Source organism: Daucus carota, chromosome 9 (genome assembly GCF_001625215.2).
Source record: "Daucus carota subsp. sativus chromosome 9, DH1 v3.0, whole genome shotgun sequence".
In the NCBI taxonomy this organism is placed as follows: Eukaryota; Viridiplantae; Streptophyta; class Magnoliopsida; order Apiales; family Apiaceae; genus Daucus; species Daucus carota.
Genome location: NC_030389.2, coordinates 40,349,263 through 40,565,480, shown reverse-complemented (window position 1 = coordinate 40,565,480; position 216,218 = coordinate 40,349,263). Strand labels below are relative to the sequence as shown.

The window sequence follows — 216,218 nt, the reverse complement described above, 5'->3', positions numbered from 1 at the left end:
CATAGATTACACGACGTGGGTGGACGGAGGTCGGTCGCGTCTCTCCATCAACACTCTCAAGTAAGGCGTCCCTCCTTGTGACTCGGAGGACGCGTCCTCTTCACGCAACACCAATGGTCGGTCGCATCCTCCTTTTATAAGCAGGAGGACGCCTCCTCTTCACGCAACACCAAGGGTCGATCGCATCCTCCCTTTATAAGCAGGAGGACGCGTCCTCTTCATGGGACACGTGTGACCTGGAGGACGCATCCCTCCTTCCGACGCGGAGGACGCGTCCTCTTCATTAAGATACGCAACATCGGCGGATCAGTCATATCACGGAGGGCTGCGCCCTTCCGTTCAGACTAGTCTCTTCAAGGGTCGGTCGCGTCCTCACTTTATAAGCAGGAGGACGCGTCCTTCCTTTATATAGGACTCTTAGCCCAATTCATGTCTTACTTAGTTAAACTAAGTACATACCTGGCCCAACAAGGACCTAGCCAAATTTGGCTATAACAAGTACTCCCCAAATTTTCTTGATATTGGAGATATCATGGAAATTTTTACTCCATACCACACATCCTCTTCCGAGAGCGCGTCCGCGCATAGAGGCGCGACGTAAGCCACTTCTATTCCTCGACATTCCAAGATGCAGACTGTGCATAAGCCTTGCATGTATATAATGTCGGTGTCTTTGATCATTTAGCAAAGTTGCTAAGCATGAGGCTGTCGCGTCTTCTTGATGTGTTCATAAGCAATCTTTATGTAGATAAAAGAAAACAGGGGGCGCGGCCTATCTGTCGTTGACAGTGGCGCAGCTTCGCTTATTCCTTCCAAGGACACATTCAACCATAACATTCGCGCCAATGAACTTCAACAAAAGAAGGGCGCGCCTTCGCTGTGCGAAGGTTTGTGGCTTTTTTTTCCAGCCTTAGTGTGTCCATGGTACCTGGGAATAGTATAAGACGCGACTTACAGAATGGCGCCGCCTTGTTATAACATGACCCCTTTTTTTATCTTTTTCTAAAGAATTGCCTAAGCAGAGGGCGCGGCCGATGGCGCTGCCTTACCTGCAATATTTCTTTTCTTCCAAGGACTGTATAAGCAGAGGGCGTAGCCTTACTTATAATGTGGACTCTTTTGATCTTTTCCAAGGATTAAGTAGAGGGCGCAGCCTTTGGCGCAACCTTACTTTTTCACGCGTGAATCACTTGCTTAAGAAATTCAAAAGGACCACTCCCCAGTCCATACATCATCCCATATGGGGCATCACGAATCTTATCGTGGTTTATATAACTCTGGTGCATCGCACAGGTCCCAGAGCTTATGGCTCAATGGGGAATCAATGGTATAAAGTGTTATCCAGAGCATGTCATGGATATGTAAGATCCAGAGCGTATCATGGATGCACAAGTATAACGTCCAGAGCGTATCATGGATGCGCAAGTATAATATCCAGAGCGTATCATGGATAGGTAAATAATCATAGCATCCAGAGTAGATCGTGGATGACATCCAGAGCGTATCATGGATGGTTAAAATTCATAGTACCCAGAGCTGGTCATGGATAATTTGGTAACCTTTGAAAGGCCTTAAGTGTACCTTGATCAAAGACCTTGCAGGTATCATGCTACGTTCCTGTAGAGCGGAGGGCGCGCCCTCATCAAGATGGACAGCTCCTTTAGCATGTTGGACTTGTCCTGCACTTTATCATGTATACGACTTAATACTGATGGTCAGTGTTACCTCACGACGCGCCCTGTTAGGGGAAGACGCGTCCTCCCAAATTATCAACCCTGGAAACATGACCTTGGAACTCGGGGTGCGTCCAACTAGGAGGAGGCGCGTATTTGAAGCATATTCCTCCTCAACCTTATTATCCTGGGGGCGCGCCTTCATGCGCTTCCTCAAGTGATGAGTACTTCCGAGAGGGCGCGCCCTAGGGAGGGACGTGACCTCTTCAAGACTAGTGAGCTCTTTCCTGAGTATGTTTGTCTCTTCGGGAGGGCGCGCCTTGTTGGAGGAAAGTGCGACTACTCCTCATGGAGAAGAGGTGTACTCCTCTTAAAGGTAACACCATATTACCTGTGAATTTACACATGTAGTAGTCTTAGGGAACCAAATACTGAGGGAGTTTAGTATTTACCTGAGGGCGCGCCCGGTCAGGGGAAGGCGCGCATCCTTACGACTTTTCGAGCTAGGTTCCATCTCAATAGCTCGCCCTTCGTAACTTTCCCGTTCATATCATCACATGTGGTCAGGCCTTCAACATGCGCCTCTCGCGAACCTCAAATTACTTGCTCTGGGGAGGGCGCGCCCCTTCAGAAAACCGTTGAGGCTTCCAGGGAGGCGATCTCCTTCTCGTAAAGACTCAAACCACAACAGACTTGTTAGCAATAACATGCGAAAGCATTGTGAGAATCTTACCCGGAGGTGCGCCTTCTTCGGAGGTGTTAGGGAATTCGTTCCTCACGGTGGTAGTCGAGCACCACATCACTTGGAGGCGTACCCTGTCAGGGGAGGTGTACTCTCTCCGGGGGAGGTGTACTCTGTCCGGGGGAGGCGTACTCTGTCCGGGGAAGGCGTACCCTCTTCGTAGGTGTCAAGGGATGCATTCCTCACGGTGGTCGTCGGACACCACATCACCTGGAGGCATACCCTGTCGGGGGGAGGTGTACCCTGTCCGGGGGAGGCGTCAGGTCTCCGAAAATCGCCTTCGCTGACTCCCCGGTCCAGAAAACCCTGATCGCAAATTAGGTTACCTCCTAGAATTTCGTTGATGATCGTCCTCCTTCAAACTCCCGATGGAGATATCATCCTTTTCTGGAGAAGTAGATGAAGGTCTCCTCTCCTTTTGTGCTCTAGCCATCGCCTTGCCGAAAGACGCTCCTCCTCTCCGTGCGAATCTCCGTCGTGTGACATCTCTTCCTCTTAAGATGAAGATCTTGAATACCCCTCCTTCTAGCGCCAATTTGTTGATAGAGGAATTTGGTAATCAACAAAGATGAGGTTCATGGCCGGAATCAAGATCTGTGACGGTGGTTTTGGTCGCCGGAGTGCGGTGATTGTGTGTTTTAGGGGGTGGCTGAGATTAGGGTTTTGAGTTGGTCTCACGTGCTCTCAACTCATGATCCCCCAATGTGCCTACGTACCCCTATTTATAGGGGATCAAGCCATACGTAGTTCTATTGGACCAAGAGTCCTAGTTTGATCAGGACTAGGCCTCTTGGCGATAAGGTCGGAGATAGGCCGAAGGCCCATCTTGGAGAATCCTACTCCTGTTAGAATTAGTCTTGAGTATGACTACCCCAGACTCCTAATCCAAATAGATCACGGATTCAACGATATCTCCACTACGAGAGATAGCATCTACCACGACTCTTATGGAGAAGTTATCTGGGAGAGCCATGGCTAACCCCTCGAGGTGCAGGGACATGTCCTCACCTCTCGGTGAGGTCTTCATCTTCAAACAAGGTAGACAAGGAGCCGAATTACACGATCGTCTCAATCCCCCGATGAGGGCTAACTCACCAGAATACAGGATCCAGACATATGATCGGCCTTCGTGTTACCCCGGAGGGCCTTCAAGAGCCATGATCACCTCAAGCCCCCACACGAGGGTTAACTCGGCAGATAGCAGGATTGAGGATTGTAGATCATGCCCGGATGAGCCCGGGAACTATCAGATGAGCCTGATAACTACCAAATGAGCTTGGTAACTAGTCTTCATATCCCTCGGAAGGGTCGTCACGGAGACTCACTCATCCTCTCTCTCTCATCATGTATTTCATAACTATGCCTCGTCTGAGTCAAAGGACGCGCCCTGATAGGGAGGACGTGTCCTTCCCAACTCCCGTCTTCATCCCTGTTTACTGGACAAGAGACCGCACTCCCCGGGTTATGTCCGGAGGAGGGCGCGTCCTCCCCTCTACATGGTGTACAAAAACGGCTACAACACCTCGGAAGAGTCGTCGTATCCCCCGGAGGGGTAAGTCTTCCTATCCCCGGAGGGGCGGTCTTCGTCTCCCTCGGAAGGGTTGTCTCAGCGAATGTACGCTCTCCTATAGGAAGAGCCTTCTTACAATATGTGTTTACATGTGGGAGCGACCCCTGAGGGCGCGCCCTTGCCTTCGCCGTCTCGTCCCATCGACCACTCCAACAACACATCAGACAGGTCCTTCTTTAACATGAGGTCGCGCCCCCGGGGAGGCGAGGACACCCCGTTAAAGGCACGCCCTTGGTCTTCATCTCATGGTCAACTTCTTACAAGGGACGCGCCCCTCGGTCACCTCCGAAGAGGGCGCGCCCTCCTCCATAGATTACACGACGTGGGTGGACGGAGGTCGGTCGCGTCTCTCCATCAACACTCTCAAGTAAGGCGTCCCTCCTTGTGACTCGGAGGACGCGTCCTCTTCACGCAACACCAATGGTCGGTCGCATCCTCCTTTTATAAGCAGGAGGACGCCTCCTCTTCACGCAACACCAAGGGTCGATCGCATCCTCCCTTTATAAGCAGGAGGACGCGTCCTCTTCATGGGACACGTGTGACCTGGAGGACGCATCCCTCCTTCCGACGCGGAGGACGCGTCCTCTTCATTAAGATACGCAACATCGGCGGATCAGTCATATCACGGAGGGCTGCGCCCTTCCGTTCAGACTAGTCTCTTCAAGGGTCGGTCGCGTCCTCACTTTATAAGCAGGAGGACGCGTCCTTCCTTTATATAGGACTCTTAGCCCAATTCATGTCTTACTTAGTTAAACTAAGTACATACCTGGCCCAACAAGGACCTAGCCAAATTTGGCTATAACAGAGAGTATTTCTTTTTACATATCATCTAAAAGTGCCACTTAGATGACACATGGAATGACACATAGATATTTTAACTAACAGATCTCAATTTTTGGAGATGCTCCTACTCCGTAATATTGATAAATTATGGGTGATTGTGTTATTCTTTGTAGCGGATATTCTACTCCATAACGCATATGTTATGGGTGATGGTGTCCGTACGAGTTAGAAATGGGGTCGAATCGCATAGCTTTAAGAAAAAGTTTATTTACTAGTTTAATGAAGGAAATGTTGGTCACCATGCCGCCATATCCACTAGAATGTTACTACACAGCTGGAAGTATATACTATGTTTATTGGAGACTGGAGAGTGGAGAAGGGCAATGCCCTGACATAGACAAAACATAGGGGAAGCTAGCCAGCGGAGAATCCTCCATTATTCATCTTAGTGCAAGTTCGCTGTAACAATTATTCAATCAAGCACCTACGATACTCCCTCCATTCTAAATTAGATGAGCTCGTTGACTTCGAGCACACATGTACTCCAGTCTTGAGTCTGTACTTTTGTATTTATTTTCTACTTTTTAAGTTTTAAGTATCCACCAAAATAAGAAAAAGTTAATGCTCAAGATCAATTTATATGAAATATGATATTAACCAATAAAATTTGAGATCTCAGAACTTCTGTATCACCTATACATAAATTTAAAGAATAACAGTTAAAATAATATATTTTGAAGTTAAACCCGAAACAATAACTCAAAAATATATTAGAATTGTAATTTTGATATACTAGTACAAAATGATTATTCTTGATTGTGTGTCTCGGCTAATTGTTTAATCGACTAGCAAAACTGTGAATACTTATCCATGTGCATACGTAACTACCATCCATGCATGTAAAAGGCACACGCGGTATTTTATTATATACAGTATGACAAGGGTTCACGATCTCTAAAAAGAGCGATCTAATTATTGGTTCTTTGTGAAAACGAACATGTATTCTTCCTAATTAAGCAATGAAAAAAGGTGTGACGTATATGTGCCCGGAGGTTCAACTCCTAAATTTCCTTGAAATAAATAAATTAAATATTTTTTATACATACTTTTGTTTTTCATGTGTGTATGAGAATCGAGAATGAGAATAAGAATGATATGAAAACTCAAAAGTTGAAAAGAGTATGATTTAACCACCTAAAAAGATTAAGGTTCTTATTCCATACCATCAAATTACTAATCCAAACACTTACACATAAGATTGAGGTTCTGATTCCCGCCAACCGACCTCGTTAACCATGAATCAAGCACCACCTTAATTTCATTGCGCTAAGTTTGAAGTTACTCAGCTAAAAGGCTATTGCACTGGCCTTGTAATGCGGTGTCGGAGAAAGAAAAAAAAAAGGGTCCATCTGCCTCATCCATTCCAATCACAAAAAATCCACTAGACCCTCTCTTCTTTTTTAAGCTTAACAACCAACACGATGAATCTTTGAGTGTATTAGTTAGGAAACACACGAATTCACTTGGATTCTGATGATCTTTTTAAAGTGGAATCTCCATCATTATGTACAATACACCCTGCAAAATCATAACACAAAACACTAGATCATCTGTTGATGTTCCTCAACTACTAATATCAATCATCACTCCTGCTAACTCCCTGTTTTCCATTTGTTTTTAAATTGTCAACGCTTCTCTGCATCTAACCGACATTCTTTTTTGACCAAGTTTGAGTAAAGTATCGTGCATTTCTGATAGAAGTCAAACCACAACTTCACAACATGTCCAACTTGACTTTTTCGGTTGCAAATGGTACCCCACTCTCTGAGAATTTGATTGCAGTTTGATAACCTTCCAGAAGTTCAATTTTGGTGCAGAAAATGCTAGGTACTTAAAGAATTACTTTCAGATTCAGTTGAAATCAATTATTTGTTTGTCATATTATTTGGTAGAAATATGAGGATAAAATTTTTGATGCATAATAATAATCTATTTCTGTAGGTATTATAACGATCACATTTTTCTAATTTATTCATCTAAAAAAAGTACCTCTCGGCGCATCAATTACTGCCACCAACAGTTTGAACATAAGAAGAGGCTTGCCCTTCCCTCGACTCCTGCATATTCCAAATTTAATCTTCATTTTCTTCGGATGACGTCTAATTTTATTTGAGTGGTTTATGTGTATACAAGAGGTTCTCATTATTATCAGTGTAAGTTAAATAATCAGATATTATCAATTAAGATTTGGGAAAAAAAATTGAGAACAATTTGTGAGTGCCTATCATTTTCATTTTTCCCAATAAAATTTACATAATTTTTTGTAGCAACCTTAATCTCTGCCACAACAACACTGATTTCGCCGTAATATTCAGAGGTTTCTTCATTCTTTCATGGCTTGGTATATAGCGAAGACTATGGAAATATTACTATTAGAGCAATTCCAATGGTAATGCTAAAATGTGTATAGTTATTGTTATAATTTGAAACTAAAAAGTGGTTTTTGGAGTTAAAATAGAACTCATACTCCAATGGATAGATTAAAAATAGAACCAATTAGATGTATATTAACCAGTGTTCTAAAAAGCGCATTAAGCGGCCGTCTAAGCGGGCGCTTAAGCGGAATCGGAGGGTGAAACGCTTCGATTTTACATTAAGCGGGTGATTAAGCGTTTTTTAACATTAAGCGGTCTGTTAAGCGGATTAAGCGGACATTAAACGGATTAAGCGGTCAGAATGATGTTGACTTGCTAATTTCTTATATTTAAATATAAATATTTTTCTATAAATATTAATAAAATTATAATAAAATATTAAAAATATCTTTTTTTATCAAAAACATTTTATGTTTAAATTCTTGTTACTTAATTATTTTATAATTTTAATTTTACATATAATATTATTATATATATAATTTTAAATATAAATTATTGTTCCGCTTAATCACCCGCTTAAAATTCCGCTTAAGCGTCCGCTTATCCGCTTAAGCGCTAGAAGGTCACCTCACCGTTTAGGACCGATTTGCGCTTTTTACAACACTGATATTAACTAACCTTCAACTACCCTCCTATAAATACATCTAACATCTAAATATAGCATCTCATCGGAGTTGCATTTTTTCCTTAGAGTAACTCCAATGCAATGCTATACTTGGTTTGATTGCTATATTATAGCATCAAAAGTAAAAAAACTCAACTCCAAAGGGATGCTATATTTGGATGCATCCATACTTAGATGCATCCTTGGTTCTATATTTGAAACCAAAGATGGATCCATCCATGTTACCACATCATCAATAACTAGAAATTGGAAACTAGTTAATGAGTTAAAGGTGCTATATTATAGAAATAGCAACATCTATACTTGGTTCTATATTTAGCATCTAAGTATAGAATTTTACTATTTTGCATCTAAATACAGCATCTCATTGGAGTTGCATTTTTTCTTTGAGTGCTATATTATGGCAATAGCACCCACTTTAGCTCCCCCATTGGACTTGCTCTTACAGTTATGAGGACTTGTTTTATACTAGTGCAAAGTTGAAGAGCTCACAGAAAGCAATGTCCAAGTTCAGCTGTTGAGGAGCTTACCACAAGTTGGCGATAGGGAATAAAAGTATCGGCCAAATTCTCATTACTCTGTGGGGTTGATAGCGTATATTCTCTGCATCATTAATGAACACCCGCCTACAACGTCCTCTCTCTTTCTTCTTCTCTTCTTGACAACCAATGTACTGCTCAGTCCCGGCCATTTATATACGTTTGGGTCACTTTTGTCCCGGCCATTTATATACGTCTCGGAGGACTCCACATATGTTTTAGGACTCGGTATAAATTATTTTAAAAGTTCTTTTTATTAAACAACCGGTCGGTACAACTGACACATATATAGAACATGGAACAACAAAATTTTGAACTCAGACAAACATGAGAGGAATAAGAGGAGAAACATTACAAGAACCACACACATATATGCTCAAAGAAAGTATGATCAGGTCTTACCTCAAAGCAGCAGATCATATTCAAGAAACAGAAACTAAAAAAGATTTAAAACAACTATGTATACAACTCAGCAAAATCCGGGTTGATTGCAACAGCATTACGAGGCAACATAAACAGAAACAGCTTTAAGTTCATGTCTTCGTGAGAGCAGGCTGTCCTAGTAACTGAATTATTCAACCTCTGAGAAAGTATCAGTTAGGAGACAATAAAATTCCAGCAACAGTTAGTATCCGGCCCTCCACTAGAATATGTGAAATTCACTTGCTTAATATGCTCCAACAAGGAAGAAAATTCCCATCATCACAAATAAAAGGGGTTGAAATGGACTCATCTTTGTTACAAAGTTGACATCTGGAACGGAGGAACCAGTGGCAAAATTCCCGGTTGGAGTATCTGTGGTCAAAATAACAACAATCCAGTTGTCATCCGAGCCGATCCCAATTCCAGTGTATTTTGTATCATTGAGAGAGCCAGAATACTGAGAATGTGTGTAATTGGATAGGACTATATCCTGAGCTAGATTAGGAACACAAGCAGGCAATATGGCACCATCCCTTGTAGTGGTGACATTCAATTTGCATTTGTTTAAAAGGTTTGGGAAGTCCGAAAATTGAGGCTCAGTTCCAGGTACTGTGTTTGCACCAGTGGTATTTGTACATGGTTGATTCTTAAACTGCTCGGCAATTTCCTCTGCGAGGCACTCGGCTTTGTCATTGTCTGTCAGACTTGGCAAATTTAAAGTGGCCCTATAGCTGTTGATGCCTCGAAGAAGACTGTCTTCCTCATCTGAAAAAAAAAGGGTCATTATCAAGTACTTCAATTGAATGGTGAAGAACAAAACTACAAAATTACAACCTGTAATACCCATCACCTTTCTAAACAATTGTTAGAACAAACATTTGTCACCAAATTGCTTTAAAGCTCTTAAGACACCCTATTTGGGCCTAAATTCTATTAGCCACAAAAGTGACATTAAGGATGTAAGGAATTATACTAAAAAGTGAGATTGAAACACTTAACTAGGATGTAAATAATTTACCTTAAATTGTTGAAATCGGAAGTTCAACTACTAAAATGTCAATCACCCACTGTGTACCCTAAACTCCAATAAAAAAGGAAGTGCAGATTATAGAGTATTTATGTGTAGAAGTGCATATAAAAGAGCACCTATGCAACTATTCTTGGCCTTTATTTCCAAAAGGGCAAAAAGTAGATAGTTCAAAACATACTAAACTAATTACTTTAGTATTTAAGTACAATTACACAAAACAGGGCTCAGAATGATGCAAGCAACACACAAGGTTAAATGATGAGTAACTTTGATTCTCTCAGATAAAAAATAGTGTTCTTCAATTCATGATCATTACCGTCTTTATTAAAACTACAGAAAGTATAATTATTTGTCCCTTATGCAAGTCTTATATGCCGATGTTGTTGAAAGAAATGCTAGACTGTTAAACTGTATTCCTAAACCCTGAGAACCTTGATCGAGCAGCTCAAATTCTGTGAAGTGTTTCAAGTAAAAGCATATAAAAGAAACACACTTCACAGCTCACTAATTACATTTATTGCACCCAACTTTACATCTATGGAAATGAATTTGGTAATTAAGTCAATGAAATTGAACAACATTGTAGGCAGAAGTAGCTGGCAGATCTAAGTTTACCAAAATATTCTCTTCCAATCGAACAACCCCCTCCCCTCCTTGCTGAAGAACTTTCATTCCATATGCAGATCACTCTATAACTACTTTGACAATTACTAACATATTCAAATGCAGAACCTAAATAAGTTTGGTATAAAATACAATGTAGTACAGATCTCAATCCCAAATGCAATATATCTCGAAGATCGAAATGAGCTCACCAGCTACATCTATACACTACACATACACTTATACCTGTACACACACTACACATATTCATTACCAAGAAGGTAAATAGATCTAAATCCCAGATATTACTAATCTTGCATCTTCAAATCACACACACACACAGCAAGACCAGGAAGAACAATCCCAATTTGAATATAAAAAACACAACCAGAGCAGATCCAAGTCCAAGTAACATCTTCTTTAGCCAATTCACACACACCCCATCTCAAGAAACACCAAATCAAGATCAACCCTTTTTCAAAAAAAATAATCTAAAACTATATACAACTCCCCCCTCCCAACTCCACAACATTATTAGTAGTCAGAAAAGTTGCTCAAACATATAAAAGGACTCAAAAACAAGAACACCCACAAAACAAATAAAAAAAATGCATACGAAGAACATAGTATTATGCACCAAAAACACAGAAAAATCAAGAAACACATACCATTATCATCGCAGTTGACAGTGTGATGTATGCAGACAAGGGAGAGGAGAATGAGAGAGAGATAAAAATAACTTTGAAAGCACGCCATTGTTGAAGTTGCTAACAAAGATTTGAAATTTGATACAGAAGATGCTTAACCTTAAAGTGAGGTGTTTTTTATAGAAAGGGAGAGCACCGCAACTGCTATATATTACTCCCTCCGTCCCCCTGAGTGTATACATTGGGGGACGGGGACGCGGTACAGACTTTAATGCTCCTGCAAATTGTAGTTGTGCAATTTATTTTTAAAATTTTTCTTTTCTGAATTAAAGTTTAGATGTTATATTTTTATACAGAAAAAGAAAATCTCAAAAATAAGTTACGTAACTATATTTTATAAGAACATTGAAATGCGTGTCGAACAGTTAAAAAGAAACGTATAGAATTAAATGGGACAGAGGGAGTATTGTAGTAGTATAAATATTCTTGATTATATTTTATGTGTACATACGGACAAGTGACACGCGGCAACTTGTCTGTGTTTACTTCGGGAGTAATACTGCCGACTTTAGTTGATGCCGGTTCTAATAGCTGAGTAAAAATAAAAATTAAATTGAAAGTGTTAGAAACAAAAGTTGGAACTCATGTTAAAAAGCGGAAATCAGATTTAAGGGCGAAGTCACGAAACAAAGATTAATCGAGATTAATTAAAATAATCGGATGTTAATTGGATTAATCGGAGATTTAATCAGTTCGACGAGATACAAGGATTAATTAGATATTAATTGGATTAATCGGTGATTAATCATTGATTTTTAGAATTGAAGACTTGATGGTTTTATAATAAAATTTGAAAGACATATCAAAAATCCAGAATTTTTGCATTTATGCTATACATTTTTTTGTTTGATTTTTCATTTAAGTTTAGATTTTAAATCCAAAATTTTAGTGTTCATGCTATAGTAATCGGCCTTTCTGGTAAAATTTAGTCGAAATTGACTCTGAAATCAAAGCTATAGATAGGGTTATAAATAATATTTTGATTTTCTGAATAAATTCGAGTTTATTCGAGTTTAGTCTTGAAAATTCAAATCGTTTGCACAGCTATTGTAAATGTAATTTTTGGAATCTTCTGATCAAAAAAATTCATGAAGTGTCAAGAGGTAAGGAAAAAGGTTGCAATTTCAAAATTTTATGAAGCCCATTTAACTAAAGAAAAATGTTTGATATATATATTTAACTAAAGCAGATAATCTTTGAAGGATATCTTCAAAGGACGGATCATATTTGAAAATGACTCATTTTGTGTGAACATACTCCATAAAATCAAGGTGTACTCTTTCTAATTCACAATCTTACTTGTTTATGTGATCTGTTGATAATTTAGATATGTGCATCTGATCTTAATATTGTTATTCATAATATAGATTTTGTGCATTTTGATATTGCTTGCATAAGATTAAATTCTATGCAACCATAACCAGTAATAGGTTTTGATTTAGTGTTAACATGTTGTATTTTCAAAATGATGGTGGTCTAACGGTGGTTTGCGATGGTGGTTTCGGCTGTAAAATTCTTGACTAAAATTATGGCATAATTTATGATTTCAGTTTTGTATAACTGTATTTAATTTTCAGTTTTAATTGTCTGCTTTTAATGTTTTAATGATTTTGGTTGTAACATAAGGAATTTGTATTATGCGATATTTCCTTAAATAGTGATTGACTCATTTTTATATATATTTTAAATTTAGATATCAATCTTTTTAGTAATTGTTATATTCTCATCATTGATTGATGTTTTACTTAAACTAGCTTTTTAACCCGTGCAAAGCACGGGTTGCTTTAAAATATTTTTTAATATATATTATATATCTTTGTTCGTCCTTTTTTAATTGAAATTTTATATTTATTTAAATTTTAAGTCATATTATTGATGTTTATATAAGGGTTAATTATCAAGTTAGTCACTGAAGTGGGCTTAATGTATCAAATTGGTCACTGAACTCAAAACGGTATCAAGATGGTCACTGAAGTGACCATAAATATCAAACAGGTACCTTGAAATATAAGTTCAAGCAGTAAAAATATTATTTATAAAGTTTTACACATTTTTTTTAAATGTGACCACAACCAACTATAAGGTTATGACTTCTAGTATTTAAAATAATATATTTATATTTTATCAAGTTTATTTATTATTTATATTTTATTATATAGTTAATTTCTTTGTTTTAATTAAAAATAAATAATAAATAAACTTGATAAAATCTTAATATATTATCATAAATATTAGAAGTCATAACCTTTTACTTGGTTTTGGTAACATTCAAAAATAATGTGTAAAACTTTATAAATAATATTTTTACTGCTTGAACTTATATTTCAAGTTACGTGTTTGATATTTATGTCCACTTCAGTGACCATCTTGATACTGTTTTGAGTTCAGTGACCAATTTGATACATTAAACCCACTTCAGTGACTAACTTGATAATTAACCCGTTTATATAACTCATATCCTCACTATTATGATATTTATTAAAATTTAAATATAAAAATATACATTATTTAAAATTTTATTATATAATTAAATTATTAAATTTAATAATCCTATTAATGATTATGATTAATCGCCGATTTTCTGATTCCCGTTTTGTCCATGTCATTGCCTTTTATAGCCTGAATAAAATTACTATTAAAAATAATATTAATTTTTTGAGTTGTATGTTATATAGTTATATATTATATTTTTAATCCGATTTGGTAAAATACGGTTAAATCGATTATTTGATCAAAAATGGATTAATCAGACGAAAATGGGGTAAAATATTAAAATTTACAAAATTTGTGGTGGAAATTCAAAATTTTAAAAATGATTAGATACATATTATATATATATATACACACACACACATAATAATAAATTAATTTCAAATAATGGTCATGTTAAACATCTCGATTAATCACCGATTTTCTGATTCCCGCTTTTTACTGGCTATTTATTTATTTGTTTGTTTATTTATTAAATCATAATTATAAATATCATATACATATATGTATTGGAGTTTTAATAATAAAATAATTAGTGTATATTAATGAATATATATTACTCCCTCCGTCTCTTAATACTTTTCATGTTTGCCTTTAACACGTTTGCCAACACACACTTTTGATCGTTAATATCTTTAATTTCGTATTAATATTAAATATAAAAACTACACTGTACTAAGGTACTCATAAATACGAAACCAACAAGATCACTAATGACTATATTTAGTCTAACAGATGAAACATAAATTAATAATTTGTCTCATGTTATGAATAATCCCGACATATCAAACGAGAAAAGCTTTTAGAGACGGAGGGAGTAATGTCTAATAAGAGCATCTCCAGCAGATTAGCTATATGAGGTCTTAAGCTAAAAATTTGAGGAATATGGGCAAAATTTCACTCAGCAGAGTCCCTACTCATTCCCTACACTTTAGGATCCACTTTTCATTCCTCATAAATAGGTAATCCATAACTCATTCCTCATTTGTTTTTAATGATTAAATACTCAACTTTCATTTTTTGGACACTCTTTCCCACTTTATTCTTATTATCTTTTTGTTAAAAGAATTTGAATTTAATACTATAATAATGATAGGGAACACAAATAGGGATTATTGTTGGAGTTGTTAATCAATATAGGATCCCTATTTTTTAGAATTTGAATTGTTTATTATATATTTAAGAAACCTACTTGGGACACTGCTGGAGATGCTCCAAATAGATTAGTATGAAACATCAATAATAACTTTAAGAAACCTACTTGAGACACTGCTGGAGATGCTCCAAATAGATTAGTATGAAACGTCAATAATAACCTCTATGTGTGTAAATATAAATATATTTATAATGAGTAAGGGCAGATTAGTCTCTTCGAATTAAATTACTCATTATATTTATTTATATATTATTAAACTTTAAATATAAATATATTATACATATTTTTATTGGAATTTTAATTATGAAGTAATTTAATGTATATTAATGATTAGACATTAATGTCCAATAAATACCTTAACATTAAAAGTCAATAATGACCTTTATAGATATAAATATATGTTTAATGAGTAAAGGACAAATTAGGCATTTCGAATTAAATTACTTAAGTTTGCTCTATTAGATATATCATATTGGGTCGTGTTTCAGAGAGAACCATTAGAGAGAGAACCATAGAACCCTTACCTTATAAGACAGGGTTCTGCAGCAGAACTTAAGTATGAGTTAGGGTTCTGCAGCAGAACTTCACATGCAAAAAATGTCAATATCTATGTATTAGATTTTAAAATTATTTTTGAACACACACAACGATGAAAAAATATGAAAAAAACATGTATTTAGATTTAGATCCTAAAAATCTATTTAAAATTTAGGGTTCCGCAGCAGAACCTTAGTGGTTCTATGGTTCTATTTTAAGGACTGGTTCTCTCTTGAGCGCGACCCATATTATAGATGTTATAAGGATTTTATATAAAAATTTTAATTTTCTTAATTAAAATTTCCTTTATCACTTTAAAGTTGATCCTTTTGTATATATGGAAATTATTGATTTTTTTTTTTGAAATTATCTTGATTGTCATTTAATGAGTTCGTACGTTAATTGTGCATCTATTGATGGCTAATTTTGTACCATTTATGGGTGACAACTGACCATGATTGATGGTTTATCTTTGGCTTGCAAGAGGCATTTATGTGCCACTTTGTTGGCTGCAATTATGTGTCACTTTGTTGGCTTGTTAATAATTGTTATATTATATTTTCGGTATATTATCTTTTTCGTTAGTGTCTCACCAAAGATCCATCTTTGGTTGAGACTTTACTTAATTTTCTTTTTCACTAGTTGAATGATAATCACATGATGTTAATTATTATTAGTTATTGGATATATTATTCTTTATTTTTTAATAATATATATATAATCAGTTATATATATAGACTTATATTCTCTTTGTTTCCTTTGTTTATATTTTCAGGATGTTTGGAAGAAGACGAGTTTTCTTTTCGGACATTAAAGTTTTATTATCTGAATTTTCCCGGTCATCTTGCATGTCCGATGGTTAGATGATAAGTTTTCTTGAATGAAAGAATTATCTCGGTGAATTGCTGGATCATTTTTGTTGAGATTCATTCTTATTATAAAAAAAAAAAAAAAATTGGGGTTCTGCAGCAGAATTTCACAAAAAAAATGTCAATATCTATGAATTATATTTTTAAATTATTTTTGAACACACACAACAATGAAAAAACATGAAAAAAACATGTATTTAGATTTAGATCCTAAAAATCTATTTAAAATTTAGGGTTCTGCAGCAGAACCCTAGTGGTTCTATGGTTCTATTTTAAGGAGTGGTTCTCTCTTGAGCGCGACCCTCCTAATTAAAACCCATTATATTAATTGTCATCTCATTACACAATTCTGTGCGCTACTCTTGACTAGCATAGAACTATAGAAAAATTAAACACAACAGGCAGCTAAAACTGTGGAAAATCAATCTTTTTTCCTACTGCAGTCTGCATCCATCCAGCAAGCTCAATTTATATCCTCCAAAGCAAGATCATTTGCGAAAAGCATGTGCCATCATTCGACCCGTGAATTCTGCATTTTCCTGCAACTTTGCCATGTTGACATGCATCTCGTCTTCCTCTCTGTCTCAGTTGGTAATTATTCAATCCGATTATTATGAAGAAATGATATATTTATCATAATTTTTACATATTTATATTGAAATACCATTTCTCAAATTGCAGGCTGAAAATACTAGTGTCTATTTTGAGAATGGAATTCTGATTTATTTATATTTGATATATGTTATTTTTTGGAGGGGTAATTAATAATGAGTTGACGGTGATAATGATGGGTGATGTTGAATATGCGGTATTATGTGTGTAGATAAAGGCGTGATATTACATTTGAGTATAACAAAAAAAATAGATAGCTAAAGTGGTGGATTTATTCTCTATTGTCTCCGGACATCCGGTTTCGCCTCTCGCTCACCCCGAAAAATATTAAGCCTGAACTCTGTTTTAAGAATGAGTAGTTTCGTCCTCGTAAGTTGATGGACCCATCATTAGGTTAAAGGTACCATAGAACCACTCAAAATGTAACTTTGTAACAAAATCAGGAGACTCTCTCAATCACCTCCCAGTTTGGTCTGTCCTCTTGATTAGGATGAATGTTACTGTAATGCAGCAGAATATCCATGATTCGCATCATTACCAAACAAAAATAGTAGTAAAAGTATGCATTAGGACTCGGACCACAAAAAGGTCTATAGTTCACATGAGCTTCACTAAAAAACACAAAACAAAATTGGTGGATGTAATTGACTTTGGATAACTTAACTCTGTCTTCCATGACCACCACCATGCAAATTTTCAAAACTAAGCACCCCTGCTACTCCTTCTCATCTCCATTTGTATTTGCATTTTGACTTGTTAGAGACATGGCATTTACGGCCAATGGTCGTATGGCTCTCCCGGCTGCAGGCCACTCTGCAGGGACACTACCGGTTAGGCACCGGGGGCTTGTTAAGTTCTGTAATGGGGAGTTGATGGGGAAGAAGTTGTGTGATTCTAAATTTCAGCAAAGAATTAGTTACAATAATGTTAAGAGGCCTTTTCTGTGCAAGGCAGTTGCTACTACTATTGCAGGTGAGGCTAAGGTGAGTTCTTTTGTGTTTTTTTTCTCATTAGTCAAGTGTGTAGTTTCATTACTCACTTTAGTTACATTTAGCAGAGTGTACTATTTCATATCTTACCCTCTTGGTGTCTAGAAATTTTGTAACAATGTCTCTATAAAGGATTCGTATATAATGTGGACATACTTTGCTAGTACCAATTTAAGGTTTTGGACCTTCTTTACCTTGTATTAGTGAAGGTTACATCATGTTGTAGTCTTGCAGCCTGTACAAAGTTCCTGCGCCATGCATCAGCAGAGTCTTGAAACAGCCTAAGTGGTGAACCCACACAGGAATTGAGCCAGATCACCAGAATGTTAAGAAGTACAATAACATTGGGAGAAATTATTACAAACTATATGTAACATCTCTGATCTCAGTTCAATCAAATTTAGAATGTTGAAGCCTTTACAAATACAACCCAACAAGTCATCTATACCAAAAGTTGTATTTTTTGGACTCATCTATGGCGAGTCATTAGGTCCGGAATACATTATAGCCTTTTACGAGTACAAGCCAAGAAGTGATTTATACCAAAAAGTTGATGTCTCTTTTGGATTGACCTATGTTAAGTCATTAGGTCGGATAATAAATTGTGTTGTGAGCTTCAAATATTATAGATGGTATTAGAGCATTTCCAATAGGAGGTGCCAATCAAAATTGCTAATATAATCGAATCATAAAAATTATTAAATATTTTAGATTTCCCTCTCTTTAATAGTACTTTTAACACTTTCCTTGTCAAAATTTGCTACTATGATTTGCACTAGAAATTGTCGATATATTTAAATATGTATAATTATAAATAGATATAAAAATACATGTCTTATATGTGAGTGCATCTCTTCTTTCTTTGTTGAGAGGATACCAAAAGTTGACAACTTTGATTGACACTCATCCCACTCTAATGAAAAGCCAACAAGAGTGTCATGCCACGTCATGCCGCATAGCATTTTGACACTCTTTTTTGACACCCGCATTGGCAAGCTCGAGCTACAAAGCATTGATTCAACCGAGCTATTGTTTAAAAACTAAAAACTGAGTGTGCAGACCAATTTCGCTGATGCTGTGGCCTCCATGTCCTTAAACGAAGTCGTTGGATGGAACCTTTTTTTTCCCGTATGGGCAGAAGAACCAACTTAACTATACCATTAGTTGCTATGTGCTTATCAAGCACCTACAATCTAACAGTAACCATGTTATCCTATATATACTCTGTCGCAGTCGCAAATTTGAGAAGGATCAGATCATATTCACATAATAATAACCTTGAATACCCTTGTTCTACTGTGTGCAGTTGAGGGATCTAGATATGGAGAAAAGGGACCCGAAGACAGTTGTAGCAATTATACTAGGTGGTGGAGCTGGAACTCGTCTTTTCCCTCTTACCAAGCGTCGTGCTAAGCCTGCTGTTAGTGTTCCTAATCTCAGCTTTCTTCGCGTTCACAATGTTAAGATTTCAGTGTAATGTTGTCAGAAGCATTTTTTTTTTCATTAGCACAAACCCTTCTTGTTGATTTTAGGTACCTATTGGAGGAGCGTATCGGCTAATTGATGTGCCCATGAGCAACTGTATCAACAGTGGGATCAATAAGGTTTACATTCTTACTCAGTACAACTCAGCATCACTAAATAGGCACCTCACTCGTGCTTACAACTTTGGCAGTGGGACAACTTTCGGTGATGGCTTTGTTGAGGTTAGTTCAAATTACTTTCTTGCTCAGGCAAACATGGAACTTGAATGGCTTCGGCTTAACCACATATAATCACACAATCATTTTACTCTAGGCTCTTGCAGCAACTCAAACGCCTGGGGAGGCAGGTAAGATGTGGTTCCAGGGTACTGCAGATGCAGTTCGTCAGTTTCATTGGCTTTTTGAGGTACTAATATTAGTTACATTTTTTAACTTTTATTTGAAATCGATGTCCTATACAAACTCTGCAACTTTGCCTCTTATGCAATATAATTCCTGTAGGATGCAAGAAGTAAGGATATTGAAGATGTGCTCATTCTATCTGGAGACCACTTATACCGTATGGACTACATGAATTTTGTTCAGGTAAAACACAGAATTAGGTTCTCTTTTAATACACCTTCACTTCTTCAGATTTCTTTACTGATCTATATGCTTTTGTAGAATCATAGAGAAAGTGGCGCAGACATTACTATCTCTTGCCTCCCGATGGATGACAGGTAGGCCAATCTGTTCAAAATCCCTATACTTAATTTTGTCACATTGTACTAAGAATTCTCCCTACCATGATTTGAAAAATTAGTACATTCTACAAGTCTGTCGCAGTTTTTTGACTTGAATTACATACTACGATTTTTACCTACAGACTATGATTCATCAACTGATAATTCAAATACCTGTACTGAAATTTTCCTCTGTTTCTGAAATAGTCGTGCTTCAGACTTTGGATTAATGAGTATCGACAGTAAAGGACGGGTCCTTTCTTTCAGCGAAAAGCCTAGAGGAGCTGAATTAAAGACTATGGTAAAAGTTTAAATAACATTTGCATATCCTATTAAATCTGAATGATTTTGAATTATTTTACATCAAGCTAGTTAAAACAAATATCAGGCAGTTGATACAACAATATTGGGGCTCCCGCGGGAAGAGGCTGAGAAAAAACCTTATATTGCTTCCATGGGAGTATACGTCTTTAAGAAGGAAATACTTCTAAATCTTTTGAGGTATTAATACTTTAAAGTTAAATTACATCCATGCATAGTTCACAAAACGATTACACCTGTTTCCCGAGTACATGAGACAGACACGTATATGTATCAATGTTGTGGAAACATGGTAATTAGTTTATGCATCCTTTCTAAGATATATGCAAGATGTGGAAAGGATGCAATAAAGAAGGAACAAAGTAATATAATGCAGTATGTGTTGTTCTGAGTCAGGTGGCGTTTCCCGACTTCAAATGATTTTGGATCAGAAATAATTCCAGCCTCAGTCAAAGAGTTCTACATTAAGGTGAGTGAAAGCCTTTAGTGTTTATGCAGACAAAGTTAAGAATTATGCTTGTTCAGCAATTCTTATTTTTCAGGTCAAATATTTAGCAAGTTGTTTCTTAAGAGCAAATCAATTAGCTAATCTTATTATTATTTGGATCTTTCTGTCATGATACAATGATTATGTTGCAGGCTTATTTATTTAATGATTATTGGGAAGACATTGGTACAATTAGATCCTTCTTTGAAGCAAATCTTGCCCTAACAGATCATGTAAGTATCAGGATAAGTGTTGGGTGTAAAACAGTCTGTAAAAGTTGTTTGTTAGAAATATTCATCGTTTCCGATCAACTTATCGGAAATTTTGCTGCTTTTGCATTTCAGCCATCCAAATTTAATTTCTACGAAGCAGGCAAACCAATGTTTACATCAAGGAGAAACTTACCACCATCGAAGATCGACAACAGCAAGGTTGAGGAATCTCAGTTGTCATTTCCAAAACGAACAACTCTGTTAGTCAGATGAAGATATTTTAAGATTAATTAATATATCAATGCAACTATACTGAGAGAATCAAACCACTGACAATGATCTGTCTCGAAAACAAAAGCTACGCCAACAATGCAATGAACTTAATTAGCTTCCACAAACTTTCTCGAGTTGATTTTATAAATGATACACAATTCATTACATCATCCCTAATGATTCAATATGCTTACGCAGATTGTAGATTCGATAGTCTCACACGGTAGTTTCCTAACTGACTGCTTTATTGAGCATAGCGTTGTTGGCATCCGATCCCGGATCAACTCCAATGTCCACTTGAAGGTTTGCTCTATACTCAGATCACACTCTAAACTTGCATGAACAACTAAATTACATAATAAAAGAAGATTTAGTGCAGGACAGTTCAAGGTTCATGATTTTTTTGGCCTCGTGCAGTATATGAGTAAACTGAACCACATATATTCTGTGACATGCTCATTTTATCTGTCTGCAACAAATTTCAAAAACTGCCCTTACCAGATTTATATATTTCTAAACAACTCGTGCCATGATGATTAACAAACTTGAGCAGGACACGGTGATGCTTGGTGCTGACTACTACGAAACTGAGTCTGAAGTAGCATCGCTTTTGGCAGAGGGAAGGGTCCCTATTGGAATCGGAGAAAATACAAAAATCAAGTACAATAAGTTTATCATTACTTAATTTTTTTCTCTCTTTGTATGCTTGTCAATTTTTTCTGACAACTGTGGCATTGTGAAACAGAGAGTGCATCATTGACAAGAATGCCAAAATTGGAAAGAACGTCGTTATTGCGAACTCTGAGGTAAACATCTCTGAATGATATATGACATTTGACAGACACATTTGTAACATTGTGATGCACATATTGAATTGCAGGGCATCCAAGAGGCAGACAGGGCTTCAGAGGGATTCTACATTCGATCAGGGATTACAGTGGTACTAAAAAATTCAACGATTGCTGATGGATTGGTAATATAAAAAGTACATCTAGAGCTATACTAGAACTCAGACATATTGCGAAGAAACAATGATATAATGATAAGGAGTCCTGATCATTATTTTCATTCTTTTTGGTGAATCAATACGTGAAAGAGGAACTAAATGGGGAATATGAGCAGGTTCTGTCAATAGCAAGAAACTATGAAATATATTTTCAAGATCTTTAGCCATACAGAAGTGTCCATCACTTTTCTTTGTAAAGGCACCTTTAAATCTTTTGTTTACATCGAAGTCACTGAGATAAATCAGTTTATGAGGACAGTCATCCAGCCTGTGATCATATTTAAGAAACCTGTTGCTTATGGATTAGTAAGAAAAGAAGGAAAAGGAAAAACATCTGTTGCTAATCAAGTAGAGGTGCGAAAACGAGTTATTTTTTATAGTTCTGGAAATCGCTGATTTGACGATTGAATCGCTACAATGTACTCTACCTATTCGATTTTTTAAATCCTATTAATCACAGCATATTATTTGAAAACTAATATAATAGGTTTAATAGATCAAATATTATTTTAATAAATCCAATTAGTCATTCCAATTAATCCTCGATTATTCAATTAATACAAATGAATGCATGATTTTTATGATGAGATTTGTGAAGAAGATAAGTATGATTAAACACTATATATTTTGTTTTTGTAAATTGAGGGTATAAGCTCTAGTTAGATCTTTTATGAACCGAATGTAGAAAAGAATTCACCTAAAATTTTGAACGAACTTCATTCTATTCCCTCCTTAATTACATTCCTCCCAACCAAACATAACATGTTTGATCTGATTTCATCCACAAATTCAAGAAACACATTGCCCCTATTTGGCATTTCATTAAAACTTCATGTTGTATACCAGTTCAGGAGACCCATTAGAAATAACCTACTGCAGCAGCAGTTAATAAGATTAAAGGGAAAGTTGCTAGAGTGAGCAACTCATTGAGAGTATAACAAAGAGAGGTCCATGTACAAAGCAGTTAAAACACTTCATCTTCATCACTTTGATCATATCTGTTCTTTGTACATAGTATAACTGTTCTTCCTACTGATTTACAATAACAATTTCATCTTGTTCAAGTTTATTCAGCAAGATTTGCATACTCTTTCTGCCCTCCAATAGTCCAATTATTATCAACAAGACGTTTATAACAAAACTGTACAGTAAAACATTTTGCTCCACTGATTCAACCAAGATATAAACTTTCTTGGTGCATGTGCAACTTGAACTCTTTTGTATGTTCTCTCTTTAAAAATGTAGATGATGGTGACTTTATTTTGCTCTAGTACCTGCCACAGATTTGAGTGTTTCTTCTCCTATATTATGGCGATGTATTTGGACCTTCTGGAGGGCTTCACCACTGATGCGCTCTGAGTTATACGAATTCTGAAGCTTCTGTAATACTTCTACCACCTCTTTTGCATCAGGTCTTGATTTAAGATCATACGAGAGGCATGCAAGTACGAGGCAAGAAGCTTGAAATGCTTCTTTGCGAGGATATTGACCTTCAATCTGCGGATCCATTACACGTGAAAACTTGCGTTTGCTGTGAAGGTGAGGCTTTGCCCAGGCAACAAGGTCCTGCTCTGCTTTTGGACGGTTTCGGTCATTCACTCTTCGTCCAGTCAAAATTTCTAGAAGCACAACTCCAAAGCTATAGACATCACTTTTCATTGTTATATGACCTTCACAAGAAGAGTTTGGCTTGTATTAGACATGCTAGGAAATTAGTATGCTAAAAAAAGAATGCATGCAGATTATACCAACAAAAGGAGCATGCACTATGTAATTTTATCAGTTCTCAAAAATCTCAAGGTGTAGGGAGTGCTTAACGAGATCATATTATATCTAACACGCTCCATAATGAAAAAATGTGCATGAGGATCCCCTCCTAGTCTCCTACTAGCCTTGCTTGGCTGGAGATACTGTAGTTAAATATGAAGTCTCATGTGATTTCTAATCCTATGGTATTGATAAAACCTAATGAGCTTTGTTAATGGTGCATGAGCAATATACTATCTTGAAGTGCTATAAACTTTCTCCAGGAAATTATCAAAATGTTATTATTATGTCGAACCGATTTTGACATTTGATTATGAGGAACACTAACCTGTAGCCAAATATTCCGGAGCTACATAACCATTCGTTCCCATAACTCTTGTAGACACATGGCTTCTTTCATTGTCTGGTCCATCTTTTGCCATCCCAAAATCAGAGAGTTTTGCCTCATAATTCTGTCAATCATTAATAAAGATTTTGTAAGGACAAAATAAGTATAAATGGGAAAACCTCTGACATTTAAACATAATTTTCTTTCTACGTACAGAATCAATCAATATATTGGATGTTTTGAAATCCCGATGAATCACATTTGCTTCAGGACTGTGAAGATATGCAAGCCCCTTGGCTGCACCAAGAGCAATACTCATACGAAGATTCCAAGTGAGCAATTGATTGTTCGCACTTCCTGTTTTATTTGAATCAAGTAGCTAGGTCAGAAATCAGTTAATCTATCTATACAAACACACAGTATGTTATAAAACTTCATAGTCAATTCCAAATCTGGAATCACATAAACAGATAAGGGCACTTGATTATAATAGGTACTGGTAAATTAGATATTAAAAATTGGTTATGCTGTAACCCTGGCATCATAATACTATCATCCCTCTGTTTAGTTTGAATCACTTTCATACCCTCATAAATATAACATACATAAAGTTTGCCAGAAGGGAATACTCGACTGAATTAGCACAATTAATATTGACAAACTCACTTCTGAATAGATGCAGGTCCAGGCTGCCATGAGCCATGAACTCATATACTAGAAACCGTCGCTCATCTTCTAAGCAGTACCCGATCAATTTCACAAGATTAGGATGACAAAGCGTACCCAGGCAACTGATTTCTGCCTGTTGTCAGAGAGGTTGCAGTGTTCTCAACTAGCTTAGTTAAACAATAAAAGGTTTGAAAATAGATACACTGTAAATATTAAAAAGCTAGTGCTTACCAACCACGCCTCGTAACCTTGATATCCTTCTATATTTAATTTCTTCACTGCAATAGCCAAGCCAGTACCCCATGTTTCAGCTGCAAATGTGTTCTCATCAATCCAACCCTTATAAACACAACCAAAACCTCCTTCCCCTAAAACACTGTCAGGACGGAAGTTCCTGGTAGCTATCCTTAGATCATTGTATGCGAAACTCTTCAAATTTGATGACTTTAAAACATCATCCTGGTTCCAAGGTGTTGGTACCATTGATGTTGGTATCACTGATGTTGGTACCATTGATGTCTTTGCATGTCTTTTAACTGAAATAGGGAAATATACTTTAAATCATGAATTATGAAGTACATGCTACAAATATTATGATGACAAGTAGGGGAACAATATAATTAATCTCACAATTTTTACATAGGAAAACAACACTAGCTACAACCTTTCTCACTGGGGAACTACTTCAGTCAGGGAATGAGATCTTCATTTTAAATCATTTACATAATTTCGAGTGTGTGACAAGATAATTCTAAAGATAGAGTAAATGATCTATCTATTACAATCAACACAAAATTGGTTATATAAAAATATACAAGAATGCAAGCACGACCAACAGACATACACACCATCTACTTCTATACCTATTATAAGCCAATTTATTTATTATCCATGGTACACTCAAATTCTCATGATTAAGATTATAGAGAGTTTCATATGGAAGATGGCCTTACTGGTTGATTGACAAAAACCAGTAATTTTTCCAGGTGCATACATATTGATGCTGAAGTTTAGGTTTACCTGAAAACACCCGAGCTGTAACTGAAAGAAGACCACCAATTCTTTTTGTCAGTGTTATCTTCTTTTTGCGATGTGAAACATTGGACAAATTTGCAATCCCTTCCCCTGCAAATTTATATGCAGTTGTACTTAAAGACTTGCCCTTCAAGTATTGAACAGTGTAAAACTTCTTTGGTACAATCTCAATTAATGAATGACGAGTAATCTTTACTTTTGCAGTGTCAATATATGTTATTAAGATAAGTTGTATGCACATATTGACATTTCAAGAGTTTAGTTTTACCTGACAACCCCTGAGCTGTACGTGAAAAAATACCACTGACCCTTTCTGAAAATGTCAATTTCTGCTTATTGCGATGCCCAGCACTTGGATCATTTACAGTCCCTATTCCTGTTAACGCATATCCTTTGTCATGGTCAGTATTTTTCACCTCGGGCACTGAACAATCTGCTTCTTCTTGAGGATAATCAATCGGCATTATCTCAAACAACGAATAATCTGCACTCTTTACTTGGCATCTCAATGCAGACTCAAGGCTCACAACAACCTCGGCGATAGTAGGACGGTGCTTGGGTTGATAATGTAAACACTTGACAGCAATGTCCACAAAAGTATTCAAGGAATCAGAGGATATCTCCCACTTGAGCCTGGGATCAATTATCTTGTCCAAGAATCCCTCTTGTAAGCAATGTTGTACCCATCCAGCTAAGTTCATTTGGTCTTCATTCCGACTCATATCCAATGCTGGTCTTCCACACAAAACCTCAAATAACACTACACCAAAGGCATAGACATCGGTTTTCCTGGTTAATCTATGAGTTGCGACATAATATGGGTCAAGATAACCAGGTGTGCCCTTGACGCGAGTACTTACATATGTACATGTCTGATTAGCTGGACCTATTTTGGACAATCCGAAGTCCGAAAGTTTAGCTGCAAAATTCTCATCCAGCAAAATGTTTGTACTCTTGACATCTCTGTGTATAACTCTGTTCTCAGTGCTTGTACCAGTGTGAAGGTAGTCTAGTCCATGTGCTGCTCCGATGCAAATCTTGAGGCGCTGAATCCATGTTAGAGACGGCAAACAACTGTCACCTTTTTTAACCTTTTTATGCAAGTGATCAGCAAGGGTTCCCCGAGACATATAATCATAAACTAGGATCATCTCCTCATAATCATCGCAATAACCAATAAGGGAGACTAAATGGCTGTGTTGAAACTTGGAAAGCATCTCAATTTCTGTTTGAAATTCCTTGCTTCCTTGCTTAGACAGTAACTTTAACCGCTTTATAGCAACAGTCCCCTGTTTATAGTCGATGATACCTTTATAAACCAGTCCAAACCCACCTCTCCCAATCACAAACTCTTCCTGGAAGTTATTTGTTGCCCATTGGATTTCTTTAAGGGTAAAACGCCGACATAATTGTCTTACAGACAAAGGTAAACGAATGGATTGCTTTGCTTCTTGGAACTTGGTTTCGTCCGCTTCTAGGAGTTTGGTTTGCGCTTCTTGGAGTTTGGTTTGCAGTTCCCGGAGTTTGGCTTCCTCGGCTTCTTGGAGTTTAGTTTCCACTTCTTGGAGTTTGGTTTGCAGTTCTTTGATTTTAGTTTCCTGCACTTCTTGGAGCTTGGTTTGCGCTTCATGGAGTTTGGTTTGCAGTTCTTGGAGTTTAGTTTGCTGTGCTTCTTCGAGCTTCCGGAGCTTATAAACCAAGATATTCAACAGAGTGATAAGGATTACCACCCCATTTGACCTGTCCGTCATCGAACTTATGTTAACAAAGAAAGATAATGCCAACTATGCTCTTATCAAATAAACCAGCAAGGTTACTTGATGTAGAGGATCTTACTAGTTTAATCTACAACAACCACCAAATTAAACAATAAGAAGATGAGAGGTACCAACTGATGAAGGTCATACTAAAGACATTTCTTGATAAATAATATAACTCTAGCTACTGGAAACGCGGTGTTGACCAGCACACTGCTTTTGGATATACAAGTAGGATTAAATTAACGCTTTTGCATGAACACAAGCTAAACACCAAGTTCTATACATTTATCTCATTTTGATTGACTCCTATTTCTTAATCATGGTGAACCGCCCTGCATATACAAAAACTACACCAATCAAAATGAGCTAAATATATAGAATTTAATGCTTAGCATGTGCGCATGGACACACACTAGACATCGAACCACATCGAACCCACCATTCCTATCCGCGTGGGCTATTAAAATTTTGTAGAGTTCTGTCTTCCTGCATTTTTTTTATGGAAGTCTTTTTCGCATAGCTGGATTTGTAGTAAACTACCCTACTAGGAACAATTGAAAGCGATTGGACATTTCAACTTATCGCATATACATGATTAGATTAGTATTCAGTTAACTAAATAAATTGCAAGTTCTTGAACTTGGTGCAAATGTTTGCAAATTAAGCCTTACATAACAAATGGGTTCACTGCCGTCATTGAATGGCTTGAATTTTAAAGGAGCCGAGTGAAAAAAACCCGGCTTGTCCCATGGGTTGTAGAAATTTATAACGGCTCCTGCGGGATATTTCGCAGAAACGATATTAATAATACTCATATGGGACTTCAGCTAGACACATAAACACTTTTACGAGAGAACAGAGAAGGGGGAAGAGACTAACATCCTGCTCCCGAGTTTTAAACAGGGAGGAAAGCAAGTGAGGAGGAAGTCTAACTTTCGCTCCAATCTGTGTTCTCGAGTTTTTCAGGATAAAAGCAAGTGAAAGTGAGTACAAATATAACATAATTTCACTAAAAGATTTGCACACTTGCTTTCGCTTGCATCCACTTGCTATCACTTACATCCACTTGCTTTCTCTCCTAAAAAACTCGGGTCGGGAGCAAGGCCTAGGCTCCATGGACAGTGACCATCTTTACATATATACATAGATACACGCCTAAACAGATACAATAAAGAACAAGAATGTACCTACGTTGTGAGACTTGGATTACTTCAAGATGATGATGAAGTTTAAAATCAATTAGGTTTGAAGATGATGCTGTAAAGAACTAAAGATGACTATTTCCCGGGCAGCTATTCTTCCCCCTTCTCTGTTACAGTAATATTTTTTCTCAAATTGACCGCCCGAGTAATTAAATAGGGCCGTTTGCGTAAATTTTAAAAAATTTTAAATTAAAGTGAATAGAAGTGAGAAATAATTAAAATATAAGTTATTAAATATCCGGAAAACAAGCAGAATTTCAAAAATAAAAGATAGCATTTTCATTTTTTAAAAGTGCTTCCGATTTTTTACGATAAAAAAATAAAAGTTGATTTTTTATTGAAAGAAGTCAGAAGCTGCCTTGTCACGATTTCTACAGCTCATCGGACTGCACTTTTTTGCCCGCGGCTCCTTTAAAAATCCAGTCCATCCATTTGTTTATCAGACGACTGTAAAATCATTTTATAAAACTTAAATCGCAAACATTTACACGGGTTCCAAACCATCAGTACATATGTCTTAACTAAAGCTGCAGATTCAATTAATTTTGTCGTAATCAATCACTCTTATCAATACAGATTTTCGGTCCTGAAAATCATAACCCTCACTTCCTCCTCAATTCCACACTGCATTGATTCGCCACAATACTGTTTACCCCTGTGACCGGACTAATATTGGACCTGACCCGATAACCCGACAAGAATTCGATCCGTAAAATACGAGTTCGAGTTTGAGTTTTTCGGATTCGGATTGACCTCAAATTAACCGAAAAAAAGATTATTTTCAAGTTAAATTCAGATTACTCGTAATTGACCCGAAAATAAAGACTTTTTAATGACAAAATCCAAAAATAAGGACTTTTTTTTGTCACACCCGAAAAAAAAGACTTATCTATGAAGAAAGAACATGAAATTTCACTTTTTTATTAAATTAAACTCAATTTTTTTGTCATATAACGAATATGAGATACTTTCTTAATTTGAAATATATGTATACTATTATAAAAATTAAATCCACTTAAAAATGTAATTTATTTTATCAATACCTGCTCCAAGCATACGTGTTCGTCGTTGTTAATCCCAATTTCTTAGATTTTTTTTGGCCGCTGGAGAATCATTCGGTTAAATGTTCAACTTCTTGGTTGGTGTAATGCTTCGACCCCCTGTACCGAAGGTTCGTAATTTGTTTTCCAAGTTTATTATTTGTGTTCTTTCCGGATTACCCTTATCGTGTTTGTCATAAATGCTCATAAAATGTTTGAATTTGGTCCTTTCCTTTCCGATATTAGTTGCAGTAGCAGTACTGGTAAATATGGTCTTGTTGTTGGTTGGTACTCTCTAAGTCTCTTATATAAACTTGCAGTAAATGGTCCAAATCTCGGCTTATCTCATCAAGAAATATCCGCGACAGGGTTGAAAATTGATTCGGACTATCGCTATCCAGTATCTTGGTTTGGATTTGGCTCGAAAATATTATACATGTCATTTTGTAAACTATCCAAATTGACGGAAAAAATAAGCTCAAATAATATATGATCCCAAATTTCAGAGATACCCTGACCAGATTCATATCTGGATTCGATCAAATACCTGGTGTCAGGATTATATAATAAAATATTAGCCCATTACATTTACTATATTCAGCCGGTCATATTAAACTCAGTGGCCAATGAGTATTTGTTTTCTGACTGACTTGCACAATATTTTCATTTACTTATTTCCCTAATTTTTGCAAAGCAAATAAGTATACAAAACTGTAAGTGTACTTTACAATATTACTAATTAACCAGATCCAGATGTGCCACCCTGGAACTTACTTTGAAATTGGAAATTCACATAAGGATTGCGATACATTTGTTATTTTGGATCTTAAGTGACACGTTATAAATAGGATGTGGTAGATATGTTGTAACAATGTATAGAATATTGCTTACTTTAGACTTAGGACACCAGTGACAGTTGACTGGTGTGGTCTTTTAAATTTCTGAGAAACTTCTGCGTTGTGATTTTCCATCAGCCCATCCTACATTATGCTCTGGGGTCACCGTTGAATCTTCTTTCATGTGCTTCACTAAATAAAATTTCATCTTTTAAAATATTTTAGTTTTAATTCCTCCTTTGCTCTTGTTGTTGACTTGGCTTTTGTAGTTGTCTTGTAGTCATCAAATGAGCTTGCTGATGTTCTTTTGAACATTCCTTCTTTTTATTGCTTCTATTAAGTAGATTATTGTTAGTTTCTCTTAGATTTCGTTTCTGTTTATATAAGTTACTCTAAGACATCTGGTCCAATGACAGACAACTCAAGTAGCGTGGTGATTCTCATAACTCTACTGAATATCTTGGTTTATAAGCTCCAGAAACTCAAAGAAGCACAGCAAACCGATCGCTTGCCTTTGTCTGTACGACAGTTATGTCGTCGTTTTTCACTTCAAGAGATCCAGTTGGCAACAGACAACTTTCAACAGGAACTGGTGATCGGAAAAGGCGGGTTTGGAATGGTTTACAAAGGGATCATAGACCTTGGACAGAGGATTGTTGCTATAAAGCGGTTGAAATCCACGTCTACGCAAGGAAGAAAGGAATTTCAGACAGAGATTGAAATGCTTTCACAGTTTCGACACAGCCATTTAGTCCCTCTCATTGGTTATTGTGACGAGAGTGAGGAAATGATCCTAGTTTATGAATATATGCCTTCTGGAAACCTTGCTGATCATCTGCATAAACGGGTAAACAAAGGCGATATGTCTTTACCTCCTTTATCATGGGTGCAGCGCCTCAAGATTTGTGTTGGTGCTGCACATGGACTTGATTACCTTCACACTGGCACAAGCATTAAGAGTAGAGTTATACACAGAGATGTCAAGACTACAAACATTCTGCTGGATGAGAATTTGGAAGCTAGAATTTCAGACTTTGGACTGTCCAAAACAGGTCCAGCAAATCAGACATGTACACATGTGAGCACCCGTGTCAAAGGCACTCCGGGTTATCTTGATCCATATTATATCTCAACTCACAGATTGACCAGGAAATCTGATGTCTATGCATTTGGTGTCGTCTTATTGGAGGTCTTGTGTGGAAGACGAGCAGTGGATAGAAGCCTGGATGATGAGCAAATTAATATAGTTGGATGGGCACAGCACTGCTTCAAAGAGGGACTCCTTGACCAGATAACTGATCCGAATATCAAGGGGGTCATTTCCTCTGACGCCTTACATGTGTATATGGACACTGCTATCAAGTGTTTGTATTATCAACCCAAGCACCGTCCTACAATGGCTGAGGTTGTGGTTGGTCTAGAATCTGCATTGACATTGCAAAGAAAGAGTACACAATATCCTTTAGTCGAGATGATGCCTATTCATTGTACTGAAATTGTAGATTGTTCAATACCTGAGGCTAAAGATAATAATCACAGCCAAGAATGTGAGATTATGCCTATTCATTGTACTGAAATTGTAGATTGTTCGATACCTGAGGCTAAAGATAATAATCACAGCCAAGAATGTGAACATACGGGGGAAGGAATTATAAACGTTTCTAATGGTTGGCATCACAAAAAGCAGTCTTCTGTTGGGATGACTTTCAGAAAAAGGATAAGTGGCCTTCTTTCAGTTAAAGCTTGGGCTTTCTCAGGTAAACCTAATCTGTTCATGTATGTACACAAAGTCACCTGGAAGAAGCAATAGTTGTAGTTTAAATCATTTACCTGTGAAGCTATCTTCCAATTAGAGTCTTTATTAATGTCTTAACTATGAAAAATCATAGAATTCTGATCATGAACTGAAACGAACTGGCTTTTTCTATTTGTCAAATATGATGGTGTATGCGCATATTTGTATTATGCCATTGACAGATTTCCTAAAATTAACACGTTGAGGGTAAAAAATATGATCTTTTTGCATTATAATTATATTACGGAATTTTAAATCAGAAACCACTTTCTTTTTGTTCTCATGCAAGAGATTCCAAGTTAAGACTGCAGTCTGCAAAAACAGTACTTTTAGCATTTACTAAAATTTTAATTAAGATTCAGTGATGTGTACTGTTTTTTTGCTAATTGTTATGCTGATCTGTCAGTTAAGAGTAAGAAATTGAAGGCCGACAATCGTGCAAGCTTCTTACCGGTAACTCCATTGGTCAGACAAGAACCTTTGGACCAGGAAAAGGTTCTGCACTCATCAAACTTGAAGAGCTTTACATTCAATGATCTTAGTGTGGCTACTAGAAATTTCCATCCTGACAGTGTGGTAAAGCAAGATGCTTATGGTGTTGTTTTTATGGGCTGGGTTGATGCGAATACATTTGCTGCTGCAAAGTGGGGCACTGGACAGTTTATTGCTGTAAAGAGATTGGTACATGAAGGTCGCGGCGATTGGTTGGTTAGTATCAAGAATTTCTGAAATCTTTACCGGTTACGTTTAGTTTTGTTTAACAAATTTTGGATTAGTTTTAAATTTGATTTCTTTTGTTCAAATTTCAAGTAAACTTGCCTAATTAACTGTCTGCCACCTCTTTTAAGTACAGGCAGAAATCAATTATCTGGGGAATCTTTGTCATCCTAATGTTGTGAGATTGATTGGGTACTGCCTGGAAGAGGAAAATCGATTTCTAGTATACGATTATCTGCAGCAAACCAGCTTAAAAGATCATCTAATCAAGAGTGAGTTCTCAATCTTGTTAGCTATAATCCCATTATTTTCTATACATTTTTGTTTTCCAAAACTCCAATTTGGATCTCCTGACAAAAAAAAAAAAAAAGAAACAAACTCCAATTTGGATCTATTTAGCAAACTCAAGTTATACTAACTCTGCTGCCATGATCGTCCATGTTTATTTTTTGTTAGAATTTAGGTTGTAATCTGTTCCAACTCTTCTGTATACTTTCCTCTTACGTTTTTTAAGATGTTTCATCCAATTTTTTATGTTTCAAATTTAAGTAAAAATTAATAATATAAAAATCAACTACCACCATTATTCTTCCAATATACTTTAATTTATACATTAAATATCTATAGTCCAACCACTATCCTCATTTTTCTTACTTTTCACTCTTACTTTACATATTTTCTTAACTTATGTGCCCAACCAAATATAAACATTTGTAGGGGACAAAGGGAATATATATTAATCCATATTTGCCTGGATCCAACTGAATTGAGATTTAGCTGCTTATTTTGTTGAAAAGGGATTCTAGGATGTTTGGCTTAACTTAAAAACAATATTTATTATTTATAAATGAGAAGTTAAGTACATGTAAGAAGTAAATTTTATATGTGTGGATAATTTTTTGGCGTTTACAACTTATTGGGTATAAAAATCATTAATATAATAATAAAATATTATAATTATAAATTATCTTTTAAAGTGATCCTGTACATATGTGTAAAGTCAAATTTCAAAAATAAAAATACTCCTTCCGTTATAAGCTAGAATTCCCTCCGTCCCATTTAATTCTATACATTCACTATTTGACATGCAATTTAATGCTTTTATAGAATATAGTTCTATAACTTATTTTAAAATTTTGTTTTTCTGAATAAAAATTTAATAGTTAAATTTTTATTCAGAAAAAATATATTTAGAAATAAGTTATAGTACTATACTTTAGAGAAGCACCGAGTCCTTGTTGCAGCCCATGCTACTAGGTCAGCTGCTTTATTTTTCGTGCCAACGATTCCGCTCCCTTGCGCATACAACTCAGGGGATGGAGGGAGTATTATTAATTGGGAGTTATTTGGCTTTTGACGCATATAGTACTGCCAATGCTGCAAAGGCTAAGCATCACCTTTTATGGGAATCCTTTGATGAGTAGTTAATCTTAAACTACAAAACTATGATGCCATTTGGATACATAAGTACATCTGTACATTCCGACAGTTCAAATTTGCTGCTTTTTGGTAGGATCATTCCGAGCTGTTGATGCCTAATTTCTTTTTTTAATATTTCGATGAACATGCTACCTTTCTCAAATATAATTTAGTAAAATTGTTATTGCTCAATACACCATGATAATTGACAGACTTGGCGTTTGGAACAGTGAAAGGAGGACGGCTATTAGATTGGCCAACACGCTACAACATCATAGATGGTATAGCTAGAGGAATTCTCTATCTTCACCGGGATTCAAAACCAACAGTCATGCATAGAAATCTTAATGCTAGTAACATACTACTTGACCATGAGATGAATCCAAGAATTTCATACTTTGGAGGGGCTAAGATTTTGGGGGAAAGTGAAAGTGAAATGAGCACGATGCGCGTAGTTGGCACATAGTAATTACGTAAACCGAATTTTCTAACTCACTCCTACCACTATTATGACTTGGCTAACAATTTCTATTGGGTTTCATGCAGCGGCTACATGTCTCCCGAGTATTTAATTCATGGGAAATTTTCGGTCAAATCTGATGTTTATAGTTTTGGGGTATTAGTTCTGGAGATAGTAAGTGGAAGAGAAAATACAAGTTTCAGACAATTAGATCCCGACTTCCTTGCTGGTCATGTAAGTGTCCAGATTTTGTCAAGAATATATTCAATTTGTATAAACTCATTGTTCCAAAATCTGTGATCATACTTGTAATATTGACATGTAGGCATGGGGACTCTATCTCAAAGAAAGATGTTTGGAACTGTTTGATGAGGCAACCATAGGATCATGTAATCAGTCTGAACTGTCTCGAGCAATTCAAGTTGGATTATTGTGTGTGCAAGAATATCCAAAAGACAGACCAAGCATGGCCATGGTAATTTCGATGCTGAGTGGTGGTATTGAACTGCCTCAGCCAAAACGGCCGGCCTATTTTAGGGAAGAACTCGATTCCCAAATATCTTCACCATCGATCCATAAATATTCTGAAATATCTTCACCAACAACCAGTTTATTAACTCCTAGATAGCATGCAACAGCCTTATGTCCTAATCATTCTGTTGGGAAGTGATACGTCCTCTGTTCGTTGTGGGTGTCACTGTTTCCAGGCAGTTTCCGGCTTACCTGAGGCCTTCAAAACAACATCGTACGGGATGTATCCTGTGAAGCGTCTCGTGCTTGGTAATTAGGTTTATACAAACGGGAGTTGATATCAGGATGTCGGTTGTATGGTCTGTTTTGTGCGTGTAGCGTTCTTTGTCTTGATTTTTCCCCATCCCCGCTAAATTGTGAGGATGCTAGTATTTATAGTGTGGCCGCACGCACTGTAGCTACAGTGACAAGCGACCCTTACTTATCAGGGACATGCTTTGTCAGTTGCCTCCTTTCATACCATGTTTTTGCACTTCACGATATTGAAGTTCTCTTTTGGGTGTTGGCCCTCTGGGGCACAGTTAGTAACATAAAGGCCCTGTTTGCCACGATCTATTAAAATGGCCCTGGGTGTCACCCCAAAACGCGTCTTCAGCAGGCGTTTCGGGTAAAACGTCACTTCGCTTCACGTTCTGCAGAGCTAGAGACACAAAACGGGACTTCGTCCCACGTTTTGCTATGTTTCTTTATTGGGCTTGCTTTTTAATGGGCTTTAGCAAAACTTACGTTTAACACATTCATATGTAATAATGTAATAAATGAAAAACGCTATTTTATGTAGCGTTTATTTCAACCCTAAAATTTTTTTAAGTATAAATTAATTATTTTAAAACCCAAATATGAACCATCTATTAATGACTGTTAATTTACTTTCTAATTATTATTTTATTAAACCGGTTCCTCGGCCCTAAAGCCTCGAATTAATACCCTCAATCCTAAACCCTAACCGTTAGCCAATTTAATATACAGTACGAATTAATCATTCTACAACCCAAAGCTAAACCCTAAATGTTAACGATTGTAAATAAATTTATTCCGCCGGTTTCTCGGCTTTAGGGCCTTCGGCCCTGCAGCCTCGCATTAATTAGGGTTTAGGCTCGAGCGAGTAGGGCCTAACGGCCCTACACCCTCAATCCTAAACCCTAACCGTCGGCCAATTTAATATACAGTACGAATTAATTATTCTACAACCCAAACCTAAACCCTAAATGTTAACGATTGTAAATTTATTTATTCCGCCGGTTTCTCGGCTTTGGGGCCTTCGGCCCTGCAGCCTCGCATTAATTAGGGTTTAGGCTCGAGGGAGTAGGGTCTAAAGGCCCTAAACCCTCGATCCTAAACCCTAATCGTCAGTCAATTTAATTTAAAGTATAAATTAATCATTCTAAAACCCAAAAATGAACCCTAAAATATTAAAAATTATTAATTTCAAGTTTTTATTATAAACAACAATTTTATTTCAAGTATAAATAAATTATTTTAAAATCCAAAAGTGAATCCTAAAATATTTAAAAACTATTAAAACTATTAATTCTAAAATATATGTAAAATATAAAAACATATATTATAAACGTGACTGTAGGTGACGTTTTGTCCGAATAACAAATAAAAAAGTAAAAAAAAAAAAAAAAAAAAAAAGTACAAAACGTGGGTGCGTCTGGCGTTTTAAGGGGAGTTAGGAAACGCAGGTTAAAGTTGGGTTTTCGAGTGACAGACCGGGGCCATATTTTTATACTGTGCCAGTTGGGTCATTATGTGTCACAAAGGTGACACTCAAGGCCTTTTCTCTTCTGTTTTTGTTCTTATATTGTGCTTTGTAAGTTGATGCACGGGCTGTTTGTTTTCAAGAAGCAAAAGCTGGTTCCGATTTTTGCTTTTTTAATCTGTTTATGTAAATAAGTGGATACACTTTTAAGAATTTGAGAAGGCTAACTTCTCTTTTAGAGCTTCTACTTCTTTTCCAGACAGTTTATTAACTTATTTACTTCTCACTTCTAATCCATTTCTTTATCTTAAAAAAGAAATCATTTTTTTAAATTTACTCAAACGACCTTACTGCACTTTGTTTTTGTTATCCAGGCACTTTTTGTTCCCACTTCCCAGGCTGGGCTGTAGACGTAGTAATGTTTTTGTGCAGCAGTTGTTCCCAGCTTGTGTGCAAAAAAATACTCCCTCCGTTCCAAAATATATGTCATTTTGATTTTTTTTCATGTAACTTGAGATGAAAAAATAATATATTTTTACATATTATTTATCAAAATTTATTTTTCTGAATAAAAATATAGATCTTAAATTTTTATTCAGAAAAAGAAATTGAAAAATAATATGTAGAAGTATATTATTTTTACATCTCAAATTATGTAAAAAAAATCAAAATCACATGTATTTTGATACGGATACGGAGAGAGTATTAAGCTGAAAAAAAATTTGCCCACACATTATTGGAAACCTGGCTCCGTCCATGCTTTGAGCGTCTCTTTTACTTTCTTGACCTGTCTATACACGTGGGAGAAGGGGGCAGCACCGCAGCATTATCTCATCACCAAAGACTTCACTTGGATAAAAATATAAAATACTAATTCACTGTTTGGTACACATTTTAATGCTTCGATAAACAACTCAGATGGGTTTTCGATTCTCACGACTCTATTGAATTTCTTGCCTAATAAGCTCCAGAAACAGCAAGTATTACAAGAAACCAAACTGCAAGTGTCACCAGTCGCTTACTTTGGAAGAGTTACAAAGGGATCCTAGACTTTGGGCAGAGAAAGGTTGCTATAAAGCGGTTGAAATCAGGGTCCAAAGGAATCAAGGAGTTCTACTTTCCCTGTTCCAACACAGAATTTTAGTTTATTTCAGTGGCTATTGCGATGAATGTGAGGAGATGATCCTAGTTTATGATCTTATGTTTCGTGGAAACCTTGCAGATCATCTACATAAAAGATCTAGATCCTTTTTCATGGGCGCAACGCATCAAGATCTGCATTGGGGCAGCACGAAGTGTTGGGAACAAAGTTATACATAGAGAGGTCAAGACAAGACTAACACCATTCTGCTGGATGACATAGAGAGTGTGAGAGCCGCCCGGTGGAAATGAGGCCTTGCCTTGATCAAAAGGGTCACGGGGTTCGAACTTCATGGGCCTTGTCTTGATCAAAAGGGTTACGAGGTGACCTGCTCCCGGACGCACACCTGAGTTGAAGAGACGGTGGGAAGATTTCATCAAAGGACATCGGCCCCCAAACCGTGCGTATCGCAGGAGTTCCCACCCACCAGATTTTGTCGCTCGGTTAGTCATGTAGTCATGTAATATGTCTAGCTTAATTACATATTAATTTGGAAGTGTAATCATAATTGCTTAATTTGGGAGAAAATTCAGTGTTATAATTGTAGGGTCACATATTGTTGAATTTTGACCCCGCGTTTTGCCTGTACCAAAAGGTTTTCATTTAGGATGTTATGTTCTCATTGACTTAATCATCACATCTCCTTTTCTCTTCTTCTTTCTGATTTTGGTTCTTGTATTGTGATTAATCAGACCAGCTTCGTGATTATCGTGCTTAATTTATTGTAATTCAAATGGAATGTAGGCGTTTTCGACTTAGAGTCATGCAGTCAGCAACAAACAACTTTGATGAGAAACTAGTGATTGGAAAAGGCGGCTTTGGGAAGGTTTACAAAGGACTCAGATACTTTGGCAACAGAAAAGTTGCTATAAAGCGGTTGAAATCAGGGTCCAATCAAGGAATCAAGGAGTTTCGCACAGAGATTGAGATACTTTCCCAGTTCCAAAACTGCAACATAGTGCCTTTCATTGGCTATTGCGATGAATGTGAGGAGATGATCCTAGTCTATGAACTTATGTCTCATGGAAGCCTTGCTGATCATCTGCATAAAAGATCTAGAAAAGGTGATACCTCGTTACGTCCTCTATCATGGATGCAGCGGATCAAGATTTGCATTGGGGCAGCACATGGACTAGACTACCTTCACAGTGGTACAAGCATTGGGAACAGAGTTATACATAGAGATGTCAAGAGTAACAACATTCTACTGGATGACACTTTGGGAGCTAAAATTTCAGACTTTGGACTGTCGAAAATAGGTCCAGCAAATCAGACGTCAACATATGTAAGCGCTCATGTCAAAGGCACACATGGTTATCTAGATCCATACTATGTTTCGACTCACACATTATCTACAAAATCTGATGTCTACGCATTTGGTGTTGTGTTATTTGAGGTCTTGTGTGGAAGACCAGTAGTGGATACGAGTCTAGATGAAGAGCAAATGAATCTAGCTAATTGGGCACAACACTGCTTCAAAGAGGGGATCCTGGACAAGCTAGCTGATCACAGAATCAAGGGGAACATATCCTTTAATTCCTTAAAAGCATACGTGGACGTTGCTATCATGTGTTTGAATTTCCAGCCGAAGCTCCGTCCTACTATGGCTGATGTTCTGGCGGGTCTTGAATTAGCTTTGACATTGCAAAAAAAAAGTGCATATTATCCTTTAGTCGATATATTGCCTATTGATCATACCAAAGACGTAGATTATTTGATACATGAGGGGAACGATGCTAACCACAGGGTAGAATATGAATATTCAGAAAGGACTATATTGTCTAATGGTTGCCATCGCAAAAAGCCGTCTTCTGTTGGGATGACATTCGGGAAAAGGATAATTGGCCTTCTTTCAGTCAGAGCTCGGGCGTTCTCAGGTAAAAATAAATTCCTCTTTTAGTTCTATGGAATTTATATATGTAATAGAAGATGGCTTGTGCATATATATTGGTATTATGTCGTAGATATACCTCCTTAAACCAGCACATCATTGGTGAAAACTATGATCTACCTGGAACAATGGAAGACTAGAAACATATTTCCCAAGTCAGATGTAACAGCCTTTAAAACAAGGCTTGAGTATATGAATTTCGATAAGCATTTACAATAAAATATTGATTTGATGTGACCTCTTTCAGACAATACAAATTCAAGAGTTTATTTGATTTCCCTCTTCCAGGCAATAGAAAGAGTCCCATCATTAAAGTTCTGCAACCATCAAAGTTAAAGAATTTCTCATTTGATGAGCTTCGTGTAGCTACTAGGAATTTTCATCCTGACAGTATGATTGGTAATGGTGATTATGGTGAAGTTTTTAAGGGCTGGGTTGATGAGAACACATTTGCTGCTGTAAAACAGGGTACTGGCCTTGTCATTGCAGTAAAGAAATTACATTCCACTAGTTTCCGGCGGTGGTTGGTAAGCAACTAAGCATTAATCTTTTCTAAAATTTAAATTGTTTTTCCGCTAAGATTTATTTTATTTTAATATCTGAGGATTACTCAGTTTAAAAAATAAGTTTTTGTTCAAAATTAGAGTAAGCTAGCTGACTAACTCTTTGCCACCTCTTTGACTGCAGGCAGAAATCAACTCTCTGGGGAATCTCTGTCATCCTAATGTTGTGAGATTGCTCGGGTACAGCTTTAAAGAGGATGATCAACTTCTAGTATATGAATTCATGCCTCAGGGCAACTTGCAAAAGCATTTGAACAGTGAGTTTCCCAATCTTTTTCTAGACCTATAGTCCTGTAAATTATTGCCTACCTGAGGACAATCACGTACATGTCAAAGTTTAAGGTATACTGTGAACCAGGGTTTTTACATATAAGCCATCATTGTATTATTTTATGTACACTTGTCACATAAACCCCCCAAACAAAATAATATACATTGTTATCTGAAAGGTTGGCATTTGTGCACTTCGAACCTATTTATAACATTCTCATGAAAAGTGCCCTTCTTCACTGACTATTTCTGAATTCGAGGAATGGTATTTTCAGAAGCAAAAATACATATAAAGTTCAAAATGTAGGAATCTCAAACTTCAGGGTTTAAATCCCACATTTTCTGTTCTCTTTTTGGATTCATGTAGCTAAAAGTGAATATTTTATGGCCAAAATGTTAATAAGCCATAAATATATGGTATGTCATAAGGTAGGGTAGCGCAATTATTCATATATGGTATGAAACCTAATGAAAGCAAACATACCCGGTGCTCGGTGCCTAGTAGGGTCTGAGGAGATTAAGATTGATGAAACCCTTACCTCGATTTGTTTCTGCAGAGACCCGATTTGATATAACAAAAGCAGTAGCGCTGAAAGTAGTCAAAGAAATACTGTAATAGTAACACTAAGAGTAAAAAAGTAACATAGGGAAAGGACGGACAACCATAGGCTCTAAAGGAGCATATGTTATGCATAAAGTTATTATTGTCTTAATCCCTAGAAGCTAGGCGATTCCAACAACATAAACGTTGTATTCGTTTATATAACAGATGTGTTTAAAACACTAAGCATATTGATTAAAACACGTGGCAAATTAAACAAACATTGCTAAAATGAATTGTTTTGATAATTAATTAGTAGCCTAGTAAAGCAATGTATACATGAAGAATCAGGATTGATGTTTAGTGAGCGTAATGATGAGAATACCCAAGCAACAGCATTGATAACAATCCTTCTCACGCATAAATCTGCCCAACTACAGTTTAGATTAATTATCTGCTTTTAGGTAGGTTCATTTTCGAGGTGTTAATAACGCCTCTCTTTTTTCTGTGGATATATATGATACTGATGTTAACTTTTTCGGATGTAATTTGAAACAACCATGACTTCTTATGTATATTTAATTGACATTGGATTTGGAACAGACGAAGAAAGAGGACGGGGATCAATGGATTGGCCAATGCGCTGCAACATCATAAATGGTATAGCTAGAGGAATCCTCTATTTTCATAAGAGCTCTAGACCGAGAGTCATCAATAGAAATCTGAACCCCGGAAATATTCTACTTGACTCTGAGATGAATCCAAAAATTTCAGACTTCGGATTAGCCAGGGTTTTTGGGGAAAGTGAATGTATATTAAGCACAAGTCGTGTCTATGGATATCCGTAATTATTTCAATTAAACTTCTTTAATATTTTCTCCCACCAATGGTTATAAATTTTTGTTAACAATTTTCATGGGTTTGCTGCAGGGCCTACATGTCTCCAGAGTATGTAAACGGGATAGTGTCAGAAAAATCTGATGTCTACAGCTTCGGTGTAATAGTGCTAGAGATAATATGTGGAATGAAAACGAAAGATTTTTATGGCCACAACCTTTTCATTCTCAGTTATGTAAGCACCCAGTTTTAGTTTGGAGTTCATGGAATGTGTAAATTTTTCTTTTTTATATAATACAAGTCACGGTTATATTATCTGATTATAGGTGTGGCGTGTCCATCGAGAAGGAAAACATTTTGAAGCATTGGCTGAGATAGGCATGGGATCATATGATCAATCTCAACTGATTCGAGCAATTAAGATTGGGCTATTGTGTGTGCAACCACGTCCAGAAGACAGGCCGACCATGTCCATGGTGGTTTTGATGCTCACTAGTGATATTGAACTGCCTCAGCCAAAGGATCCCAGTCTTGACCTATACGAGAACAATTTTAACATGAACTTAGACCTAGATAACATTTCTCAGAATTCTTTGTCAACAAGTAGTGTACTCGCTCCTAGGTAGCATGCAAATTTCACCATGTTTGTGCATCTCTGGTGCTCAGACCTGCCCAGATATCTAAAAATGATGGAAATTCGATCAATTCTTTATAATTTTTATTTTTGGATATCCTTATATTTATGTTTTAATTTTTTTATACATCGTGATGTAAAGACCACAAATATTTTACTGGATGATATAATCTGCAAGCTCAAATTTCGGATTTTGGATTATCTAAAACAAGTCCAGTAAATCAGGCAACTACATTTGTCAGCAATCATGTCAAAGGTACCTTTGGTTATTTTGATCTATATTATTTTTTAACTCATAGACTGACGTGGAGATCTGACGTGTATTCCTTTGGTGTGCTGCAGCTTGAGGTTTTTTGTGGAAGGCCAGCAGTGGACAGGCACTAGTACAAAATGGGATTAGCTGGATGGGCGCAACACTGCTACAAAGAAGGAATATCGGTCAGATAATTGATCCCAGAATAAAGGAGCAAATAGCAATATGTCTCTGTTAACTCTGAAAGTGCCCTAGGGTTTTGACAAGACAATTTTTGAATATCTGTTTGGCAAGATCAAATTATTCAATATAATCAATGTATAGCTAATATTCAAATTGATGTGGTATTACAGAATCTGTGATGGTCAGAAACTACAAAGTGACATATCTACTTGATTATTTAAACAGGGGATTCCTACTTTCAACCGCTATCTTGGAAACTTCGCATGAGGATTGCTCTTGATGCAGCAAAGGGACTTGCATATCTTCACAGTCCAGAAGCAAATGTGATTCATCGTGATTATAAAACGGCCAATATATTGATTGATTCAGTAGGTGGAACAATTCAGTCGTTCACATTTATTCTGAGTTAGTTTTCCCATTAAAATTTTATTTTTGATATTGATTGGCAGAATTGCAATGCGAAGCTCTCTGGGTTCGGATTGGCAAAAAAAGGACCAGAACATGATAGGACTCACGTTTCCACAGAGATGAATGGAACAGTGTGTTGCATAGCTCCAGAATATGTGGCTACAGGTTATTTTTCCATATAATCTTATGGGGTTCCACATAATGCATATAGGGTCAGGGTCCCGGTCATACGTATGTTAACAGCATATATTCAGTAAAAAAAAGCACTGAACGGCTTAATCCTAAATCTACAGTATCATTCAGCGTCAATATTGAAACCCCTTTATGGTTTAAGGCTAACAACTGTATCATGTTTTTACCAATCTCATTGTATGCCTTTATTAATCCCAAAAGATTTGTTGTGATGAAGGTCGTATAACAATGAAAAGTGATGTCTACGGCTTTGGAGTTGTTCTGAGAGAAATTTTAACAGGACAAAGTGTATTTGAGTTGCTCTGTGCAAGGGAAGAGGGTCTTGTTTCTTGGGCTAAGTCTTGTCCTACCAGAGAACCGACGATTTGGATGTCATGGATGCAGATATCCGAGGCCAGTATACGATCACAGCAGCACTACGAGCTTCTTCCCTCGCGCTGAAATGCCTCTCTGTGGATCCCAAATAAAGACCTGATGCAAACCAGGTGGTGAAGGAACTTGAGCAGCTTCAAGATTTGTAAAACTTATGAAATATACAGAGTGAAGACCTCTAGAGTCTAGACTCTGACGTCTCTGAAAGCATTCTGCTGCATGGGCTTTAAATAACTTTAATAGGGAAGAAAATAACAGAGGAGATACTCTGTTCTTGTTAATGTAGTGTCTACCATTTGGAAACTTTTTTTTGTTTTTTTTTTTGTTTGACAGTGCAGGCATATACCCGGATGTCCCGGAACAACAAAGGATAAATCCAGGCTATCCAATCGTGCTCATTTGGAACCTTTTTATGCTACTCCATATTTTAGCAACGCAAAGAATATTGCTGAATTTACACGTAGGACAGCCGTGTTAATTGACTGACGCGGCATTTCAAATTTCTGAGAAACTTCTGCGTTGTGATTTTGCACCAACCCATCCTACATGATGCCCTGGGGTCACCGCTGGATCTTCTCTAATGTGCTTCACTCAATAAAAATTCAGATTTCTGTGCCGACACAAACTAACAAATCATAAATTGACTTGAAATTAAAGTTTTTAAACCGAAAAACGTCTATTCATGTAATAAAATTTTAAGTTAGTCTAAAGTTAGAATTAAATCACAAACCGATTTAAAGTCAAATTTTAGTTTAAGATATTTTTTTCGCTGGATAAAATTTTTAAAAAAAATTGTACAAAAATTACTCCTAAATAATCAATTCTTAATAACTCGTTTTTCATTATTATATTTTTAATGAGACTTTCTAGTATGTCCCTGAGGGCACACAATAATTAATGAATAAACACTAAATTTTTATGAGTTTGGTAGATTAAATTTAATTGGTGGAATTGGTGTAAATGCAAGAGAGTTATCCATATTTATGATTAGATTACCAATAAAAATGCACCAAGCCCATTAAACTTTGTTTCATTGTGTGCCCATGTGTACACGGTAAAAATACCGATTTTTAATAACTCATAAATCAAGATTATGACACACATTTTAAGTTCAATGCTTCTTACTTAAAATAAAATAAGTAAAATAGAAGTTAGAAATTAGTTAAGATTTATAAGTAATTAAAATGTTTAAGAAAAAAAAGTAGAAGTCATGGAACAAAAGCAGGAATGCTGGTTTTTGATAAGTGCTTTTCGACTTTTTACGCTACAAATAAGTGCTTATAACTTAAAACTCCAGATTCTGGCTTTTAAGTCCGCCCCAAACACCCCCTACGTCAATTCACGATAAGTCACGATCTTGATTCTTGACCTCTGCCAAAAGGGCTCTGATTCACGAAGTTCCATAGATGACGGGAGTGGTAGGTAAGCTATAAACCTTTTGAGAACTTTCTAAATTTATAAATTTGAGGTAATCTTTAATGTTGTGAGAATTGCGATTGCTAGGGTTCAGCTGCAAAGAAAGTGAACAATTTCCCGTATATGAATTCTTGCCTCAGTACAGCTTGGACAAGTACTTGCATTGTGAGTTTCTCCATCTTATTAAAGTATACAGTGGATAATGCTTTTAACATGTATGGCCATCAACGTCCTACTCCCGAGTTATAAACAGAAAGTAAAGCAAGCGAAGAGAAAGTAAATTTATATAACTTTCACTCTTATTTATGCTCTCGAGTTTTTTAAAGAGACAAAAATAAGTGAAAATGGATGCAATTATGATATAATTTCACTCCAAACCTTTTTCTCCAAAATTGAGATAAAAATGAAAGTTCTCTTGTAAAAAACTTGGGAAAAAAACATATGGCTCATCTAGTTGGAACTTGGATCACTAGTGAACAAGTCTAGTAAAAGTTTACATGGCATAGAAGTATAGCTTAATTACATAGTGTGTATTGAACTTCATTCTGCTTAATTTCGGAGAAAATAAAGTGTTATAATTGTATATTGTTGAATGTTGACCCTGTGTTTTGCTTGTACCAACAGGTTTTCATCTAGGATGTTATGTTCCCATTGACTTAATCATCGCATCTCCTTTTCTCTTCTTCTTTTTCATTTTGGTTCTTGTATTGTGCTTAATTTATTGTAATTCAAATGGGGTTCCCAATCTCATGAATATAGTGCTTTATTATAAGCTCCAGAAGCGTCAATACCAGAAGAAACTAAACTCAAGGAAACGCAAAAGACCAAATTCCAGCACATAATAAAACCAATCACTTGCCGATGTCTGTACCAGAAAAATGTAGGCGTTTTCGACTTAGAGTCATGCAGTCGGCAACAAACAACTTTGATGAGAAACTAGTGATTGGAAAAGGCGGATTTGGGAAGGTTTACAAAGGACTCAGATACTTTGGCAACAGACAAGTTGCAATAAAGCGGTTGAAATCAGGGTCCAATCAAGGAATTAAGGAGTTCCGCACAGAGATTGAGGTGCTTTCCCAGTTCCAAAACAGCAACATAGTGTCTTTCATTGGCTATTGTGATGAATGTGAGGAGATGATCCTGGTCTATGATCTTATGTCTCATGGAAGCCTTGCTGATCATCTGCATAAAAGATCGAGAAAAGGTGATACCTCTTTACGTCCTCTATCATGGATGCAGCGGATCAAGATTTGCATTGGGGCAGCACATGGACTAGACTACCTTCACAGTGGTACAAGCATTGGGAACAGAATTATACATAGAGATGTCAAGACTAACAACATTCTACTGGATGATACTTTGGGAGCTAAAATTTCAGACTTTGGACTGTCGAAAATAGGTCCAGCAAATCAGACGTCAACACATGTAAGCGCTCATGTCAAAGGCACACGTGGTTATCTAGATCCATACTATGTATCGACTCACACATTATCCACAAAATCTGATGTCTACGCATTTGGTGTAGTGTTATTTGAGGTCTTGTGTGGAAGACCAGTAGTGGATACGAGTCTAGATGAAGAGCAAATGAATCTAGCTAATTGGGCACAACACTGCTTCAAAGAGGGGATCCTGGACAAGCTAGCTGATCACAGAATCAAGGGGAACATATCCTTCAATTCCTTAAAAGCATACGTGGACGTTGCTATCATGTGTTTGAATTTCCAGCCTAAGCTCCGTCCTACTATGGCTGATGTTCTGGCGGGTCTTGAATTAGCTTTGACATTGCAAAAAAAAAGTGCATATTATCCTTTAGTCGATATATTGCCTATTGATCATACCAAAGACGTAGATTATTTGATACATGAGGGGAACGATGCTAACCACAGTGTAGAATATGAATATTCAGAAAGGACTATATTGTCTAATAGTTGCCATCGCAAAAAGCAGTCTTCTGTTGGGATGACATTCAGAAAGAGGATAATTGGCCTTCTTTCAGTTAGAGCCCGGGCGTTCTCAGGTAAACATCAATTCCTCTTTTATTTCTATGTGCCAATAAATTACCTGGATGAAGCAATATCAGTGATTTGTTTCAACTAACCTGTGAAGCCATCTTAACTGTGGAATTTATATATGTAATAGAGGACGGCTTCTGCATATTTGTTGGTATTATGTCATAGATATACCTCCTTAAACCAGCACATCATTGGTGAAAACTGAAAACTATGATCTACTTGGAACAATGGAAGACTAGAAAGTAGAAACCTATTTCCCAAGTCAGATGTAACAGCCTTCAAAACAAGGCTTGAGTATATGAATTTCGATAAGCATTTTCTATAAAATATTGACAATACAAATTCAAGAGTTTATTTGATTTCCCTCTTTCAGGCAATACAATGAGACCCATCATTAAAGTTCTGAAGCCATCAAAGTTGAAGAGTTTCTCATTTGACGAGCTTCGTGTAGCTACTAGGAATTTTCATCCTGACAGTAAAATTGGTAATGGTGCTTATGTAGTTTTCAAAGGCTGGGTTGATGAGAACACATTTGCTGCTGGAGAATGGGGTACTGGCCTGGCCATTGCAGTAAAGAGATTACATCTCACCGATTCCCAAGATTGCCGGCAGTGGTTGGTAAGCATTAAGCTTTTCTGAAATTTAAAGTATTTTTCCGCAAAAATTACTTTAAATCTGTTATCTTAGGATTTGTCAGTTTATTAACTTAGTTTTTGTTCAAAATTAGAGTAAGCTAGCTGACTAACATTTTTGCCACATCTTTGACCACAGGCAGAAATTAACTCTCTGGGGAATCTCTGTCATCCTAATGTTGTGAGATTGCTCGGGTACAGCTATAAAGAAGATGATCAACTTCTAGTATATGACTTCATGCCTCAGAGCAACTTGAAAAATCATTTGAACAGTGAGTTTCCCAATCTTTTTCTAGACCTCTAGTCCTGTAAATATTTTCCTACCTGTTAAAAATCATGTACTTGTCGAAGTTTAAAGTATACTATGAACCAGGGATGTTAACATATAAGCCATCTTGTATTATTTTATGTACACTTGTCACATAAACTCCCCAGACGAAAAAATATACATTGTTATCTGAAAGGTTTGCATTTGTACACTTTGAAGCTTTTTATAACATTTTCATGAAAAGTGCCTTTCTTCGCTGACTACTTCGGAATCAAACAAACATTTTTAAATTGAATTGATATAAATAACTAATTAGTAACTTATTAAAACAATGTATACATCAAGAATCAGGATTGATGTGTAGTGAGAGTAATGATGAGAATGCCCAAGCAACAGCGTCGATAATAATCTTTCTCACGCATAATATCTGCCCAACTACAGTTTTGATTATCTTCTTTAAGGTAGTTATATTTTCGAGGTGTTAATAATGCCTCCCTTTTTTCCGTGGATATATATGATACTGATATTAGCCATTTCGGATGTAATTTGTTACAACCATGATCTCTTATGTATATTTGACTTGGAACAGACAAAGAATCAATGGATTGGCCAATGCGCTGCAACATCATAAATGGTATAGCTAGAGGAATCCTCTATTTTCATAAAAGCTCTAGACCGAGAATCATCCATAGAAATCTGAACTCCAGCAATATTCTGCTTGACTCTGAGATGACTCCAAAAATTTCAGACTTCAGATTAGCCAAGGTTTTTGGGGAAAGTGAATGTATATCAAGCGCAAGTGTCTATGGAAATTTGTAATAATTTCAGCCAAACTTTTTAAGTATCTGCTCCCAACTAATGGTTATAAATTTTAGTTAACAATCTTCATGGGTTTCTGCAGGGTCTACATGTCTCCAGAGTATTTACTTAACGGGATAGTCTCAGAAAAATATGATGTTTACAGCTTCGGTGTAATAGTGCTAGAGATAATATGTGGAATGAAAACGTTAGATTTTTTCGACAACAACCTTGGGTTTCTCGGTAATGTAAGTGCCCAGTTTTAGTTTGGAGTTCATAGAATGTGTAAATTTTTCTTTTTTATATAATATAACTCAGAGTTATAGTATCTAATTATAGGCATGGCGTGTCCATCAAACCATAAAATTTATGGTACTATTAATGTTTGAAGAAGCCATGGGATCATATGATCAATCTCAACTGATTCGAGCAATTCAAATTGGGCTATTGTGTGTGCAACCACGTCCAGAAGACAGGCCGACCATGTCCACGGTGGTTTTGATGCTCACTAGTGATATTGAACTGCCTCAGCCAAAGGATCCCAGTTTATACCAATATGAAAACAATTTTTACATGAATAACTTAGATCTAGATAACATTTCTCAGAATTCTTTTTCAACGAGTAGTGTACTCACTCCTAGGTAGCATGCAAATTTGACTTGGCTTGCTGGGAGAAAGTTCGCTTCTTGTGTGTTGTTGACCTCCATAAGCTGAAGGTGTCAGTCAACCACAGCTTGATATTTATGAAACGAATCGTGTATCTTGTTCATTTTTCTGAACAATAGAGAGGTTGGACTTGGAGTTTTGTTGTTATTGCAAGATTTGTTGTCTTCCTGCAGCTGCAGTTGTGGATCACATGAAATGTTTGATAAAATTCCTAAGAGAAACAAAGTTTTCATTTGATTGTTCATTTGCTCTAACCGATTTCACAGTTGTTTTCTGAAAAACATGGAAGATAAATGCGGGGCACTCTTTGTTGAGGGAACCAAGGGATATTGAACTGCCTCAGTAGTGAGATTGAAGTCTCTCAGATTTCTTTGTGAACGAGTTGTGAACTAACTCCCAGTTAGCATGCAAATTTGACTATGTTCTGCTGGGCATCTCTGGGGCTCAAACCTGCACAAGGTTTGTCTACTCTCTGATATGCAAAAATTACAAAAGTCCAATCAATTCTTAACATTTTCATTTATGGATGTGCCTCCATATTTTTTATACTTCTAAATTTTCTAAAATTTTTAAACCTTTATAATATAAACATAAATCACATCCATCATTTTAAAGCTATAAATTAGACATGGGTCAGTCTTGAGTCCCACCACTTTTTTCTTCCTAATTGTAAACAAATGGGTAAAGACACAGTTTGGGAGAAGAGGGTTTTAACTATTTGTAATTTGTTAGTGAAGGAAGTAGACAACATTCTGGAACACAAAGACTTGGAGCGTGTTTGCCCGGGCTTGAAGTCATCTCTGGCTTTGAGTTGAAAAATGTCTGTTTGTGTAATAAGTCAGAAATCAGCTTAATATGAAATAAGCCAGAAACTAACTTAAAGTCAGAAGTTAGTTTGAGGTACTTTTTGCGGTAACTAAATTTTTTTGATTTTAATTTTGATAAGAATTACTCCTAAGTCATAAGTTACACATAAATCATTTTTATTTTTATTATTATATTTTTAATAACTCATAAGTCATTAATAAGTCAAAATTACCCAAACAGACATTTTAATCTCTCAGCTTATATCACATAAATCACGTTAAGTCATAAATCACGTTAAGTCATAAGTCATAAGCTCACCCAAACAGGCTTGGACTTAATACTGATGAGTCAATAGCAATCCTGTGTACCTTGTTTGCCTCTAAATTAGGAGATCATGAGATCACTTCCCACGCATGTTTTCTGAACCACAGATTGGTCTAGCTGTCAGAAATTTGACTTGTCTCAGTTTCTAAATTTAGAGAAAGAAAATTAAGTTCAGGTTTGACTCAGTGTTTCCGGGACAAAGTTTGGTTCTTGTGTGTTGTTGACCTCCACTAGCTAAAGAAGTCAGTCAACCACAGCTTGATATTCATGAAATAAATCCTTTATCTTGTTCATTTTTCTAAAGAATTGAGAGGTTGGATCAAGTGTTGTTACAAAATTTATTGTCTTACAGTACTTATAGTCTTCCTGCAGTTGTGGTACAAATTTACAATGACACAAGATTTGGAATTTTTATTCGGATATACAAACATCATTGTAAATGGTGTGATTATTCTCATCACTATCTTGAGCTGTGTGGTTTATAAGTTTCGACAAGATCAAGAAGCTGAGTTTGTGGAGGAGAACCAAGGGCTCTTATCATTGTCTCTTCAAGGATTGTGTCATCGTTTCTCACTTGATCAGATGCAAAAGGCGACATCAAATTTCTGCGATGAACTGGTCATTGGAGAAGGTGGGTTCGGGAAGGTTTACAAGGGTACTTTTGAAAATGGACCTACTGTGGTTGCCATAAAGCGGTTACAATCCATGTCTAGACAGGGATCGACAGAGTTCCGGACTGAGATTGAGATGCTCTCCCAACTTCGTCACAGCCATCTAGTGTCACTAATTGGTTATTGCGATGAAGGTCATGAGATGATTCTTGTTTATGAATTTATGTCAGGTGGCACATTAGCTGATCATCTGTATAAATCTCGGCCATCACTGTCATGGGTTCAGCGCCTCAAGATTTGCATCGGAGCAGCACGTGGACTGCATTACCTTCACACGGGTACAGGCATTAAGCAAAGAATTATACACCGTGATGTAAAGACCACGAACATTCTGCTGGATGATAATCTGGAAGCTAAAATTTCGGATTTTGGATTATCTAAAACAAGTCTAGCAAATCAGGCAACTACATTTGTAAGTACTCATGTCAAAGGCACCTATGGTTATTTTGATCCGTATTATTTTTTAACTCATAGACTGACGTGGAGATCAGATGTGTATTCCTTTGGTGTGGTGCTGTTTGAGGTTTTTTGTGGAAGGCCAGCAGTGGACAGGACTCGCAGTGAAGAGCAAAGGGGTTTGGCTGGATGGGCGCAACACTGCTTCAAAGAAGGAATATTGGGTCAGATAATTGATCACAGAATAAAGGGGGATGTCTTTTCTGATTCTCTAGAGGCTTATGTAAAAGTCGCAATCCAATGTTTACATTTTGGACCTAAGCATCGTCCCACTATGGCTGAGATTGTGGTCGGTCTAGAATCTGCCTTGGCACTGCAGGAAAAGAGTACTGAATATTATTTACCCGAGGTTATGACTAGTGATGACGATCATGAAGACATAGATTTATCAGGACCTGAGGCTAAGTATGAAAATTCCGAAAAGGAAATGGTGAATGTTTCTAATAGCAGGCATCAGAAAAAACAGTCTTCTGCTCTAAAAAGATTTGTTGCATTTCTTACGGCTACAGCCGGGGCCATGTCAGGTAAAATTAACTTTGTTAACATTATTAAGACTTAAGATATTGAGATAGCAAGTTATCAATCCACAACCCAATTTTGTAAATTCTCCAAACAAGAATCTTCCTTTATGTAGTAGAAAACATTACAAAAATGAAGGTTATCTCATATCTGCTAGGCTTACCCTTGTAGATATCCCTCACTTGTAGGAAAATCTGGAGGATTTTTAGTCTCAGCAGATACAAATGTGTGAATGAGTATATAGATTTCTTGGAATTGACCTTACCCATAAATAACAATGGAGGTTATAGTACTAGTGCACATGAGCACATGTTGATAACAGTTGTGAGTCTGTGACCCCTTCTTCATAGCAGGGCCTTTACTTTTCCGGCCACCTTCATTCTCTTCCTCTGCAATCCCCTTCTGTGATGGGTTAAGTGAGATATTTGTAATGAGGGCTTACTTCATAAGATTGGGGCCTAATATATAAATTAAATTATTGAGCTTAACTATTGGTAATTAAAAGGTATGAGCTTAAAAGCGGAGTCGAACTAGGAATTGATATATTTTAGTCATTGCTGAAATTTCAGGTTCACTTTATGCAGCCGAGCAAGCCATAACAGTCATTTTAGCAGTCTAAATGTTTAAAAGTAGAAACCAGTTTTTTCTGATCATGCATTTACCAGAGTTTAAATGCACTACAGTTTTATTTCTCTCCGTCTATATGAGTATATGACAAGAACCTGTTGCAATAACGGTTTGTTCTCCTTAGTTAGCAATGATTATAGTATTCAGTTTTATGAGTTTATTAACCTTTTGCAGTCAATAAAGATTAAAAAAATGGTTCACTGCCAGTCATCCCACAGTCATCAAATTTAAAGCATTACACGCCCAATGATCTGAATATAGCTACCAGCAACTTCCATCCTAACAGTAAAGTCGGCCATGTTGTTTCTGGTCCTATTTACAACGGCTTGGTTGATGAGAACACTGCAGCAAAACTGGGTACTGAAGTTCGGGGTATTGCAGTAAAGGTGATGACAGATCGCAATGATGCCAACTGTAACGAGCAGTACTGGCTGGTTAGTATTAACTTTTAACTATATACCCTGCTTTTTCCCTGTTATTTTTTGTGTACCAACTTTTTCATTAAGCTGACTGAATTACTGGCTGGTTCGAATTTTAACTAACCTGGCTGAGTTACCTTTGTTACCTCTTTGACACAGAATGAAATCAATATTCTGGGGAGACTTTGTCATCCTAATCTTGTGAAATTGATAGGCTACTGCTTAAAGAAGAAGCATCGACTTCTTGTATATCATGGCTTCATGCCTCAGAGAAGCTTAAGAGACTATTTATCTAAGAGTGAGTTTCTCCATCTTATTAGCTCAAGCCAAATTAAATTTCTCTTACTGACAAACCAGAAACTATGCTATGGTGTTGCAAAGGAACCACTCTTATTTACTGCAACATTTCAGAAGTTATGAGCCATGGCAGTTTTAAAATTTAATCATGAGACCTATATTTTGTAATATATGCTTGTGATATCAACTGATTTGTGATGTAGCTACCGGATTCAATTGAAACAGGGGTTTCTTACTTTCAACCACTCTCCTGGAATCTTCGTCTAAGTATTGCTCTTGGTGCAGCAAAGGCTCTTGCATATCTTCACAGTCCAGAAGCATATGTTGTTCACGGTGATATCCACACAGGAAATATACTAATTGATTCCGTATGTGAAACCATTGGACTGTTAAAATTTAGTGTTATCTAGTGTTCCCATTTTAATTACAGCATTTACTTACCAACCTTTTTATTACTAATTGACAGAAATTTAACGCAAAGCTCTCAGGTTTTGAGTTTGCAAAAGACGGACCAGAACCTGAAAGAACCCATGTCTCTGCTACAACTATTCGGGGAACAAATAGTTACATGGCTCCAGAATATGTTGAAACAGGTTATTGTTTAACATAATAAATTGCCCAAACAGGTTCAACTTAATGCAGATATGTTGAAATTATCCTTAACAAAATTGATTCACATTTTTTATCCATGGCCTCAGTTATTATCATGATGGCTTGAAATCTGCTCTGCTCGCGTCAATATTATTAATTGAGAAACCATATTCATCATGCACATGCTTACTTATAACTTGTTTCACTCACATATTCTCATTCTCTTAATCTCGTTTATAGCTCTTCTAATTCCAAGCCAATCTCTTATTGTGAAGGTCATCAATCAATGAAAAGCGATATATTCAGCTTTGGAGGTGTTCTGGTGGAAATTTTGACAGGAAAATCTGTATTCGAGATTCTTAAACACGAACATGATCCTGTTACCAATGTGAGTGACGCTGATCATACGAGCAAGCAGGCCCTTCTAACAGGGCAACATGACCTGTACATTACCAGTGAGTTTCAAATTATGGATGTCATAGATGCAGACATCCAAGGTCAATATACAGTGGATGCAGCACTGAGAGTTTCTTCCCTCACTCTTAAATGCCTTTCTCTGAATCCAAAATCAAGACCTGATGCAAACCAAGTTGTAAATGTACTAGAGCAACTCTAAGATTCGGAAAACTGTGAAGAATATCACAAGGGAAGTCCTCTGATAGGCCTCAAGAGTTGAAATTTTATGAAGAGCTGTATAGAAGTTGCATTAAAATTTTGGGAGATTGCCACTTTTACAAAAAAGAAAATATAAATATTTGCAGTTATATGATCTTTCCGATTTTATTACAAATATATACTGTCATTTTTTTTGTTTTAAAAATATAACATTTTATCTCTAAAATAGATGTGAACATATGATATAATGAAAAAGAAAAAAAAAAAGAAAAGCGTATATTGCTCATTTAACTAAAAAGATACGTTATCCTATCACATAAATATCATATCGGATACATTTTAATACATCAGCTCTTTCTGTCAAAATGGTCTGAGGTTGACGTGATAATGTACCCTTTTTCGACCAACTTCTTCTATGATGCCGAATTATTTCTTCTTTCAAACCAGTTGAATTAAAAATGTTATCACATAACCTATTCCCAGATGAATCGAGTTTAGTAGTATGACTTGATATAAAGTTGAACCAGAAAATTTTAAGTTTTCAAGCAAATTTATTATTAAATAAAATGAAGTTAGGTACATTTGATAAAATTGCTCACTATCTGGTACAGAACTGGAACACGTGCTTTCTCTTCCTATACACGAATATGATCTATTATTTCACAGTAATAATATAAATTTCGTAAAAAAGCTGAGATGATCTTGCCAAGGAAGGTTCCATTCTTTTCCTGATTATTAATAGGAGGAAAAATAAAAGTCCATTTATTTTTCATTTTAAGAAATAATAATCTTAATACAGTAACATACTTTAAATTAAAAAATAATAAAATTATAACAATTAAAATTACATCTTTGTTAAAATGATTTTTTTTTTTTACAACATCTTTGTTAAAATGTTAAAAGCCAAGTAACAGAATATCGATCTTTTATCAGAAAAAAGGGAGGAAGTGAGGATTTTCTAGACTCTAGAGGCAACTACGAGTAAATACTAAATAGTAATGCAATAAACAATGCTCCGTGTTTAGCGGTGTTAATTAACTGGCCTCTTTTCACGATATTGTTCAACTTTGAACAAAGTTATGAACAAAAAAGTCTCTGTGACCATAGATGCAAAGATAAGGTAACGAATTCTCTATTTCAATTTAAAATCAGCTTCTCAGAAAAGGCCAAAATGGTTTGCAAGTCACTCCTAATAATCTGTTCTTTACTTGGAAAATATGATTTTTTTTTCAGGGTCTACCTATAAATAAATTGTATCGAATACAATAGCTGCATTAAGAGAATTTTTTCATTCAACAAAATTTATTCTCCAACAGGAGGTCATGCAAGATGTCCTCAAAAAATTTAGAAAATAAGATTTTAACGATAAAAATTTAGAAAATAAGATTTTAACGATTAAAAAGATAAAACCTATCTTCAAGAACCATCCTCAGATTCCTTTGTTCCGAAACCCGTATCCAATGCCTGCATCCAAATACACAAAAATCGAATAAATCCTAATTTAAATAAATAGAACAAAAATTATTTATCTATCTTAGTTGTAAACCAAAATTAAATATCTATAATATTTCATCACTCTATCTACTAAATCAATAAAATAATTAGTAAGGGAAAAGTTATAGATAATTCGGATTTACAATCATTTTATCTTTTCAATCATACCAGGAGAATAAACTTTTTTTGAATGAAAATATAAATTATCAAATAATATAAATTATCACTCTATCCTCTATTTTTTGATTGGATTGAAATAATCTAATTGTATCAAATAAGTTATAGATCTACCTGCTACATTTTTAGCAACCTTTAATACATATATTGTAAGATAGTTGGCAGAAAATCATCGAGACACACAATAATTGAAAAGAAGAAAAAGATGATTCATGCAATATTTTAAACGATTTTTCATCGAGAACATGAGTCAAATTTTTGATTCGATTTTTCTGCAGAACAACAATCTTTCAGAAGTCTGACTTTAGTGAACAAGACGGTGATTAGTTAGTATTTGACCAGCTAATCAATCATGCATGTAAGATAAAAGAACAATACTTTAACTTTTTCTCATGATTTACCAGAAGTTACTTTTGTGTTTTGACGTTGTAAAAAGAAAGAAATACGTGTGCCAACCTGTCTGAATATACAGTTAAAAACATAAAAGGAAATATATATACATAATTGTCTTTGTAGTAGTGCTGTCATGCAAGAGATTGAAGTTTATTTTTGTTTTTGTGAATATGCTTAAATGATAAAGTTGTTTTGCATTCTCAAGTGAATTGGACTTTAAATATTTATGTGAAAAAGAAGAACCCGAAATATTAAAATTTGGGTCTGATATTTCAAAATGTTTTTGGATTTCTGCCGAACTGCGGGGAAATAAGATTGCACGTGAAACTTAATTTCCAGACTTTATCAGCAAAGAAGAAAATGTCTTGTGTACAGATAATTGTCATGCCCGCGTATGTTTTATGAAGTGAGGTGTGAAGTGAATTAGCTGATTTCGGTGAGTCGGAGTCGAACCCAAACGTTCGGAAAAACAGAGAATAAATCTTAAACCTGTCATTTGAGTTATCAGATCGAGCTCAATTTTGATTTTAGTATTATTGAAATGATTGTGAAGTGATAAGTGTTATGTCATTGTAATATATATATACTTGGTTTTTAGTATTTAAATAATAAGAATTTATATTATGTTTCAAAAATAAGAATTTATATTAATTAAAATAAAAAAGTTGAATTTGTAGTGATGGTTTTCTACAAATGATAATAAAAATTATTGAGATCTGAGTAGTCAGCTAGCTTAACCGCGTGAATACAAGAATGTAGAGTAAGTAATAAAAATGTATGGTGGCTGCATGTATGGACATGACATTTATAAATGTTAGGTTAATTTCATTTTCCTACGTATTAAAGTTTTTTGAAAATATTAGCACAATGAGAGCAACAGGCCGTAGATAACTGGAGAAATTATCTGCATGAAAAGTCGATATATTGAAGTACCTACCCCCAAACCGGAAAAGGAAATACTCCAAGCTAATTAGGACTTAATTGTTGGGAGAATTCATTATTGACAGACTCAAAGTTAGATTAGAGTACTAGTTTGGCCTTGTTTATCTCTGATATAAAACCGGTTACTAAATGAACTAATTAAGTGATACGCTAAGCATGCCCTATGCCCTATGTATCCATTTTAATAATTGATTTTTTTTTTATTTGACGTAATAGAAATTTTAGGTTAGAACTAAAAAGGTCAATACGAATAAACAAAACTAGAAAAGGGAAAATAATTATTAATTTTTTCTAGAATCGTATGTTAAAAATCTCCACACACTTCATGTGTTATATATCGTGTGTGTGAATGCAGTAGCAAAACATTACTAGATAGTTCAATTTGCTTGCAGCCACTGAAAAAAAAAAACACAATTAGAAACACCGACTCTGAAAAGTAAAAATTATGCCATGAAAATACGACAACTCATTTGACATTTCAAACGAATGATGTTAATATCATGATCAAAATTCTCATTCTGATAATACATGTTTAGATATAGTTGTTGACTTGTTGGCCTCTGCAGACGGAAAAAAGAAAGAAAAAAGGAAAAAAGAAACAGAGTTGTTGGCTTCTTCAAATATTTATATATATTTTAGTAACATTTTTTACCCATTATTGAAATCATCTGTCACGGTGAAAAGATCACCAAGGCTATAAATAGAGGGCCAAGTTTTAGTTGAAAGCATAACACAACAAGCCTTTTGGTTGTAGTAAACATGGGAAGGATTGCTAGAGGCTCCAAAATGAGGTCTCTCATTGTGTCTTTGCTTGTAGTATTGGTGTCCCTCAATTTGGCTTCACAAACCACAGCTAAATACTCTTACTCCTCTCCACCACCTCCCGAGCATTCTCCTCCACCCCCGGAGCATTCTCCTCCTCCGCCTTACCACTACAAATCCCCGCCCCCGCCTAAACATTCTCCACCACCACCTACACCGGTTTACAAGTACAAGTCTCCACCACCTCCTATGCATTCTCCTCCAACGCCTTATCATTTTGAGTCTCCACCTCCGCCAAAACATTCTCCACCACCACCAACACCGGTTTACAAGTATAAATCTCCACCACCACCTAAGCATTCCCCCGCACCAGTGCATCATTATAAGTACAAGTCTCCACCACCACCAACACCGGTTTATAAGTACAAATCTCCACCACCACCTAAGCATTCTCCTGCACCAGAACATCACTATAAGTACAAGTCTCCACCACCACCTAAGCATTCTCCCGCACCAGAACATCACTATAAGTACAAGTCTCCACCACCACCAACACCGGTCTACAAGTATAAATCTCCACCACCTCCAACACCCGTCTACAAGTACAAGTCTCCACCACCACCTAAGCATTCTCCCGCACCAGTACACCATTACAAGTACAAGTCTCCACCACCACCAACTCCAGTTTATAAATCTCCACCACCACCCGAGCATTCCCCACCACCACCAACACCGGTCTACAAATACAAGTCTCCACCACCACCAATGCACTCTCCACCACCACCAACACCAGTTTACAAGTACAAGTCCCCGCCACCACCAATGCACTCTCCTCCACCACCAGTTTACTCTCCACCACCACCCAAACATCACTACTCCTATACTTCACCTCCTCCTCCTCACCACTACTAATAAAATCTCCCTTAAAGGTACGTGTTAATCTTAATGCATGGGTCATGAAAATGTATAATGAACTAAATTTGAAGTTAACATCTAATAATATCTATACCTATCTAACATAAAACATTTCATGTTTTATTATAGAATCCTTTGTCCAAAAATGTAATTATACAAACTGGATGCCATATTACTAAAGTTCATATACGTCTTGCAGGACACTGATGGAGGCCAACTTAAGAAGATGAAGTAAAATAATGGCGCGCACGATAATTTTGGCGTTTTTATAAATATGTTGATCGAATATGATATTTTTGTTGTATTCTAGTATGGGTCATTTGCTTTTTGTCTGCGAATGAATAACATTTACATATGCATGTAGTATCGGGGAACCTCTCGACCTCTAGAAATAGAGGTTTGTTATTGTGGCATTAAAGCAATTATATGAATAAAGTATTTCTGTTATGAATTAATGCCATTACTAGCTAGTATTATTTGTGAGGTCTGCGAGGATCGAAACAGAAAGAGTACTTGAGACACTTAATGACAATGAAAAAAAATAATTTAAACCGATCGATCAATTATGCTTGGTTAGTTATGTTAGAGACGATGTCATTTTGAGGACGTTACATGATAATAACGGACCGATAATTTCTGATCAGTTTTACTGTTGATTTGAAAATTATACGGCCGGTTTGGACCTTTCTTCACTCTCAATATTCATAGAAAGAAGTTCACCAGCCTCTGACGGATTTAAGTCTAACAACACATGCAAGACCCTTAATTAAAAGGACGTGAGCGGGGCGGAACCAGGATTTAGAATTCACCTGAGCTGGGCGGAGCAGAATTTTAATTGTGCGATCGGAACTGTGAAGTGTGAAAAATAGAAACAATACCATGTGTATACGTTTAGTTTGGTGGAGATTGTTTAAATTTTTGGGCTACTTGGGCTGAAAATATATAGAGCCAGCAGATGTATATAAAAATTTTATGAAATCTTTTTTTGGACCGGGCTACAGCCCACCCCAAAATGGGCTGGTTCCGCCTCATTCACCCTCAACATTCGATGATAAAAGTTCATGCAGCCTGTGAGGCAAGAAACTTGACTAGCAATAGACATAATTCAAATGCCTTTTCCTGTTGAATTTCTAATGACTCGATGAATCTTGTATTTAGAGTTTCAGCAGAAGTGCAAGCTATAGTTCATTCCTTCGAAAATGAGAGAGGTGACATGCACATTTTATAAATGAACAAATGCATGGTGTAACCACTAACCAATGCCGAGGTTTTCATTGGCGAAGCTGCTAGAAATCAGACCACTCATAATATGATAGAATAATAGCCGGACTCAGCGCCCGTTTGCTTCAGAAAAACAGAAGTCTTGACGCGTTTATGTAAATAAGTAGACTCATTTTTAAAAAATTGAGAATAATAACATTTCTCTAAGACCTTCTACTTCTTTTCCAAACATTTTATTAACTTATTTACTTCTCATTTCTAATCAACTTCTTTATTTTAAAATTCACTTTTTTTAAGTTTGTTCAAACCGTCCTCTCGATGTTTTGCACACTCTTGCTGGGCCAACTCAATTGTATCTCCTTGTGATCTTGACAAGGACCTTAACTTTTGATGTTTCCCAACTGATGAGGATCAAAACTGGTGCTGCTTGATAATACTCCATGTCTCTCAGGATTGAATTAAAAGGCGAACTCTTTCATGTAATTCCAAAGGAACACTACTATACACAATTAAAACAACCGTTCCTTTCATGTTTTTGTGGCTCTCTAAAATATTTTGGCTTGATATATCTCGATAACGCGTCTTTACCAACTCCGATTCCCGTGTTTCAGATTAATAGTAACATTTGTATTCTATTCCCATGCATGATAATAAATTAGAAAATTAGACAATAATATGTGACAAAAAAAAAAAATAAATTAGACAATAATATAAATAATTACGAGATAATATTTTGTAGATATGTTACAAACTAGCAATTGTATATCCATATAGAAAGGCTAAATCTTCTGTCATTGCAAGAAGAACAAGAAAACAGCAAGAATAAAAACAACAATGATATTATAGCAAGATAGTTTGGGCTAAACCGGAGGAGTTATGTACTACTAGTACCAGGAATAGGAGAGAGGTTGGTTGTTGAAGACTTGAAGTAAATCATTTAGTTAATTTTTCTAGGGAAATTCGACAACCACATGTATACGGGCGAAGCAGAGAAAAGTCAATACACGGTTGACTGACTAATACAATTTGACATTTCCATACCTAGATTTGTGGACATTAATTTTACCCGGTTTATTATTTATCAAAACAAAAAGAGTTTTTCCTGCAGGACTTTTGTCTTACAATTAGTAATATATACTATTTCAAAAAAAATAAAAAAATTAAGGATGCGGGCAATCAAATATGATTTGTATCAGTACCGGGAATAGCGCAAATCATTTCTAAGGACCTTCAATCTTAAACAATACTATAACAGATGTTTAAGTGAATTAATAAATCATAATTAAAATATTTGGTATAATATTAATAAATTTAAAAGTAATATTATGTTGTGATAAAAATTCAAATTTCTAATATTTTTAATAAAATATATATTTTAATTTTTGATATAATTATACTTATGTTATAAAAAAATTTAATATTTTAACATTAAAAAATTAGTAAGTAACTACTCCCTCTGTCCCATTTAATTCTATACGTTTCTTTTTAACTGCTCGACACGCATTTCAATGCTCTTATAAAATATAGTTCCGTAACTTATTTTTGAGATTTTCTTTTTCTGTATAAAAATATAACATCTAAACTTTAATTCAGAAAAGAAAAATTTTAAAAATAGATTGCACAACTACACTTTGCAAGAGCATTAAAGTCCGTGCCGCGTCCCCGTCCCCCAATGTATACTACTCAGGGGGATGGAGGGAGTATCATTTTGACCGCTTAATCCGCTTAATTTTCAAAAGTATTTAATCGTCAGCTTAGTACAAAATCCGATTCTTCTGAGGCGGCCGCTCAATGCGTTTTTATTACAACACTGACCAATACTTCTAAAATAGTATTCTCTCTCAATTAATATTTTTTGCTTGTGCTCATAGAAGGCCAAATACTCTTTATGTAATCAATGTGGGATGTTATAAACACTCGTCGGAGATAAAAGGTTAATACAAGAAAACATAAATAAACGTGCTTCTGCTTGAGCCTCAAAAGATAAAGGCAGATGAACAACCATTTGATCCCCTCTCTTGCTCAACGTCCTCGTCGAGCCACAATCGAACTTAAGAAACCCGGGCAATGCTTCTGTACTTCCGGCTGGGTAAAGCTCTTATACTTCAAAATGGATTAGTGCTAATAAGATTGAGAAACTCACTCTCGAATATATGCTTTTCCAAGCTGCCCTGAGAGATAAACTCATATACTAGAAGTAGATGCTCCTTTTCTAAGCAGTATCCGATCAATTTTAGAAGATTCGGATGAGAAAATCTCCCCAGAAAATTAATCTCTGCCTGTAGTCAAGACGTGCAAAGGGTTGTTCTTGTTCAGCCAGCTTGTAATATCAAACGCGAAATGTAAAACATAAAACTCAAATTAACAGCATAAAACACAGTAGGTTTTGTAAAGTAGTACTTTCATCCACTTCTCGTAACCTTGGACCCCTTGATTTAATCTCTTTACAGAGATTAACAGGTTCCGGGAATTAAATATGAAGCTTCCCCAAACGTGTCTCATCAACCCAACCCTTAAAAACACAGCCAAAACTACCTTGCCCTAACATATATTTTCTGTGGAACTTCTTGGTAGCTAAACTTAGATCTTTAAATGAAAAATCTTCAAATTTGGTGACTTCAGAATTTCTTCCTGGTTCCAGATTGTTGGCATCTCTGATGGATAATCAGTCAGTTGTTGGTATTCTGCCGAATTTTGATTACCATCACTTGACAGTACATCATCACTGTCACTTGACACCTTCGCATTATTATCAATTGCAAGAAGGATTCAAACTCTCAAAACCTGAATCATATTGTAAGGCTATAAACATAGCATAAGGAGGACAAACTATTATTCTAATGGAGTATGTTATTAAACACAGATGAAAAAAATACTTTGCCCATTTTCTTCTGATAATGAGAATAAATCTCAACAAAATGAATCGGCAATATATCATGATAATTCTTTCATTCAAGAAAATTTATTATCTAATCGTCGGACATGCAAGATGACCAGGGAAATTTAGACAATTTAACTTCAATGTCCGAAAGAAAAACCCATCTTTTACCAAGAATCCTGAAAATAAAACAAAGGACACAAGAAGAATAAAAGCCGATCTATATAACATATTATATATATTATAAAAAATGGAAAATAATATATTCAATAAATAATAATTATTAAAATCACGTGTATATTGCATGTGCCGATCAAAATATTCCACGCAACCATGATAACTAATAATTGAGACAATTAAACTCTCAATTAAGGCACAATTGATAAAATATTAACGCTTTTAATTAAGACACAATCAACATCCTCAATTAGAAAGCACAATTTAGAACCTCAATTAACGCCGAGTCACAATTAACGCCTCAATTAGAAGGCACAATTAACCACTCAATTAAGAGATACAATTAATGCCCTCAGTTAGGACACAATTAACGCTTTCCTTTCGGAACCACCATTGCCGCCACCCTCGCTACACTATCTCTCTCTCAGAATACCGTTTCGATCAAAATTGAGCAAGAAGTATAACTTGCCAACTGACTGAATTCAGACCCTGCCAATAAGTCAGCATCACCACTCTCCTAAACCACAATTGGCTTAGGCACAGCTACTCGGATCCATAAAACAGCCGAAAAGTAACTCCGTAATAGCATCACCAACAAAGCATGAAACAAGAACAAAACAACAAGTACAAGAAGGGAATCAAGACCACCATTGGTCAAAGCTGAGAAATAACTAGACACTTTGTAGAACTAAGTTGAAATACATATAAAACCGTAATATACAAAAATAATATTTCATCGGTTGATTCCTAGGAAGCATGAGTGCGGGTGCGCAGTACGTGGATACAGGAATTCGTCAAATTCCAAAATATGGGGATACGGGTACGGGGGATACGACAAATATTAAAATATTAAAAATATTATATATATATATATATATATATATATATATATATATATATATATATATATATATATATATATATATATATAGGCAAGTACTCAAATGAGAACCCCAACTAATATGAGATATGAGATCTAATCTCAGCCACACAATTTTATTTTCTAAATTAAATCACAACCACATAATTTATATTATAAAGTTTTCTTTTATCCACCCATCTTACTCACCACCTATCCACTGACTTCTCTCACCATTTCAAAACTCCACCCTCTCCTCCTGTTGCCGCGATCGCTGTCCATGACTAAACCGCTCACTCCATCGTTGATGTTGTGGGCATGGCCATACACACACATCAATCGATCCCATCGTTCTTTTCAGCAGCCGTTGATGTCGCGGTGGCGTTGTCAACGCCGGCGACATCGTAACCCTAGTGCACAACCTTGATATACAAAACTCATCCTCCTTTCGTCTCCTCCATATCTCCTCGTCACTCTTGACTTGCCCCCGCTCTTCCTCGTTCTCACCGATGAGAGTCCATCGACGGAGCTTTCTGACGGCTCTCCGACCTCCATCCAGTGATTACAATCATCCTTCATTAATTCTCGACACCTCAAGCATTATCGTGTAGCAGGTTATTCATTTTTGTTCATGGTGATTTTATTTTGTAATCAGTGATTTTTCAGATTGAGGGAGTTGTAGATGGTGGTGGTGGTCTGTAGATGGTGGTTGTGGTGATTAATGATGGTGTTTTTGGTGATTATTGTTATTATGTTGGTGACCGGAGTTCATTTCTAGTGATTTTATTTTGTAATAGGTGATTTTTCAGATTTAGGGGATTTGTAGATGATGATGGTGGTGATGTGGTGGTAATTAGTGATTCTTATTATGATTTACAATAAAATCTGGTGATTATTTTTATGATTTTGGTGACCGAAATTGATGAACGGAGCTGGTGGGGATAAATAATGGCCGGGTGTGGTGATTTTCGTATTCTGGTGGTGATTTTATTTTTTCCAAGAGCGATTTCTCATTTTCCGTTGGTGATTTTGGATTTGCCGGTGGTGATTTTATCTTTGCCGGTGGTGATTTTCCGGCGGTGACCGGAGGTGGTGGTGGCCGAAGATGGTGGTCGGTGGTGGTTGGAGGTGGCAGTGGTGGAACTGGAGTGAAGATGGTGATGAAATATTTAAAAATTAAAAATTAATGTATGGTAGGAAATTGAATTAAGATATAAAATGAGTGGTTAAAATTAGATCTCATATCTCACAATAATATTGGTTCTCCCTGGAGCATGACTCTATATATATATATATATATATATATAGGGGAGGGTTCTGGTACAAACTTACAAACTTTTTTTGTTCAACACATATATAACTTGAGTTCAACATTTTTTTAACATATTTTGTTGAACATCGATTAAAATAGTGATGGAGAAGTACGTAAACCAATTTTTAAATGTAAGAACTAAGGGAAACATGTTATATAACTAATATTTATGTTTCTAGACCCTACCCAAACCCCAGAGGTATAGTTTAAACATCTTTTTAGATATATTCAACACAATGATAATTAGTGTTCAACACCCGATGTTGAACCCCAGTTATAAATATGTTGAAAACGCGATTTATTTATGCGTTATTTTTTAAAATTGTGATTTTTTTTGAAAAATTTTCAACATGGATACTTTATATAACTAAGGATTAACACGATAGGAGAATAAAAAAAAGTTTGTAAGTTTGTAACTTAAAAAAGTTTTTATTTGATCCTATCCCTATATATATATATATATATATATATATATATATATATATATATATATATATATATAGGGGATGGTTCAGGTGGGAACTTTCTTATCGTGGTAACTAGTAACTTTTAATCACAGCCCTACAATAATCAAACAACTCTGTAACTGTTCTGCTCAAAAAACCTAGACACGTGAACATTAACTGCTTTGTTTAAATTTTTAAACACGTGGGCACGTACAAAATTAAAAATTTTATTTTCTATTGTTACATATAACACAGAACTTAATATGATGAAACCCGTATGACACAACAAAAAAGTACAGGACAATAATATATATATCAAACACAAAAAATACGACTACAGAACACATAAAAACAAATACAGAACAATAGCATGTTTATAAAATAATACAGCACACAACACATTAAAGATTAAAAAAATACATGCTAAAATATAAAACATCATCTCTCTTTTTTAATATTCTTTATTTTGATTTTATTTTGGATTATATAATATTTGTAATTTATATTTTTCACCATATGTTGTGTTTATATAATATAATTTTGAAGAACATGGTATAAATTAGTTTAAATAATGTATATTATGTATATGTAAAAACATAAATAATCATTAATATAAATTTGATATAAATATTAAACATAGAACACAATTTTTTAAACTACAGAACATATAAAAAATACAAACAAGAACAACTAGACAATTGGGATATACAATAATATATACAAGACATATTTTTTTAAAACTACTAGAAATCTAAAAGAAACATTATTCAGAATTTTATATAATACAAAATAAGAATACAGAACACTAATAATACAAAACAAGTATAATCTAAAAATACAGAACACATAAATTTTGAATTACTACACACTAAAATATAAATCAAAACTTTACATTAAAATATATATAATAAAGAGTGAAGTTAATTAACAGAAAATACCAAACAAAAAATGCACATAAAAAATATTAATAAGTTTTTCATAAAAAGATTTATGTTACATAAAAAATTAAAATTTAATACAAATATTTTTGAATAAATAAAAGGTGAAAATTGGAAAATAAATGATAAACAAAACCACTAACTGCATGGGTATAACTGCTTAATATCTCCTGTCTCTCCGTGTAATGGGCAATTCTGTGTAGTGGGTTCCTAGGTTACCATTTATGTTGGTTACTCACTGAGAAGCCCCCATATATATATATATATATATATATATATAAAACCAATCTTAAAATAAAAACTAGAAACCACTATTGAAACTCCTTAAATTACTAAAGGCACTCACCTACACTTAATTATAACCCAGCAGTAACCCCCCATCCAGATCTGCCCCTTTCTTTCTCCTCCTTCCACCTTCTCTCTTTCATCAACCCCACTTCATCTCCCTCTTCTTCTTCCACCTCTACTGCCACATCTATGCACACACGCTCCTACCAACACTGCCACCCATGTTATTGTTTCCGATTTCACCATCATCAGCACCACCTCTACCACCTGCTCCTGATATGTTTACAAAAATCGATGATATTCTGATATACCATTTAGTGATATCAGCTATACATTTTAGTGAAATTCGCTTTAGAAATTAGTGATATCCGCTGTAGAAATTAGTGATATTCATAAAAATCTCCAGAACTTGATGCAAACCTCCAGATCTGTTTTTGTTTGTTGATTCTGGTGGTGATGGCGGTGGTGGAGATGGAGGGGGCGAGGGCATGGAGGATGCGGGGGTGAGGGTTGAGATGGTGGAGGTCGAGATGGAGTTACGGCGGAGGTAGTGCCTGAGATAGAGCGCGGAGGTGAAGGTGTTGGTGGTAGAAGTGTTGAGGTGGAGGTGATGATGGCAAAGGTCGAGATGAAGGTGGTGGAAGAGGTGGAGGTGGGTGGACGTTGGTGGTAGAGATGGTGGAGGAGGAATGGAGGGATGGTGGACGTGAACGGGATGACAGTGGGCGACAAATGTGGAGGGAGCGGCGGAAATGGTGTTGCCAGAAGTGGAGGCTTAGCCGGAGAAGATGGAAGTGGAGGTGGGGTTGTTAAAAGATTTAGTGATATTGTGTTTAAAATTTAGTGAAATTACAGCTGGGTTTTTAGTTTGTAGAATAAGAGGGTTTGTATTGGAGTAGTACTATATATATATATATATATATATATATATATATATATATATATATATATATATATATATATAATAAATAATTCATAAGATGCATTTAAGTAGAACAAAATAGCGGAATAACTAAATCAATCCTACTAGAGATAGAAATATTTACACACACGAGCAATTATATATACATACAATCTATAGACACACATGAGCAGATATTACAGAAAACACACTTACCAATCGACATACTTGAGCTGGAGATGCTCTGCTCTCTCTGGTACAGGTACTCAATTAGTATAATTAGGTTTTGATCCCTCTTTTCTTTCTTTTGACCAACTAATTTTAAGTTTTAAAAAAAAAGTTGTTAAAAATTACGATTTGTGCCACTGCCGCACCCCCATCCCCGCACCCCGCGTATCCCCATCGCTGCCTCCACCGATACGCCACGTGGCGTATCCCGCCGCACCCCCGCACCCCAAGTATCTCCTACACAGTTCTTCACCCAGATGAAGTATCCTTGCTTTCTAGGTTGATTCTGAACAAACAAAACTAAAAAGAAACAAGGAAACAACACATTCAAGCGTGGACGAACAAATCACAGTGAATATGATTCACAATCTGTTGCATCCAAGCACTTTGATTCCAAATTTATCAAGATATCAGAACGATGACAATCACCTCAAGGAAATGATTTAAACGCAAACTTACCCGGATAACATCATTCAAGAAGAAATCTAGCACGCTCGTCCGCTGGAAAACCGCTAAGGCCATTTGATTTTTATTTGAATCGAATTTGATACACAAAGTCGATTTATCTGCACTGTATCCGAAGTTTGAAATCAAAACCTATGAAAACCACTTTTGATTCGAACCGTTACTTTTTTCGCACAGTGGATTAACCTTATACAGCATTATGCATTTCATCTGATGAATAATCCATAATCTCATGGCTATGATTGACAGTTGAGCCTTCCAGTAAAGTAGAAGCTGTGTTCTGTTCTTGCACTACCAATGTAGACTCGAGACAAACCACAACCTCACCCATTGTGGGACGGTCTTTGGGTCCAATATGTAAACATTGGAGCTATATCTAAAATTTCTCTGCAATTCACTAAGCATTATAGCACCATCCTGTACCATAACACACTCATAAATCACGCACAATATAACATTACGTAGAAAATTTAAATTGCACACTTTGACAGAGAAATATATTACATGGAGGAAGAGCAGTGGTTTATTGGTACAATACGTATTCTATAAAAATGACAAAATTCAAATATATCGATTACATTAAATCATTATTTATTGTCACCGTGCAGTTGGCTTGCTTAAGTCGTTCTCGTTGACCTCTAGGTTTATTAAAGAAAGAAGCTGCTCTAATTCTTCTGCTACTTGCTTTGCATCAGGTCTTGATTTGGTATCTACTGAGGTGCATCTAAGTGCGAGGGAAGAGGCTGTTGATGCTGCTCCTACAGTGTATTGGCCTTCCAAATGTGCATCCATTATATCCAAAATCCCATGCTCTTTGCTGAGCCGAGACTGAGCCCAATAAGCAAGGCTCGTATTCTCTGTTTCAAACTCGAAAACTGGTCTTCGTCCTGTCAAAAGTTCCAGGAGGACAACTCCAAAGCTGAAGACATCGCTTTTCATTGTTAAATGACCTTCATAGGAATAGAAAATATACGGGACCAAGTAAGCACATAGATAATACAGAAGCAAGGAGTACGTTCCTTGCTTGATTAGAGAGATATTTGCAATCTACTTGCCACACATAAACTGCAATCAACTTCCAGGAAAAATATAATAACATATATACAATATGTTAAAACCTTTAGACACAAGATTATGTGAAATATTAACCTGTATTAACATATGCGGGATCTAGATAACCATCTGTTCCCCGAACAAATGTAGTAACATGGGATCTTTCATCTTCTGGTCCGTTCGTAGAGCAACAGAAACCAGAGAGCTTTGAATTGTATTTCTGTCGGTAACAGATATTTTGTCAGGCAAAACTATATTTTTAGTGGGAAAAATGTCGGGAAGTAAATTTTAACCATCAGTGCTTCTACATACTGAATCAATCAATATGTTGGATGTTCTGACATCGCAATGTATAACATTTACTTCTGGACTGTGAAGATATGCAAGCCCCTTAGCAGCTCCATGAGCAATACTTATACGAAGTTTCCAAGAGAGCGATTCAGAGTCAGAATCCCCTGTTTCAACTGAATTAAGTAACTGCGTCAAAAATCAGTTTATTTCAAAGGCATAGATTACGAAACTTTGTCCCTTTTTAAGATGTGAACAATTTTGTACCTTCTTAGGCCAAGACCAGTTCGCCTGATATATCTTATTCTATATCTATAGCAGTTATCTATCAGGCCGTGATTCAAAAACCACTTTTTAAGGCAAATTTATGACAATAACTCATTCGACTTAACATCACATCATACTTAGATGATTTCTGGATGCATATAATTGACTGGATCAGAGCTAATAATATTGAGAAACTCACACAGATGCCAGTGCAAGCGTCCATGAGGTGGGTACTCATGTACCAGAAACGGTTCCTTGTTATCAAGGCAAAGTCCAATCACTTTAACAATATTAGGATGACAAAGTTTTTGTAAGGTAAGGAATTCTGTCTGTAGCATAAGAGGTGACAGAGTTTGTTAGTCAGCTTAAATAGAACTTATAAACAACAAAAAAATCTAAAACTAAAACTTAAAAGGTCACAGGAAAAAGTACTGGAAAAGCTGAAAAGTGAGACTAACCAAATACCCCTGAATGTCAGCTTCGCTATCTTTGAACATCTTTATTGCAGTAACCAGACCAGTACCCCATTTTGCAACAGCGTATGTTTTCTCATCAAAGTAACCCTTATAAATGGTACAATTACCGTCTTTCCACAACTCAGCATCGGCATGGAACTTCCTGGTAGCTATACAGAGATCATTATATGTGTACATCTTCATATTTGATGACTTTACTGACTTTGAATACCTTTGGACTGCCAACAACGAGAAAATCATATAAAAATTTTGTTGAAATATTATGAAGAGAAAAAGGAGAACAAAATCATTCTTCTAAACTCTTATGTTGTGTTTGGTTGGGGTGAATGGAATGGAATGAGTATAAATGAAAGAAAATAATAGAGTGTAAGAGGGAGGACTTTGAAAAAAATATGAGTGAATGCAAATTTTGTATGATAAGATTTGATAAGAAAATATGTATGATTAGGAATGGAGCATTAGCTCTAGTCAAGGGTGATAAGAATGGAATGGTGGAAGGAATGAAATTATTATAAATTCAACTAAATTATAGTTCATATCTCATTCCATTCCCTCCATTTTTATTCACCCCAACCAAACACAACATTAGACATTAAGGTTGGGTTCATTTGGATGTAATGGAATGAGTGAGAATGAAATGAAAAATTATGAAAAAGTTTTTTGGATAAGTAAGAAATTTTGAGATAATAGTGTCTATCTAAATTGTTTATAAAGAAGATTGTAGAAGAACATGATGAAGAAGTTGAATCAGCATTTCTTCAAAAATATATGATTTAGATTTCTTGTTCAAATAATTTGGAATGGATTGATTGGATTGAAGGAATAAAAATTTTAGACATCTTATCTGATTACCCCAAATTTATATTATAAATTTTACTTCATTCTCCGGTGTTCAATTTCGGATAATATTTTTTAGTATTACATTCTATAATTCTCATCATTTTGAGCTAAAAAAAATTTAATATTGCAAAAGTAAAGATGAGACTTAACCCAAAAAAATGCCTATATATAGTTACAATATAGCACTTAAGTTAAAAGATTAATGATTAAAATTGACAACAAAAAATAAGGAATAAATCAAAACACAAAATATTAATTCATATATGTATGTATGTATGTATGTATGTCTATGTGTGTGTATGTATAAATTATAATATAGATTAGCTTATATCTTGTTATATTCCATATTTGAAGTTTGGTGTTACAATTATACTTATTTAAATCACTATCTTTTAATGAGAATAAGTTTTCTAGATAAGTTAAGAAAAAGATTTTTATGACTAATTTTATTATAATAGATTTTGATTGTTTTACGAGCAGTGAGACCTTCATACATTTTATTGGTTTTTTAAATTACATAGATAACTAGATTAATATATCCATGTATTAGTAATTTTCTAATTATAAGATTAGTAGGAATTATAATATTAATGGAAGATTCCTTAAAAGAAAATCTTAATTTTAAGATTACCTAATCTGGCCAGAGCTGCAGGTGTGAGTAGAGCAAAAAATCTTTTAAAAGTAGAAGACCACTTTTGTTGATGCCTACTGCTGGATATACCCCTAGATATACCCCGCATCTCATTTTCAGAATTTTCATTATCCACCTCATGTTTATCATCACTAATTGTCTCTGGAGAACAATATTCTGTGCTCTTTTCTTGCAAGGCCAAGGCAGACTCAAGACCAACCACAACCTGAGCCATAGTGGGACGCTGTTTAGGTTCGGTATGTAAACACTGGACTGCAACTTTCACAAACATATCTAGAGAATCAGGATACACGTTCGCTTTTATTCCCGGATCAATAATCTCCCCCAAGCGTTTCTCTCTGAAGCAATGTTGTGCCCATCCAGCTAAAGCAATTTGCTGCTCATCCAGACTCTTGTCCACTGCTGGCCTTCCACACAAGACCTCAAATAACACAACACCGAAGGCATACACGTCGGATTTCCTTGTGAGCCTTTGAGTTCGGAAATAATCAGGATCAAAATATCCGAAGCTTCCTTTCACCTGAGTGCTTACGAATGTATCTGCCTGATTTGCTGGACTTGTTCTAGATAATCCGAAATCAGAAACCTTAGCTGCAAAATTATCGTCAAGTAGAATGTTAGTGCTCTTTACATCCCGGTGTATGATTCTCTGGTAGATGCCTGTTCCAGTGTGAAGGTAGTCCAGTCCTTGAGCTGCTCCGATGCATATCTTGAGACGTTGAACCCATGAAAGAGGTGGAGAAGAAGTGTCATCTTGTCGAAGCCTCTTATGAATATGATCGGCCAACGTGCCACCTGGCATAAATTCATAAACAAGAATCATCTCATAACCTTCATCACAGTAACCAATCAAAGACACTAGATGGCTGTGCCGAACTTTTGAGAGCATCTCAATCTCTGCACGGAATTCTGTGGATCCTTGATTTGACATGGATTTCAACCGTTTTATGGCAACTACAGTTGCTCCAGGTGCAAGACTCCCTTTGTAAACATTTCCAAACCCGCCTTTTCCGATCACTAATTCGTCGTGGAAGTTAGATGTTGCCCGCTTCATCTCATTGAAGGAGAAACGGTAACATGATTGTCGAGTAGACAATGATTGAAGCCAATTATTTTGCTCCACAACTTCTGCTTCTTGAAGTTTTTGGAGCATATAAACCACGATATTCAAGATGGTAATAAGAATAATTGCTAAATTTACAGTGATGTTTGTATATCCATATAGAAATGCCAAATCTTGTGTCATTGCAAGAAGAAAGAATACAGCCAGAATAAAAACAACAATATTATAGCAAGATATATTGGGCTAAACACAGAGGAGTTATGTATAGGAATAGGATGAAGAACATTAATTGGTTGACCACAACTCAAGAACCACCAAATATATCCTCAAACAAAATACACAATTCCTAAATAATTTAACACCTAACTTAATGCTGGTGAGATCATGCAGACGCAAACATAAAATTCTACTACAGCTAGATAGTATTATTTTCGCAACCACTAGGCAGATAGGTCGCTGGTTGCTGAATAAGTCATTACGTCTTATTTAACTAGTGCTCTGTTGATTCAGGGAATCAATATTTCAGACTAAACATCAAAGATAAGAAAAGAATACCACTTCAAACTTGTTCTCCTGTACCTCTAGTTAATTCTCATCAGAGGTGTGAAATTAATTTTTATGAATCAAGTAGAGAAAGATAAATATATAAATGGTGACAAGTGACATAAGAAATCTTCGGCGAATCCAATCTAGGGAGAAAGAGCGCACAAAGGTTGAGTCTCACCAACTCTACTCTGCACAAAATATATCAGATCTTTCATATTTAGAAGAAAACTCAATGCATGTTATACTTGTTACATAGGTTGGTTAAATTTTGGGGTCCTAGAAGTATAGTCGAGGATGGGCGCCTTTTTGCCCTTCTGCCAGGCCGAATCAAAGGGCACAAACACTGATCTCATTAAGTTGAGATCCATGTTAATGATCTGTAACCAGTTATTTACCTGCTCTGTAACCAGTTATGAACCACAACATTTAAAATAAGAGTTAATAGGCTACAAGTCACTCAAAACTCATGACCAACTTGTACTTGAGATATTGAACTCAAAAAACTTGAAAACGGATCATAAAATTAAACTAAACTTGCTATTTAGTTATTGAACATTAAAAAGTTTGCACAACCGTTAACTCCTGTTTGACTTCAATAAAAAACGCTAGCACATGTTCTTTTCAGTTATTTAAATGCAAATTTTTATTAGTTTAGTTCCAATTGCAAGTTAGGGGTCAATTTGTTTATATATTAGGCTATTGACCTGTTTCATGTTCATTATTTTGCAAAAATGTATTATACTTAATAAAAATACATATTTACATAATTTTTTCTAAAAGACCTGGATTTCTTTCAGAAAAATAAGGTAATTAAGCCAAACGGAATCATTTCCAACTAGATATCCTTTTAATAAAAGTGGTATGTTCAGTTCAAACCTAATATTTTGAAAAAAATTGATCACTGTCTTTGACAAATTTATAAAAGTGCGCCCCCATAGAATTTAAAAAGAGATTTTTCAAAAAATTGTCATTTCTTCACCATTATAAATTTTATGAAATTATAGAAGTTTCCCCATAAAATTTTAAAATATAAAGATATTTTTCAAAAAATGGACATTTCTGTCCGTTCCGTCCATTTCGTTTAGGACACTAGCGGTAGTTACCTAAAAACAAGTTTTTATTAGTTCAATTAATTGACAACAAACTTTTTGAATTCAGTAACCCAACTGCAAGTTGACAATGAGCTGGGTGACTTTTTAGCCTAATAATTGTTGAGTGACTTTTTAACCTATTACAGTAATTCTTTAAAATAATGACCAGAATGGTGGCTCCATTTACAAAAATGTTTGTATATCCGAACAAAAAACGAAACATCACAATTCACAATTCTAAACTCACTTCACAATTCTATAAAAAATGAAGAAGGTACATTAAAAAAATGAAGAAGGTACATGAGCCATTTCATTGAAGCTAATAACAGGTCTCAACTCTTTACAAAATCACCTGTGGTTGACTCACTTATCAAGTCTATACAAAACAAAAGAATTCGGACTCAGCAACACAATCAGGGTGTGCCTGATAGCTTCTTAACTTATTAATGCACTTGCTAAACCTCTAAAATATGATACTAGTCAAATGTGACGATATCAAACCAATGACAGGTTGCAGACTTAGTTGAAACATCTATCTTTCTGCAATAATTATTCAAAAAACAAACAACTATTGTAATATAACGGGTTAAATAGCTAATACATAACTAAGCTGGTTAAAAACTTGCAGTTTGGTCATGTTGTTGAAAAAACTTTCAAACACATAACTTTGCTTCATATAATTTTCAATTGAACGATCTTGCTTACAGAAACTTACACGAACGTTAAAGGTCATTGACTTTTAACGTTTTCCATTAAAATACCCGTTAACCCGACCCGATACAATCCTAATTACATCTATAATCAAAATAAAACATATGCTTGCTTGAGTTTGATTGAGATGTGAAGGAGTTGCGTTAAGGAGGTCAGCGATGTTGAAAATTCCGACTGGGATACAAAGTTGAGTTTCGCGGCAGAAAGGAAGTTGAGCAGCGGTGTGGCTGTTGCGGCTTGAACTACAGTTGGCGGCATAACCGCCGTGAGTCGAGAGAGGTTTGATTTTGTGTATATGTTGTTGCGTGGGGGGTTAAGTTTGACAACGAAAGGGATGGTCGTGGAGTTCGAATCAGTCGGGATGGTGCGACGGATTCCGCCGTTACAGATGATGACGGGATGGGGTTGGAAGGAGATAAAGAGGTGGAGGAGATGAGGGATAGTTGTGTGTGCATAATAGTGGCGGTGATAGCTATTGTTTGGGCTGCTCATAATCGAAATTTGGGTTTTCTGTTAATGTTTTTAACAGAGTTAACGAGAATTATTGATATGCAAGTTTTTAAACACTTCATTAGTTGACTGTGAGCTTTTTTAACAACATGATCAAACTGCAAGTTTTTTAAGTAGCTTAATTATGAATTAGCCATTTAACCCGTAATATAACTAACTATATCAATCATAGATTATTTATAACATGCAACAAGTTCAATGAAAATGCATATGAAACTTCCAAACGAATTATTTCATATATTAAAGGTAGTTTGATGTAACCAGTGACTTGATATGAAGATGATAACCAGCCAACATTTTTTGGTCAGGGAAATTAGATGTTGGCCGCTGCATCTGATCAAGTGAGATACGATAACACAATTCTCTTGCAGACAATGACAAGAGCTGGATTTTTGTTTTGTGAGTTCTGCTTCTTGGAGCTGTCGAAATTTATGAACCACGACATTTAAAATAATGACCAGAATGATCCCACCATTTACAGCAATGTTTGTATATCCAAACAGAAATTCCCAGTTTTGTGTCATTGTGGCACATGTGCAGACAGAAGAAGAACAGTAAGACACTAGCTGCACATAATTACTGTTTTGTAATTACAACACAGCTCTAAACTCACTTCACAATTCTATGAAAAAATGAAGAAGGTACATGAGCTAATAATAGGTCCCAACTATATATTTACAATATCACCTGTGGTTGACTCACTCATCAAGTCTATACAAAACACAGGAATTCGGACCCAGCAACACAAGTAGGGTGTGCACGATGGCTACTTAACTTAATAATACATTTGCTAAACCCATGACAGGTTGCAGACTTAGTTGAAACATCTATTTTTCTGCAATAATTATTTAATACTAAAAAACGAACAACTATTATAATATAACTAACTATATAATTCATAGGATATTTATAATATGCAACAAGTTCAGACAAAATGCATATGAAACTTCCAAGTAAATTATTTCTTATTTTAAAGGTAGTTTTGATGTAACCAGTGACTTGATATAAAGATGATAAGCAAACTTCTTTTTCTTTTTTTTTTGTCATAATTAAGATGATAAGCAAACTTAACTGGACAGAATTGAAATAAACTGAAGGAATAATGCTGGTAATGTATATAACTGGAATTAAACTGGAAAGGAAATACAAGACAGTAAAGGAGAAATACAGGTAGGGGTGATCAAAAAACCGCCCACACCGCATAAACCGCCCGCATCGTATCAAACCGCACCACAAAACGCGGTTTTTAATTTTCGTGGTGCGGTTGCGGTTTGAATTTTTCACAAACCGCGCGGTGCGGTGCGGATTGCGGTTTGACATATTAGTAGTGCGGTTCAAACCGCACCGCACCGCAATATCATTATATATACATGTATATTAGTGATTGTCAAATAAAATTATATTATACATCTATATTATTTATAATTATATTATATATGTTTGTTAAATCTCTTCAAATAATAGTTAATTATTATTTTATCAATCTCGCATTACTATTATACAAATTTGTATGAAATGATTATATTATTATAATATGTCTCTTAGTAGTTAGTACTCGTATTTATTATCATATTTACATTTTTGTTTGTGTTATTTTAGTAGTTGTTGTAGCTCTGTAATGATAAATATCATATAAATTCATTACATGCAAAGTTTTTAATTATTGTATATTTAAATTTTATTTCTAACTTCAACTAAAAATATTTATTCTTAAGCATACAAACCGCACAAACCGCACTGCACCACACCGCATTTTTGTGGTGCGGTTTACGCGGTTTTTATGCTAGCGTGGTGCGGTTGCGGTTTGAGTTTTTAGCCAAACCGCATGCGCGGTTTGGTTCGCGGTTTTAGCAAAAAACCGCACCGCCCGCACCGCGATCACCCCTAAATACAGGTAAAATTACACCACTCAAGTCTGTCCTCCACTTCTCTGAACAAGTGTCTCAGTAGTTGGCTGTTTGTTCAAACGGTTACGGGCTCATGATCTAAGGTTGCTACAGATAATACGATATCATTTTGTGACTCAACTACTGATAAGAGCGAGTCCAAAAGCTTCCCTAAACAAGCTCCTAAGCTCAAATACAGGGAATGTGATCTAAAATGCGGTTCCAACAGTGTCCTAGTGATTCTCTAAATCACCAAGACATTCTCAAATTTATTAGTCATGCCTTATTTTAGGTAACTACTAGTCATCCTCTATTTTTTTGTTTTGGAATCTACAATTCATTTTCCTCCCTTTCTACACTCTTGATTTTCACTACTTTATACTTTACACATTTTTTGTCTCCTTATTTCTTCTTTTCTAGTTTAGTTAATATATTATTATAATAAGAATCAGAAATGAGTACAGGGATTGTTATCGGAGCTGAGATACAAATTATTGATCCTAGATCACTAAGACCCTTTATTTTATAATTCACGTAGAGAATGTACTATGACACTATTGGATATCTCAAAGTAAAAAAAAACTATACACTTTATTCTAGTTAAATGGCACAGTAGCAATACTATGATTATGGATCTCTGTTATAATAGTCCCTCCTTGAAACAATCCTTGTCCTCAAGGATTGATACTGATTTTTAATGGAAGATTTGAAATTATTTCGGGATCTTGAGTTCGCCACCTTATTAAAAATTATATACTTGAAATTTTTATTAAAAAAATATATATGAAATATACTTTTAAATCATGTAAAATGAGTTAAACTGAGTGAGATATATTCGAATTTCATAACTGAACTTTGATCAATTATGTTACACTTAGAGGGGTGTATTGGATTGGGATTTTAAAGCATTTTTTTGCATTCATGAAATCCGGGGGTATTCGATTAGGATTGTTTGAAATCCATTAAAATCTTGAGGTATTCAATTGGGATTTCAAATTATGCTACAAAATCTGGAGGTATTCAATTGGGATTTTAAATTATGTTTTAAAATCCGATGGTATTCAATTGGGATTGTTTAAAATCCATTAAAATCTGATGGTATTCAAATGTTGATGGATTTTTTTGCATTTCATAAAATGATGGATTTTGTAGCATTCTTCAGTGTATTTTAAGTTTTTTGAAATCCCATCAAATTAATCAATGGGATTTTGAAGCATTGTGCTTAAAACTCTGCGACATTTTATCAAGAATCCGCACAAAATCAAAATCAAACACAATCCATTAAAATCCATAGACTAAAAACAATCCATTAAAATTCCAATCGAATACACCCCTCTTAGTTTGACTCCGGTTTATATGATTTAAAAGTCTATTTATGTATTTTTCTTACAAAGATTTAAAATATCATTTTATTTTACAATCTGAAATCAATTCTATCTAATTTTACATAACATGAGGGTATTATACATGAAAAATCATAAGTACAACATTTTTCTTGTGTTTAAATTCTAAAGACTTTACAGTATCATACGACATTCGAATCTGTATAAAATCAAAATTAAATACAATCTATTAAAATTTATACTCTCTCTCGTCCATTATATATGTTGTTTGAATTTTTACCCGTAATTTAGGTGTTTTGACCGTATAGCAAAAATTAATATTTTTATAAACTTTTTTGAATAAAAATATAACATATATATTTTTATTCAAAAAATGATTTTTTTTAAAAAATTTAGATACATGATCAAATTATCCACAAAAGCGTGTAAACGTCAAGCAACTTATATAATACTCCTTCCGTCCACAAGATTCTTTACGGTTTCTTTTTTGGGATGTACCATCAAATTCTTTACATTCCAAAACTTATAAAAAATAGTCAATGGGTCCCACCACTTCCAAATTTTTTCTCCCTTTTCACACTACTTTTACTCCCCTATCTCTCTTTTATTCATTAAAAATTGATGAGTCCCACCACTTCACTCACCTTTCTTCCTCTTTTCCACTACTTTATACATATTTGTTAACCTCAGTGCCCAAACCAAACGTAAAAAATTGGTCGAGACGGAGGGAGTAAATCACAAGAAATATAAATTAATTAAAATTCTAGTCGAATATAATCCTGAATATCCGTATCTGATCTGGAAAAATTCGGTTTTAGGATATGGATGTGTATATTTATCATGTACCTGTATATTTGGAATTTAAAGAGAAGAAATTATTAGTTAATTACTTGCAACCAATCAATCTGCATAGTTGCAAAAATTATCTGGCGTATGTTATAATTTTATGATTGCGGACCATGATCCCACTGTTTTAAACTGTTTTTTTTTTCGTCACAAGATACTTTCTCGTATAATGAATTGTATCAGAATATAATAACCGCTGCCAGGAGTTTTTTTACCGGGAACACTTAGACAATAAAATTTTAATGTTCGATAAGAAAACACCCATAAAGGATCCCGCTATCATTCTTTTTCCACTCGCGTATCCTGAAAAATACAATACAAATAAAAGAAACATAGTAAGTTCATACTGAAAATAGAATAATAAAACTATCCAAAACAAAAGAGAAAAAAAGTCAACAAACTCATAAAAAATATGAATATCATATAATTCTTTAAAGCATAAGAAAAGTAAAATAAAACTAATGTGAAACAAAACATTAAAAAATCTACACCAAAGAGACAGTGAGATCTCTTTAGTTAGATACCTAATAAAATAACAAATAATAAAATTTAAATCCCAGCGGAAAATAATTGACTATTAATATCAATAAATATTTAAATAAAATTAGGAAAATATAATTGAAAATTAAAATATGGCTAAGATATATCTACTCAAATATAAGACAAAATCTTGACAAATAAATGTATCACGATTATAGCTAATTATCATTATCAACACCATATAAATTTGGTATACACCAATCAACAAATCAACCCTTAATGGCGCAATAATACCTCATTAAGGCACAATAAAGCCATCATAAATGGCCCCCATGAATTATAGAATTCAGGTACAAAATCAGCAATAAACATTCTATCAATTAAAGCATGTAGAAACAAACAATATCCAAAATTACAGAACTAGAAACAAAATCATGCAATAAAATTAGTCGAGCAGAATAATCTACGCGCACTAATTAAGTCACCGATACACCACCTCCACCGCCACCGTTCAAGAACTGCAAACAATCATCATGCACACTAGCGAAAAACTAAAATCAAAATATGATACGGGACAAATAAGATGTAACATTGATTCAACATATCAATCTCCTCAAATCCGAAAGAAAAAAAATGTTAAAAAATGATGAAATAGGATACGAAACAACCCATAACATAATAGATCTAAGCACACAATTATATCTAATCATGAAAAAATGAAATATGAACCGCATCGCAAGAAAATATACTGTAAGAATAATCACATAATCATAGTCATATAATTTTATGTTTTGGAAAGATCACACCTGTTAGTACGGATATTGCCTCATCAGATGGACCCATATGAATGATCATCTCGCAACTCCAATCAACTTGATGTAGCGTCAACACGATGATAACCGAAACCTAATTGATCCGATTTTTCACCCGTCGGGCATATTTTTTGTCCACATGCTCTGATCATCGAGAAAATGGGGAATTTAACACTATAGCAATACTTGAAGACATAGATATAAGCGAAAAAACATACGGGTGGGGTTAAGACTAGAAACTGAAGTAGGAGAAGAAGATGAAATCTGGGAAACAGAGAGTGAAATATGGAATTGTATACAGAATTGTGTACATAATGACATGTGGGAGTTTTTAATTGGAATGAGCCCCCTGTATTCACATCAACCACCCTAATTAAAACCCTCCACCTCAATTGCCACATCATTATGTGCAAGTTCTATGTACACAATTATGTGCACCTAGCACTACTCGTGAAATATACATGGGAAAATGCTAGAAGCACAAAATTGGGTAAAAAACATACATTCACATAATGAGTATGTGTCAACTTTTGATTGAAATGGGCTCCCTGTATATGCATTAATAGTACCAATTATAACTTCCCACCTCAGTTGTCACATCATTTTGTGCAAAATTCTGTACCTAATTTTGTGCATGTAGCACTACTCATATACATGTGCAAGTTTACACGTAAATGTGAACAATAGTTGTGAGACAAATAACAAGTTTACGTAAAGCTTGTGATTGAAAATTCCACTGGTATAAACTGTTAAATTATTTGGAACCGTGTATTTTGTTTGAGGATATATTTGCAGTGTTGACCCTCACTATTTCTTGACTTGTGGTCAACCGATCAATGTTCTTCATCCTATTCCTACACATAACTCGTCTGGGTTTAGCCCAATCTATCTTGCTATAATATTATTGTCAAGTTTTTATTTTTGCTGTATTCTTGTTCTTGCAATGACACAAGATTTGGTATTTCTATATGGATATACAAACATCACTGTAAATTTAGCAATTATTCTTATTACCATCTTGAATATCGTAGTTTACATGCTCCAAAAACTTCAAGAAGCAGAAGTCGTGGAACAAAAAAACTGGCTTCAATCATCGTCTACTCGACAATCATGTTACCGTTTCTCCTTTAATGAGATGAAGCGTGCGACACGTAACTTCCACATCGAATTAGTGATCGGAAAAGGCGGGTTTGGAAATGTTTACAAAGGGACTCTGGGAGCAACTCTAGTTGCCATAAAACGGTTGAAATCAACTTCGAAACAAGGATCCACAGAATTCCGTGCAGAGATTGAGATGCTCTCAAAAATTCGGCACATCAATCTAGTGTCTTTAATTGGTTACTGTAATGAAGGTTATGAGATGATTCTTGTTTATGAATTTATGGCAGGTGGTACGTTAGCCGATCATATTCATAAGAGGCTTAGACAAGATGACACTTCTTCTTCGCCTCTTTCATGGGTTCAACGTCTCAAGATTTGTATCGGAGCAGCTCGAGGACTGGATTACCTTCACACTGGAACAGGGATTTACCAGAGAATCATACACCGTGATGTAAAGAGCACTAACATCCTACTTGACCAGAATTTTGCAGCTAAGGTTTCTGATTTCGGATTATCTAGAACAAGTCCAGCTAATCAGACGCATACATTCGTAAGCACTCAGGTGAAAGGAACCTTTGGATATTTTGATCCTGATTATTTCCAAACCCAAAGGCTCACGAGGAAATCCGACGTGTATGCCTTCGGTGTTGTGTTATTTGAGGTCTTGTGTGGAAGGCCAGCAGTGGACAAGAGTCTGGATGAAGAGCAAATTGGTTTAGCTAGATGGGCACAATATTGCTTCAGAGAGAAAAGACTGGGGGAAATTATTGATGAGGGAATAAAAGATAATGTGTATCCTGATTCTCTAGAGATGTTCGTGAAAGTTGCAATCCAGTGTTTACAGACCGAACCTAAACATCGTCCCACTATGGCTGAGGTTGTTGTTGGTCTTGAGTCTGCCTTGGCCTTGCAAGAAAAGAGGACTGAAAAGATAACTAGTGATGAGAACCAAGAGGAAATAGATATATCAGACTCTGAGGTGGAGGAAGGAGATGTATCAGACCATGAGGTGGAGAATGAAAATTCCGATGATGAGCTGGATGGTATTTCCAGCAGTAGGCATCAGGAAAAGCAGTCTTCTTCATTCTTCCCCGAGAAAGAGAAGCAGTCTTCTTCTTTTCAAAGATTTGCTACTTTGCTGACACTTGCAGCTCGGGTCATATCAGGTAATCTCACTGTAATACGTTTTGTAAATCCAAATTAAGTAACAAAAAAATTAAGATCTTCAATTTCATCTATATAGATTTATAAATCATAAATTGACCTATAGTTTCTTTAACAAAAGCTACACGAATACGCTAAAAATAGGTTTGGCCAAGTACGCCAGTCAACAGGGATTCAAAGCCAGGGCCGTTTTTATATGACTACTTCTGTCTATCTCTTAGTATACTCATGATAAATATAATATAATATTAACATCTCTTTAATTGTTAACATTATTTTATTTAAACACTAATCAATTCTCAAGATCGAGCTATGCATGTCTCTTCTTATTCCTCCCCCCACCCCCACAAACTAGTACACTGTGTAAGCTAAATCCCACATGGCCACACACATATTTAAGTCTAACTATCCAAAAAAACAAAACTTTTAACGAGCAAACATATTTTAGTGACTCATTTGTCCATTCCACTGTCATGCCATTTCTTCTCCAGACTCCATCAAAGATTTCAAGCTCCGGTGTTCATCAAATGGGTGTAGAAATTATCTGAATTTTATTTTTTAAAAGCCTCCAACCAATTGATTATGAAGACTTGGTGGATGAATTCACTTCAAAAAACGCTAGAAGAAGTGACAAGTTCAAGTAATAGTTGATGTTTTTTGTAGTAGTTGCAATCAAACAATTTTTCAGTTGTAGTAGTATAATTTTATGGATGATATCTTATTATTTTAAATATATTAAAATTTTGTGTTGTCATTTGGGAGGACCTCATTCTTATAGTTAGCACAGGGCCTCAAAAAAAAAGTCTCAAACAGCCCTGTTCAAAGCTCATCATGAAGCCATCAAATTTGAAGAGTTACACATTCCATCATCTCAGGACAGCTACCAGCAAGTTCGATCCCGGTGCTCTGTGGGGGAATGATGATTATTATACTTATTATAAGGGTACTGGTCCGATTACTACAATAAAGAGATTGAAAGATAACCCAAATTTCAAGGAGGTGTGGTTGGTTAGTCTCACTTTTCAACTTTTGCCTGCAATACATTTCCCTGTGATCTTTTTGTTTTAGTTTTACAATTTTTGTTGTGTTTTATTTAAGCTACTAAAGAACTCTGTCACCTCTTATACTACAGAAAGAAATCGATACCTTAAGAAAACTTTGTCATCCTAATATCGTAAAACTGATTGGATATTGCTTGGAAAAGGAGCGGCTTCTAGTACTTGAGCACCCACTTCATGGACGCTTGGACCAGCATCTGCGTGAGTTTCTTAATATTATTAGCTCTGATCTAGTCAATTATCCTCTTATAACACTGCATCTGTCGTAAATGGACACAATTACGACGGAAAATATCTGTCGCTTTTGAATGCGTCTTAAGTTCAATTTTTCATCGCTCGTATAATATTCGTCATAAGTTATTAGATGGTGGGCTCCGCGTAAAATTGTAAAAATCTTAAGAAGGGGAAAAACCTGGGTTTTGTAAGCTATGCCTGTGAAAAACTGTTGTTTGACGCAGCTACTTAATTCACTTGAAACAGGGGTTTCTACTTCTCAACGGCTCTCCTGGAAACTTCGTATAGGTCTTGCTCATGGAGCTGCTAAGGGGCTTGCATATCTTCATGGTCCAGGAGTAAATGTTATACATCGTGATGTCAAAACATCCAACATATTGATTGATTCAGTATGTAGAAACAATGATGGTTAAAATTTACTACCGACCATTGTTCCCCCTAAAAATATACTTTTGCCTGACAAAATTTCTGTTACTGACAGAAATACAATGCAAAGCTCTCTGGTTTTAGTCTGGCTAAGGACGGACCAGAAGAGGAAAGATCCCATGTTACTACACGTGTTCAGGGAACATTCGGTTATATAGATCCCGAATATTATCATACAGGTTAATATTTCACATAACCTTACGTCTAAAGGGTTTAGCTGTGTACATGTTATATTTTTTCTGGAAGTAGATTGCAAATATCTCTAATCAAGCAGGGCACATACTCCTTGCTTCTGTATTATCTACTAATCCCATGATAATCTATTCTTATGAAGGTGAATTAACATTGAAAAGCGATGTCTACAGCTTTGGAGTTGTCCTCCTGGAACTTTTGACAGGACGAAAAGCCGACAATGAGGTGAACCTGGCTTCTTCGGTTCAGTCTCGGCTCAGCAAAGAGCATGGGATTTTGGATATAATGGATGCACATTTGGAAGGCCAATACACTGTAGGAGCAGCATCAACAGCCTCTTCCCTCGCACTTAGATGCACCTCAGTAGATACCAAATCAAGACCTGATGCAAAGCAAGTAGCAGAAGAATTAGAGCAGCTTCTTTCTTTAATAAACTTGGAGCCCCATTAGAACAATATATTTGAGTTTAATTGTAACTGCAAGAAGTTCCAACAAAAAATGATTAAATGTAATCCTTATATTTTCGGTTTTGTCATTTTTATAGAATATTTATGGTACCAATAAACCCCTACTCTACCTCCATATAATATAAGTATTTCTCTTTGTCATGATAGGTGTGTAATTTAAGTTATCTAGATAATTTACATTGTATGTGACTTATAAGTTATTAAAATTATAATAATAAAAGTAATTTATTATGTTATTCATTTGAATGATGAAATTGATTTATATTAGAAAAATCATTAAATAAAATAAGTTGTTCAAAAAAATACAACCTACCAACTTATGAAATTAAATCAGGTTCTCACATATTTTACATATTGTCAGTCTCTGACTTATTATATAAACATGTAAAATTTTAAGATTAAATTTGAAAAGGGCTAGCAAAAGTCAGTGAATGGGTAAATCGCCAATAAAATCCGGTATCATAAAACAGACTCCAAGGGGTCGTTTGGTTTGCGCAGTGTAGTCCTATGAGGTTGAGGAAACGAGTTAAATTAATATGCTTTTAAGGTATCATATCTCATATCATGTTATTGGTCGATTACTGGAATCAATATTTCAATTTAAAAAAATTAAATAAATGAGCTTGAAAAGAGGGGCAGAAGTGTGGTCTGAGATCAGTAGAACACAGCAAAGCACCGATCATTCTGGTTCCAGGCAAAGCGAACCTGCATATGGAAAAATGACACTGGAGGAATTTTTTGTCAGGGCAGGTGTAGTCCGAGAAGAAAGTGCCAGACAAGCACAACCACCTCCTCCTCCTTCTCTTCCCCCTCAGCTGCCTCAGCTTCAGCCACAGCCTCACTCTCAACTGGCCTATGGTATGCATGTAAACTACGAAAATACAGCAGCATCTAGCTTTATGGTTCTGGGATATGGTGGTGCTGGTAGCTTAATATTCTTACTCTATTCAAATCACTGCCACAAATTGGTAGAGCAAGTGTAGCGGCTTGCTTGCCAGGTGGAATAAGTAGCGACAGCACATACCAACTTGCCTATAGTGTTCATGGAGGGGGAGTAATACCAACATGAGTCATGTTTCCTCTGATGGGATAGGGAAGGAAGCGGAATGGCCCTGTGGAAAGGGTCATTGAGAACCGTCGAAAGAAGATACTGAAAAACAGGGAGTCTGCAGTAAGATCCAGAGCAAGAAAACATGTACCGCTCTTATCTTGTTTCTAAACTGAAGTGTGTATTTTTTACTGTTGTGATACCTCAAATGTTTTATTTGTATGGACAGGCGTACACGGTTGAACTAGAAGCAGAGCTGAATCATTGGAAAGTTAAGAATGCTTACCAGTTACCTCAGACATAGATTGGTATATACCCTATTCCTGGTCATCTAGCTTCAATTTATTAGAATTTATTTGTTTACAATAGCTTCTTGTGTTAACAAAACTCTCTTTGTTGAGTGACATGAACAGGCAGCGTTAAAGACCAGCACTATTCACTCAAACTAATCTTGTGAGCCCATAAACACAATTTTACAGAAATGGTGCAATGTGATGATGTCATTCCTTGTGGAGGTTTGTGCCATTTGAATTGTGCATTTTTTATGTAAAGTTTCAATGTTTTGTACTAACCGATGATGAAAATTTGGTGGAAATGTTGTCCTGCATTCTTGAATATGTTAAATTTTGAGATGTTTTTTGTGAACATCATGCAGAACATTGAAGCAGAAGAAGCCAAAGATGAGGCCCGGGCAAAAGATAAACTCGGATTGTTGAGGAGGTGTCCCAGCTCCCCATTCTAAAGCATGGTGGCAAGTTTACTCCGTGAGGTGGACCTCCTTGTTGTGATAAATATGAAAATTGGAACCCCAAACTCGTGTTCTGTTGTTATTTATGTTTCTGGATGTTCCACATTACAATCTGTGTATGCATGTGGATTTTATAGTTTTTTGCATGAATTTTAAAAAAATGTCGGCATAAATATTCACAACTGAATGTAAACTGTAAATATGGAAGAAATGAGCTACGAAATTCTACACCATCTGTACAATGTCAGAGGCTTGTTGCGGACTATATAACAGGATCTTCTTAGCCAGAGTCTAGCAAATTTCTGGACTCTTTGAGTTTGTCGCAGATGTTGGCTTTGATATTGAAATGCCCTATGGTTATGCCTTAAACCAGACAACTTTGCGATTTACCAGATTCCTTACAGGATGTTGTTATGAATGACTTGGCTTCTGACCACTCCGCAACTATCTCACAAGCCCACCATTTTTCCAGCTAATGTGTCCTGGTGTAAGAAGTTATCTACTTCTGGGTCATGAACACACCAGATCCTGAAAACAGTGTGTGTGTGGAAGCAGAGAGCATGTGTCTCCGGTTGGTAATATCAGTACCGAAATTCTTATAGGATAATAAAAATGGAGACAAGATACTCTATTTGTCTTTCTAGGTTCTTTATCTTGCGAAAACTAGCACATATTCTAATACGTTTATATTAAATGTAGTTTTATAAATTATTTTTAATTTTTTTTAATAAAAATTTAATATCAAATATTTTAGAAAATAAATTTAAAAATAAGTTATGAAATTATATTTTACCTGTTATTTTAAAATACATGTCAAAAATAAAAAATCTTAAAAAAAAAAAGAAACGAAGAGAATAACATTTAACATGTAGACGCTTGATCATCATCAGATCATCTCCTTATTATTATTTTTTGACATACAATTAGTTTTATTAACAGAAACCACTCGTCAAAACCCAGCCGAGACAGACCCAAACTGTCGAAAAAACGAGTTAAATAAATAATTATTTTGTTTTCTTTGTCTAACACATAAAATATTCAAATTCTTTAATAAAAAAATATTAAGACAGTCATGAAAACAATAAACGAAAGTAGCACGTCTGCACGTGTAGACTGTAGTCATACTCCCTCTGTTTTTTTATATGTCACTTTTGACTTGTGCACGTACCTTTAGGTGGGTTGACTGGATAGTAAAAATCATTATTTTTAATTGATTTTTTTGGTGAATTAAAATTTTGATTATATATTTTTATTCAGAAAAAGAAAATTTCAAAAATAATATTTTAACTACTCGGTCAAAACACTTAAAAATGTGTGCCAAAAAGTCAATCGTCATATATTAAAAAACAGACGGAGTATTTAAAAACAGAAAAATAGTGGAGTGGAAGTAGTAAAACACTTTCCGGTACTTTCGGAAGCAAACCTTTGCACAGCCACACAAAAACACCACCTCACCAACCAAACAAGCCATCCCTCTCCGATTAAAACATATTTTCAGACATTCTCACACAACCCCACATGCAACACAACATAATAAATCCAATTTATATCACCAACTACATAAAACACCCCTGTCGCCGATGAATTTTAACGGCCGCCGGAAAAGTTAAATGACGATGAGATATGAGGAAAAAGAAAACCCACAACGGTGATCTCATATACATCAAGTCTGGAAAAAGGGGCCCACAAAAAGACATTGAGAAGAAGAGCTTGTTTGAGCTTTCTTTGCCTTTAATGATCTCCTTTTGGTTTCTTGTTTTCTTGTTTTATTCTAAGCTTGGCCTTACATACGGTAATGGAGGTAAATTTTTTATCTTTTTACTTTTTTATTTTAGTGGTTTTCATTTTTTTATTGTGAGTTAAGACCCATTTTTATGCATTTAATTTTAGTGGTTTTGGAATCTTTGGGTTAAATTTTAGGCACTCTTTGGTTTTTGATTATTTTTTTTTGAATTTAATTTAGTGTTTTTGATTTTTTTATTGCGGGTTAATCTGTTTCTGGAAGAATTTGTGGGATATATGGTTCATGATTTTCTGTCGAAATTATGCGAGTTCCTTGTAGTAATGTCAAATTATGTAGACTTATTATGAATGAAATGATCATTGTTTGTTTGGTATTTAGATTTTTTGGATGTAATAGTTTGTAGTGATTGAGATTTGTATTGAACAGGGAATGTACAGTCCAGTAATCGGAGCATGACTAACTCAAGTATATCTTATGACAAGCATTCTGACATCGCATATGATTTTGTAGAAAATAGGGATGATGATTATAAGCAAGAATTAGTTTTCGAAGTTAAAGTGCCTCTGAATATTAGTAAACCTAGTGGTCAGGATCATAACAATACAAATTCGAGGAAATCACCTCAGGGAACATGTCGTCGGAAAGATTTAGTCCAGAGTATATTAGGGTATAGGGAGTTGATGTGTGAGCTTAACCTGCAAGATGAAGATAGATATACAAAAACGGGAAAATTTGATACTGCTAGAACATATGAAGCATCTTTTGATGCATCACTAAACATGACAATGAAAGAAAAAGGCTCTACACCAAATGCACGCGTTAATATTACCCATAGACTTGAACCTGATGGGACGGAATACAACTACGCCTCTGATTCAAAGGGTGCAAAGGTGGTTGCGCACAACAAGGAAGCAAAAGGAGCTAGCAACATATTGGGGAAAGACCATGATAAATATTTGAGAAATCCTTGTTCAATTGGGGGGAAATATGTTGTCATTGAACTCGCTGAGGAGACGCTGGTAGATGCTGTCAAAATTGCAAATTTTGAACATTATTCTTCTAATTTTAAGGAGTTTAATTTGTCTGGTAGTTTGACTTATCCAACTGAGATATGGTACTCATTGGGAAGCTTTGTCGCAGCAAATGTGAAGCATACTCAAAGTTTTAAGCTACCTGAACCAAAGTGGGTGAGATACTTAAAGCTGAATTTGCTTAGTCATTATGGATCAGAATTTTACTGCACGTTGAGTCTTGTGGGAGTGTATGGAGATGATGCAATTGAGCAGATGCTTGAAGATCTCATTGTAAAATCTGAGGAAAGTGCTTCCACTAAATTATCAAAACCTAATTCAACTATTACTCTGTCTGCAAAACCAGAATCAGGCGTTAATGATAAAAAGGTTGATGGTGAAGCTAAACAGGCGGTTGATGTCTCTAGTAAAAGTAAAGGGGTAGAAGGGGCTGATGATGGGAATAAGCCAACAGTTGATGCACCAAAAGTTCAAGTCACAGTAAGCAACATCCCTGATCCTATAGTCAATCCGACAGTCAAAGTTAGACAACAATCAAGTGGTAGAATACACGGGGATGTCGTTCTTAAAATATTAATGCAGAAGGTGAGGTCACTTGAAACAAATTTATCCGCATTGGAGGAGTACATCAAACGATTAAACAATGGACAAACAGAGGTTATACCTGACCTGGAGAAAAAAATTGCAGACTATAAAAAGCTGTTGGAAAAGAGCAAAATCGAGGTCAAGGATATTTTAGAATGGAAAGAGATTATGGTGCGTGCACATCTGCATTACTCTTTAAGTTTCACTTGGCATGTAAACCATTTATGTTAACTTTGTCATTTTTAATGTGATTCATATGATTTTGCAGGAGAAAGAAGTTGCTGACATTGATTCATGGAAAAGTGGCGTCATGTCGAAGCTGGAATCAGTGATAAGAGAAAATGTTAATTTGAGGTTTGTGATACGCACATGTACTAGTCGTATAAGCTCATACACGTTTATCTTTTCCTGCTCAAATGGTCAGTTCTGCAAGATTCTAAAATTCCATGAATTTGCTCAGGACAAATTTAACCTGTATTTTGACTTAAAAGTAACATATCTCACATTATAACTGATATTTTGACTTGAAACTAATATACTTGGCATAATAACTGATGTTTTGAAGCATGTGTTGATCCTGTTATGTTTAACTTGATTTGCAGATTAGATATCGAAAAAGTTGCAGGCGAGCAAGCATATCTGGAAAAGAAGGAGATCACCATAATAACAGTTTGTTTAATTGTTGCGTGTGTTCTCGTTCTCAAACTAGTTTCAGAACGAGTACTGTTGTTTTCTGGAGCCATTTTGTGCGATATGGTTTGCTGGGCACAGAAAGGTTGCGAATTGATAATATATAGCTGTGGTCTTGCTGTATGCATTGGTTTAGTGATTTCATAGTCACTTAATGTTGTAGCTGATTAACAATATGCAGTTGTATTGTCCCTCTTTAATTGATTTAGTCACTTGTTAGGAGCTCTATATTAATGATTTAGATAACTTTGTAGGTAGAGTTTCTGTAGTAAAAGGATGTAATTGCTTCCTTAGTGTAGTATATGACTTTGTGGTTTTTGTAATATCCACAGTAGTTCAATTGGGTGCATGTACTTGTGTTGCTACATTCAAGCATGTCACATCGTTTCAGTAGTCTGATCTTGTGCAAGAAGGATAAAAAACGCTGTAGAAAGACCCGAACCGAAACTGTTGGATTCGGTTCCTTGTGTTAGAGCATTTCCAATAAGCTCCTGGTTATTCTTAAATATAATATAAAATGTTAAGTTATTAGTAAATTAATACATTATGAAGAGTGTGAATCTTTATATACCTTCCTAACATTATATTTTATTTTTATTTGAACTCCACTGTGACAAACATTCAAATTCAAATGAGAGGGAATGGATACTTTATTATAAAAATAAATTAAGAGTCGTGTAATGATAAACTCCGCTAATGCTCTTTATACTCACTTCTAACATTATATTTTATTCATATTTGAACTCCATTATCACAAAAATTCAAATTCAAATGGGAGAGAATGAATTTTATTATAAAAGAGTAATATAAGAGTCATGTAATGGCTCTTAAACGAGAGGACTTGGAGTTTTACTTTTTCTCATGCTTCTTATTTTTGGTTGAATCGAAATTTTTTCAAATAACATATGAATAATTTTAATTGGGTGATTTATGTAGATCATTTATTATTATTGAAGGTCGTTAACTATATTTGGGATAATGATTTGGCAACACCTTTTTAGGATATCTAGCATTAGGGACGGGCTTTGGGTCACTTCCGAGTCGCGGAATGTTATCCCCGTCTCCGATCTCCGAACCCGCCTCAATTTCTGAACGGAATTCGTTTGCTCCCCGATCCCCGCCCTGAATGTGGGATTTGGAGAATTCATTAATTTTTTTAAAAATATTATAATATAAATTCTAATTTAAAATTGTATTAATATGTCATTGTACATAATAGGTTTCTACTTTTATGTAGCATTTTGAGTATTAATTTAAACTAACACAAAAAATTAGAAGATATAACTATATTTATTATAATTAATTTATGTTATAATATGAATACATTTAAATAATAAAATGATGAAGATTATTTAAACTATATATATAATATATATTTATAATTAATAAGTAGTATTATAATAATATATAAATATAATATTTATATTATATATGAAAATTGAGGAGTTTTTGGGCTCATCGGGATGGGGAGACAATATGCGAACCCTTTCCGATCCCCGAATATTTAATAAACTTCCCCCGATCCCCCATCCTTTACCCAAAAAAGTCCCCGCTCCCCCGATACGAACGTGACTGGAATCGGATTGAGGTCGAGCGGGGCGGTAAAATGCCCATCCCCATCTAGCATTTTCCTTCCATTAGTGATCATAATTTTAAATATAATATTTATGGATTTTATATTAAATTTATTCTAGTTTAGAGTCCGGGACGGACACCGAGTTATTTCTTTTGCAATTATTTTGTATTTTATATTGTTTGAAAATTTTAAAATGATATATAATACGATTATTCAGATTATATAATTTTAAAATCTCAATCTATACTATACTATAAAAAGCCAAGATGGGTATAATTTGTAGTCCTACTTTTCCTTCACAATTTTTGGTTTGGTCGTTGTTTTTTCGTACAAAATTTTTGGTTTAGTCTTTTAGTTTCGTTTCGTCGCTTACCCTATATTACCCCTGCTGAGAATAACGAACAATTCAAGTCTTGCTTTTTAAAACAAAAACAAATAGAACAGGATAGAAGTATCAAAAACAAATAGAACAGGATACAAGTATCAGTATCCCTCTCCATCACATTCACCAATACACTCACCTTCGCTCTCTGTCCCTGTCTTCATCGCCCTCTGTCTCCGTCTCCATATCGGGGAGAGCTTCGTATCTTCACATACAGTCCAAGGAGGTAATCACTTATTTATTTGGTTTTTTGTTTATCCAGTTTTAATTGTTGCTTTAGATACAATTACCTATGATAATTTGATAATTACCTATGAATATGATAATTTGATTATGCCTTTTCAAGTTTGATATGAGAGTTAGTTATTCTTAGCACGTAATTAGGGCCCTCTTAAGGTCAGTTCAACTAGGCTGTGTAGAAGTCTCCTTGAAGTCGGTACTTTTCAAGTTTGATATTAGAGGTTATTGATGAGAGTTAGTTCTTATACTGTTGTACAGGTGTTTTAGGGTGTTACATTGGGTGCTTTGCTTGACGGGGGTTGGTTTTATATTGTTAATTATATTTTCCTATGATTGAAGAGAGTCCAATTGGGAGCGTGTTATATTTCAAGGATCATGGTTGTTAAGTCGGTAAGTCGAGTCGAGTCGACTAGACTCTCCGGCAAGTCGAGTCGTGACTAGTCGAGACTAGTCGTAGACTAGTCGACACTAGTCGACAAGGTATAAAATTAATATTATATATTATATATACTTATATTTATATGTGTAATAAATTATATATGTCTGTTCTAACTTCTACATTCTCACTTTTTAATTATGCATAAACAGCCTTGTTCGATGCATCAGCCATTCTGCAGATTAAACAAAGCAACTGTGATTCTGTGTGTGTGTACTGGCATTAAACAATGCCTATTGCAACTAGTGACTACTGATTATAGAGTGTGCAAGTGTGTGTAATAACAGAGTGTGTGTAAATGTAAGTAATAACAGAGTAAACAAAGCTACTGGAATCGATTCAATCGATGTTAGAAGTGACTGAGACTGCTTGGAATCGACTGGAGGCTGCTGGGCTTTTGTTTTTAGGTTTTGATACAACTGGGTTTTTGATTTTTTTTAGAATTTGAACACTAGTCGACCGACTGGGTCTTCCAGTCGACCCGACTAGTCGACCCAGTCGACCAGTCAGTCATAAGTCGGGCGAAATACTTACATCTGTCTAGTCGACCATCCCAGTCGAGCCCTGCACACCGACTACTCGACTAGTCGACGACTAGTCGCGACTAGTCGAGCGACTCAACAACAATGTCAAGGATACTTCACATGTACCACATGTGTTGAAATTTGAGTATGAGAATGCAAGGGGTGCTAGGAAGCATTCATCGTACAAGCGTAGTGAGTGATGATGGAAGGAAGTCGGATTAGGTAATTGGTTCTATTTGTCTTGATTGAAAAACTTTATTGTTATGGTCTGTAGAAACTAAAATCTTATGTTAGTATTTACTACAGTACATCTTCCCAGCACTATCAATCACTTTTTCATCAGAAGTACATACAGTTACACCACCATTAATACCATTCTCCGTTTTCTTTGTCCTCAACTTCGACCTCTCTCTCCTTGCCCTCCTTCTCTCCACACCCTCATCCCCGTCATAATCTTTCTTACCATTAGTACTATTCTTCTTCATGCTGTCCAATTTCTCCATTATACTACACTCACAGACCTCCCTCTGATCTTCAGTCCTCTACTTTGTCAGGAATTTCAATGTTTTAAGGCAGTAAGCATACAAGAACGACTGTAAAACCAATTAATACCACAGCTACTGGCGCCATAAAATCCGACTCATACCCATAATGATCATTTATGTACCATTTGATGGTTGGTTTAGTCGACATTCCTGGAACTGTGATGGTGTCTGTTACGTCGCCATAGGGTGATACTATTATTCCATAGACAGTCCATGCCACGGGGTAGAGGTAGTAGTACCATATCCACTACTTAGGAATTTTCTGGTAATTTTTATAAAACAAGAAAATGCAGACTTAGATTTTTTTTTCTTTTGATATTCTGAATTTTTAGAGGATAAATGTGGAAGTGACTTACTGGTTTGGGGATGAAGAAACTGGAGAACAGATTGAAGAGCGCGTAAAATGCAGCTGCAAAAATGGCGGCTACTTGCTGGTTTGGTGTGATTGACACAATCATCATTCCGTAGTATGTGAAGTAGAGGAAGGAGAAAAATGTTATGAAGAAGAACCAGAAGAATTTTGCAGCTGTCCATTCGAAGCACACCATTGCATACACTATAAGAGTGTAGTATATGGTTTGGACAAGCACATATGCTATCTCGACAAATACCTGCATCGACGAAAGCCCTTGATTAGCAGGTCTGAACAGATTTTATTGATGAGTGAAAATTGATATCGAGAGATTTCGATAAACTACCTGTGATAAGGCATAAGGGATTGCAGAGTACATCCCAGCTGCTCTTGCGCGATAAAATACTGTTCTTTCAACTGCTACAATTGGTTGTACTGTTGAGCAATTGTTGATTCCCACAAATAATACGGCTGCATACATGGCCCCTATGATCACGGAGAGATCAGTGCTGCTGTCCCTGTAACATATAATTAAAGGAATGAATAAACAAAGCGATATCACCTTTGATGCAAAGAGATTGGTCTTAATTATATATATAGTAAAATAATATATAAATGATAATTATAAAATTAAACATTATAAACTATTATTTATGAATTAGTCTATAATCTAAAGCAATATAAAAATCATATAAAATTTAAATATATAGTTCAGTATAATATTCTGATTTAGTTCTGTATACAATAATTAATAATTGATCATGCCACCTATAATTTTAAATTATAAATATAATTTTTTGAAACTCCATAATTAATTATTAACTTGAAATTTTAAGGTGATTTGTTTGGTATTTGTGGTTTTTCTTTTATAACAGTAAACTACTAAACTGATTGAATAAATTGCTAGCATCCTGATTAAAATCTTACTACGTAAAATTTCTTGTGAAATGCAATTATTTTGTGCTAGACTTCATTAATATTATACAAATTTTGTTTCTTCCATAGCCCTGTTAAGGACAGTTCAACTAGTCGGAAGTTCTAAAAAAATTATCACATGCTTTTACACAAAACAGCAGTTAAATAAATACCAAGATAATTCTTCTTCAAGTACTTGTTAGAATGGAAGCCGGGGATTCAGCTATTTTAGGTGTATGTCTTACTGTTGCAGACCAGGTTTGATCCGAGAGTTGTTTGAAACATCAACTCACTCAGCTATGAGACGGTCAGAACCACATTGAAAAGAACTGTCACCTTCTTTGCGGCCTTGCAAGCTGATGATTGTTATTGGCCTGCAGAAAATTAACCTACAAGGTAATAATGCAGCAACAAACAGGAAAATTAAATATAAGTAAGATTTGGATAAACCATACAAATCAAGAAGAAATATCACAAATTCAGTGCACAAACTAAATAAGTCATATAAAGCCATTTTCAGGCTTAATTAGAACCAGGAACATCCAAGGGGGGTGGTGTAGTCTATCTTGTTCCATATCAGAACTGTTTCGTATCCCAGTTAAAAGAGTGGAGAATCTGGATATCTACAAATAGTGTTGATTTTGAGTTTATGGTGAGACTATATTATAAAGCTGATTGAGCAAATTTTATCTGTTTAAAAAAACTTGATTTTGAATTAGATACCAGTTAAGCGTCATCTATTTTGAAAACAGAGGGAGGAGTGTTTTACGACACGAATATAAAGTAATTGAGATGTACTTGAGTGAAGAATCTGGATATCCACAAATAGTGTTGATTTTGAGTTTATGGTGAGACTATATTATAAAGCTGATTGAGCAAGTTTTATCTGTTGATCATGATATACTTGTCTATGATTTCTACTATACATACAATCTTTGTTTCTCTTTTTTTTCTTTCTTTGTTGTTTTGAAGCACTAATAGAGTACTGCAGCTGCTTGGGGTCGGTTTGTATTGTTATTTCATCTGGTCTAGCTATTATTAGGTCCTTTTTAAGTGTGAGCACAAGTATGAAATAGTAAAGAAGTTACAGGAGAAGAAGCATATTTGTGGTATGACTAGAGATTGTGTCAATGATCCCCCTTTCTGAAGAAAGCTGGTATAGGAATAGCAGTTACTGATGCACCAGATGCAGCACAATAGTAATTTCAGCAAAAACAAGTGCATGACTATCATTATAGTCTATATTTATTCTATATTATTATGGTGTGACCTATGTTCTCTTACTGGAGAACCATCTGATCTATATTTTAACCATTTTTTGTCCCTTGTATTCCTTCTTGTCGATGCTGAAGTGTCGTATTTATCATATGATTGATAGGAGAGTTGTTGTGGGACACAATTTGATTGAAATTAGGAATTTGTGTTAAGAATAAAGGAGCATTCTACATATATGCATATATGATTGTTTAATATTGTGATGATTGTGGTGATTCCCAATTTTGCCTGTCCCTAGGTCGTGCTGAACTGTGTGTTGTAATAGTAATACAAGAAAAGATGTGGTTAAGGAGTCCAAGAACCTTTAAATGAACGCATAATATCAAACAAGCAGAAGGAAAATATGCAATATAACCGGTAGCATTGTATTTATATTCATACCATGGTTCAGGATCGTATGTTTGTTTTATTCAGCTAATTTGTTCCTATATTAGTTGATATTTTTGTTTGCTTTAAGTACTCAGGCAGCTTCCATTATTTTCCTCTGCTTCATATTACATGACATTGACTTCCTTTCTTTTCTGCTATAATTTTAGGCATCTTTGCTTTCAATGGATTTGAATGCTCTTGCAGAACTCGCAAAAGTTGATTTATCAGAAAGGCCATTCATGGAAGCAGATGGGATGCCTTTCGGCTTATCTTACATTATCCATTGACTTCTATCTAGATCTATTTTAAATTTACCGTCAATTCAATTCAATTCTATACAACACTTGTGTAACAATTTCACCAGTTTTAGCAGTTATCTTTCCGGGGAACACAATTTTTTTGAAAGTGTCCTACTACTTCTATAATAATTACTTGTAGTTATTAACTTTAACTTAGTTCTGCTGCAGTAAGAAAATTTAAGGAGACTGCAGCTCAATATAATTTGTAAGACTTGTTCTAATCCCTACACATCCTCACCACAATCTGAATGCCCTACTATTTAATACAATTTCCCTGCAGAGAATATTAACAATTGCAGCTATATGAACCTTGTAGCAAGATGCAATACTCTTCTAACTACATCAATAACCCAACCACATATGTGCAGTAGTAGATCTTCATGTGCATCAGATGTGGGATGACCAGAACTTGTGTTGTGCGTGCATCTACATCATCTTAGCCACTCAACAACTTGCATGCTTAATATATGTACATTACCAAGCCTTGTCTTCACTGTCTCTGAACAACTGTTCATTGAGATATAGATGAGAAAAAATCAGCACTTGCAGTTTGGGATGAGTATGGTGCGGTTCGGTGCGGTTTTCGGTTTGTAAAATTAAAACACAAAACCAAACGCATATATATAAATGGTGCGGTTCGGTTTTTTGAATTCGGTTTTAAATGGTGCGGTTTCGGTTTCAAAACCAAATATATAATTTTTTAATATATTTATTAAAATACGATATGAATATATAAATAACGTTATAATTTAAAATAATTTAAATATATAAAATAATATATACATGAGCTATGGCAAACACCCTCACAAGTATCTCATATAAATTACTAATGTTTATTGAAGTAACCTGTGCACTGTGCAACACTTACCAGTTTAGTTGTCGCCTTCTGTTTTAGCATATAAAAAAATTTAAATGTCGGCGAAGTAAAGCAGAAAAAGAATTAAACATCCCATAATATATGGGACGATTATATGATGGTCTATAAAATTAAATTAAAATATTAATATACATAATTCGAAAAATATATATAATTAATTTTTTTTGGTTCGGTTTGGTTTGTATTCAGTTTTAAAAATTTCAAAATCAAACCGCATATAGAACTATATTAGTGGTCCGGTTTTTATTCGGTTCAGTTATTAATTGGTTCGGTTTTTTGTGGTGCGGTTTTGTCCCCATTTTCATAGTTTCGGTTTCGATTTTCGGTTCGATTTTGATCATCCCTACTGCAGTACCTACCAACTTAAGCTATCTAAAAAAGGCCTCAGAATGTCAGGACACATTACACTAATTAACACGTCTCAAACAAAAACATTTTAATACCTAAAATATATAAATGAATAAATTCTTTCCAATAACTTAAAATGTTATCTCAATATTTTAATATAACTAAATTTTTTAGAATACTATAGTCACCTAGGCTATGCAATGAAATATGCAAAATATGAAATAATATTAATGAAAAACACATTATCATATATTAATATTAAGAAAAAAAATCACATATGGTAATAAAAATATTAATTTTTTATACTAATGTGTTATAATATAGAAAAATATTGTACAAGACAAACTTTCTAAAATGAATATAACCAGTAGGTATATATAATTTAATAAAATTTTATTTAATTAATAATAAAATATTAATAAAATACATTAAACTTATAAATAATAAAATTGAAATTATATAGTCGCCCGTGCTTTGCACGGGTTAAAGGCTAGTATTATTAATACTATAAAAATTAATTTTAAGATGGTATTCGTCCGAGTTCAGTCGAGAGTTACTCCATGGAATGATCATAATATATATAAAATATAATATTTATAGGCATGAATAACTCAAGCACTAACTTAATGAAGATTGATGATTCAATTCTTAGCAGAAGGATTATGAAGGCGTTTGCATGTATCACTATCGCCCCGTCATGTAAAATTTTACAGCCTTGTACGCAGAACACATCTTGTGCATGGTTCCAATTGTATGTGCCAATGTAACATAAATTTACTAGTATACACTCGTCTTTGTTCTATTGGGATTATAATCCATCCTAACAAAATAACTTCAAATTCTGGGCATAACAAAGTGTACGAGGAATCTGTACGTTAAGGGACAAACTCTGAATTTCACAGTCTCTAGTCTGCAAACAGGACAAAATCTGTTATTAGCGTCCTAGTACGGATCATTGTAACCATTTGTAAGACAAGCGGCGGCTAAATATTTGATACTCCCTCTGTCCCTCTCATTTCTTTACAGTTACTATATTGGGATTTCCCTCTCATTTCTTTACGTTACTATAAAGAGTTAATTGCAATTGGCACCCCTTTGGTTTCGGCTTATTGCACATTGCACCTAATAGTTTTGGAAAATACACTTTGCAGCCCCAGACTTTTAACCCGTAGACACTTTGCACCCTTTCCGTTAATTTCTGCCGTTACCGTTAACTTTTTTAGGGGCATTTTGGGACATTTAATTATATTTAATTAAAATCAGACTTTTATTTAAATTTTCTGACCATCTAAACGATATTTTTCGGAAAAACTTAAAGAACGAAAGTTGTAGAGAATAAAAAGATCTTTTTAGAACAATAAGGTTCAAAATTTAAATAATTATTTAAAAACGATTGTTCATTTTTACAAGATTGCTAATTTTTGAATTTTTTTAAAAATAATTATAAAAAGAATTACGAAAGTTTTGAACCTTATAGTTCTAAGAAGATCTTTTTATTCTCTACAACTTTCGTTCTTTAAATTTTTCCGAAAAATATCGTTTAGATGATCAAAAAATTTAAATAAAGGTTTGATTTTAATTAAATATAATTAAATTTCCCAAAATGCCCCTGCAAAAGTTAACGGTAACGGTAGAATTTAACGGAAAGGGTGCAAAGTGTCTACGGGTTAAAAGTCTGGGGATGCAAAGTGTATTTTCCAAAACTATTAGGTGCAATGTGCAATAAGCCGAAACCAAAGGGGTGCCAATTGCAATTAACTCTACTATAAATAATAAGTTTTTCCCATCATTACACCCACTATCCTCCCCCACTATCTCATATTTAACAATAAAAACTACTATTACACCCACTACTTTCCTCCACTATCTCAAATCTATTATTAAATATTGATGGGTCCCACCATTTTACCCACTTTTCATCTAACTTTACTCATTTTTCATACATTGTATTGGTCTCCGTGTCCCCCTCCAATGTAAACAATTGAGGGGGACGGAGGGAGTAGTACATTATTCTACGAGCTGTATCTATATAAATAGATAGTTAGGGTCATAGCTAGCTTGGTAGAGCATCTCCAAGAGCCTCCTTGTTGGCTCCTAAATATAATATAAAAAATGTGGCTCTTAGTAATTTAGGACAAAGTTAAGAGTGTAAACTCCAACAATACTCTCTACATTTCTTCTCTATTTCATATTTTATTCATATATTGGGCTCCACTATAACAAAAGAGAGGGAAAGATGGAGGTTGATTGGAGGGAAGGATTTTTTTATTGTGAAAAAATAAGTTAGGAGCCATGTGGTGGCTCTTAACTTTGAGGAGAGAGGAGAGAGAAACAAGAGGCTCTTAAGATTTAAGAGCCACTTAAGAGTCTCTTGGAGCAACATTTTGCTTCTCCCTCCTCAAATATCAAGTTAGGAGCCTAAATGAAGAGCCTCTTGTAGATGCTCTAAGTCCATATTTCATTTTCTCTCTTTTCACAAACAAGTATGTATCTTCTTCATCACTGTAAATATTGCTGAGCTGTAAGTTTAGTTTTTCAATTAAAATCCTCCCTCAAGTTGCGTTGCTGTGTAGACTTCTGTTTTTCCGACTTGCATCCATTGCTGAGTTTTATAGTTCAGGCCCATTACAGTATGTCTGCATCGAAACAAAACGCTATAAGAAAAAAATAAAACCTTAACTAATACAAAATCAAGATGCAGAGTCTGATGATTTTGTCCTGTATTCCTCTCTCTCAGCTTCGACTTACAAAAATTTAAGCTTCTATTTCAATGAACATGATTATATCTTTCCATTCAATTAACGTGTTCCAGTTTAGTGGCTAATTGAATTGTGCATCTGTTTTTCAATAATAAGGGCCCGATATACACATTTAGCAGAGGCCTCATTGAATATTCTGTTTTTTGATAATAAGGGTCCAATATCCACATTTAGCACAGGGCCTCTTTATTCAACGAGCCGGGCCTTCTCCAAGTTTACTACTATCTAGTAATTGCTGTAGTTTTCATAATCGTGTGTGTTTCTGTTAGATTAGTTTATGTTTATTATCCATCACCCTTGTCGACCTGTTATGTTTAGTTGGGGTGAATGGAATGAGTAAAAATAAAAGAAAATAATAGAGTGTAGGATGAAGGACTTTGAAAAAAATGAATGAGAGCAAATTTGGTATGATAAGATTTGGGTAGAAAATAGGTATGATAAGGAATGGATCATTCCTTCACAAAATGGAGAGTTGGAGCTTTAGTTAAGAGTGATAAGAATGGAATGGTAGAAGGAATGAAATTACTATACATTCAACTAAATTATAGTTCAAATCTTATTCCATTCCTTCCATTTTCATTCACCTCAACCAAACACAACAGTAATCTTCTTCTTCGTTTAAGTACTAGTTCCCTTATTAGTATAATACTAGCCTATAACCCGTGCTTCGCACGGGCGACCATATTTTTTTAATTTTATTATTTATAAACTTAATATCCTTTTATTAGCGTTTTATTATTAATTAAATAAAATTGTATAAAATTTTATTAACCGATTGGTTATATTCATCTAGATTATAAATTAGTGAATAAACAAACCAAACTTTAATCAAGTGTGTATATCATGTGTATACAGAGAGAGAATATACATAAGGTGAAGAAAAACATTTCTATTTAAGGTCTTCAAATGTAAGGCATAGTTAGGACTTAGTAAGCCTCTTGATGTCCTTTTTCTCAAGTTTTTCCCTTTATAAGAATTAGTTTAGCAGGTTCGAAGAAATGAAAAGTTGCACTCTGTCAAATTAAGCAGTAGTATTATGTAAGCCAACTTAAAGGAATTTAGAATAGCACTATTACTATTTTACTTATATCACTTGCCTAAAGTACCGCAGATTATATTTCATATTCCAAGGATATATATGTCTCTGGCATCACAAATTGAAAAAAAAAAACAGTCCAGTGCTCCATGCAACTGATAGTCTTATAGTCATGATTCTCTATTAAAAATATACAAACAATTTTTTTTCCTAAGGGACAAGAATGATCCTCACAATATAGTGCTGTAAATAATTCACTTATGTCAACCTATATATATATGCTCAAATATTAGTATAAGCAAAAAACTTGATATGGAAAATAACATAGACGTTAAATTTTAAATCTAAAAAGAACTCACACTTCGTCAAAAAGTTCCTCCGGAGATGTGCTGTCATGATGGCAACACATATTTTAACATCTTTAGTGGACTTTTGGATATAGTTGTAAAACTGAAGTTTAAAGAAAACTGCTTGTACATTACACAAGTGCTGTATAGAATTGAATTGATATTTAATTCAAAATAGATGTACATAGTAGTATCATCTATTTGATGTGTAACATAATAGAGGTTCTGAGAAATAATAATTCGAAAGTTATTAGGTAATCATTTCTATTTTCATGTTTTTTTATAAAAAATACAAATAGATATTAAAAATATTATAAAAATTAGATATTTCTAAGTTTTTTTTATAAAAACATATAGATAATAGATTATTCTATGTTTTTTAAAAAAGCATATACATATCAATATTATAAAAGTATATACAGATAGATAATAAAAATATTTATCATTTATACTATAAATTTATAAAATATATAATATCATAACAGCTAAAATTTTAAGAAAAAATATATGAGTAGGTTAATATAATTTAATCAAATTTCAATTTATTAGAATTTAAATTATAAATAATAAATTTTGAGCTATATTTATAATTTGAAAGTTATTAGGTAATCCTTTCTATTTTCAAGTTTTTTTATAAAAAAAACATACAAATAGATATTGAAAATATTATAAAAATATATAAAAAATAGATATTTTTATGTTTTTTTATTAAAGCATATAGAATAATAGATTATTCTATATTTTTTTATAAAAGCATATACATATTAATATTATAAAAGGATATACAAATAGATAATAAAAATATTTATCATTTATACTATCAATTTATAAAATATATAATATCATAACAACTAAAATTTTAAGAAAGAATATATACTTTACATGAAACATAATATATATATATATATATATATATATATATATATATATATATATATATATATATATATATATATATATATATATATATAGAGTCCTACTCCAATAGAAACCAAATTAGCTTAAAAACTAAAAACCAGTTTCTGGACAATTTTTTATCACTATTTTTAACTACAGAAATCACTAATTTGTACATAACATATCACTAATTTATATATAGCATATCTCGCGAATATAAATATATATATACACATATATGCAACGTATATGACCATCATCTTCACCCAAATCGTAATAATGGACCTCTTACCACCATTACCAAACGTTTCCATGACTTGCCACCATTGTCTATCATCACCAATAGTCACATACACTTTCCATCATAACTTACAAAACTAACGACTAGTTACCATCATCATACAACTTCTCTTGCGGCTTCCTACCACCAAGAACCTTCCTACGGATGAAATTAATCATCTATAATCGATTATCAATAATTTAGATAAGTAAATTTTCTCAATTTTGATGATAAAAATCGCTGTTTACATACTCTATAAAAACAGTGATTAGTGCAGTATAAATTAGTGATACCCGTAGTTATAAATAGTGGTAGGGAAACTGGTTTCTAGTTTTTATTTTAAGAGTGGTTTCTATTTGATCATGAGCCTATATATATATGAGTGAGGTTCCAGAGAAAACCAAATTATCAAGAAAACTGAAAAACCCTCTTAGATGCCGTTGATTATTTTTGTCATATATAATCATTTCCCAAATTAAATCCAATCAAAAAATATCAAAATCTAACACACACAAGGGCAAAATCGTAAGGAATCTATTTTTGATTAATTAGAAATTTTATAATTTTGGCATCTGCCAAAATCCAATCAAAGCACATAAATTAATCACAAATCTTTACATATCAGATCATTACATGTATACATTGTGATGAAGAACCACTAGAATTGTAAGCAGGAGAAAACTACGAGGTCGTGTAAACACTATGATTCATCAATCGAAGGTTTGTACGACATATCATTCTCATCGATCTTAAATCTTTTTCATATCATTTAATTGTTGTGACTCTTGTATTCCTTTTCAAACTATCGCAAAATAGCCTCGCTTCATTTTCAGAGATATAATGGTGGAGAAGAATCTCCATGAGAACACCGACCGTTTGTTGGTTTGAGCCAAACCTATCTTCTTAAAAAGAATCGTGAACAATCTTTCAGATGCACAAAGGCAATGGGTTGTGGAGATTGGATTCGAAAAGGTTCTACTTTTTAACATCAAGGAGTACCCTCAACCTTTGAGTTTTTTTAATTTCAAGTCGTACAAACCAATCGAGTCAACAATTTCAAGTTGGGCAGAAGAAGAACGAGGCGGAAGATTGATTTATGAGAAAATTGGTTCATCTGTGAGTTCCCAAGTCTGGAGGATAAAATGCTCAGGATGTTCTTGAGGATAGAATGCTCAAGAATCTCCATGATCCAAACATTTCGGAGAATGCTAACCTATGTTCTTAATAGCTTTTGTTTTCCTCGGAGGTCCTACTTTTTGATTCTTCGATTTCCTGTTTCTACGTCGCGAGTAAAGACTTGATGGATGTTGATCAGAATCTCTTGGAGAGGGAAAGTTTCGAGGATTCCACATGATCTTCTTAGAATACTAGATGATCTTCTTAGAATACTAGGTTCTTTACTAAGGTGGAAGTTAATCTTGAGTTAATTTTTGGGTGTTCTAGTTTGTGTTCTAGTTATGTTTGCTTAGAATACTAGGTTCTTGTGGAAGTTGTTCTTCAGTTAGTTTCTGGGTGTTCTAGTTTGTGTTCTAGTTGTTTATGGATGTTCTAGTTTGTGTTCTAGTTATGCTTATTCAGAGAAAACTTCTAGTAGAATCTTTTATTCAGAGAAAACTTGATAATAAAACTTTTAGAATCTTAATTTTAATATTAAATTAAGACCATACTATATTCTTTTAGAATATATATTCGAGATTCTCTAAAAAAAATTAATAACAAAATTTGTGCAATGCAAGATTCTTTTAAAATTTGAGATTTTTCACGTATAAATTATTTACCTTATGATATTCTTGTGACTCTTTTAATAATTTTAATAATTACTTTGAAGAATCTCAAACCAATTAATATAAAAGAATCCCAATACAAAAATTATAATAATATCTAAAGGAACACTTTAAGAAACCTCCTCCATCCAAAAATCATAAATAAAAACAAATGCTAAAATAATATCATTAAATCTTTTCTATTTATCAAGTTGAATCTTTTGAAATTTGAAATTTGAAATTCAAACTGAATACACACTGATTAATTAAGATATGAATAATATAGAAAAGGAAATCAATTAATTGTATATCTTATTATTTATGTTAATTAAAGAACGTGTATATTTTATAAGATGTTAATAAGAATGTTTAATGATAATATTTTAATACTATTATTTGTTAAAAAATTAATAGATTTTACGAACATTTGGTAGGATATTAAATAATTTTTGTTTAATGCTTTAATTATTTTTTTTAACTATTTTACAAAAAAACATGATGTATTATAATTTTTTTTATTTTTGTGATAAGTGAAAGATTAATATTAAGATTTTATTAACCATTTTACTAATGATGTTAAGATGTTTAACACCATTTTACTAATGATGTTAAAATATTAAGATTCTATTAACCATTTTACTAATGAAGTTAAAATATTAAGGTTCCATTACCATTTTACTAATGAAGTTAACATGTCAAAATCTTACTTTTTATCCAATAGTAAATAATTAATTAAAACATTAAATAGAAAGCATTTAGTATCATAAATGCTTAATATTTAATTTAGTAATTTGATATTAAAACACTTAATCGAATCTTAAATATCTAATCATTAACATGACCATACAAAATCTTTTTGGAATATATGTACGAGATTCTCTAAGATATTTTATTATTTTTAATAGTAAATATTTGTGTCATGCAAGATTCTTTTTATTTCCTTCGTTTTAATTTTCAGGATTCTTGGAAGAAGACGGGTTTTTCTTTTCGGACATTAAAGTTTTATTGTCTAAATTTCCCCGGTCATCTTGCATATCCGACGGTTAGATGATAAGCTTTGTTGAATGAAAGAATTATCACAGTGAATTGCCGATTCATATTTGTGAGATTTATTCTCATCTTCAAAAAAAAAAAATACCTACCATATAGTTAATGAGAAAATATTTGATCAGATTCCGTTGAGTAATTTCCTACACATGACAGTAACTATGAAAATATCTTATCTAAATTCTCTTTAGAATAAGATCTTAAATAATAAAATTTTAAAGATTCTCTAAGATATTTTATTATTTTTAATAATAAATATTTGTGTCATGCAAGATTCTTTTAAAATATGCATCAAAACACTTAATGGAATCTGGTTATATTTTATTACTTTGAATATAAACACTTGCAGAAATCCAATTACATTTAAATGACATTTATCATATGTGTTATATTAATAAAATTGAAATACCTATCCTATAGTTAATGAGAAAATATTTGATCGGATTCCGTTGAGTAATATCCTACACATGACAGTACCTATGAAAATATCTCATCTAAATGCTCTTTAGAATAATATCTTAAATAATAAAATTTTAAAGATTCTCTAAGATATTTTATTATTTTTAATAATAAATATTTGTGCCATGCAATATTCTTTTAAAATATGCATCAAAACACTTAACGAAATCTTGTTATATTTTATTACTTTGAATATAAACACTTGAAGGAATCCAATTACATTCAAATGACATTTATCATATATGTTATATTAATAAAACTGAAATACCTCTCCTATAGTTAATGAGAAAATATTTGATCTGATTTTGTTGAGTAATTTCGTACACATGATAATACCTATGAAAATATCTTATCTAAATGTATTTTAGAATATGATCTTAAATAATAAAATTTTAAAGATTCTCTAAGATATTTTATTATTTTTAATAATAAATATTTGTGTCATGCAAGATTCTTTTAAAATTTGAGATTTTTCTTGTATAAATTATTCACTGTATGATATTCTTTTGACTCTTTTAATATTTTTATTAATTATTATTTCGAAAAATCTTAAACCAATTAATATAAAAGAATACGAATACAAAAGTTATAATAATATCTAAAGGAATACTTTAAGAAACCTCTTACGTCAAAAAATTATAAATAAAAATAAATGCTAAAAAAATGTTATTATATCTTTTCTATTTCTCACGGTGAAACTTAGAAATTTTGAAATTTGAAATTCAAATTTAATATACACTAAATGCTCTGACTATTAATGAGATATAAATAATATAAAAAAAAGAAATCAATTAATTGCATATCTTATTATTTATGTTAGTTAAATAATATTTATATTTTACTAATTTAATCCTTATATGTGAGCTTGATTGATGCAGTATGGATAATGCGTGAATATTGAAGCAAATCTTAGACAAATCTTTTTGAAGAAAGAAATGTACTGATTGAATGCATTAAATGCATGTATTTATTGAATGCATTAAATGTATGTAGAAGATTACTATACTATCCTTTATAAATTAGATTTGATTGATATTTTGATAAATATTATGATTATGAGATGAACGGTGATTAAGTGGGTTTCTCAGTTTTCTTGATAAGCTGGGTTTTCTTAGGATCTTCCTCCTATATATATATATATATATATATATAAAAATATTTTGTATCGGGTTTTTATCGGGTTTCGGGTTCGGATCAGGTTTAAATCGGGTTTCGGGTCGGTTCTCGGTTCGGAATATATGAGATCCAGATCCAAACTCTTTCGGGTCTGAAAATAAGATCCAGATCCGGATCCAGATCCAACTATATCGGGTTCGGGTAGACCCAATCGGGTCGGAACGGGTCGAGTATCCATCGGGTCGGATAAAACTGTCACCCCTATTTGAATCCCACACTTTCATTTTACGACCAAACCAGATGCCCCATAGCACTTTTGTTATGATAATCAACTTTTCGCTCATTTCAGTACTTAACCTCTCAAGGAGCCAATGAAAAGCATCCTCCACTGTCCTCATATCATAGCTCAAACCAGCTTCCTCCCAACATTTCTTAGCGTAGCCACAGTCAAAAAATAAGTGAAGTAAATGCTCATCATCCGCATTGCACGTTGGACATAAAATTGGGATACACACCTTTTACATCTCAGCAAATTTCTAACAGGAAGGTTATTTCTACAAAACCTCCATATAAATATCTTGATCTTGTGTGGTAGATCAAGATTCCATAACCTATTCCACTCAATAACAGAGGCCATATTCCCACTTTTGTCATACTAGTAATGATACCCAGACTTAACAGTGTACTTACCATCAACAGTTGCCATCCAAGCCACCCTATCTTTCTTTCCAATTTGAGGAACTCTAGTCTGAAGAATGCATTTAACATCATCATCGAGAAAAGTTTGGCATACCTTATGCTCGTCCCACTCTTTAGTATTAGAACGGAAATGTGCGCACACTTTGTCAGGTCTGACATTGTTATCATGGTAGTCTTCCACACATAATTCTCTTTTTCCCTGTAACCATGGGTCTCTAAATATTTCAATATCCATTCCATCACCCAAAACCCATTTATAGCCTTTATACAACTCTTCTTTAGTCTCCCATAAGCCCGTCCATAAGAAACTCGAACCAGCACCTCACTTTGCTTTCAATAAATGACAATCACTGAAATATCGGGCTTTAAAGATACGTGTAACCAGTGCGTCAGGATTACTCATGAAATTCCATAGCTGCTTCCCCAATAAGGCCAAGTTGAAGCCGTGCAAAACTCTGAAACCCATTTCCCCCCTTACTTTTTGCCATACACATCCTCTCCCAAGATTGCTACTATTAATTAAGAATACTAGTATTCTTGTTCTACCTAAAGATACTAGAAAACTATAAACAGTACCAGTAAGAAAAGAGTGCAAGGTGAATCAATGATATTCACAAGGTTATATCGCGATACTCTGCAGAAGGAGTCTAGTGCTCTGAAGTTAATATAGTTATGAAAAATGCGTGACTTTTAGCTGTGAAATAGAAATCAATTTTCTTATGTGTGACCTATCCTGATCGAAAGATTTAGGAATCTTTAAATCATAAATTGGTTATACAAATGTGCATCCCACCTTCTTCCGCAACTACTCCAAGTCCGTCTGCCAGACTTTGATTATAAGACATAAGAGATCGCAGATGCTGCGGAGCTTGATAATGCACACCAAGCAGAAAACTATAGTCCATGATGTTCTGTGCTTCTAGAAATTTACTATCAATCTCATTCTGCCTGCAGGAATAGATCTTAATAAGATGCAACTTTGCAATGGAAAGAAGATTGTAGAGTTACTATAAGTTCTAGTCTGTCTTTATAAATACGGATGGACAAGCAAGAAAATCAAGATACACCAAAGATAAAGTACATAAGGTGTAAAGTTCATATATATAAAATCACCCTAAGGTTCCTATTTTCTTTAACTCTCTTAATCTGTGACTCTCTATAGACTCGACTACTTTGTCTCTCGCCCTCTTCTTTCTCCCATTCTATTTCAATCAATACAGTATATTCTAAAAAACAAAACCAAAGTTACACCATAAGGATTCGATTTACCTTGATTAAAACATGTAAATTAAAACATCACATATAGAATACAAAACCCATATTTATGGCATCACATATAGAATACAAAACCCAAATTTATACCATAATTAAATATGGATTTACCTTAATTGAAAGTCCTAACTCAAATCTCAAAGTAAAAGCCCCGACTTCAAGCCTCGAGAGAGAGCCCTAATCTCCTGGAAAATGAAGATTGTAGTCCTGATTAGTACAAAATCCATGAAAAAGTCGATGTAATTGTATCAATTATAAGAAATTCATGAAGACCCGTAAAATCCATTAAGATCCATGAATTCCCTGCTTCGATTAGCTACTTTAATTAGCCAGAGCAAAAGAGAGCGAGGATTGAACCCAATTGAGGCGATTAACCCTACTTACGGTTCAAATGCACTTTTAATGAGAGAGAGAGTGGAGAAAGTGAGATGAGAGTTGAGAGTTGAGCGAGAATCAGGTGAGGTGAGTAAGAGAGTGAAGATACTGAGGTAAGATTCAAGAGAGGTTAGGGGATGCACAAATGAGTATTAGTAACATAAAATGCTATATAAATTCTCAGTTCTAAATTGACAATCTAAGCAATAAAATATATAATTGAATGATGATAAATGGATTTTAATCTGAGTTCCTTGTACAGAACACAGGCTGATAGCGAGGATTCAGGTGGCCAGTTCAAGGGATCGCCCTAATATTCATTACTTACTTAGGCACGGCTAAGGTTCAGGTGCAGTCAATTTCTTTAACACATAAGCAGTTTGAATTGATTAAATGAAATTCCTCATTTAATAAATTCAGATGATTAAGAGCTTTCCAATTTACGGTGATCTGGAGGACATTTGGCAGAGCATAGACGGCAAGCACGCAGAGTTCATTGCTAGAGAGTACCTGAAACACTCTAGCTGGAGTAAATACGAAAGAATTGACCTTCTTGAGTATTGTTATCTGTCCCTCGATATAGCTCATACATTTGTGGCAGGTGAACTCAACATCCAAGAGCTTCCTAACTTCATCTGTCAAGGGTTCCTTAGTTGATCATCCAGAGGACTACACCTCTGGACTTTTTCTATTAACTTCTAATATGCCAACTATTGCTGCAATAGTTTTCTGACTAGAGTAGAGTACCAGATTTAAGGAAAAACGTAACCCTACTAATATTTTAGTTAATGTTGCAAAACGGTAAAAAAATATTGTGCAACGGTAAAAAATTGCATAGTTTGAATATTAAAATTTTGTTTTCTATGTTATCATTTGGTATTGAACATTCTAATAAAGTTGGACATGACTTGTTTATTACTGAATGATTTATACGGTAAACAAAGATATAGTGGACATAATATTTAACGGAATCAGTCAAACTACTGTATACAAAAAAATCGAATAAATGAAAATCAAATTTTGAAATTGAACTAATTTAAGTAAAAAAAATTAATATATAAAATATGATTGTATAATTGATTCTAACATAAACAATTCAACGAGCTAACTTATATTATTTATTCAAATTGGCGGACTAATCATATATATATATAAAGGAGGATGCGGGTGTCTCTAGAATCGTTCGATTCAGTCTTCTAATTTTTCTTAAATTTCGGATGAAAAATATAATTATAATTCAAAAAAATTCAAGTTTAGTACAATTCTAAAGATAATATGATTCTTTTTCTTATTGGATTCTAAAGATAATACAATTCTTTTCTTATTTAGAAATCCTAAGAGAAATACAATTTATATTTGAGATTTATAAAGTAATACAATTCTTATTTTCAATTTAGTCTTATAATTTTCTTAAATTTATCCGGAAACTCATCGGAAGAGATTTATCCAGAAACTTATTGGAAGAGTGCGGGACATGCTCTATGGATTACCTAACAGAAATTTCAAGATGTTTTAAGTCCATGTGATTTTTCTTTTAGTTTTATCTTTGATTGTTTTGGCGCACCGTCTTTTCCAAAATTTCTACAAATTCCTGATTTTGACACCGCATGAATCCTACTAAACTGAATCTGATGTCAACAGCTTAGTGTGTTTGCGTTTATGTGGGTGTTTGTGTAACACTTATAAGTCCAGCTTCTTGGATTATAAGTTAGGAGCACTTATTCGTACCGTTTGTATAATAAGTCAAGAAGCACTTATAATAAGCTAGGAATGCTAACTTTTGTTTCAGGACTTCTACTTCTTTCTCAAACACTTTAATCACTTATAAGTCTTAATTTGCTTCTAACTTCTGCTCCACTTTTTTATTTTAAGCAAGAAGCACTTATTTTAAACTCATCCAAACGGCCATTATATGTTCTGTTATGTTTATTTATGTAGCCGTTCGAGGCTATAGTAATTAGTACCCATGATTTTTCATAACCCCTCGCCGGCTGGCCAAAAGGTTATCAAGGTGCTGCTTTTAAAGAAAAAGAAATTACACCTTAGATTTGCCTGTTGATCAAACGGCTTGCGGCCACTATTGCCAATAATTAATCTCAAATCATGGGGTGGTTGTGATTTCATTCATCATCAAAGTTCAAACCATGTCTTGAGTTCTTTAACATGTTTTCTTTTTGCAATTAAAAGAATACGTTCATGTCAGGTTCGGTCTTTTTTATATTATTATTTTGGTGAATTTATTGTAAAGAATATAAAGAAAGATGAGAAAAGCGCCTCCTAAATTTGTGAAATTCTGTAAAATTCTAGGTAGTTAACAAATAGGAATCTTATAAGTAAAGATTATAAGTAAAGAGAGATAATTCAAAAAAATTAAAAAATAAAATCTATTAAAAATGGATATATTTATCCAATTATAATTACAATTTTATCATAATTTAAATGATTCTTGAGAAGATACGCGGGAATTCTGTTTAATTTTTCTAATTTTTTGTGAGAAAATAGGTAAGGTAGCTAAAAAATAGTAATCGTAAGAGCGATATAATTCTAAGTAGATAAGAAATAGGAATTTTAACAAAAATATAATAGCTAAAATCTATGAAAATTCTAAGTAATTAAGAAATAGGAATCCTAAAAGAAAAGAGAGATAATTTTAAACAATTAAAAAATCTGAATCTTAAAGAAAAATATAATAGCTAAAATCTATAAAATTGGATATGTTTATCCATTTATAATTATAATTTTATCATAATGTAAATGATTCTTAATTAGTATTGTGCTTGAGGGGAGGGCGGCCCAAATTAATTTTTATCTAAATAATAATAAATTTTCTATTAGTATTAATGTTTGACGGTAAAACGGCTAAAACAATATTTATCTATTATAATGTATTTTTTATTAAAATGGTACCACGGCTTAAAATAATTTTTATCCGAATATAATCTTTAACTTTATCATAATTATAATATTTTTTATTAGTATTGTGTTCGACAGTAGGGCCACTCAAACTAATGTCTATATTATAATATTTTGTTATTAGTATTGTGCTTGACAAAAGAGTAGCTCAAACTAATTTTTATCTATATTATTATATTTAATTTTATCATAATTATTGATTAATATTGTCTTTGATGGGAGGGCGGGTCAAACCATTTTTTTTATTAGTATTGTGTTTGACATGAGGGCCACTTAAACAAATTTTTATATTAATTATAATATTTTTTCTTATTGATATGTTTAATAGGAACATGACTTAAAATAAATTTTATGTAAGTTTAATATTATTTCGTATCAAAATTTCTAAAAAAAATTCTTGATTAGTATTGTGTTTGAGGGGAGGGCGGCCCAAATTAATTTTTATCTAAATAATAATAAATTTTCTATTAGTATTATGTTTGACGGGAAAGCGGTTAAAACAAATTTTTATCTATGATATAATGTATTTTTTTATTAAAACGTGACCACAGCTTAAAATAATTTTTATCCAAATATAATCTTTAACTTCATCATGTCTTTGATGGGAGGGCGGGTCAAACAATTTTTTTTATTAGTATTGTGTTTGACATGAGGACCACTTAAACAAATTTTTATATTAATTATAATATTTTTTATTAATGATATGTTTAACAGGAACATGACTCAAAATAACTTTTATGCAATTATAATATTAATTCCTATCAAAATTTATAAAAAATTCATAACGCCGCCGCGAAGCGCGGCTTTATTCACTAGTTAGATATAATGTTAAAAAAATATTCAAAAAAATATTGATGTTTATATGTTTTAAATCAATGCAGATGGTGCAGGTTTTATCTCTACGGATTGATTTCACGCCAATGTGGTATTTAACTTAGAATTTTTTTATTAAATCAGAAAATCTTATATACTAATAGAAAATATCACAGTTACACCTGCTTACGGATTGATTTCACGCCCATGTTGTAAGAAAAACAAGAATCCTCATGCTCTTCGAGTGCGTCCGGATTATGTCGGCAATATCAATATATCACATATAGCCGAGATCATGCCACCACCAGAACAAGGTACAAATCCGTTAAAACTAAGTAGGCGATTATGTAGTATGAATTATCAGAGATGTCAATCGGGTCGGGTATGACATAATTCATATTTAAACCTGAATTTTTTATCCATTGCAGAATCCGATCCAAACCTGAAAAATATTCGAAAATTAATACCCGAATCTGATCCAACGGATTTCGAATCGAATTCGGGTACATTCGAAACCCAAATTTTTTGGATTGGATATCTGAAATACTCGAAAACCTCTATCTGAAACTCAAAATCCGAAACCCGATATCAGAAAATTAATTTAATATACTAATAGCACTATAATGATAAATAATACTGTAAAATAAACGTCTAATTTACTTAACTATTACTGGTACATCATCTAACTTAAACATATATAAATCACTAATCATTTAAGATCTCGTAAAGTTTATGATTTAAAAGAGGCTCTAACTAATTACAAGATTTTTTATTTGAAGAAAAATATGAATATATATAAATGAATTTTATTTGAATGAGATAAAATTAAACTTGAAACATACTCTCTTCGTCAACTTTTACAGGTCCTTTTGAAAAAATTACCCATCTTGAGAAAAAAATAGTTGAATAATTAGTTTCCCTTGTACTTCTAACAAATGCATTGAATTAATAAATTGATTTACATGTATATTGTGTTTGAAAATAGAAATAAGACAAGTATTTATGACTTGGTACGTCAGCTATGAAAAATAGGAACGTATCTATGGATGGAGACCAAGCCTTATTCTGTAGTTACCAACATAATCTCAGACCAATTGGAAACATATATAGATGTGTATCCGCCCTCCGCCCACCTGGTTATAATTTATATTCTTCAGAAAAGCCTATGCGCGTAGAATATCACTAATAAAGACTGACTAGGGCATTTTCCAAACTGATGACCTGTTATCTAGAAAATTGGATCTTAGTTCAAAATAACACAGACAATATAAAACAATGGTTAAATCGATTCCAGATGTTTATAATTTAAATAAAAAGCATCCAGCCTCATGATCATGAGACGTGAGAGGACTCGATTAACAAAATGCAACAGTAGAACTGGTACTTTAAAATGAGTGTTAGGTGCAGCAAGAGGTTGATGTTTATTGATTTATTATTGAACTAACAGTAAATAAAAAGATATAAGAAATTTAGCAAAATAAAAAAATTAGAAGATATAAGCAAAAAAATATATTTTTCAAAATTAAGTATATATTTGTACATTTTTGTTATTGTGTACAAAATTTTTGTACATGATGACAATTGATGTAAAATATTTTAATTGGGGTTGTTGATGTGAATAAAATGACACATTACAATTAAAACCTGCCACATATTATTATATACAAAATTTTGAACACAATTACGTGCACGAAACATTTTCCGTAAAAAAAAGTGGCCGCATCTCAGTTATCCAGAGACAAATATGATGCGAACATTTTACATTTTTTCTTTGGAGGAGCGAGCAACACCTTGACTTTAACCTGTTGAATATGCATGTACTAACTACGTACTCTCTCCGTCCTATAATAAATGAGCTGGTTTGACTTTCACGAAGATTAAGAAAAAGATACTCTCTCTGTCCCCTCATTTGTTTACAGTTTTTTCACACTGCTCGACACGCATTTTAAGGCTTATTTTTAATTTTTTTCTTTTTTGTATAAAAATATAAACATCAAATTTTTATTCAGAACAAAAAAAAGTTCGAAATAATTTATCGAACTACGTTTTACGAGAGCATTATAATGCGTGACGAGCCCCCGTCCCCCAATGTAAACAAATGAGGGGACAGAGGGAGTAGTAAGTTTAGTTGAAAAATGGGAGAACCTATCAATATTTAATAATAGATTTGAGATAGTGGAGGAAAGTAGTGGGTGTAATAGTGTTTATATTATTATATAATGGAGATAGTGGAAGAAAGTAGTTAGTGTAATAGTAGAAAGTAGTGTTCAAAAATAGTAAGTATGTGGACGTCCCAAAAAAGAGTAAAAGTCATATAAAATGGGAGTACTGAGTAACAATATATACGAGAGAGGGTGCTCTACTAAAAAGTCTAAAATGGTACATACAGTAATTAAACCATGAATTTTATATCACACTCCTCGTGAGATCAAACATGAAATATTAATTAGTATCTGATCACGCTGAACACATAACAAAATTTTATTGATTGTGAACAAATTATTGATACATAAAATGAAAATTAGATGCCTTACATCATCATATATTGATCCCATAGATATATCGAAAACATCATGCACGTACGCCATTAATATTACCTCATCTTGTTCGGCAATGAGGACACTTCATCTTAGTAGTGGTGAGGGGGAGGTGAATTAAAGTAATAATGATGCGTGGCTGGTGGTGGTGGTGGCGGAGACTTGTACTTGTAGTGATATTTTGGTGCGGGATAATGTGCAGGTGGTGGCGGAGACTTGTACTTGTAGTGATGAGAATGGTGCTTAGGTGGTGGTGGGGCATGAACCGGATGGCGCGGTGAGTGATAATGAAATGGTGGTGGCAATGAGTGCATGGGAGGAGGAGGAGGAGGAGGAGGAGGTGGAGGAGGTGGAGGTGGGGGAGAATAAATAGGAGGTGGTGGCGGAGGATATTCCACAGCTCTTGGTGGAGGAGGGGAGTGATAAAGCGTTGGAGATTGTTTAGGTGGTGGGGGAGATTTTCGTTTCTTTGCTGCTGTTTCTGATGCTAAGATGAGACACACTAGTACTACAACTAGAGAGATTGCTATTGATCTTCCCATCTTTAATTTGTTTTGTATTAGTTAACTAAAGCCTTGTATTTATAGGCTTAATGATCTTAATGATCTTCACATAAGTGATATATATGTAGATTAATATATGTGAATCATCGGGGAAAATTTGAGTTGAATAAGTGTTGAGATTAGAGGAAGCCAACAACTATCTCTTAATCTGTATTAGAATATTAAAATATATATTAAGGGCCAGTAATCCAGGTTATCTGATCCAAATGTCAAATGCGTTTGTCTTGTTTTCATTGTATGACTTAGACTTTTAGAGTCGGTGAATATATGTATGTTTTTTCGTTGCTGTTGTTTATAGAGTAAAAACTCCACTAGCTGGTATCCTTACCTACTTCCTTACGGTCAGAGTAACTCCAGCACAATGCTGTGACGAGGTCTATACCAGGAGAATATGTGATTATCTAGTGTATTTGGGTGAATACCAAAGTAATACTCCCTCTGCCCCAGTGGCGGACCCAGAAATTTTTCTCACTGGGTTCCTTATTTTACTTTAGTAATATAAATAATAAATATTTATTTAGATATCAATATTTAAATTTTTGATATTAATATTAAATGTTAATTTAAAGAACACCGGAAACTAAAAAGTATATATTTAGACAAATATCTTAATAAATACAACATTTTAAATTATTCCGAACACCAATCGCCCAATAGTTAATAAGATCTCTAAATTATTGAGGTAAATAATGAGTTTGGTAAATATTTTAGTGGGTTCCTGCTAAATTTTAAATTAATTTTTAACCGAAATTTACCTTATAATTACACTTCGGTGGGAAGTTGAGTGGGTGCCCGGGAACCCATAGCCAAGGCTATGGGTCCGCCCCTGCTCTGCCCCTAGGTAGTTTAGGTGGGGGGACGAGAGTTCGGCACGTATTTTAATAATAATAGAAAACATAGTTCCCCGTAACATATTTCTTAATTCGTTTTTTCTAATAAAAATTTGAATTTTTATACACAAAAAGAAAATTTGAAAAATAAGTTACGGGACTATATTTTATAAGAGCCTTAAAATGCGTGTCGAGCGGTGAAAAAAACTGTAAAGAAATGACAGGGACGGAGGAAGTATATATTTTTATATATTTTTTAAAGTAAATAATTTAAATTTGAAAAATAAGATAAGACAAACAAAAAAGATAAGACAAACAAAATCATACAAAGAAGTAAACTCTATATTTATATTGTCGCAAAAAAAAAAAAAAACTATATTTATATGTTTGAATTTAACGGAGAAAACTTGTGAGTTTATCTCAGGGTTCTTGTCTGCTCTCGCTAAGTCATTGGGCATGATATCTCAGACAGCTCTACGATGAAGAATTCAAGGAATATATCAGCTCTGCATTTGAAAGTCAAGGAATGGGTTCATACTGCATCTACGACTTCAACCTTTATTTCTCTCCCAAATTTCACTCAGTTCAACATGCCAACATTTAACGGATTATTAAACTTTTTCCCCCTAAAATGAACAAATATTGTTACAAGTTACATAACGTATTCATGTTTGCTGGATCTTAACTTGGCAAGTGTCAACGCGATCTGCATGCTAATACAAACATCATTGTAAATTTAGCAATTATTCTTATTACCATCTTGAATATCGTGGTTTATATGCTCCAAAAACTTCAAGAAGCAGAAGTCGTGGAGCAAAATAACTGGCTTCAATCATTGTCTACTCGACAATCATGTTACCGTTTCTCCTTTAATGAGATGAAGCGGGCGACATCTAACTTCCACGACGATTTAGTGATCGGAAAAGGCGGGTTTGGAAATGTTTACAAAGGAACTCTGGGAGCAACTTTAGTTGCCATAAAACGGTTGAAATCCATGTCGAGTCAAGGATCCACAGAATTCCGGGCAGAGATTGAGATGCTCTCAAAAGTTCGGCACAGCCATCTAGTGTCCTTGATTGGTTACTGTGATGAAGGTTATGAGATGATTCTTGTTTATGAATTTATGGCAGGTGGCACGTTAGCCGATCATATTCATAAGAGGCTTAGACAAGATGACACTTCTTCTCCACCTCTTTCATGGGTTCGACGTCTCAGGATTTGCATCGGGGCAGCTCAAGGACTGGACTACCTTCACACTGGAACTGGCATTTACCAGAGAATCATACACCGAGATGTAAAGAGCACTAACATCTTACTTGACCAGAATTTTGAAGCTAAGGTTTCTGATTTCGGATTATCTAGAACAAGTCCAGCAAATCAGGCAGATACATTCGTAAGCACTCAGGTGAAAGGAAGCTTCGGATATTTTGATCCTGATTATTTCCGAACTCAAAGGCTCACGAGGAAATCCGATGTGTATGCCTTGGGTGTTGTGTTATTTGAGGTCTTGTGTGGAAGGCCAGCAGTGTACAAGAATCCGGATAACGAGCGAATTAATTTAGCTGGATGGGCACAACAATGCTTTAAAGAGAAATGCTTGGGAGAGATTATTGATCCGGGAATAAAGGCCAATGTGAATCCTGATTCTCTAGAGATGTTTGTGAAAGTTGCAATCCAGTGTTTACATATCGAACCTAAACAGCGTCCCACTATGGCTCAGGTTGTGGTTGGTCTTGATTCTGCCTTGGCCTTGCAAGAAAATTTTGGTCCAGAGATGATAACTAGTGATGATAACCAAGAGGAAACAGATATATCATACCATGAGGTGATTAATGAAAATTCTGAAAATGAGATGCAGGGTATATCCAGCGGTAGGCATCAGAAAAAGCGGTCTTCTGTTATTAAAAGATTTTTTGCTTCACTCTCACCTGCAGGTCTTGCCAGATCAGGTAATCTTAGTTTTGATTCTTTAAGGAATCTTCTATTAATTTTATAAGGGATTTTCTATGGTGTGCCCAAGAGCACACAATAGTCCTTAACTCCAATAAAAATAGCTCATTTGATTGGTGGATGAACAATAAATGATGATGGCCCCCTGCATTCACATCTACTCCACCAATCAAAATAAGCCATTTTTATAGAATTTAGTGTTTATTGTGTGCCCTTGGACACACACTAGAAAGACCGATTTTATAATTCCTATTAATCTTATGTATTAGACCAATACATCGCTAACTGATCTAATTATCAATCTAGCTAATTAATATTATTGTTTTCTAGGAGATCTCCAACGGTAGAAAACCATGCTAAAAATTGAATTGGCATACCAAAAATAAAAATATTGCCAATTTTCAAAAAATTACACTTCAACCGTGCCAATCTATTCTCTATCATTTTAGCCAACTTCATATGGATGACTATATTTGTCGAACTTCTACAAAATGTAAGAAATGTGTTGAAAGATTACACATCATTTATTATAGCCAATATCATTGAAGCACAATGTCTCAGAGATTCATCAAATTTTACATAATATGTTACATGTTCAATTTAGCCAACGATTATAGGCAACCTCACTGTAGATGCTCTAATTGTATTCAAAAAATTTCTTTATTAATTGACTTTCAAAAATATTTATATAAGTCAAACATTGCTCGCTTAGCTCGAGTTTGACTAAAAAGTTTGGGCTCGAGCTCGGGTTCGAACCGACCTTTAATTTCAAGTTCGAAATTCGGCTCGTAAAGGCTCGAGTTCGGTTCGAAGGCTCGAATCAAGTCACCAAATATTGACAAATCTCGAAATATGACCGGTCTGGTTCGATTAAATATAAAAAAATATAAATAAAAAATAAATATTTTTATAAAAATATATTTATAATAAAAATTTTAAAAATAATAGAGTCTCAATAAGGCTCGTGAACTTTATGAGCCGGGTAATTTGAATCGAGCTCGACTTGGTAAAACATTCCATGATCACGTCATAATGTTTCCTTCAACAAAATATCTATAAGATTCAAGCTACCAGCAAGTTCCCCTTCGAGGCTATGCAGGGGGATGATGCTTATTATACTCTTTATAAGGGTTACGTTAAAGAGAAAACATTTGCTGTTGCAAAATGGGGTACTGGTCTGGTTACTACAATAAAGAGATTGAAAGATAACCCAAATTTCGAGGAGCCGTGGTTGGTTAGTCTCATTTTTCAACTTTTGCCCGCAGTACTTTTTCCTGTCACCTTTTAGTTTTAGAATTTTTGTTGTTTATGTTTTATTTTAAGCTGCTAACGAACTCTGTCACCTCTTATATTACAGACAGAAATCAATACTTTAGGAAAACTTCGTCATCCTAATATCGTACAACTAATTGGATATTGCTGTGAAAAGAAGCATCGGCTTCTAGTACTTGAGCACGCACCTCATGGACAGGGCCGGCTCAACCAAATTTGGGGCCCTAAGCAAAACTTAAAAATGAGACCCTTCTATATTTATATATAATTTTTGTATATAATATAAATTTATTAATATAAAATCTTTATCTCAATATATTGGATGTTGAACGATGAAGCTGAGAAAAATTTATAATAGTTCAGTATTGAGTCGTTGAGAAAGAGTTATAAGTAGATGTACACACAACACTGAAAAAGACAAGCTCAAACACTAATTTCATCATAATTATTTATGATATATATATTTTAATTTTTTTGAACAAATATTCATATAAATATGATAAATATTATTTATAGAAACATAATAAAAATAATTTATATTTCAAAAATCTTTCAAAAAAATGATACTTTACTTAATTATTCTCATTTTTAAATAATAAATCAAAATTTTTTATATTAATTAAATATATTAAAAAATTAAAATTATTTGCTAAAGTTTGTTTTCAACAAATTTTTAATAACACAAATATTAATATTTATATATGAAGATATATATAAAAGGTTTTAAAAATTTGGGGCCCTTTTTTGTTTGGGGGCCCTAAGCCCCTGCTTAGTTTGCCTTACACTAGAGCCGGCCCTGCTCATGGACCCTTGGACCAGCTTCTGCGTGAGTTTCTCAACATTATTAGCTCTGATATTATCCTCTTATAAAAGGATATTATGTTTTAAAATATCCGCTGCTTGGAGTGGCATGCTATGATGTTGCAGAGGAAAAATTACAAGAGCAAGTTGCAGCAGTGCTTGTGCTATAAAAGACAGAGATATTCCTATAATTTAGCATTAAACAATGGTTTTTGGTGTTTTAACCTTATCACATCTCTGATCATTGGTACAAGTCTTGTTCCGAAATTTCACCAGCTCTCCAAAAACTCCACCTATATGGAGTACACTATTTTTTTCCAACCTAACTTTTCAACTTTTGATGAGATGGTTTTTTAAGCGTTGTATGCTCAAAACAAAATCTAGCTCTCCAGCGTTGTATGAGAAAATTTTTAAATTTTGGCCGTTCATAAACTGATCCAACGGTGGGAAAATCGTGTGTTAAATAACAGCTCCTCAGCAATCATATGCTGGGGACCTGGACCCGGTATTAGATCAATCATATTTACATCTATCTTTTGTTTTATACTTAGCACAAAGTACACTATTCTCTGTCTTAGCATGAAATATGAAACACCATTGTATGATAAACTTTAGTTTTCATTTTATAATATAGACATGAAATAAGATATAACACGCCAATTAGACTTGGCCTAAGAAGGTACCTACAAAATTGTTCAACTTTTAAAAAGGGACAAAACATGTATTTGTAATCTATGCCTGTGAGATAAACTGATTCTTGATGCAGTTATTTAATTCAGTTGAAACAGGGGATTCTGACTCTCAACCGCTCTCTTGGAAACTGCGTATAAGTATTGCTCATGGAGCTGCCAAGGGGCTTGCATATCTTCACAGTCCAGGAGTAAATGTTATACATCGTGATGTCAAAAGATCCAGCATATTGATTGACTCAGTATGTAGAAGCAATGATGGTTAAAATTTACTTCCAACCATTGTTCCCACTAAAAATATAGTTTTGCCTGACAAAATTTCTATTACTGACAGGAATACAATGCAAAGCTCTCTGGTTTCTGTTGCGCTAGGAATGGACCAGAAGATGAAAGATCCCATGTTACTACACTTGTTCGCGGAACATTGGGTTATCTAGATCCCGAATATTTTCATTCAGGTTAATATTTCACATAATCTCAAGTCTAAAGGGTTTAGCATATTCTGTATCATCTTACGTCCAAAAGATTCAGAAAAAATATTATTACTCCCTCCGTCCCACCCAGTTGTTTACATTGGGTTTGGGCACGGTTAAGAAATATGTATAAAGTAGTGGAAAAGAGGAAGAAAAGTGAGTGAAGTGGTGGGACCCATTTATTTTTAATATATAAAAGAGAGATAGTGGAGTAAAAGTGTGTGAAAGGGGAGAAAAAGTGATAAAGTGGTGAGATCCATTAACTATTTTGGGAAAGTTTTGTAATGTAAAAAATTGAGTGAGACGTCAAAAAAAAGGAAACTGTAAAGAACCTGGTGGGACGGAGGGAGTATGTTTTTTCTGGAAGTTGATCACACTTTATGTGTGGCAAGTAGATTGCAAATATCAGTAATCAAGTAGGGCACATACTCCTTGCTTCTGTTTTATCTATGTGCTTTACTTTGTCCCCATCTTCAATCTTCATTTTGTAGCTTTTCTGATCCCATGATAATCTATTCTTATGAAGGTGAATTAACAAAGAAAAGCGATATCTACAGCTTTGGAGTTGTCCTCCTGGAACTTTTGACAGGACGAAGAACAATTGAACTTTCAAAAGCAGTCGAGGAGAGGAATCTTGCCTCCTGGGCTGTGTCTCGGCTAAGCGAAGAGCATGTGATAATATCGGATATAATGGATGCACGTATAGAAGGCCAATACACTGTAGAAGATGCATCAACAGCTTCTTCCCTCGCACTTAGATGCATCTCACAAGATTCCAAATCAAGACCTGATGCAAAGCAAGTAGCAGAAGAATTAGAGCAGCTTCTTTCTTTGATAAACTTGAAGGATACACACCCAACAAGAACGACTTGAGCAAGTCAACTGCAAGAAGTTACAATAAAAACAATGATTAAATGTAATCGATATAGTTGAGTTCTGTCATTTTTATAGAATATTTATGGTGCCAATAAACTACAACTCCGCTGTATAATATATTTCTCCATGTTAATTTTGTTTAAAAACCCGTTTATCTTATGAGTTATTAATAAAAATAAATTTAATATTTTATTTATTTAATAGATATAGAAACAGAATAAATTGCTCAAAAAATTCATAGCATCAAATCATTTTCTCACTTGCTTGAACACTTATTTTCACTTAATAAAAACTTTTTAAATTATCACTTCTTTCGGATTCTAGTACTCATTTAATTATGTTTATGATATCTTATAAGCACTAGTGTTTTTAGATTTAATTTTTTTTAGTAGGGCCTCGGTCCCCGGTAGACAAAGCATTGTGATTTAGGTAAATAAATGCACAATTCAAACGCCGCGAACCTCCACAAAGATGTGTCAGGTTTCGGATTGAATTTTGGATCTGTATATTTAATATCCCCCCGTTCATTTGAATTGGTTCAATATTTCTAAAATTTCAGATTTGGATCGATTATCAGATTATTTTGCCAATCCAGATTCCAGACGAGAAACTGGAATATTCAGTATAAATTTTCAAATTTTTATGTGCTTTTGTTTATGGGTCAGGCCCCTGTTTCTGTTTATGGGCCCAAATTGTTTTGTGTTGTATGGACTTGAGTGAGTCAACTACCGGTGTAATTGTAGAGAGTTGGGCCTATTGTAGAGACTTTCTTTATTTATATTGAACTGGGAAGTGAGCTCAGAGCTTTCTTATCTCACTGTTCTTCTTCTGGTTGTACTTGTACCACAATGACACAAAACTGGGAATTTCTGTTTGGATGTACAAATAATGTTGTAAATGGTGTGATCATTCTGGTCATTATCTTAAATGTCGCGGTTCATAAGTTTCGACAGCTCCAAGAAGCAGAACTCACCAAGCAAAAAAAAAGAACAACTCTTGTCATTGTTTACAAGAGAATTGTGTTATCGTTTTTCACTTGACTTGATCAGATGCAGCGGGGGACAACTAACCACTTTTGGAAAGATTTCGAAGAGCAAAGAAAATAGGCAGGTTTTCATTCTTTTCTTTATTTATTAAACTCGGAACACATTTAACTAGAATAGAGTGTATAATTGTCTTTTACCTCGTCAGGATGGATTGAAGATTCAAATCCTGAAGGGTCGTTAAGCAAATTTTTGGAAAACTCTTAAAAAAATTTAAATTTTATGGTGACATTTTTATAATTTTTTAAATTTAGAATGATTAAACAATGTCAAAAAATTTAGGGCTACACGTGTTCACTTGCCTCTTAGTAGAGTAGCGATGACAGAGTGTAGATAGGGAAGGAAATGAACTTTATATTCCAAAAAAGAAAAAGAAATAAGGGATGACTAGTGGGTTTTAGGGCATCACTAGTAAATTTGAGAATGTCGCGGTAATTTAGGGGACACTATTGGAACCGCATTTTAGATCACATTCCCTATGTTTGAGCTTAGGAGCTTGTTTAGGGAAGCTTTTGGACTCGCTCTTATCAGTAGTTGAGTCACAAAACGATGTCGTATTATCCTGTAGCAACCTTAAATCATGAGCCTGTAACAGTTTGAGCAAACAACCAATGACAGAGACACTTGCTCAGAGTAGGGGAGGACAGGCTTGAGTGGTGTAATTTTACCTGCATTTCTCCTTTACTGTCTTGTATGTCCTTTCCAGTTTAATTTCAGTTATTTACAGTACCAGCATTATTCCTTCAGTTTATTTTAATTTCTGTCCAGTTAAGTTTGCTTATCATCTTATGACAAAATAAAAAAAGTTTGCTTATCATCTTTATATCAAGTCACTGGTTACATCAAACTACCTTTAAAATAAGAAAAAAAAGTAATTTACTTGAAAGCTTCATATGCATTTTCTCTGAACTTGTTGCATATTATAAAAATCCTATGAATTATGGGTCTGGTCCTGGCAGTCGTATGTTAGGGACCATTTAACCGGCCTATCATTTTCTGGCCATTGGATGAATATCCGGCAGCCAGCGCTTTTTTAAGCACTGGAAAAGGCCTCGTCCAACGCTTTTTAACCGTTGGATATTCATCCAACGGCATGAAAATGATAGGCCAGCTGCCAGGGACCTGGACCCATGAGTTAAACGTCCCTGGCATATGAGTTGTTTGTTTTTTATTATTGAATAATTATTGCAGAAAAATAGATGTTCTGCGATGGGTCATGGGTTTGATATCGTCACATTTGACTAGTATCATATTTTAGAGGTTAGCAATTGTATTATTAAGTTAAGTAGCCATCATGCTCACCCTACTTGTGCTGCTGGGTCCGAATCTTTTTCTTCTGTATTGACTTGATGAGTGAGTCAACCATAGGTGATGTTGTAAATAGTTGGGACCTATTATTAGCTTCAATGAAATGGTTCATGTACCTTCTTCATTTTTTCATTGTGAAGTGAGTTTAGAGCTGTGTTGTTATTACAAAACACTAATTATGTCCAGCTAGTGTCTCCCTGTTCTTCTTGCTGCACATGTGCCGTAATGACACAAAACTGGGAATTTCTGTTTGGATATACAAACACTGTTGTAAATGGTGTGATCATTCTGGTCATTATTTTAAATGTTGTGGTTCACAAATTTCGACAGCTCCAAGAAGCAGAAGTCACAAAGCAAAAAAACGAACTCTTGTCATTGTCTACAAGAGAATTGTGTTATCGTTTCTCTCTTGATCAGATGCAGCGGGCAACATCTAACTTCCATGACGAACTGGTGATCGGAAAAGGTGGATTTGGGAACGTTTACAAAGGTACTTTTGAAGTTGGACCAACTGTAGTTGCTATAAAAAGGTTACACTCCTTGTCCACTCAAGGACCATTAGAATTCAGGACGGAGATCGAGATGCTCTCAAAACTTCGGCACAGCCATCTTGTGACTTTGATTGGTTATTGTGATGATGGTTATGAGATGATTTTGGTTTATGAATTTATGCCAGGTGGCACACTGGCTGATCATCTGTATAAAAGGGTACGAGAAGGTGATAAGTCTGTACCAACTTTGTCATGGGTTCAACGCCTCAAGGTATGCATTGGAGCGGCGCGTGGACTTGATTACCTTCACACAGGCACAGGCCTTCAACACAGAATAATACACCGTGATGTAAAGACAACAAACATTCTATTGGATGAGAATTTGGCAGCTAAGATTTCGGACTTCGGATTATCTAAAATAAGTCCAGCAAATCAGGCAGATACATTTGTAAGCACTCTTGTTAAATGAACCTTTGGTTATTTGGATCCATATTATTTCCAAACTCATCGACTCACAAGGAAATCCGATGTGTATTCCTTTGGTGTGGTGTTATTTGAGGTCTTGTGTGGAAGACCGGCAGTGGACAAAACTGTGGAAGCAGAGCAAATGGGTTTAGCTGGATGGGCACAACATTGCTATAGAGAGGGACTCTTGGGGAATATTATTGATCCTACAATAAAATCGGAGGTTCTTCCTGATTGCCTTGAAGCATTTGTGAGAATAGCAAACCAGTGTTTGCATATTGGACAAAAATACCGTCCCAATATGGCTGAGGTTGTCGTAGGTCTCGAGTCCGCCTTGGCTTTGCAAGAAAAGAACACTGATTGTAGTTTGCCTGAAATATTCACTAGTGATAACAACCAAGATGACACAGATTTTTCAGCACTTGAGATGGAAAGTGCTGATTCCGAAAAGGAGATGGTGGTAGTTTCTGAAAGTAGCCATCAGGAAACGCAGTCTTCTACCAGAACGACTTTTACAAAAAGATTTGGTGTTTTTCTTGCACTTGCAGCTCGGGCATTATCAGGTAAACTTAAGTATAAGTTCATACAGCAAATCAGCAATATTTGGGTACTTGGAATTGTAAACTCGAGACTAAAGATTTAGGAAATGACTTTAAATCTTCACAGAGATGTGCAGACAAATTTTCTTACAAGTAATATTAAAACACAATCAAGCTAATTAATCATCGTGTACTATTTTAAATCAAAGATTCTAACAGATTCTTCATGTTATAGTACAAGATGGTGTTATAATGCTTAGTTAATTGCAGATAAATTTTAAATATAGCTATAAACTTTATTCAAAAAAAAAATATAGCTATAAACTTGTTGATTCTCCTAGATCCTAATTGTGGATTTAAATTGTTTGAACTTCCATAATTCTTTAGAGCATCTCCAATGGTGCTAGATAAAAATGGTTGGCGAAATTATACAAAATACTAATCATGTAAAATTTGTCGAACCTGTAAGACATTGTGCTCCGATGGGATTGACTATATTGATTGGTTATATCTTAAAAATGATATGTTATTATTTCAAATTGTTACAAATAGAATATATGTCTTAATACGTCCCGTCACTTGAGCACAGACTTAGGACTTGAATAATTGAATATCGCTTTGAACAAAACTCTTTAGTGGAGTGCCAAGTGATGATGGTTGCCTGTGTTAATTTGGAGATTTGTTAGAGTACCAATGGGTCAAGGTTCAGACAGCCAAGTAACTGATTAAGTGACTGACTGACCTTATGTGTTAGGAGGACTACCTAATTTTAATGAATCACAGTTATATGGTAATTGTTCTAGAAACTTTTATTCAGTTAATGAAAACTTTTTGAAAATATGACTTTCTCTTTCTAGTAGTCGTTTAATTATGTTTCTGGTATCTTATAAGCACTTATATTTTTAGATCTCTCTTCTTTCTTTCAGTCAATACAGATGCAAAGACTTCAGAAAACATAACTCGAAATTTGAAAGAGTTTAATTTAACTGATCTTGAAAGAGCGACAAATAACTTTGAAGAGGTGTTAGGCAGGGGACCGTCTGGAAGGGTTTTTATAGGCTGGGTCGACGAGAATACTTATGCCCCCACTACTCCTTATACTGGATTACCCATTGCCGTTAGAAGATTTATTCCGGATCAGCAAGGGCATATAGAATGGCAGGTAATTTGACTTCCATATACCCTTAATTCCTTAAATGTTGACCATCACTATCTGCTATTTGACTTATGCTCAGTTGAAATTATTAGGATTCCATAATATCTTTTAGCTGCTATAAATTGACCAAGTTGTGGAATATTTATTTTTCAAATAAAGGGCATATAGGTTATTTCTACAGAAGTTGTATTGATGGACTTTCTATGTTCAAAGGAAAGTCTTACTATTTCAGTTGTCTGTGCCATGATCATAAAATTCTAACACTCCGTTTTCCAGTGTCGATGAAGAAAAGTGATACGGACTACAAATGGCATACCCCGAGATTGATAATTATATAGCAGATGAAATCCAACAATAATAATTCTTAACTATTTTACTATACACATTCATCATGGATATGTGTCACTGCTATAGATAGTGTCTCTTGGACAACTTAATGTACTTTTGTCAACAATAATGTATTTATCTTTTGGTGCAGATGGAGGTAGACCTCTCGAGAGAGTGTAGCCATCCCAATTTGGTTAAGCTTTTAGGATATTGCTCAGAAGGCGAGGAACGTCTCGTTGTTTATGAGTATATGCAGAATAGAGACTTGGATACCCACATTTTCAGTAAGTGAGACATACTTTCTGAACTTGAGATACTAATTAGCTTTAACCAATTGCATCTCCATCTTTAGAAATACTTACCAAAATTTGGTCATCTTACCTTCATCTAAGCATTAGATGTAAACCAGTATCCTCTTTCCCTCTTCGGAAAGAAAAAATATTTTAAGTTACCGACCAGAGTTATTGTTCTTTCTTAAATGTTTAGTTTCAAAGGATTATGATGCATCTCCTACTTGCTTAAGATCCAAGTATCCTTAAATTGTGTTATATTGTGTCTCATAATGCAAGATTAAGTGTTTAAAGGGTTATCATATATATGTTTGTAATCTTTGGACTATACATCCGAATATTGTCATAGTAATGGTATTGCTCTGAGAGTGCAGAACCTCCAAGCCAAGCAAAGAAAAATGCAATAGAACCACTCCGCTGGGAAGTTCGGCTAAAAATATTGATCGGAGTAGCTCGATGCCTTGAATTTCTCCACACAGCAGAACAAATATTCATCTGTCGGGATTTGAAGACATCTCATATCTTACTTGATGAGGTACTTTACATCGTCATCAATTTCTCATTATACATCTTAAAGCCACTCTATCTAGAATGAAATTTAATAGAGCCAAGTATAGTTCACTAACAGTTTTCTTATTCTATATTTCCAAAATTTAACTTTACAGAAATTTGATGCAAAACTTTCACCCCATGGATTGGCAAGGTTAACAGAATCCAATAGAGACACAGATGTGACTACACATAGTGCGGCAACACTTTGTTATGCAGCTCCCGAATATGTGATCTCTGGTAATTAAGTTCCCTTTATGCAGTAGTGGCGGGTTTACTTTTTTAATTTTATGCTTTACCACAGCAAGGCATTGTTTGATTCCTTTTTTATCAATCTTGACTGAAACTCTTAATATTTATCTTGAAGTGTTGTCAAGTTAAAGATTGAATGGATTTTATTATATATATGATAATTCACATTAGAATAGAGTGCCATATAGTTTGATGAATTGTTGGTCACAATTGTTTTGTTATAGTCTTGATTGCTTTCGCATGTATATCATATAACTATGTTAATTTTTAATTACAACTTAGTATAAGCTGAAGATAACTTGGGATAATAACACAGAGGAAGGAAGCATTTAACTCGTGTCTGTGTACACGAGTTAAGAGTTAGTATCGTTTGGGCCAGAAGGAGCGTTAGAGAGCATTGCCTAATGATAAGAATATACTGGTACAGATAGACTGACGACAATAAGACATCAACCAATTTGCAGGTGTTGTCAGTTTAGAGACGGATGTTTATGCTTTTGGCGTGGTTTTGCTGGAACTGATGACAGGTATACGGGCGAATGAAATGCTGCACTTTACAGACTCCATAACATATCATGATGACAAACAGAAGCGCTTCGTATTTTATGCAACTTCTCTTGATACTTATTTGGATCCATGGTTGGAAGATAGTTACCCAGGAGGTGCCCGTAGTCAACTGTTTCCTTTCATAGCTTCAGTCATTACTGAATGTTTAGATAGTAGTCCTAGCATGCGGCCTTCAATGTCAGAAATTGTCGAAAGCTTGGAGCGTATTGCTACTATTTGTGGGTAAAACTTGTAAAGTTGTAATTTAGAAGATTCCTTTCTTTTATATCTGATTGCGGAATCAAGACCCTAAAATGATTTTGAATTTGTGCTCTATTAGTATTAAACCAGCCGTGGTAGAATATACATTAGTCTCCCATGGTCCGTGGTTGTTGCTCTCAGCTTTGGGGCTCATTGGCATCATAGCTGAATTTATAAAATTGGCTTAAGTTCCTTCCCTTCAGTTACTTACATGCAGTTACCAAAGCCAATCCAACAAAATGCATTTACCTCGTGTACGTTGTAATGTTGTTTTAAATATTACTACAAGATTCCTGTCTGCAGTTGTTGAAATTTAACTAGATGAAAAGTATGTAGTTGCTGATTCTCACCAGTGTACTTAGTATTTTCCTTCCCCAGAACTCTCCAATGCCGGGTCGTGTTGCTTCTCAACAGGCTGAAGCGTGTTCCTTCCCCAGAACTCTCTAATGCTTTAGTACTCGTGTTCTATATCTATGAAGGCTGAAGCGGTATGTGGAACAAACACCTCTGTAGTAATTTATTAGTTTAAAGTTGAAAATCACTTGTACAATCAACTCTATTTTGTGATGAAACTTATTACCAAGAAGAGGCTCAACTGAGCACGATTGGATAGTCCAGTGGTGGGTATAAAAATATAAACACCAAATTTTTATTCAGAAGAAGAAAAAATTCAAAATAATTTATTAAACTACCTTTTATGAGAACATTAGAATGCGTGCCGAGCCCCCGTCCTCCAACGTAAATAATTGAGGGGACGAAGGGAGTATAAACAAGATTGAATATGCCCTACGTTAATTTTGAAATGGGTTAATTATCTAATTGGTCACTGAAGTGGGGTTAATGTATCAAATTGGTCACTGAACTCAAAACGGTATCAAGATGGTCACTGAAGTGGCCATAAATATCAAACAAGTACCTTTAAATATTAGTTCAAGTAGTAAAAATATTATTTAAAAAGTTTTACACATTATTTTTGAATGTTACCAAAACCAAGTAAAAGGTTATGACTTCTAATATTTATGATAATATATTTAGATTTTATCAAGTTTATTTATTATTTATTTTTAATTAAAACAAAATAAAATAACTTGATAAAATATGAATATATTATTTTAAATACTACTGTACAAGTTATAACCTTTTAGTTGGTTGTGTTAACATTTAAAAATAATGTGTAAAACTTTATAAATAATATTTTTACTACTTGAAAGGTACTTGTTTGATATTTATGGTGACTTTAGTGACCATCTTGATATCGTTTTCAGTTCAGTGACCAACTTGATACATTAAACCCACTTCAATGAACAACTTGATAATTAACCCATTTTGAAATTAAACTTACACCCTGCGTTTAAAACGGTTAATCTTAAGAATTTAGAAACCTGCCGTGTGGGCTTATGGTCGTCACAACTGACTTTTCCCTGCAAAAACAAACATACAATCTGTTGCCATCTTCTATTTGTCTCCTTCCACTGATTGTAATTTGTAAAGAGTCATTCAACCACAAGTTCATCTTAAGCTGAAGGACATTCTATCATCTGTTGCTGCATCTTTTTGTTGTTGATTTTTTTATTGTCTTAATGATATTCATTCTCCCTCGCAAATATCTTCTGAATTCTATTAGAGCAAGGAATTTCCATTGCCTTGTCGCTTTCATTTTACTAGCCAAATAATAATATCTTTTATGGAAACACAGTTCTTGTTTGACAACAATTTCAGTATTAGTCTGCAAATTTATTATTTTCTAGCTTTTATATCGACCAAGATACTAAGCGCTACTGATCATCTTAGGAGGTGTTAATTTTATAGCTTGCAGAATGTGAAGGTAGAGTTATTCATGCTGCAGTCATTCGTGCTGTACTGCTCGGCAATGACACAGAACTGGGCTTTTCTATCTTGTTGAAATATAAGTATAAGATCCATAAAGGGGCCTCCTCTAACACCTTAAGGTTTTAGAGGGAATGGTTCTCTACATGGTATCAGAGCTCAGGTTTGCGGGAGGTCTCGGGTTCGAGCCCCTGCCACCCCCCAATATTCTCACAATTCAAAATGGACACGAAGGCAATTTATACCCCAAAGCTGGGCGCCCGTGATCCACTCTTCAACCCAAATAATGGGATTTCGAGTGAGGGGGAGTGTTGAAATATAAGTATAAGATCCATAAAGGGGCCTCCTCTAACACCTTAAGGTTTTAGAGGGAATGGTTCTCTACAGATATACAAACATCATTGTTAATGGAGTGATTTTTCTCATCACTATCTTGAATTGTGTGGCTTACAAGGTCCGGCAGCTTCAAGAAGCAAAATTCGTGGAGCAAAACAACCTACTGATATCATTGTCTATTCGAGGGCTGTGTTTACGGTTCTCACTTGACCAGATGTAGCAGGCGACATCTAATTTCCACGACGAGTTGGTGATTGGAAAAGGCGGGTTTGGGAAGGTTTACAAAGGTACTCTTGAACCTGGACCGACTGTAGTTGCCATAAAAAGGTTACATTCCAAGTCCAGTCAAGGATCAACAGAGTTCCGAACAGAGATTGAAATGCTTTCTAAACTTCGACACAGCCATCTGGTGTCTTTGATTGGTTACTGTGATGAAGGTTATGAGATGATTCTTGTTTATGAATTTATGCCAGGTGGCACGTTAGCTGATCATATTCATAAGAGGCTTCGACAAGGTGATATTTCTCTGCCACCTCTTTCATGGATTCAACGCCTTAAGATATGCATTGGAGCAGCTCGAGGACTGGACTACCTTCATACTGGAACAGGAATTCAGCAAAGAATTATACATCGTGATGTAAAGACCACTAACATTTTACTGGATGAAAATTATGCAGCGAAAATTTCAGATTTTGGATTGTCTAAATTAAGTCCTGCAAATCAGGGAAGTACTTTCGTTAGCACTCATGTCAAAGGTACCTTTGGTTATTTGGATCCGTATTATTTCATAACACGTAGACTGACGAGGAAATCTGACGTGTATTCCTTCGGTGTGGTGTTATTTGAGGTCTTGTGTGGAAGACCAGCATTGGAAAGTAGTCTGGAAGAAGAGCAGATAGGTTTGGCTGGATGGGCACAATACTGCTTCAGGGAGGGAATCTTGGACCAGATTATTGATCCCGGTATAAAAGATGAGGCCTTTCATGGTTCCGTAGAGGTGTTTGTAAAAATTGCACTCCAATGTTTACATATTGGACCCAAAGACCGTCCCACAATGGGTGAGGTTGTGGTTTGTCTCGAGTCTGCATTGGCACTGCAAGAACAGAACACAGCTTCTACTTTACCAGAAGGCTCAACTGTCAGTCATAACCATGAGATTGTGGATTATCCATTAGATGAAATGTATAATGCTGTATACAACCAAGGAATTAAAAAACATGGCGCTGTTGCCAGTCGTGGACATCGAGATGAAAAGTTTCCTAGAAGAACCAAGAAACAAAAATATGTGAAGCCTGCCAATATTTCAGGTTTGTGTCATTAGCTTGTGTTACAGATTTGTAATTGCGATTTCAGTCCTTGAACAGAAGTAGTTCTAGCATAATTAAAATGGACAAAGTATTGTTTTTCATCTGTGTTATTAACATATTAGGATAATAGTTTGTGCTCTTTATGTTATGTTTATAGCCTCACAATATGATTCAGGTTTTAAGAGTTTGAATCCTTCTTTCAGTTGATAGAAATGCGAAGGCGTCAAGCGACAGTAATGATGTGCTGTCAAGTGATAGTAATCAAAATTCGGCAGAATACCAACAATTGACAGAGTATCCATCAGAGATACCAACAATCTGGAACCAGGAAGAAATTCTGCAGTCACTTAATTTGAGGATTTTTTCATTTAAAGATCTAAGTGTAGCTACCAAGAAGTTCCACCATAAATATTTGTTAGGGCAGGGTAGTTTTGGCCGTGTTTTTAAGGGTTGGGTTGATGAGAACACATTTGCTGCTGCAAAATGGGGAAGCTTCGTATTTAACTCCCGGAACCTGGTAATCGCTGTAAAGAGATTAAATCAAGGAGTCCAAGGTTACGAGAAGAGGCTGAAAGTACTAACTACAAAATCTACGGTGTTTTATGCTTATGTTTTACATTATCATGTTTGATTTCACAAGCTGGCTGAACAACCCTTTGCACGTCTTTTACTACAGGCAGAGATTAATTTTCTGGGGAGACTTTCTCATCCTAATCTTCTAAATTTGATCGGATACTGCTTAGAAAAGGAGCATCGGCTTCTAGTATATGAGTTTATGTCTCAGGGCAGCTTGGAAAAGCATCTATTCGGGAGTGAGTTTCTCAATCTTATTAGCTCTAATCCATTTTGGAAAAAAAATCTACTAGAACACCACTATGCATGTGTAATGTGCTAAATTAGAATGTATAGTTTGATGTTGCAATGACGTTTGATGAAGTTTGATCTTTCTCCAGTGCCATTATCTTTACATATATCTCCAATGTTAGAATTAAGGTTGTGTTGAACTGTTGATTAACTGATTCTTAATGTAGCATCCTTTTTAATTGAAACAGTGGGTTCTTACTTTCAACCGCTCTCCTGGAATCTTCGTATAAGTATTGCTCTTGGTGCAGCAAAGGGGCTTGCATTTCTTCACAGTCCAGAAGTCAATGTGATTCATCGTGATTTTAGAACATCCAGTATATTGATTGATTCTGTATGTGGAACATATTGATTGTTTAAATTTACTGTCAAATAGTGTTCCCATTAAATTAGTTTTGCATTGCAAACACTCTACTACTGATTGACAGAAGTACAATGCCAAGCTCTCCAATTTCGGGCTGGCAAAAGAAGGGCCGGAACATGAAAGAACCCTCGTGTCTACAAGAGTTATGGGAACATCCGGTTATGTGGCTCCAGAATATGCAGCTACAGGTTATTATTCCACATAATCAGTTGTCAAAAGGTTCAACATATAGCATATTCCATCCTCATTATGTATTCTTTAGATCCCTTGCCAATATCTTCTTATGTAGGTCATCTTACGAGTAAAAGTGATATCTACAGCTTTGGAGTTGTTCTCCTAGAAATATTGACAGGACGAAGACTAACTGGTGAGACTCTTGCAACAAGGGCATGGGCTAAGTGTTACCTTACCAGCAAGCACGGGATATTGTATGTCATGGATGTTCATCTCCAAGGCCAATATACTGTCAAAGCAGCATTAAAAGCTTCCTCCCTTGCACTTAAATGTCTTCGTGTAGATCCCAAATCAAGAACTGATGCAAGCTACGTAGTAAAAGTATTAGAGCTCCTTCAAGATTCAAAAAAATATCAGAAGTGAAGCCCTCCTGGCTCAGAGGTCTTGAAGCATCAAGGTGCAGGAACTTTTGAAGCTTCCAAGTTATAGTGTGGAAAATTCACTTCATCCGTACCGGTATGAGTGTTAAATACAGATAAGTATCATGAATTTGTTCAATTTCCAGTCTATTTGTGAAAAGAGGAGCTGATTAGTTACCATAATGAAAGTTGGTTCTCTGAATATCTGAGCTTATACATATTCCAATTGCATGAAGATATGGTCAATGTGAAGAACTTGAAAAAACAGTTGTACACCAAGCAAATTTGCTCAACAAATAAATAATGAATCAATGTATTGTACATCATTAACAAGCTCAAGAACATGACTAATTATACAATCCTGTATCAAAGGAGTGAAACTAATTCCAATCTGTTTGCGAAAACTTCCCAGTTCCCACCAAAAGATTGCTAACTAGCTGGCATTGATCTGGAGCATGAATCATGATTACCATCTCATGCATCCTTCAATGTAGAGAATTATCTCGATACACACTGCTTAAGAATATATAATGTATGCTGCACACCTCGTTTATAATTTATATTCAATTTCTATTATGGTTGAAAGAAAATTTGTAGTTGTTGTAAGGTAAACCATGTGGTATATCTCTTGAGTTATCATCAGAATGCTTCTGAAACTTGGTGTTTGACGGTCTTGTTGTAAACCTTCCTTGCCTGTTCTTTCTTCGTGGTTGAGTGGAACGAGGAAAAAACACTCCAGTTCCTTTGCTCTGCTCTGTTATGCAGCTCTGCTCGTAGAACATTTGTGATTGTGTCGGAGGCCTTGGATGAATCACTCGAGAAAAAGGCTAGAGAAAAAATACAAGAAAAAGGATCAGGACAACACAAAAGAGTACTATATGTTTACTAGATTAAGCTGTTTTTTCATTCAATGAAAAGATGCAGGGAAGAAGAACCTGAAGAGAATTAGCAGAAGGATGTCGATAACTTGAGACCGGAAATTTAATAGTATCATCATCATCATCATCATCGTCCATTATAAGAAGAGAAATCTGCTTGTCTAAGTCTGCAAAGAAGATGTCATCTTGATCCATAACTTCCTTAGTTATTTTGTAATTTTTTTCCCTCTGAGATTCTTAAGTTTTCTTTTCTGTTTTGGTTAGAATTGAAATATGGTTTGGGCATAAATGAGTAAGATGTTATAAAGAGGCATGCAAGGATGGGTTGAGCAATACAATTATGAGGGAGTTGATGTGCATGTGGGGTGGTAGGGTTTATTTGGCAATCTGTCTCACAAAGTCCCCACAGAGATTTGAGGATTGATGTTTAGATTTTATCAAAATATAAGAGATGGGAATGGAAACAAACATCCCATATCTGATCCAAGAATAAGTAAGATAGATCAAAGATTCACTTCTGTAACATGCTATTGGTTGTTACTGCTATTCCTCCCTTTTTTCAACTAAACAGATGAATGTAAAATGATAATATAATTAGAAAAAAATAGAATGAAAAATTATAAATAATTTAAAGGAAAAAGAAGAATATATGAGATAATAGTGATCGAGCATGAATGAGTCTTGAATTTTTAATGAAGAGGATTATCGGGAAAATAGCGAAGAAAATAATAGAACCTTCCTTTCAAAATATAAATACGTGACCGGATTTCGAGTTCAATAATGAGGATTATCAGGAAAATAGTGAAAAAAATGATGGAACTTTCCTTTCGAAACATAAATAAAACATAAATATGTGTATGGATTTATGATGGAATGATGAAGGCAATAAAATTATGGGGTGTTTGACCGGGTTTAGAAACCCGACTTTTAGATTTATAAGTTCAAGCACTTATTCATATTGTTTGCGTAAAAATTCAAGAAGTACTTATATGAAATGGAGAATACTAGCTTTTAAATCACGACATCTACTTATTTCTCAAATACTTTAATCAATTATAAGTTTGAACTTAATTCTAACTTCTATTTCATTTCTTTAGTTTAAACAATAAACACTTATTTTGAACCACTCAAAAGGCCCCTATAAATATTTTTGTGCAAAACGTAACAATCATCGACAATAGCATTACTAGGATCTTAAACAAATCAAACTGTTCGTGAGTTACTGGAGCACGGCTCGTAAAATATTCGAATTTTTCAATTCGATAATAATCGAGCCGAACTCGAGCTCGAGTTATTTGGATATTTTACCGAACCGAACCGAGCTCGAGTTTCAAATTACTCGGCTCGTAAGTTTGCGAGCCTTATCGAGCCTCTACAATTTTTTAATTTTTTTATTATAAAAATATATCTACAAAAATATTTAATATCTTATTTATAATTTATATATTTAATCGAATCGAACTCGAACCAAACCGATCATATTTTGAGTTTTTGTCAATATTTGATGACAAACTCAAGCCTATCGAACTGTTTACGAGCCAAGCTCGAACTTGAAATTAAAAGCTTGATCGAACTTGAACTCGAGCTCGAGCCCCAAACTTTTCAATCAAGCTCGAGCCGAGTCTGACAGTGTTCGACTAGGCTCGGCTCGATTATACCCTCCGCGTAACTATGGAAAAAGAAACCCTTTTTTTTAAGATAGTCGGCACTAAATCTAGAAAGGTCAAAGGACTATGGTGCAATTTAACATCAAAAGAAAATTTCAAATAAAATTAAAACATCGTATCCGATGCAGGTATTTTGATTCAAACACTTTAACTAAACATAAAAGATACAGTAAACAGTTACAGCTTCATTCACAGCCTTCTCAACGGTTGAGTTGTCCGTCAAAAGTTAGTCAATATGAAGACAGTGTCTCGTAGGACCATTTTTCAGAAGATGACTGTAGGTGTCTTTGAATTATTGTTTTAAGTTCTGAAATTAACAAGTGGAGATCCAGAGATGTGGTGCTGATTTTCCAAGCAAAAATCAGAAATAATATCACCGATTAACTGTTGATGCAGGAACGCTTTTGTAATTTTTTTCCTCATGAGAACAATTATGGGTCGTTTGGTTGGAGGGGGGTATGGGGTTGTAATGAGGTATCAGGTTAAGCTGGTATGGGGTTGAGGTATCATTTCTGATATCAGGTGTTTGGTTGAGTGGTGGAATGAATATGGTTGAATTATAATATTTATGAGTTATTAATTGTAATTAATTTAAAATATCATGAAATTAATATTTATATACATTTTTAAGTCATTAATTTCATTTTGTCTTAAAAAATTATAAGGAATAATATAAATAATAATGAAAATAAAAAAAAACAATTTTGATTCCTGAAACCAGTGTTTCAGAAATCGCTAGGCGTCCCAGGGCGGTCGGGGTACCTTCTAGCGATTAATCGGTAAATCGGGGATTAATCGGAAAGATTAATCGGAGCATTAATCGGACATATATTATTTTTAAATTATTATAATTAAATGTAATTTAATAATTTTATTTTTTTTTCACTACTAGTAGAGTTAAACTGGTAAATAATATAATATCATATATAAAATAAATACTTCATACATGTAATACAAAATTGTTGATTAAATAAATATATACCAATCAGTCTTTTATAAATAATGTAAGAAATATTAAATAAAAATAATAGTCATTTTACTTTTTTTTTTATAAGATGTTAAGTTAAGTACAAGTGAATACTTAATTTCTTATAATATAATCATAATTTTAGATTTTATTTATTAAAAATATTATTTTTTTTTTGTTATTGGCCGCCTGGACCGCCTAGGCGGGATTTGGACCGCCTAGGCGGGATTTGGACCGCCTAGGCGGGATGTTGACCGCCTAGGACCGATTTTTGTAAAAAACCGCCTAATTCACCGCCTAGGACCGAATCGGGGCGTCTCGGGGCCGCCTAGCGCCTAGGCATCGCCTAGGCGGCCGCCTAGACCGATTTTTAGAACACTGCCTGAAACCCACGTTTCATACCCACCTCCCCTTTGGGTATGAAATTCTCATACTTAATAGGTTTGAGGAATGGGTTTGATGAAATAAAATTCTCAACCAAACACCAGGTATGGGTTTTGAATGGGTTTTGAATGAACAAAACTCATATATGATACCAAGGAAGTCTCAACCAAACGACCCCTTAAACTTTTAGATCGACTGTCGCCTCCTTGATTTCAGGTATATTCGATTATTATTAAAATCGACTGACAATTCTTACTACTCCCAAAATAATAATTTTAACTACTCGATCGTGCCCAAAGTCAAAGCGTCAAATATTAAAAATCAGAAGGAGTATTATTTTTATAGTGTATTTATGTATGAAACAAAAATTAGTGGGCGAGCAGATGAAAATGTAACTTTTATTAATAAAAATAAGTTAAGACAAGATGAAAAGACTCTTGAAATATAGATAAAATAAAGAGTTTATGGAAGATGGTGATTGGGTAATTGAACTGACCTTTTATCAAAAGAATCACAAAAATAAAAAAAGTCCTTAAAATACATCCCACATAAGTCAATTTTTTATTTATTTCTAAATTCAAGTAACTTTTGACTTAATACACAAATAGCGTTAAATTCGAAAATGACTTCAAACTCCGACTTTTATGCTCTTATTCTCAGTTCATCACATGCATGATTGAAGCATGGGTACAATTAGATGTTTTTTTTTTTTTAAGAAAATCACTTTCTAATGCTTTCCAAAGAAACAGAAAAATGACAATAGAGGAAGACGTTTGTGATTATATATCACAAAAGTTTGCGAGTTTTACCTCTTGATTAGAACATTAGATTTTGTCTAACTTCAAATACATACTATCAATTTTAAAATATTAAGTCACTCATAATCGAATAGCTTTCGACTTAGCAAAGCAGATAAGCAAAGGCCAATATCCTACAACTATGACGATTTTTGATGCAATGAAAACACAAAAACATTTTAATTGAACATAACACATTTTGAAGCAATATGATTTTTTTCGATTCAAACATTTAACAGTGCATTTCCCATAGCAAATTCTTCCTCCAAAAACTCCATCAAAACAAAAGGAAAGTAGGATCAAATTTTACCATTTAAAATCATACCATGGCCGAGTCATTGAACTAAAAACGCAATACCAGAAACTGGTATATATTTCACATTTAGTACATCCTAATGCATCAATATAGTCAAAGGATAGACAAAAACAGTTGAGCAAGCCAAAATAGTGATAAGTTTCTCCTATTAAGTAGAAATACTTGATTTTCTTTCTCCTAACTTGTGAAAGTACTTGTTTGCTTCCCCATGTGCAACTTCTGCAGGTCAAACTTTGCTTTGAGGGTCCCTGCATTGCTCCGGCTTGTAAGTGTATGAAAAATATTGGAGGAACACAAAAAAAAAACAAAAAAAACTATACTTCAAAACCAACAGAATTATAACCTAAAATGTCAATGTGTAAAAATAAAATGAGATGACAGAATTTGCAAAACTCTATACAACCTTTAACGAGGTTTACTCCAAAATAACCATTAAATAGACATATATACACGTCTAAAGTTCTGAAATAAGGATCCTCAAAACATTACATTAAAGAAAATAAGGCATACGCAATTGAAGTTCGTATTCATCAGAGAGACGGAGAGAAAAAGGTTGATAGACAAATTTAACATCCCATTTCCATAATAAAGATGTTATAACCTTTTATATTGAAATGCAAATTGGTGAAAAAAATCATATGAATTCAGCATTCTGATAGTTAAATTTTCCTCAAAATCAATTTGCTGGTTTTATCTCCCCTTCTTACTTGGATGGCAGCCATTAAGTTAATGACATGTATAAAATTAAAAAATATTAACTTAACAGGTTAAAGTGTTAAACCATCCATAACACCAACTGTGCCCATAAACCAACCCAGCCAATAACCCAGGTGAGCAAAATTACTTGCTACTCTCCACCAACTGCAAGTACTATTCAATCCTCAAATATTTATACACACAAATATTAGATCGCCAACAGCTGGTTTTCTTCTCTCTCCTTTTCCTAAATTAAAAATGAAAATGTTGCAGTTATTTACCCCATATGTTACTACAGTTTGATCTTAAATACTGGCGATTGAGTTGTTGGTGGCAGACGGAGAAAGGCTGGAGAGTTTAGTGGTGCTTAGACCATCTACAACCAAACTCTAAAAGTGTACTTTACACCAAATTTGGTGTAAATTCCTCTCTAACCAAACTCTAAACGTTGCACCAGATTTGGTGTCACGCCAAATTTAGAGTTTTTGTAAATCCAACACTACCCTCATACTTCTTACTTAAACCAATTTCATTTCCTTTTACGTTCCACAAAATCTATTAATTTCAACTTTAACAATAAAATAACCTATATTACAAAAAAGAGTCCTAACTTCGGTGTACATGGCTTGGAGAGAATAACTGGTCTGATTTTTACACCAAATTTGGTGTAAAAACTACGCCAAAAATTACTTCAAGGGTTGGTGATGCTCTTAGGACATAAAATGGATCCTGGGGCTTAAACATGGGAAGAGGAAAGTAAATTTGGTCATATGGGCGAAATGCGGAGGAGGATTCTCTGATGGTCAAAATTGCGACAGAGGGATAAATGCTATTTGTGCAACTAGCAGCTTAAGTGCTCAGATATGTAAGAGTATTTTGCCATCAAATCTCTAAAGATGCTTACCACTTGTAAGTGGGATGTTATCACAAAACATAGTTGTTGGTCGAGGAAAGCTTCCCTGCTCTCCAAGAGGGGGTTGTTTCTCTCTTTGTGTTCAGTTAAAAATTGTGACAAAGTTTTTCTCTGGTCTCTTGTCTTTCTTTCTGATGATCTAGGTTATCACCATACTTCTTGTTCTTAAAGAAGATGATGAACATGGGTTCAGCGACTCAGGTGGGGTCAAGAGTATAGTGTATAAAATTATCTACATGTTTAATTTAAATGTTTTCTAGTATTCTTATCAAATTAGTCTTCATTACTTAATGGTGCTGGATAAAAACTGGACAATGGCCACCAAAACAAAAGTCAGCAATAAACAAAAAACAAAAACCACTAAAACATTCAAAAGAATTAAAAGAACACCGATGTGATATCAATATAATCTTCATTTACAGCATGATAATTAAAAAATTACCTTCACATGCTTTAATGACCAGCAGTCCACTCATTACTGATCAGAGTCTTCAGGAGGTTGCTGTTGTTGTGGCCACATTTGAGGAGCCATGTAAGGACGAGGCTGCTGACCCATGTACATAACTGGAGACCCAACTTGTGCAGCATGCTGTGGAGGCATATAGTTATAGTAAGGAACACCTTCAGCTGGACCTCCAATAGGTAGGGGCCCTCTTGGAACTGTTGCAGCAAGTACCTCATCTTTCATATCCTCCCTAGGAACAATATCAACCAGAAAATCAAATATGTCTGTCCTTGTGATTGCTGCTGCAATGTCATTCTTCTGCAGTGTCCTCCTTTTGTTCTCCTCTGTATGATTCCAAGCACGCATAGTCAACTCAAGGATGAACATCTCGCAGGCTCGGGCAAATATGACTGGAGCTTCAGCTGATATCATCCTAACATCCTCATCGGCTTTCATAATTTTCTTAATCCTAGCTAATGGCAGACTGTGATTCTTAAAATCAGTAACCTGCTCAATTTCTTGATACTGGTTTGCCCAAAAGCTCTGGAGTTGTTGCTGCAACTGCTGTTGCTGCTGCTGGTGGATTTGCTGATAAGCAAGTTGGTGTTGTGCAAGCTGACCTGGAGTCTGTGTAGACGGAATTAATCCAGCCGGTGCAGGAGTAGAGGTTCCCATCATCTGGTTAGCCTGATAAGGAGCCACACCATATGGCATCTCAGCTGAAGTACCAACCACACCCATATTTGGGGGCTGTCCATGGCCTTGCTGGTCCATTATTTATTTATTTTATTTATCGATCTTCTGTAAATTCCCAAAAAGAAAAGCACAAGATATAATCATATCAGAATAAGGAGAAGAAATAGGCAATATCTGCAGCTTCAAACAGCTGCACCAAAAACTATATAGTCGTCTAACTTATTTGCTAAACATACACAATAGACGTGCAACTGACCTGCTCTCTTTTGCTGGTGGAAAGTAACAGTAAAAACCATCATTCAGATATCACAGAAGTTCTTAGAATTCTAAAACACAGTAATATGTTTACCCTATGAGCTAGTTCATCTCACAAAATGCCAAGTACATTCAAACACAAAATCCAACAAGTTCATTCATTTAAGATATGACAACATGGTTGTGATACCTTGTACATCTGTTTGTCACGACTGCCAGACTTCATACCTAAGTACCCAAAAACCTTTAATTTCTTTTAAAAGTTTTGACTCAGAGGTTTAAGGACGAATGACAGATGTGTACAACTTTTGACAAAGTTCAAAATGCAGTTTGGGATACACTCTGTGTTGTTTAAGGCGCAATATCTTAAAAAGTGCAGGACCTAATTTTGAAGCGTGACTCGTGAAGTGCCATAATCACGGGCATTTTTTTCAAAAATAAGATCATAGTTTTAACATATATATAGTACTTAATAGATTCTTAACATGTCTAATATAACAAAATTATCAATAATAAAGTATGAATCAGTGATGTTCAACAAATCAAAAGCTTCGAAGTCACTTAGTTCAATTTCTGGTCCTTTAAATTCTTGTTCTCCCTCTTCCTCTTCATTTATAGAAGTTGAAGAACAAGGCATGTGAGTTGCATTTTGAAGTAGAGATGTTACTCTTGTCAAGAACCTCATACGATAAAGTGGTTCCTCAACACCAAAAACAATACACACATCATTCTAATTAACGCCTTCACTTTCATGTAAATACTTGAGCGCTTTTGAAGCAATACACACATCATTCTAAATAACGCCTTCACTTTCATGTAAACAATTGAGCAAAAATCGCTAATATTTAAATCGCACATCTTGTGCCTCAACGCAAAGCACCATTAATCGCACAATTAAGCACGCTTTTAATAACACAGGATAAGCTCATAGCTTGGCTGTCTCTAAAGTGGCATAAAACTTATTACCACATCATTTCTGGTTTGAAGTGGTAATGTTCTTAGTGAAGTGGCTTTCCTCGACTCAAATAAGTCAATTTATCCGGCCTTCAACTCAAGGTATAATGCTTTATCTTGCATTTCGAAGTGCAGAGATTCGCATAAGTCCATAGACAAAGATTTGATCAACATTATTTAGAAGATGATGGCAAAGGAACCATGTTTCTGCATATGCTTAATACTTCCACTAAGGAACTAAGATATAATACGTAGATAAATTAAATTTCTCCGTGTCTCTTACATTAGTAATATAATCTTAAAACCAATATAAATATATGAATTGTCTTAGCTTAGTATTGAAATACAATATGAAGCACCGTGGAAGCTTAATCTTTATATACTATCTAATCAATAAGAAGACAAGTGAATTAACAACGGCTACCAAAAAATTCCCTAACCGGTATGTACATGATATCAATTCCGAATTTCTCGAACAATTTACCAAACCTAAATAAAAAAAGAGTAAACCATCCAATACATGTTCCAGTTGCACACAGTAATTCCCAATTTCAACTCCTAACATAACTCGGGCACAGGCCACACAAGACTAAAGTCTTACATAAATACAAAATTCGCCTAAAGAACCGCAGCATACATCATCAATCAATTCAGCACAAACCCAATTACACACAAATCACTTTTACACACCAACCCAATTAGTAAACAGAAATAAAAATCAAATCTTTAACAAAAAAAAACCTAAAAAGATCATAAAATCCACCACAACAGAACAAAAGATGAAAAGGGGTTTAGATTCATACCTTACCAAAGCTTAATCACAGTAAAGTTCTGACCTTTCTTCACGATCCAAAGCCTGTAAAGCAGTAATCGAAAAGTTCAGCTCAAAACGTGAGTCTAAATATATACAAATCAAAATTAGGATAGTTATATAGACACGGATAGCAGTACCTCTGATTTGTTGTTGAAAAGGGGAAAGAAATAAGCTAGGGTTTATATAATAATATAAACAAATCGGGATTTTATTTTAAGTACAGGGGGACAGAGCACAAGCTACTTTAACACGTTTGTGTTCGATACACTTCTATGGTGTTCTTAAACTTTCTTTTTTCTTTTTTCTTTTTTTACAGAATGGTGTTCTTAACCTTAATTATAATTACTTGATAGTCTTAATTGTCTTAAGAAGTTAAAAAAAATATTAATTAATAATATTTAGATAATTTTGTGTAAATTTAAATTTATGATAGAAATATCTTTTTCGTGTATCTTATAATATACACCATCCGTCCAAAAAGTAAATTTAGAAAGTGTATTCAATTAAAATTTTAGAAGATTTTGTTTCATTTGTAAAATCTGATGTATTCAGATCGGATTTTAAAATAATCCAGAAACTTGGGGTATTAATTAGTATTTTAAATTATGTATATTTAATCAGAATTTTAAATTATACCTAAAGATCTGATGATATTTAATTTGAATTATTTAAAATTCATTGAAATCAAATGATATTCAAATTTTAATGAATTTTTTTGAATTTCATAAAATGATAAATTTTATTAGACTGTTTGGTATTTCAACAAAAATCATAAGATTTTGTAGTATTCTACTTTGATCTTGAATCTTAAAGACTCTATCATTTTTTTATCTACAGTAGAATCAGCATAAAATCAAAATCATATACTTTTAAAATCCATTCCCGAAAAACTCTACCTAAGTTTGTGATGCACAATTAACTTGCATCTCTAGTTACTCAACTAACAGAGTCGAGACAACGAGATCTTGCACGAACATTGCTTTTCTAGCATTCTGTGTAATTCATTTGGTCGCTCTTCACTACTGAATGATGGATCAGAACTTGATTTCCACAGATTTCCTACATATTGTGTTCCTGGCTTCCTGCATTTCAGAACCATAAGAAATTGATACATGTCTACGAAGGCGTATGTTTTTCAAGAGCAATTGTCATATTATTCTCTTAATTTGCAGAATTTCAGGGCTAACGTATAACTTGAGGCCATGATCCAAACTTCTTAGCAAGTTAAAAACATCATACATAATGATCAAGAGGTGAACAAAGTTAAGTGCAACTTCAGAAGGAAGCAATTTAACAAACGAACTTGACTACAGAGTAGATAACATAACACCTTACTGCAACTTTTACACAAAACTACTATGATTGTACTAGAGGATAACAACTTGCGACATCTTATTCATTTTTATTTACAACCCCCCACCCCACCCCGCACCCTCATCTTTCTTTCCAGGAACGGATTTGGCGTCTGTGATATTCAGAAAGAAATCGGAACTTCTACTCTGTAGCTGCAACAAATGCTGGCCCTTCCACCTGAAATAGCATTAACAAAAGTGTTTATAGTTAAAGGTGTAAATTAGAAGAGAGTCCGTAATTTAAGCTATCTATACTGAAGTAACTCATTGATGCAGTAATTAGTACTGGATTAACATCCAGTTGTTACCCTTAATATGACAAAAACAGTGTTCAGCGAAAGACTATAGTGTTGAGGCGCTACTAGCTCATTCAAAGAACGAGAACGATGATTTGTTATAACGTTTCATAAAATTCTTGTTTTACAAAATCACTAAACACAGAAGATGCTTGGTAGCCAAAAAAAAAAAAACGATTCTCTGCCTAAGATCATAGCCTTGACACTTGTAATCCACTCAGAATTTGTATTTTGCAAGTACAATAATATAATAACTAAAGAATAACAAGTTAGAGTAGTAAATACCATGTATTTAGCTCCCCAGATTTCTTCCTCGGTAGCTGGAACAGCAGTGATCTTGTTCTTAGGATTTTCGTAACTCCTCAGCTCTCCTACATCTGTCGAGAAGAAACACCCTGTACAATCCAATCAAAACCACCTAATTAGACCAGAGCTTAAGCTTAAACATAGGCGGTAGTTCATTAGTTATTAATCAATATTTTTTACATGTTTTCCAAATTAAGTTGCTGCACACTAAAATACCAAACATACAACTAAGCTGATTTTGCATCAAATTAGACAATGTCATAACATAATAATTGTATATCGTATAAAAATAACAAGTAAACATAATTGATGCATAGATGACTAGTGAACAAACCTTGAGGGAAAGAAGCAAGTGACTTGCCACAAGAACCTTTAAGCAAGTCAGCATCATCAGCAATTGCAACATGGCCATCAGCAGTTATGCCCCAATACAGAGGAACCTTACCAGATTGATCCTGTAAACACATTCTTGTTTAAATTAAATACATAATTTCAGATTATAAAAAATTTGAAGTACTAAAAATGATCTACTTACAGCTGCCACAAACAATGTGGAGTTGGACTTGTCAAATACAATGAAGGCAAAACTCCCATCAAGATGACCAACTACATGGTTAGGAGGGTAAGGTGCTCGATCACGAAGAGCTTTGTAAGCCTCAATCACCAAAACCACCTCATTTGCGGACTTAGCAAGCCCGTATTGTTGCTTTAAGCTGCCCAAATTGTCAAGCGCACCCTCAAAGAGGCAGAATATCTCATCCTTGACAGCGAATGATCTGCCATAGTGCCATTACATTAGCAGAGAATTATTTACAGTTGTTCTGGTCAGGAAATATGATCAGGGAATGCACTTCCAGTTCCTACCAGTAAATGTCAATGACAATATTACCATTAGAAAAACAAAAGTCATTAAAAGAATAATATAAATACATATATCTTCTACTGAATTCTACTGATGTCAGATGCTTAGATAGGTGGCAAACATGCAATAGAAAATGACAAGACTCCACTAACTTTTATGGTCATTGCCCATCTCATCCTTTGACATTATCGCACAGCCATTACTTTGAAACCCACAATGTATCTGGTCATTACATGATCCTAGATTCATAATCCTTTGATAAATACTACTCCCTCCGTCCCACCCATTTCTTTACACTTTCCTTTTTGGGATGTCTCATCCAATTCTTTACATTTCAAAACTTACCAAAAATAATCAATGGGTCCCACCACTTCTTCACTTTTCTTTCCTTTTCACACTACTTTTACTCCACTATCTTCTTTTTATACATTAAAAATCAATGGGTCCCACCACTTTACCCATTTTTCTTCTTCTTTTCCACTACTTTATACATATTTCTTAACCTCCGTGCCCAACTCATTTGATAAGAAATGGGTGGGACGGAGGGAGTACTACTGCTGGGACGGAGGGAGTACTACTGCTGCTGTATAGTACTCATCAATTATTCTTTCATTCCACTCATCAATTATTTCTTTACACTTTCCTTTTTGGGATGTCCCATCCAATTCTTTACATTTCAAAACTTACCAAAAATAATCAATGGGTCCCACCACTTCTTCACTTTTCTTTCCTTTTCACACTACTTTTACTCCACTATCTTCTTTTTATACATTAAAAATCAATGGGTCCCACCACTTTACCCACTTTTCTTCTTCTTTTCCACTACTTTATACATATTTCTTAACCTCCGTGCCCAACTCATTTGATAAGAAATGGGTGGGACGGAGGGAGTACTACTGCTGGGACGGAGGGAGTACTACTGCTGCTGTATAGTACTCATCAATTATTCTTTCATTCCACTATATCAAAAAAAAAAGAAGATAAAATATACCTTTTCTTTGACAGGGATGAGACTTGATAAATATTAGTAATATGGTTATATAATATAATCCCCATCAACAAAACTCAGCTCAATGAAAAGAACAAGTCAACAGTACCCTGTTCTCTAGAGGCTAGAAATGTGTATATGAACCTCCTAAATAATATGTTCATAAATTCATCAATATGAACCTCCTAAATAATATGTTCATAAATTCATCAATATGCTGATGCAGTGTCATAGATTCCACAAAATATACTCCTAATTTATCTTAGTGTTCAGATTCACACTAAGCCTTAACCGATCTGGTATATATTTTATTTGTTCCTCTCATTTCTTTACCGTAAAAACATCGAATCTATAGTAAAATTGTCAAATAATATAAGATCTTGTGCATCCTTCCTCCTCCTGACACCCTTAGATTTGAGATCAACTGATTACTTAATATTAACACAAATAACATATATATAAATATATATGAGATTTTTATTTTTCTCATTTTGATTACTCATAAAAAGCGTAGATTTTGGGAGAACCGGTTACTTAACAGGATACCTCGGGTTTACAGCAGACTCCTTAGAGTGAGTATAAGCCAAGTGAGCATCATCTCCAATCTGCATAGACACAGCTGATGCGTTACTCTCAAGGAACCGTTTCATCAAAGCTGCAGATGTCGTCTTCGGCGACGGTGTACGGCTTCCGGCCGCCACCAGCTCGTCCGGCGGTGACAGTATCGAGCTACTAAACACACCCAACATGGTTGTGATTGTTTCTCTAGAAAAAACACACACTCACAGACACTGTGTGTAAATTTGCAGGGCGAGAGAATGGAACATGTGAGAGTTGTCACGGAGGTGATGATCATAATATAGCAGGAGGTGGGGGTAGTTTGGTCATTATAGGACTGTTAATAGTCAAAGTTATTGTTTGTTGTCTTGTCTTTAGTGGTGAAATTCATTTTCAGTTGTTGGGGGGGTTTGAGTGGATCATTAATTTTAAATTTAACTCTATGTTATATTTGAATTCCAATTGATAAAGAAAGTTAGGTATATTTTTTTTTTTTGACAAAGAAAGTTAGGTATATTTAAGACTTAGAGGTTTAAAAAATTTATCCTATTTTATTCATATTTGATTTTTTGATATATATTAAAATATATAAAAAAAAATATGGTTATACTTACACAAAAGAATCTAATTCTTATATAATTATATTCTAAATAGTTAGCCGATAAGAATACTCCTTCCGTTTCTATTTACTTTTCTTGTTTGAAATGTCGGGACTGTTTACAACATGAGACAAATTACTAATTTACGTCTAATCTAAAAGAGTAAACATAGTCATGAGTGATCATGTTGAATTCGTATTCATGAGTACTTTATTACGGTGAAGTTTTTATATTTAATACTAATGCGAAATTAAAGATATTAACATACAAAAATGTGTGTTGGCAAACGTGATAAAGACAAACAGGAAAATATTAAGAGACGGAACTCGGAAGGAGTACAAGATAGACAAAAATTTAAGTATCCTCAACTAATTTCTATAATAACAGAATTACAACATATAAATATAAAGAATTAATGACTGAACTAAGCTTACTACCCTTGTAAGCGAGAATAATCCAAAATTTGAGTTTAGCTCAATAAAATAGTTCGAACTTGGACTTGATGGGTTATAATTCAAAAATTGTGTCAAAAATACATTATATTGCTTGTTTTTTTGTTAACACTATTAAATACTCTTTCTGTTAAAATATAATAGTCACTTGACTTTTTTCGCGTATTTTTAAGAATTTTAACCGTATATTTATAAATAGTATTTTTTTAAATTTTTTTGTGAATAAAGATATTAGTGTCATATTTTTATTCACAATAAAAAATTTTTAAAATAAAATTTATAAATATGTGATAAAAAAATTAAATGACTAATATTACCATAGGAGGATATTCACCTTCTTCGAGAAATGCTAACACGTATTCAGGAGTTTTTTTCTCTTAACTAAATACTCCCTCCGTCCCACCCATTTCTTTACACTTTCTTTTTTGGGTGTTCCATTCAATTCTTTACATTTCAAAACTTACCAAAAATAGTCAATGGGTCCCACCATTTCTCTACTTTTCTTTTCACACTACTTTTACTCCACTATCTTCTTTTTATACATTAAAAATCAATGGGCCCCACCACTTTACCCACTTTTCTTCCTCTTTTCCACTATTTTATACATAATTCTTAACGTGCTCAACCCATTCGATAAGAAATGGGTGGGACGGAGGGAGTACTACTCCATAGAAATTAGAACGAGTAAATTTTTACGACATCCGTTCAAAAGTGTCACGTGGAGCGGGACCAGAAGATAAAGAGACAATGATTCCCGTGTGTCGGCTCAGACACTAGAGTAGTCGGTGTTCTCGTCCCAGATTTTCTCTGCCTGCACCAGCGGGGAGGTAAGTCACTAAGAGCATTCCCATTTGGAACCTATCCTCGACCCCAAAAACTTACTAAAAATAATAATTCCTCAAAATATTTAACAAAGTTTCAAAAATTTCTTCCAACCCGTTCCTTAAATAAGATATTAAAATTTTATAAAATGATAACTATTTACTTGCAAATATGATAGTGTTAAAATATAATATGTATATGAGTTTGAATCGAATATGAACCGCGGATCATATTCGGTTATTCGGGTAGGATCATATTATGAAAAGTTATATGAGCCCGAATCTGAGCGGGTATAGGTGTGCTCGTATCCGGGATCATATATTATACGGGCTTAATTTTTCCGCCAGATTTGGATCGTTTTCAAAACGAATATGAGACATGTATCATATTTTCGAGACGGATATGAGCCGAGACACCGGATAGTCCGTATCGATTTACAGCCCTAAAAGCAAATGACTAAATAGAACATGATTTTGAGTTAATCCTAGCCCCTATGGTTTGCAGTTTTAAGAGTCGATCTCTAGGATTTTAGTCACCACTTCTCAGCTATTCATCCTTCATTCTCTCTCCTGATTAATGATCTCCGATCTTCCATCTTCTCTATATTTATCAGTCTTATCAATAAAACCAAGATGTAATCCTTTTGGGTGAGTTCTTGTTGGGTACCTTGTCATCAAGGTTGTGCCATTTTTTTGGGATGTTTGTGTCTGTTTTAATGTTTCTAGGTGTCTTGTTATGGGTTTTGGTAACGTTTTCAAGAAGGTGTTACATGATATTTTGGATGATCCGTATGGCTTGTATCAAATATGGCACGGTGATAAATATCGCAAGAGCTCACCTTTCACGACATAATATTGTTCATGTTTTGGGGTCATTTTTTTGATCCAATATTAGTGGATGTACCTGATAATAATGAACATCGGGTTACAGATGCTGCTGTTTATGTGAAGGTCGATTGTGATGCTACTATGTTCACAACTGATGTAGGTTGGATTGTTCGAGATTCGATTGTAATTCTTTTTGGTTCAAAGAATTTAAATATTCAATTTGTTAAGCGATCTGAAAACAAAGTGGCTATATGTTTAGCTCGTTTTTTGTTTCTTAATCAGGCTGTAATTGACAGTTCGAGGCTTTGTCTCGGCTGGGTTTCGGTTATTTATTAAATTCTTCGCATTTTGTCAAAAAAAAAACAGAACATGATTTTCTATGATGTTCCCAGTCAAGGTAGTAAACAGGCGCACACAAATTGTCACTAACTTTCATGAGAATGACGCATGCACATCAATTTCACCAATAAAAACAATCCATTTTCATGAGAGTTAATACTTATTGTGTGTTATCGGACACACATTAAAAAGACCGAAATAAAAACTCAAATTAAAATGAAAACTATATCTTACACTATTACCCAACCATCCTATCTCGTGAAGCCCCTCGATTGCCATCCTTTACCCTCCATTTTATTTCGCTCTGATCTGATTCAGATCTGTGTTATAAATGTGATGGTATAGGTGTTGTGACGGTGATTATGACTATAGTGATATGATGACAGTGACAAAGACGAGGTGTGGATGGTGATAATGTGATGAGTTTCGTCTCGTTTGTTATTCAGATTCTTGTAATAGATGTTGTAGTTATGACGATGGCGACGACAGTGATGGTGAGATTATATGATTTGTGGTGGCAGAGGTGGGATAGCACAATCGTATTTTTGAATATTAATATTCGTAATTAATAGTAAATTTTGTTTTTGTTTTTAACTAGTTTACAAAATATATTTTTTATTTCTTCATTTATAAGAAAATATAATTTTTAGTTGGTATAGAAGATATTATAGTTAGTTTAGTTATATGATAACTTAAATAGATAATGCTAATATTTGAAATTGTTTAATAATGCCGGAGCAAGAAACATGCGTCTTAGACTCATAATTATAAATAAAAAAATTTCACGAGACTATGAGACCGTTTAACTAATCTTATTTTTAAAAGATAAGAATTTATGTCTAGAAAAAATTAATAAAACTCTACCTTTTTAAAAAAAAATCCTTATCTTTCTCGTCAAATATTAAATATAAGGAAAATGCTATATGCACAAAATTGGGTACAAAAACATTCACATAATGAGTATGTGTTAATTTTTAATTGGAATGGACCCCTGTACATGCATCAATAGCATCAATCAAAACTTCCCAGCTCAGTTGATTCTGTGCAAAATTCTGTACCCAATTTTGTGCATGTAGCACTACCCCTATAAATAGTGAGTTAAAAAAAAACCCAGAAGGACGGAACCGTTGATTAAAGTCCGGCACCAAATAGAGACGGGTATAATTGGTTTTAGGTCTTCACCGCCGCTGATTTAACCATCAAGGTCATCTCTCAATCTCTTTCAGAATTCATGCAAACATTGTACAGTCATGGGTGTTTAATCCTCGATAAATGAGCGTTCGATAAGAAATTAGGTGTATATTTGCATGCAATCTTGTATAATATACGTATGTGCATGAATATTGATACTTTGATTCTTTTTACATGATCACGAGGATGTTTCATTTTTTAGAACACCATCAACTGTTTGACATTGTGTCTTAATGAGCTAGTTAAAGTGGGTTCTAAACTATAGTTGTTGTACAGTGGAATGCTTCTAAACCTGAGGATTCACCTTGCAGAATGATATTACATTTATTACATTGTGCATACTTTAGCGTACTCAAACGGCAGGTGGAAAATTTTGGGTCGAAAATGTAGCGCACTAATCAGATTATGAAAAGTGAATAAATAAGTGACATTGATGTGAAATGCTTTTAAATCATCGCGTAGAGTATCAGTGTAGAATAGATGACTAGAATGCTTTAGTCGCATATGGGGAAAGGAAAAGGTGGTTCTGGATTCAGTTCAAGGTTTTGACGTGTTGTTCCCTTCGGTGACTTTAATAAATTTAGTTTTAAGTAACACTACTGGAGTGATTTAACCAACAACGCTTCGTTATTTTTTCTTTTGCTTATATATGCAAGTGTTACGTTTGATATGAATTTGATTACCTACTTTTTTGTCTTCCTCAAACTCACATCATTCCTATTCAATTACTGTGGTAGCATATTTGATTTTATCTTTACTGCTCATGTAGTAGCTCTATCACAAACTGTACTAATACAATGGCAACATGATTTTTTGGTTAGTATATATTTAAGTGGTATGGAAATGGAATTGTGATAACTTTGCAATATTCTCTTGTTTGGTTATAGACAAAGTTAAGAGCTTTGTAAAATTCTTACATAAGTAGCAATTGTGTTGGCTCTTACTGTCTGATTAAACTTTTTATTTGGTAAAATTTACTATCATTGTTGTGCCACTGCAATGTCGTAGTATGGGCCTTTTTAAAATTTGCTGCATCTTAATCTCTCCTTACCTTGCTTGATGAGGGGATACACTGAGTATGTTTTGGTTTCCTAAGGATTTAGACTTTATCATATTTGGGGTCTAAGAATTTTTCTTGTTTGCACCAATTAAACGAGCGTAATAAAATTGTGTATGTTTTGTACCTAACTATATAAAAGAAGTGCCTTCGAAGTTGGCATCATTACAATTTTCTTTTTTAGTGACTTGAAGATAACACTTATGTGTACATGCTTAACTATATTTGCTAGGGCAGTAACTCTGGTATGTCTTGAATGGATATTGTGATATCTTCCCCTATAGATGAAATCAGGTAGAAATTTCAAAATTTGTCTACCATACATCACCTCTGCTTTATTATAATGGATGTTGGGTGTGATGCTTTTTCAGATTAGTTGATTATATAAGTAAGTTAAACCATTTGTACCAGTAACCCTTCTCTAAACTAGGTATATATTTAAGTTTACACTTATTTCTGTTTACCTTTGTTTGTATGTGACAGGTTTTGTTAGGTTTCTGCTCTTTTTAAAATCATTATTGAATAGTCAAATACTTCATCTGAGGAAGGTTATTTCATGTATATTCAAGGGCTGGTAAATTAATTGAGTAAAGTGGCCACAATCTAGAAGTCTTGTAACAATGGATCAGCTTGATGAAGCCTACAGCGAAGAAGTTGCAGTAATATTGAGAGCAATGTATGCCGCTAAACGCGCAAAAGAAAATGATGTTCCAGATCAAATCGAAGAGGTAAAGAGAATTTCGACCGAATATTGCATCAGAATTATGGTGTTGAAAGAATTTGCAATAAGTATTTACTATTTGGAATACCAGGGTCTCTACCTGGGTTCAATTGGTGCTGCGAATAACAGAAGTGTTTTGAAAAGTTTGAATGTCACACACATTTTAACCGTGGCCAGTTCGCTGCCTCCTTCTTACCCAAATGAGTTCAAGTACAAAATTGTTGATGGTAGGTACTTTGACTTCTTACAAATAGTATTTCTTAAATAGAACTAATCAATTTCTGGTCATAGTATCTGATTGCTAGTTGTGATTAAGAAGCAACTGTGCATTTTGAACCAAAAAAGGCAAGCATATGATCTTTTGTGCGATATGTCTGTTGCTTAGATTTTGTCCTGAAACTTGATACCATCATACACATACCATACGATAAATATAGTAGATAGTTATGCTTTCTTGAGGTCTCTTCTAAATACTTTCCTTAATGGTTTTATCTGCACAGTTGCTGCTTCGATATGTATGCCTTTTAGTTATCTAAATTTCATGATTGATGGCTTTGGCCATGTACTGTACTGTAAAAGTTTTTGTAGGGCTAGTCAAACTTGTATTACACAGTACCCTGTTCCAAAATAGATGAGTCCTCACCTTTTTTTTAATAAAAAAAAAGAAGGAATATATTCTGAAACATAGAAAGTATTATCTGTAGAAATTCAAGTCACGTAGATAAAGTAAGTGTGCAAGAATGTAAACACCTCAAATTTATTCGTGGCAATATAGCTACAGCTATTTACATAGAAATTGCTTCAAAGAGAATTTGTGTACCAATTTACTGTATACACAATGAGAGTTTATAGCCAAGGGAATTGAAGAAATCACCATCTGTCTGAAATTTTACACATCCACTTGGTATCCATTATATTATTTTTTTAAAAAAATTGTATAATTGTACTATTATTTACATGTATTTGAACTAACATTTAGCAACAATTTTTAGGGCAGCAATGGTAGAATCATCTAATGTTTTTTGTAGGTTGAGTGGTTGACAGAATTCAGTTTTAGCAAGCTTCCACGATCTATATTCGTGAACACAGAAAATCTGATTTCATTTTAAAAATATTTCCTTTCTTTGTTACTTTTTCCTTTCATGGCTCAGTCCAGGATCGAGAGAGCATAAACATAGCTCAATATTTTGATGAATGCTTCGGCTTTATTGAAGAAGCTAAAGAAATGGGTGGTAATGTTTTGGTTCATTGCTTTGTAGGAAGATCCAGAAGGTAATATTAATGAATAATGCCTCAACCCTCACTTTTTCTTTTACGATACCGGTAACTATTTTACAAAAATATATCACCCAACAGTGACACAAAATTTTCATTGCCAATATCCTTGGAATGACATGGGGCATTTATGTATGACCTTTTTGCATAGTCTAGAAAAGCAAAATCATGCTATCAGGTTTTTTCCCCAATGTTATAACCATTTGGTAAAGAATTATTGATAACCTTTTTCCCTCGTTCTGAAGAGCTGGTGACTATATCGGCAAATTAAGACCAGCATATTCTCAATAATGCAGTGTCACAATTGTTGTTGCTTATCTAATGAAGAAGCGTGGAATGAGCTGTTCAGAAGCTTTGCAGCACGTGAAGAGTAAGCGAGCTGTAGCTTTTCCAAATTCCGGTTTTCTGTTGCAGCTACAAAGTTTCGAAGAATCTCTTAGAGGTTTGATTTCTGATAATCAACTTGTGATTACCTATTATATTATTTCTTTAATATTGTTTTAAATATTACATTCTGTACACTGCATATGAATATGTGCTAGTTAAGAATGTTCTTTTGGTCTTAATTATCTTGAACCAGTGTGAAATTTTGGATTGGTAATTAAAACTAATAATAACTCTGCTGGCCGGTCGTACCCCAAACTTACCTGACTTGGAATTGTAGCATATATCCTTTGTCAAGTATAACTCAAAAATTCACTGACCTTTTTAAGATTAAGAATTTTTGAAGCATATTTATTACTCTGGACTCTATATGAGAGTTTCAACAACTTGCGAGTTTGTAGTACTTACTTATATATGCTCACTAGCCAATAAATCCCTCCGAATAATATATTTGCAACATATTCACTGTCATTCATAATGTACACACTTAGAAAAAATGTGAAACAGGTTATTACATTATAGTAAGTAATCCTCTTATCTTAGAAGGTAAATTCAATAGACATGTAATGAAGATTAGCTCTTTTCCTGAGTACAGAGAGTTTTGCAATCAGCCTTTATGATATTCTTCTATGGAATGCTTTAATTTAGCTTAGAGTCTCATTGGCCCCCAAGCATGTCCAGCCTACTTTTGCAATTGCAAAAAGTAGCTGTAGCTGCAATCTGTATTTTCTTAAGGCAGGGGAATGCAATTTTAAGGACAATGGTGTGGAAAACTTTCTGCCTTAGCACTTGATATTTTAATGCAATTTCCCTATTACCTTTCTCAATGGACAAAATCATCTTGCGTGGTCACAAGTGATGGGAAACTCTAAGTGATGGAGATGTGGTATGGGTGATTTGACAATTCTAGTAAAAACAAGGATGAACCTGACAGTAGGTTTCCAAATCGTCTGGTTCTCAAATTCCTCTATTCCATCCATTTAAATACAGTTCAAAATTATAAAACTGGCAAGAAATGAGTAATCTATTGAGCTCTCGCTACCTTATCTGCAGCCGCACCTTATTAAATCAGATTGTATGTACTCTAAGAGAACAAAGCCAACATGATAGTTGGAATTGAGTAGCAGATATTTCATTGGCTTCATTGCTGTAAAGCTTCTCCATTGAGGTACTCACTTTTAAATTTACGTGGCAGGATGTAAGATTTCTTCTGACCTTATTTTTCTTCGTTTGAATTCTGGTTCCTCCTTGGAAGCCACCTGTTTCTTTGCTTAGGAAAAAGCATACAGTTAATTCCTTGATCTGATGTTGGAATTCTAACATAGAATTTCTGCCCTCAGTGTTCAGGAACTACCTTGCTTTTCTAGTTACTTAAAACTCTCGGCTATTTAATAACCAGACAGTCTTTCTTAACTAACAAATGAGTCTCCTGTAAAAAAGCATATTAAATTTGATCCTCCTTTCAGCTGCCAAAGATATTTATATTCCTGCATGTTTCCACCACCTAAGGAAGTGTAGATGTTTGTGAATAAACTCGACTTGGAACTTTTTTCTTGTCCAATTGCCAAACTAGAGCAAGAAATTTGATTAATTTTAGGCGATTTTGTAACCGCAAGATATTTATATAATTCCTCTCATAAGCACCGATTTCGTCGTAGATTGCCACAGATAATATGCTGAAATTTACAGAGTATATAATGGCCAAAGAAATCTATTAATAATTCGTTTCGCATGTATTTACAAGCTGATCATATATCTTTAGATACAAAACGCTGCACCATAATTTTTTTTACAACTAGACGCACGCATAGTTTGACAGGTGTGTACTTGGCATGCTAGTTGGTACAATTTATAATCCTAGTCTTTTCCCTGGCTAGCTTTATCAGGTCTATATGCCAGCTTGACCCTTTTTCCTGTGTAAAACAGGGCAGAAAAGAGAAAACTCATCTACTGCAGTACTGCTTAAGCAATGAGACTTTGCATTTGGATGTGAATCAAGTGAGCAGAGCTATATGTGTGTTAGAAAGAAGTCTGAGGAGGATGGTTTTTTATGAATAAAATTCCAGGCAGTATAGTTGTGAAATCCTGAAAATTTTATTTAACACAGATCAAGGTATTATTCTCTGCGAGTCAGTATAATAAACTAGAGTCTGTACTTGGCAGTGGCACCATTGATTACGAGACAAAAATGCAGTTCTACTGTTGCAAAATCGTAATTTTGACTAATATGTGTGGCAAGTATGTTGGCTGTGCTCCTTGTATGTTTCCGAAGGCGTTTAAATCATGGTTAATGATTTCGTTAACGGGAATCGGAACTTCAAACAGGTGTATGGATTAATAATTATTATTTTTATGAAATGGGAATATCAATCTCATTTGGCGGGTAAACCAATATTTACAAATTCCTGAAATACCTATTTCCATATCTTTCCTTTTCATTTCCGATCTTCATTTCACCCTCGGTCCAAACACCCCCTCTAATCTCTATCTTTCTCCCTTCTTGAATTACAAATTTACAACTCCCTGTCCATTTTCTATAATCACCATATAAGGAAACAGAAAATACATTTATTTTCTGGCAAGAAAAGAAATTAAGCAATAAAAATGAGAGAATAACGTACAGTGATGTGTGTGCGTGTGTGGTTAATTGAACGTGTGATTCGTGATCTCAGAGTTGGCTAGAACTCGGAAGGGCAGGTAGATAGCAGCAGGTAATGTGCATGACAAATTAAGAGTTACTCGTTTTGCAATATAAGAAACACTGGGCGCAAAAAAAAAAAGAAAAAAAAGAAGAAGATGATATGTCAATTAATTTGTAAACTACGGTACCGTACCAAGTAACCGAACTGAAAGTTCCGAAAAATTGAAATCCCGTTGACTTTTGACTATATCTATATTGAACTGTACCGAATTTTACAATATGGGATGGTTTTGGTTTATACTTGAGAATTGTACCAAACTGTATTGAATTGTACCAAACCGAATAACTGAAAATTTTATTGTTATATAAAATATATATGACATATATATAATATAATATTAATAATATATACCATATATTATGGCATATATATGATTGAACTCATAGTTTTCCGGACTTTTATAATTTATTTTGCTTGAACTAGTTTCTTATTTTGCTTCTTTATTTACCAAGTATATTTTGGAATTTTATTGTTTAGATTTACCACTTCTTGGATATTTACTTTTTTTAATGTTATTTTTTTTTTGCCCAGTTAATGTTATTTTATTAAGAGTACCGAATATGTGAAATTCTGTCCCATCTTGTCCCGAAAATTTGGAACAATACAATATGGATATCTATAATAACGGTACAATTTTGGTTCTCAACATTTTGAATATCCGAAAACTGGGATGGTTGTGGAGATCTCACAAAACCCCGGCTTTACCCGTACCGTACTCACCCCTACTACTGTATATTAGTATTATTTTGTTACTATCTCTGGCCAAATAAGCAGAAATCTGAGTGATATTTATATGTGTTTTCAACTTATAAACTCGGAAACCAGATTTTTAAGCTCCGGCCAAACACCCTCGTAATATACATCGAAATTATCAACTAAAAAAATTTGATCCATGGCTAAATTACGCCATGAATGTTCCGCAAAATTTAGGTCATCCACAAGGCATATCCGGCTCTGTAATGGTTGTAAGTTGATAAACGTGAGAAGTAATAATATTATATACAAGAGGAGTAAAAATTATTAACCTCACGGGAGTGCAACACACAGCATTTATTAACATGCTCGATGCCTTACGTGCATGTATATACTACTACTACTATACAATGCAATTAATCATATATGCTTTCACTATATATACACTTGATCAGATTAGAGAGTGTGCTTCATATACGCGGGTCTTATATACAATCTAGTTAATTTTACTACAGAGAAATCATGTCTCACATTGCTGTGGAGAGGAACAGGAGAAGACAGATGAATGAACATCTTCAAGTTCTACGCTCTTTGACCCCTTGTTTCTACATTAAAAGGGTATTGATCTATCACCTATTATTCCGTTTTACGGGTGTGGGTGTGTATAGTGACGAAACCAAAATATTTTAAGATACAGAGTAAAATAAAGATATTTTCTCTGGTAAATATAATAGTCGCTTGAACTTTTTTTCACGTACTTTTAAGAGTTTTGACCGTATAATTATAAATACTATTTTTTAAATTTTTTTTTGTGAATAAAAATATGACACTAATATTTTTATTCCAAAAAAAATTTAAAAAATAACATTTATACGTCTACGGTCAAAACTCTTATAAGTACGTGAAAAAAAGTAAGCGACTATTATATAGTGATCTGTTAGTACTTTAGTTTTCAAGATAGTGGGGGTTAAAATATTTATGTAATTGTTGCATAACTTATTATTGTGAATATTAACATGCATATGAAGGGAGATCAAGCATCCATCATAGGAGGAGTGATAGAATTCATCAAGGAGTTGCACCAGGTTCTTCACTCCCTGGAATCGAAAAAACGGAGGATGAGTCTGAGCCCTAGCCCTGCTCCTAGTCCAAGAGTACCGCTCCAGCTTATCAGTACTCCTCCTTCAGAATGTAACTCATTGATCAGAAACACTATTCACAATGAAAATGTGAAAGAGCTCGGAGCATGCTGCAATTCTGTGGCAGCTAATGTTGAGGCGAAGATCTCGGGTTCAAACGTTGTTCTGAAAACTGTTTCGCAGAGGATTCCAGGACAGATAGTGAAGATCATCAATGTGCTGGAAACTCATTTTTTTGAGGTTCTTCATTTGAATATCAGTAGCATGGAAGACACTGTTCTCTACTCCTTTGTTATTAAGGTAATTTATTCAACCCTAATTCTTATTTCTTCATCATATATGCATCAACAGGTAAAGATCATAATCTATGTAAATTGATCTTAAAAGAAACAGTGAAGAAAGCCCTATATGCAACACTGGATCAGGTACGTCATGCATGCAGCAATATAAAAAATGATAAAATTCATTAGGTTAAGTATCAAATTGACTATTTTCAAGCCGGCGAGTCTCAAATTGACCATTTTTTAAGTCTGTCATAAACTAACATAATCTCAAATTTATAACCGAAAATCAACAATTTTGTGTGGAAAGTGGCCAATTTAAGAACCCGAATTCGTGAGTGATAAATTTTGAAAGTTTGCTAATTTTATAGTGATCAATTTGATACTTAACCCAAAATCCATTTAAACAGACTGAAAGGTAATCATTTCACATGATGACACCAAATTTGTGCATGATATGAATAAGTTGAATGAGCTCGACATTTTGTTGTTATCATCACATAACTGCTGTCATATGTTTGTGTACAGATAGGGCTGGAATGTCAGCTAAGTGTGGAGGAATTAGCAGCTGAGGTCCAGAAAAGCTTCTGCTCTGACAAAGTTTAATTACGTCAAGGAGATGTACCATATATAAATCAGATTTATAGTAGCTACTTCCTGTTGTGTAATAGCAGAATTTTACATTTGAAAACAGTGCACTCTATTATCAATCGTATGTACTTGTTAATCCAGAGGGTTTGATCATTTAAACGAACACACATGATTCAGAACTTGATAACAAAATGATGAAAACACATATATAGGGAAAACAAGTTCTTAAGCGAAGGACAACATTGCAAGACGGTCCGGTGAGTGTGACATCTTGTTATTACTCATTCATTACCTACTAGTCTTATATGACATCATCCACCCACCCTAGAAAAACTAGTCTTATATTACATCACCCATCCTCGAGATGACATCACCCACCCTGTGACCCACTCTCGACCTCATTCAATCCATCCCAGACCCACTAGAGTCTCGTCAATGCTCCGGAAAGATACTAGAGGGGCTTCAGACAAGCTGAAGAGCCGATACTCATTCATCGGTCATATTGTTGAGATATAAACTTGTGAGATGCACCAACAAATCTGTTGGAAAACTTGTAGGAGGGTCATTTTACTGATTACCCATGCTTGTTGCATTTTTAGCAAATCAGCTCAGGTTTAATTAATTACTTGGTTCAGATTAGGAATAGATTCTCCAGGTTTAATCTATTAGATATATAAAGCTCACACTCATCAATTGAATATTTTCTACTAATTAAAAGGAGTTATTGACAGTTGGACGTAATCAAGGTGGATGTAGATGCACCGATTTTCGACGCCAGGACCATAATGGTAGATTGGTGCAGGCTAAGAAAATTAGGACTGTAGGAGCGTTTTGGTTGGTGGTACCAGAATACAAATGTTTGATTTAGTGTAAGTAATTGTTCTCGAATGTAGTCTCGATGAGATATATGTTTTCAAACGCAATCTTGATCAAATGATTTTCTAGTTTCAGAAAAAAATAACAGTGAGTAATTTTTGATTAATCATGGTAATAAACGTGTACTGATTTTAAATAAAGAGTTTTACGCTATAACTAAGATTATAAACTACACACCACATAGATTAAGCTACGCTAAAACTGGATAAAAGATGTCATATATAAAAATTGGGTCGTATCATTAGACAGAGAACCCATAGAACCTTACCTTATTTCTTGTATTAGTTAGGGTTCAACAGCAAGACTTCATATGTAAAAAATGTCAATATCTATGTATTATATTTTAAAATTATTTTTGAACACACACAACAATGAAAAAACATGAAAAAAACATGTATTTAGATTTAGATCCTAAAAATCTATTTAAAATTTAGGGTTCTGCAGCAGAACCTTAGTGGTTCCATGGTTCTATTTTAAATCTCTTAAGCGCGACCCTATATTTAGAATTTGAAATAGTAATAACTTGCAATAACATAAATTTTAATATAGTCCATCATTGTAACCAGTCCCATCAGATACAATGTCTTGCTGGTTGAGCAAATTTTATATAAAAGGATTTCATATCATTCTTGCCAACCATTTTAACCGTTGAAGAGAAGAAAGGATTAAACAATACAACATCAAAAAGGATAGACCTCTCCAGACTCAGAAAATGAAAGCACAGTGCAACTATATGACCAACAGAGTATGATGTAGAGACTAAAGAAAACCGTTCCTATATATAGAAGCAAGAATTGTACAAGACCAAGTGAAAAGATGATGTGCAAACTCATTTGTGAACTTAATAACCACAGACCAAGGTTGAGGTCTTGTATGTGTAACAGTATAAATAAACAGGAACCAGGGTGGGGATGGGGACTGGGGAGTGGTAGAAAGAAAGGGTAGGGAGTATATATGATTAACTAATATTAACGGATCGTCTCAGGAAAAGAAAACTGTATTATACAAAAGAATTAGCTTTACGCTAAGGATCTCACTAATATATCTTGATCTCCATGAGCTCCTCGATGGGTTGACGGCATATCGGACACTTGTTTGATTGAAGCCTCAATGCTTTTGAGCATTCACTGCACATGCACTGAAACACAGAGCTCAATCAGCAAATATTATAAATGACTTAAAATAAGAGTAGAAGATTCATGATCGGAAGACATAGAATGGACATGTTTCTTACCATGTGTCGGCATGGAAGCACAGCAGTATCACGGGGTTCCGTCATGCAAACAACACACTCTTTTCCCGAGTCATTATCGTTGAAAGATTCCGCAGAGTTTCCAAGTCCAAAAATTTCTCGCAGTTCGTAGCGAACCTCATCAATCCACAAAATCTGTTTAATAACTCTTAATTTGAAAGGGTCCCCATTGTTCTTCTCGAGCACAGCTTGAGTGATTTGTAGGTGGGATGATGTGTTTGGACAATGATCACTAAAATATATATCCATAGGAAAAGATGGCAAACATGTTTCGGCACAAATTACAAGTGGATAAACATCCTCTGCAGGCCATGGTTTCGAAAGATCAGCCAACTTAAAGTAGCCTAAATTAATGCCTGTTCCTGAAGGCTGAAAAAATCTCTGCCCAAGTCCTTTCTGGAAGGGAATTTTTATCGGCAAATAGGATTCAGGATATACTGGGACAATCTTACAATTAGCTTCTTCCTTTGCAAAGTAGAAGATGGTAATACTGCAAAGCACAATAAAGAGCAGGAGTTAATTGACATAAAAGAAAAGAGACATCTTTCATATGTCCATTCAATATAGATTTAAAGAAGTGGTAAAGGATCGACATTTAAAGGAAGCTGCGAATTCCATAATGCATCTAAGTTTCAACCTTATGAGATAGATGTAAACATAGTTCTCTTTATGCAGTAACTAATTCAAGTCCACAAACATGACGATGATATAGAGATGTAATAACAAATTACTGTCCATAATATGTTCTCCTAGTTATAGTTATTCATGGACAATTCACTATTATGAGTATGTTAACATTGCTGGAAAATCGAAAATGTGGAACAGATCTTTCACATGTAGTCTATAGCATAGAAGGGACAATAGTTTAGCCAAAATCTATCTCTCACATGTTGTGACTTCTGCCGACATATAACTAAGACTAACTTTAAAGATGGAGGTGGCACATGTTCCAGTAACGAAAACTTTATACCTTCATAAAGATATTAGTATAGATGCTTTGTTAGCTTTTAATCTGCTTCTAAACTGCAAATGGATATTGGGATGGCATGCTGAAAGGGTTTTACCCAGATAGTCATTTGTATCCTGTTTTGCCACCATCCAAGTAGCAAGGGTTCAAAAAAGAAATTTTTATATAATCACCTGCCAGAAATTGTATTGGTCTGAAAAAGTTTGGAGAAAAGAAAGCTCCTTTTACACATGTTTCAGCCTATTTAGATACAGTTTCTTTGGATTCAAGGCTTGCTTCACATGTCACTCTATCAAGAAGGCCGCTTCTGTCTTTGCCTATACATTCTGCTCTCGAGTTTCCAAATTACATTCCGAAATCTTTATTTCACTCAGATCTTACATAGCCACTTTGAACACGTTAATAATTTAACAGATTATAACTATACACAAAGCAATAGCTGTTAGTGCTAAATGACACCTTCAAATATTAAGTAGTTAATAATTGTTCAGAAAAACCCACCACCCGTTTTCTTCTAATAGAGCATAAAATCTTTGTCTAATCCCCTACCCAAGCTTCAAAGAACATAAACATCAGAAGAAAGCCTATATATAGTATGTTTGAGCTCCACAACATACAGGGTTAGCCATCTTATCTGATCTCTCTTCATTCTTTTATTCACCATCTCTGGTGGAGAAAGAAGATCAAGCTTCTGCTTGATTGGAATAGTACTTACTGAATAAAGCTTTTATTTTCACTTCAACAAAAAGATGTAATTGGTTACTAATAAAAAAGTTAAAAGGATAACTCGATAAGTATACGTTACTATATTAACAGATGGCTTATCTTACAATTATATAAGGGCGCTTACTGGATGAGATGTGTAGATGTGGAACTTAATGAAGTAAATAATATAGGACAAATTGGTAATAAACAACAATACAAATAGATCCACATTTATTCTTACATTCATGGTATGGCATCTTCTCCCAAACGAACCATAGGAAAGAAAAATCAGGGAAAAACTACAATATATGAAATAGAAATTGACGTTATGCAACAAAAAAACTTCATATACCGAAGGAACTCTATTTACCTCTTTAAAGACAAAACACTTTAATTCTTAATGACAATATTAGACTTACTTTTATGTAAAAACATCACAGAGATGATGAGGGGTTTAGTATAAGGACCTTAGATCACATAGAAACCCTTAAATTCAACATAAAGGCACTGTAACATACAGAAATTAGAAAGAGAGAATGTGGGATGCCCCAAACCAGATATCAAATGGTTGTCACAATACAATAGCGGCATCTATGTGAATCTAGCACCATCTTGCATATGATAATGATCACTCAAAGGACATCATATGCGACACTGCTAGACCAGTTGTTACAGTACTTCTGACGCGTCTAGACTCTAGATATATTCATTTACCATCTTGTTAATAGTTGTGACCCCACAACAGATATGATATGAAAAACTAGTTAGTACACAACAGTTCATGCATTTATTTACTAGACAACCCATTGCATATTTTTTGTTTAACCAGAGAGCATTAGGGTTGCAATGTAAAACAATGCAATCAAAGCCTTTTTTTTTAAAACGAACACGTTACTGTTTGATAAAACTTGATTACTATTACACATTTGTCTGCCCCAATATCTTCAGTTTCATTTTCTCCATAGCTTCACTACATTATCACCCTTTTGTTTTTTGTATTTTTTTGGGGTGGGGGGAGGTTGTGGAATATAAAAATTGTTAAAAGGCAAGGGAACTAGAGAAATGCATTGTACGAAGCTACAGGCAATTAGACCATGACTTCCCTGTTTGAGGCATATAATAATGTGCTCAGAAAAAGACAGCATTCCTCTCAAGTAACTATGTTACTGCCATAATTCAGGCAACCATTTCTTATGCAAGAATCATGAGCAAACCAGTAAAAAATCAATGTAAAAAGACTTCTTAAAAAAAGTTCTATGATTGCAGATGACATGCTTCCATGAGTGGGGGAATATATATATAGCAATCTCAACAAGCTAGAACCATTTCTAGAAATTAAAAAAAAAAACCATCTTTATCACAAACTTTACTCCAATAAACATTCTATATCAGCGATATTAACTCTGCAACTTGATTGGTTCGACAGTTCTTTAAAATTATTTATCTAAAACATGCATAGCAAAAATATAATATTCCTAATGAGCAAAGTAATTCCAGTTTCAAAACTACAAGCCCTCAATTAAAGAATTTAAAGCACAAGGCAGACACAACATATAATGTAAACGACCAATGATCACAGATATTACATACATACAAATTCATCAATTTTAAGTTTAAGCTAAATCATTACCTGCCATCAAACATTGCATCAAAAACAAATGACACCAAATGGTGATCCGGGTACGCCTCATCCCTCACAAGCCTTATTGTATCTTTATGCACATTGACATCATTTTTGACTTTCTTAGCCTCCTGATGCTCAACATATGCTGGCGGTGGCAAAGCCGCAACAGCCTCAGCAGTCACCGCCATTGGAGCAGCCGGTATCCCAACCCAACCATTATCTTGGTAACCATAACTATAATACGGCCCGAAACTCGACATACCCATCACAGGACTTGTGTAATTACAAGCATTGTAACCCCCAGAAGAGTAATATGATGAGTAAATTGGGGTAGCCGGTGGTGGTGGTGGAGGGTGCGCAGGATAAGGATATGGCGCAGAATAAGGATCAAGAGGGTAGCAATAGGAAGAAGATGAAGAAGAGGGTGAGGAGATATATTGAGATGATGGGTATGGGGTTTGATAATAATTTGGAGTGTTTCTTCTTCTATTGTTGTTGTTATTGTTACTCCAAGAAATACCCATTTGTGTTTTTGGTAAAAAGATCAAATCTTTAAGGTGTTTAAGGCCAAGAAATCAAGAAAGTTTGGATTTTTAGGGTGTGTTTGTGTGTCAATTGAAGATTAAGAGGGTTGATTGAAGAGTGCCCTCTTGAAATTTTGGGATGATACAAGGCAAAGGTGGGATTTTTATGTGAAGGGCATGATTTTAAGAAGATGAAGATGAAGAAAGATCAAATCTTGGTGGTGGTTAGGAGCAAGAAATGAATAAATTTGGTTGATTCTTGGTGACTGTTTGTGTGTGTGAATTGGGTTGGAGTGAATTCAAGGTGGGGTTGATTTTATGTGAGAAACGATGATGAACTCATGTTGGAAATGTGCTATCAATTCTTGGAATTTTGTTGATGAAAAAAGGTGGGATTTTTAATTTTTATACTATCAAACAAGGGCAAAGAAAATAAAAGGGAAAGGGGAAAGAAAGAAAAGGGGTGTTGAATTGATGCCCTGAGATTTTGTATTTTTGAAAATATTCCAAGGTTGGGTTGTAGGACAATGAAGGTTTGGGGGAAGAACTGGAAATGGAATTGAAAAAAGTTGATGGAATTCAATAATGCTTTGTTCTTAATAATGCCTAGTATTATATGCCAAAAGGGTGCAAGTAACTCTAAAAACAAAAGTGAAAAAGTAAGCCATGAGAATAATATGACTGATGTATTGAATGATTTTATGTTTATTCTGAAATGATAAAAATGTGTCTCACTGTCTTGTAGGATGAAAAATACTTGATAATGAAAGGAAGCAATTTAAATTTCATATGTCCATCCAATAAAAAGTATTTAATTATAAATAAATTAATTTATATTTTTCATATTCCAAATAAATCAAAACTGATTATTTGAGAGAAAAATTAACTTAGTCTAAAAAAACTACTCCCTCCGTCCCACCAGATTCTTTACAGTTTCCTTTTTGGGATGTCCCATCCAATTCTTTACATTCCAAAACTTACCAAAAATAGTCAATAGGTCCCACCACTTCCCAACTTTTCCTCCCTTTTCACACTACTTTTAGAGCAACTCCAATGGTGTTACTTATCTTCGACCCCTAAAATATAATAAAATAATGATTACCTATAATATAAGTAAGCAAAAACGTGTTTTACTCCAATGGTATTCCCTATAATCATCCCTATATTTGAAAAAAAATATTTTATTAAAACTTTTATTATGGTGGGGTAGATAAAAAAAGGAGGGAAAATAAAAAATGAAAGAAAATGAGAGAGAAAGAGATGAGTTGGAAGATATAGGGGCTCACTTTTCTATCCCCAAAAGAAGGGGTTTTGTTTTCTCTCACCTAAAAATTTTATGTAAGGAGAGGATGGTTGGAGTGAAGAATTTTTACTTCAACCCCTATTTTTGTCCACGTAGGCTCATTATAGGTAAGGGAGGTGTTCCGTTGGAGTTGCTCTTACTCCCTTTTCACACTACCTTTACTCCACTATCTCTCTTTTATTCATTAAAAATTGACGGGTCCCACCACTTCACCCATTTTTCTTCCTCTTTTCCACTACTTTATACATATTTCTTAACCTCCGTGCCCAAACCAAACGTAAAGAATTGGCTGGGACGGAGGGAGTAGATAACAATCGTAATATACTATTTTATAATACAACAATTCGATAAAAAGACATATATGTATGAATGAAAATAGAGTAATTTGATTGGACAATACTATTTACATTTTACGCAAGTGAATAAATATATCCTCAATGAAATTGATAAAACACTTGATTTACAATCAATATAATTAGTAGGAGAGGTACATATTGATTAAATTGAGAACACTCACAGAACCCAAAATAACACAAACACACAGCTGAAAAAGAGAAAATAACTAAAACTGAACACAATGTTACAAGAACACATCACAACTGCAGTCCAAACATCTAATCAGCAAAACTCCGGCCTTGATTTCTTTCTGATGGAAATGCAGCCTCTGAGATGATCTCTATAAATGGTGATCTCAGAACAGTCCCTCAAGTCTTCAAGACTAATGTATTGTTGCTTCACCATTCTTGTAAAATCAGCTCCAGTGTCATGGATCCATATGTAAGGATGACAAGTCTCATCATAATAGTACAAGAAACTCTTTATTCCTACACCTCTAGTGCCACCAACACTAGGCATATAAGCCTTGTAAATGCTCTTACATTTCAGCCTCTTTGATGAGCCTGGCTTTAGACTGTGAGCTTTCTTCAGCATTGAGCCTACCCTGATCTGGAGCTCCACCGGCTTGTCGCTCAGGTTCCAGACTCGTGTCCCGATCCCTGTTACTTGCGTCTGATCACGACATCCGTTGAAGCACCTGATCAGGGATATAAGCCCGAATCTTGGCATTTCTTGATTAGATGATGGAGATGGCTTCAAGTGTCTTCTGACCTTAGACTTTGAGACAGGCATTCTGGTGTGTTATAAATTGAATTGAGCAATGTTCAATCAGCTTTTGTTGAATGAAACATACACACCGTGACTTCCGGATTCATTCTTATATTCTAATCTTGATGATGAGGTTGTTATCATTAGGTTGTGGGTCATAAAGTGTCTAACCAATAGACCATGCTTCTGCTTGCTTTTCGTTCGCGGAAATAGATATCTTTTTCAGGTTCGGGAGTCTTGTACACGAAATACGACTTTTTTCTACGACGAGACATAAAACTGTGGCCGGCATCAGAAGCAATCCGTACAGTACATATGATCACAAACATCAAGAAAAAATCAGCAGAAAGAATGGATACAGGACAATGCATGATAGGAGCAGCAAGGAAAATGGTGGGGGTCCCCCAATGTACTTTCACAACCAACACAAGAAGACAGAGAAGAGCCAAGATTGTGCATCAAAAATCAACAACCGGGGGCAGCTCACTTTAATCTTGTTCTCACAAGGACAATAAAAAATAATATTTAATTATATTTATAACTAACCCCCACAGCCTTGAAAAGCTTCATAATGAGGTATCTTTCACCATATTTTATGATGTTGCTTCACCTTTCATCATTGTGTACTTTACTAACTTTTCTTTCAAGTCTTGAACAAACAGCTCTGCTTCTTAAATTTCCCCCTGCTAAAATTTGGCAACAATTGAACTGTGTTTGTTTGCTGAGTGCCCATATTGTGCTCCACCATCAACCTCTTTTCAGGAAACTTTGCTAATCAATTGTTAACAGTAAGCTGTAAGCTTCCTGTATATACTCATCTGGTAAACTCAACAAGTGAGCAAACACGAATCTACAACCTTCAGAAAGGACTCTTCGATGATATCCAGAAGACAAAACAGTCAGCTGAGTACAACATTTCAGCGACGACAATAAATTGACTCGTTATCGTTGAATACAGTTTCAGTTATGTCGCTATCGCTGTCTAAATTTACATGCAGGCATGGGACGATAATGTAGATGTACAGAGAACAGACAAGAGACCACAAATGCATAATTTGGAAGGTGATATCAGATATGTAAATCCTTCTTGTAATTTAGTTGAAGAACTGATTTGATTCATCAAGATCCTTTGACATGACTGTCTTGAGATGGTTCTATCCTGAACGTGACGTGTCTAGTGTTAATTGGCTTTCAAACAATTATGGGAGAGTGAGAACTATAGAGTAGGGGGGGTGGCTACAAAGAATTTTCTCAATCATCTTTAATAAACAAATGTCTTACTTAAAACATGTCACATGCAGACCGGATATAATGCAATTCCAGAACATAACATGCATTATATCATGGTTCTAAGCAAATTATAAAATAAACCCAAAATTGTTGTATGCAACATAAATTTGCTAGCTCTTTAAACTGTACCAAAATTTATATTCCACTGCTTAATGATTTTGAGTAACAATTCCTGAATTCTCACAACATAATTCAGCTTGAGCAACCTCTAGTCCTGTACCGTACGGGCTTCTAAATAGCAAGAAATTCATGGAGATGCGCTAAGACACGATACGAGCTAGAGGAAATTTAGAAGTGAATTGAAGTTACAGGAGGAGACCATTTAAGTTTAGCTCCAAGGATCATCCCATCCAGTAGGTCCTCTCTTTACAAAGTCCATTATTGCTTGAACAGCTTCAGTAACTCTGTTAGACAGAGAGTGATTGCCATATTCAATCTCAACTTTCTCTGCACCACCCATTGCTCTACACAATCTACATACATAGAACCGGATTATATAATGGTCATTAGCTGAACAGAAACAAACCCAGGTGGCAATATGAAGTACAAGACACAGAAGTTAGGTTCAAAATTATTGTGAGTTCAACACATATAATGTTCAAGTAACATAGAAGAGTGCACTAGCCTGTCAACCAATGCTTTCTTGTCTACATATTCCGGTATGTACTCATCACCCATAGAAAAAATAACCTGTCAAGACCAACTTCGATCGTTTCATTAAACATGTCAAGAGAAAAGATGAAAGAAAGACATGATGGGGACAGTAACCTGGCATGGCGTGTTTGACATGTGTCCTAGTCTCTGTTTCAACTGATCATCACTAAGGTCAGAGCTGAATAGATCATCATCACCCATGTATGCACAGAGGGAATGGTATCTGCAGAGTAATTGATGTTCAGCTATTTAAAAGTGAAAACTTAAAGGGTGGCCAATAACATAAACGTTGCACTATGTCAAAAAAAATGATATTATGTCTTTGCTTCGTGCTGAATTCCTGAAAAGTAAGGGATCTTTGCGCATAAGTAAGCATCTATTCATTTGCAACAATGGGATCAAAAGTTTTCTGGCATATGAAAACAGCAGCAGGAAGTATGGGATTAAGAAAGGGAAGAAGAAACTCAACTGTTAGCAACTTCTTCCGTTTTTAATTATACTTGTTTCACAGCTATTTCAGAAGAACCAAAACTTGCAGTACTTACCTATAGGCAGTTATAGGCGAATCTGGATTTGCTTCTCTGGGCATTAATTCAGACCCTCGGCCCTCACTAATCATCTTTGAGGCCATATCAATCATAGCCGCAGTTTCAGGAAGAGTTGCTTTATATTCCCGATCACTGACCGGAGCCTGAACCATATAACAAAATTACAATTAGGGCCCATATAGTAGTTCATCTAGTACGGAAGTCTAGAAGGCAAATAATCTTCTAAAAACTAAAAGGGAAATCATGCAATTTTGTAGAAACATAATTAAGTAGCTATAGCAGCCAAAGTCAAACTTTCAAGTTCCATCTCCCATTTGTGAGCTCTAATTGTTTCTACTTCTTCTTTATCAATTTGAATACTTTAAATTGTAACCCGATTAACATATAATATACAAGTTAAGTTCATTAATAAACACCTTTACCACCTGCTTAATAGGCACACAGCACTTATATAAGTCCTCAGTTCTCTAGTTTTCTGTCCGTTTGTCGAAGTCCCTAATTTTTTCTTCTAGTTTTCAAAACCCTAATACCAATTTTTGTTCTTCTTACTATGTCACTATGTGTCCGCTACCAAGACTCCAGAACCAGAAATTTCAGAAAAAAAGCTAACAATCACCCAACATTTTGTTTGTGCCCTTAGAGCATCTCCAAGAGGCTCTTTATTTAGGCTCCTAACTTGAGATTTGAGGAGGTAGAGGAAAAATGTTGCTCCAAGAGACTCTTAAGTGGCTCTTAAATCTTAAGAGCCTCTTGTTTCTCTCTCCTCTCTCCTCAAAGTTAAGAGCCACCACATGGCTCCTAACTTATTTTTTCACAATAAAAAAATCCTTCCCTCCAATTCACCTCCATCTCTTTTCCTCTCTTTTGTTATAGTGGAGCCCAATATATGAATAAAATATGAAATAGAGAAGAGATGTAGAGAGTATTGTTGGAGTTTACACTCTTAACTTTGTTCTACATTGCTAAGAGCCACATTTTTTATATTATATTTAGGAGCCAACAAGGAGGCTCTTGGAGATGCTCTGGGATCAACATGGGTGAAATGATACTATCTGGCTCCAAAATCGTGGTCAGACCAGAAACCAGTGGCTCTAAACTAAGCAGGAGTAGTTTATGTGGGTAGAAATGGTCCCAAGAACAGTCCCACAAATGAGTTCCCTGAGTTTGTTGTGCTTGGCAAGTCTTCTCTGTCTGATATGCTAGTTAAAAGGACAGAAGTAGCACTTGCAAGAAACCAGGTTTCTTTCTTTGTCTTCGAAATATTAACACTCAGGGAAGACCAGCTTAATAATCAATTTTTTTTATAATAAAAGTCAGTACCTTGTGGATTTGGTAGATAATTTTATCTCTGAAATTCAATTTAAGTACTACTTTGTTGGACGAATGCCTAATTATGCAAGTTTAGTGTTTAGTTCAGGGGTGAGATGCAAATTTGACTTTACTTATATAACTGCTATAATTTGCCATAGGAAACCCTACATGGTCTATATATAAACACAATTAGCAAGCATGTGAAACATATGGAAATGCAAGATGGGTGTCAACAATTAAACATTCCTTTTAATGGCAGGAGCATGAGAACCTTGCATTTGTTAATCTTTTAAACACTAAAGATGAATAGATGCACTGAAAGCACAAATTAAAAGCCAAAATCGATATAAACACGCCAAGAAAAATGTAGAACAGGCAATTAGCTGAAATATGTAAAAGCATCAAAATTTTAAACAGGTGCACACCTGCAAAATGGCTCCGCGGACTGCTCTAGAACATGCAAAATTCGTCCGCATGTAATGCACAATATCCTGTCCATGACATATAAATAACTATATTTAACCTGCCAAATTGCAGCTGGCAAGTATTACACACCCTGAGAGTATAATGTACTTACCTGACAGCCAGTACTATGTCCAATCAGGACCACACCCTCAGAATCTTCTTTATTTATGAAGTAACTAATCAATTGATCAAGCTCCATGGCATCCTTTGACACACACATGGGAAAGTTGATTCAGCTAATCAGCTTACTTATATTATTTGAAATCTTGTTGCAGAAAATTAACAGTAGCAAGTTAGTAGTACAGATAAAATTATTGAACATATAATTATATATGCGCCATAATTAAGACAAACAATATAAGGTCAGAAAATTATAAATTATTTAAAGAAAACAGTGATCATACACAGCAGCATTGCGGAAGAGGGAGAGCATTATACACAGCGACAGAGAGAACACTATCGTACAGGGAACCACGAAAAAGCAAAACAAATCCAGAAATAGGAGTTGAACCCAAAACATTTCAAAAACAAGAAGTTATTTTGGGAGCATAAAAAGCCAACTTGACCAACAATAACTTAAAATGTCTGATGCATATATGTTATGATGCATTTAAGTTGTGTACTATGTGTAAATTGAAATCACGATTCTTCCAAAATGAAAATAAGAGTGAAACTTGAACCCACATCCTTTCATTTCAACCACCAGAAGACATCATACAACAACTGAAAACAACTTGGATGCCCCAAGATTATGTTTATCTACCAATATATAATACACACATAAAGTAAGGTACTTTAAGAGTAAACCTGGTCCCTTTATGCCTGGGCAGCTATGCCCCTGATCATAGAATTACTATTCTATCATAATAGAACATACAAAAAAAAAAAAAGAGGTCCGCACAATTATACTACCTTTTTTTTACTACTATCACAAATAATTCGTAACAGAGATGAGAGAACTAATTGGTCCTGATGATGGAACTAATTCTATCCTTAACATTCCCTGTGGACATTTGCACCCACCATTCAGTCCGTCCAAATCATTTACCTCAGAATTACGATTCACATCGTAATGCAAACAAAACCTAATGATTTCGACAGTACAATGTTACCCTTTGGCAGAGAGGCCCTTAAACAATGAAGTTAAAAAGGCAAAGAGCATCGAATATAACAGAAAAATCATTGCCAACATAATTCAGAAAAAATAATAGTGAATTACTTCTTTTAAACTTGAGAGGCCATATCCACTGTAAGAAGAGGAGAGCAGAAACTGGACTAGTGACCATTTCTCTTTGTCAAGAGCAATAGCAAGAGGTTCCAAGTAACTGCAACAAGTAATCTCATTTTAAGTCCATAAAATATTAAAGGCTCCCACTAGAATTCTATAGCGTTATTAACATGTCATATTGTCATTGCATATGAATGTACGTATATACATATTATCACTGTTTGGTTGATATAACAGGGAGGTTTCAACATGATTCGTTGTTTGATCAACATTGGTGTTTTGCTTTTTTACACCATATTTTGCGTTCCTATTGGTTTGGATCAAATTAGGAATTGGTGATAGGTACTTAACTATAATGTAGAATCAATTACGTGCAAGAAAGTAAAGATTTAAATCATCTCGTTGGACAATAACTTTAAAAGTTATATATGTTGACATACTCGGTAGCCAAAAATCCATCTGTCAGCCCTCCAACAAATATAGCTTGCTGTTTATAGTCACCAGTTTTAAAGGCAACCTGCATAATATAATGAAGCTTAAATATTGGTATACAAACTAAATTAAAGTTCGAATCGAACAATTTCGTATAGATAAAGAGAACCAAGTAAATCTTTTTCTCACACTGCAGAACTTAACCCATTTAAGAAGTAGAGGAAAAGTTACAGATATATCCCAGAGTAAGACTTTCACATAACCACCACCGGAAAAAAGGAAGAGATGTAGCATCATCTACCCTGATAATGCTTATTTATAAGGCTCACAAACAGTGTATTCCCTATACTAAGAACATCAAGGCTTTTCATCAAGTTAAAGGTTTGAGTGCTTCACTATTTATGTGTACCCTGAAACGATGGAAGAATGAAATCCCCAAATGTGGACTGGAAACAGGTAGGAGAAAATCTAGCTACCAGACCTTCCTGGTAGTGATACTCCAGAGTGAAAGCAGGTAATAAACCATTTCCTCGATTATCATATCTTCATTTATCAAGAAAAAAACATGTTACATACATACTAATCCCTCATAACACCTTAACCATTTACAGATACAGCACCTTAACAAGCTATTGAAGCATTTTTAATGATCCCGAAACTTTAAAAACCAATGTAACAACACTTCACCTCCCTTCTTTTGATATAACATAATCATAAATGGTCAATTGGGTCATCAGAATTTTTCATCTATCAAACATAAAGCTAACATCTTGCCACTTACTACAACTACAAAAACACATTCGGATCCGATACTCAAGCTCAAATTTCATAACAAATCAACAAACCCTCATCAATTCACTACAAAAACAATGTCAACTAAACATCAAACACCACATCCAGAATCCACAATCAGCACAAAACACACACACACACAATAGTGTTTAGACAGACCTGAATAGACTTAGGACCATACTTAAACAAAACCCCTTGAAACTGTTTCTTCTTATTAACTGGGCCCACATTAGTTCCAGTGAAGTCTGCTGAATTGTTGGCCATTTTGGGACTAGTAGAAGACTTGTCAAAACGACCTCGTACAATGCCTGAAAACCAAGAACCAGCTGTTGAACTAGACCCAGTTGGAGTTGTACTCATTTTAGTGCATAAACATACAACCCCATACCAAATCTAAGTTTCTTCGATTTCCAGTTAGCATCTCATGTTTGGACAGATAGATCAAATGCTTAGCATTTTTTATGCAGGGACCAGGTCCCTGGCATACGGCTCCAAGGGACTGGTTAACTAGCGGTCAGGATCTTATTAAAATTTTAATGTGTCCAGCGCTTTTTTTAGCGCTGGACAGGGATTCCCATGTCCCGCGCTAAAAAAGCGCTGGACACATTAAAATTTTAATACGATCCTGGCCGCTGGATATGCATCCAACGGCCAGGAAATTGGCTGTTGGTTAAGCGCTCCACAGCAACCGGTTGCTGTGGACCGCTACCCTTTTATGCAGTCCTCCGTTATAAACCAACCAAATAAAAATAACCGGTTGCTGTGGACCGCTACCCTTTTATGCAGTCCTCCGTTATAAACCAACCAAATAAAAATTTAAAAACCTTAATTATTAATTTAATCAATTGTTTGTTTTTTTTTAAACTTAGATCACTTGTTTTGTTTGTATATATTATACGGGTCACCAACAAATTTTGATTTCATTTGAATCATTAATTTAAATTAAAATTACATTTTATTAATTTTAAAAAATTTATAAATACAAAAAGTTGACTATTAAAATTTTCCTGAATAACTATATTTCGTTTCTCTTAATACTTCGCTTTTTCTATCCAAACATGTACCCGTGTTTTCTTTTCAATTGAATTCTACCTCTATTTCTTTATATCTCTCTAATTTATTTTTTTTAATTATATATCATCATATTGCCTTGTGGAGAAGTACACGTCAAACCTCAATCAAATTCATGTCATAATTTATTTTGATCTAACTTCACAAAAAATTATCAAGATGTAATTTAGTTTGAAATGAGTGATGCAAATAAAATCAAAAATTCACCGGTGATGCCCTTGATATATTAAAATGAAGCAAGTAGCCTAACTAATAATCAACTGAAAAATTAAATATTAATAAACCTCGAACAAAACCTTAATATACCATATCTTAAACAAAAAAGTGGCACTTTTGAATTGGCTGAAAATTTAGGCATCAATCTACTTCTATCACCAAGAGAAGTTCTTACTCGGAAGAAGGAAGGTGTAAATTATTTTTAGGAGACTAATTTTTCTTCCTTTCTACTAAATATATTATTATCTTTCATTTATCAAGATCATTTCAAGGGTCCTAGTGAGTTCACAGCAATTTTGAACCATATAACTATATCACTTGCAGTTGGGTGTACTATATATTACCTTAGAGTATCTCCAACGGCGTTGGTTATTATTGTTGACTAAATTGAACTTGTAAGACATTATGTAAAATTTGCTGAACCCGTAGGACATTGTACTTCAATGGTATTGGCTATATTGGTTGCTTATAATTTAAAAATAGAATGTTATTTTTATTTTAGTTTGTTAAAATAGAATATATCAGTTTAATGTGGTAATAAATGATGTGCAATCATCCTACAGATTTTTTTTACAGACCTGTAGAACCTCTACAAATATAGCCATCCATAGGAGGTTGACTAAAATTATAGACAACAGGTTCACATGGTTGGAGTATGATTTTTTTAACAGATTGACTAAATTTTTTATATTTGGAATGACAACTCATTTTTTAGCTAAAGGGTTTGTATGGTTGGAGGCTTGAACTAGGACACTCTTGGACTTGCCCTAAATTATAACTTAGGACATGATATAGGGCATCTCTTGGACTTGCTCTAAAGTAAGACGAAATAGAGCAGCATAATTTTTATGTTACATTAGTCATTTTTAGAGCATCTCCAGGAGATTAGCTATACCATGTCCCAAGCTGAAATTTTGAGGAATATGGACAAATACTCACTCCACAGAGTCCCTACTCATTCCCTATACTTTAGGATCCACTTTCATTCCTCATAAATTAGTAATCCCTAACTCATTCCTCATTTATTTTTTAATCATTAAATATTCAACTACCACTTGTTGGACACTCTTTCCCATACTTTTCTTATTATCTTTTTGTTTAAAGAATTTGAATTTAATACTATAATAATAATAAGGAACACAAATAAGGATTATTGTTGGAGTTGTCTATATATCAACGTAGGGTCCCTATTTTTTAGAATTTGAATTATTTATTATATATTTAAGGAACCTAGTTAGGACACTGCTGGAGATGCACTTACACTCCAAAATTGAAATACGAGGTATATATCTTCCTATATCTAAATATCATATATTTAAAAAATATATTATATTATATAAGGTACAACTTACACCCAACAGTATTTGAGGTGGCTTTTGACCTTATATGAACAGAACATATTTATATAGACAATAAAGCATATGATTATAGAATTTCATATGTAATTCTGTATAAGATTATGTAGCTTAGATATATTAGCATGTTATACAAAGTTGCAAAATGATTTTTTTTTTTTCAGGTAACTCTAAGATTTCATTACAATCTTGGGAAACAATGAAGAAGGTGCTCCATTCACTTATCGGGTATGTATACTAATTTTTTAAGGACCTTGAATTTATGATGTAATTTTTATTGAATTATATAGATACAATTTTGAGGTTGTAATTAAGCATATGAATATATATAACTTATATTAATATTCTTTCGCTTTTTGATTATTATGTTTAGGGTTTCCCTTATATTTGTATTTTTTGTAAAATCATACAAGACGTGTAATTAATTATGTCTATTGAGTATAACTTTCCTACAAGTTGTCTTGTTCATAATTTTGATCATAATTATCTTTCCAATTTAGTAAGAGTTCCAAGGTCATTAAACTAGCTTGTGAAAATAATTGTTGTGATCTTTGTGTACATTTTGTTTACTAAAATAGATGTGTAGGCTAATTGCTTATATTCTCCAAAGCAAAAGACATAAGTATAACATTTATCTTCTTTTGTTACACAGTACTTATTTGTTCAGAAGAAGATTCACCCCATCTATGCATTGGGTTACCTTCTTCTGCTACTGTGTGGTTATTCCAGCCTGTGTTTTGGTTCCTGAAGTCTACCTCCCAAAGCCAATAGACCTTCCAGCAACCATCACCATTCTGAGCACAGGTGGAACTCCAAGGTAGTAAAATTCAAATATTAGTAAAATAGTTTCATATCTATCATAAGTTACAGAAAGGAGGCTCATTTACCTTAAATTATATGCTGATAATTAGCTTATCCTTGCATCTTCTTATTTTCTTAATTCTTTTAAAATATATGTCCATCATTCACAGTAATGCGAGAATTATTGGACTAAGAAAAGCTAGCCGAGTGAATGAATGGATTAGAATTAAGAGAAAGAACCAAACTCGAGGGTCATTCTTGATATCCCGGTCCAGTGCAAGGAAAGGTAATATCTAGAGATAACAACTCGACTATTTTTCTAAAAAATACATAGCATTCATCATATTCTTGTCACTGACTCACACATTAGTTTTAAATATATGTTGTACACATACGGTTAGTTTATTAGTTATGGAAAAAACAGAGTTTTTAGTATATATTATATATATTATATGAGCTGGGGTGTTGTGTGTAATTGTCTAAACTAGCCAGAAGCCTGAAATATTAGTTTATTCACCTAAATTATGTCCTATTTTAGTAATGAAATATTAGGTGTAACAATCTTTTATTTAAATATTAGGGGGTTTATATTATATAATAGTAAGTGGTTCATACCTTTAAAAAAAACTTAATCTCGAATACAATTTTGCTTAGCATCTAATCGATATTTACCTTGTTTTTTTGTTTACGGGATGCAGCACTAATAATATTTTTTAATCCGAGATTAATAGTTTTGTATAGACAATAGTTTTGTTTCTTTTAATGCATTGTATTTGTTTTATTTACACAATTAGTACAGAATGAAATATTTTATAGTGTATTGTGTTTCTCTATATTAGACAATGGTCTATGTACACAAAAATTGATTATAAAGAATACCCCAACCAAATAATGAATCAATAAATATATCAATACAAAAATTTGTAATTGACCTGTAATTTCTATCTAAAATTGCATACATTGCAATCTAATGTCTCTATGAGTATTACAAAATTTTTAATGTAAAAATTTCATGAATAACCATCTTTATGATAATTTTCATGTCTTTGGCATTTGCAGTTGATTGATATTCGGGTTTATCATTTCTGGGAGTTGAAGATTCATCAGGCTTCTCCCCTTGTGTTCAATAGCTTGTTGCAATTCGGCCTGCTACTCCAATTTCATTCTAAGCATCAGCTCTTGATTGTACATCATTCGTCTTCCTGTACAGAGGAACAAAGAACTAAAGTATCTACAATACTTGGAGTAAAAATCAAACATTCCAACAACGAGAACTAACTTATAGACTAACCAAACTGAAGATCAAACGGCTCCATTGAGCTAGGCCCAGATGGGCTAGCTAAAACATGCCGGAAAGTCTTCAATCACCATGTTGGAATGTTTGATTTTTACTCCAAGTATTGTTTTAGCTAGCCCAGATGGGCTAGCTAAAACATGCCGGAAAGTCTTCGATCGCCATGTTCTTCTGGTAGATTCTTAAATTAAAACCCGAAACTAATACAAAGTTGAGCCGGATCAAAAGTAGTTCAGGATGAGAAAGGTTGTCATACGTGTCAGGGAGTTTACCCTTCTCTTCACAATTTAGACAAATCTTACAAAGCCAAACATTCTTTTCTGTTGTGGCGTGTAACAGATTGTGTTAGGAATATGTGATGCTTGATGATACAAGGTATTTTATTCTTACTTAGAATAAAATTGCATGTAGCTGATCAATTGGTAGCATGCTAAGACAGTATCAATTGATCAGATTGACCCATCAACGGCTGATGAGGTATTGTAACAAAGCTGGAGCATTTTAGCAGTTGATGTAAAAATAATGTGTACTTTTAGATTAGCAGTTGATCTATCAATGGATGTTTAGATAGGGTGACATAATTGTAAATATGAGAAGTCATGTAATCTATTCAAGTGAAGTGAAGATCGATCGGTAATTTAAAGTATCAATGGCTATTTGGAAAGAAGATTATCAACCGCTACATCAACATCATCATTATCCCATAACTCAAAGAAGACTATTAACTGCTATTTCAGTGTATCATCAATTGATGATATTAGCAATTGATTATCAGCAATTGACAGCTACAAGTCAGGAAAAAGACAAAGTTCACATGGGTTGATGTGACAGATGCTACACCAGCTTTGGAAGCTAAACCAAAAGGAGTTTAGTCAAATATTGAGAACCTCGAAGCCTACCATTTCTGGCAAAGCAACAAGAATTTCAAGCTGCCAAATGCAGTATCAAGTCCAAGAAATTCTATATTTGTACTAGCTAGAAAGTGAGTAGGAAAATACTTTTACAGACTAGTTTTGTTTGTAGTAGTACATATTCACTTTGTAATTTCACATTTAAAAGTATTCAAACACCAAGAACTGAAGAGCAAAGCATTAGAGAAAGTTAGCAAGAAATTGTAAGCTTCTGCTCTTCATTCTTTTGTAAGCAGCCAAGTATTTTTACTTGGAAGGTTCTTGTTATAAAAATCTCTCAGGTGGATCAAACAATCCACCTGAAATTTTTAGGATCCTTGTTCTTTAAATTTATGTTTTAGCTTTTATATTCTCTTGTAATTTGAATATGATCTGTTGTGCAAAAAGTTATTGAAATTTTTGTAGATTGTATTCAACCCCCCCTTCTACAATCTAACTTATTGTTTGAATTGTCTGAATAACAATTGGTATCAGAGCAGAGCTTCTAACATACAAGAAGTTTTCAGATCCTAAAGACAATCAACAATGGGAAGAAGAGATGAAGGAGTCAAGATTCCAATGCTGGTCAAAGAACACTACTTTCATTGGAAAGTGAAAATGAGGATGCATCTTCTCTCCTTGGATCCTAGCTACATCAACTGTATTGAGAAAGGACCACATGTTCCAGTTAAAATCAACACTGCCCTGAGACTTGATGGAAGTGAAGCTGAAGATGTTGAAGTGCCTAAAAATCCTTCTGAGTTCAGTGAGGAAGATGAGAAAGAAGTGCACAAGGATAATAAGGCTATGAACATTCTTTTCAATGGTATTGATGATGACATGTTTGATAGTGTTATCAACTGTCCAACTGCAAAGGAAGTATGTGACACTATTCAAACTTTATGTGAAGGCACTGATCAAGTTAGGGAAAACAAAATGCAGCTGTTTGTTCAACAGTATGAGAGCTTTCACTCTAAATCTGGTGAATCTCTAAATGATTTGTTTAACAGATTTCAAAAACTGTTAAATGGATTAAAGTTGTATGGTAGAATCTACATGGTCAAGGATTCAAATCTCAAATTCTTGAGAGCTTTACCTAGAGATTGGAAACCCATGACTGTTGCTCTAAGACAGGCTCAGAATTTTAATGAATACTCTCTTGACAAATTATATGGTATTCTTAAAACTTATGAGCTTGAAATACAACAAGATGAAGAACTGGAAAAGAACTCCAAGAGGGAGAAAACTGTGGCTCTTGTGGCAGAAAAGGAAGAAGAAGAAGAGGAGAAGGCATTAAAGTCTGTGATTGCTGGAAAGACCTCAAGCAGCTCTGCTTGTGAAGGAAAGAAGGATGATGGAAAGAAGAAAGGAAAAGTCATTGAGGAAGATGAAGAACTTTCAGCTCAAGATGAGCTAGATGATCTTGATGAACATCTAGCATTTCTTGCCAGAAAATTCTCCAAACTCAAATTCAAAAGAAATGCTGTCAGCTCTAGACCATTCAACAGAGGAAATCAATCCAAACCATCTGGTATGGTTGATAGATCAAAATTCAAATGCTTCAACTGTGGTCTACCTGGACACTTCTCTAATGAGTGCAGAAGACCTTCTGCTGAAAAGAAAGGATCCTCCTCAGAGAATGTAGATTACAGAAGAAAATACTTTGATCTACTCAAGCAAAGCAAGGAAAAGGCATTCATAACTGAGGATGGTGACTGGGCTGCTGATGAAGGTGATTCTGACATTGAGGAGCATGTCAATCTTGCTTTGATGGCAATTGGAGATGATGCTAATTCTTCCACCACCAGCAATGGACAGGTAAAAACAACCAACACAGCTGATCTCACTAAATCTGAATGTAAACAAATCATTGATGACATGTCTAATGAAATCTATAACCTTAGAGTCTCTCTTAAATCTCTGACAAAAGAAAATGTTAGAATTAAAGGGACTAATGATTTGCTTGCTGAAAAAAATGGAAAGCTTGAAACTGAATTAATCCAAATGGATAAATTTAAAAAGGCTTCTGAGCTTGCCAAAGATGAGTTGTTGGTTGTTCTAAAAAGAGAAGAGATTCTCAAAAAGCAATTAGAAAGGGAACAAGAAATTATTGCTAAATGGAAGGATTCTAGGAATGTTCTTGAGAACATGTGCTCCACACAAGTTCTTGAGGAAACTTGTAAAAGTGCCTGGAGAAAGAACAAAAAACTGTTAGATGAATCTGATCTCTTAGTGGATAGTGATCATCCATTGATAGATTCTCAATCAATGGATGAAAGCTATCCATCAAAGAATCAAACAGCAGTTGATGAAAACAAACTCAAAAAGTTGGATAAAAAATATGGGCCCATCAATAAGAACTTTGTGAAGGAATCTGGTAGTTCCAAGAAGATTGAAAAAGAAGGAATTGGTCATGGTGAAGAAAGAATGGAAGCTGGAAAAGGGAAGAAGAAGAGTTCTAGGAATGGAAAAGTTGGGATCAACAAAAAGAATGATTACACTCCTGACAAATATGCTGTCAGAAAAACCTGTTCCAAATGTGGTAGTGTTAATCATCTTGCTGTTAATTGCAAAAATGCTCTATCTGATCATTGCATGCCTAATTCTATGATGAACTCTCACATGTCATACATGCCTATGTTTCCTTCTACTCCCATTCAATATGCTAATATGCCTTTCATGCCTAATCCATACTTTAATGCTTTTAACATGTCTGCTATGCCCAATTATCATGATAACATGAATCATGCTTATGCAAATCAATTTTCTGTGAACTCTACTAATGTTGGTTCCTCTAACTCTGCTGTGATGTCTAAAGTTAAGAAGATTAACTCTGAGGATGAAGTTGTTTCTAAACCTTCTAAATCCAAGGAAAATAACTCTTCTAAACCTAAGGCTGTGTCTAACAAAGATGGACCCAAGACTGCTTGGGTACCAAAATCAACTTAAATTGTCTTGAATCTGTGCAGGGAGGTAGAAAGAATCTGTGGTATCTTGATAGTGGCTGCTCAAGACACATGACTGAAGATTCTACCCTGCTCAGCAAATTTGAGGAAAGAGCTGGCCCAAGTAGAACCTTTGGAGATGACAGCAAAGGATTTACCTTGGGATATGGCATAATTTCAAAAGGGAATGTCATCATTGACAATGTTGCATTAGTGAAAGGGCTTAAGCACAATCTGCTTAGCATCAGCCAACTATGCGACAGAGGACATCAAGTTTGGTTCTCAACAGAAGCCTGTGTTATCTCTGATAAGAAAGATAACAAAGTGGTTTTAACTGGAAATAGGAAAGGCAATGTCTACATAGCTGATTTCAACTCTACAAGTGCAGATTCTCTTATGTAAGTATAAATGTAAAGACAACCCTATCTGTTACGTAGGGATGATAACTCAACAATAGAACAGGACAAGTAAATAACACTACGCCTGCACCGGAATCGGAAGATACGAAGACAAAGGTTGAAGAAGCCATCTACAGTCTTGAAGGAATAAGTTCAGTGGAAGAAGTTCATTAATATGTTCATGCCTCAGTGAAGAATAAAGATTGAAGTATTCAAGATTGTGGAAGCAATGAAGATGTTGTCCAAGTACTCGAAAGATTTCAGTGCAACCCCTGAAGCAAGATATTTCTATATATCTTGGTTGGTTATTTATAATCAACAAACTGAAGCATAAACTAACCCGGAACCGACTGATCAATGGTTGCTGACAAAGAAGGTACAATGTTTAACTTCAGTGTTAGTCGCTTGTGAACCAGACCAGTGCACTAAGCGTCAGCACGTACGGAGCTTTGCAAAGTATTTATCGATCGAAGAATTGATCCAGTCATATCAAGTCATTTGTTCCAAAGCCAAGCCAAGTCAAGCCAAATGCCAGCTATGCCAAAGCTTACTGCTCAAATGCCATATGTCAAAGCTTCCACAGAAAGCCATATCAGGAAGTGACCTATCTTTTATATGTGTGCACTTATATATTTGTATATGTACAAATATATTTATATATATGTATATATGTATATTTAATTAAATATAATATATATAATATATATGTATATATGTTTTTAAACATATGTATATGTATATTTATATGTATGTATATTTAAATAAATACATATGTATATAGTATATGTATTTATATTTTACATAAGCAATTATATAATTAAGTGTATATATATATTATATTATGTGCATAAATATATGTATATTTAGAGAGAGTTATATATATCTTTATATATATATTTATATTTATATTTACACATAGTTATATGTATATTATATATATTTAAATATATGAGAATATATTTAAATATATGTGTATATATATGTTACTATATGTTTATATAAATATTATATATATGTATATATTTATATATACTTTTCTTTATATATATTTATGTTTATATTTATATTTATAAATAACTATATATATCTCTATATATATTTATATATATATTTACATTTGTATTTACATATAATTATATATTATATATATTTAAATATATGAGAATATATTTAAATATATGTACATATATTATTATATGTTCATATAAATAATATATATATGTGTGTATATATTTATATATACTTTTATTTATTAATATAATAACAACATAATATATTATATTATATATATTATGCATGCATGTGATGATGTCAGGTGTCAAGGGCACTCTAGGGTTTGCATGTGCAACTAGGGTTTCATGAGAACTTCTCTCTTCTTCCTGGTGTATACTCCTGCGCAAGTTCTTCCTTGCCTAGAATATTTCTAAGTCCATGACTTTACTGGAGAAGCACAACTTCAGGAGAGATAACAGTGCACAATGTAGAGCACGGCGCAAGTTCAAGAAACTTCAAATATTTCTAAGTTAAGCTGAGAGTACAACAGTTGAGCAACTCCACTTGGAGCGCAACATTTGACCAAGTCAAATGTTGCGACTCCATGTCATCCACTCTGTAGCGCAAGGTTGTGTATTCTGAAAATTGTTCAAGTCTTGCTACAGGGGGAGTTACTAGCGCAAACTTTGACCTGGTGGGCGCCAAGTTTGACTCTCACAAGTGAAGTCACTGGAATATACATATAAGGAATATACATATAAGTATATATAGAGCGCAACTTAGCTATACATATATTTATACATATATGTATATGAAAGTGGCGCCAATCTCTTGTGTTCATAGGAGTTAGATTTATTTTGGATATCTGAATCCGTCCAGGACGAACTCAAGTCGTCCAGGACGAACTCGTTAACCATGGTTAGTTTATGAAAAAGTCTATAAATACCCATGGATTTTGTTATCATTTGTAACACTCTCCACCACCTTTATGGTGGAATGGCTTTGTGCCTTGCACACTACTACACACAAATAAATCATAGCTTAGTTTTGTAATATATATATATTTAGAAGCTAGGGTTTGTGAGTGTACGTAGTAGTAGCCATTGTAGCCAACCTTCGGGTTTGGATTTATAGCACCCTTCGAGGTATTTATCAATATACAGATATACCTTGGAAAATATTGTGTGTTGGTTTTATATTTTCATATCCTCAGAAACCGACCCAATAAATATCCGGAACACGAAACCCATTACAGGACTGCAATTTATTTATCCGCAAGATTCGAAAGAATTTTAAATTGTAGTGAGTATCGTATTCAACCCCCCCTTCTACGATACTTTGGACCTAACAATTGGCATCAGAGCCAGGCTGATTGATATACAAATCAGGATCCTAATCGTACGGAAAATCAAGAACCTAGCTTTTGATATTTGATTAGGGGAAATGTTCTTCCGGTTTGTGTTGCTGAATTTGTCCGTAGGCCTAAGCAAGGATTATCTGTTGGATACTGAACTTTGGACCAGGACTTATAAATTTATATTTTAAATTTTAATAAGTTTATTTTATAAATTTGATTTAATTTATTTTAAACTTATTAATTGAGTTTATTATGAATTAATTAAATTTATTTTATGAACTTAATTAAATTTATTTTATAAACCTTATGAAATTCATTTAATAAATTTGTTCAGATTTATTTTAGACTTGTAAAGTTTACTCTTAGACTTTATTAAGTTTATCATAAATTTTATAAATTTATTATTTAAATTTTTATAGTTTATAATTTATATTTAAGTTAAAATATAAAATATAAATTTAAGAGGATTTAACTGATTATGGATATAAGTTCAAGTTCAAGGGTTCAATTTAGTTTGTTCTGGAAGCTATGATTTAATTGGAGACGAGACACTTGAATATTTTCAAAAATTAAATTTATACAATAAATTTTAATATATTTACTAAATGAATTTGAAATAAATTTATTCTAAACTTTTCAGTTTATTATGAATTTATTTGAATTTATTTTTTAAATATAATTAAATTTATTTTATAGATTTGACTAAGCTTATTTTATACTTTATTTTCTTTCATCTTTTAAAACTTTTTTTAAATTTATTTTCTCTATAATTTAAACTTAGTTTAAATAATCAAGTGTCCCGTAACCTTTTTAATTATTCTACTCCAAGACAAATCAGATTGACATTTAGTTGAGACAGATCAGGCTGACAGATTACAAGACAAACACCGGGTTTTCAAATACCAGATTCTCAGAACCGGTAATGGAAGTACATTGATGACCCAATCCAATTGATTACTCAAAGGATTATTAGAAGCAGTTTTCTATGTTCGACAAAACTGATTGTGATTCGAAGAAGATTCTATTGAAGACTGATTGGACACTACTGACAGTGAATTTTGAAGAAGGTACTTCAGGCCTTGATCTGAGTAATTACTCCTATTTGATTATCAGATCACCAGATCAGGATGGGAATTTGCTACATCTGCAGTGAAGCATCTTTCCAGGGCTCGAAATGTCAACTTTGAATGGCACCACTGGTAGTAGGAAAAGAGAAGTTTTTACGGACGAATCTTCAAGGAATTTCAATCTAACTCAGTGATTCGGGGATATACAATTACACAGTGAATTGTAGCAATGCTAAATCCATCCAGAATCAACTGAATCAAAGACAGAGAACTGTGGAGGTTTAAGGATATAATTATCGAGTTACTACCGCACCAAATCAGTTTCGTGCATTTATGTCAAAACCTTAGGATTGAACAGAAGAGTTTGTAACTGCTGAATTTGAGGAAGCTCAAGTCGACGAAAGTTAACACTTTTGAAGAATGTGAGGACAGAACTTCAAGGATTGGCATAACACTGTCTGAGAGGTTTAGTCATGTCAGATTCAGATGGAATCCATTGGTTTCAAGTGGAGACTCTTCGGGGTTTAGTTCGACAGGTTGTTTGAAAACTGAGTTGGTAAGTACACACAATATTGATTGGTATCTTTAGCAAAGAAGGTTGCTATACATATTGAAGCCTCGACAAACAAGGATGATAGGGCTTGTCTGAAATTCAAGTGGATGTTTTGAAAGAAGCATCACAACAAGTTCTTATGCTACATAAGGAAAGGTGTGAGATGGATCAATTGCTAATGAGAAGGATGATTATGGTTATCTGGCTATCCTAGCATTCTCTGAAGATGACTCACCTCGCACTTCTCAGGTACAAATTCTTTCTAACTATGCAATACTTATTTCTTTATATTTAAAGCATGTTATAAATCTCTGAGTAGAATTGTTTAACACACAAGCACAAGCATGATAGCATCACAATAGATAATGTTGAACTAGTATGCTAGATCACTGTTCTGGTAACTAGGATTGATGATAATCTTGTGCATGTGTCTTTAGCAGATTCTTAACATGTGTATGAATATTTAGGATTCGATTATTTGCAATGGTGAGATTAGAAGCTTTCCTTTGGAACACGACTCTTAGTTTTAGGGGTTATGATCCTAGCATGAATAACTTTGTTAAAACACTTTGTTTCAGATTCCCTAGTACAATTAGACTTGCTTATTTATCTGAATTGTTTGTTAAGGAATTTATTTGTTCTATGATGGAATGTCTACCTTGTGTCAGTAGAAATTTTAGAACTTCATGTTAGATCTAACACTGACTTAGGTAATAGAGATAGTATAATCCCGTATAACAACAGATTGGGATTAATCCTTATGCTCTTAGAAGATTATTGAATATATGTAATTCTACTTGCTACCTGTTGCACTTGTGTTAATTGGTTTAAGTAGAGAGTACTGAATCTTCTGAATTGCATAACTGCCTGTCTTGCTCTTGTCTTATCTTTGACTGTTTGCCATGTGTACTCAACATCATGTCTGTTTATTTTCATGTCATGAATGCATGTCTTTGTACTTGCATTGATTTTAGAAAAGCATGTTTGAGAATCACATTAGGGCAATGTCTAGATAAGAATTAGCATGTTAAGGTTGCTTCTGTTGTTACCATTGTTAAAGAAAAATCTCTAATCCATCCGGACCCAGTTATGATTGGGGACCATAGAACTCTTTCCATTTTTGATTGCAGGTTACATATGATCCATATGATTTTTGGTGCACTCTGTTTGCTGAGTAGCTGAAATCATATGATTCACCAAAAGTACCCTGTTAGCAAATGTGATCGTATGAGCAGTTCCGTCAATAATCTTTGAAAGATGACAACAAAGATTCTCTTGCGGGACATGCATGTTTTCCTGGAATGTCATCATGGAAGCATATCTTTCTTGGAAGAGTCAAAGCACACAAATTCCTAGTATCAGACTGTTCTCTAACAAATGACAGTATGTCAGTTCATGGAATAGTGTTTTATCTCAAATCAGGAAGGATGTGAATTTTGCTCGTAGCTAATATGGAACTTCAACTGAAGATGGAGTGAGCTGTTTTGATAGTGAAGCCTCATCAGATGAGTATTAGCTATGGCACTTGAAGCTCTCGCACTTGTATGTCAAAACAAGGAGCTCTTTCTATTCGTAAGAAGAGAATTGGTGAGAGGACTACCTCATCTGGAATTCAATATGGATGAAGCTCATGAGGTATGTCAATAGGGAAGTCGAAGGAGCATCGCACAGAAGCAAAGATATGACTAACATTACTGAGCCTCTTCAGATGATACGTATGGATTTCTACGGATCAGCTAATGTCATGTCTGCAAACAAAGCTAGATATCTTTTTGCGATGATCATTGACTGCTCTAGATTCTTTCGTGTTGTTCGTATGTGTTCGAAGGACGAGACGTCACAAATGAAGGTTGATCAAGATGAACCCTGATCATTGATAAATCCAGAAAGACACCATTTTTGCCAATGGCCAATCAGAAGCAAACACTAACTCTTGGTATGTGTTTGGAGGAAAATGCCTCTTTACAAGTCTTGCATTTGAAGATCAAAGAATATTTTCCTCGGCTACCCTATGGAGTCTGCAGTCTACAGGGTGATTGTGATTAATCAACAGAAGGTGATTGTAAGTCTGGACAAGAGATTGAACGACACTTTGCTCCAAGCTGTTAAAGGTGATATTATTGGTTTAATAATGATTTAGATCCAAGCAGAATCTCTTTGCAAGGATAAGGATTATTAAAGAAATCCCAGCAACAGCTTAGGGGGAGCATTTGGTGGATCTACTAGTCAAACTCAACACCACACAAGATGAACAGGACATATAAAGAACGTATCTGCTTAGACAAAGGGTTTGGAGTCAATATCATTCCCGGGTTCTAGTTCTTAAATGTTCCTAACGGTGAAGTGAAGACTGGGAGAGCTATTGTGAAAGGATGTTATTTCTTTGAGTTTCAATCTGAAGTGAAACTTGAGGAAGATTCAGAAGCTCTTAAATGGATCCAGATTGAGTGATTGCACAGCAATATGATCTCAATCAAGTTGGAAAGCAGATTGTGTGGATTCTGATACCCTGACCTAAAGACAATTCAGTACCTAGTACTTGTCGGGTATTCAGATTCCAACTGGATAATTTTGGCTCTGTTACGAGGGACAAGCCAATTTGGTTGCTTAGAGTTACTTCAAAAGAGAAGGTTATGAAGATGACAGAAATAGAATCTTCAAGTTCAGGACTCTACATCTTAGAGGACTTAACGACCTTCAAAATTGAACTAAAGCGCCATTGACGAGACTTGGGTTCAGGATATTACAGTGAGCTAGAAGATAAAGCTTCATACAACATTTCAAGGACTTTGCAGTTGCAGATCCAACGGAATTTGTATATCTCTTTCCTCATCAGCTCTCTATGAGTTACTCTCCAAGACCTGATGCTCGTCATGGACATGGTATGACTTCTGACTAGCATATTATTTTAATATTTTTTCTTGCTAGAGTCATATTTGGTATCCATATTATTACCTCTCATGATACAAGGCACACACAAATGACTATATGTGCTGTGATACCATGATTATATTATATGTGGACTAACGTCACTTGTGCAAGATAATTGCTAAGTGAATGCAGATTAGTGATATGATGAGTTTGTTGGAAAGTTGCAATTCTTTATGGTCTACTAGTTAGCCTAAAGAATGATGGCAATAAAAGGAAGTCAAGGATCTTTTGAATATGCGCATTTTGGAAGATTCTAGACCTGCCAAGACTTATGCCAACAACCACTGGACTTCATCAGTACAAGAAAGTAACATCAACTGAAATGTCAAGTCTCAGAGGTATTCAACTTATCACTTTACTTAACTGCAAGTGGATCACATACTATACTTTCTATAAGGTATTACTTCTTTCATGAGCATGTCTATCGTATTTCTTGAATGAATTCATGAGTATTAAATTGTCTATACATAGGACTTGTGAATTTATTTAAAATACAGTACCTCGTGCTTTTTGCTATTCTATGTGATTGCCATGTTTATTGCTTTGCATGCTTAGATGGTGATTATATGTTTTAGCATGAGCGTTTGTTATTTCAATTATTTAAATTATGTTGCATGACAATTAAGTGACTTATTTGTTCATGATTTAAATGATTAGAGATGACATGAAGCATGACTTAATTATGTTATTTTTCTTGATCTATACCTCTTTAACAATTGGTATCTAGTAGAGAAACTTTGTCATAATCTAGTCGTGATATATCTGTATTTGTGAACATACTTAGGATTATTTTCTAGGTTGAATTCATTTTTATAGGTATAAAATCTGAAGCATGACTTATTTGTTTCTAGACTTGTGACTTGTATCAGTAATTGGTATGTGGTTAGAATCTAGTTAGAATTTAGTCATGATATACTAGTATTTGTGGAGTTACTTAGATTCTCACTAGGCTGAATCCATTTATATTAGTGTATATACTTGAAGCATAACTTTTTGTGTTGGATATTTGATGATTTATTAATTGATATTTTATTTCATGTCTAACTACATATAGTTGTGATACTTTTAGTGTTAGTGACATTTTTGCATGCTTATATGTAGATCACTAATATTAATTGTTAATATTTTCTGCGAGGAGTTGTGTGAGTTTAATTGTACTCAATGCTTACATGTATAGGACTTGTGAACTTTTCTTCAACTTTCCCTCGGGCTTGCGAATATCTTTGTATGATTGTCATGATTTTAGTTGTTATATGCTGATTTGATAATTATATGATATTGCGTAGGTAATTTTTATTTCATCTTAGTTAAATTGTGATCCATGACAATTATATGCTTATTTGTTTCATGATTGACTTTGATAGAATAATAGAAGCATGATTAATTCATTTTTGAAATATTTAATTGGTATCTATTTCTGATGCTTTATTGATGTTTTATTTGTGAATTGATTGTGATGTATTGGCACTGGTGAAATATTGTTGCATATTTCTTAAAACCACTGGTGCTAATATATTTTAGGTGTTTAATATTCTGAGTACAAGGGAGACAACATAATCTTTATTCTGTCTCATATTTATGTTCTGGAGTGGTGAGTTTCTTCAAAGAAATTTTCTTATCAATTGATTTCAACAATTGGTATCCACTACTCTATTTCATAAATACTTCTTAGAATATTTTGCATCTATACATGTAGCGTCATAAGACGAGATATTGATTATCTTGTATTTGTGTACTTGGTGATCTTTGTCACTTGCAGCGTCTGTTTTGACGATGTGCTAGTATGAGGCCTTTCACTAATTAGTGTGGCGAGTGCTTTATACACTGTAGCGCATAAATTTTCTTGTTTCCTTTTTAAAATTGTAGTGAGAAACAGGAGTCTGTGTCTTTTTCAAAGACAAGTTCATTTAAACCTTTTATGCATAGATTCAGACTCTCGTACTCAAACCAGTTTTTAATGGAAAACTTTGATTCTTTCATCGGTTGTGATTGTCATTCTTTATGAAAACCATTTTTACAATCACAACTGATTCATTTTTTCTCAAAAGATTAAATGCAATTGCTTTCATTCAAAATCATAGATTTTCAAAAATGCATTTATATCTCTTTCTGTTCTTCGGAACTTTATCAGCCTCTTGGCTTTCCTAAATAGTCATAAGGTTGAAAACCAATAATCTTTATCCCAGACTATAAAACCAAATTCAGAACACATCCCAACTTTCCCCATGGAGTAATAAGGAACTTATTAGACTAGAGGTCAATGAGGGAGAAACTGTACTCGTTGCAGCAAATAAGGATGTGAGGGATAGTGTACCCACAGCTCTACCTCTCAAGGAGAAAAGGTGTTTTCAAACTTGAGGTAACTGTTGCTCATCTGTATTCTCCCAAAAGAATATAGAGCTGAAAAGGCAATTAAACAGTCTCTGGAATCATTCTCTCAAAAGGATGAGTCCATTGAAATTCGCTCGTCAGCCAGAGCATCTTGTATTAAGTCAAGCACATCATCAGTAATCACTCTGATGAAGAGCCTAAACAAAAAATCTTATGGACACAATACAAGAGAGTGCACAATAAGGTTAAAGGTTTTGTTCCAGAAGCAACTTCTTCATTCACCATTTTACGGTAAATAAGATGGTTGATGCCTTTACAGGTGTAAGGAGGAAACGAGGATCTCAATTGCCAAATCTTCAGGATTCTCGTCTCCCTCCCCAGATAAGAACAGATCTGGATCCAATCGGAATGGATTTCCTATTTATAGGAGATCGGCAACTCTCTGACTATGAGTCAATTTATTGATGAGTCGGTTGAGGATCGGGGATTTACGAAACCCCATTGCACCGCCAGTGACCTCTCTTGAAGGGGCTATGGTGATTTTCTCATGCAGGTACAGAAGACCATACTTTGAGTGCTGAGAGAAACACTGTGAGCCAAACATTGAGAGTTAAACACTTGGTGAGATTCTGAGAAGAACCAGTGAGATATCAGAATGAGAAATATGTGAGCATGAGTGAGTGTAAACACATAGGATATTGAGAAGAGTGAAACACTTGTGAGGTACATATAATAATAATTGGTATTGAAAGCTCACAAGTTGTTGAAAGAATTGACGGAAGCAACTACGGTTCATTCCATTTCACGTTGTGAACCTATGGTTGATGATTCTCTTGAATCAAGTGTCTTCACAGACATTGAGGAGGACTTAGGCCTTTGCCATAATTAAGCCTTTGTCTAACCTCCCAGAGCAAACAACTCTGGATCCTTAATTGGATAAGCCACTTAGTGGTTGGCAACTTGTGGACCATGATTCGGATTTATCTGATGAGTCTGCAGGGACTGGGAATTACGAACTCCCATTGCACCACCGGTGACCCCCTTTAAGGGTGGCTAAGGTGATTTTCTTGCAGGTACTCAGCATTTTGGAAGCTCAGTATTTGTGTGGTGGGATACACTTACAGAACTCGTGAGTGACACCCTTACCCAAAAACCGAGAGAAAATTGAGTGTTGAGTGATACACCTGCAGAACATTTTAGTGAGACACCCACTAATTACCAAATTTATACCTAAAGACAAAGTGGATGTTGTTACTGGAATGTCAGTTTTTATTCCTTACTTTTCCGTTTGGAACCTATTCTTTCAGCATAGGGACCAACCCAATCAAAGTAAACCCTTCTTCTAAACTCTTTCTTCGACCCCAGCTTTAGCGTTGTTTAGTTCTCTATGGGGAGATTATCTTTTGGTACAGGAAGTATTGTACACGTTCCTTGACCTATTTGATACCACATATCCTCAGAGGATTCCACAACTAAGGGGGAGAATATATTTAGGGGGAGAATATATGAAAGGGGGAAGAAAATGTAAGTTAGCTTTCTTCTGCTGTCTACAACTAAGGGGGAGTAAACTACTCTTTAGCGGTATACTACTGAGGGGAGATTCATCTTTCAACTAAGGAGGAAGATTGATCTTTCATCTAAGGGGAGAAAACTACTTATCACTAAGGGGAACCTGATCAAGGTAACGGGAGGAGAAGTATAAGGTGATACATTTATTCTTCAGTAAGTGGTAGACATGAACTCATTCCTTACCACTGAAGAATTCAATGAAGCTGCTGATTGTTCTTTGCATAATGGAATGTTTTGAATTCTCTTCAAGACAGACTATGAGGATTATCTGGCAGGTAAGCAAGAACCAGAGAAATAAAGGTGATATGCACATTTGTTATTTCTATTCATGAAATCTGGAAATGTATTATATGATCCAGAAACTTTGTAGCATTATTTACTAGTCCAGGACTTTACTTTTTCTAGTGTTAGTTGAGTTATCCTCCAGAGGATTTGCTTGTTATGATTAACAAACAAATAGGGGGAGATTGTAAGTATAAATGTAAAGACAACCCTATCTGTTACATAGGGATGATAACTCAACAATAGAACAGGACAAGTAAATAACACTACGCCTGCACCGGAATCGGAAGATACGAAGACAAAGGTTGAAGAAGCCATCTACAGTCTTGAAGGAATAAGTTCAGTGGAAGAAGTTCATTAATATGTTCATGCCTCAGTGAAGAATAAAGATTGAAGTATTCAAGATTGTGGAAGCAATGAAGATGTTGTCCAAGTACTCGAAAGATTTCAGTGCAACCCCTGAAGCAAGATATTTCTATATATCTTGGTTGGTTATTTATAATCAACAAACTGAAGCATAAACTAACCCGGAACCGACTGATCAATGGTTGCTGACAAAGAAGGTACAATGTTTAACTTCAGTGTTAGTCGCTTGTGAACCAGACCAGTGCACTAAGCGTCAGCACGTACGGAGCTTTGCAAAGTATTTATCGATCGAAGAATTGATCCAGTCATATCAAGTCATTTGTTCCAAAGCCAAGCCAAGTCAAGCCAAATGCCAGCTATGCCAAAGCTTACTGCTCAAATGCCATATGTCAAAGCTTCCACAGAAAGCCATATCAGGAAGTGACCTATCTTTTATATGTGTGCACTTATATATTTGTATATGTACAAATATATTTATATATATGTATATGTATATTTAATTAAATATAATATATATAATATATATGTATATATGTTTTTAAACATATGTATATGTATATTTATATGTATGTATATTTAAATAAATACATATGTATATAGTATATGTATTTATATTTTACATAAGCAATTATATAATTAAGTGTATATATATATTATATTATGTGCATAAATATATGTATATTTAGAGAGAGTTATATATATCTTTATATATATATTTATATTTATATTTACACATAGTTATATGTATATTATATATATTTAAATATATGAGAATATATTTAAATATATGTGTATATATATGTTACTATATGTTTATATAAATATTATATATATGTATATATTTATATATACTTTTCTTTATATATATTTATGTTTATATTTATATTTATAAATAACTATATATATCTCTATATATATTTATATATATATTTACATTTGTATTTACATATAATTATATATTATATATATTTAAATATATGAGAATATATTTAAATATATGTACATATATTATTATATGTTCATATAAATAATATATATATGTGTGTATATATTTATATATACTTTTATTTATTAATATAATAACAACATAATATATTATATTATATATATTATGCATGCATGTGATGATGTCAGGTGTCAAGGGCACTCTAGGGTTTGCATGTGCAACTAGGGTTTCATGAGAACTTCTCTCTTCTTCCTGGTGTATACTCCTGCGCAAGTTCTTCCTTGCCTAGAATATTTCTAAGGCCATGACTTTACTGGAGAAGCACAACTTCAGGAGAGATAACAGTGCACACTGTAGAGCACGGCGCAAGTTCAAGAAACTTCAAATATTTCTAAGTTAAGCTGAGAGTACAACAGTTGAGCAACTCCACTTGGAGCGCAACATTTGACCAAGTCAAATGTTGCGACTCCATGTCATCCACTCTGTAGCGCAAGGTTGTGTATTCTGAAAATTGTTCAAGTCTTGCTACAGGGGGAGTTACTAGCGCAAACTTTGACCTGGTGGGCGCCAAGTTTGACTCTCACAAGTGAAGTCACTGGAATATACATATAAGGAATATACATATAAGTATATATAGAGCGCAACTTAGCTATACATATATTTATACATATATGTATATGAAAGTGGCGCCAATCTCTTGTGTTCATAGGAGTTAGATTTATTTTGGATATCTGAATCCGTCCAGGACGAACTCAAGTCGTCCAGGACGAACTCGTTAACCATGGTTAGTTTATGAAAAAGTCTATAAATACCCATGGATTTTGTTATCATTTGTAACACTCTCCACCACCTTTATGGTGGAATGGCTTTGTGCCTTGCACACTACTACACACAAATAAATCATAGCTTAGTTTTGTAATATATATATATTTAGAAGCTAGGGTTTGTGAGTGTACGTAGTAGTAGCCATTGTAGCCAACCTTCGGGTTTGGATTTATAGCACCCTTCGAGGTATTTATCAATATACAGATATACCTTGGAAAATATTGTGTGTTGGTTTTATATTTTCATATCCTCAGAAACCGACCCAATAAATATCCGGAACACGAAACCCATTACAGGACTGCAATTTATTTATCCGCAAGATTCGAAAGAATTTTAAATTGTAGTGAGTATCGTATTCAACCCCCCCCTTCTACGATACTTTGGACCTAACATCTTACTTGCTTATTCAGCAAAGCAAGCTTAGATGAAAGTTGGCTGTGGCGTAAGAAATTGTCTCATTTAAACTTCAAAGATATGAATGATCTTGTGAAAAGATCTTGTTAGAGGACTGCCAAAGTTGGAATTTTCCAAGGATGGTCTGTGTGATGCTTGCCAAATTGAAAAGCAAAGAAAGTCCTCTTTCAAAAGCAAACTGAAATCATCAATTGATAGACCTCTACAGCTTCTACATATGGACTTGTTTGGACCAGTCAACATAATGTCCATTTCAAAGAAAAAGTACTGTCTTGTGATTGTGGATGATTTTACAAGATTTACTTGGACTTATTTTCTTCACTCCAAGGATGAAGCAAGTGAAATTATCATCAATCATATCAAGATAGTTGACAACATTGATCCAGGAAGAAAAGTCTCTAGGATCAGAAGTGATAATGGGACTGAGTTCAAAAACTCTGTTATGAAGAGTTTCTGTGAAGATAAAGGAATTCACCATGAGTTCTCTGCTGCAAGAACTCCCCAACAAAATGGTGTAGTTGAAAGGAAGAACAGAACTCTTATTGAAGCTGCTAGAACAATGCTTGAAGAATCAAAGTTGCCAACTTACTTTTGGGCTGAAGCTGTTAACACAGCATGCTATACTCAAAATATCTCCTTGATCAATCAAGAACAAGGAATGACTCCCTATCAATTGTTCAATGGGAAGAAGCCAACATTGAACTTTCTGCATGTCTTTGGATGCAAGTGTTTTGTGTTAAGAAATCAAGGTGAAAATCTTGGTAAATTTGAAGCAAAGGCAGATGAAGGAATATTTGTTGGATATGCTGCTGGAAAAGCCTATAGAGTTTATAACCTAAGATTAAACATTTTTATGGAATCTGTCCATGTGATGTTTGATGACAAGAAAATACAAGGCTTAGATGATGAAGGATTTCATGATGTCCTTCAATTTGAAAATGAATCTGAAGGAATAATTGAACTGGAAAGTGATGATGATGACTGTGTTGAAAGTATAAATTCTGGTGTAATTCCTCCATCAATTGGTAATAATTTACCCAATACCAGAACAGAAGTTGATATAACTCAATCTACATCAATGGCTAATGACTTATCCAATACTAGTTCATCAATGGCTGGTAGTTCAAGGTCCATACACTTAGGGGGAGCTTCTCAAAATGAAACTGACTTTACAAATGAAGCCAGTTCATCCAGATCAAATCTTCCCCCACAAAGGAAATGGAAAAGGGATCATCCCTTTGAGCTTATTATTGGAGATGCTGCTGCTGGTGTCAAAACAAGAAGAGCTACTATGGATGAATGTCTATACAGCAGCTTTCTCTCACAGGAAGAACCTAAAAAGGTTGAAGAAGCCCTTCTTGATCCTGACTGGATTTTAGCTATGCAAGAGGAGCTGAATCAGTTTGAAAGGAACAAAGTATGGAAGCTGGTACCCAAACCCAAAGATAGAGCAATTGTTGGTACAAGATGGGTATTCAGAAATAAGATGGATGAAAATGGTGTGGTGACAAGAAACAAAGCAAGACTGGTTGCTAAGGGCTACTGTCAAGAAGAAGGAATAGATTATGATGAGTCATTTGCTCCTGTAGCCAGACTTGAAGCCATAAGAATCTTTCTTGCTTATGCTGCCCATGCTAATTTCAAAGTCTATCAAATGGATGTCAAGAGTGCCTTTCTAAATGGTGAGCTTGAAGAAGAAGTTTATGTAAGTCAGCCACCTGGTTTTGAAGATCCAAATTTTCCAGAATTTGTATATCTTCTCCTGAAAGCTCTCTATGGATTGAAGCAAGCACCTAGAGCCTGGTATGACACCTTATCACAGTTTCTTCTTGAGAATCACTTCACAAGAGGTATTGTTGATAAGACATTATTTTATAGAAATGTTAATGGTTCTAGTATACTTGTTTAGATTTATGTGGATGACATTATATTTGGATCTACAGATGAGAAACTTTGTAAAAAGTTTGCCAAGCTATTGCAAAGTAAATATGAAATGAGCATGATGGGAGAATTGACTTACTTTCTTGGTTTGCAAGTCAAACAAGTGAGTGATGGCATATTTATAAGTCAAACTAAATATGTGTATGACTTATTGAAAAAGTTTGATCTTATAAATTGCTCAACTGCTAAAACTCCCATGGCCACTGCAACTAAACTTGATTTGAACACTAAGGAAAAGAAAGTGGACATTTCAAGTTATAGAGGCATGGTTGGTTCACTTTTATATTTAACAGCCAGTAGACCTGATATAATGTTTGCCACATGTCTTTGTGCTAGATTCCAAGCTGATCCTAGGGAATCTCATTTAATAGCAATTAAAAGGATTTTTAGATATCTCAAGGGTACTCCAAATCTTGGCATTTGGTACCCTAGAGATTCTGGCTTTGATTTAATTGGTTTTTCAGATGCTGATTATGCAGGGTGTAGAATTGACAGAAAAAGCACCACTGGCACTTGTCAATTTCTAGGAAATAAACTAGTTTCTTGGTTTAGCAAAAAGCAAAACTCAGTTTCTACATCAACTGCAGAAGCTGAATATATTGCAGCTGGCAGTTGTTGTGCACAGATTCCGTGGATGAAAAATCAATTGGTTGATTATGGATTGAACATTTCCAAGATTCCTATTTTCTGTGACAACACAAGTGCCATTGCCATAACAAAAAATCCAGTGCAGCACTCAAGAACAAAGCACATTGACATTAGGTATCATTTCATTAGGGAACATGTAATGAATGGAACAATTGAACTCCATTTTGTTCCCAGTGAAAAGCAGCTAGCAGATATTTTCACCAAACCACTTGATGAATCTACATTCTCAAGATTAGTAAGTGAACTTGGTATGTTAAATTTCTCTAGTTAATATCTTACCCTTTTGATGCAGCCTGTGATAAGTGACAGATAGGATATTGAACTATCTTTTTCTATTTGTCCACTATCGATCGCTATTTTAGCAATCGATAGTGTGTCACATATCACTGGATAAGTAAATATAATTTTGACATATCAATGGCTCTTTTATTTAGCAATTGATATGTTAAAATAGCAACCGTCAGTTCCCAATTTAATTATCGATCGGTATATACATACATATATGTATATATCGATCGGTGACGCTTGGCTACTTTTTGAATGGTTACTTCATTTACTTTTACTGAGAGTATAAATAGTTTGCCTTTAATTTCATTTCTCTTTTTACCTGCATTTGCAAACTCTTAACTCTCCTTCTCTCTCAACTCCTACAAGCCCTAATCTTGTCTTTAGCTTTTTCATCTATGGCGCCTGTTGTCAAAATCACAAGTCAAACCGGGTTTGTGTATGAGCAGAACAATCATGTCGCCTATGTGGACAAAGATGGGAAACATTCTGCAGCATTTCATACCATGATGGATTTCGTCAAGGAGTGTAAGTTCTCATATGCCATGCTTCATGCTCCAACTATCTTCTGTGAGATTGTTGAGCAAATGTGGACATCTGGAAGGTATGACTCAACCTCTAAAACCTTGTCTGTTTCTATCAATGGTACTAGCTACAATATTGATGGTGAAATTGTTAGGGCTGCTCTTAATTTGCCTAGGAACTCTACTGATAGATTACCTAGTGATAATGAAATTGTCAGCATGCTTAGGAATATGCACTATAATGGTGATTTATCTAACTTAGGACAGATTCTTAGGCGCCATATGCGCAAAGAGTGGAGTTTTCTTTGTGATTCTTTTATCAAAGTCTTTTCTGCTGGTAAAGTTTCCAATTATGATGCTTTCAGAATGTCCATGCAATCCATGTTCTACATGCTTGTAACTGATGATTATTTTAACATTGGTGATTTAGTATTGTATGAAATTGTTGCTAAATTGGGTCCTCATGAAGGAAGACCCAATAATATTTATTTTGCTAGATTCTTGATGATCATTGCTAATCATCTAGTCAAGGATTTAGTAATTGCACAGCCAGAAAACAAGATGGACTGCTGGGTGCAAAGCAAGAGAGTCTGTGGTGATCTGATGAGGATACTTGCAAATGATCAAGTACCCTTGTCACTTCCATCACTGATGCAGGTACCTTCTATTCCCATTACTTCTTCCAATCCTCAACCTTCTTCTACTTCCAGTGCAGCAATGGTAGTTGAACACCCCCAACTTCCTACCCAAGCTGTCAAAACCAAGAAAATTTCTAAGTCCAAATCTAAGAAAACCACCTCTGGTGTCTCCCAAAAGATACCAGTTGTAACAACTTCTTCACAACCTGAGGGGAGTGTGAAGGTGGTGAGTGGTGAGGGGAGGGGTGATCATCAAAGAAGTCCCCAGAATAAGGAAGGAGAGGTGAGTGATGTCCAGCCAAGCCATCCCACATTTTCCCAAAAAGATGTGGTGATTAACATGGAATCAAACACACTACTAGTGACATCTTCTCAACAAGGTGCCACTATTGAAAGAGCTCTCCTCCAAGAGCACAGAACAAAAGGGGCAGGGACACTGACCAAACACCTCCCAAAACCTTCTCTAAGAGAAACAAGAAAAGGGCACTTGACACACACTCCACTGTACAGTCCAAAATCACAGATTTTGTGACAATACAAACCACTTCTTAAATTCAGATTGATGTGGCTCCAACAAATGTGGAGTCACAGTCCCCTCCTGTTGAAACACTCTCTCCAATCTCAGATTTCCATACGGAGGATGTTGATTTACTATACAACATCCCCCACCCAAATTCTCCAACTCTGTTCTTGGAGAAGTCAATTTCTGAAATTGGTGATCATCCTTCACAGGATTTGTTGGGTCATCAATCAATTTCTTCTGTGACTACTAGTGAAGTTGTGAAATTACCAAATCCATCACTCTTCACAGATTCACTAGTTGTCACTATTGATGCATCAACTGCTCATGCATCAATTGCTAATTCTTTCACATCATCGATCGGTATTTCTCACCAATCGGTAAGTGCAGTTGATGAATGACAATGTAGCATCAATGGCTATTCCTCAGCCATTGATAGAAGAAGTTCCACTGGCAGATGCAACTCAATTAGATCATCTTGCTGTCACAAGAGCTGTCAGTGAAGAACTTATCATTGTTACTGCACTTTTAGGTCTGAGAGAAAGTGAGTTAGTGGAGAGGCTGTCTTGCAGACAGGCAAAAGGAGAGGATGTGTGTGAGAGGTTGGGAACTTCTTCCTCCCAGGAAAAAGGAGAGATTTTGGGTACCACCTTAGATGGTGAAGGTGAGGGTGTGGTGAGCCAGGGTGAGACCCTGATGCAAGAATATAGAGATCATGAGAGAAATGCAGGTACAGAAGAAACAAGGATGGAATCTGCTGTGGACCCCTTGGATGCTTCTACATTCACTCATCCAGTGTCAGCCTATCAAATTATGGCTGGCCAATCCAATGTCCTAGCAGAAGAAACTTTGGGGTTACTTCACACATCTGAAGCACTGGAGAGAGCAAAAATTGCCCATGCTGCTGTTCCTAAAGGCATGCTCACTACACAGGGTGATTCTAAATATGATGACTCCCTGGCTGATGAAGATGATGATGTAGCTGGGCCTTCAGAAATGCCAGATTGGGTGTTCAGCCAAAACTTCAATTTTGGTGACACTAAAATGGAAATTCTAAGGCAATATAAGAGAGCAATGGAGTGGGCTGATGATGAAGATCCAATGAAGAAAACTCTCTCTATGTTTGTGAAGGATAACTTGAGACTTCACAAATCTCATCTTACTCAACTCAGAAAAGAAATTGGAGATCTTCATACTGCAGTCTCTGATGTTAAGAAAGATAATGTGAAAAATCTGGATGCTAGAATGTCTTATGACACAATGGCCAACATAAGATCCAAGTTGCATCAAGATTCTCCACTTGCTGCTTCTATTGATGCTCTAGACAAAAGAGTATCAGATGTTGAGTGTCAACTCAATCAAGTTCTTATCAATCAAAACACTCAACAGAAATTACTTCTTACTATCCTCCAAGCTCAGAACATCCCAATTCCTAGTGATGTGCTTGTTGATTCCAAAAAGGGGGAGAAGTCTTCAAGAGCTACTACTTCTACTACTACTTCTCTAACATCAACTCTACCATCAACCACTGCAAATCTGCCTCTACCCTCCAGAGAACAATTGCCTACATCTGAGGGGGAGCCACTATCTAAGGGGGAGCAACTTGCTCCTGTGTCAAAATCCAAAGCTCCTCCAGTTGAAAAGAAGAAGAAGCCACCAAAGAAAGGTAAGACTGTCACAGTCAAGAGCATTAAATTTCAAGGTGAGTCATCTTCAGTGAATGAATTCAAGCCTTGCCTGATTGATCCTCCATCTCCAATAAAGCCACATGATAAGAACAAGTTAGCTATAGATTTCCCCATGCCAAAATCAGATAAATCTAAGCTACTTGGTCTTGCCATTTATATGGGTAAATTTGGCAAGAAGTGGGATGAGACTGAGGAAGAAAAGAAAGAGAGAGAGAAAGCTGAAAAGGAGAGGGCTGAGCAAGAAGCCAAAGATCTTGCAGAAGGGAAGCCTGTCAAGCCAAAGCTAGTTGTTGGCAAATTAGATCAAGACTCTGTGTGGAGATCTGAATTTGCCTACATTACAAGGAACAATGAAGTTATATGTGTGCCTCCTGGACACCCCTTGTATGCTAAGGCCAAAGAAGAACAAGAAAGAACTCAAGGGCACTCTATAAATGAAGATGCAGACATTGAAAGATTTGCTGCAGAGTTGCTGCAAGAACTTGGAGAAGAAGTTGGTGACTTGGCTGATGAGTCCAACATTGCTATTCAGCAACAAATTCTGGATGAAGCCAAAAAGAATTTGGAGAAGAAGGCTAGAAAGAAGTCTAGGGCTGGTGTAAAGAAAACTATACCAAATTTAACTGTGATGCATGAAGAAGAGAAGGTCAAATCTCCAAGACAGGATCCACCCCCTACTTCTACTCCCCATCCAGAACCATTCCTCAATCCAGAAGAGCTGAAAGAAGAACCTATAGAGTTTGACGTCTCATCCATGAATTTTCCAAAAATCTTTGTAACTAAAGAGGATGAGCTGGCAGACTCTCTAAGGCCAAAGAAAAACTAAACTGGAGGTAAAGCCTAACGCATGCCTAGTAACATCAAAAAGAAAGGAGGAAATCTTAAAAGGCATGATCCAGTTGGACCCGTTCAAGTTAAGTCTCCCTCAAGAGAAGTGGTGATCCCTCCTGTACCAGAAATTGTCAAGGTTCCTAAATCTACTTATGCTTATGCATTTCATATCAGTGAACAGCCTCTAATCAATCTGTATCTGAATGAATTGCTAAGTGTGAAGGCCTTGACAAGGACAAAGAAGCTTCCAGAAAGGTTGGAGTTCCACTACTCATCTCAAGCAAGAATTGTGTGGCCACTAGAAAGGATCTTAGATCAAGATTACAATGATTTGAAGACAGTGTACCTGAAGCTGGACAACAGAACTTCATACTCACAGGGAATTAGAAGTGAAATTCTTAAAAGAATTGAAGATATAAGGAAGAAATGGAATGACCCTTCTGATCTCCCCTTAAGATTGTCCCTTCCTAATACTGGTAGCTGCATTCACAATCATCCCTCAAGATTGATGACTTTTAGAGATGATCAAGGCATTAAAAGATTTTTCAAATTAAAGGATCATGCTAGAAATGCTGATATAGACATCTTGAGGGCAATGCAGAACAAACTCAATTCTAAGATCACAGAAGAGGCCAAATTCATTGAAGATCTAGAGAGGGAGATCAACAAGAAATTGTCCAGACAAAAGAAAAGGAAACAATGAATATCTGCTCAGTCTAGAGGAGCAAAAATCCAATCCTTGTAAAACTCTTATCTTTCAGCAATTTAAATTTTTCTCTTTAATGCAAAGATATTTGTTTTCTTTATTATGTGTTTTGTAATCATCAAGCACCTCAAATTTATATCTGAAATTCCTACAGATATAAATAGGGGGAGATTGTTAGGAATATGTGATGCTTGATGATACAAGGTATTTTATTCTTACTTAGAATAAAATTGCATGTAGCTGATCAATTGATAGCATGCTAAGACAGTATCAATTGATCAGATTGACCCATCAACGGCTGATGAGGTATTGTAACAAAGCTGGAGCATTTTAGCAGTTGATGTAAAAATAATGTGTACTTTTAGATTAGCAGTTGATCTATCAATGGATGTTTAGATAGGGTGACATAATTGTAAATATGAGAAGTCATGTAATCTATTCAAGTGAAGTGAAGATCGATCGGTAATTTAAAGTATCAATGGCTATTTGGAAAGAAGATTATCAACCGCTACATCAACATCATCATTATCCCATAACTCAAAGAAGACTATCAACTGCTATTTCAGTGTATCATCAATTGATGATATTAGCAATTGATTATCAGCAATTGACAGCTACAAGTCAGGAAAAAGACAAAGTTCACATGGGTTGATGTGACAGATGCTACACCAGCTTTGGAAGCTAAACCAAAAGGAGTTTAGTCAAATATTGAGAACCTCGAAGCCTACCATTTCTGGCAAAGCAACAAGAATTTCAAGCTGCCAAATGCAGTATCAAGTCCAAGAAATTCTATATTTGTACTAGCTAGAAAGTGAGTAGGAAAATACTTTTACAGACTAGTTTTGTTTGTAGTAGTACATATTCACTTTGTAATTTCACATTTAAAAGTATTCAAACACCAAGAACTGAAGAGCAAAGCATTAGAGAAAGTTAGCAAGAAATTGTAAGCTTCTGCTCTTCATTCTTTTGTAAGCAGCCAAGTATTTTTACTTGGAAGGTTCTTGTTATAAAAATCTCTCAGGTGGATCAAACAATCCACTTGAAATTTTTAAGATCCTTGTTCTTTAAATTTCTGTTTTAGCTTTTATATTTTTTGTAATTTGAATATGATCTGTTGTGCAAAAAGTTATTGAAATTTTTGTAGATTGTATTCAACCCCCCTTCTACAATCTAACTCATTGTTTGAATTGTCTGAATAACAGATTGTTATTTTGTATCGAATACCACTATGTTTGTAATATTTAAACTCATTTAAAAAATACTCTCCTTCATGATCTGCCCTTAAAGTATTAATTTTAAGCCCCTTGAAATTCTCCACTCAGCCTTAAAATCTTTAAATTTTTGGAGTGCTTCTGACTTTTCTTTAACATAATACACCTAAGCTTTTCTTGTATAGTCATCAATAAAAGAAATAAAATAGTGATTACTCCAGAAGATGATACCGACATCAGACCACAAAGATTGACAAGCTTCACAAATATCGTGAAGATGATTACATTGACAAACCTCTCTAACCATCATCTTTCTTGAGAGCATCTCCAAACTTCTATAATTTAGGTGATCATATCATGCCCGAGTTCTGAGACTCCTTTGTCAAGACCAAGAAAACAAGATAGCTTTTGATTTTGAAGAGTTACAGAAATAAGACAATTTGAGGTTACTGTATTACAATTCTCGCCATCAACGATTTTTTTTTGACAAGCAGCATGCCATATCACATAAATGGATGCCATAATCTTTTCTCCAAAGGTGACCAACAATAAGTAAATTATTTTTTAGTCGAGGAACATAATAAATCTCAAAAAAATTTCAATTTTTCCCTTTTTTGTTTTAAATTCCAATTGACCAACACCACTTATCTTATATGATTTCCAATATCTAACTTTGACTTTTCCAAATTTACATTCAACTGGAAAGTAAATCTACATTACATATCATGTGCTTGCTGGCACCAGACATCCTCACTGTACCAGACATCCTCGATCTTCATGGGAGACAAGTAACAAAGTGTCTTCATTATTATGCTTATAATCTTTATCTTGGCTAACAATATTAGCATCTTTCTTTTGTTTATCCTGGTACCTACATTCATTTTCTAAATGGCCAGGCAGTTAAAACATTCAAAATAGCCATGACCTCTCTCTTTTTTAAATTCGAGCCCACATCTTCTTGATGAACGTGTGGAAAAAAATTGCTTCTTTCTCATCAGTTTTAACTTTAAGTGAATAATTGTCATATAATTGATATGTCAGTTATTAATCATACGTTATTTTTGTGTCTCATAAATTTACTTATATATAGTTTGTAGCTTATAAGTTTAAAAGTTATTTTTTAAAAATTTAGGTTATTTAGCAACAAGATTTAATAAAAATATTTTCTTGTTAGAAAATAAAAATTAAAAAACACTGTTATTTAAATATAAACTGAAATTGGAACCTCGAAAATCTATAGAAGAAGATCACAACAAAGACAAATATGACATAAATTGATTTTCATATACTGATAAGTTTGGTTTTTTAAATTTAAAATTATTAACATTACATTTGAGAATAGAAAATATAATGGAAAACTTTGTGTATAATATTTTTTTGACATAGACATAAGAGAAAATTTAATTTAGAACTTAATTAGTTTTTGTGAAAAAGGGAGTACATGTTAGTATTTATTAATGGGTGTGGTTTATGTTTAAGAAGTCACTTTAACAAGTATATAACTTTAATATAATTCATAAGTTATTTATTAGCTATAGGTAATTTATGTGTTATTGTAAATTTATTTACAACTCAACGTTAATAAATTAGTAGCTTAGAAGTTTATATAATATTTTTGTAAAATTTAAAATATTCTAATGATTTAAATACATATTTTCAAAATAAAATATAACAATTAAAAGTACAAATGATTTAAAACAAATTACTGAATTTACCATGTATATACTTTAGAGTTTGGTGTAAGTAAAGCAAAAAAAAATAATTATTGTCTTGTTTGCTGAATCTAGTAGGTGTTGGATTGTATGTGTTATGATTTAAAAAAAATAAAATCCACCAGAATTCAAACAAACCTATAAAGCACTCCCGTGAAATTAGATGCAGTCTAAACAACCATCATATTAAATTTGAACCTAGGCAAATTCAATTGACAAAATCCTAATCCTATCTTAACTCTTAATTTACTCCACTTAATATTAATTATACGGTACATTTAGAACTCTTTTTCTCTTTAATTTATATCATTTTGTCATCCTTAATTTATACTTTATATAGAATATTTTGTGAAATGACCACAAAAGAACATTTAATTTAAAACTTGATTAATTTTTATTAAGAAAATAGTAGTAATTGCTAGTAATTTTTAATGAATTTGATTTATGTTTAAGAAATCACTTTTAAACTTAAGTATATAACTATATATAAATCAT

General features: G+C 34.6%; 26 protein-coding genes, 1 long non-coding RNA gene and 1 pseudogene across 50 annotated transcripts; 17 read left to right on the top strand and 11 right to left on the bottom strand.

The window, feature by feature from the left end:
- Positions 1–8,656: 8,656 nt before the first annotated feature.
- LOC108200655 (uncharacterized GPI-anchored protein At5g19250) lies at positions 8,657–11,273 on the bottom strand. The gene is made up of 2 exons (XM_017368875.2): positions 11,092–11,273; positions 8,657–9,555 (listed from the first exon to the last, which is right to left on the bottom strand). Exons 1-2 carry the CDS (start codon positions 11,177–11,179, stop codon positions 9,035–9,037), a joined length of 609 nt encoding a protein of 202 aa, XP_017224364.1. The 5' UTR covers positions 11,180–11,273; the 3' UTR covers positions 8,657–9,034.
- A 6,143-nt stretch (positions 11,274–17,416) lies between these two features.
- LOC108200223 (glucose-1-phosphate adenylyltransferase large subunit 1, chloroplastic) lies at positions 17,417–22,546 on the top strand. 2 transcript variants are annotated; one of them, XM_017368291.2, is made up of 15 exons: positions 17,417–17,777; positions 19,090–19,203; positions 19,316–19,489; positions 19,581–19,673; positions 19,769–19,852; positions 19,931–19,986; positions 20,197–20,290; positions 20,378–20,490; positions 20,707–20,779; positions 20,950–21,030; positions 21,142–21,228; positions 21,481–21,585; positions 21,836–21,942; positions 22,028–22,088; positions 22,163–22,546. In XM_017368291.2, exons 1-15 carry the CDS (start codon positions 17,559–17,561, stop codon positions 22,262–22,264), a joined length of 1,563 nt encoding a protein of 520 aa, XP_017223780.1. In that variant the 5' UTR covers positions 17,417–17,558; the 3' UTR covers positions 22,265–22,546. The 2 variants fall into 2 exon arrangements, with proteins under 2 accessions (XP_017223780.1, XP_063940363.1); XM_064084293.1 differs by having other exon boundaries at positions 17,567–17,766.
- Positions 22,547–23,240: 694 nt separating this feature from the next.
- LOC108201811 (lysM domain receptor-like kinase 3) lies at positions 23,241–28,051 on the bottom strand. Its single transcript, XM_017370106.2, has 7 exons — positions 26,356–28,051; positions 26,073–26,177; positions 25,284–25,588; positions 25,050–25,185; positions 24,598–24,740; positions 24,384–24,507; positions 23,241–23,958 (listed from the first exon to the last, which is right to left on the bottom strand). Exons 1-7 carry the CDS (start codon positions 27,836–27,838, stop codon positions 23,546–23,548), a joined length of 2,709 nt encoding a protein of 902 aa, XP_017225595.1. The 5' UTR covers positions 27,839–28,051; the 3' UTR covers positions 23,241–23,545.
- Positions 28,052–31,062: 3,011 nt separating this feature from the next.
- On the top strand, positions 31,063–36,293 carry LOC108201812 (uncharacterized). Of its 3 annotated transcripts, none has more exons than XM_017370107.2 (6): positions 31,063–32,682; positions 33,127–33,428; positions 33,574–33,709; positions 35,069–35,321; positions 35,403–35,550; positions 35,642–36,293. In XM_017370107.2, exons 1-6 carry the CDS (start codon positions 31,335–31,337, stop codon positions 35,942–35,944), a joined length of 2,490 nt encoding a protein of 829 aa, XP_017225596.1. In that variant the 5' UTR covers positions 31,063–31,334; the 3' UTR covers positions 35,945–36,293. The 3 variants fall into 3 exon arrangements, with proteins under 3 accessions (XP_017225596.1, XP_017225597.1, XP_063940355.1); XM_017370108.2 differs by having other exon boundaries at positions 31,065–32,682; positions 35,087–35,321; XM_064084285.1 differs by having other exon boundaries at positions 31,066–32,682; positions 35,093–35,321.
- A 2,127-nt stretch (positions 36,294–38,420) lies between these two features.
- On the top strand, positions 38,421–43,526 carry LOC108201816 (G-type lectin S-receptor-like serine/threonine-protein kinase SRK). Of its 6 annotated transcripts, none has more exons than XM_064084291.1 (7): positions 38,421–39,153; positions 39,438–40,570; positions 40,873–41,111; positions 41,272–41,404; positions 42,562–42,802; positions 42,889–43,030; positions 43,122–43,526. In XM_064084291.1, coding segments are annotated over exons 1-7 (2,190 nt in total). In that variant the 5' UTR covers positions 38,421–39,151; the 3' UTR covers positions 43,422–43,526. The 6 variants fall into 6 exon arrangements, 4 of the variants coding, with proteins under 4 accessions (XP_063940361.1, XP_063940362.1, XP_017225609.1 ...); XM_064084292.1 differs by having other exon boundaries at positions 38,423–39,136; XM_017370120.2 differs by lacking the exon at positions 38,421–39,153 and having other exon boundaries at positions 39,251–40,570; positions 42,889–43,025; positions 43,122–43,301.
- Positions 43,527–43,545: 19 nt separating this feature from the next.
- On the top strand, positions 43,546–45,255 carry LOC108201821 (probable serine/threonine-protein kinase PBL9). Of its 2 annotated transcripts, none has more exons than XM_017370128.2 (5): positions 43,546–43,685; positions 43,772–43,867; positions 44,091–44,233; positions 44,315–44,438; positions 44,683–45,255. In XM_017370128.2, the coding sequence occupies exons 2-5, from the start codon at positions 43,834–43,836 to the stop codon at positions 44,904–44,906; spliced, it is 525 nt and encodes a 174-aa protein (XP_017225617.1). In that variant the 5' UTR covers positions 43,546–43,685; positions 43,772–43,833; the 3' UTR covers positions 44,907–45,255. The 2 variants fall into 2 exon arrangements, with proteins under 2 accessions (XP_017225617.1, XP_017225618.1); XM_017370129.2 differs by having other exon boundaries at positions 43,772–44,000.
- An 892-nt stretch (positions 45,256–46,147) lies between these two features.
- Positions 46,148–50,732, top strand: LOC108201815 (G-type lectin S-receptor-like serine/threonine-protein kinase At2g19130). Of its 8 annotated transcripts, none has more exons than XM_064084289.1 (8): positions 46,148–46,259; positions 46,341–46,418; positions 47,033–48,270; positions 48,639–48,883; positions 49,037–49,169; positions 49,755–49,980; positions 50,067–50,211; positions 50,303–50,732. In XM_064084289.1, exons 3-8 carry the CDS (start codon positions 47,115–47,117, stop codon positions 50,606–50,608), a joined length of 2,211 nt encoding a protein of 736 aa, XP_063940359.1. In that variant the 5' UTR covers positions 46,148–46,259; positions 46,341–46,418; positions 47,033–47,114; the 3' UTR covers positions 50,609–50,732. The 8 variants fall into 8 exon arrangements, with proteins under 8 accessions (XP_063940359.1, XP_017225606.2, XP_063940356.1 ...); XM_017370117.2 differs by having other exon boundaries at positions 47,027–48,270; XM_064084286.1 differs by having other exon boundaries at positions 47,013–48,270.
- Positions 50,733–50,947: 215 nt separating this feature from the next.
- LOC108201817 (receptor-like protein kinase FERONIA) lies at positions 50,948–54,346 on the top strand. Of its 2 annotated transcripts, none has more exons than XM_017370122.2 (3): positions 50,948–51,088; positions 52,122–53,411; positions 54,208–54,346. In XM_017370122.2, exons 1-3 carry the CDS (start codon positions 51,049–51,051, stop codon positions 54,219–54,221), a joined length of 1,344 nt encoding a protein of 447 aa, XP_017225611.1. In that variant the 5' UTR covers positions 50,948–51,048; the 3' UTR covers positions 54,222–54,346. The 2 variants fall into 2 exon arrangements, with proteins under 2 accessions (XP_017225611.1, XP_017225612.1); XM_017370123.2 differs by having other exon boundaries at positions 50,955–51,088; positions 52,133–53,411.
- Positions 54,227–56,087, top strand: LOC108201820 (probable serine/threonine-protein kinase PBL11). Its single transcript, XM_017370126.2, has 5 exons — positions 54,227–54,467; positions 54,612–54,750; positions 54,975–55,117; positions 55,216–55,342; positions 55,616–56,087. The coding sequence occupies exons 1-5, from the start codon at positions 54,423–54,425 to the stop codon at positions 55,954–55,956; spliced, it is 795 nt and encodes a 264-aa protein (XP_017225615.1). The 5' UTR covers positions 54,227–54,422; the 3' UTR covers positions 55,957–56,087.
- Positions 56,088–59,679: 3,592 nt separating this feature from the next.
- LOC108201819 (extensin) lies at positions 59,680–61,093 on the top strand. The gene is made up of 2 exons (XM_017370124.2): positions 59,680–60,652; positions 60,838–61,093. Exon 1 carries the CDS (start codon positions 59,721–59,723, stop codon positions 60,633–60,635), a length of 915 nt encoding a protein of 304 aa, XP_017225613.1. The 5' UTR covers positions 59,680–59,720; the 3' UTR covers positions 60,636–60,652; positions 60,838–61,093.
- Positions 61,094–70,834: 9,741 nt separating this feature from the next.
- LOC108201813 (receptor-like cytosolic serine/threonine-protein kinase RBK1) lies at positions 70,835–75,326 on the bottom strand. Its single transcript, XM_017370109.2, has 6 exons — positions 73,907–75,326; positions 72,418–72,653; positions 72,159–72,288; positions 71,717–71,868; positions 71,501–71,624; positions 70,835–71,301 (listed from the first exon to the last, which is right to left on the bottom strand). Exons 1-6 carry the CDS (start codon positions 75,171–75,173, stop codon positions 70,949–70,951), a joined length of 2,262 nt encoding a protein of 753 aa, XP_017225598.1. The 5' UTR covers positions 75,174–75,326; the 3' UTR covers positions 70,835–70,948.
- An 8,676-nt stretch (positions 75,327–84,002) lies between these two features.
- On the top strand, positions 84,003–87,998 carry LOC108201814 (putative receptor-like protein kinase At5g39000). 2 transcript variants are annotated; one of them, XM_017370110.2, is made up of 6 exons: positions 84,003–85,482; positions 86,259–86,488; positions 86,613–86,739; positions 87,019–87,161; positions 87,254–87,377; positions 87,533–87,998. In XM_017370110.2, the coding sequence occupies exons 1-6, from the start codon at positions 84,159–84,161 to the stop codon at positions 87,838–87,840; spliced, it is 2,256 nt and encodes a 751-aa protein (XP_017225599.1). In that variant the 5' UTR covers positions 84,003–84,158; the 3' UTR covers positions 87,841–87,998. The 2 variants fall into 2 exon arrangements, with proteins under 2 accessions (XP_017225599.1, XP_063940867.1); XM_064084797.1 differs by having other exon boundaries at positions 87,564–87,741.
- Positions 87,999–88,265: 267 nt separating this feature from the next.
- Positions 88,266–89,871, top strand: LOC108201632 (bZIP transcription factor 46). The gene is made up of 5 exons (XM_064085468.1): positions 88,266–88,825; positions 88,951–89,052; positions 89,135–89,213; positions 89,319–89,420; positions 89,561–89,871. The coding sequence occupies exons 1-3, from the start codon at positions 88,475–88,477 to the stop codon at positions 89,207–89,209; spliced, it is 528 nt and encodes a 175-aa protein (XP_063941538.1). The 5' UTR covers positions 88,266–88,474; the 3' UTR covers positions 89,210–89,213; positions 89,319–89,420; positions 89,561–89,871.
- A 1,256-nt stretch (positions 89,872–91,127) lies between these two features.
- Positions 91,128–94,052, top strand: LOC108200834 (SUN domain-containing protein 5). Its single transcript, XM_017369093.2, has 4 exons — positions 91,128–91,454; positions 91,824–93,184; positions 93,282–93,367; positions 93,616–94,052. Exons 1-4 carry the CDS (start codon positions 91,277–91,279, stop codon positions 93,848–93,850), a joined length of 1,860 nt encoding a protein of 619 aa, XP_017224582.1. The 5' UTR covers positions 91,128–91,276; the 3' UTR covers positions 93,851–94,052.
- An 18,771-nt stretch (positions 94,053–112,823) lies between these two features.
- Positions 112,824–114,235, bottom strand: LOC135149105 (uncharacterized). The gene is made up of 2 exons (XR_010287207.1): positions 113,628–114,235; positions 112,824–113,192 (listed from the first exon to the last, which is right to left on the bottom strand). It is a non-coding gene; the product is annotated as an uncharacterized LOC135149105 (long non-coding RNA).
- A 6,011-nt stretch (positions 114,236–120,246) lies between these two features.
- On the bottom strand, positions 120,247–120,696 carry LOC108201631 (extensin). The gene has a single exon (XM_017369919.1). The coding sequence runs from the start codon at positions 120,694–120,696 to the stop codon at positions 120,247–120,249; it is 450 nt and encodes a 149-aa protein (XP_017225408.1).
- A 1,529-nt stretch (positions 120,697–122,225) lies between these two features.
- Positions 122,226–124,412, top strand: LOC135149319 (putative receptor-like protein kinase At5g39000). Its single transcript, XM_064084798.1, has one exon. The coding sequence runs from the start codon at positions 122,326–122,328 to the stop codon at positions 123,541–123,543; it is 1,218 nt and encodes a 405-aa protein (XP_063940868.1). The 5' UTR covers positions 122,226–122,325; the 3' UTR covers positions 123,544–124,412.
- Positions 124,413–124,543: 131 nt separating this feature from the next.
- On the top strand, positions 124,544–127,768 carry LOC108201630 (receptor-like cytoplasmic kinase 176). Of its 2 annotated transcripts, none has more exons than XM_064084800.1 (6): positions 124,544–124,731; positions 124,855–124,966; positions 125,578–125,595; positions 126,359–126,501; positions 126,594–126,717; positions 127,259–127,768. In XM_064084800.1, exons 1-6 carry the CDS (start codon positions 124,591–124,593, stop codon positions 127,603–127,605), a joined length of 885 nt encoding a protein of 294 aa, XP_063940870.1. In that variant the 5' UTR covers positions 124,544–124,590; the 3' UTR covers positions 127,606–127,768. The 2 variants fall into 2 exon arrangements, with proteins under 2 accessions (XP_063940870.1, XP_063940869.1); XM_064084799.1 differs by having other exon boundaries at positions 126,350–126,501.
- Positions 127,769–130,004: 2,236 nt separating this feature from the next.
- LOC108201628 (receptor like protein kinase S.2-like) lies at positions 130,005–140,325 on the top strand (annotated as a pseudogene).
- A 66-nt stretch (positions 140,326–140,391) lies between these two features.
- On the bottom strand, positions 140,392–141,398 carry LOC108202883 (uncharacterized). Its single transcript, XM_017371481.2, has 2 exons — positions 141,059–141,398; positions 140,392–140,950 (listed from the first exon to the last, which is right to left on the bottom strand). Exons 1-2 carry the CDS (start codon positions 141,194–141,196, stop codon positions 140,687–140,689), a joined length of 402 nt encoding a protein of 133 aa, XP_017226970.1. The 5' UTR covers positions 141,197–141,398; the 3' UTR covers positions 140,392–140,686.
- Positions 141,399–145,154: 3,756 nt separating this feature from the next.
- LOC108202670 (nuclear transcription factor Y subunit C-9) lies at positions 145,155–150,186 on the bottom strand. Of its 2 annotated transcripts, none has more exons than XM_017371182.2 (4): positions 150,043–150,186; positions 149,895–149,947; positions 147,184–147,987; positions 145,155–145,380 (listed from the first exon to the last, which is right to left on the bottom strand). In XM_017371182.2, the coding sequence occupies exon 3, from the start codon at positions 147,958–147,960 to the stop codon at positions 147,217–147,219; it is 744 nt and encodes a 247-aa protein (XP_017226671.1). In that variant the 5' UTR covers positions 147,961–147,987; positions 149,895–149,947; positions 150,043–150,186; the 3' UTR covers positions 145,155–145,380; positions 147,184–147,216. The 2 variants fall into 2 exon arrangements, with proteins under 2 accessions (XP_017226671.1, XP_017226672.1); XM_017371183.2 differs by having other exon boundaries at positions 149,900–149,947.
- Positions 150,187–151,118: 932 nt separating this feature from the next.
- Positions 151,119–154,560, bottom strand: LOC108200206 (stem-specific protein TSJT1). The gene is made up of 5 exons (XM_017368273.2): positions 154,256–154,560; positions 152,395–152,635; positions 152,194–152,314; positions 151,839–151,948; positions 151,119–151,435 (listed from the first exon to the last, which is right to left on the bottom strand). The coding sequence occupies exons 1-5, from the start codon at positions 154,456–154,458 to the stop codon at positions 151,400–151,402; spliced, it is 711 nt and encodes a 236-aa protein (XP_017223762.1). The 5' UTR covers positions 154,459–154,560; the 3' UTR covers positions 151,119–151,399.
- A 3,752-nt stretch (positions 154,561–158,312) lies between these two features.
- On the top strand, positions 158,313–164,187 carry LOC108201932 (dual specificity protein phosphatase 1). 3 transcript variants are annotated; one of them, XM_017370276.2, is made up of 6 exons: positions 158,321–158,510; positions 160,038–160,282; positions 160,367–160,502; positions 161,427–161,547; positions 161,847–161,992; positions 163,861–164,187. In XM_017370276.2, the coding sequence occupies exons 2-6, from the start codon at positions 160,175–160,177 to the stop codon at positions 163,905–163,907; spliced, it is 558 nt and encodes a 185-aa protein (XP_017225765.1). In that variant the 5' UTR covers positions 158,321–158,510; positions 160,038–160,174; the 3' UTR covers positions 163,908–164,187. The 3 variants fall into 3 exon arrangements, with proteins under 3 accessions (XP_063940238.1, XP_017225765.1, XP_063940239.1); XM_064084168.1 differs by having other exon boundaries at positions 158,313–158,510; positions 160,038–160,502; XM_064084169.1 differs by lacking the exon at positions 158,321–158,510 and adding an exon at positions 159,791–159,942 and having other exon boundaries at positions 160,038–160,502.
- A 1,627-nt stretch (positions 164,188–165,814) lies between these two features.
- LOC108202583 (transcription factor MUTE) lies at positions 165,815–167,440 on the top strand. The gene is made up of 3 exons (XM_017371054.2): positions 165,815–165,947; positions 166,358–166,768; positions 167,278–167,440. The coding sequence occupies exons 1-3, from the start codon at positions 165,852–165,854 to the stop codon at positions 167,353–167,355; spliced, it is 585 nt and encodes a 194-aa protein (XP_017226543.1). The 5' UTR covers positions 165,815–165,851; the 3' UTR covers positions 167,356–167,440.
- A 1,529-nt stretch (positions 167,441–168,969) lies between these two features.
- On the bottom strand, positions 168,970–173,886 carry LOC108202581 (probable E3 ubiquitin-protein ligase LUL4). The gene is made up of 3 exons (XM_017371050.2): positions 172,771–173,886; positions 169,451–169,958; positions 168,970–169,354 (listed from the first exon to the last, which is right to left on the bottom strand). Exons 1-3 carry the CDS (start codon positions 173,286–173,288, stop codon positions 169,253–169,255), a joined length of 1,128 nt encoding a protein of 375 aa, XP_017226539.1. The 5' UTR covers positions 173,289–173,886; the 3' UTR covers positions 168,970–169,252.
- Positions 173,887–175,054: 1,168 nt separating this feature from the next.
- LOC108202584 (uncharacterized) lies at positions 175,055–176,271 on the bottom strand. Its single transcript, XM_017371055.2, has one exon. The coding sequence runs from the start codon at positions 175,717–175,719 to the stop codon at positions 175,210–175,212; it is 510 nt and encodes a 169-aa protein (XP_017226544.1). The 5' UTR covers positions 175,720–176,271; the 3' UTR covers positions 175,055–175,209.
- A 733-nt stretch (positions 176,272–177,004) lies between these two features.
- Positions 177,005–182,883, bottom strand: LOC108202582 (UPF0613 protein PB24D3.06c). Of its 2 annotated transcripts, XM_064084442.1 has the most exons (9): positions 182,575–182,883; positions 181,632–181,708; positions 181,183–181,288; positions 180,076–180,168; positions 179,924–179,989; positions 178,185–178,330; positions 177,754–177,862; positions 177,611–177,675; positions 177,005–177,458 (listed from the first exon to the last, which is right to left on the bottom strand). In XM_064084442.1, the coding sequence occupies exons 1-9, from the start codon at positions 182,773–182,775 to the stop codon at positions 177,314–177,316; spliced, it is 1,008 nt and encodes a 335-aa protein (XP_063940512.1). In that variant the 5' UTR covers positions 182,776–182,883; the 3' UTR covers positions 177,005–177,313. The 2 variants fall into 2 exon arrangements, with proteins under 2 accessions (XP_063940512.1, XP_063940513.1); XM_064084443.1 differs by lacking the exon at positions 180,076–180,168.
- A 2,860-nt stretch (positions 182,884–185,743) lies between these two features.
- Positions 185,744–191,389, top strand: LOC135149680 (uncharacterized). The gene is made up of 6 exons (XM_064085467.1): positions 185,744–185,874; positions 186,029–186,144; positions 188,731–188,921; positions 189,270–189,860; positions 190,065–190,973; positions 191,012–191,389. Exons 1-6 carry the CDS (start codon positions 185,744–185,746, stop codon positions 191,387–191,389), a joined length of 2,316 nt encoding a protein of 771 aa, XP_063941537.1.
- Positions 191,390–216,218: the final 24,829 nt, after the last annotated feature.

Coding starts and splice junctions, on each gene's coding strand:
- LOC108200655 (XM_017368875.2), bottom strand. CDS start 11,179: ATGGCGTGCTTTCAAAGTTATTTTTATCTCTCTCTCATTCTCCTCTCC. Junction 9,556..11,091: donor TGTCAACTGCGATGATAATG/GTATGTGTTTCT, acceptor TTTTTTTTTCAG/ATGAGGAAGACAGTCTTCTT.
- LOC108200223 (XM_017368291.2), top strand. CDS start 17,559: ATGGCATTTACGGCCAATGGTCGTATGGCTCTCCCGGCTGCAGGCCAC. Junction 19,674..19,768: donor AGTTTCATTGGCTTTTTGAG/GTACTAATATTA, acceptor TAATTCCTGTAG/GATGCAAGAAGTAAGGATAT. Junction 21,229..21,480: donor CGAAGATCGACAACAGCAAG/GTTGAGGAATCT, acceptor ATGCTTACGCAG/ATTGTAGATTCGATAGTCTC.
- LOC108201811 (XM_017370106.2), bottom strand. CDS start 27,838: ATGACGGACAGGTCAAATGGGGTGGTAATCCTTATCACTCTGTTGAAT. Junction 25,589..26,072: donor TACAGCTCGGGTGTTTTCAG/GTAAACCTAAAC, acceptor TCCCTATTTCAG/TTAAAAGACATGCAAAGACA. Junction 23,959..24,383: donor TCCGGAATATTTGGCTACAG/GTTAGTGTTCCT, acceptor CTTCTTGTGAAG/GTCATATAACAATGAAAAGT.
- LOC108201812 (XM_017370107.2), top strand. CDS start 31,335: ATGACAGACAACTCAAGTAGCGTGGTGATTCTCATAACTCTACTGAAT. Junction 33,710..35,068: donor AAAAGATCATCTAATCAAGA/GTGAGTTCTCAA, acceptor GATAATTGACAG/ACTTGGCGTTTGGAACAGTG. Junction 35,551..35,641: donor CCGACTTCCTTGCTGGTCAT/GTAAGTGTCCAG, acceptor ATTGACATGTAG/GCATGGGGACTCTATCTCAA.
- LOC108201816 (XM_017370119.2), top strand. CDS start 39,427: ATGGAATGTAGGCGTTTTCGACTTAGAGTCATGCAGTCAGCAACAAAC. Junction 41,112..41,271: donor CTAGTTTCCGGCGGTGGTTG/GTAAGCAACTAA, acceptor CTTTGACTGCAG/GCAGAAATCAACTCTCTGGG. Junction 42,803..42,888: donor AGTCGTGTCTATGGATATCC/GTAATTATTTCA, acceptor GGTTTGCTGCAG/GGCCTACATGTCTCCAGAGT.
- LOC108201821 (XM_017370128.2), top strand. CDS start 43,834: ATGGGCGCAACACTGCTACAAAGAAGGAATATCG. Junction 44,234..44,314: donor CCAATATATTGATTGATTCA/GTAGGTGGAACA, acceptor ATTGATTGGCAG/AATTGCAATGCGAAGCTCTC. Junction 44,439..44,682: donor TCCAGAATATGTGGCTACAG/GTTATTTTTCCA, acceptor GTTGTGATGAAG/GTCGTATAACAATGAAAAGT.
- LOC108201815 (XM_064084289.1), top strand. CDS start 47,115: ATGTCTGTACCAGAAAAATGTAGGCGTTTTCGACTTAGAGTCATGCAG. Junction 48,884..49,036: donor AAGATTGCCGGCAGTGGTTG/GTAAGCATTAAG, acceptor CTTTGACCACAG/GCAGAAATTAACTCTCTGGG. Junction 49,981..50,066: donor GCAAGTGTCTATGGAAATTT/GTAATAATTTCA, acceptor GGGTTTCTGCAG/GGTCTACATGTCTCCAGAGT.
- LOC108201817 (XM_017370122.2), top strand. CDS start 51,049: ATGTTCTGCTGGGCATCTCTGGGGCTCAAACCTGCACAAG. Junction 51,089..52,121: donor GGGGCTCAAACCTGCACAAG/GTTTGTCTACTC, acceptor CAGTACTTATAG/TCTTCCTGCAGTTGTGGTAC.
- LOC108201820 (XM_017370126.2), top strand. CDS start 54,423: ATGACAGATCGCAATGATGCCAACTGTAACGAGCAGTACTGGCTG. Junction 54,468..54,611: donor GTAACGAGCAGTACTGGCTG/GTTAGTATTAAC, acceptor TCTTTGACACAG/AATGAAATCAATATTCTGGG. Junction 55,118..55,215: donor GAAATATACTAATTGATTCC/GTATGTGAAACC, acceptor ACTAATTGACAG/AAATTTAACGCAAAGCTCTC.
- LOC108201819 (XM_017370124.2), top strand. CDS start 59,721: ATGGGAAGGATTGCTAGAGGCTCCAAAATGAGGTCTCTCATTGTGTCT.
- LOC108201813 (XM_017370109.2), bottom strand. CDS start 75,173: ATGACACAAGATTTGGCATTTCTATATGGATATACAAACATCACTGTA. Junction 71,869..72,158: donor ACGCTTGCACTGGCATCTGT/GTGAGTTTCTCA, acceptor TACTTAATTCAG/TTGAAACAGGGGATTCTGAC. Junction 71,625..71,716: donor CCAACATATTGATTGATTCA/GTATGTAGAAGC, acceptor TGTTACCGACAG/AAATACAATTCAAAGCTCTC.
- LOC108201814 (XM_017370110.2), top strand. CDS start 84,159: ATGACACAAGATTTGGTATTTCTATATGGATATACAAACATCACTGTA. Junction 87,162..87,253: donor CCAACATATTGATTGATTCA/GTATGTAGAAAC, acceptor TGTTACTGACAG/AAATACAATGCAAAGCTCTC. Junction 87,378..87,532: donor TCCCGAATATTATCATACAG/GTTAATATTTCA, acceptor ATTCTTATGAAG/GTGAATTAACATTGAAAAGC.
- LOC108201632 (XM_064085468.1), top strand. CDS start 88,475: ATGAGCTTGAAAAGAGGGGCAGAAGTGTGGTCTGAGATCAGTAGAACA. Junction 88,826..88,950: donor CAAATCACTGCCACAAATTG/GTAGAGCAAGTG, acceptor CTGATGGGATAG/GGAAGGAAGCGGAATGGCCC. Junction 89,053..89,134: donor GATCCAGAGCAAGAAAACAT/GTACCGCTCTTA, acceptor TTGTATGGACAG/GCGTACACGGTTGAACTAGA.
- LOC108200834 (XM_017369093.2), top strand. CDS start 91,277: ATGAGGAAAAAGAAAACCCACAACGGTGATCTCATATACATCAAGTCT. Junction 93,185..93,281: donor TAGAATGGAAAGAGATTATG/GTGCGTGCACAT, acceptor ATGATTTTGCAG/GAGAAAGAAGTTGCTGACAT. Junction 93,368..93,615: donor AGAGAAAATGTTAATTTGAG/GTTTGTGATACG, acceptor CTTGATTTGCAG/ATTAGATATCGAAAAAGTTG.
- LOC108201631 (XM_017369919.1), bottom strand. CDS start 120,696: ATGGGAAGATCAATAGCAATCTCTCTAGTTGTAGTACTAGTGTGTCTC.
- LOC135149319 (XM_064084798.1), top strand. CDS start 122,326: ATGCTCCAAAAACTTCAAGAAGCAGAAGTCGTGGAGCAAAATAACTGG.
- LOC108201630 (XM_064084799.1), top strand. CDS start 124,591: ATGCAGGGGGATGATGCTTATTATACTCTTTATAAGGGTTACGTTAAA. Junction 124,732..124,854: donor ATTTCGAGGAGCCGTGGTTG/GTTAGTCTCATT, acceptor CTTATATTACAG/ACAGAAATCAATACTTTAGG. Junction 126,502..126,593: donor CCAGCATATTGATTGACTCA/GTATGTAGAAGC, acceptor TATTACTGACAG/GAATACAATGCAAAGCTCTC.
- LOC108202883 (XM_017371481.2), bottom strand. CDS start 141,196: ATGGATCAAGATGACATCTTCTTTGCAGACTTAGACAAGCAGATTTCT. Junction 140,951..141,058: donor CTTCTGCTAATTCTCTTCAG/GTTCTTCTTCCC, acceptor TTTTTTCTCTAG/CCTTTTTCTCGAGTGATTCA.
- LOC108202670 (XM_017371182.2), bottom strand. CDS start 147,960: ATGGACCAGCAAGGCCATGGACAGCCCCCAAATATGGGTGTGGTTGGT.
- LOC108200206 (XM_017368273.2), bottom strand. CDS start 154,458: ATGTTGGGTGTGTTTAGTAGCTCGATACTGTCACCGCCGGACGAGCTG. Junction 152,636..154,255: donor GAGTCTGCTGTAAACCCGAG/GTATCCTGTTAA, acceptor GCACTATGGCAG/ATCATTCGCTGTCAAGGATG. Junction 152,315..152,394: donor CCACATTGTTTGTGGCAGCT/GTAAGTAGATCA, acceptor ATGTGTTTACAG/GATCAATCTGGTAAGGTTCC.
- LOC108201932 (XM_064084168.1), top strand. CDS start 160,175: ATGGATCAGCTTGATGAAGCCTACAGCGAAGAAGTTGCAGTAATATTG. Junction 160,503..161,426: donor CAAGTACAAAATTGTTGATG/GTAGGTACTTTG, acceptor TTCATGGCTCAG/TCCAGGATCGAGAGAGCATA. Junction 161,548..161,846: donor TTTGTAGGAAGATCCAGAAG/GTAATATTAATG, acceptor TCAATAATGCAG/TGTCACAATTGTTGTTGCTT.
- LOC108202583 (XM_017371054.2), top strand. CDS start 165,852: ATGTCTCACATTGCTGTGGAGAGGAACAGGAGAAGACAGATGAATGAA. Junction 165,948..166,357: donor CTTGTTTCTACATTAAAAGG/GTATTGATCTAT, acceptor ATGCATATGAAG/GGAGATCAAGCATCCATCAT. Junction 166,769..167,277: donor TCTACTCCTTTGTTATTAAG/GTAATTTATTCA, acceptor GTTTGTGTACAG/ATAGGGCTGGAATGTCAGCT.
- LOC108202581 (XM_017371050.2), bottom strand. CDS start 173,288: ATGGGTATTTCTTGGAGTAACAATAACAACAACAATAGAAGAAGAAAC. Junction 169,959..172,770: donor GATGCAATGTTTGATGGCAG/GTAATGATTTAG, acceptor TGTGCTTTGCAG/TATTACCATCTTCTACTTTG. Junction 169,355..169,450: donor TGCTTCCATGCCGACACATG/GTAAGAAACATG, acceptor TCTGTGTTTCAG/TGCATGTGCAGTGAATGCTC.
- LOC108202584 (XM_017371055.2), bottom strand. CDS start 175,719: ATGCCTGTCTCAAAGTCTAAGGTCAGAAGACACTTGAAGCCATCTCCA.
- LOC108202582 (XM_064084442.1), bottom strand. CDS start 182,775: ATGAGTACAACTCCAACTGGGTCTAGTTCAACAGCTGGTTCTTGGTTT. Junction 178,331..179,923: donor TCCGCGGAGCCATTTTGCAG/GTGTGCACCTGT, acceptor TATATGGTTCAG/GCTCCGGTCAGTGATCGGGA. Junction 177,863..178,184: donor TCGCCTATAACTGCCTATAG/GTAAGTACTGCA, acceptor ATTACTCTGCAG/ATACCATTCCCTCTGTGCAT.
- LOC135149680 (XM_064085467.1), top strand. CDS start 185,744: ATGCATTGGGTTACCTTCTTCTGCTACTGTGTGGTTATTCCAGCCTGT. Junction 186,145..188,730: donor CCGGTCCAGTGCAAGGAAAG/GTAATATCTAGA, acceptor CACATGTTCCAG/TTAAAATCAACACTGCCCTG. Junction 188,922..189,269: donor ACTGTCCAACTGCAAAGGAA/GTATGTGACACT, acceptor GAACTGGAAAAG/AACTCCAAGAGGGAGAAAAC.